Source organism: Micromys minutus (assembly GCF_963924665.1).
Source record: "Micromys minutus genome assembly, chromosome: 1".
NCBI lineage: Eukaryota > Metazoa > Chordata > Mammalia > Rodentia > Muridae > Micromys > Micromys minutus.
The window spans coordinates 118,958,607-119,246,964 of NC_137969.1; the positions used below are offsets into that span (position 1 = coordinate 118,958,607).

General features: G+C 42.2%; 9 protein-coding genes and 5 pseudogenes across 20 annotated transcripts in view; 8 read left to right on the plus strand and 6 right to left on the minus strand.

The window, feature by feature from the left end:
- Nucleotides 1-1,960, plus strand: part of LOC308429636 (tubulin beta-2B chain) — a 3,466-nt gene extending 1,506 nt beyond the window's left edge. Inside the window, exon 4 of the mRNA XM_080928549.1 lies at nt 233-1,960. Coding sequence (XP_080784675.1) covers nt 233-1,293 — 1,061 coding nt within the window. The 3' untranslated portion in view covers nt 1,294-1,960. The remainder of the gene's footprint in view (nt 1-232) is intronic.
- Nucleotides 1,961-11,308: 9,348 nt separating this feature from the next.
- Nucleotides 11,309-11,854, minus strand: LOC308439397 (large ribosomal subunit protein uL6-like; annotated as a pseudogene). Its single transcript has one exon. The product of its transcript is annotated as a large ribosomal subunit protein uL6-like (transcript).
- Nucleotides 11,855-15,902: 4,048 nt separating this feature from the next.
- Nucleotides 15,903-16,355, minus strand: LOC308427302 (acyl carrier protein, mitochondrial-like; annotated as a pseudogene). Its single transcript has one exon. The product of its transcript is annotated as an acyl carrier protein, mitochondrial-like (transcript).
- A 27,872-nt stretch (nt 16,356-44,227) lies between these two features.
- On the plus strand, nt 44,228-47,965 carry LOC308426467 (tubulin beta-2A chain). The gene is made up of 4 exons (XM_080924234.1): nt 44,228-44,353; nt 45,588-45,696; nt 45,953-46,063; nt 46,705-47,965. Exons 1-4 carry the CDS (start codon nt 44,297-44,299, stop codon nt 47,763-47,765), a joined length of 1,338 nt encoding a protein of 445 aa, XP_080780360.1. The 5' UTR covers nt 44,228-44,296; the 3' UTR covers nt 47,766-47,965.
- Nucleotides 47,966-48,025: 60 nt separating this feature from the next.
- On the minus strand, nt 48,026-82,797 carry BPHL (biphenyl hydrolase like). Of its 3 annotated transcripts, XM_080924248.1 has the most exons (7): nt 82,662-82,791; nt 76,128-76,231; nt 73,673-73,839; nt 70,748-70,901; nt 60,254-60,385; nt 57,102-57,225; nt 48,027-48,393 (listed from the first exon to the last, which is right to left on the minus strand). In XM_080924248.1, the coding sequence occupies exons 1-7, from the start codon at nt 82,766-82,768 to the stop codon at nt 48,306-48,308; spliced, it is 876 nt and encodes a 291-aa protein (XP_080780374.1). In that variant the 5' UTR covers nt 82,769-82,791; the 3' UTR covers nt 48,027-48,305. The 3 variants fall into 3 exon arrangements, with proteins under 3 accessions (XP_080780376.1, XP_080780374.1, XP_080780375.1); XM_080924250.1 differs by lacking the exons at nt 73,673-73,839; nt 82,662-82,791 and adding an exon at nt 82,554-82,648 and having other exon boundaries at nt 48,026-48,393; XM_080924249.1 differs by lacking the exon at nt 73,673-73,839 and having other exon boundaries at nt 82,662-82,797.
- Nucleotides 82,798-86,321: 3,524 nt separating this feature from the next.
- On the minus strand, nt 86,322-117,238 carry RIPK1 (receptor interacting serine/threonine kinase 1). 3 transcript variants are annotated; one of them, XM_080929712.1, is made up of 12 exons: nt 117,104-117,238; nt 111,863-112,088; nt 111,542-111,761; nt 110,703-110,859; nt 107,127-107,264; nt 105,159-105,384; nt 103,676-103,825; nt 99,360-99,436; nt 93,826-93,916; nt 92,523-93,056; nt 90,787-90,927; nt 86,322-88,392 (listed from the first exon to the last, which is right to left on the minus strand). In XM_080929712.1, the coding sequence occupies exons 3-12, from the start codon at nt 111,703-111,705 to the stop codon at nt 88,106-88,108; spliced, it is 1,965 nt and encodes a 654-aa protein (XP_080785838.1). In that variant the 5' UTR covers nt 111,706-111,761; nt 111,863-112,088; nt 117,104-117,238; the 3' UTR covers nt 86,322-88,105. The 3 variants fall into 3 exon arrangements, with proteins under 3 accessions (XP_080785838.1, XP_080785839.1, XP_080785840.1); XM_080929713.1 differs by lacking the exon at nt 117,104-117,238 and adding an exon at nt 116,883-116,941; XM_080929714.1 differs by lacking the exon at nt 111,863-112,088 and having other exon boundaries at nt 117,104-117,211.
- LOC308430566 (serpin B6) lies at nt 117,199-192,366 on the plus strand. Of its 2 annotated transcripts, XM_080929747.1 has the most exons (8): nt 117,199-117,337; nt 128,748-128,856; nt 182,000-182,174; nt 183,446-183,598; nt 185,038-185,155; nt 187,997-188,139; nt 191,413-191,568; nt 191,847-192,366. In XM_080929747.1, exons 3-8 carry the CDS (start codon nt 182,010-182,012, stop codon nt 192,249-192,251), a joined length of 1,140 nt encoding a protein of 379 aa, XP_080785873.1. In that variant the 5' UTR covers nt 117,199-117,337; nt 128,748-128,856; nt 182,000-182,009; the 3' UTR covers nt 192,252-192,366. The 2 variants fall into 2 exon arrangements, with proteins under 2 accessions (XP_080785873.1, XP_080785872.1); XM_080929746.1 differs by lacking the exons at nt 117,199-117,337; nt 128,748-128,856 and adding an exon at nt 177,942-178,080.
- LOC308439480 (ubiquitin-conjugating enzyme E2 C-like) lies at nt 123,149-124,386 on the plus strand (annotated as a pseudogene). The gene is made up of 2 exons: nt 123,149-123,625; nt 124,292-124,386. The product of its transcript is annotated as a ubiquitin-conjugating enzyme E2 C-like (transcript).
- On the plus strand, nt 124,581-125,983 carry LOC308439565 (small ribosomal subunit protein eS6-like; annotated as a pseudogene). Its single transcript has 2 exons — nt 124,581-124,655; nt 125,222-125,983. The product of its transcript is annotated as a small ribosomal subunit protein eS6-like (transcript).
- LOC308413686 (riboflavin kinase-like) lies at nt 139,165-139,634 on the plus strand (annotated as a pseudogene). The gene has a single exon. The product of its transcript is annotated as a riboflavin kinase-like (transcript).
- On the minus strand, nt 141,840-164,023 carry NQO2 (N-ribosyldihydronicotinamide:quinone dehydrogenase 2). Of its 2 annotated transcripts, XM_080912758.1 has the most exons (7): nt 163,935-164,015; nt 160,250-160,337; nt 159,278-159,442; nt 155,622-155,752; nt 146,107-146,220; nt 145,119-145,220; nt 141,840-142,798 (listed from the first exon to the last, which is right to left on the minus strand). In XM_080912758.1, exons 2-7 carry the CDS (start codon nt 160,254-160,256, stop codon nt 142,622-142,624), a joined length of 696 nt encoding a protein of 231 aa, XP_080768884.1. In that variant the 5' UTR covers nt 160,257-160,337; nt 163,935-164,015; the 3' UTR covers nt 141,840-142,621. The 2 variants fall into 2 exon arrangements, with proteins under 2 accessions (XP_080768884.1, XP_080768885.1); XM_080912759.1 differs by lacking the exons at nt 145,119-145,220; nt 146,107-146,220 and having other exon boundaries at nt 163,935-164,023.
- Nucleotides 192,367-210,686: 18,320 nt separating the features above from the next.
- LOC308413284 (serpin B6-like) lies at nt 210,687-228,622 on the plus strand (the record flags this gene model as incomplete). The annotated part of the gene is made up of 7 exons (XM_080908208.1): nt 210,687-210,739; nt 218,255-218,429; nt 219,708-219,860; nt 221,302-221,419; nt 224,244-224,386; nt 227,669-227,824; nt 228,103-228,622. The coding sequence occupies 7 exons, from the start codon at nt 210,687-210,689 to the stop codon at nt 228,505-228,507; spliced, it is 1,203 nt and encodes a 400-aa protein (XP_080764334.1). The 3' UTR covers nt 228,508-228,622.
- An 18,589-nt stretch (nt 228,623-247,211) lies between these two features.
- On the minus strand, nt 247,212-249,146 carry LOC308414295 (heat shock cognate 71 kDa protein-like; the record flags this gene model as incomplete). The annotated part of the gene is given in 4 exon segments (XM_080909505.1): nt 247,212-247,642; nt 247,645-248,814; nt 248,817-248,855; nt 248,858-249,146. Coding segments are annotated over 4 exon segments (1,929 nt in total).
- A 2,157-nt stretch (nt 249,147-251,303) lies between these two features.
- On the plus strand, nt 251,304-259,258 carry LOC308426755 (serpin B6-like). Its single transcript, XM_080924666.1, has 6 exons — nt 251,304-251,471; nt 253,226-253,378; nt 254,020-254,137; nt 255,529-255,671; nt 258,364-258,519; nt 258,766-259,258. Exons 1-6 carry the CDS (start codon nt 251,307-251,309, stop codon nt 259,165-259,167), a joined length of 1,137 nt encoding a protein of 378 aa, XP_080780792.1. The 5' UTR covers nt 251,304-251,306; the 3' UTR covers nt 259,168-259,258.
- The last annotated feature ends 29,100 nt before the right edge of the window (nt 259,259-288,358 follow it).

Genomic DNA, 288,358 nt, shown 5'->3' on the forward strand with positions numbered 1-288,358 from the left:
ATAGCAACGAGGAATGTGGCAGCTAAGCCTTAGTTCAGGCTATGAGACAAATGAAGCTTCTTCAAAGCCTGATATGTGCTCTGTTAATTCATTTATAATTGTATTGATGACCAAATAGTTTACTGCTTTAATATTTATTGGTGATAATTAGAAATAGCCTTATCTGAGATGTGATTATTTAAGAAGTAATTTTCCCAATCATAGCTGACTTAAACCTCCTTTGCTCTGGCAGGCCAGAGTGGTGCAGGAAACAACTGGGCAAAGGGCCACTACACAGAAGGTGCCGAGCTGGTGGACTCTGTCCTGGATGTGGTGAGGAAGGAGTCAGAGAGCTGTGACTGTCTCCAGGGTTTCCAGCTGACCCACTCACTGGGGGGAGGCACTGGCTCAGGCATGGGGACCCTGCTCATCAGCAAGATCAGAGAAGAGTACCCAGACCGCATCATGAACACCTTCAGCGTCATGCCCTCACCCAAGGTCTCTGACACCGTGGTGGAGCCCTATAATGCCACCCTCTCCGTGCACCAGCTGGTGGAGAACACAGATGAAACTTACTGCATCGACAACGAGGCTCTGTATGACATCTGCTTCCGCACCCTGAAGCTGACCACGCCCACCTATGGCGATCTCAACCACCTGGTGTCAGCCACCATGAGTGGAGTGACCACCTGCCTGCGCTTCCCAGGCCAGCTGAACGCAGACCTGCGCAAGCTGGCTGTGAACATGGTGCCCTTCCCACGACTGCACTTCTTCATGCCAGGCTTCGCACCTCTGACCAGCAGAGGTAGCCAGCAGTACCGAGCCCTGACAGTGCCCGAGCTCACCCAGCAGATGTTCGACTCCAAGAACATGATGGCTGCCTGTGACCCACGCCACGGCCGCTACCTGACCGTGGCCGCCATTTTCCGTGGCCGCATGTCCATGAAGGAGGTGGACGAGCAGATGCTCAACGTGCAGAACAAGAACAGCAGCTACTTCGTGGAGTGGATCCCCAACAACGTGAAGACGGCCGTGTGTGACATCCCTCCCCGTGGCCTCAAGATGTCAGCCACCTTCATCGGCAACAGCACTGCAATCCAGGAGCTGTTCAAGCGCATCTCGGAGCAGTTCACGGCCATGTTCCGGCGCAAGGCTTTCCTGCACTGGTACACGGGAGAGGGCATGGACGAGATGGAGTTCACGGAGGCGGAGAGCAATATGAATGACCTGGTGTCTGAGTACCAGCAGTACCAGGATGCCACGGCTGATGAGCAGGGCGAGTTCGAGGAGGAGGAGGGTGAGGATGAGGCTTGAGTTCCCCAGGACAAGCAGGTTAGGGAAAGCTGAGATGAAAGAGGGGGTGGGGGGTCTTAATCTGTGAAAATACCTTGGCAGTTGAAGGAGGATGGTCTTAGGTTTGTGCTGGGTGTCTGGTGCTCTTCACTGTCGCCTGTCACTTTTTTTTCTCTTTTGTAATATCGATAACATCAATGTAACACTTGAGATCTTTCTGAACTCCTGTTGTAATGGCTAAAATCACATAAACCTTTGTGTCCTAACGGTGTCCTCTTTTCTTTCTCTTCTTTTCTCCTTATTAAGCTCTTTATTATCAACTTAAATCCACCTTTCTGAACACATAATATTTTCTTCCTTTAGAAAAGACAAAGAAAGCCCAGGCATTTCCTCTTTGGGTATACTATTAATATAACAAGTTGAACCAGGCACACTGCAGAGCATTTAAAGGAGTGAAAACTTAGTTTCCTCTTCTGTGTGCTTTGTTTCTGCCTTCCTCCATGAAGGATAGCATTATCAATAATGTTGATTATTGATAGTACTCAGAGTTATTATTTTTATGATGCTGGGACTCAAACCCAGGGCTTTCTTGCACACATTCAGCAAACATTCTATCACTGACCTATCCCTCCAGCTTAACACTGTTCGGGGTGCGGGGCATTCATCATGAACCTATGCAGTGTTTTGTTTGGCCTGCTCCTGAGCAGTGGACCCACAACTCATGTAGAGTTTTAAAAAAAGAAAAAAATATATATATAATACTACACTGAATAATTTTGTGCGTGTATCATTGTGCACACAAGAAAAGCTATTTATTTTTGTCAGTGGAATTTTTAGCCCTTTTAAGGTATTAAGGTTATGAACACTTAGGAAAATAACAGAGGTAGATATTTAATATGTACATTCTCAGGTTTCCTCCCAGCTGTAGTATCCACAGTTTTATAAACCATGTGCCAACCTTTGTTTGGAAATGTAAATTCTGAGTATTTGGGAAGTTTTCCTTCACATAGAAAAAAAAATTAAGAATTTTCATAGTTTATTACATTCTTACCTTGAAGATCTGGGATCTGAGATTTGTATTTAAACCATATATTAACTTGAATTCAACAATTAAAGGAGCTATAGCAATCCAGTCACCTACAGGTTCTCATTTAAGATACTTCCATGGGAGTAATTATAACAAACATGTTTATTTATTTATTTATTTATTTATTTATTTATTTATTTAGTATAGCACTAGCTTTAAAGGGAGGGCATAGAGAATTTTTATTTTAAAGAGGTAACATACTTGGGAACATACTTGGAAACAGTTCCAAGGGAAGTGTGAGCAGTGCCATTCTCAATAGTGTTAAAGGAAACAGCATTCCACCACCAGGCTCCATAAATGGTAAAGAGCTGCAGTTCACTGTATATAGATCACAGAGACCTGACAGAGCAAGCAGTTAAGTGACTCAGGACCTTTAGTTCCAGCTTCTATATTTAATGGCAAACTAGCAGGTGTCAGTCCTGGCTGAGCTGGTGTAAAGCTTCAATAACCTCATTGAAGTGTCATATTGGTTTTAAATGCACCGAACACTTGGGGCAGCTGCCAAGGCCTACTGGACCTGTCATTTGGTTTCACATTTCCAACAACCTGTCAGACCCATGGCAGTAATTTTGGAAACGGGGACGATCACTGCCAAGTACCTCGTGGTATACTGGAAATGTGCATCTCTTTCATACCTCGTAAGTAAAGGACAGTCGGGTGCCAGCCAGTTAGTGCTTCTGCACAGCCCCGCTGCATGTAGATCGTTTATTTTAGCACAATTAGAAGGGTGGATGCCCAAATGACCATTTAAGCAGATGCTCTTATGTAGACTTTAAATACGTTATTAGGAAAAGCACTCAAAGATGAGGAAAATGTTTAGACACTTGGATTAAGAGGTAGATACTATTTTTAAAACCCTGGTTTCCTCTGGGGAGTGGCCATTGTATAATGGGATTTGGGATGTGTGTGAGTGTGAGTCAGATTAGTATTGATGGTCGTAGCAGTGGTTGTTTTTAACTTCCATAATGTCCTATACCTCCCTAATGAGCTTTGAGTGGGGTATTCACTTTGAGCAAATAAAGTTCCCAAATTATAATATCTGCTATAAGATCTATAGGTTGGTATTTAGGATGGGAGGTCCAGTTACCTTGAGGCAAGAAACCAAACTTCCAGTCGCCTCCACAGCAGACTACCTAGCCACATCAGCCTAAGGGATACTGAAGTTGTTAAACTAATAGTAGTTTGGACTAAAATCTTTAGAGCTTAGCGCATTTTATCTACTCTTTTTTTTTAAATGAAATACTCTATATTTACATTTGAGATGTTATCCCTTTGCCCTGCCCTGCTCCCATCTCCCCTCCCCCTCCATTTGCCTTCACAAAGGTGCACTCCCTCCTGATCACCCTCTCCACCCCATTGCCTTGGCATTCCCCTACATTGGGACAACATGCCCTCTCTGGAACAAAAGCCTCTTCTCACATTGATGCCAGACACCGCTATCTTCAGCTACATATGCAACTGGATCAATAGGTCTCTCAAAATGTGCATAAAGGTTGGTGTTTTAGTCCCTGGGAGTTTTGGAGGGTTTGGTTAGTTGATAATGTTATCTTCCCATGAGGTTGCAACCCCTTTCAGCTCCTTAGGTTCTTTAGCAACCTCATTGGGGTTCCCGAGTTCAGACCGATGGTTAGCTGCAAGCATGCTCAGCTGTATCTATATGACTCTAGTAGCATCGTCCCTGAGGGGGCATCTGCTCTTTTTATACAGTTCAGGTCTCAGGGTCTAAGTTCTTCCATAGATTGCTTCACTTGGGTTGTGTGTTGCTCAAAACCACATGAGCATTAGAAGAAGGAAAAGATGAATATCTTAACTTCAAAGAAAAACCTGAAAATGTGTTGGGTTTGGTTCTGGTCAAAGGGCCAATAGGTGTCCCTGATGAGGTAACAGCTTGAAAATGGCGTCTAATTGTTTAGTTTTAAAGTTACAAAAGTTACATGTGCAGATGTGATTGCAAAAGTAGTAATATTTCATCAGTAGTCAACACTGAAAATTAATGGGGAGTTAAAGAAAGTTGGGGGAACGTGAGTACCCTCAAACAGCTGTCACAGCAAAGACTTCCCTCCCGCAGATGACCTTTCACATGTCCTAGTTTGCATATGACTTGTCTACTAGGCAGCTCATAGAATGCTGATTTCCTGAGCTCGTCGGGCAGTGTCCTGTTTTCTAGGCAGCCTTCAAAGTCAAGCCACGTGCACATCTTGGAAACATTCATTTCTTAAACACCACCATCATCTATCTACCTTTTAGTTTCTTGTGAGGTATTCTGACCATCACATACCCAAAAAAGTTTATTTGGGTGCAGCCTATTGTACAACATTTCTTTAAAAAAATTAAAATATGATCTAATTGACAATCCATAAAAATTGACCACTTAAAAGGATACAGGTGCTGTGGATGACCTACTTTCTGAGTATATCAGCCATTACCGTCGAAGAGCAGCTGCCACTAATGGGACCGTCAGGATGGGGATTGCTAAGGTTCTCATAAAAGGAGGAGGACCTCTACATCCCCACCTAGATCCTAGCTACTCTTTCCTGTGTTGTTCTTCTGGCTGTATGTATTCCTGCATTCACCGGTTCACCAAACCTGACTTAAAAGAAATCCTTCCTTTAGCCTGTTGGTGGTGACCTACCTCGAATGGGTAGTGTGGTTTGTTCCCATTTTCCCAGGAAACATCACACAACAGAGAGCTTTCAGAGAAGTCAACGTGTGGCGGTTCCTAGAGGTTGTATGTCCAGCAAGGACATCACACCTGTACCTTTTACCATATGTCCTACTCTGTGCGTCACCCTGTCTGATGCTCATAGTTTGCTTCCTTTTATATTAAACCAGTAAACTTTAGTGCTTCCCTGAGCTCTGTAAGCTGCTCTAGGAAATCAAGTTTGAGGAGAGGTTAGCGGCACCCACAATTTACAGTAGTTAGTCAGAAATATAGGGAGTGACCAATTGGTTACCGTTGGCATCTGTAGTGTGGGGCAGTCGTGTGGGTCAGAGCCTTCAAACTGTGATACAATACTGCTGCCTCCAGGAAGTTAGTGTCATACATCTGGATTGAACCAGTGGATGGTGGTGCCCACTGTAGAATGGCTTGCTTTGGTGAGGAGAAATCTCATGTTTCGGGTATGAGTAGGAAGGGAAACCCCATATTTTCATAAAGTGATATAAACAAGGGTCTCTTAGGCTCAAAGCTAGCACTAGGAAAGGAGATGAGCTTGTGAAGTGTTCTCTACTGAGGAGAAGCTGGATTTTCTAAAGCAACTGAAAACAACATTCAAAGCTTCTTAGCCCACATGAGAGATGTGATGAGATCTGGGAGTGTTTGGATAGAGATCATTCGGGGTGGTACAGTTGTAGACATTGCCTATGTCTGGATCCAAACATTTCTTCCTCTTACTTTGAAGCCTTCCTAATTTTAATCTAATCAATACAAACATCCATGAACAGATGACATATTTCAATGTCCTGCAGTGAAATGTTCATGTCAGGCTATGCTGGTCACTAGCATTTAACAGCTAAAATGGTAGGATTTTTTGTCTCTCTTATTTTTTTTTCCTCTCCACCACAAATGTGTTTGCTGTCACCTGTGTGTCTGGTCACCAAGGAAATGGGATTTATTTTGGTGGTTGGGTGATTAGAGAAGGCACAGGGTACATTAAAAAAATGGGCCTCTATGGCCCCATAAAAGATGTCTCCAGGATATTGGTCAGAGAAAGGAACTATTAAGACGAAAGGCCAAAAAGGGTGTGGACAGGAGCATGGGAGATGTCCATGGTCAGAGTCAGTGGCTGGTGTTTCACAGGACTGTTGAGACATGTGAGCCTTTGGAAATGAAGACAGGAAGACACATTCAGCAACTACATTAATCATAGACACAACTCAGACACAAGCATTCCCAAAAGGAAATAGTATCTAGCAAGCTGCCATTCATCCTCACAGCTTCTTTCGTTCAGTTCTGACTGAATAGGTACACGGCATAGTTTGAATATGGTTCATTTCTAACAATAATCATATATGGACTTCATTCTCTGATGTAATAATGATGGTGAAGTGTGACTTTTAAGGATGATAAGTAGGTTGTAGGGCATCCTGAGAAAGGATTTATGTGATCTCTAAGAACAGATTAGCTCCTTTAAATTGGGTGATTGTGAGACTAAACATGACCCTTTCCCATTAGTGGCTCCTTTTTCTTTTGCCTCTCACACATATGTTTCTAACACATATGTTGTAGCATAGCCATGACTCTCACCAGAGCCCAGAATATGTTAATGTTATAAACTTAGAAGAAGTGTGGGTAAAACAAGCCTCTATCTATCCTTTATAAAGCAACACGATTCAGAAATCTTATTATAACACAAAACAGAACAGCACAACATGGTTTTAGTATGTCAGTTGATAGGAAAAGAAAAGAGAACCTATACCTAACAAGCACCTACTATGCGCTAGGCTTATTACGATTTAGTTTATAGTGTAGAGACCTCAGTTGTCATTGATGAATTTGGGGAAACATCGTCTCAGCTTTATACATACCTGTATAAAACAATTTACAGAACCTGTCTGGAGGTTCAGTGTGCACAGGAATAAGAAAATGATCATGCCTGATGTTTGTGAGCATGTGGTCCCTGCCATACTTTAATGTCACCTAATTTTTCAGGAACAATATACAGTTTGAGTACTATTGATTATGTTCCAAATCAGTTTTAAACTTGCTTCCAAAAGAAGTAAGGGAAATTATTGGCTCACATGATTGAAAAGCCCAGAAGCACATCTTTCAGAGCAATGTCTAGAATCTAGACGTACATATCCCATGTAAGTTATGAATGCAGAGTGGTACAAAATCATAAACTTACTTGAGATGTCATGAAAGTACTGTTTTTGTAACCTGATTATGCAGTTCTTAGGTGTGAACTTTGTAGATGACAAGTCATGGTACAGGGTCAGAAGTTGAATGTGCCTGAGCTGGAATCTCCCATTCAACTCTCGGCTCTGCATTCCGAGTTTCGTTTTTACTCTTTGCAAGGATCTCCCTAGTGGTGACGACTTGAGGTTCATATCACCCCATTGCTACAAAAAAAGAGCCAGACTGGCCGTCGACCTAAGTCAGCTGCTCTTCTCTGAATCAGTCCCTCAGTCCCTAAAGGCAGGGGGAACAGGACGATGATGACTGGCCAGTCTGGATCATGTGCTCATTTCTTAGGCAGATGAAGAAGGGCCAAAGGATTGTCAGTCTTGGCTTTCAGGGAATGAACCATTCAGCTGTAAGTAAAGGATACAATTTTACTCTGAAGTGCTTGAGGATTGCTGTAAGACCAAAAAGGAATCACAGCCACTTACAAAGGGCCATGAAAGCAGATTCTCAGCACAGGGGCCTGATCCAGAGATAAGCAAATCTTCAATATTCCAGCTTGTCAACAAGCTTAAGCCTACATTCAAGGGCTTGAGACCATTTGATGTGTTCCTTACCTTGCTATCTTTTCTCATTCTCTGTATGAGTTCAACCCTAGATATTAGCTGAAAAAAAAGCCCTGAGAAAGTTTGCCTGTTATGAATTTTATTGCCAACAAAACTACTGCACTTCCTCATTATGGCTCTTTAGATCTGAATACCCCCAAACTTCCCAGAGTATGGAGCTACTCAGAGGTGGTGGGAACTTCAAAGGCAAGCCTATGGGAGGCCTTCTGGTCAGTGAAAACATGCCCTCAAAGGGGATTCGGAGGACTGAGGAAATGACTCAACTGTTAGAATACTAGACAGTCTTCCAGAGGACCCAGGATCCATTCCCAGTACCCACAACCATCCATAACTCCAATTGCAGGGATTTGAATTAATGCCCTCTCTTGGCCTCCTTGGGCAGTAGGAATGCATATAATACACAGATAAACATGCAGGCTAAATACCCATACACATAAGATACTTGTTTTTTAAAGAAGGGTAGGATTATGGGAACCTATGCTTTCTCTTTATTTCCTAGCCATAAGGCAATTGGCATTACTCTACAGTGTCCCCTTACCACTGTGGCAAAATTAAGGGGGGCAAGCAACTATGGGTCGAAGGCTCCAAGTCTATGAGCTCAAGGGAACCCCTCTCCTTCACTCCTTTTGAGACAGGATCTCGCTATGTAGTAGTCTGAGCCAGCCTTAAACTCTGCTCCTGCTTTTACCCAGGAATGTACCGGCATTCATCACCCCTCATTCTAAGCACATTATCCTATGCATTTCCAGTCAAGGAAAGCTGATGTGGGAACACATCCAGCTCTCAATTCACCTTGGTATACTTCATTCTCTCTTCCCAGAATACACTACATATCTTCTTCCCACGTACTCCTCAGCTCTCTCTGTGTGTGTGTGTGTGTGTATACACATATTCAAGAATATGTTTATGTGTTTTTATTATGTTTGTGTGCACATGCCTGGGGTCAAAAGTTAGGGGTCTTCTTTATTAAGTCCCCACCTTAGTGTTTGAAATAGGGTTTATCAGACTCTGCTGGCTAGTTAGTTCCTTTCTCCATCTCCCCAGCATGAGGATTACCAGCATGAGCCACCGCACACCACCTTTTTAAAAAATGTGGCTGCTGGGAATTTGAACTCAGGTCCTCCTACTTTCATGCCAAGCACTTTTACCAACTGCCCTTATGTCCCAATTCCCTGCTTAGTTTCAAATGGCATCTAGGTTTCATCTTTCTAAGAAAACTTCCTCTGTTCTAATGCCTTATGCTCACACTCTTTCCACACTTGGTATCATAGAAGCTGCCCAGGGATTCAAATTATTTCAGGCTGGTCCTAACATTTTTTGCTTCAAGTTTAGCTACTGCTAACTTGCTATCTACTGTTTTCTCTAGTTCTACTTTTATCTCTACTACTGGCTTATATGTGCTTGTTTTCAGTGTTTGCACTGTGGTTTATAATATATACCTTACCACCATATGTCTTCAAACAGTGCCCGGCACCTGGCCCCAGATGTGAACCCCCTAGTTGTGTGCTTCTTCTAGCTCTAGATGTCCAACCCAGAGCCACATCTTATGCCCAGGTCTTTTGTAAACAAAGTCACTATTGCTTTAAACAACTCATTTAGAGATTCAAAAGGAACCAAACAGTTTACTCATCCACATAGCTTCCATTTCAGACCTCAGCATTTCTCTGGGTACAAATAATTTCTTCCTTGATTATAAAACTTACTTACCTCAGTGTATCCTTAAGGTGGTAATAAATCTGTCAGCTTTTGTTTGGCTTTATTTTTTTTTTTAATTTACCTCATTTTTCAAAGATGTTTTCACTGGCAATAGAATTTTAGGTTGATTACTTGGCTTCTCTCAAAGATGACATTCTATTGTCTCTTGATTTATATTAAGATGTGAAGTTACCAGTAATAATTTTATCTTCTTGTATGAAATGCTTTACTTTTCTGTTTTTATTACTATTTTCCAAAGATTCGTTTTATATGTGTACGAATGTTTTCCCTGCATGTATATCTGTGCACCACATAACTAACTGGTCCAGAGATGTGTCCACAAAGGGTAGAAGAGGGCATTGGGTCCCCAGGACCTGGGGTTACAGACAGTTGTGAGCAACCATGTGGTTGCTGAGAACTGAACCCAGATCCTCTGCAAGAGCAGCAAGTGCTCTTAACTGCTGAGCCATCTCTCCAGCCCTTCCCACAGTTTAATATGCTGTAATTTGGCATGTTCTACCATGCCCAGCCTCCAGCTCCCTTGATGAAGTTCCTTCTAGCAAGCACTATGTCTGTGAGCTATCAGACCTGGGTTCTGAATGCTGATCTCTGATTCCAACTCTGTTTGAACACCCCACCCCCTCAACCCACACTGCTCCACAGCATGGAAACAGATTCCAGATAGTGTGTGTTGGGGATCCACAGAGCAACCTCTTTTGTTCCTCTTTCTCAGGGATGGCTGTCACTATTGTCCCATACCCAGAGTCCCATTTTGCCCAGTTAGCTACTTCAGTTGGAGAGACTATTTATTTGTTTATCCTGGGGATTCAGCCTGGGGTCTGGAGAACATTCCAGACAATGCCTCATCACTGTCCTTCCTGCACTCCCATTCAGCTCCACTCCTAGCCGGTCTCCCCCTTGCAGCATTTGTCCTATTTTTCTGTTCTTATGTGCCTTTTAGTCTAAACTTCACTTGTTAGGACTGATTTGGTTTTTGTTTACCACGTTTACAGGCCTTTATTTTTGGACGATCTCATTTCAGAGTCCCCTGCATTTTAATATTTTCTTTTATATCTGTTATCTTTTCAAAAATACAAGCATTGTTTGCAGGTGGGAAATCTGTGTAGCAGGATTCTCCTAGCTTCTCTGGCTTTTCTTAACACTTTTATGGTAGCACATACTCATCCTCACAGCACTCAGAGGCAGAGGCAGCAAGATCATGAATTCAGCCATCCTGGGCTCCAGCAACAGTCAGGACAAATGACAGTTGTATGGAATTTGATCATAATTTTTATTTATTGGAACTGGGGCTAGAGCCCTGCACCTCTCACAAGCTAGGCAAATACTCTACCATCAACCCAGATACTCAGCTCTATAGCTCATTTTTAGATGGAATGAAATTTCCTACTCTCTGGGAAGAAAAAGAGGTCATCCTCTCTAGCCCCCATGCCCCAGTTCAAAAACAACAAGGCTATATAGCACCCCTTCTGTTGTTTTCATAAAACAATCTAAAAACATTCTAATTGTTTTTTGGTTTTGTTTTTTTTTTTTTTTAATTTTTTTTAGTGTGTGTTGGGTGGTTATGACACCTGGAGGTTATAGGCCAACTATTAGGAGGTTGTTTTCTGCTTCTGCTGTGTGAGTTCCTGGCTTCAAACTTGGGTAGTTAGGTTTGGTAGCAAGTGCCTCTACCCAGTGAGTCATTTTTCAATATAGAAATATTTTATTGTCCCTAAATTGTACTTGTGATCAGGATCTTGTTTCTGGAGCTAGGTAACTGAGGTCTCACTCGTCACCCTTCTCAGACACATGCATGCCATCCAAAAACTTTCTGATGTCCTTGTTTTTAACTGTTGTGGCTTGCTGAATCAGAGCCACTGAATTTGAAACAAGTTCAATATCATTTCCTTCAAGGATTAATTCATCAGTTTGGGCTTGAGAGACAGAACAAGCAACACCTGTCCTCATCCGAACCCTGCGGATGTTTTTCACTCAAGAAATTTTGGATTTCAACCAAAGACCCATTCTCCTGAATAACCTCATTGATAGGGAAGTGAGCATCCACAGACCTCATCTTGTAACGGAAGCCCAGGGTTAACACCCTTGATCATGTTCTGAACACGACTGCAGATGGTTCTGACAGTGGCCAGTTCTTTTCTGTTACCCTATCATTTGTCAACACGGAGCCTTTTTTTTTCTTTCCAAGAAGACTCAGCTCTATATTGATGTGATTGAAGTCTCTTCTCAGAGCTCCCCTGGGGCCCTTCACAATGACTGTGTGCCCCTTCAGAGTGATGTCAACATTTTCTGATTGCTGAGAATGGTCTTCATTCTCGAAGTAGATGGGGCAGAGAGAGGACAGTGAGTCATCTTATTAGCCTTGTGTTTATTTTTCATTGCCTGCTTGGGAGATGCGCATCTGTGTTCCCATCAAGATTCCTACAGGCATCTTCTCTTTCCCTAGATGCTGCTAGTCTCAGTGGTCATGGAAACTGCTTCTGGCCGTTTCTTCTCATCATAATCCCTGTTGTGAAGGGGCATTTTGATTGCTTATTTTGATAACTGATTTTGCTTCTTGCTGAGCATGGTGGCACATGCCTTTCTCCCAGCACTTTAGAGGGAGAAGCAGAGGGAGAGAGAGCTCTGTGAGTTTCAGGCCAGCCTGGGCTACACAGTGAGACCTTGTCACAAAAATTAATTAATTAGTAGTTAATTAATTAATTATAAAAATAGAATTTGCTTCTCCATCTGTTTGGTAGATGGGAAAGGTGAGGGAGATAGGTTAACAGAGAATTCAAACTTTCAACCCACAGCCTTTATCTCTGCATCTTCCAGATTGGCTCACCCTAACTTTATCTCTACCCAGAACATCTTGTCCCTTGCAGTTCCAACTGTCATGCTTCTGTCCCACTAGCCATTTACTTGAAATTTTACTTTGACACAGTGATAATGATATGAATGTGCATAAATACACCCTGACCTTCATGGAGTATGCAAGCTAGCCAGAAAAGCAGACACAACTCCATAAAAGAGCCACAAGGAAAGTATGAGGGGAAATCCAAAGAAGACATGGACTGTCCCACAGGATTTCTTCAGTACAGCTGTCATAGAGGAAACTGCATCTGTTGTTTCCAAGGCAAAGAAGGCTGAGGGGCTGCATATTAGTCAAAGGCAGTTTCTTATAGGGGATGAATAGAAGCATGGCTCACGAACCATCCAGGGCATGCTGTTAGAGCCAGTGCAACTTGGGGACATGAGCTGTCTGCATTGAGAGCAAGCCAAGCTGACCTCATTTTTTCTGTTTTCTTTTTTTCTGTTGCTATGGGTGCACACAGGGCCTCGTGTATGTGAGCCACGATTAAGTCGTGTCTCCTTTATCTTTTGTTAGTTTTGCTTCCTCCTAGAAACATTGGCGGGCCCCCGAGAGGAAGCTAGTGGTTTTTGCTGAGTGCAGACCCTTTATCTTCCTCCTTGAGCCTGACACATCACCTCAGATAACAGCTTTGAATTCTTATGCTGAGAGAGCCTGCAAAAAACTTACTGCATTCTTGACCTGTGACACTGACCCCAACTGTTCCTCATCCCACTCTTTGGATGGCACTCACATAACCATGCTTCCTTGTCTGGATAAAGGTCAAGGGCTGATGTGTTCTGCCCAGCTTTCTCCAAGCAGGTTTTCTGGGCAGAACTTTACAACAGAGCACCAATATACCAGTGTTGCTTGTATTTATCGAAAAGCTACTTTATTTTGATTGGCAAATACTATATTTAATCTATTCAATCGTTCGAGGGTTCTGTTGAAAAGTCAAAAACACAGAAGACATAATTGTCTTAAGGACTCCCATGCTTGTTTCAATATATACCACACCACATCCCAGGGCTCCGAAGCAAGCCTCACATCAACAGGCAGAAGAGAGAAAGGTGGCAGTTAAAGGTCTTTCCCTAGATCAGTTGCAGAGGGAGCCATGCTAAGGGTAAACACAACCTGGAAGAAGTGGATGGAGAAAGGATTGCCAGGTTCCCGTGCCCATGCTCACTCTCCCTCCTGGCCCAACTTCTACAACTTATGCCCGGGCCTTGGCAACTGCCAGGAGACCACACTGCTCCTGGCCCTGACTCCTCACCCAGATCCAGTGAGCCCCTTTGCAAGCCAGTCCCACCAGGTAAGATTAGAAACTTTCTCAAAGAAGCTGGACATGATAAAGCTAATCTCAGTGGTATCTCAGTCACAGGGTTCTCCTGCCAATCCAATTCATCTAGATGTCAGCACAATATGCTCAGTTCTTCTGGTTCCTACCACTTTCTCCCACCACCCTTTAATGGTTTCTGGGGATGGGTGGTAGTTGAAACTAGGCTATCAGACTGCAGTGAACCTAAGATGGCCCCTAGGTTCTAGCTCCTTTTTCTTTTTTCTGTTTTTAACCCCTAGGCAGTCTGAGATTAGACTTCTGGCCTTGGCCTTTGAAAAGGCCTCTCTTGTTTTCCTACCTCAGTTCTTCTCAAGCTGTATATGATGTCACTTTCAGATTTGGATGGTCAGCTTTGGCTTTGTAAAGTTAAGTCCTGTGTGTGTGCGTGCGTGCGTGTGTGTGTGTGTGTGTGTGTGTATGTGTGTGTGTGTGTGGCTTGTCTATGTGCACATGTATGTGCATGTGTACTTGCTTATGCAAGCTCAAGTAGAGGTCAGAAGCTGATAATTAAAATGTCTTCCTCAGTCTCTTCTCCGCCTTAATTTTTAAAGCAGGGTCTCTCGGTGAACCTACAGCTCACTGTTTCAGTCAGAACATCTGATTAGCAGACTCCAAGGGGCCCTCTGTCTATGCCCTTTAGCACCAGAGTTCGAGACATTCCTGACTTGTGTGTGGGTGCTGGGGATCTGAACTCAAGTCTTCATGTTTCTACTCTGTTCTGGTTTTATTCCTGCTGCTGTGATGGGTGCCCTGACAGAAACAAGTAAAGGGAGAAAGGGATTATTTTAGCGCACACCTCGTTATAGTCGTTCATTGTGGTGAGGCCACGGTGGTGGTGAAGCTCAGGACTCCGGGAAGCATCACGTCTGTAGTCAAGAAGCAGAGGGAGAAGCTACTCATGCCTGCTCCAATGCCCTTGCTTCCTTTCTACAGTCCAGGCACCAAACCAGGAAATGGTGCCAGACATTTTTAGGCTACAGTGTCTCAATTCAGTTACCACAATCAACACAATCCCCCCCCCCCCCCCACAGACAAGTGCAACTGTTCTAGTTTCATTCAATTGCTGTAGAAAATACCATGCTCAAAAGCACTTTAGTGAGGCTTTATTGTGGCTTCCAGGTGACAGTCTGACACTGTGGGAAGCCAGGACAGGAACTCAGGCAGGAACTTAAGCAGAAGCCATACAGAAGCACCATCTACTGGCTCACTCACCCCTAAACCTGCACATAGCCAGCTTTCTCATATATCCCAGGGCCCCTTGCTCAGAAAGGATGGTGCCATCCATAGACAGAAGGACCTCTGTATCAAATAAGAATCAAGGTAATCTCACACAGACACACCACAGACTAACCTGATAGAGATAATTACTTAAGTGAGACTCTTCAAGTGATTCCAGGTTGTGTCAAATCCACGGCTAATGCTAACGAGGTCACTGACAATCTAGACAGTTATCACCAGGCCTCCCTTCCACATTGTGTGAACATGACAAAACTACCACAGGCAGTCGGCGTTTAGCCACTGGGCAGTTTCTATGGCCCTACGTCATCCTAACAGAGTCTTCCACTGCCTCTGTACCAGCCAGCTTTTTACAACCGAGAGAAAATTCCTGAGGTGACTAAACAGAGGAAATACCACTTGGGCTCATGATTTTGGATTATTTCCTGTTACCTTGGAACTGAGGCAACAGAGCAAGCACATCATGGGCAAAGAATATGGTTAAAAATAATATGGAAATAAAAAGTTCACCTCATGGTGGCTGGGAAACCAAGAGAAGTAGGGGAAGCCAGGGGCCCAGGGCACTTCCAGGATGTACCCTGTATTGGCTAAAAGTACCCTATAGGACTAGGACAGATAGAACGTGAACGTGAGTGTGTATATGCATGCAGCTTATATAATAAGGTTCTGGTGACCTGACAAAGATTGTCCGCATGCTCAAAGCACCTAATACTGAAGGGCTCTCAGACCCAACAAGGCAAACATGGCTCTGTCAGACCTTACTTACCCTCCTCCCGTCTCCTCTACCTTGACAAACAGACTACATTTTTTTTTTTTTTTTGTAATAGATTTATTTTAAAGGGTAAAACGCTCAGACAACTTAAATACAAGCCGAACAGAACTGCTCTCAGTTGGCCACAATGCCACCATGTGTCCCTCTGGAGTCTCACAGTGAGGAGGAAGGCTCTGGTACTTTATTCATACACATCCTTATCTGCAATGTCATCTACAATATCTTGTGAACACATTAACTTCTCTGCATCTTTATCTGGAATTTCAAACCCAAATTCGTCTTTCATGGCCATAATAATTTCCACTTGGTCCAAACTGTCTAAGCCCAGGTCCTTCATAAAAAGAGTATTTACTGAGAGCTTTTCTGGGTCAATCCTATTAGGAGTGTCGAGACATATAGAACTTGGCCCTTCAATCCCTCTAACGTCAGTGGGGGTGCATCACTGTACTGGGGGCACAAATGTGTGACTGTTCCCAGTACCTGTGCAAGCGCCAAGGTGGGCTGCAGAGTCCTGGCTCTCCTCTGGATTCCCTCAGAGGAGAGAGTGGTGCAGAGCAATTGGACCAAGGCCAATGTGGGAAGCCAGGGCAGTGGCCCAAAGGCAGACACAGGCGCAAAGGACACCAGACACCATGGCTACACCAGCTCAGGATGCCCAGACCACATTCTTGACACTAGCCTCTAAGGTCCTTCACTCCTTCCTGAGGCTATCACGATCCAGCCATCAAAATATTGAAGTTCAGAAATCAAAAGACCTCCTTTGGTTTGCCTAATTAACATGCCCAATTAAAACGTAACACCTCATCGTAACACCAGGTTTCTCCCATTATAAATCTCCATTTTCCTGTGAACCACACCAGTCTCCTTTCTATCCAGAGACAGTCCTTTTATTGTCAATCTGGGACAAATACCCTTTCCCCTCTCTCTTGTCCTCCCCCACCCTTCTCCCTTCACCCGCATCCTTCACTCTTATCTTTGTCTCTTAGTCTCTGCCCTTTTTCCCTTTGAGGCAAATAAATCTCCTTTGTGCTAAGAACTTGGTCTTGGGGTGTCTTGTGTGGATTCTGGAACTTTCAGATAGCACAGCAATTCTATTCTGGAGCCAAAGGTCCCAGATTTCTGGCGAGTCACTGGAAGGCCGAAGGAGCCAGAGTCTGATGGTAACGGCAGTGGCTGCGGTAGGAACCACAGGCTGGAGTCCCAGACAAGAGGCAAAGGCAGGTGGCACTGACTTTTCCCTCAGACCTTGTATCCAGGCTGCTTACTACAAGTGTCACCCACAGTGACACAACTCTGGAAACTCCCTCAGAGACATGCCCAGAGCCAATACTCCTAAATATTCCAGATTCAGTAATGTTAAACAAGAGCCATGTGATCTAGGTCTGTCCTCCTACAAGTTTTACCTCATCAAGCTGGGGCTATGTCTTACAGAAGGGTCTGTGTGGGACATCCCAGACCCAAACTGTAGCACACTATCCTGGAAGTCTCCACAGCCCTACCTAGCCTGTCATTTTTTTTTTTTCTGTCTCTACCTCCTGTCCAGCTCCCTCAAGCACAGCCGAAAAGGGGGGGGGGGGTGGTAGGGACTCTTGCTAAGTGTTTTGTGAAATAGGGCATCACGTTGTTCTACCTTCTTGCTTTCAAGTTGTGTGACTTTGAGCAACTTACTCAACCTCTCTGGGGTTTTATTTCCTCACCTGTAAATTGCAAATGATCGTTGTACAATCATTACAAGGTTGAACAGAAATGAGCAGTGCGTGATACTGTCCTGGCTTGTCACTGTTGGTGACGTGACGGGATTGCAGAAGGAGTCCCACTCCCTAAGCAGAAGACACACCTCTGCCAGTCTCTCCTCTGGAGCTATGCCCAGCACAGAGGTCAAAGAACAGAAACACATCCATGCCACGCTGTATCTGAGCGCGTGGGAGGCATGAGTCACATGTTAGACACTCTCCAGACTATTAGGTTGAATCATAGAAAATTGTGAAATTCTGCAGAGAAAACCAGGTGGCCCCCCACTGTCATCCTTGAGCAAAGGAAATGGAGAGTACAGGGTTTTCAGTACCTCAACCCCCTGCACCCTGGACTCCTTTCTCTTGCTCTTGTTTCTTATGATGATTCATGACTCAGGTTAGAGCTTCTGAATCCATATCTGGCTTCTCAGACTTGGCAACTGCCTGCTTATCACTTGGGATCTCCATAAGGTGCAGGTTCTGATCCAGTGGTTCTGAGGAGTAGCCGGAAATTCTATCCTCGTAGCAAGCTTTTGGGGGCACTGTCCCTTGAAAAGGAAACTCCAGGATATTACAGCAGCTGTGACTCATTGCATCTCCAGAGAGCCCAGTGAATTCTTCCTCTTGAAACATTAGCATGTCAAGACAATTAAGAAAGTGGTTTCAGGGCCCAGCACCTGTCAAATTCCAGCCCTTTCCATCTCCATGGTTTTCAGATGCTACACTTTTTATCTGACCCCACTAAGCCCACAGATTCTTTCCTTTCTTTTCTTCCTTGCTGAGCATCTGTTCAGCCATATTTATTGATATCACCACGTGACAAATGCTACATAAGGAAAACTCAGTCTATGTGTTTCCTGATGTTGTCAATTTGAGAAGCCTTCCAGGGTGCATAGTATAATAAGTCCCCAAGGTGGTGACTTTGTTGGTTTGTTTTGCTTCAGTGTTTTTTGGTGCTGGCCTTTGAACCTAGGGTATTTTTAATGGCTCTACTACTAGGCCATACATTAGACCTTAGTGTGATGTTTAATGCTCTCTGGAAGCTGACATAAGCCATGGATAACTCACCCCATCTTTTCCAGCTCTCCTTCCTTAACTGCTGGCTGACCTGTCTACAAGCCGTGGCCCCCACCTCCCCCTCTGACTTATGCCTCCATTTGCCATTTACCATAACAAAACTGACATTCTCTCACCTCCTCCAGAAGTTTTTGGGAACTTGGGTGGGTTCCCCAGACCCCCTAGTTCTGGCAGTTTTATGTGGAAGTTCTCCATGCTTCTTCCTCTGTGTAGTCTTATGATTCCCAAGTATAAAAACTTGTCTCCATCACTCCCTCACCAGCCCATCTTTGCTGTTGCATTTTGCCCTAAGCACCGTATCACCTGATTGGAGCTCCTGCCTGCAGCTTTTCCCATCTGAGGGGACCATGGACTTGACCTGCATCCAAACCATTAGCTCTGGCTCCTCAGCAGCTGGCGAAGGGCTGGGCTAGAGGCTACTGAGGAATGAGAAATGTTTGGGGTGGATTTGCATCAGCTGTGGAATGTAATATTACAGTCCAGCTGTCGGCCAGAGTGGACGAGAACTGTAGCAGAGAGTTCTGAGGAGCGCTTCAGGAAGGCAAGTAGAGGCTCAGGGGACATTCCAACAGTGTCTACCAAGAGCCAAGCTCCTCTGAGAAACTGAGTTGTCAGGGATTTTAGGTCCCCTTCCACTACGGAAATCCCTCACCTTTGGGTGCAATGAGCTATACCACAAAGCCAAACTCTTTGCTGCTTTTAAAACCGGTTCTAGCTTGCTTCAGGAAGGTTTGCAGTGGCCAGATTTCCAAATCTAGTGACTGTTAAACCATTTTACTTTTATGTTAAAACCCATTCTCTCTCTCTCTCACTCTCTCTCTCTCTCTCTCTCTCTCTCTCTCTCTCTCTCTCTCTCTCTCTCTCTCTCTCTCTGTGTGTGTGTGTGTGTGTGTGTATACAGTACCCATGGAGTACCCAGAACTCTCTAGAGCTGAATTACTGGTTGTTGGGAAATTAGATTCTCTGTATGAGCCATCAACTCTGAGTATTTTTGCTTTGTGATGACTTTATAATTCTGATGCCTGAAATAATTACTTTTTAATTTTTCAATCTCTCCACATACACAACCCACCATTCACTTGGGTCCTTGATTCTTTATTCCCTTTGATCCTCAACCCTTTAGCTGTCCATGTCTGAGTGGAGTGGTGACACATTGGAAGACAGTTCTGATTTTGTCCAGGGTGATAACGTGATAAAAGCCAAGCTTCCTAAGCTCACAATCCAATTCCAAAATCTGAATCTTCTTGAGTGTCCCTAAGAGGAAATTTCTACACCAGAAAAGTTTGTTTCATGCCCAAAATGACTTTAAACATTCTTAAAACTTATCTTCAGCCCTTGTGTATAAGGTACATATGAATTTTATGAATAGACACACGTCTCCTACTTAGGATATTTCATTAACATATAGGCAAATGTTCTCAAATTAGAAGACATCTGAAATCCAAAACATGTCTGATCTCCCATGCATTTGGATAAAGGGTGCCTTTTATAACAGCTGAAACCCCATCCTTGGGACTTCAGCCTCACGACCTGCTACCTCTCAAAGACCCACCTCCTAAAGCCATCACTTTAGGAATTAAGATTTAAATGAATAGATTTCTCAGAGACACAGCAGTCTTTAACACTAGGATAGATGCCTTGCTGAGGATCTTCTGGTGAGACAGAAAGGCCAAACAACCAAAGCCAGAAACTGGAACTTGACACTAACTGGTTTAATCCACTTTCTAGGTCATACAGAATTGTCTTGGGTGGCAGCACAAAGCCAGCACATTCCAGAATATTCCACATTCATTTGCATAATGTCTTTGCTAACTCCCAGGGTGGCCAAGTAAAGGAAAGGTGAGCCCAGAGTGTGGAGCTCATGATGCACATTGTGTTGTGCAATGGGGAAGAAAAGTGACCCAAGGAGCGAATCAGGGTCAATGTCAGATGAACTTGCAGGCTGACAGGGTATGAAGACTGGCTTGGCCCTCTGTCCTGTCTCCATGTGTGACCAAGCAAAGCCTCTAGGATAGCCTCTAAATTACTGGACAGGACAAGAACGGGTTTGTAACTCCCCAGTCTGATCAGAATAAAAGCCAAGCTCAAGGCTGGAGTTAGGCATGCCTGCCTTGGGCAGCCCAGCCTGGGGTCTAGAAGTTAGGTGTGTCCAGGGCCCCAGTCTTTAGTAGCAGCTGAGGTCTTGGTGGTGGTGGTAGATGTCCTAATGTCACCAGCAGCTGCTACGCTCTTGCAATGTGGCACGAGTTAGGAGTGGAGTGATGTGTGTGTGTGACCTGTGTATTTCGCTCTTCCTCGCCATACTGACTGCACACCTGCTGCTCCCTGGACTACTCCCTCATTGGTGGAGACTTGAGTTTCAGTCTGGTTTCATTGTTTACCATGAGGAATTTTCTAAGGTTTCCCAAGCTCAGGTCGACTGCTAACAAAGGCTGTTTCACTTCCCTGGAAAGCTCCCTGTCACTTTCACTCTGAAGCCTCCTCTGCCTGGTTGGAGGGTTATCTAGATGTCACCCCCATGGCCTAGGAGTTGTCAGGGTACCGTCACTCCCCATGCTTAGCATGTCTTTTGTGGCTCCTTGTAGGACTGACACTCATCAGTTTCTCTCTGTTCATCCTTCTGGAGTTTGGTGAGTTTGTTTGTTTAATTATGAATTGATACTTTCACCAAACTAGAAATAAATTTGGGTCATTTAAAAAAAGATGTCTACCCCTCTTTATTTTAAGAGTGTGTATATTGGCTGGTGTCTCACAGTGAACTGAAGGTTTGTTCATTTACTAATGCCTCTTTTCTTCTTCCTGTGGCTCAGTTTCATAGTTTCTGTTGCCATGTCCTCAGATCAACTGGTTTTCTTCTTCTGTGTCTAGTTCTTTGTTAAGATGCCCCAGTAAGAGCCCATTTCAGTTACTGTTTTTATTTCATTTTATTTTCAAATGAGATATAACTCACATACCATTATTTTATACCCATTATTTCTCTACTCACTGTGTTTTACTTTAAATCCTGTGATGTTTACATTAGGTATCTTAACTAATTCCGGTCTTTTAAAAAGATCTAGTTTATTATCTTTAGTTACGTGTTTGTGTTGGGTCTGTGTGGGTCTGTGCATGGCTGTGTGTGCACCAATGAGGGTGTGTGCAGTGGGTAATGTACAGGTGGATGGGATTCACCCAGTGTGGGTTCTGGAGTCAACCTCGGGTCCTCTGCAAGAGCGGTATACTGTCTAACCACTGAACTATCTTTCCAGCAATAAAATTCTTGTATTTTAATAACATTTCCCCTCTATTATTTATGAATGTTTGTTACTGATCAAGTTGCCCTTCCTGGATTTCCCTGCTTCTTTGTATGTCTGGCATCTGCAGGTTCAATTGAAAGTTTCATTGTTGATTTTTCTGGGCTTTGTTCTTCCAGGCAGTACATTTACCTTGAGATTAGCTCAACCCTTCGCTGGCTTGTTGCTAAGTATGGTTATGGTAGATCTGTGCTGTCTTCCGCCCATGCTGCCTTACTTAGAGTGGTCCCCCTTCCACAGTTTTACCTTGCTTTCAGTTATCTGAAGCCAGTAATGCTCTAAAAGTATGGAATAGAAAATTGTAGAAATAAACAGGCCATATGCATTTGAAACAGTACATTGTCATAATTTATTAGTTATGCAGTTATGATTATTAATATCTTTCTTATTCAGTTAGAAATTAAACTTTATCTTGGCTATGTTTATATAAGTAGTGTAATATAGGGCTTGGTTCTAGCCTGGGTTTCAGGGACTCACAATCTTGGTGCATTTTCCTGCAGGTACAGAATAACCATAATACTCTGAACTTCCCAAGACTTCTACTGAATGCCCCGAGGTTCCCTTGAGAAAGCCCAGTGCGGTAGCCGGGAATGCTGACTTCTCGGGATTTTGCAAGCTTTGATTACCCTGCAGTGGCTCTTTTTCGTGATAGTTGTTCCTTGCGCAGCCTTGTAGAATTTCATCTGCACACAACAGCCTAGCATTCAGCCAATAGTTTCAAAATACTGCGCATATTTATGGAGCATTATGCTCATTCTAGAACCTCCATAGCTTCCCCTCAGGCATGGTTTCCCTTTGTAGTTCCTCAAGCCTGCTGCGTTCTGATTGGATGCCTATTCCCTGTCCCACAATAAGGGAAGGTTCCAGGCAGGAAGTAGGAGCGATTGTGGGCCCATCTTACTGTCTCTACTTATGTCCTGAAGACTGTAGTCATTTGGACTAAAGCAATTGTTTGAGGTGTTCTATCCAGTTTTTAATTGTTTGTGACAGAATGGCACTTTGTCACCAATGGCTTCTTATCCAATCTTCTTAATGAAACCTGTTATCCCCCCCTCCCCTTACATGGAAAGAAATAGCAATACACTGGTTCTTAATGAAGCCTGTCATCTGCCCCACCCCTTACATGGTAAGAAATGGCAGTACCCTGGTGTTGGAAAGGGTTTGAAATCCCATCCTTTGCAACAACATGGATAGACCTAGAGAAAACTGAGTGAAGGGAGCCAAGCACGAAGAAACAAAGCACATGTTCTCACTCCTATGTGGAAACCTAAAAGCAGCTGATCTGAAATAACCGAAAAGTAGACTAGCACTTCCCGGAGGCTAGTGGCCAGTCGGTGAGCCGAGGGTGAAGTAGCATGGTTCTACTGTGCCGCGGCGTGACTGCTACCGTGTACAACAGAAAATATTAGCAATGACTCACTCAGTCCAAGAGCCCAGAAGCCTTCGAACCCGAAAGACCACAGGTACAGAATCAGGTCCATGGCCCTGAGGAGCCACTGGTCTTGATTCCCAAGGCCAAAGTCTGATGTTCAAGAGCAGCATCAGGGAAAGACCACTGTGCTCAGAGTGGAAGGAGCAGAGGCAGAAGAACATTTCCCCCCTCCCCCACCCCTCTCATGCTGTTCTGTCTCATTTGGACCTCCAGCCCACTGGATGGCGCTGCCGCTATTGCAGAGGGTCTTCACTTCCTTCATCACAAGCTAACCTATTCTGGAAACACCTCTCAGATACACTCAGAAGCAGTACCTTACCAGATCTCCATGTGCTTAACACCCCAAATTAACTGTCACACATGTCCACCAGAGAGACACGCTGGGTGCCAGAACCTTGTGGGCAAGCTTTGAAAAGCTTTCTGTGTTTTGACTTGGAAGTGCGTGGGAGGAGATGCCACCCAGGAGAACTCACGAGGTCATGATCTAGGAAGTGGGATGCGGTAGATTATTGACCTCGTGAATTTATAACGGGAACCTGGAGGGAAGTGTGACACCTCATCAAGTACCAACCAGTGTGACATGATAGCAACACAATTGACATTTGCATCCTTGAGTCAGCTGGTGAACTCACACATGCAGAACTGTCAAGCACCACATAGGTTGCTTAAAAGGAATACTCTCTGGGGACTGAAGATGGAGCTCATGTTGCCTAGCGAACATGAAAGGTCTGGTCCTTAACATCGAATAAACAGAATTTACTGGTACATGTCTATAATCCCAGTGCTTGGGAGATGGAGGCAGGAGGATCAGAAGTTCAGTGTCACCCCACACTACTTACATAGTGAGTTCAAGCTTTAGATATATGAGAGTCTGTCAGATAGGGTTCCTCACCAAACCATCTGCCTGTAGTATTTACTGAGTGCTGGAAATAAGGCCAAAGCACAAAGCCAAGTGGGATCCCAGGTCTTATTCCTGTCAGCCTCTTTCTTTGTTTTCTAAATAATCTAATAAAACCAGTGTGTAAGTCTTTGAACTAGACATCATGTGAACAGAGGCAAGTAATTCTCCGTGCTGTGATATTTCTTCTTAACATTAAAACTTTCCCCATTTGCTCAGAAGTAGGTGCAATCTCCCATTTCACTCAGAGGTAATACCCATCTTAAAATAACTTCTATTTAAATACACATTGTGGGCCAGTAAGGTGGCTCAGTGGGTAAAGGTTCTTGCCACAAGTTTGCCCACTTGAGTGTGATCTCCAGAACCCATATGCTAGAAGAAGATAGCTGACTCTCACAAATTGTTCTCTGACCCCCACAAGTCCAATGCATGCATAGAATCCCCCTAATAACAAATGCATAAATAAAATAAAAAATGCTAGCCAGATGTGGTGGCACAGGTCTGTAAGCCTACATTCAGGAAGTACAGGAAGGAAGACTGAAAATTCAAAGCCTGCTAGGGATATATAACACAATACTCTCTACCTAAAAGCAAAGCAAAACAAAATGTAAGGCCCCTCCCACCAAGTGTGATGGCCTGTGCTCAATCCTCAGGGCCTACATGGGAGGAGAGAACTGACTCTGGAAAGGTCTTTTGACCTTACTCTCTTGCTTTGGCATATGGATATGTGCACACGTGCATGCACACACACATACACACACATGTGTGCGTGCACAAACACATACACAGACACACAGATACAGAGACAGACACAAATTTATATGTGAATTGCTATTTTTTTAAGACTGTTTTCTTGAACCACCACTCTAGCACAACTGTTAGTCTTATTTGTGTAATTCTACCTAATCCTCAATTAATTACATATCATACAGACTCATAATTCTGGATCATGACTCAGCTCCCCCAGCATTAGCTATCAATCTTCTATATTCAGTCAACAAACATCTCAAGCCATGAAAACAATGACTTGACTTGGTTGCTACAGACTTCAAGCGTCACATCCTTGTTTTGTACTTTTATCATTTATTTACTTACTCACTTACTCAGAAAACATTTTTGACAATAGGCACCGGGGTACAATATAAATAAGGCTCTGTTGGGAGTTGGTTTGGTACTGCTATGTATGCAAAGACTGGCCCCCAAGATCTGGTTGCCCTAAAAAGCAGATCCTCATGATCCAAATGATGTTTTGTAAACCCTTCTCACCAATTAAAAGCTATTGGACAGACTGATTGAGCAGTAATGATTTGGGCAAGACTCAAACAGCAAGTACTTGGGGTGTGCATCTGGGGAATTTAATTAGTATCGAGTATATAGAAAAATACACTATGGGTGGTTTGCCCAATAAGTGTGCTAAAACTGATTTTAAAAATTCATAGGACTCTACCTGGATTACTGCAGGGCTAGATGGGTCATATTAATAACTAACAGAGTTATTAAGTAACATTTAAAAACCATCTACAAGGCTCTGTTCCTACCCCTGACTTCACAAGTCCAGGCAATCAAGAGCATCTGAGGCTTTCCTTGCCTTTGTCCATCGCAGCATAAACTCTGTTTTTAATGCTCATTGTACAGATGGGGCCAGAGATGTGCACTTTGGCTGACTGAGTTACTTCCTTAAAGTTTTCAAAGCAGATTCATGGGTAGGCAAGATGACTCATGGGCAAAGGCATTAACCACCAAGTTTGTAGCCCGAGTGCCATCTCTGAGATCCATATGGTCAAAGGAGACAACTAACACCGAAAAGTTGTCTTCTTACCTCCCTGCCGCCACAGCGTGCACACACACACACACACACACACCAAATGCATGTGGAAAAAACTTGAAAGCAGAATCATGCCAAGACTGTCCATGTCATGAGGTAATCTCCACCCAACACATGCTTCTCCTTCCGGCCACGAAAGGTTCATCAGATAAAAATGTTCCTTTGAATGAGAAAAACAATTAAGCATTGAAAATGGGAGAACAACAACAACAACAAAAAAAAAAAAAAAAAATACAAGCTAAGAATAGGCCTGACCAGCCTGCTTCATAGATATTTTTAATGAGTGGATCTGGAGATAGAGTTTGTACTCTATTTTACCCTTTCCGCATGATACAGGGAAGCCAGTTTGATTGTCACTAGCCATACCATGTATTCTAGCTAAAACTCCATATTAATTATGAGGAAATATGACATACTTCAGGCCTATCACTAACCTTTCTTGGATTAAAAATAGCAAAAGAGGAGACCCACAAATCAAAAGAACAAAACACTTAGTCATTGTACACCTTCCTGTAACATCAACAGTTGCAGCTTTCCATGTTTGCTATCCCTACTGGTTGTGTGTGTGTGTGTGTGTGTGTGTGTGTGTGTGTGTGAGAGAGAGAGAGAGAGAGAGAGAGAGAGAGAGAGAGAGAGAGAGAGAGAGAGTGAGTTGATGAATTATTTGAAAGCAGATTACAGATATCTTAGCACTTGACCCCGAATATTCCAGCTGATCCCTCCTATGGGCAAAGGCATCATTTTACATAACCATAATGTCATTACTACAGGTATTCAACAAGTCACCTTGTATTTATCTGCCACCTCTGGTGATATGTGAGTCTTAGTACTACTGCCCTTCTCTCTGACTGTAACTGCCTAGGGGTCTTGGTTCAGGTTCATTTTCTCTTCTGATTAAAGAGGGCTTTCTAGATTGAGAGAACACCTCTGCAATTTACCACTTATGAATCTAAATCCTGTAATCCAGACACACACACACACACACACATACACACACACACACACCCCAAAAGCCCAAACATCTAAAAGAACAAGAGAGTGTTGGTTAAATGTTTTTGGTGCTGTAGAGCAGATCTCAGTTTCTTCATCTTGAACTGGTCAAATTAGACAAAGAAGAGTCGGCTGACTGGCTTACAGCGTCCAGAGTCAGGGCCTGGCTAGGATGTGTCAGAGCAGGTAGCCAGAGAAAGTCCATCCAAGGCAGGAAGAAGCCTGCCCAGAATGCCATCTTGTTTATGCATGGCTTCTTTCCCCATCTGCCTGCCTGCCAGAATGTTCTCTGCCTCCTATATTCCTGCGTGCACTGTCCTTTCCAGAAATGCCTGACTGTATGCCTTGTCAAGTTAGAGTTTTTGCCAATCACTTTCACCCACCAGCTCCAGGTGCTGGCAGAGACGGCTTTCCTTACCTCAGAGCTTTGCCCACTGTTACCCATCCCAATGGGCCAGGACCACTGTGAGGCTGCTGCCTCTTGACCAGGATCTGTGACTGTTCTGCAGTTGATAGTTGGTATCTGAAATGGTAAATGAAGCTGTAACTTTATGAACACATGTGTCTTTATGAACGTTACGAGGGGTCAAGGATTTTAGCAATGTGCAGAAGTTTGGATTTTATTCACACAGGCATCAGATGGACAAGTGTGCCTCTGGTTCTCAGTAATGAGTTAGGGAAATGCTTTGGATAGATGAAGCCAGAAAGGTGAAGGTGATCATGGCATAGACAACAGCTACCTCTTCTTCCATCTCACCTGGAGGGCAGATTCCTTAAGTTCCAGAGACCATCTTCCAGATCTGCTAGGAAGTGCACAGTAAACACAGACCTGGTAAGAGGCCAGTAGGGATTTGTGACACAGACACATTAGCCCTGATTCCATCCTGGTCTGGGGAGTCTTTCTTTTCTCATGGGTTTCAAAGAATAAAGTGTATTCTTTGTAATAAATAAAGAGGACTCATTCTTGCTCCCCCACAAAATAAGTGAGAGAGAAGGAAAAAGAGTGTGAATAAAAATAGAAATGAGCTCAGCGCTCTCACAAGTAAGGTTCTCAGTGGATCTGGACCTTCCGTGAGTGGAAAGAGCTCATTTGCAATGGAATCCCACGGACAGGCTTCTGGGCTTTCGGTTTTTGCCACATTAACACCCTAACAAAGGGCTGTGGCATCATTGCTAAGGCAGGAAATGAGGGAGTGAGTAGACATTGGCTGCATTCCCCCTTCCTCTGAGTTCAGACAGACAGTCCTGGAGGCTGGGTACTGGTTGCCTAGGAAACAGCTTGGCTGTGAAATTAGAAAAAGTGCTGTTTACCGGGCTTTTCTTGTTTTGTTTTGTTTTGCTTTACTTTTTATTCTTCCTTTCTGATATTGTGTGATGCTGGGGGTGGGGAGGAGCATTCTTTTAAGGCTTCTGAGCCATTTTTTTTTCACACATAAGGAAATAAGGTCATATTCTTTGTCTCTTCCTCTCCCACCCTTCCCCTTTTCCTTATTCCACTGTGTGTGTGTGTGTGCGTGTGTGTGTAGCATCATAGCTGTTACTGAACCTAGCAGATGCTTGGCATGGCTTTTCTGTCTTGTCTCCTACCCACACCATCAGCTTGCTGCACTTAAATAAACACCAACTGAATAATCAGGATAAAGATGTAACAAGGAAAATAGGTCTGGCAGTAAGAACTTAACTCCATTTTTATAACTTTCATGGTAGTAAAATCTTAAGTTTCATGATGCAGTGCTAGAATATTAGTCTTTTGGAAATGGAAACATCATAAGAGATGCAAATGCTTCTAACTCACCACTTCTGGAAAATACAGTTATTGTTTTCTGTTTGAATAAGCATAGTTGCATCGTATGTGTGTGTGTGTGTGTGTGTGTGTGTGTGAGTGTGATGACATTTCTCATTAGATTCCTCATTTCTCTCTACTTGTGTTTGGACCCAAGTGAAATGGATGTGGAGTCAAGAAGCAGCAGGAGCCCCCTGTCTGTAGAACAGCAATGAGCCTTTAATTCCAGTGCGCTAACTGGAGAATCCACACTCCAGATCCAGACAGTGCTGGATTACCTCTACCTCTCCCTAATTTACCTGTCAGCCAGCACTCAGAAGGAGAAGCTCTTAATCAACATGCACTACAGGAGACTTGAAAAACTACAAGTCTCATATAACTAGCAAAGCAGATGTTGTGTAGACTGCCAGACTTCCGCTTCCGGTCTATGAGGCTTTCATTTCCCCAGATGATGGTAGGTGGGGCTATCTGCCTGTTCCTGAAGAATTGTCTTCAGACAAAGAAAAGATGGCTGGCCTTTATGGCCTCCCCAAATTAATGGTCTTGATGGTCAAGACTAATTGGAGGAAGGGAAGTATGGGGAATACAGGCCTCAACTGGGGGCATCTATGGAGTTTCCTAGGATAGCTGTTGCCATAATGGGGTGCACAATTCAGCTCTTGGTTTCCTCAGTCCTATTTCTTCTAGTTTGCACCATGCTTTGTCTCTCTTTCCAAGGAACTAGCTTGAGAAAATTAATTCCAAAGAATTCCAAAGACTCTGCACTTAGATAGTAAGACGTGATAGACACCTACATGACAGTCGCCCACCCCTTTCATGGAGAACTGTATCTGAAAACCTGTTTCCAGTCATTTCCTTCATGTATTTCCATGATCATGTTTCATTCAGTCTTCTCCCAGCTCATCTCTCCAGAGTTCCTGTCCATCTGGTGTTGAACCTCTCAGACTATTCTTACTGCTCCTCTCCAGATTCTCACCCTCTTTTTTCTTACTCCACTTTCTACAAGAGTTGTCCGACTTTTCTTGCAGTTTCTCCATTGAGTTTGGTTTATGCTAATACATTTTACAGTTCCCAAGAACTTTTTTGAAAAAATTCTTTAGATTTTAGTTTTACTATTTTCTTCTAAGGCAGAGTCTCCCTCTGTAGCTTAGGCTATTTCAGAATTCATATATAGCTCAGACTTACCTTAAATTCATGGTAATCTTTCTGCCTCAGCTCTCTCAGAGTTAAGATTATAAGCATGAACCACCACACCTAGCCAATTTTCTACTCTCATTTCATGAACTCACTATTTGGTTTAAAGATACCCATGATACTTTAAACTGCTTTTCTTCTCCCTACATAATATTTGCATACCCCCTTTCTCTGTGTTTATTGGGACTCTTGTTATAGTAAGTAAGGTTTGGTTTCCTCTCTATTTTTTGAGATACACTTTTATTTTTGATTAAATATATGTGTGTGTTTGTATGTTAGTGTATGCATACAAGTGAAGGTCCCCAAGGAGCCAGAGGTTTCAGATCCCCTGAATCTAGAGTTACAGGCAGTTATGAGCTGGGTCCTGGAAACTAAACTCCAATATAAGAGCAATCAGTGCTTTTAACCTATGAGCCATCTCTCCAGTCCTATGTATTAAAAACATCTTTTATAATATTTTATTTTTTATGTGTATGTTTCTTGTCTTCATGCATGTATGTGCACCACATGAGTGCCTGGTACCCACAGAGGCCAGAAGAGGACATCAGATCCTTTGGAAGTAGAGTTCTAGTTGAAAGTCATCATGTAGCTGCCAATTGAGCTCCAGTCCTCTCAAAGAGCATAAATGTTAGCTGCTGCATCATTTCTCCAGTTCTTAGGAAAACTTTTAAAATTATATTTATTTATGGAGAGAGGTGCATGTGCCATGGTCACATGTTGAGGTCAGAGGACAATTTGCAGAAGTTGGTTCTCTTCTCCTCTCATGTGGGATCAGAGAGATTGAATTCAGGTGGTCAGGTTTGGTGGTAAAGGTACCTGTACTTGGGGAGCCATCTTGCTGAACCCAGGCCCATTCATATTTATAAGAGATAGACTAAAAAGATGACTGAAATCGCTGAGCATGTTGTGTCACAGTCACATCCTTTGTGGCTACTTACGGAGACTTTTAGTGCCCAGATGTCCTGTCAAACTTTGCGATGGCTCTATGTCCCCTAGCTCTGAGAATCTCCATACCATCATAACTCCCACCAATTATTTAAATATCTCTCTTCTTATCCTAATGGTTATTTTATTTCTGGTTTGAGCCCCCCCCTCCAGGATCTAGACAATTTAAAAGGTCTGCAAAAAGCAAAGCATAGGAAAAGGCTGCAACTTTCCCACCAAAGCCTTCAAGAGGACACAGCATAGAAAGTTCTGGGTTTGGAAGCACCTGAAAAGGCTAAGCTATAGTAGGTGGTGGGTGGCTTGCTAGTGTCTAGGACCATTGCTCGTGTCACCTTGTGAGTTCACTGGGATTTTCACTCTTCCCATGCTCTGCTTTGGAAAACGATAGGCAACCAAAACCACCAACATTACCAGAGAAGTAACGAACTCCCATGGTTAGTTCTTAGCAATTGTTAGGACAGGGTCCTGACTTCCTGAAGGATACATGTGAGTATGCTCCCAGAGATGACTGCTCTGTGCTCCCATAGACCTTTTTCATGGACCTGTGCATCAAGTATCCAGACTACAAACAGGAAACTTCATTGAATTGCTTCCTGTCTCTTAAATGCTCTCTTAAGAGACTGTCACTCCTTGAAAACCTCAAGTCTGGATTGTACAGTCTCACTGAGCTTTAGTATTTGTTTTTCTAGTTTTAATATAAAAAAAGCCACAGCTCTCATCTTGAAGGGAATAAGAGCGTATTCTGGATACATTTTGAGTGACCATGGCCCAGAAACAAAGAATTAGGTTTTCCTGAATTCCATGCTCCAACGTGGAAGCAATTTCATGAAGTTACTATAGTTTTACAGAATAAAGAAAAGTCATGAATCAAGGCAAGTTTGAAATACATTGGTGGGTATACCAGAAATATACATTAACATGGGGTTGGGGGAGCTCTATAGGCCCAAACTGCTATCTGATGACATTGTTGTAAGCTAGTGTTCTATTAAGATAATAGATTCTAAGAGGCTTTTATTATTACCACAAGATGTTAGTTAAGATACAGATCTGGGCAAAGAATGACTGTTTCAGAAAGCTAAAATAGGCCAAGATAAAGTAACCCATAGCATCTTACCTGTGAATTGTGCTGTGTTTCCAGGGACTCAGTTGCATCCAGTCTGCCTGAACAGCTCCAACTCAGAATCTGCTGACTACAAAGAACTTGGTTCCCTGTGTAGCTGATCTGATTTTACTTCAGACTTATCCTCACCCGTTTGCAACTCAGCTCCTCAATATGCACAATTTCTGTAAATAATTTCCAGTAAACAAACTTCACAACTGTTGCGTTCTGGATGCTTTCAGATTACTGAGACTAGAGAATTTCTTGATTGTAGTTGACTTTAACTGTAGGTCTGGATCTATATTTTGGTGGTAGCATCATGCCAATGAGGGCCTTAAACAAATTCTGTGCACATGGGTCCTGTCTAAGTGTGATGGCATAGTGTATAACATGATAGTCTCATTTCTGCTTATGAGAGAGAAAGTGGCAATAGGTAACTTTATAAGTCCAAGCACTGTGGGAGTTTGTATCATGCATAGTAAGGATGTGGGTGAATGTGATACAAAAATGTCTCCCTCCCCATTCATTTCCTGTTGGAAGTTCACAATAGAAACTGCATCCTAATAACAGCCAGCTCCTTCCTTCGTTGCATTGTTCCTTCTGAGGCTCTCTCTCCAATTCACCTATGTGTCCATGATTAGGACCAGAGGCCAGAATGTATGACAGATATAAACCTGTGTAGCTCGGTGAGATATTGGGTCTGTGTTAGGAGCCTCTAATCCCCAAGTTACAGAAATTTACCCTAGCCTGGAGTGATAGAAAGCAGCCGCCTCTGCAGTTCTGGGAGATCAGCTGTGCCCATTCCTCCTCCAGGCTCCTCCCAGCCCTGCATCTGTGTCATAATATGGCCGATGTACTGAGCATTTCCAAGACCCTCGGCTGCAGCAGCTGCTGCCGCCCCAATACATGGAGGCCAGCAGCTCGCTAGGTTCTCACCTGCTGTCTGACCAAGACCTTTCTGGGTGACAGATCGTAAGCACGATGTGACTGTCTTCATTTCAGTTTTGGGAGGTGATAAGCGATGAGCATGGCATCGACCCCACTGGCAGTTACCATGGCGACAGTGACTTGCAGCTGGAGAGGATCAATGTGTACTACAATGAAGCTGCTGGTAAGCATTGGGATGTCAGTCTTGCTTTCCACCCTGTGGCAGAGGAAGCAGCCTACCAGCATGCAGACAAGGAAATGCCTTTTGCATGCTCATTTTTTTTTAAAGCGTTTTGTAGTTCTGAGGACTTCTGCCTGCTTTGTGTCTCCATTTTCTTTTTCTTCCTTTGTCTCAATGCTGGGTTTCTGAAATGAGTCCTTTTGCTTCATCCACCTCCTTCCTGAAACCCAGTTTCAAGTCATCTCTTGTTCCCACAGGCAACAAATACGTACCTCGGGCCATCCTGGTGGACCTGGAGCCAGGTACCATGGACTCAGTGAGGTCGGGACCATTCGGCCAGATCTTCAGGCCAGACAACTTTGTGTTTGGTATGTGTCATGCTCCATGAGAGCTGGCCAGATGACTCATTCCCTTCCTAGCAGCCGTGGCCTTTACAGTTCTGTGTGCAGAATCCAGCTGAGCTTGTGTCCCACAGACCACAAGTCCTGGCCTAACCCATGCAGTTGACAAGGTCAGGTCTGTGGTCACTCTTGACATCTCAGAGGAGAGAGTGGGCCTGTAGAGACTGTGTAAGGCTTCTGTGAGGAGCAGCCTCTGGGGGCGGGGTGGGGTGGGGGTGGGAAGGATAAAAGCCTTCAAAGAAGGCATCACAGGCTGCAGGGGATTTCAAAGGACTGCTGATGCCAGGTAGCCACTTCAGTGACCAAGCTGTAGCCCAAATGCTTAGAGCTGTCTTCTAATTATACCTAATTAAGGGTATTTACAGAATGTGCCCTGTGCTTATTTCCCTAAGCAGCTCCTTTCTCTCAAGTTGATTGTTTGACACAGTCACAGATAACCCAGGATGACCCTCTTTTCTCTACGTATAGGCCTTATGAGACCTGAGCTACCACATTCATCTCCTTGGCTTAATTCTAAGATCACCCCCCCCGCCCCCGTGCCTCCTCTGAGTCTTGCAACGGTGATTTTAATTTTTTTCCAGTAAAATTGCATTTTTATTAGTTTCAGCTTGTCAATCCATTCAGGAAAGATTCCAGCCATTTCAGTTGACAGTTGCATAATTTGAAGCTTTGTATTAACTACAGAGAAAGCACAGTGAGGATTTGCTTTTATATCATTCTTTTTTTTTTCTCTTACAACTTTATTTCAAAAAGAGAGGGTGATTTTAATTTTTAAACCAATATATAAAAAGAACAGTTGAGGACAGTAACGAGGGTCATACCATACCCAACATACGTACACATTGTGTGATTCTTAAAACTGGCCTAAGCGTATTCATCTCACATATTTTCGGAGTGGTAAAATATCCGAATCCTCCCAGCTTCCCGACATGTACAGAACATTATTGTTTCTATAGCAACCGCACAGCAGGGCTTTTATTCCCCTCCACTGTAGCTTAGCAACTGCAATCAACATTTCCCCAACACTCTGGATCTCAGCCTTGTTGAGGGTCATTAAGCTGTGGAAATTTTACCTTTGGAAACAAAGTATACCTAAAAGGTTATCCAAGGTATCCCCAAAATAGTCTCACCTTGCCCTTCATAATCTGAATAACACAAGCTCGGATTCCTTTTTTTTTTTCTTTTTTAGATTTTATTTACTTATTTTATTAGCTGTCTTCAGACACACAAGAAGAGGATCTCAAATCCCATTACAGATGGCTGTGAGCCACCATGTGGTTACTGAGAATTGAACTCAGGACCTCTGGAAAAGCAGTCAGTGCTCTTAACCACTGAGCCATCTCTCCAGCCCAAGCTGGGATTCTTATGTGTGTCCCTTGTATTCTCTTTCTTCTGACAGGCCAGAGCAGCATAGGAAGTACCTGGGCAAAAGGCCACTGCACAGAAGAACTGACAGTGACATCAGCTTAGGCATCACACACTCTTACAGTGTTAGCCATCAATGTCAAACCCTATAGTGCCACCCTTTCTGGGTACCAGCTGGTGGAGAACACAGGTGAAGCTTATTGCATCAACGAGGGCCTGCATTTCATCTGTCTGCTTCTGCACACTGAAGCTGACCACACCCATTTATGATGACCTCACCTATCAGGTGTCAGTCACCATAAGTAGGGTGACCACCTGTCTGCACTGCTCAGGCCAGCTGAATGCAGACCTCAGCAAGTGGCTGTGAATATGATGCCCTTCCTGCACCATTGACCAGCAGTACAGTCAGCCAGTCTTCGTGTGGAAAAGCTGATGCTCCCCAGCAGAGGTCATCTGCTATCTGTTATGCTGATACGAACAGCAAAATACATGGCTGAGGGAGTTAAGACAGTACAGCTTTTGCTGAGGCACTGGAACAATGAAGCCACCTTGTAACTGATGTGGCCAGAGCTGTCCAATGATAGCCCTTCAAATGGGAGACATCAAAGAACTAATAACAGCTTTGGGATGTTCTGAGTCTAGGACCTCCCTGGAGTAGAAGGTATTCAAAGCCCTGCTTCATGAGGATGCTGGGAGGGACTGAAATATTTAGGCCAGGGTCTGGAAGTACACATGGAGAATAGGTTTGACCTACATGGTGTTACACCTATCCACAGATCAAAAAGGACTTCCTAACTACTGTCTTTATAGCAGTGCAGTTAGACCTGTTGGCTGGTTCCTTTGGCCTTTATCACTCTAGAACAAGGTGACAACCTTAGCACGTCCAATGACTATAAAGCTCATTTATCCAGCTAGCTAGGTTTCTTTGGAAGAATTTCCATGCACTGACAGGTTAGAACAAACAAACAAACAGACCTAGCTTGTTTCTCATGTGGGTTTCATGTGATGCTCTCTGGTCTCTCACATTCCCTGGGTTAAGTCTTTTGCTGTCCAAAGCCATTATCTTTTTATCTAGTACAGGCTTTCAGCTTCCTTATCTTACTTAGTCCATCTTCATGACTCTTCTTAGGCATCCTAGACTCTAGACCATTCTCAACATCTCCAGTCAAGTTTCCCATTCTACATCATGAACAAAGTCAAGCTGAACATAGATTGACCCAACCTCAAGCAGAAACTATTTGGGTGAAAAGTTGTTTCCGTAGGGAGCATACACAGACATTTTTCTTGTTACTCTCTGTAAGTACTTAAGTATAAACAGCTAATTATATGACATTTATACTGCTTAGGTACTGTGACTCAGCTAGAGATGATTTAAAGCACACAAAGGGCTGTGGAAGGTTCTGGGCATATATGAACTGCTTCATAGAAAGGGTCCATATCTACAGGTTTATGTAACACTTTCCCATAGGTACTCAAGGAAAACCGTGCTAGTTCTCTATTTCTGTGTAATCAGTCACCTCAAAATTCGAAGCTGAAAGTGACACAGTTGATTTACAGGGAGCAGAAACTCATCAGTGAAGACGAGTCCTTCCCCGAGGAACACACAAGTGAACTTGCCTGTTCTACATGGTCATCTCAAGCCGAGGCTCATTTCACACGATTCATCTGAGGCTCTTCTCATCTCCTTGACTATCGACAAAAGGCTGCTCTCTATATCTGGCCATTCCCCAGAACGTAGTAGCTCCTCCTTTAAAGCCAACAGAAGAGCGTCTTGAGCCTGATGGTCTGAACTGAGTTGCTCTTCTCTCACCATTTACCCAAACAGTCCTGTTTTAGGGGCCATTAGAGAGCCTCCCCAGGAATCCTCAAGGTCAACTGCTGTGAAACCTAATTCGGATAAAACCCTTCTCAGCAGCACCTAGATTGGCATTTGAACAGCCTGAGAGGGGTCATCCTAGAATTTGCCTAATGCACATGAACTACAGTAGATGGACACAGTGTGGTCTTTGGACATAAATAAACCAGAAAAATCTTATTGCAGGGTAAATAATTTAGCTCATCATTAGTAAGCACTATGCTTGTTTTCGAAATGGCAAAGCCGACCTGGTTAATAAACGTTGGAGAGTTTATGTAAGTTCATCGTTTGTGTGTGTGTGTGTGTGTGTGTGTGTGTGTGTGTGTGTGTGTGTGTGTCTGTCTGTCTGTCTGTCTGTGTATGTGTGTGTATTTATGCTGCATCTTAATAAGCTACAACGTATTGGTAGCATTATATTTGTAGCAACATTTGGGGCTATGAAACCCTATTATTTTTTGGTATTTGTCCCCAGATCCCTGTGGATACAAATATGGCTAAATATTTGCATTTAACCTGCATGCTTCCTCCTGTTTCCGTTGTATTGTCATTGATTGCTGATAAGCCCTGATGCAAGGACCAAGCCAAGCAAATGGTCATTTAGCATGACAAGAAAACTGTTTGCTCATGCTTCGTACAGACACAGCTTTCTCTTAATTTTGGATCTATTTCATCTATGATTTGTTGATTTCATGAATGCGTCCTATGCAGACATAGGGGCTAACTATAGAAAAAGAAACTTTAAAATTTATCTTACATCTTCTGACATATGAAGATAGTGCTTAGGACTGTTTTGTAAATGTGGCAATGAGGCTTTTGTAGTGACAGATTCAAAGGAGCACCGCTTCCAACTAATCAAGTGTTTCTGAGATTTATCTGCGAGAAAAAGGGACCATAAGAACCAGGAATGACTTGGGGTTTCTCTAACAATCCCAGCTGCACAGTCAGGAAGATTTTTTTTTTTTTTTTTTTAATCTGAAGTGCTCTTGTCCCAGTAAACACTGTTGAAAATTTTATTTCCTTTTTAGCGAAAGGAGATCCCTACCTGATGTTTCTTGGATTTAGCTTCCTATGCAGGCTATTCTTACAAAAACAGCACAGACCATTAGGGACAGGGTGGGGTGGGGGGGGGCTGCTTCAGAATCAAAGGCTGAAGTATGGCACTGTGGCTGGGAAAGGGCCACATTGGAAGAGCACACGGGGCAGCCATTTCTGAACCAGGTTCTCTCCCTTGTGCTTGCAAATATTTGCCACAAAACTCTCCTGCATCCTCTCAGCAAAGGCTCTGTTCAAATAACTGACTGGCTTCCTTCCCTTCAAAGGAAAAGAAAATATTGATGTCAACCTCCCCAAATTGTTATTTGCCTTGAAAGTGAAAATGAACAGATCTTGGGCTCTGAAACACTCTGGAAAAACTGCATAGTGTTCTTTCTACACTAGCTTGGCCCGGTGGAGGGTGGCCTATTCAGCCCCACCCAATTTCCTTGGCAAAAGATTTAGTGAGATGTGAAAGCCAGTGTTCTGTGAATAGGTAATGAGGGAAACACAGTTGCAAAGCTATGGGAACAAGATCTCCTGGATTCTGGGTATGTCACTGTTCATTCTACTGCCCTGCTGCACGTGCAGTGGGTTCTCTGGGGACCTACAGACCCAAGGGATTTGTGTAGGAAGAAATGTTCAAAAGATACCTCAACTTGCTTTGTCACAACTACAGACTACTGGTTCTTCTCATGAACCAAGAGTATGGATGGTATCTTAGGGTTTTATTGCTAGGAACAGACACCATGACCAAGGCAACTCTTATGAGGACAGCATTTAATTAAGACTGGCTTTTAGGTCCAGAAGTTTAGTCCATTATCATTAAGGCAGGAGCAAGGAAGCATCCAGGTAGGCATGGTGCGGGCAGAGCTGAGAGTTCTACATCTTCATCTGAAGGCTACCAGCAGAATACTGACTTCTAGGCAGCTAGGGTGAGGGTCTTAAAGCCCACACCCACAGTGAGACACCTACTCCAACAAGGCCACACCTATTCCAACAGGGCCACAGTTTCTAAAAGTGACACAGCCTGGCCTGAGCATATACAAACCATCACAGTAAGAGGACGATGCGCACACAATAGCATGAGGAACAGAGGATGAAAAGGGTTCAGTTAACTAGACCAGTGGTTCTCAATCTGCCTAATGCTGCAACCCTTTAATACAATTCCTCAGGTTATAGTGACCCTCAACCATAAGATTTGTTTTGTTGTTCCTTCATAACTGTAATTTTGCTACTGTTATAAATTAGAAAATAAATATCTGATATGCAGGATATCTGATATTCAACCCTGTGAAGGGTTATTTAACGCCAAAGGGGTTATGACCTGTAGGTTGGGAGTTATTGAACTAGAGAATCACATAGAAAGTATCAATTAGCTTTCTGTCACTGTGACAAAATACCCTGGATGAAAAAAAAATGTTGTAAGGAAGAAAGTTCCACTTGACCCACAGTTTCCGCAGTTTGACTCATAATTGGTTGATTCATTGCTTTGTGGGCCTGTGCTCGGCATACACTAGGGTAGAAACTGATGGTGAAGGGAAGTGTGTGTGAATAGAGGTTACCAATGAGGAAAGAGAAAGAGTAGGTGGGACTAGAGTCCTAGTATCCCCCTCTAGGGTACTCTTAGTGATTTAACTTCCTTCTACTAAACTCCACTTCTTAAAGGTTCCATCACCTCTTATAGAATCAGAAGTTAGGGAGCAAACCTTTAAGACATGAGCATTTGTGGGAAATGGAAAATACACTCATGGTACTGGACATGAGTTGATTGTGATTTATAAGGGAGCATATGAGACCAAGTGAACACACATGGAACCTTCGGCAGCCAGAAGCCAATTTAAACCCTCACCATCCTGCTTTATCAGATATTTGACACTGTGGCAAGAATAAGAAATACAAGCTCCCTGAGTGGGAGAGGGCAGAGAGAGGAAGAAGGGGGTGTAGGAATTGTCTTAGGGTGTCTATTCCTACATAAAACATCATGACTAAGAAGCAAGTTGGGGAGGAAAGGGTTTATTCAGCTTACACTTCCACACTGCTGTTCATCACCAAAGAAAGTCAGGACTGGAACCCAAGCAGGTCAGGAAGCAGGAGCTGATGCAGAGGACATGGAGGGATGTTGCTTACTGGATTGCTTCCCCTGGCTTGCTCAGCCTGCTTTCTTATAGAACCCAGGTCTACCAGCCCAGGGATGGCACCACCCACAATGGGCTGGGCCCTTTCCCTTTGATCACTAGTTGAGAAAATGCCTTACAGCTGGATCTCATGGAGGCATTTCCTCAGCTGATGCTCCTTTCTCTGTGATAACTCCAGCTTGTGTCAAGTTGACACAAAACCAGCCAGTACCGATATGATCATGCCAGCTGTAATAGCTCAGATTTATGTAACTAACATTGTTATGTGGCAGGTGGTATTGTAAGTGTTGTCACACACCAGTTAGCTCAGTTTGTAACAGCCCCAGGGAGGTACAATTTTCCTTAGTGCTTATGGAAATAGTCCAGATCCTTAGATACTTCAAGTCTCTTACATAAAATGGCATAAAATCTACATAGCTTATGCCCAGCCTCCTATGGACTGCCCATTATTTCTTGATTGCTAACAATACACTTCATGCTGTATTTGCTGTGCATGTCATATTGTACTGTTCAGACAATGACAACGGTCAGAAGCGTTTATTGCAACTATTTTAAACTCCTTAAATATAATTAGGTGAATGAACGCATGCAGAGGGCTGGTAATATTGTTCCTACTTCTCAGATAAGGAAGTAGGTAAGAAGAGGTTAGGTGTTTGGGACTTGCACTCACTTAGCCTCTGTGGCCTGTGCTCTTACCAGTCAGGGAATGGGGTTGGGGGGGATTCTTTTTCTCACACAAAACAGCCTTGACTATAGGAAAGAGAATCCATTCAGAGGATGCGGTGTGGTCCAGGTGATGGAGAGAATGACCGAAGTGGGGGTTGGGGTGGGACTGCACGTCTGAGACTTTTTGACATCCTGTTTAAGTCAAAGAATAAGATGGCATTTGATTTTTTAAAAAATACACACACACACACACACACACACACACACACACATACTTGCTGTCTTCAGACACTCCAAAAGAGGGCATCAGATCCCATTAGAGATGGGTGTGAGCCACCATGTTGTTGCTGGGAACTGAGTTCAGGATCTATGGAAGAGTAGTCAGTGCTCTTAACTGCTGAGTCATCCCTCTCCACCCCCTAATTTTTGTTCTTAATTACAGAGGCAAAAATGTTAAAATTATGCTCAAAAGATGCTTCAACCCACAAGTTGAGGAAAAGGAAGATTTTTATCTTCAAATATCAATAGTGAAACACAGATATCTAGAGATATGCGGATACGTTAGACCTCTTACTACTTTCTAAATTGTAAAATAAAAGTATTTTGTGTGTGTATATGTGCACGTGTGCCCAAGTACACTCACACACATCAATCAAAGGGGAACATTTTATGAAGTCAGTTTTTCTGTCCTCCTTTATGGGGGATCCAGGGAATGAACTCAATGGCCAGGTTTGTATGGCAAACATCTTTTACTTGCTGAGCCATTAAATTTTATAAGCAAGACACATGCACCTATGGGATTAGAGCTCAGCATGAGTACACAAGGCCAAGAAGTGCCTCTCCCATCTCCAGTGGTGACTGGCACTTGTGAAAAGGACCCAACACATCTTTGGAAGTGCTTGAAAACTATCACTATGTACTTTATTGTTTTCAGGTGCAAAATGGATACCGTTGGTTGGGTTAATGCTGAAACTAATGTTTTCAAAATTTTAGGACCCTTGTAAGTGGACTGACCAATCTGTCTCAAGAATGTCTGTCACCTATATGAAGGAACATCTGTCATGGTTGCAGCTAACATGGGATGTGCCCACAGAACATGTTTTGCTGGAGCTTTCTCATGAGGTCTCTTCCTGGTGGAGCCTGATGAAGGCAAAGTGAGAAAGTGGGCAGAGTGAGACAGTCTTCCCGTCATCTACCCTCTAGTCTACATTTTACCACCGCTACTCTGCAGAGCCTTCAGGGCACAGATGCTGTTGGTAACAGCAGTTCTAAAGCAGGAAGTGGCCTATGGTTGGAGGACATTGTTGTCCTTTGCCATCCACTGCCTGTTCAATAGCCAGCAGAACTGCTTTTAGACACGGAAGACAGATAAAAGGAAGGAGGGGTTCATTTTGTCCCATGCAAAACATTCTGGAGACTTTTTCTAGAGCGGGGTAGGGGTGTCGGTTGACTCATCTCCTCCTCTCAGGCACCAGAGCCCCACGAAGCAGCCTTGCTTTGTGAGAGTATGGTGAAGTCTGGATATTCACACTGGACAGGGAGGAAAGCAGACTCGGCCCTCAGATGAGTCACTGTGGGTAGGGCAGGTACTGTTTGACATCTGTGTTTCTCTGGCTATGCGCTAACAGACATCAAGGCTGGACGCCCGATGGTGGAAGCAGGCAGACTCGGGACAAGGCCCCAAGCAGATGGTCTTCAGGAGCCAGTGTCTGCCCTGAACAACACAGTCACTGTTCACTTGCTTCAGGGGCCACCCAGTGTCCAGAGCACATGGGGTGCTGCTTGTCCTTCAACACAGTATTTTTATCTGGTGAGGTAGGTTCAAAGGTGAGTTGGACTGCTGGAGGAACCAGCTAGGAAATGGTAGAAAAACATCACTAGGGAACCTCATATCCCCAGGATCATATCCTCTCTTCCTCTTGGTCTCTTCCATTATGAATGCAGCAACAAAGGCCAGTAGACACCTGTATCAGGAAACTCTTGTGAAATGCCACAATCAGTGACATTCTCCGAAGCAGGGCCATTTCTGAGGAGGTTCTGGAAGCTTCTAGCTAATCACGAAGAGCCAAGCTGTGGAGCTGGAGTCAAACTGCAGAGAAGCAGGAGGCCAAGCCTCATCCCTGGGAAGAGCATCAGTTAGACAAGCTATCAGTGGGTACCCAACAGCTTGGGGATAGGTGGGAGAAAAAAGAGCATTTAGGACATCCGTTCCCCACCTGAGAAGGTACTAGCAGAGCCTGCCTGCCAGGATGGGAGAGCCTGGAGGTCTGGTTCCCTGAAGTGGAGCCCATGATGATGTAACTTCACCCAGGCTTAATCAAACGTGACTGGCTAGTGGGTTCCACCTCAGCAAATGACCCAATATGGCAAACAAGACCCACATTTACAACAGCATCACCTTGGACTTTATGGGGGCATTTTTGCTCCATAAACTTAACCTGCTTTCATATACAGCTTCTCATTCCTGTTCACAAAGCCAGTTCCAAGGCACCTATAATTATTTAATGTTTGAAGAAACTGGCTCCCAAGAGGAAAAGGTAGAAGCTCCTGTTTACCTCTCCACTGTCCCGGTGGTCCAGTCCTAGCACCAAGCCTTTGAGACTCACCCAGGGTTTCTGCTAATAGAAAAACTGCAGGTCCTTTGGCTTTCTTGCTTTGTAGCTGGTCAGTAAACCATGCTTTTTCGAGGAGAGGAATCAGGGTAGTGATGATGCCTATCGTAGGACAGTACTAGCCGGGAGAATGTAATGTGAGCCCCGAATGTGGGCTGCAACGGCGTTTTTTATATTTTCACAGTTATCACATTTTTAAAAGAGAAAAAAATGAAGTCATCATTATTATTATTTTTTAAACACTGTGTCCAAAACATGATCATTTTGACCTTTTGTCAGTGGGGTTCTTTGGCTAACTTACCCAGCCCATGAAAAAACCATTGTTTCTCTCTTAGCAACATCTCAACGCAGCCCTCCCTCCCTCTCTCACTCATTCCAATACGTGCCTGTGCCTGAGAATAGAGATTTCTACTTTTAAGAGGCTTTTAGGACCCAAGAGTCCAGAGCAGACAAAGGACACTCTTTCTCCCCCATATCCAGTAATCTACCTGTAAAGCGCATTCCTGTCCTTTAAGCAGCCCAGACTCTCTCTCAACCCTCCCCTCCTCCTCCGCATGATCCTGACTTTCAATTCGCCCTCAGTTACCACCCAGACTTGAAAGAGAGCAGGGCTGCAGTTGAAGCCCCTGCCCAGGATGCAGGCATCCCCTTTCAGAAGAACATCTAGTAGAGATGCATTTTCAGTTCTGGGCTCCATATCCAAGAGGGAGACCACACCTGTCCTACTACTGGGGAGGCAGGGGCTCAATCGCCAGTTCCCGGAGAGGCGGGAAGTGAGCAGGATGGGGTTGGAACCGAAGTGTAACCTAAAGGTCTCGACAGTAGACAAACAGCTCAGGTGGACACTGAGAGGAAGCCAGCAGGACTGGTCGAGGGGCGTAGTAACTCTGAGACGCTGAATACGGCCTGGTGCCCCACACCTCGCACCGCGCCCCGGCTCCCTCTCGCGGTGCCGCAGTCCCCGCCGCACCGCCCCTCGGCCCTGCCCCCATGACGTCAGCGCGGCCGGGCGGTCCCCGAGTATAAAAGGCAGAGCTGGGGGAGGGCGACTGGTCTTTTGCTCTCGCTAGCCCTCTGTCCACTTACTGCTCCGAGGGAAAGCGCCTCCACCCCTTCTACAGCCAGCACCATGCGCGAGATCGTGCACATCCAGGCGGGCCAGTGCGGCAACCAGATCGGCGCAAAGGTGGGCGCACCCCTAGGGAGGAAATGGATGAGGTCGCCCCCTTGGGCCGGGGTCCCAAGGTTCTGTGGGGATCAGGGGATGGTGGATCAGGGGGTGGTGGTGGTGTTGGGAGGCAGGCTAAGCCTAGGGGATCCAGCAGAGGAGCCCGGGTAGGTGTCGCATTCCGCCGCTGGCTACTGGGTGGGCCGGGTCTGGAGAGCCGGTCCTGAAAGCCAACCAATCTGCCATGGTGGGTGCGACCAGCGTCTTAAATCAAGGTCCATTTCATTGCTTTAGGACACAGCCCTTTGCGGGGTGCAGCTGACATTACTCTGGGTTTTTTCATCTCTGAAATTTGGGTTGGGGGTCACTACATATACTGAGAAAAATCTCATGTCAAAGGTAATTTGTATACACATATTTTTGTCTGTCATTTGAATGAAAAAATGCAGTGTCATTGGGTTGACAGATGTTACAGAGGCGTGTCTTTGGGCCAACAGACTAGGGTGTTAGACAAATTCTCTTACAAGGGCTCATCTAGATGTAACATAAAACGCAATGGACTCCTTTCTTCTCTGTGAGACTCGGAAGGGGGGTAGTGAGACCCAACAGCAGTGGGGAGACAGCAATGGACACTTAACATGGGTGTGGGCAGGTGCCTGTACAAGGACATGGTCTCTTTCAACCACGCCATATTACCCACCCAATCTCCCCACTCCCTTTCCTGCTGCCAGGTCACAATGGAGGCTGCACCCTGAGGACGGCCAGCTTTTCCTGGAGCTGCCCTCTCAGAATTGTACTGCCCATCCCCTAACATTCCTAGCCAGGGTCAATACCCAAAGCCAATATGTAGGCCAGTGGTATAAAACTGGGCGGTTGAAAGCTGTCTTGGAGTCTGTGCCAGCAGCCATTGATCCCTGGAGGCACAGGGGGCGGGGCACCGGATCTTCCCTTCTGCCTTTCCCGGCCATCAGCCTGTATGTGTAACATTCAGCCTAGCCTGGAGTGATAGAAAGCAGCCGCCTCTGCAGTTCTGGGAGATCAGCTGTGCCCATTCCTCCTCCAGGCTCCTCCCAGCCCTGCATCTGTGTCATAATATGGCCGATGTACTGAGCATTCCCAAGACCCTAGGCTGCAGCAGCTGCTGCCGCCCCAATACATGGAGGCCAGCAGCTCGCTAGGTTCTCACCTGCTGTCTGACCAAGACCTTTCTGGGTGACAGATCGTAAGCACGATGTGACTGTCTTCATTTCAGTTTTGGGAGGTGATAAGCGATGAGCATGGCATCGACCCCACTGGCAGTTACCATGGCGACAGTGACTTGCAGCTGGAGAGGATCAATGTGTACTACAATGAAGCTGCTGGTAAGCATTGGGATGTCAGTCTTGCTTTCCACCCTGTGGCAGAGGAAGCAGCCTACCAGCATGCAGACAAGGAAATGCCTTTTGCATGCTCATTTTTTTTTTTAAAGCGTTTTGTAGTTCTGAGGACTTCTGCCTGCTTTGTGTCTCCATTTTCTTTTTCTTCCTTTGTCTCAATGCTGGGTTTCTGAAATGAATCCTTTTGCTTCATCCACCTCCTTCCTGAAACCCAGTTTCAAGTCATCTCTTGTTCCCACAGGCAACAAATACGTACCTCGGGCCATCCTGGTGGACCTGGAGCCAGGTACCATGGACTCAGTGAGGTCGGGACCATTCGGCCAGATCTTCAGGCCAGACAACTTTGTGTTTGGTATGTGTCATGCTCCATGAGAGCTGGCCAGATGACTCATTCCCTTCCTAGCAGCCGTGGCCTTTACAGTTCTGTGTGCAGAATCCAGCTGAGCTTGTGTCCCACAGACCACAAGTCCTGGCCTAACCCATGCAGCTGACAAGGTCAGGTCTGTGGTCACTCTTGACAGCTCAGAGGAGAGAGTGGGCCTGTAGAGACTGTGTAAGGCTTCTGTGAGGAGCAGCCTCTGGGGGCGGGGTGAGGTGGGGGTGGGAAGGATGAAAGCCTTCAAAGAAGGCATCACAGACTGCAGGGGATTTCAAAGGACTGCTGATGCCAGGTAGCCACTTCAGTGACCAAGCTGTAGCCCAAATGCTTAGAGCTGTCTTCTAATTATACCTAATTAAGGGTATTTACAGAATGTGCCCTGTGCTTTAGAAGCTGCTGAATATTGTTACAATGTATCCTCCTTCTCAACTCCATCCTTGCTTTATTATGATCCCCAGGTGTTTTGAGGCCACTGACACACTGACAATATTTCCTTCTCTTTAAAGAGTATCTAAAGGACTTCCGAATGTTTTCTAAGGCCAGGTCTTCTACTTTCTTTACAGTCCAACAACACTACCTTGGATTCCTAAGTGTCTAATACTTTTCTCTTCCAGGCCAGAGTGGTGCAGGAAACAACTGGGCAAAGGGCCACTACACAGAAGGTGCCGAGCTGGTGGACTCTGTCCTGGATGTGGTGAGGAAGGAGTCAGAGAGCTGTGACTGTCTCCAGGGTTTCCAGCTGACCCACTCACTGGGGGGAGGCACTGGCTCAGGCATGGGGACCCTGCTCATCAGCAAGATCAGAGAAGAGTACCCAGACCGCATCATGAACACCTTCAGCGTCATGCCCTCACCCAAGGTCTCTGACACCGTGGTGGAGCCCTATAATGCCACCCTCTCCGTGCACCAGCTGGTGGAGAACACAGATGAAACCTATTCCATTGACAACGAGGCTCTGTATGACATCTGCTTCCGCACCCTGAAGCTGACCACGCCCACCTATGGTGATCTCAACCACCTGGTGTCAGCCACCATGAGTGGAGTGACCACCTGCCTGCGCTTCCCAGGCCAGCTGAACGCAGACCTGCGCAAGCTGGCTGTGAACATGGTGCCCTTCCCACGACTGCACTTCTTCATGCCAGGCTTCGCACCTCTGACCAGCAGAGGTAGCCAGCAGTACCGAGCCCTGACAGTGCCCGAGCTCACCCAGCAGATGTTCGACTCCAAGAACATGATGGCTGCCTGTGACCCACGCCACGGCCGCTACCTGACCGTGGCTGCCATTTTCCGCGGCCGCATGTCCATGAAGGAGGTGGACGAGCAGATGCTCAACGTGCAGAACAAGAACAGCAGCTACTTCGTGGAGTGGATCCCCAACAACGTGAAGACGGCCGTGTGTGACATCCCTCCCCGTGGCCTCAAGATGTCAGCCACCTTCATCGGCAACAGCACTGCAATCCAGGAGCTGTTCAAGCGCATCTCGGAGCAGTTCACGGCCATGTTCCGGCGCAAGGCTTTCCTGCACTGGTACACGGGAGAGGGCATGGACGAGATGGAGTTCACGGAGGCGGAGAGCAATATGAATGACCTGGTGTCTGAGTACCAGCAGTACCAGGATGCCACGGCTGATGAGCAGGGCGAGTTCGAGGAGGAGGAGGGCGAGGATGAGGCTTAAGGACTTACCAGATACATTGTGCACTCTTAGTGAACTTCCGTTGTCCTCCAGCATGGTCTTTCTATTTGTAAATTATGGTGCTCAGTTTGCCTCTGTCAGAAATTCACTGTTGATGTAATAGTGTGAACCTCCTTTCAAGATTAAAGTATTGTCTCAGAAATCTATATGAATAAAAAAGCATGTGTATAAAGTCTATGACCCCTTTCTCCTCCTAAAATAGCAAACAGGAACACTAAATTTTCCCCATAAAATTTATTTGAAAACAAATCATGGTAAGAATTTACTTTTAAGACAATGATTGAAAGTAATGTTAAAAATTCTAATGTTCATGTTTTTGCAGCTACTGAAGCTATAACCTGATTTGGGTAAGCTATTATTCCTTTGTGCAGAGTCACATTGCCCGGAAGGTAGAAAGCCTGGCAGGCCTGTCTGTGAGCTGAGGCAAAGAACAAGAAAAGGTGTTTTGGGGCATCCAGGTAACAGGCAATGACACGATCCTTTAGTACAGAATCTGCCAGACACCAGAGTTTTCCTGGACTTTCACTGTAGAAAGTCTTCTACCAACCTGTTGAATTCATCTGCAAAGCGCAAGTGTAGGTTATGCTTGCCTTCTGGTATCAGATGCAACCTATGAAACAAAGCACAGGTTTGATCAGTTAAAATATTAAAAATGCTTTCTCCTCTTCAGCATTTCATGAGAATCTTCTAGAACCAAATAGAGTTTCCAAGACCGTGAATGTCAGGGTGAACATCCTTGGAAGTTCTGGCCACCCCAGAGGTAAACCATTAGGTCCTCACTGAACAGTGACAATATGTTTGGAATCACATGAGATAAATGGGTTGACTGGAAAACAATGGAGATAGTGATCTGGTAATAACCTAAAAAGTACATTTTTAACCAACTTGTTTTTTAAGAGACTACTGAGAAAATGACTAAAAATTAATAGGGGTGACAGTGATTGTCTGTGACCCTGAATATTCAAAAGACGGCAAGAATAAGAGATGTCAGAATTCACTGAGTTGAACAGGTGAGTCCTTTTTGTGGTGGGAGGGGGCTGGTATCTGTATAGTTATAGTGGGTAAGTCAAACAGAAATTCTCAGCCAGCAGCAGCCTTCATCCAAGGCTCCAAAGCATCCTGTCCTGTTCAGAGTGCAGAGCAAGCCTGAGTGCAGCCAGCAGACAAGGAAAAAATGCCTTAGGAATTTGGGGTGGGTGTTGGGGCTTATCAGCAGTCATGTGTGCAGAACTACTTTTGCAGCTGTCACATCATGTCTTTGGTGGACTCCTCTGTCCTGGAAAGGTTTTTTATCCATTTAATGTGATTTTAGTCAAAGGGGACTGATTTGCAATCTTTCATAAAATAAATACAATTTAAAAATCCACTTTATTTAGTAGCTTCTAAAGTGTAGGAATAAAGTTTAAACAAAGCTTTTAGGCGGTGAAGCCCCCCAGTTCAAGCCATGTTGTCTACAGTGACAACTGGGTGTCAAAGGAATTAGACTGGAGCAAAATTTCAATGACTACATTCTGTACTTCGCTGACTTCTTAGCAGGAAGGCTGATGCTCTCAGCAGTTCAGTGGGAGGACTCTGGAGGAAGGTAGCCCTCCTCAGAAGTTGCTGGGTTTCTTGCAACTCTGCTGTGCCAGTGGCAGGGATGAGGCAACCAAGATAATCAAATGGAATACTGTTGGTTCCTTCTAGGGCCACCGTAATGTTAATAATGCTGAGTAGTAATAAGAACATTTAGGTTTAAAATGTGCTTTTTTAAAGGGATAAGTTATTCCAGCCCCAAAGGTAATCCAGCCACACCACCCAGGAATGGGGTTCCAAGGATGCTCAGAGCTGCAGGTTTTAAGACACAGAAAAGGCTCAGCTTCCCAGAATGCTGAGGTGACAGACAAGTACAGGCCAAACTATGACCACTTATCTTAAGATGGGCTCAGAAGCCAAGAAACCCTGACCTGACCATCCTGAAGTACATCTAGAGATGCCAACTCAGCTGCCACCTGTTCTGCCATTTTGACAATTTGCCTGTTCCAGTAAGAACAGCTGTGAATCCCTTTTTTAGCTACGTGGTGAAGCCTGATGAAGCCTCCGGTTTTTCTACATCTCTAGATCTTGGGAAAGTAAACATGAGATTCATTATATTAGAAGTATGGGAGAACTACCTTGGATGCCGGATGGGTGTATTAGTGGATGCATGGGTGCACAGTAAGTGCATGAATGCATGACAGACAGTGATGATGGATGAATGCGTGGGTGGGTGGATGGGCAGATGAAAGTATAAAGGAAATTATTCTCCTTGATGCCTTTTATTAGTGCAAGTCCTTTCTTCACTCTTTGTGGAGCCAGACTACTGTGAATCCTCTTGGGAACAGGACCAGAACAGCCAGGCATAAACACTTGGCCAGGCAGCTGCTGACCCAGTTCTTACCCAGACAATAAAGGATACACACACATTACTGAGTGGCTTTCAAACAATCACATTTTCCAAAATAAACTAGTAGGTAAGTCTCCACTAAATACGTGACTCAGACGCCAGTGAAGGGCCCTGCAAGGTTCCTATTTGTAAGGCAGGGGTTCTGTAGCATGTGGTGTCTTTAGAAAAAGACTCTGGAGCTCTTGGGGAGAGTCTGTTAAGTTGGGATACACCCAGTGGTCATCTGAGCTCTGCTGACTAAGCCCCTCTTGGTCATGGGGCATAAGATGCTGATCTTGCCATATTTGCATTTTGTCTTCACTCTCCCTATTCTAGACTTTCTTTCTTCCTTCCTTTCCTCCCTCCCTCCCTCCATCTCTCTAATTTATTTTATGTATATGACTATACTGTAACTGTCTTCAGACACACAAGAAGAGGGCATCAGATCCCATTACTGATGGTTGTGAGCCACCATGTGGTTGCTGGGAATTGAACTCAGGACCTCTGGAAGAACAGTCAGTGCTCTTAACCTCTGAGCCATCTCTCCAGCTCCTGTTCTCAGCTTTCAGATGAAGATGTGAGCACTGTCTGACAATGGTGGGGCCTAATGAACATGCTATAGCATCTTTTCTCTGAACATGACAGCATTCTTAGTGTCTTATGAAGCTATGAATTAGCCAGAAAAAGTATGTGAGCTTCTGCTTTCTCTGGAAATGAGTGGCTAGTTCTCTGTGAGGGGCTCTTGTCCACCATGAAGGTGGAAGGCAGCAGGTTACACACCCTTTCCTCATCCCTCAACAGCAGCGCTATGCAAACCTACCTGCCCATAGCAGAGTCCCTATTCAGAAATTGAATTATTTTTTTTTTTGATTATGCCTTTGAGAAAGCCCTAAGAAAATGGTAAGGTGTGAGAACTACACATTCTTCCAACTGGTGAAGCCAGAGGCACTGCCCCAGACTTTACTAGACATCTGGGGGGGGGGGGGGAGGCAGACAACTCAAGGGGAAGTTTATTGTCTTAAATCTAATAATCATGGCTTGTGCATGAAAAAATAGGTTAAGTCACTGCAGTGACCCCCTACCCACTCTCGATGGAGCACTTCCACTAGGCCTGTAGGATGAATTACCTACTGTGGTGTGTGGAGGACAAACCTGCCAAGACTCCAGAGATCTGCCTGAGACTACCAACTGCAGTGCAAGACTGACACACATTATGGAGGTCATCAGTGGGTGAAGGGCTTTATGGAGGCAGCATGACCTCTGCACTAGCAGCTACACCTCCCTTCCCCCACCACTCAGCCACTATTCTTCACCTGAAAAATGGCGGTAGTAATGGTACCCCTGAGACTATAATGGAGACCGAAAGAAAGATTGCATGTAAGGCATATGCACTAGTCTGTAAGCATTTCATTGGTATCTGCTATTGTTTTGTTATATATTATACTTTGTGAAAGTTCTAACGAAGCTCAGCATATCAATAAATATTCTGACTCAAGGCGCACAGTTTATTTACATTTGTTGGCTGACATAAAACCTCCAATTGGAAGATTTTTCCCTTAAGAAACTGTGTTTAAGATTTGCTTTGAAAGGGTCCTTTTGAGTCAAAAAGGTCTCAGTCCTGAGGATTTCTATTTGAAGTTAACACTGTAACCGTGGCCACAGGGGACTCTAGCTGACTGGGAGAGGTCTTGGGGAATGTTTTATGCATGTGTTCTAATGCTGATTACTGTGCTCAGAGATCTGATTGGATATTGGCATTGTCAAGCATCTTCTGTCTCAATGTTTTGTAATAATTGTCTTCCATCACCCCTGGTTGGTTAATACAGAGTTGCTAGAGGATGAGTGGAGCAGGAGCAGCCAAGACTAAAATGGCAGGTAACACCACATGTCTGGGAAGTTGCTGGAATGTAGCATGGTCAGGTTAGAATAGATGAGAACCCTGATCAGCTATAATGCAAGAAGCTTATTAATAAATGTATCAGGTCTCCATGTCATTATTTCATAGCTAGGGTGGACATAGAAAAGCCATGAGCGTTTACAGAGAAGTCATCATGGCATGGGGGGGACCTCCCAGCAAGATGTGGTACATGGGCTGTAGCTAGTGCCTCCCATCAGGCTCCCCCTTCTCTAGGACCCTGATTTTGTTCTGATATCTGTCTGAGTAAAGGAACTCAGTTGCTAGTGTGAACTGTCTCCACCTTCATACTCCAACTCACACTGCTCCAGTAGGCTGGGACATCTCATATTGGTGGCTAGACTTGGAGAGCCAAGAAAGCAGCAGAAAAAGGGCTTCCCTCTCTTCAGTGACCCAGACAAGAAGATAGTAACCAACCCACTACGTACCTAGATGGCCACTTCACTAACAGCCTCCAGGAAAGCCACTGAAGATCAAGAACTCTGAAGGGGAGCATGTACCTGTCGGCCCTTTCCCAGAGCCATGGGTAATATCATATCAATCTGACTGGGTCTCAGTGCTCAGGTGTTTACTCAGATGTTATTGTGGTTGTACCTGAGTGTGTTTGGAGATGACATTAAAACTTGAATCCATAGTCTGAGTAAGGTGATTATTGCCCTCCCTAGTGTGAGTAGAGCTGGTTCAATTTGTTGAAGGCAAGGCTGAGAAGCTACCTAGCACCTACATTTTACACACCAGAAAACAAGCTAGAGATGTCATGTGCAATGCTCAAGGGCACACAGTCAAATGGCATTCCAGTGTTCTTAATCCCAATGTTACAAATGCTATTCAGCACACTTTCAGTTCCAGAGATTTCTCCCTTAGCTTCTCTCCTTGGCTAACACAACCTTGCAATGTCATTCTGTAAACACTGATTTTACTCCTCTTCTCTTCTGCTTGCCAGGCTCCCAGGCCTGCCTAACCACGAGGCTGCACTGCAGAGTCTGGCCTCTGGGTGTTTACTGCTCCTGCTTTATACATGCTTTCTGCCTTCCTTCCTTTCTATGTTCGCCCTCCCGCAAGAGAGCCTTTAATATATGCTACATTAGATCCGAAAGAATATTCAATGGAATGAAAATCAAATCACGTGCTGAGAGCCGTTTAAAAAGGTATGAATAAGGAGCCGTGTGCCTGTGGGGTAAGGAAGCTTCCTGAGGGGCTGATGCTGAGCTGTGATGTGAAAGAGAAGTACACTGGACAGACAGGAAGGGAGTAAGGGGAATGGAGATTTGCCACTGGAGCTGAAATACAGATGCTGGTTTCTGTTCATCCCTGAGATCTGAAGCCTCCTCAAAACCACTTATGGAACGATCCCCATCCCCCCTTCATAAGCTGAAATCTCAGTATCTCTAAAGAAGTGACTTAGTTCAAAATACGGTTATATCCTGGTCCGTTGTGACTAGCGACCTTATAAAAAAGGCGAAGTGGGCCATAGGATCAGGGAAAGACTGTCTCTGAGCTGGGGAGCAGGGACTCTGTCAACAGCCCCATCTGAACTCTAGAACTAGAGAAGATGGATGTTCATGTTGTAATGGAGTCATTTCTTCATAAAGCTGCCATGTGCTGACAGTACCGAGGTTGGGAGAGTTTGTTAGGAGCAAAATGCTCTGACCTTATCCCCAGCAATGTTGAAAAAAATTAAAACAAAATACATAAATTAAAAATGCATCTCCTGGGCAGTGGTGGTGCATACTTGTAATCTCAACCCTTCCGGGGTCGTTGAGGGGGCAGAGGCAGGTGAATTTCTGGGTTCAAGTCCAGCCTGGTCTAAAGAGAAAGCTCCAAGATGGCCAGGGCTTCACAGAAAAACACTGTCTGGCAAAACAAAAGACAGAGAAACCCCAGAACAACAACAAAAAGTGCACCTAATATAACTACATTGCCAAACACCATAGCTTAGCCTTGTCTACCTTAAACATGCTTGGAATGCTTACATCAGCCTACAGCTGAGCAAAATCATCTCCTATGTCCCAGACTGATTCTTAACAAAGTGTTGAGAACTTCATGTAGTTTAGTGAACTCTGAACTGAACGTGGAAAGCCTGTGGTTGCAGAATGCTCTAACTGTAGAGTTGAAAGTCTTCCTTAGAGGCAGCCAAGCTAGCTGGTTCATAGCATGGTGACTTCACCTTGCTGTGCTCATATTCTCTCCAGCCACTGCTCTGCTGCCTCTGAGAACTTCTTCACACCAGCTCTGGAGTCTGATGGGTGCCAATTAACACTTGAGAAGATTTCCAGATAGCTGCTGGGGCTGGCTGTAATGGGAAGTCTCCACCCAGAGGCTGGCCGACAAGACAGGCCAGAAGCCTGTAAGCCAGGAGGGAGGTCTGGCTGAGACAGGAACCCTGAAACCAGGGTCAGGGCAGGAGGACTCCAAAGACAGGGTCTGTTTACCTCACTGATGCAGTCAGAGCAGCTCTTACCATTGGTTTTACATAAGAGCTTCTGAGGGAGAAACACAGCTACCTAAAAGGCCTCTTGGCTTTTGAGAGACTACCTCTGTAGTCTCTGCTCTTGAGAGACTACTACCTGTGAAGAGAGAAAGAGAAGGAGACAGACTGGCAAAGCTGGAGTCTGGTCTCCTTCCAGGCAGCAAATGCGCCAGTGGTATATGATACGTGCATTGTAAATGCTTCTTGGTAAACCTGTGAGCAGAGATTATGCTTTAAGTGCAGTGAAAGGCACGTCGGACAAGGTGTGCCGCCTCACAGCAGATGCACAGCAGGGCTTTGTGGATCTCCAAATTTACTTTCTTTCTTTGGGATCCCAAAGAAGCCAGCCAGTCTTATAGGTTTCCACCTAATATAAAAGGCTCTGTTAGCAAAAGGAGTGGAAAATGCAGACTGTTTTTAGAGAACTGTTGCTGATAACATTCTACTTCCAACCCATCAGTTCCAATAGACAGTGCTGTAAGAAAATGACTTTTCGCCAAATGCACAGGAAGGGCATATTTCTCTTCAACATTGATGTATTCTGTTGCTAGGAGATAGGTTTGAAACAGCAGCCCCAGGTCAAACTGTTTTAGAGACAGATATTTAATGAACTTGTCTTTTTAAGGGAAGTCTCTGCATTTATAATGAGGGTCGGGGTAGTAAAACTGGTCATTTCTGAAGCAGAAAAACAATTAAATAGGTCACCTAGCATGTGTCTAATGCTATGTTCATAGGAGGCGGTTGTGCTATGGTGAAAAAAAAGCTGTTTTAGGAAACTCCAGGACTTGTCATTTACCAACTAAATGGCTTGAAACATTGTTTAACATCAGTTGCCTTGAACTATTTCACGAGTTTGCAGTGAAGCATAAGTAAACTGTCTTGAAAATACAAACATTACGTGGAAACATCACATTGTTCACTCTAAATGTAGAAAGTTAAAACACAGAAACTGAGGTGTGCAACTGGAGTTCTTGCTAATTGTGGGTTTTGTTTTTCTTCCACTCTTCTCCACCCCTCTTCTTCCACCCTTTCAACCCCTAAGACTAGGTAATAGAGAAAAAAAATACAAGGGAAAGGAGGCAAAAAAAAAAAAAAAAAAAAAAAGACTACTTCCTGCTGATTAGGGGCGTCAAGTTTCTTAGGGCAGGTTTGATATCAGGATATCTGATTTCTTCTTTTTACCTCTTTGCATACAACTACTTGACAAACCACATCCAGCTACCAGCTGGCTAAGCAGCCCTTTCTCTCAGGCCCTAGCATTTAATATATCCTCTGAGAAGTCCCCAGAATTCCAAATGTCACACACTCCCACAAACTGTCTTTAGCTGGCAAAATCATGCCCTTGTTAGAGCACAGGACAAATCAGTCAGCTGCTTCAGATAGTCTGAAGCACCCCTATGCCATCTGGGATTAAAATGAAAACACATTCCTATAAGGAAGTAAAATTTTCAGTCCAGAGGTGCACAGAAAACATCCGGGAGATTAAGAAGAAAATGAGCTGTTTGAATTTTGTGTTTCAACCACAGCTTATATTTTTATATTTTTGCAGAAGTTTGAAAATGATACATTTATTATGGACTTCTACATTTCTGTAAAAGTCCTCCAAGTTTATTCACAGTGTAATCTCAGTGTAACGTCTACCTTTGTCTTTCACTTACTCTACATTCTTCCCAAAGCAGTTGCTACTTCTGCTCATATTCTTGAGTTTGCCTAATTCAAGGTTGAACTGAAATAGAAGACTGTTGTAGAATGTGAAGAATGAAGAGAGGTCTTTCAATGTAAAAAATTATAAATACATACATATAGTTCTTATTATAGACTTAGATATATGAATTGCTATATAATTGTATTTTGTTGTAATAAGAAACACTCCCTCCCCTTGTTTCTAAATCCCAGAGAATTCCAGTCACAGGCAGAGGAGCTGTCAGGGCACCGGCTTCCCTTCTGGGCTTTGGGGACGTTGAGAGACCTGAGCTAAGTGCTCAGTGTACTGAGCAGCAGCACTGTCCCTCCACAGGCACATGGAGGGACTGAGCACGCATAAGGTGGCTCTGACTTGTGAAGTTTTATGATATAATTTTAGTGAGAAAATAGGCTTTCGGAGTTGAATACAGAATATGACTCTATTTACGTGGGTGGCTACCAAAGGATAATTTGCTTTCTTGGGTTGGTTTTATGAATGTTTTTGTTGTTACTGTTTTTAAATGAACGAAACATCCCAAGGCATACCAAGTTGTTATCAGTGCTTGCTACAAATCTAAAGTGATATTTTTGTTTCAGAACTCAGTGCCTGGAACACACTGGCCTCACAGTGCCTGAAGACATTTACCAGAATCGTGCTGAAGATCCCAGAGCTCAGAGCTCATGTCCTCTGTGCATGTGGTACTCTCAACCCTGGGGTGCTCTCTGACCAAATGAGAAACGTCTCCTAAACGACCCTTCTCCCACTTCTTTTCCTTCCCGTGGCTTCTCTTATTTCCTCAGAGGCTTTGTGGTGCCCAGAAGGTGTGATGCTGTAATGAGACTTACCGTGACCCTTTCACATGCTCGAGAAGGAAGTCAGCATGAAAGCGTGGGACCAATGGGTCCTTCTCCCCGTGTACTATGAGAGTAGGGCACTGGACCAGGGGCAGCAAGTGCCGGCAGATGTTACCTAAGAGACAAGACCACAGGGAGTCGATTGCCTTAGCACAGCCAATCTACAGGGATGCTCTGCTGCTGGGCTTTGGATATCAATGTTTCTGAAGACAACAAAGGCTTGGTCCCCAGAGAAGTGCCATTAGGAAGTAATGAAAGCCTTAGAATGTGGCCTGTGGGACATCCTTAATCACTGAGGACATGTACCTGAAGAAAACTGTGGAACCCTAGCCTATCCTCTCTTTCTTTCTGCTCTCTGACTTGAGAAGTGACTGGCTGCCTCTCCACAGATGCAAAGCAATATGGCCACTTGCTCCTTGGCCAGAACCTCCACAACAAGCCAGGCAGACTTTTCTGTTATCTTAGTGGTTACACACACACACACACACACACACACACACACACACACACACACACACAATAGTCCACTGACACACGTCCCTCTGCATCTTGGCTTTTCTATCAGTGGAAGCAACTTGATCTGGGGTTTCTTCCAGTATTAACATTATTAGGCTTTGTTCTTTTTTCCTGTGGTCTGTCTGCTTGTGTTGATGCTCTACTAACAATAAAGCAGCTTCTTTTGAGTTAAGGTCGTTATTCATAAAATCTGATAGAAAAATCAAATAAGCAAAAGGAACCCACACGAGTCTTTTATTACAGAGACGGCCTGTCAGTCACGCATTTGAAGCCTTTGCCCTAGAGTTTGTGCTTCAGTGGCTGAAGCCTAGCCAGTCCTCAGGATAGGGGACTTTACAGTGAAGTCAGCCTGTACGGAGGACACAAGCAACTATTCAGGGCTTGTGCCTTCATGACATTCCTGACTACCACACTTTGGTGGGTCTTTGCCACTTGAGCTTCAGTCTCAAACAGCAGTAGTCACAGTTGTCCGTGACAGTTAAGAGGCTGCACATATGGCCAGCAGTACTGAAGGGTTCGGAGCCAGCAGCTCCTTCCTTCACTCTCCTCCCATCTCTACCTGTGCTGAAGGGAAGGTGCTCTAGCACGGAGCTGGCTGGGATCCAGTGCACGTGGCACTACCCACCAGGCAACAGGCCCCTGCCCTTCTCTTTGGCTGGGGATTGCTGTCACCAGTGGACTGGGTCCCTGAACCATTCGTCTCCAGTCACTGGGCAGAACACACCTGCCGGCTGCATGAGGTGACGCTGATAAAAGCCAGTTCTGCCACCACTTGCTACAGCCGGGGTGTGTGGAAGAAGACATGCTTTTGCTGGACTGGTACTTACTATAGACTAGGTTGGCTTCAGTGTCACAGATTCACTTGTCCCTGCTTCCAAAGTACTGACATTAAAGGCACGTGTCACCATGCTAGGCTAATATTTACATGTTAACTCAGCCCAAACTGCCAAACATTTGTAAATTAGATGCTTCTAAAAAAATAATGGTAATTGCACTTTTGTGTTGCTCTAGTACTCTGCCACAGCTGAATGTATATTAACTCACTTAAACCCTACAAGAACTTTATGAGGTAGGTATCGGTATGTTCTTCAGAAACCAAGTCACTACACAAAGCCATCCTGACAGCAAGCCAAGACCTCAAACCCAGGCCTAGGTGACCCCACAGCTGTGCAATCACCCACGTCAGACCAAGTGCCTGTCTGTAAACCTGCACACACAGCCTTGGACAATGGACTCCTGTTAGATCAGTAAATACAGAAGGGAAATGAACTAAGTCTTGCTCTAAGATGATTTCCATATTGGATTTTCTAGTCAGGATGTGTTTCTGAACTCTCAATTTAGCAAGTTTTACATTGTCGTGGAGAGCTGTCTCACATGACTTAGTGGCATTTTTTTTTTTTTTCTGTTGTTTTAAGGTGCAAAAAAACCCCACATTTTAAAAATTTGTTACTATGCATGGAGACTGCATTTCAACAGGATCCCTGTAAGGCATGGATTTGTTTTTTTGAACTTAAACCAGACATGTAACATTTCCAAAGTCCCTTTCATTGCGAAAGCTTTGCTGTTTCAGATGATTCATGATGGAAAAGATTGCCTAATAGATTAAACTATCCCTTCAGACACAAGCATTTTATAACTGATGTGCCCAGGATTGAATCTTAGCTACTCTATTCTTGCAGCAATTACGAAGATAAAAGAATAAAAGGGCTCAATAGAGGAATTCTGAGCAGCTTGCTGCAGTTAGGATCTTTGTATTCCCCAAAGGCTTTGGTGCTAGAGCTTGCTCTTGAGTGTGGCGAGGAACCTTTAAAAGGCGGGGCTTAGTGAAAGGTCATAGGTCATCGGGGGCATGCTTTTGGAAGAGAGGTAGTTTGGAGTTTATTCTCCATTTTCATTTTTGCTTTGCCTTGCCAAACAGTCCTATCATGATTATGCACCATCCAGCCTTAAAGGCAAGTCAGTTTCCCGAGTCATGGGCGAAAACCCCCAGAACTGAGTCGCAATACACCTTTCCTGTCAGTGAGCTGATTGCCTCAGGTGTTTCTCCTGGTGACAGAAAACTGACTAAACACATTGCTATGTAAAAAATAAACTTCAGGAGGTTAATTCTTGCTGGAAATCTTAATTTTTCAGATATACAAAAGGAGGTATTTGTCCATAGCTAAGATTATGTCACTTGGTTCTGAACATGGAAAGAACTGAACAGCCTCTTTCCCTCACCAGCTCTCCTAGGGTTGAAGATTGTGGCAGAGACCAATTTTCTCTTGCTTTGTCCTAGAAGTAAAATGAGTAGTGGGTGGGCCCATTCAGACAGGGAAAATGTCTATATGCTGGCCCTCTTTCTAATGACCTCTTCTTTGATTAGTGCAGGCACACATGCAAAGGACTGAAGGGAAGTGAGGAGATTGCTGCTAAAGCCTCAACACAAACCTTCACTCATGTTGTCTGGCATACACTAATTACACAAGGGCTCATACTGGGTACGACAGCCAGTGTCCCTGTTCACACGATAACAGTGTGGGGATAATGGCTGGGCTTATTTATCATGGAGAAATACTGGGAAACCAGGGGAAGAACCCAAGCCTGCCTTGCAATTAGCAAAAGAACAATTAGTCCATGCAACGTACCATCTGGCAGATGTTTAAACTGGTTTATACCATCCACCCACTTCTCACAGGTTTTGGCAAAGTAATCATATCCATATAGGGCTTCCAGGGGTTTCCTTGCCTTCTCACTCCATTTAGAAACATCTCGGATACCTGAAAAACCAAAGTGTGGATAAGGATGAGTTCAATCTCATACTAAGGTATTAACAGGAAGTAAGCCGAGTCCAGGCCATCTCTGGGTCTCATGTTCACATCCCTCCTGCTGGGAAGACTCCCCCCAGTACTGACCTGGTTCACTCACATCCTCTAGGTCTCTGCTCAGATGTTAGAAAGCCTCACTCCCACCCGAATGCCCTCTGTGGCTTCCCCCTCCATCTGCTCGGCTTTATTTATTTATCCCAGTGCAAGGGCTTTGCTCTATGCCTTGCTGCACATTAGATACTCGGCTGGATCTCCCACTAGAATAATATGATAAATCATTAGTGAGCGAATGAAATCGAAGCCGAGTTGAGTGCTTTCTGTTAAAGTAGCAAGATAAACAAAAAAATGTTCCCTAATTCACGTCTCTAGAGTAAGAATGACATTACAGCTACCGTGTAGTTCCTAGTTTAGTTCTATCTCCCCAGTTCTTCTTTTTACTTTGTAATAGCTGCAAAAATAGAGTAGCTGAAATTTAACCCTGGAGACATTCAATTACAGAAAGGTGTAATAGTTTCCTCTGTGATTGAAACATTTCATCCTGGAGAAAGCTCTTTAAGCAGTAAGGTAAACTACTCAGAATAGCATCAGGAAGTCCCTGAAATTTACTAGATTTACTTGGCTCCTCTCTGCCAAAGTAAGCAATGAAAGCTGAGATTTCCCTTCAGACTAAAGAAAGCTGAGCTGCAAAAAACATGTTTAGAGAAAAGCTGCAAAGAAGACTGACAATGACCAGCTGCCTACAAGAAGCAGAAACCAGCCAGATTGCCTGGAAGAGAATTGGACCCACTGAAGCACCTGGAAAAGACATTCTCTAACTTGTTGAATCACCAGTAGGTAGTGCAGTATACTCTAGGTTCCCAGACTGTGAGCTGTCACCCATATGGAGGACTTTGGTGATGCAGTTGTCTTTGAATCATTTCTGTTCCTTGGGAGTAAACCAGATAAACTCATAGTTCATCAAGTTGGACTTTAGTGATGACCATACATTGGTTTGTCATGGGATCCTTATTTCGGGTGAGTAGACATGTGTGTTGCATTTCCCCAGAAAATGTTTTGTCACACAACATAGAGAGGGAACTCTTTCTAGGACTATGGACTCCAAATTCTGCGGATGCTTCAGCCCATCACACAAAATTACAGAGAATATGTGCAAAACTGACACAGGTTCTCCCAAATATTAAACCATTTCTATGTTATTTAATCTCAATTCATGTAATAGAAATGCTATACAAATAGTATACTATATTGTTTAGGAAAATCATGACCAAAATCAGTCTGTGTATGTGCAAAGCAAAGGAAATTTATTTTTCAATTTTTTTGGCCATGGTTGACGCATAGATGCAGTTAAGGGTTAAGCTATTTAAAGAAGTTTTTCTGGCACACTGAGAAATAAAGAAATGATGCATGTAAGTTGTGTCCAAGAGATAGTGTGTAGAGAGAACTATTCAGTCTATATTATAAATGATTAATTCATTGGAAAAATAACAGCTAACCTCTACTTTTAAAATACAGCAGCAGATGTGATTTACTCCACTCCATCCTTTCTGTAGTTCCTTAAGTGCTATGGTCAAGATCCTGGTGCTCTTGAACATATTGAATGCTGTGTATCAAAGTCTTTAAGCCATGCATTGTTAAGGACATACCACAAAGGTCAGGTGACACCGGTAATACACACTGACATCAGATGGTATTTTGTGCAGAGTACTGACAGCGCCCAGCACCTGGTGCGAACTCAAGGTGTACTCACTGAATGGAAATACTCAAACGCAGGAAAGCATTGTGACTTACAGCTAACTGCCTTCTGAAGCAGGCGCTCACCTCTGCCCCTGATAGGTGGTCTAGATGTTCAGAGGGAAGCCAGGATGGGTTGACTGCAGAGTCTAGGATGGTTGAACTGTTTGGTGAACTGGGAAAGATTTCAGAGAGGGGTGTATTTAAGTTGGTTAAAAAATTAAGAGGGGGCAGACTTCAAAGTAAGTACTGGAGAGTTTGGAGAGTGGGAAAGAGTCTAGCAAGATGTGATGAAAGCCTGGAGGGAGGGAAGTTCAATGGTAAAATATTTGCATGTGTGAGGCTCTATGTTCAATTCCTAGTACCACTCTTATCCTCCAAAATAATATAGCAACTTACAAATTGCTTGTGAATGCCTACACTTTGAGCTGTCTGGCAGACCACACCCTGTGAGAGGCCATCTTGCAGTAGAACAATCCCATCTTTCATAAATTATAATTATTAAAACAAGTCTTTCCTGGGGGCTGGAGTGATGGCTTAGTGGTTAAAAGTACTGCTGCTCTCTCAGGGGACCCAGGTTCTACCCCCAGCACCCACACGGCAAGCTCACAACTGTCAGTAATTCCTGTCCTGATGAATACAGTGGCTCTTCCATCCTCTGTGGGTACCAGGCATGTACAACATGGAGACATGCATGGATGCAAAACACTCACAATGTAAAATTAAAATTTTTTTCTTGTGTGTGTGTGTAGATGAGAGGACAGCATCGAGTGTCATTTTTCCTCATGCACAGTCTACTTTGTTTTATGAGACAGGGCTCATGGGTGAGGCTAGGCTGGCCGGTTATGAGGCCTGTCTGCTTTTCCAGCACTGAGCATGGACTGCACTCAGCCTTTCACATGGGCACTGGGACTAGAACTCAGATCCTCATGGTTGCACAACAAGTACTTTACCAACTGAGCTTTCTCCCCAGATCTATGAAATGCAGTTCTCATAATTTAACAGAGTCACAGCAACTCGTGAACATGTATGAGTGAGTCTACAAGAGAGACAGTAAACCCTGAGAACAAGGTCAGTGAAGGAGGGTGACTCAGGGTGAGGCTGCTCCAGGGGTCAGACAGCTATTAGCCAGGAGGAGCCAAGGCCAATCTAAGTTCATCTCATTGTTTCCAGACAAGAGTGGCCAGCTGTCACTTGTCATGTGGTCTGTGCAGCCAGCAGTCATCAACTTCATGGCCTTATCCACTGAACACGGTAGGAGCGTCTCCACCAACATGAGGGAAAACAGTTGTCCGTGGGAAAAGGAGTGTACAAACTGCTTGGCAGATTTGCCCAGCGGTATCTGAATACAATCCAATGGTGGAAACCAGGGCTCCACAGCATAGTTCACTTTCGTCAAAAAAAAGGGCTGAATTATAATAACTAAATATGATATTTACAAAATCTTTAGGGGCTGAATCGGTGGCTCATCACTTAAGAGCACTGGCTGCTTTTTCAAAAGACCCAGGTTCAATTCCCAGCACCCAAATGGCAGCTCACCAATGTCTGTAACTCCAGTTCCAAGAGTTCTGACACATTCATACAACATATACACATTTAGGCAAAATGCTAATACATGTGAAATAAAAATAAATAATAAAAAATTTAAAAATCAGTTAGGAAAAGCAAATTCCTTATGATGTGAAGGCTGAGAACCGAGAATCTTCTAAGAACCCAATGGGTTAGTGCTTAGCACAGTGACCCATGCTAAAACACAGGTACTTCAGCTGGGAACAGAATAAAGTCCTGTTAGTGGATTAATTTATGTATATTTTTGAAATGAAAGGTGTCTATGGGAATATCAGATCTTCAGCAAATATTCAGGACTCCAAAGGAAATAGCAAAAGATCTCAGGGCAGAAAAATCCAGCTGCTGTTGGGGGAGCCAGAAGTATTACAGTGGTTGGAGCATAGGCTTGGAAGTCAGACTAATTAAATAGGAGTTCCATCTCCTAGACTTATTGTGTGTGAAACTGGGCAAGTTACTTAATCTCTCTGTGCTAATTTCCTAATCAAAAAATATAAATTATATTAACCTTCTAGAATGAACAGTAAGAAATTACATCAATTTGCTGACAATGATGCCTGCCATGTAACACAAACTCAAAAAGATTCTCTTGCATTTATATATTTACTTCTGTTGACTTAAAGAGAAAGCCATTTCTGTCCCAAAGCATAATCACTACCCAGAATTAATAATTATGCTTCATAGACAAGTGCCCAAAATAACCAATTATATCAAACTGTTTGCTGATTCAAAACAGAATCTGGATCCCAAAAGAAACTGATATACCCCAAACCCCATTCCTTTTAGAGCATATAACCATGCCAAACACTGGAACCATATGAAAGCTTATTTAGTTCAGTAAGCACCAAGGAAGTCTGCTAAGTGCCTGTTTACACCAATATAGACTTGGATAATGTGGCTTGAATGAGAATAGCCCCTAAAAGCTCATATATTTAAATACTTGGTCCCCAGCAAGTGGAATTGTTTAGGAGAGAGTAGGAGATATGGCCTTGTTGGAGGTGGTGTGTACTCTGTGTGTGTGAGCGTGTGCACGTTTTGAGACTTCTTTCTGCCTCTTGCTTCTGGACCAGATGTTAGCTCTCAGAGACTGCTCCAGCTGCTTGCATGCTCCTCACATGGTTATGAACTCAGACTCTGTAGAACCATGAGCTCCAAATTAAACACTTTCTTTTATAAGTTGCTCAGTTACGGAATCAGAAAAGTAACTAAGTAAAGGTACAGCTTTCATCTTAAGAGTCTTACCGACAAGGGCTTGCAGGTAGCATCCAAGGTATGGCAGCTGCCTACTCATAACAAAAACCAGGACTCCTGGTTTCTAAATCAAGAGCACTGAACTCTACAAACGCTGTGTTCTCCCATGATGACATTTACTGCTAAGTAGGCCCAGTGAAAGAGATTGGCAATAACTGATGTAAACCAGAACAACGAGAACACACTGTAGTGGGGCTGCCAGTGTCCGTCTTCACTGTACGAAGTGTTTTAAGTAAAACAGGCGCACATGGCATGCAGGGACGGCAGCACACTGACAGTGGATCTGAAGACCGGCAGGTAGCATACAGAGGGTAACAGACACACTGGACAACAGCCGGGATCGTGCTCTGGGAAGCTTGCAGCAGCATCAGGTGCAGTGGAATACATCAGCATTTTCCTCACCGCGGCACACAATGCACAGCTTGAGGATTGATTACTCTGGAATTTTCCATTAACAATTTCAGAGTACAGCTGAGTGAAGCTACAGAGAATAAATTCAAGGTAATGGGGGCCTGTGCTCCCAGGCGCATCATTTACCAGGGTAAGACACTTAGCAAGAGGAACATGGTGACAGGAAAGACTGAGTTCAGGTTGTAGACATAGCGAGGTATCTGTGTGGCAAGCAGATAAAAATCAAATGAACAGTCCAGTATGTGGGGCTCAGGAGAAGACAGAGAAGGGCACAGAGTGAGAAGAGCGCACCTGCAATTTAAGCTACTCTGCAGGCTGAGGCAGGAGGATAGCTTCAGCTCAAGGGTTTGAGGCCAGCATGGTCAACACACTGTCTTTAAAAATGGGGAAGATGAGGCAGTGGGATTGCTCAGTCAGCACAGAGCTTATCTCGTAAGCATGAGGATCCAGGTAAAAAGGTCTAAACAGAGTGACACACACTTGCAATCTAGGTGTTGAGGAAGCAGAGACCAGCAGATCCCCGGGGCGCACAGGCTCACCAGCCTCTCCTACGCCGTGAACCCTAGGTTCAGTGAGAGATCTCATCTCAGAAAATAAACAAGACCTGAAGAAGACCTCTACCCTCCGTATGTATGGCCACACACACATGCATTGCCACCCTGACACATATGTGTGTGTAAGTGCCCATACACAGACATGTGTTTATGCGTACACACTCTCACGAGCCTCAGTGACATCACTCCACATATCAAAGTCACAGAGCAAACAGAGAGGAATGCCAGGGCCATGGCAGCACAGCAGAGGAAAGCTAACCCAGAGGGAGCTTGTGAAGAGGGTGTGTGTGCCCTGTAACAGGCACAGTGGGAGACTGCTTTCAATGGCCACAGGGAGGACTGGGGGAGAACACAGAGCAGCCAAGAAACTAGAGGGTTTATTTACACGGAAGCCACTGTCTCCACTGCGCGGGTGGGTCAGAGGCCTCCTTCCAGGACGAGGAAGGGACAACGGTGGCGAGGGCGGGAACTGGAGATATCCTGGACAGTAAAGAGTGTTGTGGGACTGAGAGAGCTTTTGCTCCAGGAAGCAGGGAAAAGTCAGAGTAATTGTGATGGGAAACTTATTCTTCAGTGACTATGACAAAGAAGTAAAAGGGTGACAGTATCTGGGACAAAGTGCCATAGTGTGGGCACGTGCAAAGCATTACAAGGTCACCAGGCTTAGGGCTGCAGGACACCTCAGAGGTAGCTCACCGTGGGCTGGGAGAGGGGAAGGTGCCTCAAGGAGAGCAGCTTATCCATGCAGGAAGCCCACAGGAAGAAAGGGACAGAAGAGTTAAAACTGGAGTGGAGCCAGACTGGGGAATGGGGGAGCTGGCGAAGCTAAGTGGACCTCTGAAGTTACTAGAGGTTTTTTTTTTAAAGTGGGAGATGGAATTGCTTGGTTTTTGTCCTATAAAGGATTTTATTTTTGCTATGGTGGATCAAATATCCCAAGAGGTCAAGGTTCTTAACTAGGATGGAGAGGGGAACGGGGGACGAGGATATAACTCAGGAGTCATTGTGTGGCAGCAACAGAACAAAGCCATCAAGAGATGCAGAGGGCAGAGGGCAGAGGGCAGAGGAAGACCCGAGCCCTCAAGAGAAGGTGAATTCCATGAATTCAGAGGGTGTAGACTGTTAGCTGAACGACAGAGGGAAGATGAGCAGAGTTAGGGGTGGCACTCAACTTTAGAATAAGATAGTCCAAGTCTGAGGGTATAAAATAAGCCTTAACGAGTTAAAAGAATGGAAGCTGTGCAAATATGTTTCCCAAACTTAGAAGAATTAAATGCTAATAACAAAAAGATATCTGGGTTTTTAGAAATTAAATGTTACATTTCCAAGTACCTACAAATGAAGGTAAAGTCTGAGGAGATATTAGAGAAGATATTTTGAACTATCTTTTGATGAGTAAAAATGTAACACAGTAAAATCTGTAGGTGCTGTGATAGCTAATCTTGGTTGTCAACTTGACAACACCTGGAACCAGCTAAAACCCAAGCTGCTGGGCACACCCATGAAGGATTTTCGTCATCAGATAATTTGAAACAGGAAGACACACTCTGCATGTGGATGGTACCTTGTTGAGGTAAATATTTTAAAAGGTGGCACAACTGGGTCCCACAAGTTACCTTTCTGTGTGTCCCACCCTGCCACTTCTGACCCAGGCGGGTCTGCAAGCTACTCCAGTGTGACACCCCGCCATGAAGCTTTGACTTACAGTACCTTGGCAAGTTGTTGCCACACCAGGCTCACACATCCCAATTCTCTGGCAAGCTTGGTGCACCCCGTCCCTGCACTTTCTCTTGAACTCAATTAAATCGCCATATGAAAGAACACGCCACACAATACCTCTGATCCAACTGATAAGATACAATTTTCCCATCTAGACATCACAAAGTCCTGTACAAACTTGTTCCTTTAAAATATTCGTAACAACCCATATCTACGCAGAGAATCAGAGAGGATCATTTGCGTCTTCTTTATCTTCCCTCTCCTCTTCGCTTTTCCTTCTTCCTCTTTCTAAAACTTTAACCCTTCCTTCTCATCCAATGACAGGCCTTGTGCCAGCCCTCTTTTAATTTCAACCACACTCCCTTCTGATGGCAGCCCAGATAAAATGACAAGGAAGAAGGACATTTCATGTTGCCTGCTTGCCTTCAGTCCTGCTGGCAAGTCCATCTACCCCACTGCTAGTTGTCCTGGCTAGCTTTATGCCAGCTTCACACAAGCTAGAGTCCCTTGGAAAGAGGGAACCTCAGCTGAGAAAACGCTCTCACCAGATTGCCTGTGGACACGTGTATGGTGCATTTTATTGTTTGATGGTTGATATGGGAGAGCTTGGCTCACTGTGGGAGGAACCACATGGCTGGTTGGTAGTCCTGAGTACTGTAAGCAAACAGACTTAACAAAGAGGAAGCCAGTACGCAGCATTTCTTCTTCTGCTTCCATTCCAGCCCCCAGGTTTCTGCCTTGAGTTCTTGCCCTGACTTCCCTCAGTGGTGGAGTCTGGCCTGAGAGCTGTGAGGTGAAATAGACCCTTTCTTCCTATAGTTGCTTTTGGTCATGGTTTTAGTATAGCAATAAGAATCTTAACTAGGATACTGCAGCATCCCTTCATCAATATTCAATCCACCTTCTTCAGGATTCCAATGTTGACTGAAGACCAGTGGCTGTTTGAGAATTCCCCATGCCTTCAGACACCCAGCCTTGCTAATGGAAACACTACTGCATTCTCAGTTGCTCCAGTGTGAGACAACCCTTGGTGGGCTACTCAGACTGCCTCCTAATCTATAGCTAATACATCTAATCAATCTAATAAATCCCCTTTATATGAACAGGTGCATAGATCTAGCAGCTCTAGAGGAAAAATTACAGCATTAACTGATATATTAGGAAAGACTAAACATCAATAATCTAACGCTTTTACTTTGAGAATAAAGCAAATCAGAACCCAAAGCAAGCAGGTGGAAGACAGAAACAATAGAAGCCGGAAAACAAAACGGAGTCAACATTAGAAGCAGCTGCTTTGAAAAGACCAGTGACTGGCCAGGCAAAGAGGAGGTGACACAGATGACCAATGTGAACACAGGAGGTATTTCTACAGCCCTTACAGCTTGACACGTGACTCAAATGTCTAGAGGGTAGTGAGGGAGCAATACCGAGGAGCTAAAAGTGCCCACTGTCTTTGATGATGTCATACTTGCTATGGTGAGAACCATTTAGCAGAAGACCAGAATGACCACAACGCCACCAAAGGAGAGAGACTACAGTCGCCTATTTTATAAAGTTGTGGGGCGGGATACAGTGTGGTAAAGAGGAACTACAGGGAAAGGGAACAGTATTTTAGAGGAGGAATAATGTTCACCCACTGAGGCTGAGAGCAAGGGCCCACTAAGAGAAGTGGAGAATTTGGAAGAAGCAAAGGTATCAGGTGACAGAGGCAGCAGAGGCTGGTGGATAGCAACAGTGGAACAGGTTACTCTGATGAGGACAGGTGGGGGCCAGATTAGGAATGCCTTCTAAATCATCTGTTACTTCAGAGTTTCAGATTGCTTTAAAAACAGGAAGAGCATAGAGAACTGAGATTCTAGAGCAGGATGTAGCCTCCAAGCAGCTTACAGTGAGAATAGCAGAATACCTGGAAGAGAATTTGCATGTGCAGGTCTCTACAGACTTTTTGTCAGAGCCAGGGAGGAAATATTTCAGGCTCCAAAAGCCAAGACACCCATCAAAGACATAATATTGGCACAACTAAGGAGAGAAAATTCTGGACCCAATGGGAGCAAACCTCTTCTGTTAGGCCATCTACAGTTTAGTAGAGACAGAGAAAGCTTCCGGCGAGAAAGGGAGAGTCATGATGGCCAGAGTGGGCCAGAGTGGGCCAGAGTGGGCCAGAGTGGGCCAGAGTGGGCCCAGGTTGCCTCTCTTTTGCCCCAGTGACCTCCCAAGTTCTGGAGAACCCCTCTCTCCTTCTGAGAGCAGGATTCTCCCAATTCAGAAGGCTAAACAATTACCATGGCTGGGTGCCTAGTAATTGCCAACACTCCCATATGCCCCGGCTGTTGGTACAAGCCAGGCAGCAGTGTTGGGAGAAGAGGAGAAGTTAGAGTGTAGATGCCCCAGCTTGGTCTCCAACTCACAAGCTAACTTTCACTGGTGCCTCAGATTTGCAAAAGCAAGTGGTAGGCTGGGGTTGAACCACAGGCTGGAGGTCACTGGCCCTGCTCTTGGGCCCCTAAAGATCTCAAGGAGAAGCTTAAAGGAGGCTGTAGCCAAGAAAACTGTATAAATTGTTATAAGCAAAACACAGGTTAATTTTTCAGCCTAGTGCTTCCTTTAATAATCATTATATTAATGTATTCATTCATTCATTCATCCATGGTTTTTATTTTGAGACCAGGCCATGCAATATTGCTCATGCTGGCTTCAAACTCAGAATTCTCCCTAGTAGCTGAGACCACAGGCATGTGCTACAGTAACTGGCTTTCACATCACTTAAAATGAGGTTATGAGTAACACTTCACAACACCCCCACCGTCTGTCAAACTTACTCCCTGAGGTAGTGATGTAAACACTGCTGTTCCAGAGCTTTGGCCTGAGTCATCCAAGTTTCACTTCTGGAAATAGAAAACTATCAGTTTCTAGGTTGGTTAAACTATGTGACTTTTCCTGAAAACTCGCTCTTCTTTTGACCTTAGAGCTGGGAACTGCAAGTGGATGGGATATGACGTGTCAGCCAACACACATCACAACAAGAGACAGGGAGGGAGCAAGAAGGATCGTCGCGACTGTGCCTGTGGTTGGCAGTGCTTACCCTGGTAAATCCTGCTGTCTTCCTCGGTAACATAGGCATTCGCTCCCCAGATCACCATCTTGCGGATATAAGACGGGTACTTGGCAGCAGCAATGAGAGCGGTTATCCCACCATCGCTCCAGCCCAGCAGGGAGACCTGTGTAAACTGTAGCGCCTGTGGACGACACAGCAGAAGGTACCCCACAGTTACCACTCTACTCCCTGGACGAACCTGAGTGGTGGTGATCAGAGTTGGAGGACTGGTGTCAGTTAGCCTGACTACATTGTAATTGTCACAGAGCCTTGAATGCACGGTATTATTGACTTATTCGGGAATCAGATCTTCTGCTTGGATAAAATGTCTAAGCAGCAATCTGATGTTAGTTGGGTAAGGCAAGCACTGTGTGTGCACGCACCTGAGCTGGGCTCAGAGGGCAGTGATGTAGACTGGAGGACATTAAGATAAAATGCATCAGAGCATCTGGGGAAGCCACAGCTGCAGTTGTAAGAAAAACTGGCTGGAGACAAGAGGAGCATCATGATGTCATAGCGAAGCTGTGTTCATCCTTGGGTGAATCAACTAGGACACCAAAAATGTGCTCAGCAGAGGAAGGCTTCTTGAAGTAAAACAGAGTATCTGGAAAGGTTAAAGTTAAGGAACTAACAAACGTGAGTTGGGATACTTGCTGGTGGCATCCCACAATGTACATACATTCTCTGGATAATCATCTGATATTAATATGCAGATGTATCCTATAGCCTAGTACACTGACCCCTGAATTCATTTACCAGGAGACAGACCCAGGATATACATATAACATATATATATATATATAAAATCATAAAAGTGACAAACGTCCATGAGCAACTTATAACAAGACGTAGCCCAAAACTAAGTCATTTACCAGCAGATGATGTACGGAATAAGCCCATGGATATATCCAGTGAAGCACAGCAGCCCTCTTGATCTTGCTGGGGCTATACAATCTATGTATAGCCAGACCTCACCAGGGATACCTTGTGAGGGACCACTCAAAATATCGTGGGATTTAAAACTCAAGACGGAGTGCTACAGATAACATTAATGAACTTGCATTTTTAGAAAGACAGAAGGAAATATTTTGAAGGTTTTTCTCATAAGGAACTAAATGTTGGGGATGGGGATAGGGAGATGGCAGTGCTGGCAAAGAGCTTGTGGTACATATATGAGGATGAGTTCTCTCCCGGGACGCATGTAGAAAGCTAGACACGGTGGTGCATGAATGCAACTCCAGCTTGGAAGAGGTAGAGAAAAGAGGATCTCTGGGGCTGGCTGGCCAGCCAGCCTAGCCATCTTGAGCACCTTCTGGCCAACGAGTGGCCTTGTTTCAGAAAACAAGGCACAAAGCAACTGAGCAACAATGGTTGATGAGACAGACATGTTTAACCTGGTTTGAACATTATGCAGTATAGACATATACTGGAACCTTAATGTAATTCCATGGCATGTACAATTTTTTCTAATGATTTTACTCTGCTACGCAGTGAGTTTGAAGCCAGCCAGGACTACATAGCAAGAGCCTGCCTCAGAAAACCCAAACAACCAAACAGAATACTGTGTGTGCTAGAGGGCTGACTGCTTAACTGGGCTTCAACAATAATTAAAGGCTAGATGAAAGATGGATTTCTCCATCTCCACTTTCTATCTTCTTTTTGCTTTGGGTTGGATTCCTGCTCAACTCTGCGTGTAAGCATGTTAAGCATTCAGGGAACATCTGTGTAAAGACTGGCAGTGCGTAAGCAATCTTAACCACCGTACTGGCTGGTTTTATGTCACCTTGGCATAACCTAACCTCAACAGAGAGGAGACATCTTCAGTGGAGAAAAATGCCTTCATAATATCGGGCTGTAGGCAACCTATAAGGTAGTTTCTAATTAGTGATTGGTGAGGGAGGGCCTAGTCCATTGTGGGTGGTGCTATTCCTAGGCTGGAGGTTTTAAAAGAAGACAGGCTAAGCAAGCCATGAGAAGCAAGCCAGTAAGCAGCACCCATCCATGGCCTCCACATCAGCTCCTGCTTCTAGATTCCTGCACTGCTTGAGTTCCTGTCCTGACTTCCTTTGATGATGAACTGGAATGGAGAAGTGTAAGCCAAATAAACTCTTTCCTCCCCATGTTGCTTTGGGCACGGTGTTTCATCATGACAATGGCAACCCTACTAGGACAACCCCATCAAGGCTGGAGGCACAAGCAGAAGAGCAGCAGTGGCACCGTACTGTTGCTGTAATTAATATCCTGTTCCAGTCCTGTGCACACTGTTCCAAGCATGAAGTCAGCTTGGATTACAGGAGAGCCTTACAGACAAACCAACCATAGTCATGACTTCCTCGGGCCATCTTGCAGAACCAGAACTGAGATAAAACCAGACCAGACCACACCCTGACCAGGACTGCTTAATTACGAAGACTTCTTGCCACTGCTCCAATTCTTGCTCTACCTAAAATGCTTTCCTGTCTCTTCACCAGCCCACCACCCTGTTTGGTAGACGCCATGGATTTGAACCCCTGGCTTAGGACTCCAGTTTCATTTGTATAAAGCTGTGTATTTTGCTATGTGTGGTGTTGTAGGCCTGTAATCCTAGTGTATCAAAGGCTGAAGCAGAAGTGTTGAGACCTCATGGCCTGCTAAGACTATACAATGAAAACCTGTCTCAAACCAAAGTAACACAAAACAAAACTAAGACTGCACTGACGTATGCCAGGAGACTGGTGGGAAAGACAGAGCCTTTGTATCTTGGCAGTAGCATCGTTAGACAGCTGGCTGTTTCTACTTCGTCCTTTAGTTCTTCCTCATATAAGACTCACATGCTATTACTGCCTTTGTAAAAAGAAAGAACACCAGGACTTAGAACAAATAAAGATGGGCCCAGTTGTCTCCCCTCACTCCCGCACTTCTCTGGGGGCTCACCTTCATCAAGTCAACAGCATCCTTTGCATCCCTTTCAAAAAAGTCCCGTGGGAAATCTCGATCTGGGGGTCTGGACTGTCCGTATCCTCGAGGGTCCCAGGCCACCAATGTGAAGCGCTTCTTATTTAGGCTCTGAAGCTGAGGTGCAAAATCAGTCTTTCCGCTTCCTGAAAACACCCACTGGGTTACATTCCACTGAATGTTCTCAGCGTAGCCAACACCAGAGCAAAACAGAAGCAGTAACAATCTTAAACGACAGTTCTTGGTGTTCTTCAAAGTTAACCAGAAAAACTTCTGGTGGGGGGCGGGGAGTTGTCCTGCAATGGCTCCGCCCAGAGGCGCATTTCTACTCCTTATGGAGTTAGGACCTGTCTCCGGTCTCCCCCTAGTGGTGAGTTTGAGGAAGACATTAGCCCAGAGCGAGGCTAGGGAGCAGTATTTTTGTAGTGCTTTTGACAGCCTTACGGTTTAGTCTTCCTACCCTCCCTTAGGAAGAATGAACTAAACCTTATTGAAATAAACTTTCAAATTTAATAGTTTCTTGGTATTATCTCTCTTAGAAAGATGACTTAGAAATGATAGCGATCCCAATGGCATCCAAGTAGGACTCATATTCCAGAAGTTTTTCATTAACCTAATATGAATGCCTCTTAAGAGTTAAGTAGAAATAAATTAAAACCCTAAAATATGTGTGTTTAACAAATCAGACTGTATTTTATCAAACCAGCACGAAGGGGCCTGTTCCAAGAGCCTGTAATGGCCCTGCCAATCCCCACCAGCTCGGCCACTGGAGGTGTGGCGTGCTCATACCCACTGCATGTGTGTGTGTGTGTGTGTGTGTGTGTGTGTGTGTGTGTGTGTGAGTGTGTGTGTGTGTGTGTGTGTGTGTGTGTGTGTGTGTGTGTGTGTGTATGTGTGTGTGCGCGCGCCAAGAGCTCTGTCCAGGGGAAAGTCAGCACTGACTGTGCAGTTTGCTTGATTTCTAAGTACTCAGAACTCGGGTCACTACAAGGAAACAGTAACTGCCTGGTCACAGATAGTCAAGCTCTAGGTCCATTACACAAACCATTCAAAAACCTATGCCAAAAGCGGACCAATGATTTCCAGCCCTTGTCTACAGCTATCTCAGAGGAGATTCTTGCTTGTCCCTGAACTAGAACTTTCCTAAAGGAGGGGCAAGAAGTAAGAAATTGGAGGGGTGGTGAGATCAAGCTAAAACAACAGATTCACAAAAGAGGAAACATCTGCTTTCTGACACTAGCCATGTGCTCAGAAACTAGGGCCACGAGTACTAAAGCCTTAAACAAGTATCTAGAGAATTAACACAATTACTAGTACATGTTTCTTAGGGGCCCATGGGAAACTGGGGGCAAGGAGAGAGACTCCCATTGTTCCATTTTAAAGCTTTGTTTAAATCATGCCAATCCTTCACAGAAATGAAAAAAAAATATGAATGAATACTTTGTGTAGTTAATGACTGCAGTGTTAAAATAAGTTGAAAACACATATAACACGGTCAATTGCTTTTGCTGATGATTTAAACTAGACACCATCTTTTGGAGTAAATATCTCCGTGATTACAGAAGCTTAAGAAAAGGGTGCAAATTGTCCCAAGCCTCTCACTTGCTGCAGTGGTGCTGTATCAGGGGCCTGGAGAACAGGACCAAGGCTAGCTGCAAGGCTAGCTGCACCTTTGTAGCATGTGACAAAGAAAGAATATAAGAAAGAGGCAAGTCACAATAAGTCTGTAATGAAATTACACAAATACCAAAAAAAAAAAAAAAAAAAAAAAAAAAAAAAAGCAACCCTAAAAACCCCAAATCGCTGTATACTCCCTCTAGAACTTTCTAAACCTGGACTACTGTTCCATGAAGAAAGACTGAGATTCAGGGGGCTCCACTGTGTTCCACACACAGCACACAGTGATGTGTTTATCTGAGTTTGAGTTTGCAAAAGAGTTGAAATTGGATAGTCAGGGTGGCACAAACCTGCCAACTCGGTATTTATGAGGCTATGGTAAATGTGAGCCATAAAGTAAGACCCTGTTAGGAAAGTCCTCTAACCCCCTACACCTGTTATTTTATTAAACAAACCCAACACACCTGGTCCAGCCTCCTGACCTGGTTTAGTAATGTAAGTCTCATATTCCAGAAAGCCCTGGAAACCACGGAGACCAACTGAGATAGTTTACCACTGTACTGTCTTCATCATCTGTTTCCTTGACCCCTACAGCCCTCCCAAATAATAGGAAACCATTTTCACGATGTGTTTTAAGTGGGAGAAGAGATGGGTAAAAGAATAAAAAGTGAATGCGGTAGAGAGGTATTTACTTTTCTAGATGATAAGAGTTTTTAGCAAGTGCTAACATGAATTGATCAATGCTTGGCATCTAGCATCGAGATCCATCATTGAGAATCTACAGCCTGCAGAAGCGTTCTTGAAAATCCATACATACCCAGCATCCCAGGAAGTAGGAGGACCGCATGCTCCCCTTCTCCCGCTCGCTGGTAATGCAGGTGGACGCCATTCACAGCCACCTTGGCAGAAGTTACTGCAGTGCTAGAAGAGAAAGGAATTCCCAGAGGAAGACTTACTATTTAATCTGACAGAGTATCAGGTCTCGTGCATGAGTTAGCATTAGTACCCACTTGGGCACACATCACCGCTTTGGCTTGGATCAGTTTTCTGATCCAGGTTGTGTCTTCATATCAGACTGCAAATCTGAACAGTGTATTTCTGCTTTGACCCACTGCAGCACCCAGGAGCTTGCCCTCTGACCCAGAGAGCTTTCTTTTTTTTCCTGCTCAACTTGACATAAGCCTGGGTCATCTTAGAAAACGGAACTTCACTTGAGAAAATGCTTTCGTTGGATTGGTTAGACTATAGGGCATTTTTAAAGTCATGACGGATGTGGGAGGGCCCAGCCCACTGCAGGTGGTGCTACTCTTAGGCGGTCTTGGGTTGTACTAGAAGTCAGACTGGGCAAAGGGTCGGTGATGAGAAGGATATGCCAGGACAGATGCTAAGAGGAATTGCTCTTTTTGTAGATTGGCAGTAAATTTAAGCCAACCACTGACTTGCTTTTTCTTTTACATACGTGGCACCTTTGAAACAACAAAGTTTTGTGTTACTTGTGTTTGTTTTATTCAATTCACTAATCAAGTAATAAACAACACAAGCTGGGCATAGTGGCTGTCTTAGGATTTTACTGCTGTGAACAGACACCATGACCAAGGGAAGTCTTATAAAGGACAACATTTAATTGGGGGCTGGCTTACAGGTTCGGAGGTTCAGTCCATTATCAAGGTTTAGAACATGGCAGCATCCAGGCAGGAATGGTGCAGGAGGAGCTGAGAGTTCTACATCTTCACCTGAAGGTTGCTAGCAGAATACTGGCTAGGAAGAGGATCTTAAAGCCCACGCCCACAGTGACACACCTACTCCAACAAGGCCACACCTCCTAATAGTGCCACTCTATGGGCTGAATATAGACAAACCATACCAGTGGCACATATGAATTCTTAGCACTTGGAAAGTAGAAGGAGGAGAATTACACAAGTTCAAAGTCAGCCTAGGGTATGTAGGGAGACTCTGTCTTAAACAATAGCAATAAAATCAATAAAGAATGTGTGGTGGTTTGAATAGGCCTGGCCCAGGGAGTGGCACTATTGGGAAGTGTGGTCTTGTTGGAGAAAATGTCTCAATGTGGGGGTGGACTTTGAGGCCCAGATACTGCTTCCCACCATGACAGTAATGGACTGAGCCTCTCATATTGTAAGTCAGCCCCAATTACATGTTTTCCTTTATAAGAGTTGCCTGGGTTATGATGCCTCTTCACAACAATGAAACCCTAAGACAGAATGTATAGGGAAACATGCTTTTAATCCCAGCACTAGGGAGGCAAAGGCAGGCAAACCTCTGAGTTCAAGGCCAGCCTGGTCTACTGTGTACACTATATGACGGCCAGGGCTATACTGAGATACCCTGTGTCAGAAAAAAAAAAAAAAGAATGCAGGCAAGTGGAATGTGTGTTGAACATTGATTGGTACATCTAATACGAACATATAAATGTTCTTCTGGAAACTGTATGACGAAATTGGGAAATAAGGCCTAAAATAAGCTCACATACACGAACATCACAGGGGCAATGACACGGGCAATGATGCCAATTTGTTTTTGTTAGCATCCCATTCCTCTGGAGAATTGAGTTCTATTGTTAGGACAGCTTTAAGCATCTTAGAACGAAGACGGAAGTGGAAAACGTGTGCTCTGCCAACAAAGACTCACTTCAGCACAGTTCACTTATGGACACACCTGCTTTGTTCCTGGCCCAGCAGGAGAGGAGACAACAACAGGGAGGATTTGCTCAGGGAGGGCTGGCTTATGCTGGAGGCGCCTGGGCCAGATAAAATTTCCTTTCTCTGTTTCTTGTTTCTGATATTAAATGAAGCAGCTGATTAGTGTTTACTGGGCTTATGTTAGCAGTAAAGCACAACGTACTTTTATTTTTGCCCCTGCACAGGAGCTCTTTTAGGGGCTCCCTTCCCTGCACTGCCAAGAACGGGCTTGTCAGAGCCATACTGTGCTATGCAGGTATTCTGTAAAAAGAAAATCCCTCCCCATTGTCCTCAGTGCACAGAGCCAGTGGCTTTTTGGGACTGGTGTTGCTGCCAGAGCCTGAGCATCACTGGCCCTCCCTGAAGCACTGGTTGACAAAAGCATCTTTCTTTCAGCTCCTTTGATCATACCCAAGTCTCTTTGGTTAAAAAAAAAAAAAAAAGCAACAACAACAACAACAAAATCTAATTTCTTCCTGCATCTGACTGGATCTAAAGTTTGGTTTCCCATTCAAGATTTCTTTCTAAATTATCACCACTGAACAGGAGTATAGGGACATCAGGTAGCCAGAGATCAGCTTACTAGAAACTCTGTGGCAGGAAAAAAATATGCAAACGCTTGGAACTGGCTTTGGCGGAGAGAACAAGAAAGGTCATGTCAGATTGGGTACCAGAGACTGAGAGGAGAGAAAGGTGTCTGTTGTAAAGAAATGCCAAAGAAGAATAGAAATCTACATAAGAGCAACGCAGGAGCGCATTGCTGGGAGACCGCACGACATGCTCATAAGCAGAGTGAGAGGACAGAGGGACGGGGTAGGGCCTGGATGATGTGGGGTTTGGCTGTAAGTGGAATCTGCTGCTTCATCGCCCTACGTGGCCAGTGTCCTAGGCATCCAGAGGGACATGCACCACACCAGCCCCTCCTGCCAAGCACCATTTCCACTCTCCAAGGCTGAGGAGGAGGCAGAGAATTATTTACAAACAAAATTATTAGATATTAATAAATTATTCACTTCAAGCACGAGGAAAGGCTTGTGTCTAATCGCAGAGTGACTAAAAACTGGCTCATTTCTATACAAATACACAAAAAATCATTTGGGGTCATGTCAAGCCCAAAGCACTGGCTCCAGTTTGTTAAGTTTTGCTTTGACTGTGGCCAAGCCTCTTAAACAATTAGGTACAAGTGGGTCCGGCATGCTGCCCAGGTCTTTGAAGGCCCTAACACTTACTTACTTCTGGAGCCACACTCAGCACTGGATTCCTCAAACTCTCAGGTAGAAGGACAGAAACCCTCAGAAAACTTCAAGAACAACCTATCCCTTTTCTTTGGCCATCAGAGGTTCTTTTTTTGGCCCCTTCCCTCTCATCCCCACAGCGACCTGTCTTCTAACTATGGGGTCTGAAGCAGGTGTGTTTATGAGACTGTGTTGTGTTTTACAAACACCCACGACTCAGACAATCCCCAGAGATACTCAGAAACTACGGGTACGGCCCTGTAGCTGCTTCCAAAGTCACACCTTGCAGGACACTAGAGGCATGTCCTCCTGAAACTTCAAGGCTAGCAGGAGATGGGCAGACAGGACCCACCACCAGTTCTTTGTGTGCATGTGTGGGGCTTTTCAGGTAAAGGTGGAGACCCTGGGTTGTGGGTACAATACAGCAAGTTCAGCCAACCAGCACCAATATCTCTTTCTCCTGTTATTTCAGCAGGGCTCAAGATTAGAATTCAAATCACTGGCTAGCCTTCAGAACCCATGAGTCCAGGCTGCACTACACCACAATCTGAACAGGAAGTAGGCAATTGTAATTTTAGATTTCCTCAGGGGAGTCTGACAGGCCAGCAAAACTGAGTTAATTTCCTAGAGAACAACAGAAAAAAAGAAATCACTCTCAAGAGGCCTTCAAAACATACCTTCCTGTCTCCTGTTGTCCTTGACTCGCTCCCCTAGGAGATGAGACCTGTGATATTTTATGGTACTAGGGAGGGTGTTCCTTCTCCCCTCAGACAAGGAGAGGTGATTGTGAAGGAAGACTAGAGCATAAGGGTTTGGGGCAAATAGGTAAACCAAGTCAAGTACTTACTACCATGTGTGCGAGCATATTTGTAAGTACTTTACCTAACATTCATTTCTGAGCAGCACGACTCAGTTAACATTGCCACAGAAAGGCCACAAGCTGGTAGAAAAGCTAATTTGATGATCACAAGATTACACAGCCCAGCCCAAGATGAGTATCTGAGGGTCTGACCCAGAGTCATGGCTTTAGCACTGTGCTGGTAGTCTTAGGTTAATTTGACACACCAACTGGTGTTATCAGCAAGGAGAGACCTTCATTGAGAAACCATCTTCATGAGGCCCAGCTGTAAGGCATTTTCTTAATTAGTGATTGGTGGAGGAGGGCCCAGCCCATGGTAGGTGGTGCCATCTCTAGGTTGGTGACCTGGGTTCTGTTAGAACACAGGCTGAGCAAGCCACGAGGAGCAAGCCAGTAAGCAGCACTCCTCCATGGCCTCTGCATCAGCTCCTGACAACAGGTTCCTGTCCTGCTTGAGTTCCTGTCCTTACTGACTTTGATGATCAACTGTGATACAGAAGCTAAATAAACTTTTTCCTCCCCCACCTTGCCTTTTGGTCATGGAAGCAATAGAAACTCTCACCAAATGAGCACATTGCTTAGGGATGGAAGTGGTGGTAAGATACAGCCGGATTTTGGGAGTCCTTACTGCTTATACTCTTGTTTCTTTTATATACTGTGCTATTGTTTATGTTTGTTAAGTTTCAAACCTACACAAATGGCAGAGGTGTCGATTTAACATCTCAAAGTGGACTTGGCCTCCATCCCTACTTATTACAGGGTGTGGCTGGCATTCCCCATTCTCTACCTGAGCTCTCCAGCCCAAGGCTTTCTTATATAATCTAGACATTTTTGGGTACCTGCCTCCTGGCTGCTGTAGTTGGTTCTCCTCTTTCTCTTTCCCACACCCAACTCTGGGCTCTCCCAGGGGTGTCTGCCTCTGCCTATGCTCTCCCCTTTATCTGTAATAAACTTTCTCCTTCGCCATAGCTAGGAGTGTTCATGTCCTTTCCTTTCTTTTTTATTTCTCTCTTTGTTTTCATTCAATATGTTAACTATATCATTAATTGTACTTGTTAATAATTATTTATTTTTATTGTTTCAGATTGTTCACAATCATTGTTTCAAATACAAATACTGCAAGGCCAGAAACCCAGAGATTTCTCTTTAATCACATGGCAGAACCAAGTCCTCAACTGGGCGAAAGTGCTAGGGTGGCGTTCATTCTCATTGCCAAGTGGGGGTGGAGGCAGGGATGAGGGTAAGGAATGGACCAGATTTTCTGGTAGGTTAACTCAGACAGTCAGATTTAGTAAATTATTAATATCAGAACTGACATACAACTCCCCACAGAAAAGATTACTTTTTTGACAGATCACAGAGATCATGGAGTAAGAAAAAGGTCAAAGGTCAAGCATCAGATTTACAAGAAACTCTGTGGCACACAACTCAGCTCGCTAAGGGCTGGACATGGGCTGTGAGGAGGTTTTCGTGGGACTGTTGCTGCAGCCTGGATTCAGGATTAACCAGCTGGAGCTGTTTCTTAGGTTACAGGCCATGTGTGTTTCTGAGAGGGCAGGGCAAGACTCAGGGAAACGTTCACAGAGATCTTTCAGGAAGATTGGTCTACAGTGCAGGGAGCTGCATGAGACTGTCAATGGCCATTAAGTCTCTGGAGAGTGTGACATTAACAGTCACTGACGCGTTTTTCCACCTGTATATTAAAATGCTGCTACAGTCACACGAGAGAGGAAATCTAAATTGGATATAAAAAGTAAGAGCCACACAATCATGTTACTGATGTTTAAAAAACTGGGTGGCTTTCTTCTCTTTTCCACTTCCAGATTATGTGCTCAAATGACTGGTTTCCACATCACATCTAGTAAAGTTCTAAATGCCAGTTACTATTGCCAATAGTCCACCAATAGTAAACTGCACATGGCCACTGCCTGTGTCTGATGTGTATGGATGTGCACAACTTCAGGCTGCTCTATCCACATTTTCTGCTCACATTTTCTTGAGACTGGGCACCCATTTTCAAGACAGCAGGTCTCCATGAATGTTGTTATAATTTTAGCAAATGGCTGGAGTGGACCATAGTGGGGAATGGAAGGGAAGATTCCGTGTTCTGGCCATTAACACCCCCACCCCCACCACACACACACACACACACACACACACACACACACACACACACACACAAAACCATCTGGCAGGGTTTGAATTTACACAGGTTCCCAAGCAGATTCTCTTGCACACTGAAGTTTGACATCATCAAGCCAAAGGACTCAGGAAACTTGGGCCCAGCCTGCCACTGAGGCAGGATAATTACTGTTCCCAGCACCTGGCTAACAGACCAGTAAACGTCCTCCCCCAAACCCCCACCCCAAGTTCCTTCCCTCTGCACTGAGGAGGCTGGACCAGAGCCCAGGACCTCGAACCTAACCCCGGGCACCAAACTGCTCGCGCACCAGTTCTGCGGGATCTGGAAGTGGGTCTGAGCAAGGAAGGGCCAACAACGCTAGGAGTCCGTATCCCTCCCCGGCCAGTGGACCGAGCTGCCCTGAGCGCGCCATTACCCGAAGGTGGCTGCGGGCTCGGCCCGGGGTATGCAGATCCGGGATTTCAGGGGCGAGAGAAGCAACCGCAACCGCCGGGCGGCCGGGTGGACCGCCGTGGTCGCCATAGCTCCAGGTCGCACCGCCTCGGCCGGAATGCGCCTGCGCCCGGCTGGATTCCAACCTTCACGTGCTCATCTCGAAGCTCCGCCTCTAGCCCGCTGTGCCAAGCCGGGATTTCGCTCTGCCCCTGGTCAGACCTGCCCAGAAACAGAAAGGGAGCATCTGGTGGGAACAGAGGCCAGAGCGCTTAACAGAGGCTGCAAAAGATAAGAGAAAGAACTGGAAGAAATTGTTCAAAGATATGCAACCAGTGATCTGCTTCTTGTAGTCAGGCCCTATCTCCCATAACCTTCCAATAATGCCATCGAACTATGAATCCATCAATGGACTATTTCATTGATTAGATTGGAGCCCTCCAGATTCAATCACACACTAATGACTATTTCAGTAGTTGAGGGGAAAGCTTTCAATACGTCACAGCAAAGACTACGGTCATTTTCGTGCCAGGCACCTTAAATTGCTTCACTTTACTTTTAATTAGCATTAGCATCTATACCCCATACCCCCAAATTATAGATGAGGAAACAGTGGGAAGGGAGGTTAGAAAGCCTTGGCTCACATGGCTGCGGAGGGAAACCCAGGCTGGCTTAGTTTCCTAATGCTATATGAACACACCATACCTCTCACTGCAATAGTAGTAGTTCATAATTCTTTATGACCACCTGTTTGTGTCATTGAGCCTCTCCTTCTCCATTTTAATCCTGTCCCTTTCTGAAGTAATAAACCATGAAGGAAACCTTGATTTCTTCCCCCCTTCCCCTTCCTCACCTTCAGTTGCCCTTTTTGGTAATATAATGTCAGCAGTTAGGAAACATTATCAGATTAAGTTGCTCAGTTTTAGCCACAAACTGGATGGTAACCCTTTAGACATCTTTGTATATTGCTTATACACAGACAAGCCTAGGGTGAAGCTAGCTTTGGCTGCCTGAGCCTCCTGTGTCAGCCTCCCAAGTGCTGGGAATACAGCAAAACACAGAGGAGGAAGGACTGACAAAGGGATATCCAGACATGTGGACAAAAGTTGACATACTACTGGGATTTTTACTGATTGTAACGTGATGTTTTTGAAAATGTGGTAAGAAACAAGGTGGAAGTTTCTCCCGAGGATGTGATCTGAAGGAATAAAAAATGATGCTGTTGGTCTCATTATCCAGACGTCATTAGACCCCACTTGCATAGAGAACTGACTTCCATCAGTTGGCCTCTGATCTCCACATTAAAGTACAAAAAAAGCATGTGCACACAAAAATAGATAGACAGACAGACAGATAGACAAACAGACAGACAGATAGATAGACAAACAGATAAACAGAGAAACAAACAGACAGACCGATAGACAGAGATAGACAGACAGACAAACAGATAGACAGACAAACAGATAGACAGACAGACAGACAGAGACAGACAGGCAGGCAGGCCACTGAGTGGGAATGTTGTTCATTTGTGACCCTTCATTAACTCAAAGTGAAATGGTGGAAATACTTTTTCTGTTAGAATAGGTTGCATCTTTTTGTAAACAACTCTTTAAAAAGCAAAGGAAAAATGGGTCTTGATAAACGGTGAAGCCGTTTTTTTGTGGCAGAGCTCCTTTTCTTATTCTTATACAGTAACCACACCCTGATGAACGGCAGCGTCCCAAGCTCAGGAAGTAGAAAACCTGTGCTTGGGAGCGATTGTGGAGTTTCCTCCCTCCACAGTTCCAGGGACAGTAGTGGAGTGTGGCTTAGACTGAAACTCTCAGAGGCAAATGTGGGTGTCACTGAGAACAGAGCTGAAAGGTCTCTGAGCCATGTGGAAGGACTGCAGTGGTGCTGGACTCTTGGGGACAGAATGTGTGACAAGGGATGCCTTTTCACCATCAGCATACTCTTCTGTTAGCAACAGACAAGCAAAGGGGGAACACACAGCAGACACCAACTCAAGCTGTATACTCACATAAACTTTATTCAGTGTCCTGCATTTAAAGTACACACACACACACACACACACACACACACACACACACACACGAATGGCTATCTTATTAAAACAGAACCAAACCCAAACAGAACTCTGGGTTCTGGGAACAGGGTTAGTCTCCTCAGGGCTTCAGGGTCCTGATGGTGGCCATTTTGTTTTTTTCCATGACGTGGACAATAACACTCAGGACTGACTTGTATCTCAAATCATAGCATTCTGCATGGCGTAGGAGGTGGCTTCTAAGAGTTGTTCTAGCTCCATGCTGGGCCCCGAGAGGGTTGTTTGGAGCAGGTACCAATGAGTACAAAGTCATCGGTTATCATGGTGCAGTGGATGCAAATGGGAGTTCTTAAAGGTCTTTGGGTCTAACCTGACAATGACTGGCTTTGTGACATGGGCCCAGATTTTCTCTTGTACTAGGGGCTGGCCATCACACCATGAGAGTACAGGGCTTCATCTGCTGACCATCCTTCAACTCAGAGGCTCAGCCAGAACTCGAGATGCCAAACAATTGTCTGGCTGTCAGTGGTGAGCCTGGAAAAGGTCTGAAAGTCTGTGGTCACAATCTGGACCTGAACCACCTTCATCAGCAATGGGCACACAATCCTCCCTTACAGAACACTAATAGACATGATTTTTAACCCTAGGACCCTGATTGCTATTGCAATTCCAAAACCAGCTCTGGCCTCTGTTGCTATTTTCCTCCCTTAAAACTTCACTAAAAGTATTCTTAATTCTGTCTTTTTAAAACAGCATTAGAGAAAGGTTAGAAGGAAAACATTTAAACATTACTCAGGCTCCTTCAGGAAAGCCTGAAACCTTCCCTGTTCCAATTCTCTTCCACTGTGTATGCTCTGTGCAGTTAAAGATGACAGGAGAACTAAGTAAGGCACATAGACTTACAGCAGGAAGCTGGGTGGTGGTGGCACACACCTTTAAAATTCCAGCACTTGGGAGGCAGAGGCAGGTGGATCTCTGAATTGGAGACCAACCTTCTCTACAGTGAGTTCTAGGCCAGGCAGAACTGAGAAACCTGGTCTGGTGAGGCAGGATATAACGTCTCAGGAGTCCCTCCAAAGAACACGTAGCAATGTCTAGAGTTATTTTGGTCACACCTGGTGGGTGTGGTTGAGTTGTACTATTGGCATCTTGTGGACGGAGGCCAGGAATGTTCCCAAAAATCCTACCGAGTACAGGATGGCCCAACAAAGGAGGATGAAGTGCCAACTAGTACCACAATGGACAACAAGACCAAAATGGCTTTGCAGCCCATTCCAGCAGTGCTATATCTGCTGAAGTTAGAGGGGATTCATGGCATGGCCTATGACCAGCAGCTGGCATAGGCGGCTTCAGTCTTTTATCCTAACTCCTTCACTTACTTTTAGGTTGCGTATGGGCTTCCTAAAGACACAACAAGTAGACTATGAAGCTGTTCTTTTTCGATTTGCAGCACACAGAAGAAACATTTTTATACTGATTTTATTGGATATATTTTATTTACATTTCAAATGTTATCCCCTTTCCCATCACCCTCCCTCACCTCCCCCTCCCAGCTTCTATGAGGGTGTTCACTGACCCATCCCCTCCTGCCTCCCTGCCCAGACATTCCCCTACACTGCAGCATCAAGCCTTGGCAGGAACAAAGGCTTCTTCTCCTTCCATTGATGACCAACAAGACTGTCCTCTGCTACATGTGCAGCTGGAGCCATGGGTCTGTCCATGTGCACTCTTTGGATAGTGGTTTAATTCCTAGAAGCTCTGGTTGGTTGGTATTGTTGTTCTTATGGGGTTACAAATCCCTTCAACTCCTTAAATTCTTTCTGTAACTCCTCCATTAAGGACCCCATTCTCAATTCTATGAGCATCCACCTCTGTATTTGTCATGCTCTGGCAGAGTCTCTCAGGAGACAGCTATATCAGGCTCCTGTCAACATGCACTTCTTGGCATCAGCAATAGTGTCTGGGTTTGGTAACTGAATATGGGCTGGATCCCCAGGTGGGGCAGTCTCTGGATGGCCTTTGCTTCAGCCTCTGCTTCAAACTCTGTCTCTGTATTTCCTCCTGAGAATATTTTTGTTCCCCCTTCTAAGAAGAACTAAAGTATCCACACTTTGGTCATCCTTGTTCTTAAGCTTCATGTGGTCTGTGAATTATATCTTGGATATTCCAAACTTTTGGGCTAATATCCACTTATCATTAAGTGCATACCATGGCTGTATTTCTGTGATTGGGTTATCTCACTCAGGATATTTTCTAGATCTATCCATTTGCCTAAGAATTTAAAGAGCTCATTGTTTTTAATAGCTGAGTAGTACTCCATTGTGTAAATGTACCACATTTTCTGTATCCATTCCTCTGTTGAAGGACATCTGGATTCTTTCCAGCTCCTGGCTATTATAAAAAAGGCTGCTATGAACATAGTGGAGCATGTGTCCTTGTTGTATGTTGGAGCATCTTTGGGGTATATGCCCAGGAGTGGTAGAGCTGGGTAAGAAACATTCTCACAGCACACGCGAGTAAACTGAGGGACAGTTTACTAAGCACAGTGAGAAGTGCTAAGGTGCCAGTTATATCCAGGGAGGAAGAGACGGTATTCCCTGATTAGTTTTCCTGCACATCTGTTCCCTCTGTGGGGTGCACGGGCTGTAAAACTGCACGAAGCAAAGAATGATAGAAAAAAAAAACTTTTAAGTATTTTTTTTTTTTTTTTTTTTTTTTTTTACAGTAGTCACAATCAGCAGCAGTTCCGTGATGACAGCCAGTACCGGGACTTTTCTCTCTGTCCTGTACTTTTTTCTACTTAGCATTCCATAAAATTCTTCATTAATTGATAATTTGATAGACTAGATTGGCACATGATTCTTAAAGCTTAAGGTGACAGTACAGCATTGGATGCTAAAGTTAATAGATCCTATACATTTTAGAAAGGCCATGGCCCATGTAAGGCATTTGAGCAGAACTTCACTGCACTCGCAGTACATGAAGTGGGAAGCTAGCTGACTTTACAGTCTTTGAATGCTTTTTTGCTTGTTTGCTGTTTACCCAATGGCACCACAGAAACAAAGCAAATAACCTAAATGAAGACTATGACACAAGCCAAACGAAGGCTGCCTTTCTCCCCCATCTCCTCTCCCTTTCAAAAACCCAATAGGCTGTTCTTTTTATTATTATTATTATTTTCTCCTACTGGTCCTGGACCATTTATCAGTCTTCATGCTTGTACTTTCTGAAGAATCACTGTGGGCTTCAGATCTCTCTTCCCATCCACACTGTGTCCTCAGATGCAGAGCTCATAATGAGACAGAGTTCTGAAGGCTGGGGGGCCAAAGGGGCTTGTGCACCAGATGAACAGTTTGGTTTCCACGATCGGAGCCTGCTCAGGCTTAGCTCTGGCTGGCATGAATCAAGTGGTTCAGCAGGTCTATCCTGCAACACTGGTGAAGTGCCTGGGCCAACTTTCCCACGGTGGCCCCCTTGGTGCCTTCCCGCATCAGCCACTTCTGAAGCATTTGGTAAACTTTCTCTTTCAGTCCATCTCTTTCGTAGTCATGGTCAATTTCATCAATCTGAGACTCAGTGAAGCCCAGCTTTCGGGCACAGTTTTTCCACTGCTTTCCCAGGTTTTCCCTGATAGGGTTCAGGTGTTTATCAGTCAGACTCGTGGCATTATCTGTTAAATAGAAGAGAGAAGCATCAGGCTGCAGCCCATCTGACCAGTCTAGTGTCTTGTATTGCTGAAAGGGCCCAGGAAAGTGAAGAGTATGTAAAGACACAGAAAGGATTGGTTTTTAGGGATAATCTTGCTCTGTAGCTCCTTTGTCCCCCTGGAACTGGGATTATAGTGTGCACCACTATGCCTGGTGATAACTATTAATGACTTGTTAGACAATACTTGACTTAACCACAGCCATTGAAGAGTCTTTATATGAGTTAAAATAGGTTCCTTCTCTGCTATGTGTACCTTCCTGAGCCATAACTGATGGCTTCATGAACACATGTCCTACATGGCTAGCTGCTCTATTCAACTCCCACTTGGGTCCTGTTCTAGTTAAACTAACTGGGTGTAGTGGTGGTGGTGGGGGCAGGGAAACTGTCAACTTACACATGGTGCAGTCCAAGGCCACCCACTTCCAGACAGTTCACTTTTCTCTTAACAAGGAACTCAGACCAAGTATAACCTTCCTTTGATTACTATGTCTTTCCCTATCCCTCAGTGGATTATAAACTTTTTAAGGTTTTCTCTGTCTACCAAATTGAAGACCCTGTATTTTATATATACATGGCCTTTCTCTTGCTATCACTTTAGATGTTCATAAAAATAACACATAAAGAGAACACATGAAGATAAGGAGTGGCTCATCGTGGTGGCACATGCCTTTAACCCCAGCATTTGGAAGACAGAAGCAGGTAAATTTCTATGAGCTCAAGACCAGTCTGATCTACAGAACAAGTTCCAGGGCAGCCAGGGCTATATGCGTCTCTGTGTGTACACACAGGTGCACACACACAGGTACACACACACACAGTGGTGGTGGGCAGGGAGAAAGAGATAGACGAGACAGAGAGAGATAAAAAGAGAGGGAAGGAGTCAGGGAGAAAGAATGAGAGTATCTCAAGATAGAATAGAAGAAGTCACTATAATAGTTTTTGGTTTTCATGCTACCTCAGGAGGCTGAATCTAAGGGAAAACTTACCTTGTTTCTCCCTCAGCTCCCTTTCTTTCTTCAGTACCATAGCGCAGAGTTTGTCAACTATGGCAGCTGACTAAGAACCTCCTAACGTCACCAGTCTCTGTAGGAGCCCTAGGTGTCAGTAGAGTCACAAAGGTAACTTTGGTTCATCAAAAGCTAAGAACCAATCACTGCTCAAATGGAACAGTACAGGGATGCATGCTACCTGTGGGCCAAGTCTGGCTTCTGTTTTTTGTAAACAGTTTCAGGAACCATATCTGTCCTCATCCTTGTGCAAACTACTGTGGCTGCTTCTGTGTTCCAATGACAGAGCCCTGCCTATTAAGTGCCCTGAGAAAGTCAGAAAGTTGAATTCTAGTTCCTTTCTGAGACAGGGTCTTGGTATAGCCAGGGTAGCCTGGGACTCACCATCTTCCTACTTTAACCACCCTAGTGATGGATTATAGGCACACATCACCACACATTGCGGAGAGCTGTGGACACCTCTGAGCACTCTTGTTTTGATTACAGAGTGCTACTGAGGGTCTCACATACTTTACTGAATTCCTTTGCTGTAGAGCAGAGGGAGCTGTTTCCCTAAGTCTGAATAGGATCATGGATGATAAGTTTAACATTCATAGGCAGTGACCTATGTTTTCAACTCACACTGACTAGTTTAAGTTTTATAGCACCAACCAATTAGATTATGTGATTCTCCCTGTGTTAAAAAAAAAACACAGATTACAAGGGGTTAAAAACTACTGCATAGGGTCTGGAGTAGCTGGCTAGCAGTTAAGAGCACTTGTTCTGCCTTAGGTCAGTTCCTGGCATTCACAGAGCTCACAACTATCCATAACTCCAGTTCCAAAGAATCTGACCCTCTTCTGACCTCTGTAGGCACCAGGCATGCATGTAGTACATGAAGACAAAACAATCATACAAATAATATATGAATCTAAAATAGAATTATGGAGGAAACAGAGGATAACTCAGAGAGAATCTTAAAAGAAACCCTTCAGAGAAGATTTTTACAGTGGGCAGCATTATCACTGAGATTCAAAACTGACCAAGACATTGGGAGTATTTGCCTGTTGAATGCTCAGCCTCAATGGGGTATCTATGTAATCCCTTCCAAAGCTCAGAAGACATCATTTCATAGGGTATGGAAAGAGGCGGGTTAAACAAATTAATAAAAACCCTAAAATTCTAATTATGTTCTTCTCAAGGGGTAAAAATGGTCAAGAGATATCCAGATATCTAAGTAATAAGATACTACAACCTTTATAAAAATATTTCCTTCAGTACTGGGTAGTGAGTTCAAGGCCTCATGCATGCTAGGCAGGCAGTTCACCACAGCTACACCTCAGCCCAGCATTGGTTTTTAAGAATTTTACCAAAGATGGCTTGGTGCCTGGTAGATGAGTCTTCTTTGCAAGTGTTGTTTGGTGGCTGTGAACTTGGTCCAATATCCATATAATTGCAATTTCCAATCTGGACACCAGAACTATTGTATATAGTAAATCTTATGGAGTCATCTGAATAGAAAAAGAGATATAGGTTAGTGCATGGGATTAAAATCAAGAGAAAATATATGGCATGTGAAGGTACGGGGCTTTATTACAGATGTTCACCTGCTTATCCTAAGATAACCCTTAACAGTCATTTCTTTATAATGTGGCTTCTTGACTTCAAAACCATTAACAAAAGACATCAGTGTTGGCAAGAATATGAGAATATGAAGGATCTATACATTGTTGGGAATGAAAATGATATAACCAACATGGACGACAGACAGCCTAAAGATGTCTACATTCATTTTCACAGCAGCATCACTTGAAACAATAGATAGCATCCCAAGTGCTACTTTATTCTCCTTTCCCACTTACTGGTAACCCATCCTCCTTACATGGCAGGAGTGTGAGAAAGCTCATATCTGTTAGTTATACCAGGTCATGGAACAAGGAAAAGAATCAAGCTTCAGTGAGAAACAGGATCTGTTCATCTACTAAGCTGGTGGTCTATGAGACCCTCCTTAGGGCACAGTGACTTCATGACTGACTGTGAACTGAGATCCCCTGCTACTGGCAAAGACTCAGCATCATTAAGAGGCTCTCTTCTTGGCAGGACTGGGGCCTAAAGAGGGAGTAAGAACTCCTGCAGCAAACCTGTAAGATACGACCACTCTATGGAGATAGGACCAGAAACACATGTTAAATACTGGTCATGGATGCTTTCAACCTACTTAGATACAAAGCAGGAAGCACTCTAGAGATTTTTATTGAATCATGGATGAATAAAATACAATGTGACACATGCAGAGAACCAAGGTGTGTGTAATGAGTATATGTATAGTATAAATCCTACCTAATACCCAGCCCACCAATGTGCTTTCCACAGAACTTACAGAAAACCTATAGAAAAGGCAGGAAACTTTGGGGAATTTGCCATTTTGAAAGAAACTGGTCTTTTGTGTGTTTGTTTTGTATCAAGGACACAGGACCTCATGCATGCTAGGCCAGCTTTGTACCATTGAGCCACACAGCCAGCTCAGAAAGTTCTGTGGTTCTCAAAGCTTCTTCTACGTATGCTGATTCTAGGATTCCTAGGACACAGTACAGTTATTTCTAACATCTGGATAAGTGAAGGGTTATTGATGACATATGGTTAAGTGAAGGCAGCATGTGACCTATTATTTGGTACTAATAAGAATACTAAGTCACTTCCATGCTAAAGTATTAGAAACTACATCAGCTAGCTTGGATCTTACCAGAGAGGGCTATGGAAGATGAAAACTACCTTTCTTATCACAAATTGTAGTTTATGTATAAATAAGAAACAAAAATACCTAAGACTTCTTTCTTACCCTCAGAAGAAGCAAGATAAATGAATTTAAAAGAATATTTTGTATTTATTGAAGTGGCTGGGTATCTTGAGATTAGTATCTCACAGAGGCTAAAGAGAGATACCTGTAAGTAATAAGGATCCACAATCCACATTGGAGGCATCCATGTGAGTCACAGGAGAGCACAATTATATAGCGAGTGGTCTCGGTATGATGGAGGCCATTTCAATATGCTCCATTCTCAGGGGTGAAAAAGGACAAGATGAGGACTACTAAAAATTCACTTACCTGGTAGTGGCAAGGACGTGAATGGCATGGTGGGCGTGCTTCCCGGTAGGTTGGTCTCAGGCACTGGAGTTTTATAAGTATGTATTTGGCTTAGATTTGACCTATACCAAGCTCCTGTAGTTCCAAACCCATGCTGATTATAAAATCCATTGTTCCAACATGGCATCTGTGTTTGGCTGGCTGGCCCTGACAGCTGGTGTGATGCATTTCCATGACTGGCTGTGCTGGGATAAGAAAGACCTTTTGCTCCTGCACTCTTAACATTCTCATGAGCTCTCTGCTGTGCAAAGGGGTCATGGGAGACCCTTCGTTTCCTTTCCTCCTCTCTGTTGAAAACCTCATTCTGCCTTGGCTGTGGTTTTGTCTGTTTTTCCTCGAATATTCCAAAAGCATGATAGCTGGCTTCTTCTTGCAGCTTAGCCTGCACACTGTGCTCATTCTCTTCCTGCAGGTACTCTGGGGAGGAAGAAAACCAGGACTCCTCCACAGGCCCCACCTGGAGTCCCTGAGAACTGTGCAGCGAACCGGGTTGTTCTGCAGCAGAGAAGAAATGATCAGTATAAGACGTAAACAACGTTTGAGCGTTTTTTGTGAATCTGTCCTTGAGTAACATACTGAAAATAAGAATCATGAAAATCATATAACAGTCTCCACCTATAAGTTTAGTATATGATCAGCAGGGGCCCTGGGTGCTAAGGAAGAACACAAGGAAATTGTCACAAGCAACAAAAGAGAGAGTGTTGCAGGGTCAGCTGAGGCAGAAGGGGACTCGCATGGATTGAGATATTAACTAACACCTTGAAACCATGTGGAGTCTAAAAAAGCAGCAGCTATGTCCTGTGCACATCCTATTGGTCTTTTGTTCTTGAAAAGCCTGTAGGGAAGCTGGAGAGATGGCTCAGTGGTTTAGGTCACTTATTCTTGTTGAGGATTTAGGGTTTAGTCTCAGGTCAAGACCCATGTGAGGTAGTTCACAACAACCTATAACTACAATTCCAGATCTGATGCCTTTTTTTGGCTGCCATGGGCACTATCCATATATGGTACACAGACTCAGACACATATACACTATACACTACGCAAACACACACACACACACACACACACACACACACACACAGACACACACACACACACGCACTCACACACACACACACACACACACACAGACACACACACACACACACACACACACACGCACTCACACACACACACACACACACACACACACACACACACACACACACAGGCTTGTGGCTGTACAGGACTGGATGAGTATCAAATGAATGAATGGGTATGTTACCTGAATTTGACCTGCTCGGAGGTAAGGGCACACAGTCAGACTGCAAAGATAACATTCTCTTCAAAACTGGGGTTTGACTTGGATACTCTTTCTATAAGTAAGAAGACACGTACATACTTTAGTAACTAGTAGAAAATTATTCTGAAAAGAATTCATCTCTTGACACCATCAAGACATTTTATACAAATTTAATAAGCAGTAACTTTTTCTCTCAATCTAAACATTTACCCAAGAGATAAACTGATGTGTCAAATTAAACACAGTTAGAAAACTTATATTTCTTGATTTTAAAAGTTACCACAAAGCTAACAAAATCAGAATGTTGATATTTATATAAAACAGATCAAAGATGCAGAAAAAATAGCTTAGAAATACTCACCACCCCCATTACATCATTAACTGATGTTTGACCCAAGGTGGCCTGGAACATTCAGTGAGGGGAAAACTGGACATATACATAAAAAAATTAAGATGGACTCTTACCATATACAGAAATTAACTCAAAATAAATCAATGACTCAAATTTGAGGGCTCAAAGTATAACACTCTTAGAAGAAAGTACAGGAGAAAATAGTCATAAAACTGGTCTCTGCAACAATTTCCTGACCATGGCACCAAAAGCACAGCTAATAATTCTCATTCAAGCAAGTCGAATTATGTCACATCAAATTTAAAGTGTGTGCATCAGAAGAAAATATCAAAAGAGTAAAAAGACAACCTACAGAATGGGGAAATATTTGTAAATTATTTATATTTGATAAGAGAAGAATATTCAGAATATATAAAGAACTTCTTCAACTCAACAACAATAGCAACAACAACTACCACCACTATCCACACCCCTACAAATAACCCCATTTGACACTTGCAAAGGGAGGGCTTCGGATATAACCTGATGGTGGAATATGGCCCAGCACGTGCAAAGTCCCAGTTGGATCTCAAGCACTATAATATGAGTCTAGCCAGGTCCAGGGGTGGGACACATCTATAACCCCAGCATGTGGCGGGGAGTCAGGTAGATCATGAATTCAAGATGTGCTTTGGCTATTTGGTTTGACACTGTCAAAAACACAAACAAACAAACACCCCCTAAGTAGAAAAAGATGTAGTGTTTCTCCAAAGAAGATATGTAATGAGAACTAGCAGCAGCCTAGGAGAGATGATCAATCACCAGGAAATGCTGCTTCATGTTGAACAGAATGGCTCAAACAGAACACAAAAAGGATGTCCACAGCATAAAAACAGCGCACTTGTGGGGATATGGCAAATGAACTCCTGTAGACTGCTGGTGAAGAATGTGAGATGGATCTGATGTCATGGAAAATAGTTTAAAGGCTCCTAAAATTGAAACGGGATGTCTGCATGGTCTACCCATTCAATTCCTAAGTAAACAAGCACAAAGAAATGGAAGCACACATTCAGCCCAAAAATCTGCACACCAGTGTTTCCAGCTCAAAGGGAAAAACAGCCCTGACATCTGTCAGGAGAAGGGTCACAAGCAAGTGTGGTTTCACCCACACAGTGGAATATTATTCAGCAATAAAATATATGACATGGTAAACAAAATGCTTCTACAAGTAGAAAAGCACTGTAGGGCTTGATTCCTGTGGGCTACCTAGAACAAGCAAATTCAGAGACAGAAGATAAAGACCAACAGAGGTTGGGTAGAGGGAGAAATAGGGACTTACTACTTAGGAAGTTGAATTCATGTTTGGGATGATAAGATTCTAGAAAAGGTGGTGATTAAGCATCTCTGAACTATATACATTTTACATGGCTAGAAAAGTTCATTTTATGCATATTTTATCACAATAAATGCAAAATAGGGGTGGATATACAGCTTAATCATAAAGTCCTTGCCTAATATGCACAAGGTCCTAAGATCAATTCTTTTAGGATGAGATAAACTTCTTCTTTATATAAATAACATTTTTATTAAGAAAATATGAAATGTAGAAAACTATATTTTTAAAAGCCTACAAAGACACAAGGTGAACATTTTTATAACTTTCCTTTAAGACTTATTTCCTATTCATGTTTGTATTTTGTTCTTAACAGAATATTAATATCAGTAAGTGTTCAAAGTCATTTCCTGATTAAATGCATTATTTGGGAAGGACTGCCACAGCAAAATTGTATATTTATACCTTGTAGTATCTTAGATATTGCATTTACTTATCATGAAATTTAGCTTTAAGTATTATTTTGTTTGAGTTAAGGTCTCACTACATTGTTTTGGAACTCTGTTATATAGATCAGGCTGGCCTTGAGCTCACAGATATCTACTTGCCCGTTTCTCAAATGCTGGGATTAAAGTATGTTGTTATGTATTATCATACCTAGCACTTCATACATCTTTAAAACATTTTGTGAATGTGACTTTTATAGTTATTTTTCAATACACAATGTATTTAAGTAAGAGTCTTGAAACTTCACACAGTGTAGAACATGCAGAACCACCTCTATGTGCCATTCTCTCCAAACTCTACCCTGTTCCCTGCAGGGAATCTTAGAGTGGGAGGCACAGCCCTTTTCTCTCTAGGTACCGGCATACACATTCCAAACTATACCTACAAACACACACACACACACACACTGTTTAATACAAAGGTAATAGCAACAGTACTGTTGGGTGACTTTTTGTTCTCATTATCAAGTCTTGAAGATCTTTCTGAGTCATCACATGTCATTTTCACCTCTTTTCAATACAGACTGTGTGTTTAGATCAGTCATGGGTTGGGGCATCTATTTAAGACATTCACATTGTTCCCAAAATTTTACTTGTTAACTTTTATATAAGCAACTTTTATACTACATGTTTTTGCATATATGCTAGGATGGGCTCCTAAGGCTGTACGTATCCATGCTTGGGCAGTTTTATAATGCTTTGAACACATATGTGAGGACAGGCTTTTACAATGCCTGACTGGTAATTTAGCTTCCAAGAAACTTTACCAATTGGGATATCTATTATTCTACATTTTTACTAACACTATTATCAATCATTCAAAAATAGTAATCTTAGGGGTGAAACAATCACAAATTGAAAAAAGTGATGCAGGGGGCTGGAGAGATGGCTCAGTGGTTAAGAGCACTGACTGCTCTTCCAGAGATCCTGAGTTCAACTCCCAGCAACCACATGGTGGCTCACAACCATCTGTAATGTGATCTGATGCCCACTTCTGGTGTGTCTGAAAAAAGTGATGCAATTTGTTTTTCTGTGAAATCAGATATAGTTCAGAGATTTTCTGGTCAGTGGTATGGAGTTTCTTCCTATTGATTCTTATTTAAAAACACTGTTTTAGCTACATCATTCATTTCATAGGCTGGTAGGCTTGTTTGTCTCTTTTTCCCTCATACCAACTTGTTTGTTGCATTTTCTGGAAAACTTGGAGGGATTTATCATTAGGATTTTGTATATATAACAATGGCACTAGGAAAGCTAACAGCTTTAGTGGACAACATGCTTCTTACACCCCATGACTATTTCAGCATTTATTTAGCATTCTCTCGTGTCTTTTTGAAAAGTTTCTGCAAGTTTGCTCATCTACAGATACTCTGTATCACCTGGTATGGTTTTATTTTGCATTTCCCCAATTACTGGTAGGGTTATATACCTTTTTTGATGTAGTTGCTGGCTGCTTGAATATTCTCTTTGGTGGTTTGCTGACATCAGTTTTTTGTCTGTGCACTCTTTTTTGTTTGGTTTCTTTTTTGTTTTTGTTTTTAAAAACGGAGTCTCACTATATAGATTTGGCTAGCCTCAACCTCATAGAGATGTACCTGAGCCTGCTGAGTGTGTGTTTCTGTCTTGCTTCTGTCCACAATTTGAGGCAGTAGCTTGTCATTCTGACTTATAAGATTCCTCTGGGTTCTGTGCATCTGAGTCCTTGGGAGAAACAGTAACGGTTCTTAATCACTGAGCCACCTCTTCAGTTCCTTTTCAAATGCTTCATTTAAAAAATGGTCTGTGTTTTTAAAAACTATCTGATGGTAGGCATAATGGTTACTATTCAAAGATAAGTGTGACAGCTAATTTTACCTGTCTACTCTAGAATCAGCTAGAAAGAGAGTCTCAGTAGGGGACTGTCTACATTAGCTTGGCTTGTGGACAAGTCTGTGGGGGGATTATTTTGATTACTAAGATGACAAGCACACTGTGTGTGGCACTACTCCTTTGGCAGAGAGAATTATAGAGAGTGGAAAAAAACAGCAGCATATTAACAGAGGCACATGAATTAATTGACTTTTGCTTTTGACTGTGGATTATAATGTGCCTAGCTGCTTTAAGTTCCTGCTACCTGGACCTTAGTATGTTGACTAAACCTGGAACTGTGAGCCAAAAAAAAAAAAAAAAAAAACCTTTTTCCTTTAAGTTGTTTTTGTCAGAGTATTTTATCACAGTAAGGAAATAAAACTAAGAGGTTATTTGATAGAGAAATTTATATGTTTGTATTAGGTCTTATATTAAAAACATGTGTTTCAAACAGTCTTAACTCCTTACTGATTGTTTGGATCTGTTTGCTGAACCAATTAAAGACAGATGTATTACTATTTCTAAGCAAGACTGGGAATTTGTCTATTTTTCTTTGAGTTCTGTCAATTTTTGATTGTTATGTTTAAGAAAATGTTACCATGAGCATGTCCATACTGAAAGCTTCTGTATCTTTCTGTGAACTGAACCTTTATGGCGGAACAGTGATGACTAAGGAGGGAGGGAAGGAGAGAGGAAAAGGAGAGGAAGAGGCAGGTAAGAGTGGGAGAGGGAGGAGAGAGAGCGAGAGAGCGAGAGAGAGAGAGAGAGAGAGAGAGAGAGAGAGAGAGAGAGAGAGAGAGAGAGAGAGAGAGAGAGAGAGAGGATGGAAACTGCACTCTGATATACTGCTCAGACTCCAGACAGAAAATTCTCCTCTTCAGTCTTAGCCACTGTTGTCACTCAGAACTTAGCACGAAGTGCACTGAGAAACCAGCTTTTCTTGAAAGCATTTAAGTGGTTCTCAAATGACTGTCCCCAGCAGTATCTGCTTGCTTCTCTATAACGTTCCTCTCAGCATTAAGTTGTGGGTTAGTGTTTTTATCTTTATATTTCATTGACTATCTATATACCTGTTCTCTTTCTACTTGGGCTTTTTAAAATAGATGCGTAGTTATTTGCTTGATTTGTGGTGCCGGAAACAGAACTCAAAACCTCATGCATAATCTATCACTGAGCCATATCCCCAGGAAGTATTTTATAAACTTCTCAGAATGACTGACCCACTTGTAGTACAATCCAGTCTCTTCAAGTGTTGCTGAGTGTCTTTTGTTTTTCTCTTTCTTTTTTGTACTATTACATATATTTTCCCTCTCATTTTATACCAGCAGAAATGAGCCCAACTGTCAACATTTTATTATTATACACTTCATATAATTCCTAATGTGTGTGTTCACTAAGATAGCTTACTTCAAATCTCAGCAGATAACACTGCTTTGCTTCCATGACTGATAATGCATTTTGGTACACTGTTGCTCTGGGCACTTTGTAGATCACTCACCTTTAAACTTGCCACATCTTCTTCTACATATTCTTCAAATTGACTTAAGTAAAAAGGCCTAAATTCTTCTTCAATACCTGTATAAAAAATAGTCCATTAATTTATAGTTTGTGCATGTTCACATGTGTGTGAGTGTGTATGCAGACCCAAAGACAACATTAGCTGTTCCTTAGCTGCCATCCACCCTGCTTTTTGAGACAGGGTCTCTTGTTGGCCTAGACCCTGTCAAGGATAGTCTGGCTAGACAACGAACCTCTGCCTGTCTTCCCTTCCCCGGCACTGGAATTAATTATCACCACAACTGTTTTTTTTAATGTGGGGATTAAACTCAGGTCCTCCTGCTTGCAAGACAGTTTACCAACAGGGTCAACTTCCTAACCCCCATCCCCCAAATTTCTTAATTAAAATGCCAAATATTAATAATCTATTATTTTTAAGTCACTTAAAATAGCATGTAGACAGAACAATGAAATAAAGTTTGATGAAGAGACCAGAGCTCAATGCCAGGTAGACGTTTTCAGTCCCTGGCTTCAGCAGAACAGTGTGGCTTGCTCTGGCCACAGCACAGTCCTGAAAGTGTGAGGCAATCTTCATGTGAATAAAGATGATGGAACTCTACATTTTCTACCTCTGGCACTAAGAAGCTAGAGCTACTAGAGTGGAGGTGGGGGTGGTGCTGGACATGGTGAATTATGCATGTAACCCCAGGCTGAGACAGAGAGTCTAACACAAGTTCAGGGATGAGTTCCAAGCTATCCTGCACTTTACAGAGTCTTCAAAACAACAACAGCAACAACAACAAAAACAGGAAATCTTCAGTTCTAGGAAGACAGACTAGCAATATTTTTCCTTATTCTTCCATCTAAGTACAATAACACATCCTAGATAGTATATATATTTAAAAAAACACATGGATACTCCAGAAGAAAGATAGACAAAGTGGCTTGGATCTCAGGATCTATGAAAACACATAACGTAAGTTCACTTTGCTTTCATTTTGCCTCACTCATATATCCCACAGTCAAAGCTGAAAAGCTATCAATCCAGAAACATCACCAGGCACAGACGGCAGCAGTAACAAAACAACAACAAAAGCTTTCATTTTTCTAGCCAGAGAACTAAGCATGTGGCAGCAGCCTGTTAGCACACAAAACCTTTGGTGAATCATCAGCCTACTGACCAGCTAACACCACAGAAAACAACCATGCTGTTACCCTATTCCCATAAACTCAATGGATAGCTTAGTTGTCCTGTGATTACAAACTAGCCTGTGAGAGTTTGAATGAGAATGGCCCCCATAGGTTTATATATTGGAGTGCTTGGTCCTCAGTTGGTGGAACTGTTTGGGAAGGATTAATATGTGTGGCATTGTTGGAGGAGATATGTCATTGGGTGCAGACTTCTGAGGTTTCATAAGCCCAAGACATTCTCAGTTAACTATATATGCTTTATGGTTGCATCTCAAGATATGAGCACCAAGCCTGCCTGCCTACTGTCATGCTCCTTGTCATGGTAGTCCCAGCCTTCTACAACTGTAAGCCCCAATAAATTCTTTGTTCTATAAGTTGTCTTGGTTCTGGTGTCTTATCAGAGTAATAGAAAAATAATTAAGACAACCACCAACATGATGTAAGGCTTGTCATTCCTTGCCATAATGATATAAGAGATCACCAAAGAGGAAACCAGAACTTTCCTGCCTGAAGCTGGTAATAAGCTCTTACAATACCACAGATAGCTTTAAAATCCCGGAATCATCTAATGAGATAAAGGTGCCATTGGGGCAGAAGCAGGGGGAGTAACAGCCTTAGAACAAGGGATGGTCACCAGAAAGGTCACACCACTAATTAGAGTTGGAATGATGGGCACCACTGTGAGATAGATGGGGAGAAGAACTGGAGATTAAATTCAGTCACTAACAACCAATGATGTGCTAAACTGTAATAATAAACACATAATAAAACTCCCACATAAACCCATAAATGGTGGGGTCCAAAGAGTTTCTAGGTTAGTGAAGAAAAAAAATGCTGAGAGGGAGGCATGACTGCAGAGGGTCTGGGGGCCCACCTGTAGAGGGTCTGGAGGGTCACCTGCAGAGGGTCTGGGGGCCCTCCTGCAGAGGGTCTGGAGGGTCACCTGCAGAGGGTCTGGGGGCCCACCTGCAGAGGGTCTGGAGGGTCACCTGCAGAGGGTCTGGAAGCCCACCTGCAGAGGGTCTGGGGGCCCACCTGCAGAAGGTCTGGAGGGTCACCTGTAGAGGGTCTAGGCTTGGCAACCCTTACCTGAACACACTGCCTGTATACCTCTTCTATCTGATTGTTTCTGAATTGAATATTCTCCAATATAGAGTTACACTTCAGTGCAATATTTTTTAGCCAGATGAGTCTATTACCAAACTTGAGCTGAGACATGTACACTCAAACTCATAGTTATCTGGGCAAAAGCCTGGGTATCCTATGTGTACAATGTGGGTGATAGCCACATGAGACTAAGCTCTTAAATGTGGAATCTCGTGATAGCCTGCACAGTGTCAGAAGTGTAAATATATGTAGTTTCAGAAAAATGACACATGACAATCAAAACAATGGGTAAGTAAAAGCAAAAGAGTTTTTTCAACTATGAAGGCTGAAGCAAAATTGCAACATGGTCTGACGCACCCTACATGTGTAAAGAAGAAATGTGTAAAGAGAAAGGAAAGGAAAGGCTTACATACTTAACTCAGGGTGAAAATGGCAAACTGGAAAAATAAGCCATGTGATAACAATGACATATGGATAATATATAATGCCTAGAATGTCCTTGAAATGATGTAAGAAAAAACACTACAGGTGAGTCAAACTAGAACTCTAGAACAAGTTTAAGAACCTACAAGAAAATACTACAGTTTGACTCTTGAACAACCTTCAATGTATGGCTTGGTCCTCAGCTAGCAACACTGTCAGGAGTTGTGGGCCCTGTAAGAGGTGGGGCTCTAGCCATGGTGGCACATACCTGTAACCACAGCTATCAGAAGGCAGAGGCAGGGGATTCTGCACACTGCAGGGAGGTCAGCTTGGTCTACACAGTGGGAATAGGTGGAATCCAGTTCTGCTTTCTCACAGAAATACAACAACATGATGCTTTGTACATTCCTGAGCACCTCCTGTTGCATCTATGAATTCTCCATTGACCTCCTACATACTCCCAGGTAATCTAGGGGATGGGATGGGTGCAGAATGGACCAAATGCTCATGTCTCCTTCATTTTCCTCAACTACAGGGCCAACCTAAATGGCAGAATTCATTTCTAAGGATACCAGTAAGATGCTAACTAAGGAGGCATGTACATGAAAGAAGCTAGAAATGGTTAGGCCAAGTATTTATCAACAGATGAATACACATACATAGAATGTCTATCCATAGAGTAGAATATTATTCTGCAATAAAAAGTAAATTCTGACACATTTACTACATGGATGAACCTTAAAGACATAGCTGGTAAAACACAACAGTTACAAAACAGAAGTATTGTGCAATTTTTGCTTACATCAGACACCTGGGACAGTCCAAAGTCAATAGAATCATGACTGCTAAGGCCGGAAAGTGGAGTTAATGTTTCCTAAATACAGAGTTGTGCTCTGGACTGAGGGACCTTGGAGATAGATGGTGGTTGATGATGTTGATAAACGGAATGGACTTCACTCCACTAGAAAGTAGACTTATAAGAGCTAAAATGGAAAGCATTATGCGTGCTTCAAAACAATAACAAAGCTAATACCCACACTAAAAAAGGAAATGAAGAAGCCCATGCTTTGTGGAAGGGTACGACCTTCTCATTGACAAGATGCTTTAAATATGTCCTGTCAGTTTGAAGCTACGAGTGTAGTACTCAAAGTATGTTCCTAACTGTGATGGCTAACTTTCCTTACCAACTTGACTGGTTTTAGGGTTGAACTTTTGATGATGCTAGGAAATGTAGTTCTAGGTGTACCTGTTGGGGTGTGAAGCAGGGAAGGCTTCACACCTGAATATGGGCAGCATTACCCCACGGGCTGAGACCTTGCACTGAATAAAAGGAGAGAGGAAATGACCACCAGCATCTGTGTCTGTCTCTTTCCTGACTGTAGATGCAATGTGGCCAGCTGATTCGGGGTCCAGCTACTATGACCTCCTGCCATGGTAGACTGTACCCTTCAACTGAGACAAAATAAACCCTTTCCTTGAGTTAATTTGTCCTCTTAGTCTCAGCAACAGGACAAGTAACTAAATTGCAAGTGACACCTTACTGAAGAGTGTCACCATGCCAGATGGATCCTAAATAAGCACACAACCCCTTCTTACCAAGAAATGTTGGCCTGTCTTCTGGGTTGGCCTGCCAACACCGCTCCATGAGGCTGATGATCTCCCTTGGACAGTACTCAATGATGTCCTCCACACTTGGCCTGTTCCCAGAGTTTATGCAGATCAAGAACTGCTCAGTGCAGATGACATCTGCAAAAAGTGGAACTTTAGTTGGGGTTTTCAGTCTCACTCTACTCTCAAGCAGAAAGATGACAGGACCTAGATAATCCTGCTATTTTGTCTCTATCCACGGTATGCTTTTTCCAAGGCTGTCTCATTCAATGAAGTAACAACCTTGCAGCAAGGCTGATGTAGTCTACTACAGAAATGATAGGATGCTGTTTTGATTTCGCAGAAGAGACACAATTTTTTTTTAAAGCTACCTTTTCACAGAACAAACAGAATACATGGGTAAAATCATAGCATTTTCCAGAGTTCAATACAGAGGCAAATACAGGATGGCCTGGACTTTAAGAAGTTTAGTTTGATGAGAGCGACTTAAAATATCCATAACGGATTTCCTAGAAGCAAGAATGAGGGCTTATGGTAAAAACATTTATGTGAACATTTAAAGTTGCTTATTGTGCCTTTTAGTACAGGTGGTAAGCACTGTACTGTGCTGATAAACTTGGCAACTTGTTCAAGGGATGCTACTTTGGAGGTCCCTGTGGGTATCTTGGTCATGGTCAGAGACTAAGGTTGAAGAGACATCAGCCATGAGATGATGATCCCTGGTGTTAGCAATCACGAAGGACTCATAGAAAGCAGTTACTCCTTTTGCTTTCTATGTTATAACCAAATGGAAGGATGACTTTTCCACTGTACAAATGACTTAGTTACCTCTACACTCCTAGCTGACTGAACTGCCCACAGTAAGTAATGAAAGAGTCTCATTCACAAATAGAATCAAAGTATGGGGTGTATGCCTGGTAGTAAGAAAGGCCGTCCCTTCTCCAGGAAGAATACTGGAGTTTTATAGCAACTCCCAAGCTAAGCTCTATTATAAAGCAGCCTACCGACCCCATGAGTTTATCCTAAACTGGGACGACTAATTCAACAAAGGTCTCCTCAATACCTAATGTATTTCAGGCTCTGTGTGTGTATGGTGGGGAGGGGGTTGTCTATAGCAGTGAATAAATTAGATATGGGATAAATCTTTATGATACTACAGAAAGCAATTAAATGAACAATTATAGATTTTAACAGGATTCACTAAAGGGCATTATTTCATGTTTAAAAAATTACATTTAAAAAGTTTAGTGTGGGGTGTCTGTGTCTGTCAGGGAGACAGAGAGGAAAGAGAGAGAAGGAGGAGTGCATGCACAGAAGTCAGTTCTCCCCTTCCCCACATAAGTTCTGGATTTTGGACTGATCTCAGGCTGTCAGTATTAGTGGTAAATATCTTTACTCACTGAGCTGTCTCACTAACTTTCATTTAACAGTTGTGATTACTATCAAAATTCCACGACTATAAATGTCTTACTCTCATAGGGCTCCTTATTTGCAAATATTGCCCAAAGTACAATGCCAAAGCTGTACACATCTGACTTCTCTGTGGGCTTTGCGTTGATGTCATTCAGGTGTTCGGGTGCCATGTAGTAGAGGGTGCCTCCGTTCTTCTTAGTGCTGCTGCTTGCTTCCCTCTGCTTGTGTTCCTCTTTGGTCAGTTTGCTCCATGTCTTAAAGGAAGCCACACCAAGATCAGCTATCTGAAAAAAACAGAGGGGCCAATGGAACTTATCACGAAGGCTTACAAGTAAATCCAGCTGGATTTTCATGAAATCAAGTCTGAGGCTTATCTAGTACACGTGTAGCACAAATCAATTATCCAGTGGCTGCACCTCTTAATAGACTCTCAGAATGTTCATGTAAAACACTGGCATATCAATTATTTCTAAAAGTTTCTTTTAAACATTTATTAAGTTTGGATGGGGGGGTACATATTCTAAGATGTGTGTGTGAGTCAGAGGACAACTTGCAGAAGACCTTTCTCTCCATTCACCAGGTGGGTCCTGGGATTGAACTCAGGTCTTCAGGCCCAGCAGCAAGTACCTTTACTAGCTGAGCTGTCTGGCCTTGGCATCTCAGTTCTTAAGCAATAAGACTGGGGAAAGACAGCAAAACGGTGTTTGTACTAAATTCTCATTTACTTTGCATATTTTTCCCCCACAGGGAAGACAGAGACTAGTTACCACACCTTTCATGTGCCCAATAGCATCCAGAGGACCATGGCTGTTTTTCCAAGCATCCCAAAGCCACCCTGAGGGTAAGACTGTTGCTGCTACTTGTTTTGTGTTGGCAGTTTGGACCTAAGAGAAGACAGGATAAAGAGAAGGAAATCGAAACACACATACACACATAAAGGCAGAGAAAGATAACAAAGTCAGACCCAGCAAAAGAATAAAGTGGCAAGGGGAAATGGCACAGCAGGACAGTTACAGGAAAACCCAAGATGGTCCTCTTCTGTCTCTAAGAAGCATTTAGGGAGGAGCAAAATAGAGCATGTGCTTACCTGAAATTCACAGATTTTAACCCAGAATACAAAGGGTGAGTTCTTCATTGAAAGAGTGAGCAGAATTTCAAGAATGAAACACATTGGGATTAAGAGCTGTCTGAGACACGAATGGTGTCTGACGTAGATCTTGTAGGAAGGTCCTGGTTCTTTCCCAGTCCTACATGTTTTCAGGTTCTTTTTGTTTCTTGTGGTGCAGGGATAAAACCCAGAATTCTGACACTGAGCTATCTAGTCCCTCTTCAGGTTTCCAGCTTGGATTCTAGCTACCAAGACTAATTATATGTGCTGTTGCTTCCCTCAGTTAAATGTAGCCCCGGAATAGGCTGGTGGGTGTCGTTTTCCTTGTTACCTTTACTATGATGAAAAGAATTTTCAAAAGGAAGTTGATTTTTTAAATGAAAATAGACACAAACAGGATGTCAAAGCAGAAGTCTTTGTCTTGGAGTGCCAGGACTGAGCCTAGGACCTCAGATGTGCGAGACTAGAACTATTCCCCTCTGAACTATGCCCCTTGCTCCTCACAGTGGAGGATTCTGAGGCCAAAATAGTTGATTTACTACTGCTTTTAAGTCATTTCTGAATTATAAAAGTATTCTCCACACACTTCCATACTCTCTTTTTCTCCAGAGTGGAGAAATCCCAAGATTTCCTGGGAAAAATGATGAGTGCTTTGAGTGCTTCCATTTCCAAGTCTAATCAGAGGGAAACAAAACTCAGGAACCAGGGATGAGATTTTTTTCATTACTGTACCCTTACAGTTTTCTCTCGATCCAGTCAAGTCTACATGTGATACCACAACAGCCTTGCAAGCAGCACCATGCTGCTCAGTGCTCGGCTAGGTCCTCTTTTACCATGATCACCTACAGGAATGGATTTCTAGTGGGAAATCAAACTACAATTACTCAGCCTCCTCCAAGTATACAGACTGTAGATTACCTTGATGTGAAAGTCACGGTCAACAAGGATATTTTCAGGCTTCAGGTCCTTGTGTATCACGCCCTTGTCATGTAAGTAGCACATGCCTTCTATAGTTTCCACGATTATCCTTCCTTTCACAGAAAGTGGGACACCTATCTGAAATAACACATTAGGTCTATGAAGTGGAGGGATAATCTAATAGGCAAGAACTACTCTACCCATGAGGGCCCACGGTTAGAGTTAGCAGGTTCCTCCCACCATGTGCTCCACAGCACTACTGTCCCTGGGAAACAAGCACCTTTAAAGAAAGATTCTACCCCAGGGCCTAGAGGACAGCCAAATACTAATGCTTATTTTGTTTAGTGTAAAAAAAAAATTCTGTGCCAATCTATATGCATATAAAAATACCATAAGAAGAAGAAGCCATAAATTTGAGAGAAATCAATTGAGGGGGTTTGGAGGGAGGTACATGGGAGGTGTGGGAGGAAAAAAGGAAAGGAGAAAATGATGAAATATATTTAAAAAAATAAATTATTTATAATAGAATAACCTAGGACTACTTAGTATTCTATTCATTCTTTTTTCTAAATTTTTTTTTATTTTTTAAAATGACTTTATTTTACAAAACAAAGATAAATGTATAGATTTCAAACATTTTTTGCTTAAAATTATACATTTTTGTCAGTACTGTTTTTTCAGATATTAAAATAATTTTTACATAAAACTATGTGAATATATTTTTTAGTCAGTACTTGATTTTTTCAAAGGCTTGACAGTATGCATTGAAAACCTAATAGTTACAATGAGCGTAAAGTACATGCAAAACAAAACGCAACATGGAAATAGTCAAAGTCTTCTTGTTTTGTAAATATTTTTTTTGTTTTGTTTTCTTTATTTCTTGGACTTCATACAGTCTGTGAGTTGTTTCTGGGGGAGTGCAAGCCTCTGGGGTTAGCATCCCAATATCAGTGACTGCATATTATGTCTGTTCTTTTGTGACTGGGTTATCTCACTCAGGATGATATTCTCTAGATGCAGCCATTTTCTTAAGAATTTGGTTAAGTCATTGTTTCTGGTGGCTGAGTAGTATTCCATTGTGTATATGTACCACAATTTTTGTATCCATTCATCTTCTGAAGGACATCTGGGTTCTTTCCAGTTTCTGGCTATTATAAATAGAGCTGCTATGAACATTGTGGTGCATATATCTTTGTTGTGTATTAAAGTGTCTCTGGGGTAGTATTCTATTTATTCTATAACATCATTTCGTACAGTATGTAATAAAACTCATGTTTAAAAAAAATCATGAAACCAGACTCCTTGCAAACAATGACATTTATTATTATTGTTATTATTACTATTACTTCTAGTTCTCCTGCTACTCCAAAGATTGCCTCCATATATCTAAGATGATGTTTAGACTATTTGAAATGAACAGCAAACCCACACACTTTTCCATGGTATACTGTTGTGATATGGCACAGGTATTTACATAATAACACCACCAGGAAAATGGGAATGGGAAATGACACAAAAAGAAATAGAATTCAGGGAAGAATGTTTACAGTGCCAACAACCACATAAGCATCTCTGCCACACGCATGATACCATATAAGGTCCATTAGTATGTATGTGGTGACAGGTAGCAGACATTTTAGATCTTTGTAGAATCTCAGATCACTCTTAAAATTATACTCTAATTATATCAACCTCAATGTCATTATTTAAGAAATGCATGTTTCTGTTTTAGTAGTTTCATTTCAGTTTTTCTTAATACTAAAATAAGTTTACAGGCAGAATGATTCTTAAAAACCTATGCGTGTCTTTTACTGGTTTAAAGGTTAAAAGGTCAAGGGAATGGAGCTTAGATTCCCAAGTCCTTCCAAACCACAGCCTTCACACCATGTTTATCCATGCTGTAACTGAAGCACAGTATCAGCAGCTTAACTTCCACAATAGAAAAGATAGCAGAAGGCTGGATTTGGTGGTACACACCTGTAGTCCCAGATACCAATAAGGCTGAGGCGTACGGATCTAAAAGTTTGAGAGCAGCATCGAGACATTGCTCTTGTTTGCAAAAATTAATTGATTAATTCAAAATAGCAGCAGATACTATTCCTGTCTTCATCAATATACTTTCAGGAAAACCTTATTAGCAAGTATGATTGTCCCCTACCCAACCTCTTCCTGCATCTCTTGGGTCCTTGACTTTTCTTGTCCCTTTCTGGTAAAGTTTACCATTGGCTGACCCCATCCAAAGTCTTTCAACATAGATGACTTATCTCTGGATCTAAATGCCTACTTCTGTCATGTGGCTGATCTTATCTGGTTTGGGGGAAGAGGACCATCTGGTGAAACTTCAGTACCATGTGTATCATCTTTTATCCTTCCCACCCTGTTCATGTTTTGGAAAGATCTGCTGATTTGGCAGTTGTAAGGTGTGGGGAGATGAAGGGAGGGGAAAATATTTGGTACAAAGGCAGTCAAATGCTTCTGCCCCTTACATGAAATCTGTGCTCCGGTGAGAGTTGGTATCTAACAGCTCTACAAGCTGGCATCCCCTAATTCCTTACCACACGTCATCTGTCATCTCTGTGCCTGGGACCTTTACTCCTTGGTTATCTGCTCCAGCTTGTCCTTCTGTCGGACACCTTTCCCACCTAGCTCAGGGTGGTGGGTACCTTGCCTGTGTTCCACAGCAGGCGACCGTATACCTATCAGACACCATCCCAGCACTTGCTCCACTGCTTCTCCTGCCTCTTGTACTTGTCTGTGTTGTAGCAGCTACGGGCTCCTGAACAACCGGCATAAGACTCAGATCCTAATCCACACAGAAACTTTAAAACTTACCTAGTTTTCATAGATTCATCTTTTCCCTGAGTTTAAATTTTATATCGCTGTGGTTGATGTTATAGATTTAACCTGTAGCAACTTCTTAAATGGTCTGAAAGTAAAATTCTTAATGTTCCACTTTCTCTTATAGTCAACAGCAGTGCACATGCTTTTGTAAGTTACTGCCTGTCATTGACAGCACAGACATTTTCATCAATCCACTCAAACTTGCTATCATTCACACATATCTCTGTCAGACCCATCTGTCGTCTGTGGGTGGAGAATGGCTAGGTGTCATAGCAAGAAGGGGGCCTTGACGTGCCCATACAGAACCATCAATGGGTCTGAGTAGGGGAGACAATCCCCAAAGCTGGAAGAGGCACAGAAATCCCATCGAAGCCAACTGTGGTGGCAAACACCTTTAAACCCAGCAATCAGGAGGCAGAGGTATGTGGATTTTTGTGAGTTCAAGGCTAGCCTGTGGTTTATATAGCGAGTTGTAGAAAAGCCAGAGCTATATAACTTTGTCTCAAATCAATAATAACAAAAACTCCAACAAACAAACAAACAAACACAAACAAATGAACGGATGAAAAAAAATGTAAGGAAAGCAAGCAAACAAGTAAGCAAGCAAACAGACAGACAAGGAAGCCAGGAAGTGCAAACCATAAACCAAGATTCCCAACCAGAAAGCTACAAACAGAACTCGAAGAGCAGCTAGAGTCTGACACGTGGGCACAGCCGCCTGACGGTGCCGCCTACCTCGGTCTTTAGCACGTGCATCAGGTTGCCCTGCTCCATGTACTCCATCACCAGCGAGTAATTCCCTTCTTCCATGATGACGCCCAGTAGCTTCACCACTCGACTGTGTCTCAGTCTGTGCATCATCTTCCCCTCTTCCAAGAGAGCCTCATTGTACCTGTGGGCAGGAGAGGAGCCGGGCTGAGCAGCGTGGGCAAACCCTTCCACCCAGGTGTCTAAGAAGCTCCAGTGTTCCTGCGTGCCCTGTTTTGTCACAGTCAGGTCTGTTCTGGTCTCCTTCAGGCAGATAGGTCCTAGAAGGCAGAGAGGCTCCTCCTCCTCTAAACTCCTCCCTCCTGCCTTGTCTTAGGAACTGGAGGCCAGGCACTCACGACATGGAAATGAACTAATGAAAAGTGCAGCACTGATCTGGCCCGACAGAGACTGAGCTGAAAACCACAATCATATAAAAAAGGAACCCCTCTCAAACCAGCCTGGGGAGAGAAGCCCCGGACCTTTTACAGCTTTACAGGGTTTCTGGGATTTCCCGTGAGAGAACTGGCCTTTTTTTTTTGTACTTCAGGCTTAGGTGTCTACACCCAAGGCTCTGTTTTCTTCTCACTGCCTCCTGTACTACCCAGCTTTCTGCCTTCAGTGATAACTTTCCCATACATTCCCATCAAGCATTTATATACTTTTAATTAACTCCAAAGTCCTCATCCAAAATAAGAGGAGTTATGGTCACCCTTCATCCAGCCAGTGGGTCAAGTCTCCCCGCAGGTCAGCCCCACTTAAGACAGAGATAACTATTGCCCGCAGTCAGCTAGTAAAGAGCTAACCCATTTCTGCTTGAGACTCACTCAGTTCGGTTGGACCCTGTGTAGACTTTTTTCAGGATGACAAACCCATGGCTTCTGTGGTAACACAAGGACACCTTCCCGAAGCCTCCGCTGTCTAGTTCTTGACTTTTTAACAGGTCACTGGATGTCATTCTAATATTGTCCAAGGATATGTCTGGTTGCATTTTGAACGCTCAGAATCTCCAACACACCACTTTTAGTTCTTGCTTAGTGCTGTGTCCTATAAAGCAATCAGAGGGAATATCTCAGGGCAAAAAGAGCATGATTTAAAAATCCAAAATCAAAAATAAGACATGTTGCACATGCCTGGAATCCCATTACCTAGGAGGCTGAGTCAGAAGGATTGAAGGTCTGGGGCTAGCTTGTATTCCACAGTGAGTTCCAGTCCAGTTGGAATAACATAGTCCTGTCTCAGAACACCCCCACCTCCCAAAGTACCACACATGTGGAGTGCCTTTGTTTTTCTTGAGAAGTACAATCTGTGACATGAGCTGTTCAGCTAAGAGTTATGTAAGACTGTGATTTTTATTTCTGGCATCATGGAACACTAGAAAAAGAAAAACGAAAACATTTTGTCAGGAAGCTACACATGCGAGATAACATGAATTCAGCATCTACTGAAATTCATTTTAATACAGTGGGAAAGAAAAATTCTAGGAACAAAAAAACTGAGCACTGGACAAGGGGTAATGACTCAGATGGTGGCAACTTTACTAGTGTGGTCCTAGGTTAGGAGTGGAGGTGGTCTGCAATACAAGAGGATTGGAAAGAGGTCTTCCTTGGCATACTACTTCTTTGTGGAAAGATGACTGGAAAAAATAAAAAGCAGTTACTACCAATAAATGCATGCATCTAGGACTAAGAATGAGGTTAGAAAAGATTCCCTGTGAATTCATAACCTGAGCCATCTTCAAATAAATTTGGGTTTTGTCTTTAGAGAATCATAGACCTTCTCTTTAGGGCAGGATTGATTCCCCAAACTAAGAATGCTTATGTAGAAAGAGGTCATAGTCTGACGACATTGTCAGATTTTATTGTTAAAGCCAACAAAACAACTTTAAGATATATTAGATATAAGTTCCCTTCCCAAAAGTACAAGTAGCAAAATAAAACATTCCTTATGAGCTAGGAGAGCAGTAACAAGAACAGGACAAGAACATCAGGTAATGAGTCTATTGAATAATATTAGGAAACGGATACATCTTAAGTAATTACAGGCAAAGTTAGGGACTGGAAAAATATAAAAAGAATAATACTGAGCAGGAAGATGTAAAAAAGAATGATGACTCATGAGATCTGCCTATCTCTGTGGAGTGACAATTGTGTCCCTCAGGATGAGGACTTGAAGGAGAGTGCCATGGTAGGTAGGTATGTTGCAGCCACAGTGCTAGGATGAATAACACAGCTTCATTGAGTTCAACGTCTCTGTCACCTATGTATGTCAGGTTATTCACTATAAACGGTGCCCATTCAATACAAGCCAAGTTTATTGCCACTCTGAATGCTGTGAAAAGACAGAAAACTCCAAAGGAAGATAAAATACAAGGAATAGTTTACGGGTTGCAGTGCACTATGATGAGTACTTAAAAGGTGAAGTGATGACCAAAGAGAAAATCCAGAAGACCGAAGAAGTGCACAGAGAATATGTCTGAGGTGATGTCTTTTAAAGGGGTGAATCTGTGATAATCATTTCCTATGAAGTAAAGGCTCTTCCTGAGAGCTCTGTCATCCCCAAAGGAAACTCTGTTCACAGCTGTGTGCTTCCCTCTGGGTGAAAACCTAAGCCATTTAATAGTATCAAGAAGTGCAGGGGTACCACTACTTATCAGGGCTGGTTCTGGAAATTTTCTTCACACTGTGTTAAAGGTTTCGATAGTTTAGGTGAGAAGTTTTCTGTTATTAGGAACTCACAGGTCTACAAGTTGCAGACACTTTATCTTAGAGTTATTCAAGGAATATAAATAATAACTCACAAGCATAGGGTGCCTATAATCTTGTCTAGTGGCCTGCAGAATGCTTGGGTAAGTGAATCTCCTACACTGTACAGAGGCTTCCTAGAGGACACCAGTATAACAGCACAGCTGATGTCAGATGGACACATCAAATGATCTTCTCCACGCCTCAGGCATTGGCAAGGAAGATGACTAGGAGTGGGGTAGGGGCAAAGAGAGGAGGCGTCCCAGATGGAAGAGTGAAGGCTGAGGAAGGTGCTGGAGGTGTGTTAGCAGTAGCCATAGAGGCAGTACAGTGCAAAGATCTTCCCCCTGAGAGTATGAACTCCTAATTCATTTGCCTCGTGATTTTAAGGAACTTACTTAAGCCTCCATTTCCTCATCTGTGAAAGAAAATAACAGTCCATCTTGGGACTGGCAAGGAATTTTATGAGAAAACAACATGTGAAAGTACATTTGCCTGCTTCATGGCTGTGGCTACAGTTAGCCCCACTGTTTATGTTTATAAACACCAGGACTCTGAGAACCCATGGTGTCACTGGGCCTGTGTATACAAGTGCATTTCCAAGTGTACAAAAAACACTTCTAATATGATACATAATGAGAACAGGTATAACTACAATGTTCATTTCCCATCAAAGTAAAGGCTGTCCCCGAGTGCTCCGCCCCAGAGTGCTACTTGCGCTTACATGTTGAATTAGCATTTAAACACTGAGTTCAGACTACTTAGCAAGTCTCTACTGACAATCTACGAGACTGAGAATGAACTAGTGTGGAGACAGAAGGTGTTAACATTAAAAAGTATTCCAGGCCTGTTTCCTTCTTTCCTGTAGATGTTCTGGAGCATGAGGACCTGCTCAGTCTTCCTCATGTCACAACATACCCCTCCCTCTCCAGCCACATTCTTTTAAACCCTAGTTAGGAAGATTAGAGGTTTCTGGTGCACCAGGTGTCTGAGTATTCTCATTTCCTGAAGGGAAACCCATCTTAAGGGTTCCTATTATGAGATGTTTACAGAGCTTCCACGTCTCTCCTTAAATAGTTACTTTATAATTGTTTCTAATGAACTGTACAGAGGTAAAAAACAAAACAAAACAACCAAAACAAAACCAACCAAAACCAAAAAAACCTGTTTGGCCACTGTCTTCAGTGTATGCCAGAACCAAACATGTAGTAAACAACTGTTAAGTGGTGAAAAAAAGAGAGAACTATTTAGTTGTTAAATATAATAAAGGATAAAATTAAACAGATTATATAGCATAAAATAGATTATATGACAATTTATTACAAAAAAACATAAATTAAGACACCAAAATATTCCCTAGCGTTTTATTTACATTGTAGGGCAAAATTTTCCTTTCTTCTTAATACTTTTGTTAAGTCAATGTCTTGTGTGTGCCTAGGCTGTCTTGAGATTTGTGATCTCTTGCTTCTGTTTATGGAGTGTTGAAATTACAGCTGCGATTTACCATTCCTGATTCTTTACATTTTTTTATTACATTTCCTATAATAGACACAAATTACAGTTATAACAAAATTAAATTTTGAAAGGATTACACCAATGGCTGTGTATTCTGAGGATCAAGGTTGAGACACTGACAAAGCTATGCACAGAGATGTCTATAGTAACGTGACACAGTAACGTGACAGGCATGTATAACAATCTGTATGTATAGAAGAGGTGTTATAACTCACTCACGCTCTAAGATACAGCTGTTTTAAAGATGATGCATGGTGAGCATGTATTATGGGTGTGAGTGGTACACTCTTTAATCCCAGCATGTGAGGCAGACGGGGGCAGGCGATCTCATTTGAGTTCAGGTTCACTTATTGAGTTCCAGACCAGTCAGGGCTACACAATGAGCCCTGATGGGGGTGGGGAGGAAGCTAAATGAGAAGTTTGAGTGGTGAAGGAAGAGAGATGAATTAGTGGTTAAGAGTGCTGCTGCTTTTGCAGATGACTTGGGTTTGATTCCCAGCACCCACATGGCAGTTCACAACGGAGCCTTATCAAGCACACATGTACTGCACATTTATACATGTAGGCAAAAAACGCAAATGCAAAAAACAAAACAAAAGAGGATGTTTAAGAAAACTATTCGGGCTGGACTTGAATTTCCAAAAAACCACCCACCTCTGCCTCCCTGGTGTTTGAATTGAAGGCGTGTGTCACTATGCCTGAAAACATTTTCATCTTTGCATCGGGGGTTTTCAAAAGATAAATTATTGGTCGCCTTTCTAGAAAGAGACCCTGTCTCAAAAACAACAAACAAACCGTGCAGACTTACCCAGATTAAATTAATATTCTATATTAAAAAATATGGGGGTGTACAAACTAAATCTTTAAAACTTAGGAAAACTATGTTTAAAAAATAAATATATCCATGCTTACATAGTAAGATACATCTGCCAGAATAATATCCAACTGAAGTATGAGAAGCTTTAGTTTTGAATCTTATTTCCAGATCTTACTGGAGATACTAAGGAGTTACAAATTAAAAAGTAACACTGCTGTGCCTAGTTTGTAAATTGTTACCTTGGGCATATTTCTTGATACAATCCTGAAAGCTTAACATTATGTGTAAGGCTCAAAACAGCAAAGAAAGAGAAAAATGAAAATTAAAGTTAAGAACTGTTACCACTGTTTTGTCAGTAATACAAACAAAACATCCCAAATTTCATTTAAAATAAGACTAGTATATATCTGTATACAATACAGCGGTGATAGTTCACCTTTCTAACAGGACTTAGTATCTTTCCAGTGGCTACAAAATTACACGACTAAGTCATTACATCCCACTCTGCAAGTGTTGAAAAAAAAAATAGCTTTCTAAAGGTCTTGTAGCATTTCTCGATTAAAACAGCTTCAACTCTTTACACAAAATGTTAGAGCAAGCAAATTAAATGATTTGCAAGACACAAAGAATGAGTCACCCTGGACTTCACCACTCATCCTTAGGAGGCTCTGTCCAATGCCTATGTGGGGAGGATGCGGCTTATCTTTTTTACCTCTCAGAGGGTCTGCAGCAATGCATAAAAGTAATGCTACTGAGGACCAGAGAAACCTTGGATGTTTGATACTAGTCTCTCGTTGAGGTTGTAGATCACTCCTTATTTGTCAGCTCACCTTAACGATGAAAGCTACTGACTGCTCTCCAGCCTTCTGCTGCCCCAAGTCCCCAAGTACAACAGTAATACACCCTTTTAAAGAGTTGGTAGGTCCAGGGTTGATAGGTTATATTTAGGTAACCTAGTTAGGGCACTAACGCTTCAATAAAGCTGTCATCCCTACCAGAATAATAATCCCTACGAGAGAAACACCTGTCCTATAGACACTCTGTAAACGTGGTCACGGCGCAGATTTCTGTTGCGACTTGAGCTAAAACTACCTCAAGAAGGGTCCAATCTCCCGCTAGATGACAGCAAGTCCCGCGCTTTTCGATTTCCGGGTACGCTTGAAGACCCGCCCACCACCCGGCTTCCGGAAACAGCGAGCCACGCCCTCCGGTCCACAAGTAGAAATCGCGCCCACCCCCACCTTGCCCGCCCCTTCCAGGAAGCCGGCTGCTTGGAAACTTAGCAGCGGCCCCGGGCCCCCGCGCTGACTTACCTCAGAGTAGTTTCTGCGGTCAAGTACCCCGGCCCGGGTGAGGAAGGACGGGCGGTGGACGTCAGGAGCCGCTCCTCGCCGTGGCTGTCGGGCCAGGGCAGCCCTGGGCCCTGCCGAGGACCGGACCGAGTTTGATGCTGAAGCGGCGGCCAGCCACGTCCAGGCTCCTCACCTCCTCCCGCCGCGTCCACCCCGCTCCTCAGTGGGTCCACGCCGCCGCTGGAGTCTCGGGAGGTGAGCGGCACCGACACCCGCACTCCCCAGGCCTCTCCGGGGGCCGCTCCTCCTTCCCTAAGGTCTGCTGGGGTGGTGCAAGGCTGCGACCGCCTCTGTCTCCGCCTCTGCTCCCGCCCGGGGGGGCGGTGTACAAGGGCGAGCGCCAGCCTCCCAGCCTGGTTTACAGCGCGACGATCCCCGAGGCCTGGCACCAAAAAGGAATGGCAGTTCTGGCTTGCTTTCCAGCTAGTTCTGAGAGCCTTTTAATAACTCTCAGAGACTGCTGGGCCCGCTAGAAAGCACTGTATAGGACAGTGGCGTTTGCGAGCTTTGTGGGTTCTGTGGTGACAGCAGGCCGTTAAGGAAGACATGCGATTAATTTGTAGCCCTCCAAAATGGTAATTGAAATCCCAAGCACAAAGTAAGTGTTGCTACAGGTGTCATTAAGAAGGAAGCTGCAAGATATTACAATGATCACTTATTGTCAAAAGATAAATATGTCAAGAGAGGGAGAGGACCACAAAAGACACGGTAAAGGAATCTTACTAAACTGTACACACGACCACCACTTTAAGAAAATTTTTGTCTCAGATCGTGTTTCAAGTTATATTCTATAATCATGGGGAGAGATATTCTTCATAGGTGATAATATTCTACGGAAATGCCCAAAGACGTCACAGACTGGCTTCTGTTTTATACAGGGATTATTGTTTTTTAAATCAGTTAGGAAAAGGATACTGGAACTTCTTGTGTGTGTCAGCTCATTAAACTGGAGGCAGTGATAAATCAGCCACAAAAGTAAATTGTATTAAAATAAAGTTTAAGCTAGCTGCTTTCATGTGCATTTTTTATTGCATGCTTTTGTAGAAACAAAATTGATGATGAAGATTAGTCTTAGAAAATATTTATCTGTGCAGAAAATACATTTTCTTCCATTAATTTGGGGCAAAACATTCACAGTTATATGTGATGGTATTTTACAAAAGGACTATTAGTAATGCCTTTTGAGATGAATCAGTGTAACAATATTTTTAAAACAGGCTTAGTATCAAACTGCAATTTTTTAAACATATAAAACTGGAAAAAAGCACTAAGTCATTGGAACATGCTTACAGATACTTTTCATCGTCATATTCATTAAATATTACTACATTTCTGAATCTTTTGCAAAATGTATTTTATCATAAAATTCATTATTTTAGAGAATTTAAAAAACTAACAGTCAATTCTGAAAAGTCTGAATAAGGTAATTGCATTTAAAAAGCATATAAAGATACTTGAGTGTGGAGGTGTGACTTTCATTGTATATAGGTCTTATGATTCATAAACAAGTACCCTCTACCTCAAAATAAAAATATTTGTTATACGTATAAAAAAGAAAATTCACAGCCATTTTACCAGCTACTTCACCATGCAAATAAGCATCAAAAAGATGCTTAATGTCAAAAGACATTAGGGAAATTTAACTTTGATGTAACATACACATAAAATGCCCCCAAAATTCCAAACATTCACAGATGTTAATGAAAACATACAATAACTGAAAATCATGTATATTCCTGCAAAGAATGCAAAACGTTCATGGTTACTGTATGATTTAGTAATGTCACATATAGGGTATAGACTCAAATGAACATACATCTTTCAAGGGTGGATTGGGTGTGTGTGTGTGTGTGTGTGTGTGTGTGTGTGTGTGTGTGTAAAACTGCACATATGCAGAGGCCAGAAGCCCACCTCCAGTAGCTCCTTCTTTGGATTGACTTCTGATGCACCTTCATTTTTTTAAGTTATTGCCTAAATCACATCTTGCAAGACAAGGATATTCTATAGTAGCACCTTTATAACTGTGACAATGAATATAACATTTTTGTTTAAGGTCTGCCAGGTGAGTATGTTCTTCTGTATAAACATTAGAAAAGAAGACCCAAAACTATTGTTCAGAGATGAGTAATGCCTACCTAATATCTGGGTTAGCATTTCTTTTTTTCCCATGCAAGTTGGGACTTACTGGCACCTTGAATGCCAAATAGTTTTGTATTGCATTATGAATATTTTGGCAATAATGTTATGCCATAGTCACTATCTATGAGGAATGTTGTTAGTTTTATGTTGCATGAGGTATAAAAAAGGCACCATCTCACGATGATACCGGCTACTCTCTGGTCCTGGCGATCTCGCCACCTCCATGACTAACCCCATGTTGTGACCATCCATCTTTCAGTTCTCTTGCCATGGTTAGCTGTCACAAGTCCCCATAACCCAATAAAAATCAAAACTCTAGAGGCTTGTAATATATCAGTCAGATTTATATCAGTAAATTCTCAACCCACAAAACACAATAAGCTCAAAACTCGATATAAACACAAGCCACACACCTAGGTGGATTAAATGCACCATACTTAATATTTAATCATCTGTCTAAGAAATCTCCAATACTTATGACTGTGTGGTTTGTGCTCCCCTCCCTCCTATAGGTTCCATCTTGTCTCCTCCTCTCCTTCCCTTCCTCTCTGTCTCTCTGTACTCTCTCTACTCATCTCTAAAATTCTCAGCCCGCCTTCTTTTTCCACTGCCCAATCACAGGCTCTCACTTTATCGTGTGCCTGCCCTCACTTGCATTTGGACAGGAACCCAGTTTTACTTTATCCAGATACCAACACAGTGAGGGTCAGGCCACAAGTTATATTATGCTGATAGGCAGTCTGATCTCGGTTCCATGTGTATGTTAATTAGCCCAAAGATTTTTTTTTTTAGTTCTCAGTGTCTTTGACATGCTGATTAGGGTCAGAAATGAGACTCTGGAATGATTTTCCAGGTATCTATATACACCTTGTAGTATCTGTTTACTTCTTCCTCCTGGTGGTCTAGCCAGTACTTTCTGCTTCTATGGGACTTGTATTTCCAGTCTGCTGCAGAAATCTGGGGCTTTTGTTGCTTATTGCCACTTGCTTCCACAAATGTACCCTGCCTGGAGCCAAGAGAAAAGGAAGGAAGATTTGTTTTATGTCTTCAAGGTTTCAGTTTTTGTTGGCTCCGTTTGTTTTGACTACGGAATTTCTATAAAACCAAACAAAACTTCTTATTTAGATACTTTTATTGATGTATTAGTTAGGGGTGTTGCTAGGGAGAGATGTCATAAAGATGGCAACTCTTCTAAGGAAATGTTTAACTGGGGCTGACTTACAGATCAAAGGTTTAGTCCGTTATTGTCAGTGAGTGGTACAGCAGTACACAGGCAGATGTGATGCTGGAGAGGTAGCTGAGAATTCTATATCTGAATTGGCAGGTAGGAGAGAGAGAGAGAGAGAGAGAGAGAGAGGGAGGGAGGGAGGGAGGGAGGGAGAGAGAGAGAGAGAGAGAAAGAGAGAGAGAGAGAGAGAGAGAGAGAGAGAGAGAGAGAGAGAGAGAGAGAGAGAGACTGGGTCTGGCTTGAACCTCTGAAACATCAAAGCTCACCCTGTGACATACTTCCTCCAACAGTGCCACATCTACTTAAACAAGTTTTCACCTCCTAATAGTACCACTCCCTATGGTCCTGTGGAGGCTATTTTTATTCAAATCATAACTGGTGATTGAAAAGAAAAATCCAAGGAACAAATGATTAATTTTTAATCCAGCTAATTCAGGGTTATTTATAGAAAAAAGACTAGATTCTCCAACTTACTCTTTTACAATGCTCTTCATATGAAAATTAGACAAGGATGAAAAGCAAAACTATAGGCTAACTCAGCAACATCAATATAAATTTTTCTCTCTCATCAAAATAAACATTTTTATTGTTCTTATTAAACATCCCGATCATAGCCTCCCATCCCTCCACAACCCATACACATAAACACAACTCTCCTCCCCCTAGATTTACTGCTCTTTCATTTCTCTTCAGAAGAGAACAGGTCTCCCAGGGGTATCAATAGTGTGTGTTGGAAGTAGAGGAGACCAAGAGCATGGGGGAGGTCAGGGGGTAAGCAGCCTACCTGGTCTTCTGGCAGGTGTGGCCTGTGGTTTAGTGGGGGTGTCTGCCAGAGTTGGGGGCTGGGGCACAGACTTAGGGAGGGGAGGGATTGGAACTGAGGATTGGGTCTGTTGGAAGCTAGAGAGTGGGGAGGGTCCATGGGTAGTTATCTGTCCTACCCGATCATCTGGCAGGTGTAGTGTATGATTAGGCTTATATAAAACTTCTAAATTAATTATTAAAATAAGTAATTCATCAGGGTATACACACATACAGATTAATATAAGTTTCTCATACATAGGATTAGTTTAAGATTAGTTAAGGCAGTCTGTAAAACTTCCTGCCCCAATAGGTTAAAGTTGAGAGTGTGATTATAAGTTTGCATCAAAGTATTTGGTAATATTCAGTAACCATTGATAGCAGTGGTAAATCCATAGATATTTCACATTAACTAGATTATGTAATAAGGTGACAAACATTACCATGGGAAGGGAAGACAGCTTGGATACTCACTGATTTTATAAAAGAAAAAGTAAGCCACTTTTTTGCTAGAAAGAGATATTGTCTCTTTTGAAATTATTCCTTGCAAATATGTCCTAAGATATTGGGATTCTTCTAAAAACAGAAAACAATAGAAAAACGTACAAATTTATAAAAGGAGCAATTAACATTATCCACAGAAGAATTATGTCAAGCAAGTATAAAAGCTCTCTGATCTGGGAGATCTCAGGGGTCTTCATGTAGAGGAGCAGAGCTGCAGCTGCCACATGAACCCATCAGAGCTAAATTAAGATCTGCAAGAAGTAGAATCTTAGAAGCAAAGAAAAGCAGCAGAGAAGGCAGAAACAGAATAACCTTTCTTAATTTTCTGATGACAGACAGTTGACACTATTTCTGTCTTGTGCTTGAACATGAGTATACACATTGACTTGCTTATATATGAAGATGACAGGATAAGAGGCAGTGCTTTGGATTCTGAGTGTGTTCCCGAGAAGCTCATGTGCTAGCTGTGGCTGTGGTAAAGTGGTTGACTCTTTAAGAGGTGGAGCCTAATAGAAAAGTGATCAGTTCATTAGAGGTACTGCCTGAAAAAGGGATTAATTTAATTATCAGAAAAACTTAGTTTTCTCAAGAATAGTTTTTTTGGGGGGTGGGTGGGCAGGGGCAGGGACTGGGGATAGGAAGGGAGAGGGAGAAAGATTGAGCCATGCTAGGTAGGGCATGGAGGCAGCCAGCTAGCAAGAATTATTTGTCAGCCTGAAGCTTGGGCATGCACTTTCCCTCTCCTAGTGCTAGCACAGGACCTGGAAGCTGTAACGATATTGTCTTCGGTGACTTCTGTGAACATACAAATAACTTGCAAGACCACTTTGACTACATAGACCAGGATGCTTCTTTTGGAAAACTGAACATAATTAGAATGCATTGGGTCATACTAGCACACCATATGATATGCTAAGCAGAGGACGAAATGAAGGCAGGGACAATGCATTGCTTCATCAACTTCATTATGTACCCTTTATCATACCCTATTCATCTCCAAGCTCCTCTGCATCCTTTTCTAAGCAGTTATCACCATCTCTGACTTCAAAGTCAGCAAAGTTGTAAAAATGGCACTTTTCCTTGGAGTCAACAGTAAGACATTTAGCTTGGCTGGGGAAACCTGTAGTTCTAATCCAGCCATAGTTAGGAGGCAGAAAATAGCCATCAGCATATTTTCCTTATGTGAGAAAGAACAGCATCAGGAACTTCCAAGACTCATCTATCACCTCCTCCCACCAAATCTCTCCTTAACAGGTTGAAGAGAGCAATTGAAAAAGCCAAGATTGGCAGTTGCCCTTTCATCTCTACTCCAGTCTGGTGCCAGCACCTCTGGGATGGCCTTGCAAAACCGAGACCCAGCTGCTGCTAGTGTTTCCCCATTTGAAAAGGAGTCAAGCCCTGTGGGGGTCACTGCCTGGGGCCCTGTGGACAAGAGGCTACTGCAGGAGCTAATGACCCTCATGATGTCTGGTGACAAATTTCTGCCTTCCCTAAATCAGACAACCTGTTCAAATGGGTAGAGACCATCCACGGAGCAGCCAGCACCGTATATGAAGACCTGAGGTATAAACTCTCTCTAGAGTTCCCCAGTGGCTACCCTTACAATGCACCCACAGTGAAGTTCCTCACACCCTGCTACCACCCCTACATGGACATCTAGGATAACATCTGTCTGGACATCCTCAAGGATAAGTGGTCTGCACTATATGATGTCAGAATCATCTTGCTCTCTATCCAGAGCCTGCTAGGAGAACCCAACATTGATAGACCTTTGAACACACATGCTTCAGAGGTCTGGAAAAACCCCATGGTTAGGACCTTGTCCAGCTCAAAGTGATCTTTGCTGTCTTAGTCACGGTTTCTATTCCTGCACAAACATCATGACAAGAAACAAGTTGGGGAAGAAAGGGTTTATTCAGCTTACACTTCCATATTGCTGTTCATCACCAAAGGAAGTCAGGACTGGAACCCAAGCAGGTCAGGAAGTAGGAGCTGATGCAGAAGCCATGGAGGGATGTCACTTATTGTCTTGCTTCCCTTGGCTTGCTCAGCCTGCTTTCTTATAGAACCCAGGTCTACCAGCCCAGAGATGGCATGACCCACAATGGGCTGGGCCCTCCCCCCTTGATCACTAATTGAGAAAATGCCTTACAGCTGGATCTCATGGAGGCATTTCCTCAACTGAGGCTCCTTTCTCTGTGATAACTCCAGATGTGTCAAGTTGATACAAAACTAGCCAGTATGCTAGCCAATGTTCAAAGGGACCCTGGGGGCTGGGTTGGCTTCTTCTGCATCTGCCCTGCCACTTAAGCGTCTGTGGGTGGAACATATCTCCTGTTACTTTCCTGGACTCTGAAAACCAGTCTATGGGGAGCCAACCAGATTGCAACACCAGGGTATCTGTTAAACAGGGAGAATGGTCCTTGCCAGGCTCCCCCATCTATCACTCACCCAAGACCTGAAATGTTCTCTTCCAGCATTTAAATGCCTGCAAGAAACCTATTCAAAGCAGCTCACCAGACAAGAGCCCTGGTGCAAACTGTCCAGCTCTTTTGTGTCGTGCCTTTCTTAGATTGTCTGTTCTTTCTCCTTGATTTCTAAGCTGTGCTGTTATTTTTGTTTTATTTGTTTTTTAAAAATTAAGTCTGCTTGAACCCTTACAATGTATATTAAATAAATACCTGTTGATTATTTTGTACATATAAAAAAGGAAAAGCCAAGATCTGCTGTAGAAAGAGAGCACAGTTGAACTGGGTATCAACTGCCATGTCTTTTGATCATCTTCCCATTAAATATTACTCATTAAACATACTTCTCAGTTGGTGGCTAAAACACATCCATGTAATCTTCCCTGGCACAGCTAGGTTAGTACTTAATCAGACTGTTCAGAGAATGTGTAAGAAAAAAATATGAAACATGTAGAATTTTTAGCTTTTGCTGTCTGTCCAATCCAGTCATCCTACAGGAAGATTAGCCCACAAAGGAAGGGCGATTGCCAGTCTTTTACCTTCCTTCTCCTTTCCACTGCTAGTAGCTTTTTCCTGATCTTTTGAGGCAGTATAGGTAAACTGAGCTTTCAATTTCACAGGTTGTTCCTGTGATAATGAATTCCTTAACTATTCATTTTTTTGGATCAGGTGATTCTCGGTGGTCTGAGTTGTGATGGGTAGGTGAAGATGTCTTACATCTTATATGTTGTTTTAACTGTTTCTGACCTCCATTCTCTAGGCACAGCAGAACCCTTTTCTATCCAAAGTTGTAACCATCAAAAATGTTTGGAGACATTTTCAAATGTCCTGGGGAAATGGGCAACAAAGGAAACTGTAGTGAGAACCACTGCCTGGAGCATAGCTTGCCAGGATAAAGAGAAGACAAAAGGGGGTCCTCTTTATTGTGATGCCTCCTAGGCAGTCGGCTGTGTCAAGATAAAGTTCAATATCTCCTTCCCTGCTACTGGCTGTTCAGAAACTTACTGAAGTGGATGATGAACACAAGCTTCGTACATTCTATGAGAAGCACATGGCCACAGAAGTAGCTGCTGATGCTCTTGGTGAAGAGAGGAAGGGTTATGTGGTCTGGATCAGTGGTGGGAATGACAAACAAGGTTTTCCCTGAAGCAAAGCATTTTATCCATGGCAGAGTGCACTTGCTGTTGAGTAAGGGGCTTATAGATCAAGGAGAACTGGAGAAAGGAAGCACAAGTCTGTACCTGGATGCATCGTGGATGCCAATCTGAGTGTTTTCAACTTGGTTATTGTAAAAAAAAGGAGAGAAGGATATTCCAGGACTGACAGATACTACTACTGTGCCTCATTGGCTGGGACCTAAAAGAGCTAGTAGAATCTGAAAGCTTTTTAATCTCTCTAAAGAAGATGGTGTCCACCAATATGTTGTCAGGAAGCCCTTAAACAAAGAAGGTAAGAAGCCCAGGACCAAAGCACCAAGATTCAGCATCTTGTTACTCCACATGTCTAGCAACACAAACACTGACATATTGCTCTGAAGAAACAACGAACTAAGAAAAACAGGAGGAGGCTGCAGAATATGCTAAACTTTTGGCCAAGAGAATGAAGGAAGCCAAGGAAAAGCACCAGGAACAGATTACCAAGAGATGTAGGCTGTCCTCGCTGAGAGCTTCTAGTTCTAAATCTGAGTCCAGTCAAAAATAACTCTTTAAGAGTAACAAATAATCAGACCTTGAAGAAAAAAAAGAGGGATGACAAAAGGAAAGTGGTACTAATTTCACTGATTGCAGTATTAAGTTGTATGTCTTGTCTGTCACGGGGCCCTTCCAGTTGGTGTTAGTATCACTTCATCAAGCCATGTGTGTATGCATGGTATAGGAATGTAGCACAGTTTGGGTGAGACCTGGGTTACATATCTAGGTTCACATAGTCACATACTAAGCAAGCATTAGGAGTGACACAGTACTTTATCCCAGCCAAGCTGACTCACAGCTGCTCAATAGTAAACTGCATGATGGGCAAAGTTGGTTCACATTCAGGTTGTTTCAGAACATCCTATTGCTTGGATTAGAGCATGCAAGAAATGTAGGAGTGAAAGTGGGCTAGAGGTGACAGCATGAGGGTGAAAGGCATATTGCTGGGTTCATTTTTGAAGACAAATCACTTAGCCTTTTTGTGCCTGCCCCTCTACCCCCTGTGCTAAGGGTGGAATCTAGAACCCTGCATGTGGTTAATCAAGCACTGTGCACCATCAAAATTACTATGTTGTTTCATGTGATTAGATGTACAAAGAACCTTTGTTGTGGATAGTGTTGTTGAAAATATATTATTGGACATTTATATAGAAGATGAGTGTAGTCTTCAGAGAAGCCTTATTTGTGGAACTCTTCATTGGGCATTTTCTAGGAAAATTGGTAGGCTGGGGAAAGTACTCCAGGCTTAGAAAACATCATGTTTCTCTAACTATAATAAAAGCTGACACCACAACATAAACACTATTTTTAGTGCTTTATACACATAACTAATGAGCGTGAGTCTTACCACTACTAGCCTTCTTTTGTAGCAACAAGAATACTTTATTGTCAAATAAATAAATGAGTGAGTCTGGCCTCCAAACTTTTCATACTTTTAACCTTGCCATGTAATCTCTCTCTCACATGTTCTCACCATAGTAACACCATCTACCTTGAAACATTCTCTGGCAGTTAAAGACATGGAGCCATCCACTATTGGACGTTCAGCCTGCCAAACGATGAACTAAAACACCCCAACTTTATAAAGAACTCAGCCCCATATTTTTGTTATAATAATAAAAAAGCGACTACAAAAATTTTGACTGCACTAGCAAAATAATTTTTATATTTGTTTCTTTCTACTCAGTTTTTATGCTCCATGACTAGTGTTTACATTGCTGTGAAAGACAGTCTAACATGTCATTTGGGCATCTGGAGTTCTTGCTAGGTTGTATTGGTACTTTTTCTCATTGCTGTGACAAGCTAGCTGACAAAAGCAAGTTAATGAAGGAAGGGGCACTCTTCTCCCTCGAGGCCTTAGGCAGCTGTGGCACTCAGGTGGTATGGCTTGATCCTGAAAGCCACAAAGATTGGGAGCAACAAGTGGACAGTTGTTCAACTAGCAAGATCTGAAGATTCAAGGTCTGGCAGGCCGCATGGTCCCTTGTCCTGTCTGATTCCGTCAGGCCTACGGTGAGGTTCTATACAGTTAGATACCACATCATGGTCTGGTCTGGGGTCCAGGCTTGCATGGGCTTTAGCCTGGAAGAACTCAGGCTGGCTGGTATCCCTGAGAAAATGGCTCAAACCATCAGCATCTCTGTGGACCCAAGGAGGTGAAACAAATCCACTGAATTACTATAGGCCAATGTGCAGTGCCTGGTGGAGTACTGCTCCAAGCTCATACTTTTCCCTAGGAAGCCTGCTCCAAAAAGGGAGATAGTTCTGCTGAAGAACTTAAATTGGCCACCCAGCTAACAGGACCTGTGATGCCCATCTGGAATGTGTACTAAAAGGAAAAGACCAGAGTCATCACAGAAGAGAGGAACGTAAAAGTTTTTTCCAGTTTTTGCATGGCCCATGCCAATGCCTGACTCTTTAGCATCCAATCAAATGTTGAAAAGAAAAAGTAAGAAAAAGTAATGTGTGGTTGGAGTGTTGCAGTAAATTTTCCATAAAGGGGGAAAAAAAGAAGGAAGGAAGGAAGGAGGGAAGGAAGGAAGGAAGGGGTCATTAAGTTTTGGCTTAGAATCTAATCCATCGTGGCAGGGAAGGCATAGCAGCAATGATATGGGCGGCTGGTCTCTTTGCATCTGTACTCAGAAAGCATGCTAGTACTCAGCTTTCTCCCTCTTCTCCGTTTGTTCAGGCCGAGAACGTAGACCATGCTGCCTACATTCAAGGTGAATCTATTGCTCCTCAGTTAAACCTCTGGAAACACCTTCACAGGAAGAGCTAGAGGTGTCAATATTTATCATCCCCAATTCACCTCTAGTCAGCTGACACTGATACACATTACTTATAACCACAAATGTCCACCCTTGAATTAAGGCTTCTCTACAGAGAGGGTGACCCTAGTTAGGTTTGTTTGGCCCACGCTGATGATGGTTGGGCAGGTTTCCTAGAGATCCTTATCCCACCTAGCATGTGGGTATGCGCTTAGAGTTTCTTTTTTTCTCTCCAGAATCTTCCCCAAATGAAGGATGCTAAGTTTATATTTGCTTTTCGAGTAAATATTAAGGTATATGGAGAGCTGATAGGCCATACACTGGTATCTGTCATTTGCAATATTTCTAGACAACTCTGTACTTTTTAATAGCCAAACATTATTTGTTGAACATTATTGTGTTGAACATTATTGCTCAAAATGCCAAGGGGCATGTGATGACTGGTTTTTATTTTCCAAAGTCTGTGTCTTCTGAGGCCACCATGTCACTATTGCTTTCTTTTATTAGATGCAGCCTCAGAAACCATAGTCATCTCTTAAACATCACAGAAGTGTGGTGTTCCTGGACTGGCCTGAGTCTCATGCTGAACCTTCAGCTCCCTCTGGAAATAACAAAGGTAGGTGAGAAGTGATTAAAAATTACCCACTATGAGTTAGTAACACTCTAAATGTTCTTGAGAGAAAATTAAATACCAGTTTATTAAAAAGAAACCTCGTCTTGGTATGAGAATGTCATTTTCCATGTAATTTGATACCTACAGGTTTTCTGATATTTTTTTTTATTGTGTCAAGTTCAAATTGTGGTGGAAACGTAGAAGAGGTAGTTTCTTGTAGTAAAAGCTCGATGTTCCTCATTTCTTCAGTACCAGTTCTTAGAACTCTCAACCCAGTTTCATCCTCTGAGTAGAAAAGATATTCCCCCTGGATTAATGCCCTTTCCCACCTGTGCTTCTCATCCTTTAGCTGTACTTTGTGAGATTCTGAACTTGGAATTTCTCATCATTGTCTAGGTGGTCATTTGTCATACCATAGAAAAAGTGGTGCAAAAGATTTGCCTTTTCCATCCAAAACAATTCAGTTAGTCAGATCTCACAGCACACTGTCAAAGACACTATCATGTAGCTATTAAAATATTTCTGGTGTGAGGCATAGATTTTGATTACTATGAGGGCAATATATTTTATTTCTAGTTTTGGCTTCATTTCTCTGATAAGAGATAGTGCTTAATAAGTATTGTTGATCAGCAAGGGACCAGTTGTAGTTGATTTCTCAGAGCTGGAGAAAAGCCTAAATGCCAGGACATATAGCTCTAAAAGGGAAACTCATGGCTTAAATGTGCAGAAGCCTCAGGAAGTAAATGTTATTCTACAGGAAGCTGGGCTTTATAGCTCTACTGTCCCCTCTGCCCTATAGTTGAACCCAAGTTCATTAATTTCAGACTGCCACCAGAGGGCAGCAGATGCATAGCCCTAAGTATTTAGGAACTAACTAGTCACATCTATTTTAATCTAGGATGCTCTTTTGTAGGCTCAGGCACATCAGGGACCAGGTGATCTTATCAGATCAATGAGACAAATCAGGTATTTGCAGTTCAGTTCTTGTTATTTCCAGAGGTATTGGAGTATTATTCAAAAAGTAATCAATAATGTCTAGATTGTTTAAGAGGTTTTTTTTTTAAGTTGTGTGTGTGTGTGTGTGTGTGTGTGTTTGCAGGCCAGAGGTGTTAGATCTCCTGGAGCAAAAGTTGCAGGTAGTTGTGAGCTAACTACCCTGTATGGGTGCTAGGAAGCAAACTCAGGTATTCCTTAAGAGCAGTACTAACTCCTAACTGCTGAGCCATCTTTCTAGCTCCTAGATCCTGAAGTATTTTTCTTTAGTAGTTTCAAAGTATCAGTTATTTTACAATAAGATCTTCAATACAATTTGGATTACATAATGACAGACAAGGATCTAGTTTCATTCTTCTACATGTGGGTATTAGAGGCTGAATATTTCTCTCTTCTTCTTTTTTCAGTATCAGGTATCTGTAGTTGCTTGGGCATATTTCTAGGTCCTCTGTTCTACTTCTTTAGTCTACCATACAGGGAGTTTCCCTAATCTCTTAAGGGATCTCAACTCAGGCCAAACTAGGATTTGTGGTTTTGTCACAGAAATAATTTCAAGACTAGCCAGTATGAAACACACAGCTATGGCATGTGTGCAGAGATCAGAGAACAACTTTCAGGAGTTGGGTTCTGTTTTCTGTCTTTTTGAAGTAGGGCCTTTCTTACTCAGCTGCTGCCGGGTTAGCTGGCCTGCAAACTCCCATTTCATTTCAGGAGTGCTGGAATTATAGATGCTTTTTACATGGGTACTGAGGACCAAACTTGATTCTCAGAACACTCAGGAGTTTGGTGTGTGCTTCACTTAAGAGTCACACTTCTACTTTCCTGCCTCCACCTTGGACCATGCAACCTCTGTGAAGTTAATGCCTAAGAACTAGATTGCCATCTATGAACTCCTTTTTACTCTCTAGTTAGTCTCAGATAGGGTGCCTTGATATGGAGACCTGAGACCTATAGTTTAATCTTATCAGTTATAATCCTGCCACATCCCTGTGATCTCAGTTACATTGTTCAAACACCCGGCACTGGCAAATAAGATGTACCCAACCTTATTGTAATGAAGACCATACAGCCTTTCAAGTCTTGAAGCTATGTAAAGGAGCATTTTGCTTGTAAGACCGATCTACCAACCTTCCTTCCTTCCATATTTTTAGTTCATAATTTAGTTGTAAGTGTATGTCAACCACAGTAACTTAAATACAGAAAAAGAGTTAGTACACTACAAACATTTTCTATAATTTTCTTCCTCCCAAGAACTATCTAGTCAAAAGGACCAAGGCTTGCCCCACCTTGTGAAAGCATTTTTTTTTTTTTACAGAATAGAGTTTATTCAAGTCATGAGAGAGTTAAAACGGTAGTAGAGGCAGGGGGGAGGGGAGGAATAGAGGAGTAGAGGCCATCCATGAGCACATGGAGAGAGAGAGGCGAAGAAAAGGGGAAGAGGAGGGATGAGGGGGGAGAGCAAGGCTGCAAGAGAGCAAGAGCAAGAGGCAAGAGAGAGACGAGGGGGCAAGCAGCCCCTTTTATAGTGTCAGGTCACTGGGGCAGAGCATACCTGGCTATTGCCAGGTAACTGAGGGGTAGGGTTTACAGAATCCCAACATTCACCCATTTTGGTTTAATTCAAAAAAGAAAAATTAGAGGTGATGGTGGACCAGGAATAGGGTTGTTGTGATCTCTTGACTGCTTGTGAAAGTATTTTTAAGTGTTCATTAGATGCACTGTTAATACATCATCTAATGCTAGCTCTTTGTGATGTCCCTTTCTAGACCATGTTAGGAGTCTGGATAAGGTGGCTGGTGTCAGGCTAAGGGGAGGCAAGAACAGATTGGGCAGATCACTACACATGAATTTGTGCTATGTTACTGAGAAAGAACTTCAGGGTCAATGGCTATTATGGTGAGAAGTTAGCGTCCTAATCCAATAACTGTTGTAATGGGATGCCTTGGGGCATTTTTGTTGGTACCTTACAAATGAAGGCATCCAGTATCTCTGAGATTACTTCCAGCTTCCTCTGGAGATAGTGCCTGCCACAGCCTGCACCACAGCCATCCTCAGACTGGTGGGCCTTGGCCTAAAGTTCTAGAGGGTGAACCACCTGCAAGATTCACAAGAGAGGAGGCAGACAGAGACACCTACAGACGGACTATGCCCCATGGTGCTAACAAAAAAGCTGACACTGGGGCTGGCTTAGCAACTGAATTCCAGTTTAGAGGGTGATTTTTTTTTTTTTTTTTTTTTTTTTTTTGTGGACATGGTTAACTCAGTGAAATTGAAGATTATTTTGTGTTGAATAAGCGTAAAAGAAAAAAAGTCATACTTCATGTGTTTTCAGTAGTCACATATTGGATTTTGATGGGTGTGATGATTTGTTGTGAAATGCCCCTACAGGCTGAAATATTTGAATACTTGTTCCCCAGTTAGTGGTAGGTACTGTTTGGGAAGTTATGGAGTCTTTTGTAGGTGCAGGGGGAAGTACATCACCAGGGGCTGGCTATGAGGGTTTATAGTCCCCCTTTTTGTTTGCTTTGTTCTGCATCCCGCATGTGTATGTGATCAACAATCTCCTTTGGGCATGCCATGCCTTCCTTACCATTAGGGACCCATTCTCTGTCTAGAACCATAAGCTAAAATAAACTCTTTTTTTTTTTTTAAAGTTGCTTTTGGTCAGCATGGTATTTTATCATAGGAAAAAATTAACCAACACAATGTGTTTAAGCTATTATTAAAAAAAAAAAAATGTTGCTAAGCAGTGTACTGAGACCACAGGGCATGTGGCAGGATTATAACCAATGAGGTAAAATTATAGGTCTCAGGGATGCACCCTACCTAGGACTAGAGAGTAAAATTTTTATTTAACTATATGGGGGCCAAATTAGTAGAGAGTTAGGGCTGGAATTTAAAATGAGGTCATCTAAAGGAAGATGAGAATGGTGGAAAAAGAAAACAGTAAAGACAGGTAAACTTCAAGTATAAAATACAAAGGAAGGAAAAATTCTAGTATTTCTGGATCACAAAGTAAAGAAATAGACCAGAATGTCAGCCAAGACAGGCAAACTTAATTTCAAAATTAAATCCAGCTGTCTTTGGTTTATGAGTTTTATATTTACATCAAAATCACTATACTAGCACCACAGACACAGGAGTAGAGTGCTACACTACAGTGTAGGGAGGCTATATGCCCATTATAATCGGAATTCTTCCACTCCACAGTAATTTTATGGGACCACCATCTGTATGTGGACTGTTGTAAAGGAAATGACACAATACCTGGTGTATCTGTATTTGTATGAGTTACTCTTTTCCATATTTCCCATTTCCTGATTCCCCCCCCCCCCATTGTATATCATGTGCCTTCTGCTGTGAACAGACATGATGACCAAGGCCACTCTTACAAGGACAACATTTAATTGGGACTGGCTCACAGGTTCAGAGGTTCAGTCCACTATCATCAAGGAGGGAGCATGAGAGTGTCCAGGCAGGCCTGGTGAAGGAGGAGCTGAGAATTCTACATCTTCATCTGAAGGCAAACAGAAGGAGACAGGCTTCTCATGCCCACGGTGACATACCTAGTCCAACAAGGCCACACCTCCTAATAGTGCCACCAGTCCCTGGGCTAAGCATATACAACCATCACACCCTCTCCCTCCTTTTTTCCCCTTTCTTTTCTGTCTTTCCCTTTTCCCCCTTCTCTTTCTGTCTTTTCTTTTCTGTCAGATCTCCCTATAACAGGAGTTATAGACAGTTGTGAGCTGCCTTATGGGTACTGGGAATTGAACCCAGGTCCTCTGGAATTACAGCCAGTGTTCTATTATTATTATTATTATTATTATTATTATTATTATTATTATTATTATCATCATCATCATCATCATCATCATTATTAACCATTCCTGCTGTTTACATCTCAAATAATAAACTGGCCCTGAAATTACTATGGAGGTGAAGCTGATCTTGAATTCCTGGTCCTTCTGCCTCCCAAATACTAGAGTCACAGACACATGGCATCACACCTGTCAGTTTTCCTCCATTCATACTTTCTTTTTGGCAATTGGATTTTTAAAATATTTCTGTTTTCTTCTCTAATAAGCTGGCCATTATTTTCTATTATTTTAGCTAACACTAGTAACCTGAATATATGCATGCCACTTGAAGTGGCTGTTTTATTTTAGATTATCTATTTTACACATTATTTGCCAAGTATTACCATTGCATATAATTTATAAAAAACATAAAAGACATATAATTGGTCTTGTGGAGGTTTGATGCCCCAGCATAGGAAGAGGATGCTGGAGTGGTGGGGTGGGAGTGAGTGGGTGGGTGGGTAGGTGGGTGGGGGAGCGCCCTCATAGAAGAGGAAAGGGTAGAGAGGGGATCAGAGGGGGGTTGTGGAGGAGTAACTGGGAAGGGGGAATATCATTTGAGATATAAACAGCAGGAATGGTTAATAATAATAATAATAATAATAATAATAATAATAATAATAATAATAATAATAAATAGAACACTGGCTGTAATTCCAGAGGACCTGGGTTCAATTCCCAGTACCCATAAGGGAGCTCACAACTGTCTGTAACTCCTGTTATAGGGAGATCTGACATCTTCACACAGATATACATGCAATCAAAACACCAATGCACATAAAATAAAAATAAATTATTAAGAAGAAAAAGAAATGTCGTGGTCATGGAGTCTCTTCACAACAATAGAAACTGACTAAGACAACTAGCAAAATAATCTCTGACTCACAAAGCATCAGGTTATTACTGAGCAGGGAGGTTTTTTTTTCTGTCATGAGCTCCTGATATGTATTTTTAGGGTTCCTGAGCAGCCCAGAGAAGAGCTCCAGAAAAGGGTATAGTGATGGGACCCTGGTAAAGTAGCTTTACCTCTGTCTCAGTTGCCCATCAGTAAAATGAAGATAATCATAAAGATAAACCTTCCTGAAAACTGTAGCACATGCTTGAGAAGCCTTCACCCTCCAAGGTCTGCACCAGAACTTTGAGATTCCAGACAGGATTTCAATCTGTTTCTGAGGCTCAAGAAGAAGCTAGTTTATTAGCTTTTTATTGCTGTGACCAAAATATATAAGAGACAAACCTTAGAGGTGGAAAGTTTATTTTAGCTCACAGTTTGAGCCCATTGAGTACTATTCATGCCATCTTAGACAGGAAGAAAAGGGAATTCCTGAAGAGGTTAGGACAAGATATAGTCCCCATGGACATGCTTGTGTCCTGCCTCTTCCAGCTACACAACACTTTCTAACTTTTGACATCTCTCAAAAATCGCATTACACAAATCTATTAAAGGGCCAATCTATTGGTTAGGGACAGCCTTCTGATCCAATTGTTATTGGAAATGCTCTCAGACATATCAGAGATCTACTCCACTAATCTCTTAAGCATTGTTAATCCAGTCAAGTTGCCTATCACAGTCACATATTCCAGAAACTGGGGAACACTGTCTTCTTGCTTGTTAAGTTGTGTAATAATGGAAGGTCATACCCCTTTACATTCCAGATGGGAAAACTGATACTACAAAAGGCTGGCTGGTATGCTTAAAGCCACTCAGTCATACTGGACTAAAATGACAGATACTTAATATTTTTCTCTTCTCCTTTTGCTTATTAGGTGCTTCTATATACTGAACCCATCTGGGGAGAAAAGGATTTTAATAACTAGTATGGCTTTAAGTTTTACTGGTTTTTATATAATATCTGTTGATTTACTCAGATTTCTTTCATTGGATTTGATACAAATATAACCCCAACTTGAGCTCTAAAGGCAGATCATTGCCTCACATAAGTGTAGAGCTGATGACTAACTTTTGCAGACAAGCATACGTACATATGTTCAACAGATGCCATCAAAAGGCATCTCTTTATAGCTTGGGCAATCTTTTCCTCAGCATGACTTTGGTTGTAGGCTGGCATCTGTATGTATGGTTTCTGAATTACAATGTCACAACTCCAGCAAGGAGGGGCTTTATTTCTCAGTAGGTCTGATCAGTCCCTGAATTTAATTTGGGTTATTTCTGGGCCATAGAACATGGGTTGATCAGGTCTGTTTGATGCCACAAGTGGGTACAAAAGAAGGAACACCACTGTGAAAACAACATAGCTCAGAATAAGGATACAATACCAAAGGGAAATGAGTGTTGCCACCAGAAAGACAAGGAAGATGTGTGAGACAAACCAAGTATGCATAGTGCCACATACCAGCTTAGTGGAGAGCCATGTCTAAGTTCAAAAGCTACATCTGCTTATTTATAGCTGTGATCCTTGAGCAAGAGTCTGCTTCAATGTCTGCGCCTATAAAATGAGGCAACTTTTCTTGCTTACAAGGTTATTACAAGAATCAATGAACTACCATATAACTAAAAAGTGTTAGTAGCTCCTGACATGTTAAATATCCACTATATATACATACATGTTAGATACTTTTCCTTTACCATTATTACTAGTACTGCTAACAAATAGCAAAGCTCAAACAGCAGTTAATTTCTAAAATACTTTCATCTTCTCTGTATAAATATAGAATAAGCCCTTGGTTTTCTTGCCAGATGGCTCTCAATGGTGCTGGACCAACTACTTCTGTACCAGACAAAGAGGCTGTGGTGTAATCCAAGTGGAGTGATATTAAGGAAAAGACTGTTGGCCTAGTGTACTCATCAGTGGGAGGGCCTCATGGGACAATGTTGTGGTAAATATTTACAAATGTGCTACCGGTGCAGATTCCCACGGAGACAGGCCTCTGAGCTGTATCTGTGTGCCCTGGATGTTTCTCTGCCACTCGGTCCATGAGCCACCCTCTCCCAGCTGTCTTTCTGCCAGCCAGGAACTTTGCTCACATTCCTCACAGCCCAGTAAAATCATGATTCAATAATCAATAATTTATCAATCAGATTTATATGTTAAAATTTCAATCCACAATATATCCACACAATAAGCTTACAACCAGTAGACAAAGATATAAGCCACCTGCCTAGATAAGACATATTGATCTATAGAAACCTTTAAAAATATTCATATCTACCTATTGCCAGGTAAGACCACCTGGGTCTAGATTCTCCTTCTCTGGCTCATCTTGATTATTCTTCCTTTCTTTCTCCTCTCTCCTGCCTTACAAAAACTTTGTTCCTGCCCCACTCTTTACTGTCCAATCATGTATCATCACCTTAGCATCAACCTACAGGACAAGATCGGTTTCTCCAAGGATCCTATACCACCTCCATCATGGAATTGCTCTTAAACCACCTTATTCCTGATCCTTGCATTTTGCAATCTTCTGGGGCTTGTTTTCTCCACTTAGAGACTTCTGCCAGCATCTCTGTCTGACCTCTGAAGACTGGAGCTGCTAGGATTTTCCCCCATACTCCCCCTACTTTCTGACACCAAGCAAAGCTTCTTTCTTTGTTACTCACCTCTGCTCAGAGTGGCTCAGGGAACTGAACTCCACAGAGACAAGGATTTTGCAAAGTCACAAAGGCCCCGTGTTCCTAAGGGAAAGGTACCTAATAACATAACCATGTTGGTGGGTATTTCCTTCTCTTTGTGAAAAAGCAATTCCTATTGCCATGGTGATTCAGGATTTAAGGCCAGGTGATGTAGCTGATTAGATGTGAGCAAAGTCTCAAATTTGGAATAGCTAGTGATTCTGCTTGGGAGGCAGAATTTATACTGTCTTTAGATGTGTGAGGCTAAGCTGAGGATATCAACTCCCAAGGTGTAGTTGTAGTTAAAAAAAAAAAAAAAGGCATATTTACTCACCAGTTAGAACCAACTAACTTGGGAGCAGTGTCCCAGAGGCTATGTGCACACTCCAGATTTTGGAGGCCAGCATTTAGCATTACAATAAACAGTAAAAGACAAAAAAACCTAAACAGTAATGATTTCTGAAACCTGGGAAGGCAGCAAGGTTCCCTCCATTTGGAATTCCTGTTCTCTTATCTAGTACTAGAAGTGGGGAGCTGGGGGACCAGGGCAGAATTCTAATTTCCTAGGACTGTGGTGTCCAGCAGTTCAGAAAGGCCCCAGAATGGGGCTCTAAAGGTGGGTGTTGCTATCTCTCCACCTTCCAGGCTCACTGTGGCTACAGTTTGCTGAGCAAACTGAGAGATCTGAATTGTCAAACCCATTCCAGGAGGAGGAGGGGGAGGAACAAGAGAAAGGGGAGGAGGAAGGGGGAGGGAAAGAGATGCATTATTTAGGTCATTTCTTCTGGGATTGCTTATTTTTTATTGGCCTCTTAAACCTCATTTCCTTATCCTAAGCTTGGGCCTATTTCTGCAGTCATAGGAGAAGAGACACCACAACAACAACTGGAGAAATGAGCAGAAATATAGCTGGTTGTGATTCACCTGGTGTGGGTGCTGGGAACAATACTGGATCCTCTGGAAGAGCAGCAAATGTTCTTAACTGCTGAGCCTTCTCTCCAGCCCTGTGTCCTAGGGTTGTAAGCTAAAACACCTTTCCTCCCCTAAGTTATTTTGGTCAGAGTATTTTACCAAAAACCACATAAAGGGAACTACCACAGAAGGAGAATCTGAAGACTACTCTAGAAAGCAGCTTGGGGGTGTAAAAAAGATACCTAAATGCTGGTGAGGTGGCTCTGTAGGTAAAGGTGTCTGATAACCATAGTTCAGTCTCTAAACACAATGGAAGGAGAGAACCGACTCCTAAAAGTTGTCTTAGTTCCATGTACTCATGCCCCATATATATATATGAGAATGATGGTGCTGGAGAGGTGCTCACTGGTTAAGAGCATATATTACTCCTCTTTTTGAGGATCTAGGTATGATTACCAGCATTCGCATGGCTACTCTTCTGGTCTCTGCAAGCACCAGACACAAAAGTGGTATGCAGATAGATACAAGCAGAACACTCATCCATATAAACAAACCTGTAAGTACAGGACCTGCACAGGTTAAAGCCGCACAGAATCCCCATTGAGAAGGGAAGGTGGACAAAGTCCCATAACCAAGAAGCTATTCGTAATTGATGCCTGCTAGAAAAGGGAAAATCAGTTTTCCTCAGTGGAGTGTCATTGGGTATATCAACCACATTCCATGGCAGACCGCATGTCCAGGAGTAGTTGGGCAACATGGAACTATTTTGGTGGAGCAGACCGGTTGTCTGGTCCACAGACCTGTGCTTTCGCCCGCGGTTGTCACTGTTTGGCAGAGCAGCCGCTGGGTCCTGGCGGCTGGCGCTTGTCCTGCCAGCAGCCCAGCTCCTGAGGGATCCCCGGCTAGTGGCTAGTCCTCCGAGCACCCCATTCACAGAGGCTCCATCGCAGGCACGAGGAGCAGCCCGTGTCAGTCATGAGTGGCCTGCCCTTTTTCTGCCACTGTCAGGTGGTGCGCGGCTTCGGCCGCGGCTCCAAGCAACTGGGCATCCCCACAGCCAATTTTCCTGAACAAGTAGTAGACAGTCTTCCAGCCGATGTGTCCACTGGCATTTATTATATGGTTGGGCCAGCGTTGGAAGTGGAGATGTCCGTAAGAGGTGGTGAGCATAGGATGGAACCCATACTCTAAGAATGTGAGAAAGTCCATGGAAACCCACATCATCCATACCTTCAAAGAGGATTTCTATGGGGGAAATTCTCAATGTGGCCATTGTTGGCTACCTTAGTCCTGAAAAAAAGAGCTTTTCTTTAGAGCCACTTATTCCTGCAATTCAAGGTGATATTGAAGAAGCTAAAAAACAACTGGGTTTACCAGAACATTTGAAACTCAAAAATGACAGTTTCTTCCAAGTTTATAAAGGCAAAATTATGAATGGTCACTGATGGGAAGTCCACCCACGAGTGTCTCAGTGCTTCTGATACAGTCTCATCTTGGTCATATTTTAAACCAAGTGTTTCCCTGTAGTTGTCAAGAGGTCTCCAGCAGTTAGCCCCATCATGTCCCATAGTACTAAAAGATTCATTCAGAAATCAAGACTCTAAATGTAAAATGTTGATTAAAATGTAGCACTAGAAAGCTAGTGTCTTGTAATGAAAATAAAGTCTGTGGGTGTGGGTGGAAAAGCAAGTTACTGAGGAAAATGAGGACTGGCCGAAGTTCTTATGACTGTGTGTGCTGGCGCTGGCGAGCCCGGCAAGCATGTATTACTGAGCAGCTTTCCAGCAAATGCACCACACACACAGCTTGCCCAAGGAGGGAGATCTAGACTTCCTTTCATTATTTTGTGCATTAGTATATTTTTACAATCCTGCAAATTTTGTGAGCCTTGAATCACTCATTCCCCATGAAGTCACTTCCTGGTAGTGTCCCAATGCTCTGTGTAGAGTTACTTCAGGTTGAAGTAGCCTTGACCACCCTGCATCAGGGCTATTGCTTTTCTGAACAGTACTGAGGAGCCAACCCAGTTCCTTCTATGCTAGGCAAGGTGACTACTTGAACTAGGCTCCCCCACCCCTTCACTTCTTAAAGCCATATGTCTATATGTTGCCTTTTTGGAGAGTAGATGTTTTTGCTCTTTAACATTTTTCATGACTTTGGTTTATTTTCTTCCCATTTGGCATATCCAACAACCAGGTGGCCTAGAGGTTGCTTGTGTGTGCTCAAAAGGATATGGTGTTCAGGTGCAAGTATGTGTTGTATTTTTAGAAAAATAAAACAACCTGCATTTATAGACTTGCTTGGAATTGAAACGGGCATAGCCAGTTCCTACTCAACCCAGCCCAGCCTGACCCCCCCCTTTTTAAGTGTAGTCCTATGTTTTCAAAGTAAAATTAATTTTCTATGACCAGGTACTTAAATATAATTAAATATTCATCTAAGTCTTTGTAGCTTCAGAACGGAGAAAGTTTTAGCTGCATATCTTTATATCGCTGGTTTCCTGTACTCTAACTTGGTGGCTTAAGTTGTTCATGCTGGCAGAAGGCTGACATTGCAAATTTCTTTGGGCTCACCAATGCACTGAATCATCATTTGTTGAATGGCAACAGGTTTGCTGGGGCAGAAGCACTGCCTAGTGGGGGTGTGTACACTAAAACAGATAGGTAATTTTAACCACACATAGGCACACACAACACAGACTTGGTCTCTGCATGTGTGTGCAGTGGGGTGTGGGGAGGAATGGAACTCACTCAGTCCTGTGAATGTGTTCTGTGACTGAGCAACATCTCTGGCCTTCAAAATAGAATTTTTGTTGTTGGAAATCCCATATTTAAAGGAAGCCTTAAGTATCAATAGATTTATGTAGGAAAATTAAAAAACAAACATGGACAGTACAAAATAGATTTGTGGGGTTGTTTTCTCTTTGTTTTTTGTTTTTAAGTAAGAATATATTGTTAATTATGTCCTCATTAAGTATATCAATGTTGATGGCTAATCGCATTTTGTTAAGCAGTTGCTACTTTGGAATTATATGGTATGTGGTTTAGGGTTTAGTTAATTCTCCAGACTTCAAAAACCTGTGTTATCGATGTATTATAACAAAGTACAGTGCCACTTTGATTAGTCTGAATGGTTGCATGCTTTGGAATAAAGTTTGATTTATTTTTCCCTAAAAATATTTTGGTAGACCTTTTATTAAGTTTTTTGTTTTGATATTTTATGTCTTACAGTACTTTTTTTCATTTTCCTTTTTTTTTTTTTTTTTTAAGAGTGGGAAGGGAGGTGGGGAGGAGCTACGGGAAGAAAAGAATATGATCAATATATAAGAAAAAATTTAAATAAAAAACTAGAAAAAAGTTGTTTTGAAAATAAGTGGGGGAAAAGGCTCTGAAAAATCAAAATTTGAAAGCAAAGGCTCTGAGTAAGTATTTGATGAAAAAGACTTGGAAGATACTTATTTGGAAGAACATCTAATGACAGCAAAAAAGATGAAAAGGGGTCTGGAGCTGGCGACATGGCCCAGCCAGGCCTGTTTACCTGTACTTGTATCTGAAACAAGATAGAAGGAGAGAACTAATTTCTGCTGGTTGTCCCTTGACTTGTGTATTAAGGTTTCTTTTGCTGTGACAAAACATCATGACCAAAACAACTAATAAAAGAAAGCATTTAATTGGGCTTATGGTTTAAGAGAGTTAGAGTTCAATGTGGCAGAGCAAAGGTGGCAACAGCTGAGTGTTAACATCTTCGTCCAAAAGCAGGGGGCAAAGAGGGAACACTGGGCATGACACTAGTCTTTTGAAACAACAAAACCTGCCACAATGACACTGCATCCACCGAAGCCACACTTCCTAATCTTTCTCAACACTTCTTCCAATTGGGGACCAAATAGTCAAACATATATGCCTACAGGGCAATCTCATTCAAATCACCACCACTTACACACACACACACACACCCACACACACACACACACACACATTGTGGCATGTGTGTGCATGCATAAACTAAACATTTTAATAAACAAATAAGGGTCTGAAGATGCTGCTGAAGAGGGGAAAGGAATGGAAAGGAATATAACGTAGAAAGGAATATATAAAGAAACTGCAGATAGAAGTCATTTGAAGATGACAATTCTAACAGGAAACTGAGTGGAACATGTTTAGAAAACTATACTACAAAGGTTTGTAGTATAGAAAACTAGCAGGAGAAATTTTAGAGACACATTAAAAACTGAAAAATGAGTGAATGACCAGGCAGAACTAATACAGTGCAACAAGCTGATTTTTGAAATATCCGATGTAGTTGTATGAAACTGAAGACGCTCATTGGTGGGCATGGTCCAATATATCCCAGGATACAGTACCACCTTCTCTTTGCACATACTTTAGGTCTCTCATTGTGTTGCTTGTCTGCTGCATCGGAGCACAGAATGTTACTCTTGGAAGTACCAAGAGGGTGTACAGTGGATGGGTTCTTCCTTCCAGATGCTTTTCAGCCGCTGTGCCCATGATGCCAGCATCAGTTTTCTTTCTTCTTCTGATGAAACATCAAGACCAAAACTGATCTGCGGGGCAAGGACCTTAAATCCACAGAAGTGCAATGTACCATGCTGAAGCCAGAAAGAAAAGAAATTATCATAACCACATTCTTTATGTACATCCAGTTAAACTAGGAAAGGGAGAAAGTGATATGAATAAGCTGTAAAAATTATGAAACAGTGCTACAAAGTATTTGATAACAGTCTACTTATGGATAGCTGCAGGGTAGAGTGCTTCATTAGCAGAGGAACCTGGCAGCTGGAATTTGCAGACAGATCTTTACTAATGAATGCACCACTAAACACACTTTTGATGGATTTGGAAAATTATGCTATTTTTCCAAATATGCTATTTGCCTAATATATTTGTCAAAATATGTTATTATATGTTCAGTACTAAGTACAGAGAGATTATTTTAGCTATGATGTGCTCCTGTGGAAAGTTGTTGACTAAACTTGTGAATTCAAAACAAATTTTAAGCAGTATTTGTTGTATACCACTTAGGTAAAATAAACTAGTAATAGACAGTTTAATGTAAGGCTCGATCTAGGGCATTAGGAAGTCAATTACAAGTAGGTGTAGATTAAGTGGACTTTTAAATTTTTATAATGTTTACCTTTACTTCTACTATATGTTGTTATAATCTGGGATAAAGGACATACTTTCAAAGCAAGATTTAAGATCAGTCAAGGACATGTGTGAGAATGGTTAGCCTTCAGAGAGGGAAGCTCACAGAGTGTAATTGCCCTTAATGGAACATCACGAATTCATTAACTGGAATCACCTTTCAAAACAAGCCTAGTTTTCCCCTAGAAATATCACACTTGGTCTTTTGCACTATGCTTTTTAAAAACTCACATGCTCATCCAAGCCTTCCCTATCAGGCGGGGTTAGAGTACAGAAAGCCCACCTATATGTTTTTATATTACTTTCCCTCAGATGTTATGATTTTTTGGAAATCAGCTCTTAAAAATCCATTATTGGGGGCTGGATGGCTCAGCAGTTAAGAGCACTCAGTGGGTTTGGCAGCATTGGATCTGTAACCACAGTATATGTGGGGAGGGGAGCAAAGACAGGCAGATCCCAGGACTCACTAGCCATCTAGTTAAGCCAAATTAGCAAGCACCAAGATCAATGAGAGATGTAATCTCAAAAAATAAGGTGGAAAGTGACGAAGGAATTTATTTGAAACCGACCTCTATCATTCACATGCATGCACAGACAACTGCATCCACATACACACATTCATCACATAAACATGAGAGCAAACACCAAAGACAAGGAATGAACTTAAATGTATATACTGTCTATATAAAGACAACTCTGTTTTGAAAAGACAAGATAATTTCACTATCAAAGAGCTGGCAAACCAGTTAAAAATGCCAATAGAAATGAGTAAGGAATGTGAACCTAGAAAGAAAAGAGACAAATCTTAATTTTTATTTTTTTGAGACAAAGACTCCTGTATCTCAGGCAGGCCTCAAACTTGTGTAGCTGAAGATGACTCATGACTCTGAAATTCTGATCTTTCTGCCTCCACCTCCCAAGTGGTGATTATGGGGATGCACTACCACAACAAGTGTAGGAGGGAGCTGGAGCTCAAACTCAAGGCTCTGTGTACACTCAGTACTTCCTCCACCACAGACTCTTCATACATGCAGCTCTGTCCACCATGTCTACGTTCACAAAAGCAATCCCTCCAACTATTAAGTACAAGATTTCCTCATAACTGGACAGGTGCTTCTCCTTGCCATCTGAAAGCATATCCATTTAAGTTTCAAGGTCTCCTAAGAGTCTTTGCTCTGAAGTTTGCCTCTTGTTCTCTGTCCCTCTCCAGAGAGTTCCATGCACATGGGCATCCTAGCTTGCTGGAACTCACTGTCATCACCCTTCCCTTCTGTAGAGGGCTGTTCTTGAGCACTCATCTGTCCAGGTTGGTCAGTGGCTCAGGGGAAGCTATTCATATCACAGGGTCTGTGGTACCTCTCACCAAGGTCCAGCGGATGCTAGCTCCATAGATCACTGTAAGTCTGGAGAGGGCTCTCCAGGCCTTGCTGTTGCTCCTTACTCATACCAACACACCTGGTCCCACCTCAGGGCCATCACAATCCTCAGAAAACAGACAGCAGGCTAGCCAGATTTGGCTTAACTTTGGATCAGACATTATCAAAAGTTGTGTTTTCCCTCTTAGCCAGACTTTAAACTGTTACCAATCTAAATAAAATAAGGACAAAATGGCTATTTTCTCTATCTAGTTTGGGGTCAAAATGATATGGAGTGGCAAGGTTACAAGGCATATATGTATGTATGTTTGTGTGTATGTGTGGGGTGATGGGTGAAGGGTTGTCCAATGGGTCAGAAAAGTAGGGAAGGTTCACAGGGCATGTTTACCTGAAGTGGCCACAGGAAGTACCGGAAATCTCCACTGACCCCAGCTTTTGTGTACATCTCTGCTGTACCTCCCGTGGTTAAGGAAAGAAGGGCTAATTTACCCTACAGGAAGGGAAGAGAGTAAATGCATCTTGTGACTGCAAGAAGAGGAAACTGAGCTCCTGTGATGTAGTATAGAGGTTTACAATGGCCAGAAGAGAGTCTGAGTTCAGGTTCTTTTCAGGACAGCTGTAATGCTCCCATGTCCTGTGGGCCCATCTAAAGATGACACCTAATGCCCTAACAGGGATGGGGACAGAGCAGGCAGTAAAGGGACAAGTGAACATCAAACTTCTAACATGCAAGACTTCTGGAGGGGACTAGGTTTAGAGATACTACGAGAACTTAGATACCACAGGCCTAATGGAAAGGTGATGGATGGGCTTACACAGGATGACTTTGCAGTGAAGCATCTTGGTTACCTGGTTCTTCTTCATCATATACATTTAATTTCTGAAATTTTTAAAATTTAAAGCTATTTGCTTAGCAGAACATTTTCTCCATAAGATATAGATATTATGCATGGTACCTCCCAGGTTTCACAACCCCTCTCCCACAATATAGAACTGTGTGATTACCAGTCCCCATCGTAGGTATATGGAACCCAAAGATGTCAACTGATATACAAGATCAGCCAGACTCACAGAGTTGGTACCCTGGCACTGGGGCTGATAATGGTACTGTCCGTGTTATTCACCCTTGCTCAGTACCCAGCCCATACTTCCTTTGCCTAGTGTGTAGATTAGTGTGAATGCATATCCACCAACTATCAAAAAGCTCTGTAAATTAAAAAAAAAAAGATGTACTTGTCATCTATAATGTGTGTTGTGCATAACGAATATTTATTTATCTAATACAGAAATTTGAACTAGAAACATAAGTTGATAGATACCCTCATCTTTCCTTCCACTGGATGGATCTGTAGTGATCTTATCTTCAGAGCACATACCTTGAGAAAACCAGAGTCATAAAAACCTGGGATGTCGAAGGCAAATCCTTGGCATAGCACCCTATCCATCCAGCCTTTTAGGATTGCTGGAACGCTGAACCAGTATAGTGGAAACTGGAGATAGAACAAGCAGAAACAAATTATGTCCTGTCTTAGGATTCATACTTTAGCTCCAGTGATCTCTCCTCCGAGGGAACCCTCGGAGGACAAAGGGAGCCTACAGGATCAGCCTACTGGGGACACAACATGGGCACAGTGAGGAGAGGGGTAGCACTAACTCTGGTACCAAGGAAGTTTTATATCCATTTGACCCAAGCTAAAGGCATCTGAGCAGAAGGAGCCCAATCAAGAAAATGCTACCACAAGATCAGGCTGTAGGCGTTTTCTTAATTAGTGAGCAAATCTCTTGACTATTGGGGGTGGTTCCATCTCTAGGCTGGTGGTTCTGAGTTCTATAAGAAAGCAGGCTGAACAAGCATTGTGGAGCAAGCCAGTTAGCAACACTCCTCTGTGGCCTCTGCACTAACTCTTGCCTCTAGATTCTCTCCCTGTTTGAGTTCCTGTCCTGACTTCTTCAGTGATAGACTATGGGCGTGGAAGTGTAAGCCAAATAAGCCTTTTCCCCACCTCTACTTGCTTTTGGTCATGGTCAGCAATAGTAACCCAAACTAAGATAGGAAGTAGAAATAGAGACTTTGGGTCAGTGAAGTTCTTTGGTGATGGAAATATGGGGAGAGCAGAGCTCCCCAGAAGTGCTGCCATGGCCATTCTCGTCCAAAAGACTCAGGTTGAACAGAGCCCTTATATATTGAACAACCCTTCCCTTTGAGTTTGACTTGGATTTCAGTCACTATAACAACACTTTAGAAGCACATGCTTATATGACTACCCAGATTGTTATAGGTACATGTTAACTGCATCCTGTCAAGTTCTGGCAGGAGTACCATAATGAATTAATGCTCCTGGAAATCAGTCTGTTGGTCTAGTTCCTTATGTAGCAGCTTCACCTTCTTGGGATATATACACTGATCTAATGTGTGTGTGTGTGTGTGTGTGCATGCATGAGCATTGGATATGTACGTAGCAACTAGTCAGAGGATGGAAACAAGGAATTTCATATATTGAACCAACATTGCATTCCTGGGATGAAGCCTACTTGATCCTGTTGAATGATGGTTGTGATGTGTTCTTGGATCCAGTTTGTCAGAAATTTATTAAGTATTTTTACATCAATATTCATAAGCTAAATTGGTCTAAAGTTCTCTTTGTTTGCTGGGTCTTTGTGTGATTTAGGTATCAGAGTAATTGTGACTTCATAGAATGAATTAGGTAGTGTTCCTTCTGTTTCTATTTTATGGAATAGTTTGAGAAGTATTGGTATTAGGTTTTCTTTGAAGGTCTGGTAGAATTCCTCACTAAATCCATCTGGCCCTGGGCTTTTTAGGTTGGGAGGTTTTGTCGTGTTAATGGTCAGGAAATTTAATACAAGAGTTGGCACAAATTGACTAGATAAGCAATTGTGCATTGAAATCTGGTTCCATCTAGCTGGCATGTCAGGGACAGTGACTTTGTTGAAGTTTCCCACAATTATTGTGTGGTGTAATATATGCTCTGAGCTTTAGTAGAGTTTCTCTTATGAATGTGGGTACTCTTGTATTTGGAGCATAGATGATCAGGGTTGAGAGTTCATCTTGATAGAGTTTTCCTTTGATGGGTAAAAAGTGTCCTTCCTAGTCTTTTTTGATGACTTTTGGTTGAAAATCTATTTTATTTGACATTAGGATAGCTACTCTAGCTTGTGCTCTTCTCTGATGATCCACCTCTCTAGCCCAACCACACACATTTTAATAATTAAAAGAATTAAATCAATCTAAACAAATAGTATCTGCTGACATAGTGCTCACCCACCAACTCGTGGACAGAGCTAAATGAGATCGAGACCTAAGTTATTTATTCACCTGTATACATGAATTTTCCCTTCTACAGAGATTGATGTACCTGTATCTAAACAGGTTCCCTTTGTCATGATATAACTTGAATTAATATAAGTTTCTATTATCTGTTGAAGATAAGGTTTTACAACTACCTCCTGCTATTTGACCTATAATTTAAGATCAAAAGTCTCATTTATTTATGTATTTAGCATTAATTAAATTCCCTTCTCCTTCATCTATAAGTCTATTTCCATACTCTAAAATTGTCATATGTGGGTAAACAATCCAATAATTCCCATATGATCCATGGTTAAAAGAATCTGAGTCTTTGCTCTGGAATAAACTTGTTCAAAATTTCTTTAAAGCATTTTTCAGTCATTTTCCCTTCTATCTGTGTGTCTTTCTTTCTTACCTTTGACATCAAAGGCCTGGAATTTCTTTATTCCATGTATGCTTAAAACCATAAAAATAATTATCATTATACTTCCCCCATCCTTCAAAACAATTAAATCAAACTTCATTTCTATTCTTTATTTATCTGGTTGTGGGAGGCAGGCAGCTTCTACCATTTGTTTTTACTGAACTTTCAAGTAGCTTTTATCTTTACACAGCAGGAGCTCCCAATTCCTGAGCCTAAATTTTTTTTTCTAGGTCCAAACAGTGGGAAGATATCTCCTTGTGGCTCAGGCAAAACCTATAGTCTCCTAAGCCAATTTGCCACACCTCCTAATCTATCGTACATCATGGTGTGTGTATCTATTCAATCTTAGAATATGTAAATCATTTTTATACTGAGTTCTTGCCTGCCACATTGTGTGCCATCTGTAGTCTTAAATAAATGCTGCTCTATGCTCCTGGTTGGTGATCATGCCTCTAGACACCCTTCAGTGCACTCTTGATTCTCAAATGTAAGACATCCTCACATCAGATTAATTTTGATATGCCTTTTCAACCTCAATGCTGGGCACTTCTACACCTCCCCATGGCTAGCACACATTCCCCTCTGGTATAAACTGGCTATTCCTTTCTACATCTATGTTTTAGATTTTCAGTGCCAGACCCAATCTTGTGAATGACCCCTAAGGTTTCTTCCCTGACTCTTACTTGTTGGTGAGTTCTTTATTCTGACCTTTCTCACCTTACCTCTCATGATGTGGCCTGTTCTATGGGCCTCTCGTGGCAGAACCTCTTCTGCTTCTTGTCAATATTCCTTGCTGGAGAATCTTTTTAGGTATTGTTTCTACTGCTTTGAAAGATCCATACCCCCAAATTGGGAATTTTCTTGTCAAAACACTCAGGATTCTTGTCCCCAATTGGTTTTTGTTTTAACAATAACAAGCTCACAGACAATGGCTAGGCGGGTAGACTGAGGGAGGACCCCTGGATTTGTGTAGGCTAAGAACTAGGAGAGAGAAAGTGTGCAGAGATTGCCAAGATGGGGAAAAATAAAGGCCAGACCTACAGCCCACTCAAGATTAGAGAATAAGAGAAAATTGCCTCACAGGCCACTTCTCCAATGTGTTTGGGAAAGCAGAAATGAAATATAGATTTTAAAATATGTTAATTAAATGTATAAGAGGGGAGTCTTTGCTAGCAGTAGAGAGGACTAAAATTGCCCTGTCTTTGAGCTAGTCAGTAAAAAATTTAACTGGTGTGTGTGTGTGTGTGTGTGTGTGTGTGTGTGTGTGTGTTTCATTTGCTAATTCAGAGAGCTCACTGGCAGGTGCACTGGGTAAATGTTACCCTACGGGATAAAATCAGATTAACTAAGTACTGCAGCACAAAAGTCCTGCCTCATTCTTTCTCCTCAGCCTTTGGCAGTTGGCTCTTTATTGATTAATCGAAACCAATTGACAACAGGGACAATCAGTGTCTGTAGGTGCGGATTCCCATTTGATTTTGTGAGCTAACATGTGTGAGTAATTAAAACCAAAAATTACAACCAATCCTCAACACACTTGCTCTCAACAAGTAGTGGATTTTCGATGAACAAAGCACATCACTTTACTTTAAATGGGAGTGATGTTGGGTTTTCACTGGAAGAAAGATGCAACTTTTGGGGGGTTGTGTAGATGTCTCAGTGCCCGAACACCAGTAGCAGAAGCATGGGAACCTGTTATGAGCTTCCAGCACTTAGGTGAACATTAGGGGTGGTTATATGCACACCTGTAATCTCAGCACTGTTAGAGGCAGAAACAGAAAGATCCCTGGGGCTTGCTGGCTGCTAGCCTACTTCCAGGCACATTGATTAAGAGAACCTGTCACAGATGTGCAAGGAGACAGGGAAGAAACAGGACCCATGATGTCTGCCTTTTGAATGTATACAGCTGCAAGCACACTTGTACATACAAAACACACATGCATGTATTAGTTAGTTGTTACTCTGCTTAACTTCTTGGGCTGTTGTAAGATTGCTGCACCTGCCAAAGACCTCTGGGTTCATGAAGGAAAACACATGTCAGCTCAATTTTTAATATGCTCATCTAGCTCAGTGGCTGAGCACCTTCAGACATCCCTGCACCTAGCACAGACTCCCTTAGGACTTTTCACTTGTCCCCTGCTCTTTGACCTACATAAAATCAAGGCATGTGTGTGTGTGTGTGTGTGTGTGTGTGTGTATTCATCTGTGTATTTAAATTCAATTAATTTCCTTTTACTAAGCAAATAAGCCGTTTTCAGGCTCTAAATTTGTTATACCAGGCTGAACAGTCCCAGTCATTCCTTATTGACCCTGTTCAAAGTTCTTGAATATTTGAGTTTTTAATCTTCTTTAAATCATTTTCTTTCATTCAATCTCTGTTCTATCTCTATATATCTTTGTTTTCTATATTGGAGATAAAAGGCTTGTATTTATTTATTTCATGTATATTTAAAAGCATTTAAACAGTTAACCCCTTCTACCCTTAATGACAATTAAACCAAAATTCATTTATTTCTCACTTTTGATTTTCTCCTTGTTGGAGGTCAGCAGTCTCTATTATCTGCCTCTCTCTGACTCCCTCTGAGCATTCTGTCTTTTGAACAGCAGGGGGTTTCCAGCACCTCAGAGCCCAAAGATTTTCTGCATTTCTATACCATGGCAAGAAATCCCCACATGGCTCAGGCAACGTTTGTAGCCTGCTAAGTCCATTCTCACCTCTTCCTAATATTATACCATGGTGTGTTTGTATTCTATCTGAGAATCTCTAAATAACTTTGAATAGTGAGTTCTTGCCCCATATTTGGGTGACATTTCTTAACAGTTGCTAACCCATTTGAGCTCCAATGAGTGTATTCTACCTGCACTGCATTTGCCTAAGAGCTCATGGATGAAAGACACACAAACACGTCAGCTTAACTTTTAGAATGCCTAACTAGCTCAATGTTTGGTCACTTCTAATTCTCCCTGCAGTTAGCACACATTCCTCTCTGGTAATCTAGAGTTAACATTTTCTAAATCTATTTTTTATCTTTGGTTCCCCAGATTCAAGTAGGGGAGTGGCCCCAGGGGCTGCTTCCCTGGATTCGTACTACTAATAATACTAATAATACTAAATGGCAGAAGACCTTTATTTCCAATCTCTTTGCTCCCCTGTCATGGCAATTCTCTCTGTCCTTGTCCCCCGAAGACGCTAACCACACAATCTAAAAGTTCTGCCTTTGTCTCCCTGTCCAAAGTTGGCTGTACAGCAATTCTTTATAAGAAGTCAAAGTCAGCTGGAGTCAGGGAACTTCAGAGCCTGGAAGTGTTTTGAGAGCCAAATTAAGACACAGCATTAGAATCAATCCTCAACATATGGACAGAATCACAGGGCATAGCTGGTGCTAGGCTGAGGATGTTATAGACATGCCACTCTTTTAAAAATACCTCATAATTAATGTTGCTTTATGCAATCTTTGTCCTTGTTTTATATAAACTGTTAGCTAAGGATGATTTTGGAAATGAAAATGTAATTTTAAAGAAAAACTATTGATCACACCCTAATGTTTCCTAGATTATATGCATTTTATAATATGTTTATTTTTATATTATGTACATTGGTATTTTGCCTGTATGTGTGAAGGAGTCAGATTCCGTAGAACAGAAACAATACCCAGTTGTGAGCATGTAGGAGCTCTGTCATGTAGGAGCACATGGGTGATGGGCCTCCTGGGTGTTGTGGGATTGGGTGTGCTCAGGGCTCAGGTTCAGACTGGTAGGGACCTGGGCCACTGGCTGGGCAGGGTTCCTGCATCCCTGGTTCATGGGGACCCAGTTACTCAGGGTATTGGGACAAATGTTTTATCTTCCTCACGAGTCATCCTATAAAAATCTTGAGCAAAGTGGCTGGACATAAAATCAACCCAAACAGATGAGTAGCCTTCCTCCACTCAAAGGACAAACAGGCCGAGAAGGAAATTAGGGAAACGACACCCTTTACAATAGTCACAAACAATATAAAATACCTTGGTGTGACTCTAACCAAGGAAGTAAAAGGTCTCTATGACAAGAGCCCCAAGCCTCCGAAGAAAGAAATCTAAGAAGATCTCAGAAGATGAAAAGATTTCCCATGCTCATGGATTGGCAGGATTAATATAGTAATAATGGCCATCTTGCAAAAACCCATTCATAGATTCAATGCAATCCCCATCAAAATTCCAACTCAACTCTTCAGAGTTGGAAAGAGCAACCTGCAAATTTATCTGGAATAACAAAAAACCCAGGATAGCAAAAACTATTCTCAACAACAAAAGAACTGCTGGGAGAATCACAATCCCCAACCTCAAGCCATACTACAGAGCAATAACGACAAAAACTGCATGGCATTGGTACACAGACAGAAAGGTACAGTGGAACAGAACTGAAGACCCAGAAATAATGGCGACATTGATGACCTTCGCTGTCAAGTATATTCGGTGTGCTACGCAAAGAACGTGTAGGACAACAGTCTCAGATACACTGTCCACGCCTTTCAGGCGATAAGTCAAACTCTTGGTGGCTTCGACGCTGTCCACGAGTGCTTTCCATTAAGTTTAAAGCTGGGGTGAAGAGAGCAGAAATCTCCAATGCCGTTCATTGATCAGTATGTGAGCGGCACCATTGGTGAGGGTGAAGACCTGGTGAAATGGAGAGTGCTGTTTGAAGAGGCAGAGAAGAAGGAATGGGTCAGCCAGCTGAGTGGTGTGTCTGTCAGCTCTGATGTTTTCTTCCCTTCTAGGGATAATGTAGACGGAGCTAAAAGGAGTGGTGTGGCCTACATTGTCGCTCCATCTGGATCTATTGCTGACATGGTTGTGATCGAGGTGTGTGATGAACTGGGGATCATCTTGGCTCATACAGATCTCTGGCTCTTCCACCACTGACCTTAGCTGATGTCGTTCCCTGAGTAGGAATCTGCTTTCTACTGGCTGGGTAGAGGGTCCCCTGACAAAGCCTGAGATTGAGGAAGGCTAACCATTAAGAGCAGATTTTGCAGACACCAGGGACATCACCAGCTTCAGAAATACATGCTGAGTCAAGGCAAGCACAGACATTTGACCCAGTATTCAGCTGTTCTTGTCATCTGTCAAACAGGAAGCACCGGAAACCCTGGGGACAATGATGTCACCAGCAGCAGCTACAGATAGCAGTGTGTGTCAGGTCGAGAAAAACAGATCTGTTCATCCAGATGTCCTAAGTTCAAATTCCTGCAACCACATGGTGGCTCACAACCATCTGTAGTAGTATCCAATGTCCTCTTCTGTCCTGTCATGTCTGGAGGTCTGAGCTTGCCTGAGATCCCCACACAGCACATAGCATAGGCCCTCAGAACATATCACATAAAAGTACTCATCGTCTATGTCTTTTCATTGAAGAATTGAGTCCATTGATGTTAAGGGATATTAAGGAATAATGGTTGTTGTTTCCTGATATTTTTGTTGTTAGAGGTAGAGTTATGTTTTGTGTGCTTTTCTTCTTTGGTGTTTGTTGCAAGAGGATTAGTTTCTTGATTTTCTTAGGGTGAAGTTTCCCTCTTTGTGGTGGAGTTTTCCATCTGTTATCTTTGTAAGGCTGAATTTGTGGACACATATTGTATAAATTAGTTTTTGTCCTGGAATATCTTGGTTTCTCCATCTATGGTGATTCAGAGTTTTGCTGGATATAGTAACCTGGGCTGGAACTTGTTTTCCCTTAGGGTCTGTATGATGTCAGTCCAGGATCTTCTAGCTTTCATAGTCTCTGTTGAGAAGTCTGGTATAATTCTGACTGGTCTGCCTTTATATGTTACCTGTCCTTATTCTCTTACTGCTTTTAGTATTCTCTCTTTGTTTTGAGCATTTGTTGTTTTGACTATTATGTATCAGGAAGAATTTCTTTTCTGGTCCAGTCTATTTGGGGTTCTATAGGCTTCTTGTATGTTTGTGGTCATCTCCTTTTTTAGGTTAGGAAAGTTTTCTTCTATAATTTTGTTGAAGATATTTACTGGGCCTTTTAGTTGGAAGTCTTTGCTTTCTTCTAGACCTATTATTTTTAAGTTTGGTCTTGGTCTTCTCATTGTGTACTGGATATCCTGGATGTTCTGGGTTAGAGTCTTTTTGATTTTTGCGTTTTCTCTGACTGTTGTGTCAACGATTTCTATGGTATCTTATGCTCTTGAGATTCTCTTCTCCATCTCTTGTATTCTGTTGGTGATGCTAGCATCTATGACTCCTGATGTCTTTCCTAGGTTTTCCAACTTCAGGGTTGTCTCCTTTTGTGTTTTTTTTCGTTGTTTTGATTTCTGTTTTCAGTTTCTTCACCTAGTTGTTTGTGCTTGCCTTTAGCTCTTTAAGTGATTTTTGTGTTTCCTCTTTAAGGGCTTCAACTTGTTTTCATGTGTTCTCCTGGTTTTCCTATACTTTTTTCTTATTTATGCACTTCTCAAAGATCTCCATCATCATCATGAAGTATGATTTTAAGTCTACATCTTGTTTTTCTGGTGAGTTGGGATCTCCACTATTTGCAGTGGTGGGAGAACTGAGTTCTAATGTTGGGAGGTTGTCTTGGTTTTTGTTTCTTAGAGTCTTGTGCTTGCTTCTTGCTTTTTTGTTATAGGTGATGCTAGGTAACTTGTTGTCTCTTTCTGGAGCTTGTCTCTCTTGTAGGTCTGTGGGCCCGTGGTCTCCAGAGGCAGATTGTTTCTGGGTGTTCGTCTTTCTTGGGTAGGCTGTGAGTTCTGATGGCAGAGCCCAGTCCTGATGCATCTGGGCCAGGTCTGGCCTTGGGCTGATAGTGTGCACTTCCAGGCAGTACCACTGCCTGTACCGTAAGAGTTCTGGGTAACCTCTCCCAGGGCAGAAGAAGTTGACTCCCCCTTCCACTTAGGATGTAGAGCACTTCTGCAGCAGCTTTTCAGAACACCTAGTGACCAGTTCCATGGGTACATTCTTTATTCATACTGACTTAGAGAGTCAGGGTTTCAAATAACATTAGCTGTTAGGATCTCTTTACTGAAGTAGGTAAGTATTCTACCCAGGGTTATAACTAGGAAAGCTATTTCAAGTAACTGTGTACAAGACCTAAAAACATTGGTTCCAAATGTAGTGTTCAACTATTTATTATAGGAAGATTCTACTCATCTGAGGAAAAACAAACAAACAAACCTGAAATATCACTAGATCAGCTTCTTGCACCTTTCTCTGTTCTTCAAGTATGTCACTGGTCAGAGCTTTCTTCTTGTAGGCTTCATAGGTTTCTATCCCATAACTGAAGACTTCAGGATTAGAGAGGGTACCTAGCAAAGAAAAGATCAAGTTTTCATTTTTATGTGAGTATCCCCAGCTTGCTCCAGCCTTCCAAAAACTGCTATGTGGTCTGAGCTCACCAAAGCCTTAGGAATTTTTCTGTGACTGACCAGAAGTTCAGTCTTGAGATCAGGCTGAGAGAGAAGACTTGAGAGCCACACTGGTAAGAATGCTTCCTATCTTCCAGGAGCTATGCTCTGTACAGGTCACTTCTTACATCTTCCCAACAACTCATGAGATCCCTGAAATTCCTAACTTAGTAGAAAGGAAGCCAAGACTTGTAAGAAGCTAGGTACTTAGTGCCATGTGAATCCCAGGTAGTAGAAGTAGTCCTGAAGGCATGGTGGCCTAAGACTGATGTGATCCCCAAATGCATGGCATCAAGAGTTGAACGTACAAACTCAAGGCCTCTGAGAAGAATCTCAATGGAAAGTGAATCAGTCCTTTTTATAACTGAAAAAATTGAGCAATTCTTCGCACTCTACTTTTCTATGCTTTATAGGGACCCCTAGAGTAGAACTACATTAGGGATAAAGCTGGGATGTTCTGGAGAGGTTATCAGATGGAGTATGGCCACCACATCACATTCAGCCCAAGTCTACTTACGTTCTTTGAACTTACAGTAGTTCTTCAATATCCAAAGGAAATGGGTCTGACACTTTCTGCACTTTCTACTTTCTTAGTCCCCATTTTGCTGTTTATAAAATAGTACTGGTCTTGAACTTGGGGATCAGGCATTCAACTATTATGATATATCCCTAGCCTGAACTAATCTATTTGAAAAAAAAAATGGGAGAGAGGGGGAGAGAAGGCTTAGTGGCCAAGAGCACTTTGTATTCTTGCAGAGGATCAAGGTTTAGTCAGCACCCATATAAGACAGATTATAATGTCCTGTAACTCAAATTCTAGGAGTTTTGATACCTTATCCCTACCTTCTCTGACACCTGCATATTTGTGATATACATAGGGGCAAGCAAGCAAACACACATACACCCAAGTATAAGAAGAAAGAAAGACTGGATGAACATTACAGACTGAATCTGGAGGTGTAGTCTACATAATTCCAAGTGCATAAACAATGAGTACCTTTTTACTTCTATCAATGGAAGAGATGGAAATTAGGGGTATAATAAAATACCATGCCTGCCTGAATGTTACCATGCTCCATGCCACAGTGATAATGGTCTAACCCTCTGAAACTTTAAGCAAGATTCCAATTGAATGCTTTCTTTTAAGAGTTGCTTTGGTCATAGTGTCTCTTCACAGCAATAGATCAGTGACTAAGATACACCCAGCAAAATAAATATTTCACTTCAGTGGTGCTGGTTGCTTGTTAATCACAGTTGACTCTTCAGTCTCAGCTGACCAGAACCACAGAACTTTCATTCAAAATAGTAAATATGAAATGGCCTCTATGGTCTTTAAGTAACTCTCAACTTCCCTCTAAGACTTTTTAAGCAGGCCTCCATCATTTGTACTTCTCTTTAACATTCCTTTCTTCCAAGCTCTCACAGAACACATGCACCAAGCTTTTTTCACTCAAACACTCTATGGCCTTTTTTCACACAAAGTTCCAAAGTCCTTCCCATACCAACATGTTTAGGTCTATTCCAGCAATACCCCATTCCTGATACCAAATTCTGTGTTAGGGTAACTATTGCTGTGATGAAATACCATGACCAAAGCAACTTGGGGAGGAAAGGGTTCAAAGGCTTATACTTCTACTTCATTATTCATCATTGGAGGAAGTCAGGACAGGAACTCAAACAGGGTAGAAATTTGGAGGCAGGAGCTGAAGCAGAGGCCATGGAGGGCTTGATCCTTCTGGCTTGCTCAGCTCAGCTTTTTCACAGAACTTAGGACCACCAACCAGCTTAGGGGTGGCCCAACACATAGTGGTCTGATCCCTCCCCTCAATCACTAAATTAAGAAAATGTTCTACAGGCTTGCTTACAGTCTGATCTTATGGAGGCATTATCTTAGTCTATGTTCCCACTTCTCCAATGACTCTAGCTTGTGTCAAGTTGAAATAAAAGTAGCCAGCAAACAGTAGGAACATTTTCTTAAGAACAAATTAGGAGATCCCATCCATAACAGGCTTACAGGTATGAAAGAGAAAACTTACATGAATATTTTTCCCTTGAGAAGACTATGCCTGTGGGCAACCTGTGTTGTAGTAAATATTAAAAAATAAAATAATGGTTTATCTCTTTACTGGCCCTGAGGTCTCACTCCTCAGGCCCAACCCTGATACAGAGCTGTAAGTACCTCTGGCACCCCGTCTGAGCCGCCACCACAGCCCAACTCTGTCCGTGCAGTTTTCCAGTGAAAGAGTTAAAATTTTAAGTTGGCCCCACTGACCCTGTCTTGAGGACAAATATGCTTCAAAGCTAAAAACAAAACAACTTGTTTAAAGAAATGGCCCAACCGCAGACCAACTAGACTCGATAAGTTCTGGCTCCGACGTCCTGAGAAAAACAAAGTATAAAGGTCAGTGTGCCCCAAAATAGAGTGACCTAGAGTTAAATCGTGTCCAAAATGGACAGAGTGTGCCAATTTAAAGGAACCAATGAAATTGCTATGCGCCTGCTGCTAACTGCTTATGTGATTTTCCCTATAAATACTTCTCCCCATTTGAGTTCGGGATTGACTTCTTTATCTTCTGTGTGTGATATGTGTTGTCCCCAGAGCTCTGGAATAAACCTTTGCCTGATTGCAGCAAGATAGGCTCTTCGTGGATTCCTGGGTTTGAGTTTCCGGGTACTTGAGTGAGGGGCTTCCCCAATTAATTTGGGGGTCTTTCACCACCTCCATCCCGGGTGTTCATTTACCCCAAAACTCAACACAAACACAACTCTACAGCCTGATAGCTTTTCATACAGGTTTATATACTCAATTCTCAATCCACAAACCCTCTACACAACAAGATTGCACCAAATAGACAAAGATACAAACTGCCCTTCTATATGAGATATTAGACCTATAAAATCCATAATGTATATAGCTATTTAATGCCAATCAATCCCACCTGGGTCCAGCTGGTCCTTGGGAACCTCAAAGTTGCCATGACCTTCATCCTCTGTCCTCTGACCTCTGCAGAACTCTCCCCCTCCACCACCCTCACCCAGCCCAGTCAATGGCTTTCCTTTATTTTACTAATTTAAATGGGAGGGTTCAAAAGAAGTCACCTCTGGATTACAGACTAGGCAGCCCTTCTTTGCCCGAAGTGGAATTAACATTAAAATACAAACAGCTTTTGGACAATCTACAAACCTGATTACTTTGGATTCTAGGAAGTTGGTTCTCCAGAATTAGTTTCATTGTGCTCAGGCTCCCAGTGCAGCAATGATGTAACTATATCCAGTCGCTGACCTAGAACTGCAAGCTCAAACAAATCTATTCTCAAGTTGGCTGTTAGGCACTCTGTGACTAGTGAGGAAGGAACAGTTAGATATTGCTGACATTTTAAAATTAGAACATACAGAAAGCTTTCAAAGATTTGTATCTGGACTCACCAGTGATATCGTTTCTTGTGGCTCTGGGCTCAAAGTTCATGGCATATAAATCAGACACAGTGACTGTGCATCCCAGCTTGCTCAGTTCTTCAACAGCCACTTTCTTAAGGGAGCCATTGAAGGATTTGGGTTCTTGGTGTGCATAGACAATGAGCACTTTCTTACCTGTCAAAGGGGATATTCATTTCCTTTGAAAAGCAAATCATTTTTGCCAAAACCCAGTGCAGACTAGGCACATCACTGCATTGAACCAAAGAAATCAGCAGCCTTTTAAATGGGTGTTATAACAATGAAAAGTTTAGTGTTAGTACAGGGTACTGTAACCAGACTTACTAATAATAGAAGTTGAGCAGCTTGTGGTTTTTAAGTGTTTGGAACCAGAAATGATTTGGAATTTGGATTTTTTTCAAACTTTGAAATGTCTGTATAGACTTCATAAGTTCACACCCCAAATTTGAAAATTCAAAATTGTAAATGCTCAAGAACCTAAACATTTCGATTCTGGAGATTTGGTAATCATGTGCTCAGAACTGTATTTCTGTATTAAGATAGTCAACCTTTACTCATAATACAATCAACTAAGCCGTGTTTCTTTAAAAAAAAAACATATAACAAAATTCTTCTAAAATCCTGCTCATTTTGGACAGCCCAGTACTTCAATAGGAGGAAAAAGGTAAAAGATGGAACCAAACCTTGGTCTAAAACAGAAACTAGTTTCCTCACTGCTCTTTTTGAGAACTTTTTGTCTCAAGAATGGTTTCTGGACAAAGACAGAATAGGCATCTGGCCCACTTTGTTTGGTGGAGGTTAAAATGGACAGAGTAAGTAAAAAGTACCAAAAAAGTTAATTATACACAGTGATCCCTGTCATAAACCAAATGGGTTCACATGCATTTCTATGTTGCTTAGAATTTTTAATAGCATGTGATATAATTTGACTAAATGTCTAAAGTCCCCATAACTAGTCATTACCTGCCATGTTGGAGGAGATGAATTCTCTAATTTTCTATAATCGCCAAAAGTTTCAGGTACTGTCACTCTCCTTGGTTATTGTAACACTCTGAAAGAAATAAAGGGAAGAATGGAAGATAGAGCTGAGGTCAGGATACCAAGAGCAGGCCTCACAGTTGCTGCTTCTCAAACACATCTGAACAACAGCTTTTCAGAGGGTAAGGAAACCTCTCTGGGGAAGGGGCTTCCTGGTATAAACCTCATACCATGTCAGACCAATGTTTTCCTGTGTGTTTTAGAGGACTTGAACTTTCCATGCAGGAGCTATAGAGGAAATCCTGGGAAATGAACCACAGATAAAAAAATTGAGCTGTGCCTGCTCAGCCAGCCTTTCTGCATCCCATGATTTCATTTTCAGCTAGTAAGTGAGGCTGATAAGACAAAGGGCATTGGCAAAGTCAAGGGGTGTCACTGTGCATCTCTGGGCCTTTAGCTGTAAATAAGGCATGCTTCAGTCTTCCACTTAGAGCAGTGGTTCTCAACCTTCTGATGCTGTGACCCTTTGTTGTGGTGACCCCAACCATAAAATTATTTTCATTGCTACTTCATAACTATAATTTCTCAAATGTTATGAATTGTAATGTAAACATCTGATATTCAGGATAATCTGATATATGACCCCTGTGAAAGGTCCTTTGACTCCAGAGGGGGTGTGGCCCACAGGTTGAGAAGCACTGCTCTAGTGTCACAGGGTGGCCCGGAAGACTAAGAAAGATGGCACATATCCATATGGCTTTAATATGGTTCTAGGAGACATTGGGTGGATTTAGCATGTGTAAGCAAGCCCTAAGGTTTAACTTCTACCACACTTCCCTTCAGTAAGAGTTTGGATAAAATATGCTTTCTAAATGGCTTCAAATACAAGGGGGATGTCTTAGTTACTGTTTTATTGCTGTGAACAGACACAGTGACCAAGGCAACTCTTATAAGTTTTAACTGGGGCTGGCTTACAGGTTCAGAGGTCTATTATCTTCAAGGTAACAGCATGGCAGCATCCAGGCAGGCATGGTTCAGGAGGAACTGAGCGTTCTACATCTTCATCTGAAGGCTGCTAGCAGAATACTGGCTTCCAGGCAGCTAGGATAAAGGTCTTAAAACCCATGCCTACAGTGACACACCACCTCCAATAATGCCACACCTCCTAATAGTGCCACACGCTGGGCCAAGTATATACAAACCACCACAGAGGATCATGTCATCACTGTCTTGGCTAGACGTCTCCAAACAGCTTTCTGGAGGCAGGATGTGTTGGTTTGAATGAGAAATGTACCCTCATAATCTCTGGTCTTTGAACGTTTGGTTTCCATTTGGTGATGCTGCTTGGAGAGGTTATGGGGACATACATCCTTGCTGGAAGAAGCATATCACTGAGGGCAGGATTTGAGATTATATGGCCTTACTCCAGTTCCAGTCCCTTTTCTCTGCTTCCTGCTTGTGATTAAAGATGTGAACTCTCAGGTTCCTGGCCCTGTCATCATGGCTGCTGCTAGCTGCCATGCTTCCTTGCCTTGATAGATTCTTATCCCTCTGAAACCATAAGCCAAAATAGACTCTTCAACAAGTCACTTTTAGTCACAGTATTTTATCACAACAACAGAAAAGAAACTAACATATAATATTTCCTGATATTGGTAAGGAAAAACACATACACACACACAACCAAAAACTCAGATAAAAGTCAACCATGAAAAACCAAACAATCCAATTTGGACTTTTCTTTAAAGTTATACAAATGAGCTTAATAAGCATGTGAAAAGGCACATTAATCATTCGAGAAATATCATGCTAAAATAAAAATAGGTTCTGAGGTTGTTGGGCTACTTGAGACAGAAGATTTTGAGACAGTCCTATTTGTTTACTCATGCAGGGAGTCAACATTAAGACTAGGGAAAAGTTAGAAAATGTCAAAGTTCTGCCCTTGGTTCACGATGCATATTTATGGAGCAGACCGAACGTTTCATCTCTCTAGCTGAGCACTAATCAGATGACTTTTCACATATCTCAGTCACTAAATATTGTGTAGACACCACAAATCTAGATTTTCTCTGCATGCTCCATTACAGAAAGGATGTCCAGAGACAGTGAAAAAATGGGGATATTGAGCCAGCCATGCAAAAACCTGGAGCAAGAGAAAAAAGTCAAGGAGAGTTAGCTGGTAGGCAGTCGGGTAAGGACCTGGTGGGAATTGACTTGAAAGAGTTCAAGAAACAGCAAGAAAGGTTATTTAGCTGGGCTCCGGTTTGAAGTGAGTGGCTGGTGATGTAGCCAGGAATCTGGGGGTGGGGGTGGGGGAATCACTAAATAGGGCAGAGTAACTTTTATGCCAAGAATAACAGAAGACCTTAGGCAGATAGCCCCAAGGTTGATACACCCTTTCAAAGGTTCCCAGGGCCACTACAGTTGAGCAAAACACATCCCTGGATTCCCCCAAGTGGGCCCAGAGTCCTTAGTCCAGACTTTGACAGCAGTGCTACTAGGTACCCAGTACACGCAGTCTTCTGCCTCCTCTTGCCTCACCACCCCATCTATGCTACTCAGAGTAAGAAATGGCAATATCAGGCTGCAGAGATGATGGCTCAGCGGTTAAGAGCACTGGCTGCTTTTCCCAAAGTCCCAGCAACCACATGGTGGCTTACAACCATCTGTAATGAGATCTGATGCCCTCTTATGGAGTGTCTGAAGACAGCAACAGTGTACTCATGCATAAAATAAATAGATAAATGGATTTTTTAAAAAGAAATGGGAACATAGAGACAATCTCCTGATACAGGCTCTTCACTCTCAGATACTTTCCTTAGGTAGAAATTGCAAGTTACCCAGGTTTTGTTTTTTGTTTTTTTTTTTTTTTGGTTTGTTTGCTGTTGTTTTATTTGGCGGGGAGGTATGGTTGTTAACCTACAAGCCACATGAAATGAGCCACATGATAGAGGTAAACATAATTTTGTCTTAACATCCAGCAGTTATGTTGATATTTTCACCATCACTTTCCATGCCTCTTTCTACACAGGCAGGCTCATTCCAATAGCTTACATATTATCCCGTAGTGACATCATTGCCTGCCAGCTTTCTGTGCTCACTTAGGTTATCTTCACCCAGAGGGAGCTTGCTCACGCTCCCTCCAACCCCCGACCTTAGAGGCGTTTACGATTCACAAAAGTTCAGTCTTCTGTATCTTTCAGACTGAGATTTCCAGAAATTACAGGTTACTGAATTCGATAGTTTCACATTAGGTTACAAAAGCTGATACTTCTTTTGGGCTAGAGTTCTTGGCGTCAGAGTGAACCTCACTCAGCTGCTTAAGGCTACACATTAAGGGAAGGCACCCTGTACACACTTTGCTCTGGATTCATTTTTATTTTTACCCTTTGGTTAAAAAAAAATATGCAGAGACCCACAACTGCTCACTGTTCAGAAGTGGGCTGACGAAGCAACTGTTCAAGTTAATCAAGGCCTGGAGCCAATGTGGACGCGCCTGCTGGTACTTAAAGGCTCAAGGTGTCAGGAACTTTGTCAACACGGGCCCATCGTTTACTATGCAAGCTAAAAACCGGAAAAGACTTCTTTAGTTCTGCATTTTCCCCAAATCCCCAAAGTTGCCTGCAGGAAGGACACACATGTCCCAGGGAAGCAGTGAACAAACTCTCACCTCTGCTTCCTGTAGGGAACACGGTGCGCACAGCCAGGGTCTAGGGCAGGAAAGGCTACGGCTTGCAAGCAGACACTGCGGCTGCGCAGGCTCCCCACACGGCCCCGCCCTCACACTGACCTTTGGCCTTATTCTGGCAACACCCTGCCCACAACTCCCTCTAGGGCCTGTCAGTGCAGAATCATTGGACTCTGTCAGTCTTCCCTCCCTTCCTGTCCCCTCCTCCTGTTCCTGCCCTAGGCTGGGCTCATGTGGTTGTGGGTAAAACCAGTTTCATTTCTTGCTGATAGCATCTGGCAGGAAGCCTGTGTGCTGGGAGATGTCCTGCCTTGTACCTAATCCTTCAGAGGCACTAATATATCCAGGCAAAACAGCACAAAGCTTCCTACAGTCTACTATTAGGCAATCAAAAGAGAAATGAGTTGTGAATACATCTGGCTCCAGTCTTCAAGGAACTTCCCAGAGTAAGATCATCCAATCCCAAAAAAGTTATACATTTCATGAGTCTGTTTCCTGAAAGAGCAAATTACAGGTATAGGGAATCAGAGTAGTGGTTGCAGAGATTTAGGAGTTAAAAAACAATATTTGTGTTGAGGGATGCATTCTTTGCCTGTCCTATCAGTATCATGCCACAGCAAGACACTTTTGCCAGATGTTGTCACTGGAGAAAATGGTGAAATGGATATATAGGTAAAAATAAAAATAGTTAATTAAAACAAAACGTTGCAAGACCTAGGACCTCACTAAGCTGGAAAGTCTTAGGGCCAGTGGAGAAGTGAGTTGGAGAAGCTGGGGAAAGGAGCTGGTAAGAACTTTAGATGAAAAAATTGCATGTGTGTCTGTGTGTGTGTGTGTGTGTGTGTGTGTGTGTATGTGTTTGCTGTTGGCTTTCTGGCTTGCTACTCTCAGGTTCATCTTACCAGTTTAAGGAATGGTGATATGGTTGATCTCTCTGCTACCATTTTCCTTTTATGAAGAGGTGGAATATGGCATTTTTACTGTACTCCCCAGCAGGGTCAGGGCTGCCAGTGAACCCTGACCTGTAACAGAGCTGCAGGTGTAGGTGCCTCAGCACCCGTGGGACCAGGCATGGCTGGAGTACAGCAGCATCTGTGAACAAAAAGAACTCACAGACACACTGTGGGTCAGATGCTTTCCACCAGGGACTAGAATCAGAATGGTAGAAGTTGAACAGTAGGACAGTTCACTAGGAACACAATCTTAACTAGAATAACAGAGCTTTCCAACAATCTGGCATTTGCTTCAGTTACAGCAAACCAATCAGAGTGGCGTTGTATGCTGAGCTTCAGCTCTAGGTCATGCTCTCAGAATGAGATGCACTGATAATGAACTTCAAGGGATCTACAGTTAATCATTTGTGTCACTTTAATGTTGCAGAAATGGACAAGTAGAACTAGCATCACAGGCAAGGAGGCAGGAAAGCCTACCAGTGCCTTCCTCAATTCCCCATCTCGCATATTTTATTTCAGAATAAAATGGAACTCTGTGTGGCTACTTTAAAGATGACCACACTAGTCAGATTGCCCCCTACAAAAGTTGTTGTTTGGATTTTAAAAAATATTTCTTTCTCTTCTGCTAAAAGTGTTTCTTTTGCTTTGATAACAGGACACTTACTAATATCAATTATTGTGTATATGTGTGTTTATTTGTAAAATTAAGTAGCTTTACTTACATTCACAATATTTAGCTATCATTATTACCAATTTCCAAAAACGTTTGCATAACTCCAAATAAAAACTTCTTTTCCATTCACAATTTGGATCTTGAATGTGCCCAGAGGTCCATGTGCAGATGAGGGCTTGTATCCAGGCCACGGCACTTTTGGAAGGTGGTGAAAGCTGTAGGAGGTGCCTATGGAAAACAGTTAGATCATTGGGGATATGCCAGTAAAGGTATGTGGGCACCCTGGCACCCTTTCCTCTCTTTCTTTGGTTCCATGCCTCTGTCAGATGAATCAGGCTCCTCCCCATGTATTCTCTTCCAAGATAATTAGGCTTTGCACAGGGCAGAAAGCAACAGAGCTAGCTAATCTTGAGTTCAAACCTCTGAAACCATCAGCCAAATGGACCTTTTTCTACCTTTAAGTTATCTCAGATGTTTGCTTATATACCATTACATAGTAACTCCTCGTTTTCTTCTCTTCTAACCTCTTGGTGTTATGGTTTTATCTCTGTAATAGATAGCCTTATAAAAAAATCAAACTTAGGAGAGAAAGGGCTTCTTTCAGTTCACAATCCTGTTACAGTATATGACAGCAGAGAAGTCAAGGCAAGGGGAAATTAGAACAGCTAGTCACATTACATCAGAGTCAAGAACAGAGAGATGCATGCTTACACTGACTGCATATCTAGTTAATTTTTAGTCTTCTAAACTCTCTGTCCAAAGCCAGGGAACAGTACTGTCCACATTCAGGCTGGGCTTATGCACATTAATTTAGGCCAATCAAGAAGTCTTCCACAGACATGTCCACAGGCCACTCTGATCTAGACAGTCCCTCATTGGGAATGTTTACTCAAGTGATTGTATCAAGTTGGTAGTTGAAAACCAACTGAAAGACACCTCTGAACAGGTCTGTGGGAACATTTCCAGAAAGAACTAACTGAGGGGAGAAGACTCTCCCCAGAGCAGGTGGTACTTCCCACAGCACCCCAGAAGGAAAGAGGTCCAAGGGAGAGGCAGTGCTGCTTACTTGACCGTGCTTATCCCTTTATTGTTGCTGCTGCCATCACCTCCCCTGACATCCAGAGAATCTCCAGGGATCCCTGATACCTTCATTGTCATATTGGGACTGTTGAGGTGACTATCCTCATGGACTGAACAGCTACTTGGTCCTCAGTGCTTTCAGTGTGTTAACAACAATCATTGGACCACTTAGACCCTATTGTGTAAACCAATTAACTAAATCCCATTATAACTATATAGGTTTTGTTTCTCTGTAAAACCCTGCCTAATTAATGGCCCTCTTTGGTCCTCTTTCCAATAGCCACACGGAATAAATCTCTTTTCTCTCCTTTACACTATCGTTTATCTCTTTAATTGATCTGTTGGGGATGGATGGTTGAGCCTAACTTGTTAGGGCTCCCAGGCTTAGACATTGACCTAGAGAACTCCAGTAACAGGAGCTGAGCACAGGACGGACTCAGTTTGTGCCTGTTGTCCCACCCCTCCTCCGATTTCCTGATCTAAGAAACCTGCAGATAGCTTTTTGATTTTTTTTTTTTTTTTTTTTTTTTTGGAAAAAGCATTTTGCTTTTTCCAAGAGGGTGAATACCCTCCTTTAGTTTTGTTTGTGTTATATAAAAATATCCTAAGTTTGAGTGGAGGACTCAAATAACCAATGAAACATTGGAATGACAACAGAAAACAAGGCTTCAGGACTCTGCCAGTACAGACTAGATAAACTGGACAAAGACAGTGTCTGTGTGTGCATTTTGCTGTACCAGCAGATCACATGTGATTTTCTTAATTTCCTTACTTGCTGGGCCAAGAACTTAGTCTAAGCTACACCCTGTGGCTAACAGACTGGTCACCTTAGATTAAGTTCTCACTTGATCTTTTCTTCCATTGTACCCCAACCCTATGCACCCCTGCCCAGCCTGGGACCCACAGGGTGCAACCGAGGATCTTTCTCTCAGCACTTCATGCTCCAAACCCTCAGCCAGGTCCTGAGCAAAATTCTTCTGTGCCCTAGCCCATAAAGTCCCAGGCCTACCTCAGCCCCTGTCCTGTCCCTATTCCCTCATCCAGCCTCTACCCCTAACCTATGCCCTCTTCTCAGAATCCCTGTCCTCTGGGATCTCAGCTCTCCTAAGTATGTGACATCACCTCCATCTTATGGACTTCAGCCTGGCAATGTCCCAGACTCAAGCATAGACCCCTGTGTCTCAGTCTCATTCCAGTGGCCATAATGTTGTATGAGAGTTTCTCCCTTGGATGCAGTGAGTGAGTTTTGAGGCTCTGGCTGCTGCAATTGGGGAGTCCTGTCTGGCATTCTAGGAGTGGACAGAAATAAGGAACCTGAAGTTTTCGTCAGTTTCTGGCACCCTTGGGTAGTTCAGTTCTAGGCTAGGGTGTCTTTCGGTTATGGAAAGGAAAGGCTTCTCTGTATCACCCATGTGCCATATTCCTTCGGTAATCTGGAGTCATGACTGTCCTTGTCCTATCTCTTTTCAGAGCAGATAGATTCCTCTTATTGATTAATCGTGATTTGTCTTTGACTCACACCAGTAATTTTCTCTGTCTAGAGACATGGCACTGCAACCATGAGCACCTCCCTGCACCTTTCTGCATTATTGTCCACAGAGGTCACAAGTTCACTCCAGTGCCAACAGATCCTCTAGCACTTGGTTATTCCTGCTCTCGGCCAGACCACACCAGCTCCACCTGGATTTCTGCCCTATTCTCAACTCTGGTGCTTTCAGGCCTTAACATAGAGACTCTTAACATTTGATGCCACTTCCCTATCATTCATGCCTCCAGTAAAATCTACATACACCTCTGCCTTCTCACTGTTCTTCAAGAAACCAAACCACACCCCCATCTCAGTCATTCTCTATTTGAAGGCCACTGCTCTCAACATTGGCCACCTACTTCCGTTCAACAGGGATTCTTTATGGCCCCAAACCACCCTGTCCCTTTTTTAGAACTAGACCCTTCTCATTGTTCTTAATAACCCATTCCTCAGCCTTCCAGACCCCCCTAACCTCTCCTAGTCAACTGCTGGCTCTTTCATCTCTATTCACCTTTCTGTACTGGCATTCCCGGGAATTCTCCTCCTTTCTGGGAAACCTCATCAGGGCCTATGACTTTAAACTGTATCTATTTGACAACACATTGACACTTGGTTCCTAGACCTCTTTATCTAGTTCCTTGACTTCCCATGGAACTTCAGTCTTTCCATGTTAAAATTGAAATTGATTCTGGACCTGGTGTCACAGGCTTGTTATCTTAGCTATATGGGAAGCTAAAGAGGTTTGAGTCTATTCTGGGTTACAGACAAAATTTAAGGCCTGCCTGGGTACTCACTGAGATAATATCTCAAAATAAGAAGTAAAAACAGGGTAGAGTTGCTTGCCTAACATTCAGAAGAGCATGGTTCAGTCTCCAGCTGCTGTAGTAAATATTAAAAAATAAAAAAAAAATGGTTTATTTCTTTATCGGCCCCGAGGTCTCATTCCTCAGACCCGACCCTGATATGGAGCCTCGCGCACCTCTGGCACCCTGTCCGAGCTGCCACCACAGCCCAACTTGTCTGTGCAACTCCCTTCCCTGGCAATTTTTTACCACCTGTACTCTGCCTCTGTCCTGGGGTGTTTCTTTACCCCGAAATCCCACAAACACAACTCTACAACCCAATAGCTTTTTATTCAGGTTTATATATTTAACTCTCAATCCACAAACCCGCTACACAACAAGATTGCATCAAATAGACAAAGATACAAACTGACCTTCTATATGTGATACTAGACCTGTAAAATCCTTAATGCTCATAGCTATTTAATGCCAATCAATGCCACCTGGGTCCAGCTAGTCCTTGGCAACCTCCATGTTGCCACCACCTTCACCCTCCCTTCTCTGACCTCTCAGACTTCTCCTCTCTCCCTTGCCCCATCCAGTCACTGGCTTTCCTTTTTTTACTAATCAATATGGGAAAGTCCAGATGAAGTCATGTCTCCAGTACATGACTAGGCAGCCCTTCTTGGGGAAGTGGAATTAACATTAAAATACAAACAGCTTCAGAACAATCTACACCCAGCCCTAAAATAGATAGATAGATAGATAGATAGATAGATAGATAGATAGGTAGGTAGATAAATGAATGGATGATGGATGGATAGATGGATAGACAGACGATAGACAGACAGGTAGATAGATAGATGAATAGATGATGGATGGATAGATGGATAGATAGACGATAGACAGGTAGATAGATAGATGAATGGATGATGGATGGATAGATGGACAGATAGATGATAGACAGACAGGAAGACAGACAGACAGACAGACAGACAGACAGATAGATAGATGAATGGGTGATGGATGGAGGGATGGACAGATAGACGATAGACAGATAGACAGACAGACAGACAGACAGACAGACAGATAGATAGATAGATAGAAGATAGATGACTGCTGAGATGGCTTAGCTGGCTAAAGCATTTGCCTTGTGAAGACGTTGCTCACTGGTAGAGTAGTAGAGTACTTGCCTAGCATTCAGGAGACCCTGGTTTAGTCCCCAGTATTGAAACAAACAAAAACAAGCAAATACTGCTAAGATGACTTAGATGGCTAAAGCCTTGCAATCTTAACAACCCATAAGCCTACCTAAAGCTGGAAAAGGGAGAACCAGCTTCACAAAGTTATCCTCTTAACTCTATGAATGCATGGTGGTATGAGCCCATCCCTCTTAATAAATACAATGTATAAGGATTTAGTCACTTTTCTGTTTTCTCACCCTACTTGTCACATCCATTTACCTGCTGAACCAAGTCAGGCACCTGGGAGTCATGCTGGAGTCCTCCTTCTGTGCTCACCTAGTCTACAAGCCCCATGGCTGTCTTGGCTACTTTTATTCCCAGAATGACATCATTGCCCATACCCCTTCTCATTCCAACCATTCTTCAGCTCTACTGTGAAGCAAGCTAGCCTAACCTAATTCTGATATTAAGTGCTCTGGTTTGTATCTTTTTTCGTTTATTCTCTTCTTTCTTTTGCCCCCTCTCTATCCTCATCAATAGGGTCACTCACCCTTGTGAAGTGGAAACTTCTGGTTGTATTATGTGATGCAGACTCAGGTAATGTTTTGCTGAGGCAAGACCTGTGCGAGGACACGTGATAGTTGGAGAGAGTATAAATAGGCTTAACAGATAGTGACAGGGTGCTTGCATAGCTAGCTGTGCAATGAATGTTTTGTTGCTCTTGTGTCTTTGCTGATCTCACTTTGTTGAGAGAGGTACTCCATTCTAGTTGGGCCTGGTTGCCCCACTGACTTGTGCCAATTCGGCTAAGGCCTGGTGGTTTCTGTTGGATCATGCTGTCACTGATACTTTTGAACTGTACTGTTAGTATCCCGACAACGGATTGGAACTGCTCCAAAGAACTACTTCTAAACATGTCCAAATCCCCTTGTCCTATTTACTGGCTTTTCTCCCCTACCTTTGGACGATGGGCTAGAAGGGGGTATTGAAGCATTTGAGAACACTTACTAAAGTAGGTTTTGAAAAAATCTTAGCCTACTGCCTTGGTTCTCTTGGAACTAACTATGTAGATTAGGTTGTCCTTGAACTCATAGAGATCTGCCTACTTCTGTCCCCTGAGTGATGGGATTAAAGGCTTTTACTAGTATGTCCACCTCCCTAGCTTGCTTTTTCTTGATGTGGTGAACTTCATGATCAAAAGCAGCTGGACTGTTTTCTCCTATGTGCCTTTTACTCAGCTCATCCTCATTCTGCAGTTCTCAGTTCTAGTGTTAAGGAGTCTGACACCACTTTTAGTTCATATTCTCAAAGGCAAACTTATTTTTAGGCTTCTACTTGTTCTTACCCCTATATTCAGCACAGGTACTGCATGTACTGGAACATATTTTATCTGCTTGCACATCTGTGCTGAGACCAGAAACTATATCCTCTTCATTTCTGTCTCCAAGTGGCTCATGGACTGTTCAGCAAGTAGGAAAAGTCTGTGGAACAAATAAAACAATTATACCACATCTGGCATGCCATTGACATAATTTTTCCAATACCAGACAACAATATAATATAGTTATTACAGCCAATGGTCAGATATCAAACTATCAAAAGAACAAGATTGTAATTGTTCTAAAGGACTTTGTCTATGCAGTTACATAGCTTGCAGGCTGGAAAGTACCCCTGTCTTTGTGAAGGTCTTACATTGTTTTTAGACTTACTGATGGCCCTCGGAAACAGGAGGGGGCATGTGCATTTGGAGGGAAAGTCTGAGGAATGCTGCAATGATAACTACATAGTAGAATCCTGTTCTACACAATCCTTGAGCTCAGCAAGCAGATGCCTTCCTCATAAGAAGCTGGAGTGCTGTGCTTTGAGTGTCCCCAGAAAAACTCACACTGAAGCCAATCCCTCATGTGAGGTCTTAGGAGGTGGGGGGGGGGGTCTTTGTGGAAATATTAGGTCATGAGACCTTTGTTCATGATAATGTACAAAAGGATTAATTGGTCAGTATATCTTTTCCACCCCTTCCTTTTACTTTTTTGTTTAAGATACAGTTTCTCTGTGTAGCCTTGTCTGTCCTGCAACTGTGTAGACCAGGATGACCTTGATCTTACAGAGATTCCCTGCCTCTGCCTCCTGAGTGTTGGGATTAAAGGTGTATGCTACCATTGCTCGGCTGGCACTGGGATGTCTTAAATGAGTCTGTTATAAAACCTAGTTGTTCTTGCATTTTGAATTTATCTCTTTTACAGAGTTGAGCCCTGTACTTCCTCAGGTCTCTGTAGAGTCTCCCCCAACAAAAAGACCTTCACTAATATAGTCTCTTATTCTTGGACCTCCTAGCTTCTAAAATGACAAGCTAGATAAAACTCTGTTCTTTATAAAAATATATTGTCTGTAGTACTGATCATAGTAACAAAAACAACAACTACTACTACTACTCCTAAGACAAGTAGGCACTCAGAAGGGTTGCTGGTGGCTAGCTCAAGCTTTCAGGTACTGAGGTAATACACAATATCTGAAAATCAAAGGTTGGTGACCAGCCTTGTAACTATCTTTGATTGTTGTGGGGGCGAGAAGCTTCTGGCTTCTTGCAATTTATCTTTCTACTCTTTGCTATTATTGGTTATTTTATTTATTACATTTTAAATCTTGTCCTTCTTTCTGGTTTACCTTTTCCCTTATGCTGAGGTATCAAGCCTCCACAGGGTCAAGGGCCTCTCCTCCCACTGATGCCAGATAAGTCCATTCTCTGCTACATATGTATCTGGAGCCATGGTTCACTCCATGTGTATTCTTTGGTTGGTGGTTTAGTCCCTGGGAGCTCTGAGTAGTCAGATTAGTTGATATTGTTGTTCTTCCTATAGAGTTGCAATCCATTTCAGCTCAAGAATCTCAATTACGTTGGTTCTTTTCTCTTTGCTGGACTCAGGCCTCTCACTGACCAGACAAGAGGATTAGAGTGAAAATGCATCTTAATATTGATTCTGTTGGAAATCTGCCCAATAGGGTAAGCTAATGCCCAGGAATCATTAGGCTGTGCAATAGCAGCAGGAAATACAGCAAAAAGAAGCAGTCCTAGCTTGAAGTCTCTGAGGAACCTGCATTTCAGAGCATATCCATGACAGCTTTGTAAAGCAGTGGGCCTTTCTAGAAAACTCACTTGCTTGTCATACCCTTTCCTAGATGGCTTCTGATGCAGGGGAGTGTTCTCTCTTCATTAAAAAAAATGACAACATTTTAGCTACTTTACCAAGGAGGTCTAATAAATTACATATATATCTCATACCACTTTCACTTTCATTCTAGAAGACCCAAGGTAGATTTAAAAAGATTTACCCTATTATGTGAAATTCAAATGTATCTTTATGATGATTAGCTTTAATTGTCAAGTTGACACAAGCTAGAATCACCTGGAAAAAATGTCTCCATGATGGATTGTCTACATTGGGTTGGCCTGTGGGCATGTCTGTGGGGACTGTCTCAGTTAAGTTAGTTGATGTAAGAATATTCACCCACTTTGGATGGCACAGTTTCCTAGACAAGAATTCCTGAACTGTGGATATAACTAGCTGTTTGAAGTTCCTGCTTTGACTTCCTCACCATGATAGACTGTATTCTGAAGTTGTAAGTTGAAATAAACTCCCTTTCTCTTAAATTGTTTTCTGTTGGGGCATTTTATAACAAAAACAAAACTAGAATAATATTCAAGAAGAATATCTTCTAGGTCTCTAAGACTATGTTGGCTATAATGCAAGCCCCAAATTTAGCCCCCGTCTTCCAGATCCCCTCAGTGTTAGGGTGGCAGGGGTTGCAGAGAATTGGTGTTTCTAGGTACCTCCAAACAAACCAAAACATGCAAATCTAGTTGGAGACCAATAAACAAAAACAGGGCACATATATGACCTCCAAATTAATGGTTTGGCAAAAAAAAAAAAAAAAAAAAAAAAAAAAAAAAAGGAAAGGGAAAGGCAAGCTAAGCAGCAGGATATATGTGGGTTTGATTTAGATGGTTTTTGAATTTTTATGGCCAGGTATTCTTTTAGTAGTTTACAGAGTATCAAGACTCTCTTATTTAAGTTCTAAACACAAGAGTATATAATTTCAACAGTAAAAATAGTTGAGACTCAGGTCATGACATCCATCTTTGAGGTTGCTGGCACAGTGGCACCTGCAAGCTTCACGGCCCCGCCTCTTCTGGGCACCTGTCTCCCAGGTTCTTGGTTACTGCACTGGGAAGTGCAAGTACACCCCGAGCCATCAAAGGGATAGACACAAAGTAATAAAAAGAAAGAAAACCGCACACTATGATGCTCTCAAGAAAATCATCTTTTCGGGTTTTGCTTTTTCTTGTTTATCAATTTCCGTATTTTCTAGTACTTTGCTAGCTGTTTACAATTGCCACTATTCAAAAGGCAAATGACATACTAAACTTGTCTCTAGTGATCTTAAACACAATCCTTCCAGCTCTTTCTAGCTCTGGCTGGCTGTCTTGCTACAGTTCTTCAAGTTTCTTCTCGAGTGCTTCATGTGTCTTGTCATTTCTCCCCGTGCCGACCCACTCAGTTATCTGCTAGCTTTTTAAAGGTGCTAGGGGTAGAATCCAGCATGAATTAAACACTCTCCACCATCCAGACCAAATCTTTAACCCTCTTTTTCATTTGTGTTTTTGTTTTTAGTATATTTTTAGATTTATTTTTTTGAGAATGTCATAGGTGCATACAATGTATTTTGTTCATACCCTTTCCAACTCCTGCTGGATATGCCCCATTTCTCTCTCAACTTCATTCTCCCCACCCCCAATAATCCACTGAGTTCAGCTAGTGCTATCCACTTATACTGGATATTAGGTTGTCCTTTACCTCATAGGCACCCCACCTCCCCTAGAAGACATCAACAGCCAGCGGTTCCCTCAACTCTTCTTCAATCCATGCTGAAGTGTTGAGTGGCTCCCAATCTCATAGGGGTCACCTACAGGCAGTCAGGGACTATGCGTTCATAGATGCAATGGCCCTTTTCTGTTTAGAAGACATGGTATCGTATCAGTCCTCTGGAACTTCTGGCTCTTCTATTCTTTCTGTCCCCAGAGAGCAGATTAATAATATTCTTGGTACTTGAGTTTACCTGGCAGTTTACCTGGCACCCTCATGAATCCCCCTTCAGCAATGACCCAAGACTTCATGGCCAGGTGATTGTACACCTTCACCCTCTCCAGCACAGGGGAACTCTCTCTTCATTTGTATCTTGACACAGATTACATAGTGATACTGGAGTAGATCAAATGAGCTTTGTTTGGTATCTAAAACATAGATTATCAAACAAAAAGGCAGTGCTAGGTGAAAGGAAAAGTCACGGGGCACCAATGTTGTTAGAAGATGATGATCAAAGTCACAGAACCAATGTTAGAAGGATGAAGAGAGTGGGCAGCATATGATCCATAGAGGTGCGGTGAGGCCAAGGGGCAAGGGAGATACCTCTGGAGGGCCTATGTTGGGAATCCCTTCCCCATGAGGGACCAGCCACACGATGGTACAGTACAGAATAGAGTTTATTCAAGTCATGGGAGAGTGAAGAGGGTAGTAGAGGCAGAGAGAGAGAGAGAGAGAGAGAGAGAGAGAGAGAGAGAGAGAGAGAGAGAGAGAGAGAGAGAACAGGCTGGCCATGAGCATGTGGAGGGAGGGGGAGGAAGGGTAAGAGGAGGGGTAAAGGGGGAGAGCAAGGATGCAAAAGGCCAAGAGGCCTAGAGAGGCAAGAGAGAAGAGGGGTCAAGCAGCCCCTTTTATAGTGTCAGGTCATTGGGACTTAGAATATCTGGCTACTGCCAGTAATTGAGGGGTGGGGTATACCTGGCTGTTACTAGGTAACTGAAGGGTGGGGTTTACAGAATTCCAACATTCCCCCATTTTGGTTTAATTAAAAAAGAAAAATTAGAGTGCCATTTTGTGGCCTTTTTGAGTCATCACCTAGTGGATACTGAGTCCAAACATTATTGCAGAGGTATATCAATTTAGATGTCTTTAGCTGAGGTGTTAGTTTTAGAGATTTAAAATTTTCCAGGAGACCTTCCAGTGGGGAGCCTGGTGATTTGAGACATTATGTTGCCCATTGGGAAGAAGGAACAGGGAGGGGCTACCAAGCTATCTCAAACCAGTGCCCCAGTGGATAAAACCTGGTAGAAAAAGTTCTGCCTATGCGAAGAAGTCTCGAGTTGTCACTAGAACTTCTGGTGGCTTTGCCAGATCCTGGATCTGACAGAGAGTGTCCTTGCCAGGCCTGGTCTTTGGCTGAGTGAACCAGCTGCTAGAACCCTGAGGGAAGGGATAAACTGAAGGGCACTCCCAAAGGGACCTTCTCAATGGTCAACGTCTGTCTCAAAACTGTGGCTATAGAGAATAAACCCTCTTTGCCTTGCCGACAAAGGTTAGCCAGACTTTTTTGGGATTTTCTCTGCCAACTGGAGGGCTAATGCCTATGAATCTGCAGGTGTTTGTACGGGGGGAAGGGTTTGAGGGGGGGACCTTAGCTACGATCTGGTATCAGGAAAAGTGAAACCGTGTGGCATGTGGTTTGTCTATCCCAGTGGCTCACACGGCAGGATCCATAGTCATGAAAAGAAAGAAAAATACTTAGATGTACATTTGAAATCCACATTTGAAATCTAGAGGAATCTCTGTTTCATATTGGCAGAAGCCCTACCACTCCCAATCCCCAGGGGAGTACAGAATGACTGAGCACAGAATGTTACTCTTTTTAGGAAAGAGGAAATTAGAGTTAGATATAGAATTTTAGAATATCCAAATTCATCCTGTACACACACAGTATATTTAACAAAGGACATGCTAGAAAAATAAACTGTAGTAAAAAACTGGAGTGGAGGGGCTGAAGAGATGCCTCAAAAACTAAGAGCAGGTACAGAGTCCAGGTTCCAGCTCACAACTTCTGTGACTCCAGCTCCAGGGGACCCGGTGCTCTTTCCTTCTCTCCCAAGAGACTGAGTTCTCTTGGAGAGAGAATATGAGTATATAAACCCATATTCAGATAAAGCATATGCTCTTAAATTTAACTAAAAACTTAAAAACAAGCACGAAAAACAAAACCCTGGAGCAGAACTAATGAAGGCTGGGATGAAGAGGGATAGGAAGATATTCTGAGAATTCCTTTGTTTCACTATTTCAAAGGTCAAGTTTTACAGCTGTGGTAGCCCTTGGTTTTTACTGATATGTAGAAGGGTCAGGGGTGCTGGCTAACATTCTATAAACCCTCCACAGGAACCATGAAACATAAAAGTCAACAGGCCATTGTAGGGAATCCTAGGTTTAGGATAAGGGTGAAGGAGACAGCAAAGAATCTGATGTTTTCAGACTTGTCCTGTCCTTAAAGGTTTAAATCTGACCACTATTCTCTCCACCAAGTTGTCTTGCTTCCTAGAAGGAATGCAAGAAGGCAGACAGGGTTTTAAAATCTCATTTATATAAAATATCAGCACCTCAGAGTCTGACTTTTCCAATATGGAGTAGTGGAGTCTTGGGACACAGGCACTGACCACCTGCCTTAATTTTTCAGTATCTGCTGAATAAGATCTCTACTTAAAGCCACCGTTGTTAAAAGTCTTCTTCCCTCCCTTTTAACATAAGTTCTGTACCTTCTGGTGTAGTCAAGTGGAAGTAGCCAAAGCATCTGAAAAGTACCAGAAAGATCAGCTGTCCAAACTGCCACAAGGTGGCCAAGAGCCAGAGAATAGGCTAGATTGTAAAGCAGCTGGTACTCACTGGGCTTTTACTCTCCCCCCTTTCCTACTCAGGAGCGGCCGCACCCTGGCCTTTAGACTCCGCCTGACTCCCCGCCCCATAAGTATATGAGGCCTCTGGCGCAGCGATTTCCTCCTCATCTCTTTTCTGCTCCCTACCAGTCCGGAAATCAAGATTCGAGAGTCTAGGGTATGTTCTGATGTAGGCTAACTGTGGTGCGGGGAACTAGGGACGCGGGCGGGTATGGCGATCAGCGAGAGCCCCGTGGGTCCGGCTCGGGTTCCCTCTGCTGCTCAGAGGCAGAGAGGCCTCAGCAGGCTGTGACGCAGCCAAGTGAGTCGCCTCTTGGTCCTGACCATCTGGTGGCATATCCGCCCTCCCAGATCCACCAGTGTCCTTGGAGGAGGCGGCTGGTGAGGGATGGGGGCATCGCGGAGCCTGCCAGGCTGCTGTGCAGGAGCCTGGGGCTACAGGTGACCAGTGTGTTCTCCAGGTCCTCAATCCGAGTGATCCCGGAGACCCTAGAAATGCAGGCTGGTGACACACTTCTATGGGCATTGGGAGGTGGGGGGCAGAGAGATTGAGGGCTTGAGGCGCAGGCCCCTGCTGCTGCTTTTCTTTCCTGTGTGTCTGAATCACCCAAGGGTGTGGTCCAGGTTGTGATAGGAAGTTGCAACAAATTCTCAGCACCTGAGAGGCCTGCAAACATAGTGAGATACTTGTGAGAAACAATTCCAGATATTTGGATTTTTCTTTTTCCCTGCTAAACTCACAGATTTGATGTCTGTCGGGTTAGGAGGTCATGGGCAAAGTTTTGACAGGGTTTCTGTGCCAGATGAAATTGGAATGTGAACTTGTTTTTTCCTCCCTCCTCGTTTTTTGATGGAGCAACAGCCTTGTTCTGCTGAGCAAGTTCTTTCCTACTGAGCCACATGCCTGGTCTTCCTCCTTTCCTCCCCTTAGGTCTTTTCTCCACTTTAGGATCAGAAGCATGGACAACCAGCATTCATGTGGTGTCAGGGACACTGAGTGTGAGGAAAGATGGGTGAGGTTTGGCATTTGTTCTTTTGACTGCCTGGGAGGCAATTGCTTGAGATAGGATTCTTCCAGAAGCTGCTCATTTCTTTCCTCAAGTGGTTTAGAACTTGGGTGTGGGATCTGCTGTACCTCGGTAAATGGATGTGATCAGGGACTGTAGCGCTGGGGCACATGGGATGATTGCTGTTATCAGTATCCATGAGGTGTGTCCTAGTGCTTCATGGCTGCCCCGAGTAATTGCATCGGATATGACGTGTCATCACACAGAGAGGGTGTGTTCGGGGCACTCTTGTCATCATATACCAAGTTTATTTGGCTCCCTATACCTGTCTCCTCATACTGTTAGTCACCATGAAGCAGAAATCAAAATCTGATAGAAAACGTTGTAGAACTGAGATATATTGCTGTAGACCTGTAATCCCAGCACCCAGGAGGCTGTCAGGGAAATGAGAGTTTGAGGCCAGACTGGGCTTATGGGCATATATAGACTTTCCCTTTTCTTGTTTTCTAAACAGTATGGTAGTGGGATCATTTATCTAACTCTTACATTGTAAACACTGGGTGTTTACTCATCTCTAAACCATTTAAAGTACACAGGAGCATTAACATTAGTTAGGTCAAATATCAAGTTATTTTACGGGAGTAAATTGAGCACTTGAGGATTTTGACATCTTCAGATATCAACTGATATTTTCCTTTAGATACCCAGGAATGACTGGGTACTTAAAGTTCTATTAGTCTGTTCCCAGCCCAAAGTACGTTTAAATTAGTTTAGTGAGTTGCAACGAACACTGGCCAATAGCAGTAGGTTGAATCTGAGTAGTCAACAGTTGTGTCTCCCACCATCCTCCTAATCTGTCAAAAAGAGCCTTTAAGCGTGTGTTATAGGGTGACGTGGAATACCAGCCCTCTGTTTCCAAGTTTCCAGCCCATGTCCCTCTGGACATGGGATTAAGTCACATAGTCTTTTCAGACCTTTCAGCTATATATGCTGGGCCATAAAACACAGACAGCTAGCTGAGCACAGCATTCATTTCCGCTGAACTCTGGAGCCATGAGGAGCTATGAGTCAAAGCTAACCTTACCTGAAGTTTGTCAAGGCATTTTATCCCAGCAACAGACATCAAGGAAGTTCTGGATGAGGTCAGTCCAATAGTTTTAGCATCTGTCAAATAGATAATGCAGAAAGAGAGAGGACAGAGTCAGTTTATGAGAAATGAGTAGCACCTTCAAAACTGTTTACATAGTGAAAAGGAAATTTCCTTGAATGTCTATTTTAAAAGGGTTCTCCAAGAGTCCAGCAAAAGAAATGAGTAGGGCTCAGAGAGGGTCACAAGATTGTTTCTGAATATCAGAAATAACAAGAACTCATAAGCTTTCAGAGTTAGGGTTGTGGAGGGATAGTAAATAGATCTGGAGTTAGTATGTATGTCATCAGACATTCCAACAGCAAAACTGGTAGCTGGGAAGCCGTGGAGCTATGCAGCGTCACATGTAATTGTTTGTACACCCTGCCAAGCTCAGTGGCACAGAGCAATAGTACATATTCAGATGTTAGAAACCATAATAACTATATTCTTTCTTAGAATGTGGTTGGAGAGCATGCTGCATCAAAATAAGGGAACAAATAACAAAAGAATATGTTTGGGCCCAGAACAGATGATGTAGGCAAAGAGGTATGATGTATAGTATTCACAGAACAAGGGTCCAGGAGTCCTGTCACTAATATGGCCAGTAAACACTGGCTGTATGAAATATCAATATAGTGGAAGAGAAGAGTAGTATGAATGAGTGCAGAGATGAATGCCTCCAAGTGCCAGTGGGTCTCAGCAGAGTCAAGTACATGAGAACTTGCAGGGATGATTTAATTTAAAGCATGGCCTATGAGAAACTTAAAAGAAGCATCTGTCCCATCTTGTCAACTGGTGTGTTCAACCATAGCAACTCTATTTTCTGTTGTTGTGTGTATGTGTGTGCATGCATTCACACATGCTTATATTGTAGAGGTGTAGATATATATATATATGTGTTAACTCACATATGGAAAACAGAGACCAACTTCAGATGTGGTTCTATGCTCTTCACTTTGTTGAGATAGGCTTTCATAGCTTGCCACCTCATCTGCTAGGCTTCTGGCCCATGAGCTTCTAGATACTCTTCTGACTCCGAGTCCCATCTCACAGGATTGGAATTGTAGATATGTGCCACCTTGTCTGGCCTTACATGTGTGCTCAGGCTCAAACTCAGGTCCTTACAGTTGCATGGCAGATGCTCTATCCACTGAACCATTTCCCCAGCCCAAATCAACACCAGTATTTAGTCTATTCTCCAAGCAACACAGTTAATACTTCACAAATCTCTAGCTGAAAGAAACCTAGAGGGGTCCACATTGCGCTCTTGGTCTGGAAGAGGTAAGCATATTACCCTCTTGTTCCTGTAAATTCAGAATGTGTGAAACCAACAGATCAGGGCAAAGTAACCAGTATAAAGGGATTCCTGATAGCCATATGAGGACAATTCTGTGCACCAGGAAGAGAAAAAGCCAGTTAATTGGAAATATTTATAAAAAGGCTTCAGTCCATTCAAGTGAGGGAAATAAGATGACTTAAAAGTCACGAAAGAATTTGGCAGTGTTGTAGTCCTCCTAGAAATGTTCCTGTCGTTTGTTCTGTCAGTTCCTAACCAGCTCAGGGAAATCTTAGAACTGTTGTACTGTCTGACTGAGAAAGGAATTTGACAGCCACTAGTGGATGAAGTGAGCACTAACAGGCCCTCCTCCCATAATTGCTGGCTTCTAGCCTGCATGGCTGCATTAGTGGCTCTCCTGGTTGTTGTAGCCTCAGGTGCCTCTTGTCCTCTGAGCCAGTTCCTTCTGGTTCCCCATGTATTGATTTCTGCACAAGGCTGCGTCAGCCCAGTAGGGCTGTATCACTTCCTGCGAATGACTGTTCCTTACCAGGCTGTTTTTTCCCTTTTTGTTCACTGAGTCAAAACATCACGGTGTAAGTGAAAGTGAAGATGTGTCCTGCACATCAGCCTGCTTTTATGAGATATTAATTCCTCATTCCAGGCTCGCCATCATGGATCCTCTACAGGAAGCAAATGGCACCTTTGCCTTAAACCTTTTGAAAATACTGGGTGAAGACAGCTCAAAAAATGTATTTTTGTCGCCCATGAGCATCTCCTCAGCCCTGGCCATGGTCTTCATGGGAGCAAAAGGATCAACTGCAAGCCAGATGATTCAGGTAAATGCACCATTTCAGTCAGAGCAGGTAAACACCACAGATTGTTAGCTGAGCTGGTTCTCTACATTCTCAATCTCAAAATAAGAAAAAATAAATCCATCTTGAGGAGGTGTTTATACTTGTTAAGACTCTTTCACTGCCTCGTTGGTACTCAAAGCATGCATGTGAGCTTGAGTAAAAACAACAAAGGGGTGGTATGAGGATCTCTGTGGTTCTTTCTGTCTTCTCTCTAGCCCTAATGAATCCTGGCCTTTTACAGGTAGGAACACTAAACTGACCATGTCTTAGGACCTTGAAGTTTTATTCTAAATGGGGTCACCCTTGGCTGAGAGACCAGGGACAGATCTATTAGGGCTCTTCTCAGATATAATAATGCTTTAGCTACAGAGGTGTATGAACTGCAGAGGCAAAGTATCCTGGCATCAGACATGGAGACAACCTTGGGACTTTTTCTGGGTTAATTTTTGGCAGTATATTTACAAGTATTATTACAAGATGTAATTGTGTTTGTTTTTTCCTCAGCCTGCCTCCTGCCTGAAGAGACTTATGGCCTACAGGCTTGACTTCAATTTGAACTGTCTCTCTTTTTTAGTTCCAATATTATTACAGATACTGAGAGGCAGTTTTATCTGTTTACTATGGGAGCAGCCAAAGTCATTTGTGTAGCTTTTCAGAAGGCTAGGAATGTCTAAGGAGGTGTATAAAAGGTCTGCCACCTAAGTGTTCACTGATGGCTGGGGTCCTGCTTCTTTTTCAAGCAGCTTTATGTGGTGGCAATTACTCCATGTGACCTCCTGCAGGATGGCTTGGATTTCCTTCCACAATGATGGCTAGAAACAAGAACTCAAAAGTCACAGTTGCCGGGCCTTTTAAAACTCAGGCCTAGAACATGATCACTCTCCTAAATTCTGGTTGTCAGACAGTGCTGGAGCAACTCAGATCCAAAGCCGGGAAGAGGCTGCATGACCTTGGTCAGAAGCCAGCTTCACTGGGATGGATAGCAGGTTTGGTTTGGGAGCCATGCTTGAAGCCCGAGCACCATTAGTGACTGTGAAGAGCTGGGTTTGTGAATGGCCATTTCTGCTCAGACTAGGGCTGACAGGGAACAGTGAGGATCCTAGACAGGGAACTTTCAAGGTACTTTCATCTTTGACTAGGTGGGCTTTGAGTGGCAGCAGGGATCTGTAAAATTCTGAGGATGAGTTTAGTGTTGACTCTTTTCTTATAGTTGGACTTGATGAAGATGTGTTTTTAATCTGTTTTGATTTCAGGCACTGTCTTTGGATAAATGCAGCGGCAATGGAGGTGGAGATGTCCACCAGGGCTTTCAGTCACTTCTCACAGAAGTGAACAAGACTGGCACACAGTACTTGCTCAAAACAGCCAACAGGCTCTTTGGGGAAAAGACTTGTGATCTTTTAGCAGTAAGTGTCATGTAGTATTCAGAGATAGTATGCGGCGGATTCGCCTTACTTCCTTGCCTACTAAGCGATTTTGTGTTAGTTTCCATGCTTTGGAACTGTATATGAGTATATTCCTATTGTACAGAGTGTTTAAATAAGAGCTCTTCTCTAATTCTGATGCTTCCCCAAGCGAGGGGGATGTTTATGTTCCTGCACATGCAAAAATTTAGTCAATAAGAATTTTCCATGTGTAATGAATGCCATTATGTGTATTATTTTTCAATAAGTTTCTTTTATTTCTTGAATATTACAAGACTGCCTCCTTATTATTATTGATATTGTTGGTATGGGAGGTGGACACAGGGTCTCACACATTCAGGCTTCAGTTCTGCCACTGATCACACCCTAAGCACTGTGCAGTATGATTACCCATTATATGAAAATCCTGAGTAAAGATGTATGGTGACATAGTAAACTACTTCTGTGTAGCAGTTATCTTGTCCCCAGTGTGGGCTGTTACCAAGAGAGAGCTATTGAATGTCAGGCAGCTCTGTTACTTGGGTGAGCAATTCACAGAACTACAGCCCGTGCTGGGGTTGAGTGGTGCAGTCGTGCAGGACCTGCTTGTCATGCACAAGTCCTTACAGGGACCTAATCACCAGCCTCATAAGACATATAAAAGTCAAGTCATTTGCTGAAATTGTCTATGAAGTGAGAATGACATTGAGGACCACCTTTATTCTGCCATGTTACAACAGAAACCTCAATACAGCATAAATGAGCTAAAATTCTCATTATGCTAACTGTGTGTTGGGAAATAGTTCTGCACACTGTGTACTTAGACCTGATTTCTGTGCCCAGAGATCTGGTTGTAGTAAGGACGTTTGCATTGTCATGATATTTGGAGCATCTTCTGTCTTAGTGATATGTATAAACTGTTTTCTATCACTTCTGATTGGTTAATAAAAAGCTGATTAGCCAAAAGTTGGGTGGGAGAGGAGGCAAGACTAGCAATCCCAGTGAGAGGTTCTTGTGAGGAAAGAGAATGGACCATGAGAAAATGGTAGAAGATCCATCCTGTGCACAGTTCAGAGATGTCCTAGCTCTTGTGGGCTAATCCTCACTCTGGCAGTGTGGTGACTCAGAGTGACAGCAGATGATACTGCGTCTGAGGGTGCTCCCAGTTACCTCCTTGAGCCTCAGCTATTCTCTGACATCCGTTCATCATGCTCTTTAGTGCTTCTCATCCCAGCCAGCGTCTTCTCCCATTCATACACCGCAGGTCATGCTGGGAAGCTGCAAACAGTAAGGCTGGATGTCATACTCCTTCCACATATCTGTTTTCATTAAATTTTAAGGAATTTCAATTTCACTCAATTTCGATGGTCTTCTTTTGGGCATTGGGAGGGAGGCTGTTGATGTTACTTCCATGGCTATGTAATTATTTGGTTCTGTCTCAGTCTTTTAAAGATTCCTGCCGCAAGTTCTATGAAGCAGAGATGGAGGAGCTGGACTTTAAGGGTGCTACAGAGCAGTCGCGACAGCACATCAACACCTGGGTAGCCAAGAAGACGGAAGGTGAACACAGAGTTGCTCTGTTTTGTTTCCTGAGATTTGACGGCAGCGCCCTGAGCATGCTGAGCAGGATCTCCTCTGACACTGAGCCACACCCCACCCCTCTTCAACCGTTAAGCCTGTCTTTAAAAAATGATATATTTATTTGTTTGTTGGTTGTGAGACTGTGTATGTCTGTGCATGCCTGCAGTCAGGCCAACACACAAGGCTTAGTTTTCTCTCTCTACTACTGGGTCTTAGGGATTCTATTTAGTAGCCAGTACCTTTACTTCCTCTATCTCTTATCTTTTTTGTTTTGTTTTTTAAGAGAAAGTCTACTGTGTAGCCTTTGCTTTCCTGGAACTCACTCTGTAGACCAGGCTGCCCTGGAACTCACTCTGTAGACCAGGCTGCCCTGGAACTCAGGGGTCCATGTGTCTCTGCCTCCTGAGTGCTGGTATTAAAGGTGTGTGCTACCGTGCCCGGCCCATAGATCAGAACTCTTAAACTTTACACATCACAACTCCTTTTTACCTGAGAAATTTTTGTATAACTTGTACAATATACAAGACAGGTATGTATTTATATAGTTTATAGAAGTGTGTTTTAAAACAACTCTTTGGTGTACCTATATTTGTCATAATTAAAGATGGAGCCGAACTTTCATATTAGTGAGGGTAAAGAGTTTATCTAAACACAATACATATAATATATTCAAAGCTTTAAAAATTTTATATTGTGTTTATGCCTTTATAAATTTATGTGCACCCTGTGCCTCCAGGTGCTTGAGAGGCCAGAGAGTGACGGATCCCTGGAGCTGAAGTTATTGGCAGTTGTGAGCCACCCAATGTGGGTGCTATATGAACTTTTAGGCATTTAGTCATCTCTTCTTCTTTCCAAAAATGTAATAACTTGATGCTTATTTGCTGAGAATGAGAGTACAAGAATATGGAAAGTATATTTTTTCACAATGTAGCCATTCTGCCTAGAAGAGCAGAAAAATTTGTGTGTAGTCACAGATGCTGCATTTCTAACATGACAGTATTGAATATGAGGTGATATGTTTGACTGTTGATGGCATTGTATTTCACAGCACAGTACATTGGCATGCACAGTACAAAATGTTCATGTATGTCAGGACCAAGGTCATAGTGAAGTGATGTGAAGAAAGATGGACAACTACCCTAAGGACCTAGGCTTCCTGCATTTGAATTTGAATGAAACTGTGGTTATTGCAAGTTCAGAATGCTTTGAGTATTGGCAGTATTTTCAGTCACTACATAGTCAGATCAGTCTGTAGTTTAAGGGGCTTTAAATATCTATATTTTCTAAATAGATACAAACTTTACAAAGCTGTCTCTGAAATACTGTCAGTGTCTGACACTTTCCCTAGCTCTTTCCTGTTCCTTTCATTTTTACTTTTTAAAGACAGAGGCTCACTATGTATCTATACCTTGCTCTGTTATATAGTCTGGGTTGGCTTCAGACTCAGAGAGATGGGCCTGGCCCTAGCCCTGGCCTCGCCTCTGGCTCTGGGACTAAGGGGTGTGTCACTACATCTGACTTTCCCCAGCTTTTAACAGTTTGTCTGTGATGCCTCCGAATATTTATATACCTATTTGAGAACTGACCAACCTGCTGTCTCTCCTGTCTTTGGTCCATTACTCCCTCCGTTCTTCCCTCCTAATCTCCCTCTCTCCCTCTCCCATTTTCCTCTTACATTTTAAACTTTGTTACAAAGTGTACAACATGCTTTTTCCTGTAAGTCTTTCCTTCCTGGGTGAAATGCTTCCATTCTTTAGCTGTATAGCATAGTTGCAGATGCGGACTGTGCCCCACTTACCTGTGCCTGTAGACTGCTTTATGCTTCTAAGGTCCATCTTACAACTGCTATTCTACTTTCAATTTATTTTTAAGCTGGTACATAAATATGTATGTTGACAAGGTTCTGTGAGATTTTCTATGTGTATTCTCTAATGTTCAGACCAAGATACACATATCTTTTACTTCAAATATTTTTTAAATGCAATTTATAACCAGAATATTTAAAAACACCCTAAAGTTCCTTTCTTAAAGTTGTAGCTAACAATTCTTATTCCAGCTCAAGTGTTATATTTAAATTTCAACTGCACTTTTAGCATCAACTCATACATTTTATGTATTTATTTGAACAATGAACTATTTATTACCAGACTCTTACAAGCTTACTTTTCCTTCTCTCTCAAGCTTTTACAGAGTGTCGCCTTGGTGCTAGAGAGATAGTGCAGCAATTAAGAATACAGACTGCTCTTGTAAAGGAGCTGAGTTGGCTCCCAACACCCAATGCACGTTCCTATCATTCGACTTGCAGGAGATCTAACACCTGGGGCCTCTGTGGCTATCAACACACATGTGCACATGCTCTCTCACAAACACACCTTCATAAACATAATCAAAATAAGTTTTAAAAAACAAAACGGTGTCTTTTTCTTGTTGATATCAGGGTTGTTGCTTTAAGGCTAAATGTGACTAAGGTAACTGTTATAAAGAAAGGATTAAATTGGGAGCTTGCTTACAGTTTTAGAAGGGTTATTTCCTAATCATCATGGAAGGAAACAGACAAGCATGGTCTTGGATCAGCATCCTGATCCAAAGCAGCAAGAAGACAGAGGAGGTGGGGGCTGCTGTTGGTTTTTGAAATCTTAACTACCACTCCCAACAACATATCTTCTCCCTGAAGGCTATAACTACCAATCCTTTCCAAAGAGTTCAATTGAGGCTGAAATGTACATGTATGAGCCTATGGGACCATTCTCATCCATACCACCACAAGTCTTTAATTAGTTTTTTTTTTTTTTTTTTTTTTTTTTGAATTTCTTCTTTCAGATAAAATCAAAGAGCTGCTGTCTCAAGGTACTGTGAATTCTGACACATTGCTAATCCTTGTGAATGCCATCTACTTCAAAGGAAGCTGGGAGAAACCATTTAACAAGGAGGACACCAGAGAGATGCCTTTCAAAGTCAGCAAGGTAACCACAGTACACAAAGGGGACTCCTGGGCAGTGAATGTCCTCTGTTCACACTGGCTTCTGAAACAAGAGGAGGCTCCTCATGTAGCCTGTGCCTCTGGGCAGCTCAGCATCCAGGACCCTCTTTCAGCCTGGGGCCTTTCTCTTCCCTTCTCCTTTAACATGGAGCCAGTGGTGGCTGCAGGCTACTTGGTTTCAGTTCTGTGCCTGCTTTGTCATGGGCTGTGCTGTCATTGCCAGATGTTGAGTCCAGACCTGATGGCAGAGCTTTGCAGTGTACTTGAGATGGTCTTACATAGAAGTTTTAAAATGGGAAAATCTAAACTCCCAATGTGTGAGGCTCCTTGTGGCCCAGAGTGCAGTCCATTCCTCATGAACAGTCCGTTCTTTTCAGCGTGTCTTCCCAGAAGTGCTGTCTTGTGTTGTCCCCCACTTTCATGAGGACCACACCTTGTCCTGGTTACCACAAAGCAATACAGAGGGAAAATAAACTTTGTCATCCAGTTTGAAAACAGCTGAGGACAGAGAGCTGTGTAATGAGTGCCTGGCTTATGGTTGGTTTGAGGGACATGCACAGACTTTTGCTTACAGACAAGCAAACGAAGCGATGTGTATGTGAGATAGACCCATGTTCAACCTCTTCCTGGTTAAAGCATGTTACTTGCTGATGCCCAGGCTTTTTGTAACCATGATACTTCTCCCCCTCAGCTCACTCTCTAAGTCACTCTTTCTTTTACCACCTCCCTCTCACTTGGTGCATATATTCCTAGGCTGGGAAAAGAAATTAATTACATTACATTCTGGATCATTAACCAGACCTTAGGTCTCCCAGGCTAACTCTAATTGATTCTTTGGTTTCTTAGGAAATGAATTTTATTTCAAGCTTTATTTTAAGTAAACTCTTCAGTTTTTCCTGACTAAACTGTTTATGTCTTTGAAGTTACTTGTTGACAAGTTTTACTTTATGGCTTCCTTCAACCTCAAGCAACAGAAACCCTAGATGATTATCATTGAATTCATATAAGTTCATCACCAAGGGAGGAGGGGTCAGGAAATGGGAGTGTGTGGAGCCTGGGGCTGCCTACATGGGGTGATGCTTTTGGGAACTGGCTCTCTTTTCCTGGTCAGCCATTTTTAGCTTGGTGTCTCTTTCCTCATGCTTACAGCAGAAACCCTGACTCTGTAGTCCATGGGGAAGGACATAGGACTGAGAGCAAGAAGACTTCTCTTGAGATCTTTTCCATAAATTACATAAGTGGACCTACTTACTGTGGCTCCTGCTAAGTGCAGCGTGTAGATACACTGTCTTGCTTTCTTGTCTCTCCACTAAATACAGACCAATCTGTGACTACAGCAGCTACTGACAGTAATCCATATATGCATCCATGTCTGCAAAAGCACAAGATGTTTGCTCTATGTGTTTGTATTTAAATTAAGAGCAGGATTCATGCCCATTGGTTTACCATTATAGCCTTCAGATCACTACCTCAAATCACTTGAGAGCCTACTATGTACCATGCAGTAACTGGCTCTGTTTTTCTGGAGGAGAGACATTTGTGATAAGCATAGGTAAGAACACAGTAGTTAGTGGGAAGCTCCAGAGGCATACAGAGGCAGTGGCAGCTGCTATGCTTGAGTGGAGAGTGTGAGAGCCACTGAAGAGACTTTCACTTAAGATGACATGAGAGCAGACACCAGAACATAAAGCATGTTCCAGGTTCTGCAGACCACTGTGTTGGCCAGAAAGGGACAGAATCTAGTTAACACAACACTGCAAACAGCCCTATGACCAAAGAAGAGAGGGAGGTTGAATAGGAAGGGGAGGGAGAGGTGAGGGGAAGGGGTGTCTTCTTTGTTATTCTGAGATTTCTAAGGATTTTAATTAGACTTTGTTCCTGGTAGAGTAGGACCATAAAATAGAATCCAGCCACAGCATGGTGTTCTGACCTGCCATGTTACTATCATTTGTTGCTGCTGTACTGCGCTGTACTGATGAGGAGGTCATCACAGTATCCCAGAGATGTGCTGATGGTAGTCTCTCTAAAAAACAAAGTCAAGTTTTGGTTGTAATTCAGAGATATAGACAGTACCTTTTTGTAACGAGTCCAATCAGGGTATGAAAGAAAGACTGAGTCAGCGACATAAAATGGACTTGACAACTGGAAGGAGGACATCACTGTCAACCAAGATGAGTAAAACTATACACTAGAATATCAAAGTGCAGGAGTCAAATAGACTGCAAAATAACTATTCCATTGTTTAAGGAGAAGTTCAAGCTAGGACTGTGAATCTGAGGATTATATTCAAAGTCGTGAGAATAAATGAAATCCCAGCAGAATATAATTATTGGCTTAGGACATCACAGGTGTTTAGTGACTGAATCAGTCAGCTTCCTGTCATTAAAATGTGGAGATACCCAATCTAATAAGAGAAATTGTTTATATGACTCAGTACTAGGGGTTTAAGTCTATGATGAGAAGGATCCATTGGTTTGGGCCCTGTTTTGAGGGTACTGGAATGGAATACTGGGAGCAGGCATTTTAACAAAATGATTCATTCCAAGACCAGGAAGTAAAAGACAGAAAAAAAGACCAGTATTCCTCAGTTCTGTTCAAGGGCACATATCAATGACATAAATTGTCCCCTCCAAGCCCCACTTATTAGAGTTTCCACAACTATGTTAGGCATGGTGTCACACACTAGGAGGTAGAGAAAGTTGGCTCTCTGAGTTCAAGGCCAGCCTGGTCTCTGTATCAAGTTCTAGGTCAACTAGGGTTATAGAGTGAGACTCTGTCTGAAACAAATAAGATTTTATCTCTTCTCAAACTTGCACATTAAAGACCAAGCTTTAAAATATGGGCTTTAGGGATTTAGAAAAAAATGTAAGGTCTAAACCTGTGTTTGAGAGGCTGATGAAGTACTCTAGAAGTCAATTCAAGAATATGCTTTCAAGGTTGGAGAGATGGCTCAGAAGTTAAAAACACATGTTGTTCTTGAAGAGGATTGGAGTCAAAATCTAGTACCCACTGATGTCTCTTAACCATCCATAACTCTAGTTACAGGGGATTTGATACCCTCTTTTTAAATATTCAGCCACTAAATGCCTACTATCATGTGGTATACATATATACATGCAGGGCAAACATTCATACATATCAAATGCAATTTAAAAAAGCAAGTGTTCCTATCTTCAGTGCCAGGCTCCTTTGGTTGAATTTGCCCAATGTGTCACTTGTGTCTCCTTTTGACTTAATATTTATCCTTCCTTTACAGGGTGAGAAGAAACCTGTGCAAATGATGTTTAAGAAGTCTACCTTTAAGACGACCTATATTGGAGAGATATTCACTAAGATTCTGCTGCTTCCCTATGTTGGCAATGAGCTGAACATGATCATCCTGCTTCCAGATGAACATGTTGAACTGAAAGAAGTAAGCATCATGGGATCTTGATGGAGCTGTGATGGAGGAAGACTGGTGGTTGGGTTTGTGCTGAGGCAGCGCTCCTAGGCTCCCTTGACCATGTTTTTAATCTTTCGTTCTTGTGTGGCTTGTGTGCTTATTGAATACTCACCCTTGAGCTGCTTTCTATCCTCTCCCAGCTACCATCATAAGTTACAGCCACACTGCCCTGGGCAGTGTAGAGCCTTCCTGGTGTTTCAATTACCTGCTGTGACAGCACTGTCTTAATGTCTTCACCTCTCTTCTAGGTGGAAAAGGAAATAACGTATGAGAAATTTTCAGAGTGGACGAGGCTGGATAAGATGGATGAAGAAGAGTTAGAAGTATTTCTCCCAAGGTTTAAACTGGAGGAGAATTATGACATGAAGGATGTCCTCTGCAAACTGGGCATGACTGATGCCTTTGAGGAGGGCAGGGCAGACTTTTCTGGAATGTCTTCTAGCAAAGGCTTGTTTCTGTCTAAGGTCATTCACAAGTCCTTTGTGGATGTGAATGAGGAGGGCACAGAGGCTGCAGCTGCCTCAGCTGCCATGGGAATGCTAAGATGCCTGAGGTACACTCCCCAATTCTGTGCTGACCACCCATTCCTTTTTTTCATTCAGCATGTTAAGACCAACGGGATTCTGTTCTGTGGCCGGTTCTCCTCTCCCTGAGGAAAGGGTGTTCCTGTCAGTGTTTTACCCACTCTCCATGCTTTGCCTGTAACCCAAGTGACCTTATCCATAAGTGCAATGACAGTTATGAAATAAAGGGCTTTATGGCACCCTACCTTCAGACTGAGTGTCTGTCTGCCTCACAGGAGGGTTTTTGCTAGGATCTGGGTTTGCACCCTGTGGGTTTGTAGTATTGCTGGCTACAGAGATCATCCCTGCTATAGGACACTGTGGCTGCCAACACAGGCAGCCATATGTCTTTTTCCTTGGTAGCATGATGATCTCATTCCATTTTAAATGAAAAAAATAGCCTGAGAGTTGAAGCTTAAAGCCATAGACAATAGGGAAATCTCCTTTTCCTATATCTCTGTTTTCCTTGTCATATGTCATGACACTTAATCCTCTTTAGACACTTACTGACCACTTTCTCCCAGGGGTTGGAAACATGAGGCCATTCACTGACAGAAGCTATCTAGTAAAGGCTATGACAAGCAAGTGAGCATCCTGGAGATGGACCACTGTTTTGCATGGCTTCAGTGAGTGTGCTCTGGAGAGACACAGCCCCAGAGACTTTGTCTCAGGATTGCTTTCCACTGTTTGTATGCCTCTCTTCCCACTATTACATAGTCCAGTGATTCAGGAGATGGTTTTAGCTCTTTTTTCAGAAAGATGTAATAAAGTTAGAATCAGGACTAGAATGTGCACTCTCTCCATAAAATACTAAGTATAAACTGCATTATAAGGAATACAGTGAGCCTTCATAAATTACTCTAAGAAGAGAAATAGGTTTGGAACAAATTTATGATCAAGGAAAAACATTCATTCTAGATCAGGTCAAGGATGAAGCCACAAATATGCACTATTATAAAGAAAGGCCATGTGAAACTGTTGCTCTGAATTTATAATGAGACTATAGAATGAAACATGGTTTTGAACTTACTCACAGCATCATCCTTCTCTTGCTTCCCTTTTGTATCAAATTTTATCTATGAGGTAATTTTATAAAGAACTTTCTTTTCTAAAGGTATAAAAAGGCTGAGCAAAAAAAATTAAAGTATGGCTGTTGGAACTCTGTTCCATCTACCAATTATATATCTGTATATATGTCTCCTTATCTATATGTATGTACATACATATGCTGATAGGTATATGTATGTGCATATAACTATGTATATACACTTGTGTAATTGATGAGTCAGGTGGTCAGGCCTAGCCAGAATATGACCTCTCTATCCTTTTCTTCTTCACCAGCCACTTAAGAGTTAAAAGAGTTGAGAGTTTCTTGCTAGGCATTCTTGCCAGCCCTAGATAATTAACTTTTGTTCCATCAGTGGTGCTGACTCTGTAAACTGCCTGCTGCTGTCAGCAGGGGAAAGAAGTATCTGTTCCACACCTCCTAACTGCCTTGTCAAAGCTGGCCTTATTGACAAGTATTACAAATAAAAAGGTGACAAGTTTCTGTAACCATGTTGGTCACTTGCTGGAAATACAATACAATAGAAGCATTTAGGAGGAAGGGAATAAATTGAAGGGATCAGGGTATGTGTGAAAGAGAATTCTGAGGGAATGCAGGAAGAACTTTCCATGACCCATAAGCAGTTTTGAAGTGGCTAGGATCCCTTCTGACTTCACTGATGCTGTTGTTGTGACAATATAGTTGGGTAGCATTAAGACACATGGAATTTAAGAGTTGATGTGAAGAAAGGGTGAGAAACCCTTGCTGCTTTGGATGCTCATTTGCCAGCATCCTGTTGCTATAGCAAAAATGCCTGTGACTAGAAAAGTGGTTAGCATAGTGGTAAAGTTGAATGATTCCAGCACTTGAGAAGTAGAGGTGAAAGGATCAGATATCAGAGCCATCTGGTGTTAACTGGAGTTCAATGACACAAATTAAATGGATGTAGCAAACATCCACAGAATATTCCATGAAAATACTAAAGAACACATTTCTCAGCATCCCATGGAAATTTCTCCATAATCTATGACATATTAGGACACACAACAAGTTTCTGTCGGACCACAATTGAATAAACCTGGCAACCAAGAGAAACTACAGAAAGCACACAAACCCATGGAGACTGAACAAGACACCTGAATGGCAGTTGGATCAAGGAAGAAATAAATAAGGAAATTAATAATTCCTAGAATTGAATGAAAATGAAAATACAACCTACCCAATTCATGGGACACACAACAGTCCTAAGTGGAAGCAGTTCAGTACGGCATTAAGTACCTTCATCAAAATTTTGAGAGATGTCAAATTAACAACAATGCATCTGATCCTTGGAAAAACAAAAACAAACTGACAACTCAAAAGAGCATGGGAAGAGATAATCTAATTCATGGCTAAAAGTAATGAAATAGAAACAAACAATACAAAGAATCATGGAAACAATAGATTCTTAGAAAAAATTAACAAGACTATTAACCAGTTAAAACACACACACACACACACACACACACACACACACACACACACACACACACAGAGAGAGAGAGAGAGAGAGAGAGAGAGAGAGAGAGGTCTACATTAATACCGTTAAAAACACAAGGGAGATATCACTGTAGATGGTGGGAAAACTCAAAATCCTGAGGGTATACTTAAAAAATAGATTCTACCAATCTGAAAATCTAAAAGAAATAAATGGATTTCTAGATTTATATTACCAACCAAAGTTAACTCAAGATGAAGTACATAATATAAATATCTACAAACAATGAGATAGTAACAGTAGCTAAAATTTCCCAGCTAAAGGAAACCCAGGTGAATTCTGTGAGGAAATCTGCCACCAATGCTTCTCAAACTATTTCCAAAATAGAAAAGGAAGGAATATTTCTAAATTCTCTTTATTAGACCAATTTTATCCTGAGACCAAAACCAGACCAAAAGGAGAAAAGAAGAAGAAAATATAGAAAGATAGAAATCGATTATAGTTTAACCTCTCTGATGAACGTAGACATAATAAATCACAATAAAACCCTTGCTAAGCAAATTCAAGATCACATCACCAAGATCATCCATTATGGTCATTTAGCTTCATCCCAGAGATGCAGGGACTTTCAACATACCTAAAACAATAAGCATAATCTACCACATAAATGCACTAAATGACAAAGACCACATAATTTTCTCATTAGATGTAGCAAAGGCCTTCAGCAATACCCAACATCCTCTCTTCATAATACAAGTTCTGAAGAGTCTAGGGATATGGAGGACATACCTCAACATAATAAAAGCAATATAAAATAAGTCTAAAGGCAACGTTATTCTAAATGGGGTAAAAACCAAGTATTTCTACTATCATAAGGGACAGGACAAGGATAGCCTCTCTCTCCATTCCTGTTCAATATTGTGCTTGGTTAGAACATAAGACAAGTGGGTGAGAGAAAGGGAATACAAACAGGAGAGGAAGAAGCTTAAGTCTCCTCTGTTATGAGATCTGATGCCCTCTTATGGACTGTCTTAAGACAGCAACAGTGTACTCATGCATATCCCAGGGAAGCAGTGAACAGACTCTCACCTCTGCTTCCTGTAGGTAACAAGGTGCGCACAGCCAGGGTCTAGGGCAGGAAAGGCTATGGCTTGCAAGCAGACACTGCGGCTGCGCAGGCTCCCCACACGGCCCCGCCCTCACACTGACCTTTGGCCTTATTCTGGCAACACCCTGCCCACAACTCCCTCTAGGGCCTGTCAGTGCAGAATCATTGGACTCTGTCAGTCTTCCTTCCCCTCCTGTCCCCTAGTCCTGTTCCTGCCCTAGGCTGGGCTCATGTGGTTGTGGGTAAAACCAGTTTCATTTCTTGCTGATAGCATCTGGCAGGAAGCCTGTGTGCTGGGAGAAGTCCTGCCTTGTACCTAATCCTTCAGAGGCACTAATATATCCAGGCAAAACAGCACAAAGCTTCCTACAGTCTACTATTAGGCAATCAAAAGAGAAATGAGTTGTGAATACATCTGGCTCCAGTCTTCAAGGAACTTCCCAGAGTAAGATCATCCAATCCCAAAAAAGTTATACATTTCATGAGTCTGTTTCCTGAAAGAGCAAATTACAGGGATAGGGAATCAGAGTAGTGGTTGCAGAGATTTAGGAGTTAAAAAACAATATTTGTGTTGAGGGATGCATTCTTTGCCTGTCCTATCAGTATCATGCCACAGCAAGACACTTTTGCCAGATGTTGTCACTGGAGAAAATGGTGAAATGGATATATAGGTAAAAATAAAAATAGTTAATTAAAACAAAACTTTGCAAGACCTAGGACCTCACTAAGCTGGAAAGTCTTAGGGCCAGTGGAGAAGTGAGTTGGAGAAGCTGGGGAAAGGAGCTGGTAAGAACTTTAGATGAAAAAATTTCACGTTTGTCTCTCTCTCTCTCTCTCTCTCTCTCTCTCTCTCTCTCTCTCTCTCTGTGTGTGTGTGTGTGTGTGTGTGTGTGTTTGCTGTTGGCTTTCTGGCTTGCTACTCACAGGAGCATCTTACCAGTAAGGAATGGTGATATGGTTGATCTCTCTTCTACCATTTTCCTTTTATGAAGAGGTGGAGTATGGCATTTTTACTGTACTCCCCAGCAGGGTCAGGGCTGCCAGTGAACCCTGACCTGTAACAGAGCTGCAGGTGTAGGTGCCTCAACACCCGTGGGACCAGGCATGGCTGGAGTACAGCAGCATCTGTGAACAAAAAGAACTCACAGACACACTGTGGGTCAGATGCTTTCCACCAGGGACTAGAATCAGAATGGTAGAAGTTGAACAGTAGGACAGTTCACTAGGAACACAATCTTAACTAGAATAACAGAGCTTTCCAACAATCTGGCATTTGCTTCAGTTACAGCAAACCAATCAGAGTGGCGTTGTATGCTGAGCTTCAGCTCTAGGTCATGCTCTCAGAATGAGATGCACTGATAATGAATTTCAAGGGATCTACAGTTAATCATTTGGGTCACTTTAATGTTGCAGAAATGGACAAGTAGAACTAGCATTGTAGGGAGCCGTTTGTGCTGCACCCAAACATGGCGCCGGCTTCCCACCGAGAACTCAGTAAACAGAGCTGTTGCCCAGCCAAGAGACTTAATGCACATGTACCACATAAGTCACAGCCCACTCTTGGGGTATGTGATTGAGCTACATGAGGATGCACCAATCAGGTAGCAACACAAGTCTCTTAGGCATATATAGTAGTGCATTTTCTCCCCCACGAGAGGAGAAGAGGAAGACAGTGGAGAGATTGCGGGAGACCCCACGTGGAAGGATGGCGGAGGGGTACCACGTGGAGAGAGACTCGGTAAAAGAGATTGCGGGAGGTCCCGAGTGGACAGAGACTGGACAGAGAAATCGCTCGTGGGAGACTTCGCGTGAGAGGTCCCCTAGACAGTAGAACTCGGTAGGGAGTTACCGGCTCAGAGAGAAGTTTCCTGCTCAAGAAGCCCCCTGCTCAAAGTGCTGGACAATAAAGGTTATCCGCAGAAGCTGTTTGTTTGTTGCACACCTGTTCCTAGCGGCGGGAAGCATGGGCACGTGACACTAGCATCACAGTCAATAAGGTAGGAAAGCCTACCAGTGCCTTCCTCAATTCCCCATCTCGCATATTTTATTTCAGAATAAAATGGAACTCTGTGTGGCTACTTTAAAAATGACCATACTAGTCAGATTGCCTCCTACAGAAGTTGTTGTTTGGGTTTAAAAAAATATTTCTCTTCTGCTAAAAGTGTTTCTTTTGCTTTGATAACAGGACACTTCCTAATATCAATTATTGTGTATATGTGTGTTTATTTGTAAAATTAAGTAGCTTTACTTACATTCACAATCTTTAGCTACCATTATTACCAATTTCCAAAAACGTTTGCATAACTCCAAATAAAAACGTCTTTTCCATTCACAATTTGGATCTTGAATGTGCCCAGAGGTCCATGTGCAGATGAGGGCTTGTATCCAGGCCACGGCACTTTTGGAAGGTGGTGAAAGCTGTAGGAGGTGCCTATGGAAAACAGTTAGATCATTGGGGATATGCCAGTAAAGGTATGTGGGCACCCTGGCACCCTCTCCTCTCTTTCTTTGGTTCCATGCCTCTGTCAGATGAATCAGGCTCCTCCCCATGTATTCTCTTCCAAGATAATTAGGCTTTGCACAGGGCAGAAAGCAACAGAGCTAGCTAATCTTGAGTTCAAACCTCTGAAACCATCAGCCAAATGGACCTTTTTCTACCTTTAAGTTATCTCAGATGTTTGCTTATATACCATTACATAGTAACTCCTCGTTTTCTTCTCCTCTAACCTCTTGGTGTTATGGTTTTATCTCTGTAATAGATACCCTTATAAAAAAATCAAACTTAGGAGAGAAAGGGCTTCTTTCAGTTCACAATCCTGTTACAGTATATGACAGCAGAGAAGTCAAGGCAATGGGAAATTAGAACAGCTAGTCACATTACATCAGAGTCAAGAACAGAGATGCATGCTTACACTGACTGCATATCTAGTTAATTTTTAGTCTTCTAAACTCTCTGTCCAAAGCCAGGGAACAGTACTGTCCACATTCAGGCTGGGCTTATGCACATTAATTGAGGCCAATCAAGAAGTCTTCCACAGACATGTCCACAGGCCACTCTGATCTAGACAGTCCCTCATTGGGAATGTTTACTCAAGTGATTGTATCAAGTTGGTAGTTGAAAACCAACTGAAAGACACCTCTGAACAGGTCTGTGGGAACATTTCCAGAAAGAACTAACTGAGGGGAGAAGACTCTCCCCAGAGCAGGTGGTACTTCCCACAGCACCCCAGAAGGAAAGAGGTCCAAGGGAGAGGCAGTGCTGCTTACTTGACCGTGCTTATCCCTTTATTGTTGCTGCTGCCATCACCTTCCCTGACATCCAGAGATTCTCCAGGGATCCCTGATACCTTCATTGTCATATTGGGACTGTTGAGGTGACTATCCTCATGGACTGAACAGCTACTTGGTCCTCAGTGCTTTCAGTGTGTAAACAACAATCATTGGACCACTTAGGCCCTATTGTGTAAACCAATTAACTAAATCCCATTATAACTATATACGTTCTGTTTCTCTGTAAAACCCTGCCTAATTAATGGCCCTCTTTGTTCCTCTTTCTAATAGCCACACAGAATAAATCTCTTTTCTCTCCTTTACACTATCGTTTATCTCTTTAATTGATCTGTTGGGGATGGATGGTAGAGCCTAACTTGTTAGGGCTCCCAGGCTTAGACTTTGACCTAGAGAACTCCAGTAACAGGAGCTGAGCACAGGACGGACTCAGGTTGTGCCTGTTGTCCCACCCCTCCTCCGGTTTCCTGATCTAAGAAACCTGCAGATAGCTTTTTGTTTTTTGTTTTTTTGTTTTTTCCAAGAGGGTGAATACCCTCCTTTAGTTTTGTTTGTGTTATATAAAAATATCCTAAGTTTGAGTGGAGGACTCAAATAACCAATGAAGCATTGGAATGACAACAGAAAACAAGGCTTCAGGACTCTGCCAGTACAGACTAGATAAACTGGACAAAGACAGTGTCTGTGTGTGCATTTTGCTATACCAGCAGATCACATGTGATTTTCTTAATTTCCTTACTTGCTGGGCCAAGAACTTAGTCTAAGCTACACCCTGTGGCTAACAGACTGGTCACCTTAGATTAAGTTGTCACTTGATCTTTTCTTCCATTGTACCCCAACCCTATGCACCCCTGCCCAGCCTGGGACCCACAGGGTGCAACCGAGGATCTTTCTCTCAGCACTTCATGCTCCAAACCCTCAGCCAGATCCTGAGCAAAATTCTTCTGTGCCCTAGCCCATAAAGTCCCAGGCCTACCTCAGCCCCAGTCCTGTCCCTATTCCCTCATCCAGCCTCTACTCCTAACCTATGCTCTCTTCTCAGAATCCCAGTCCTCTGGGATCTCAGCTCTCCTACGTATGTGACTTCACCTCCATCTTATGGACTTCAGCCTGGCAATGTCCTAGACTCAAGCATAGGCCCCTGTGTCTCAGTCTCATTCCAGTGGCCATAATGTTGTATGAGAGTTTCTGCCTTTGATGCAGTAAGTGAGTTGTGTGGCTCTGGCTGCTGCAATTGGGGAGTCCTGTCTGGCTGAATTCAGGGACAGCTGGGAGGAACGGACATTCTAGGAGTGGACAGAGCTAAGGAACCTGAAGTTTTCCTCAGTTTCTGGCACCCTTGGGTAGTTTAGTTCTAGGCTAGGGTGTCTTTCGGTCATGGAAAGGAAAGGCTTCTCTGTATCACCCATGTGCCATATTCCTTCGGTAATCTGGAGTCATGACTGTCCTTGTTCTATCTCTTTTCAGAGCAGATAGATTCCTCTTATTGATTAATCGTGATTTTTCTTTGACTCACACCAGTCATTTTCTCTGTCTAGAGACATGGCACTGCAACCTGAGCACCTCCCTGCACCTCCCTGCATTACTGTCCACAGTGGTCACAAGTTCACTCCAGTGCCAACAGATCCTCTAGCACTTGGTTATTCCTGCTCTCGGCCAGACCACACCAGCTCCACCTGGATTTCTGCCCTATTCTTAACTCTGGTGCTTTCAGGCCTTAACATAGAGACTCTTAACATTTGATGCCACTTCCCTACCATTCATGCCTCCAGTAAAATCTACATACACCTCTGCCTTCTCACTGTTCTTCAAGAAACCAAACCACACCCCCATCTCAGTCATTCTCTATTTGAAGGCCACTGCTCTCAACATTGGCCACCTACTTCTGTTCAACAGGGATTCTTTATGGCCCCAAACCACCCTGTCCCTTTTTTAGAACTAGACCCTTCTCATTGTTCTTAATAACCCATACCTCAGCCTTCCAGACCCCTCTGGCCTCTCTTGGTCAACTGCTGGCTCTTTCATCTCTATTCACCTTTCTGTACTGGCATTCCCGGAAATTCTCCTCCTTTCTGGGAAACCTCATCAGGGCCTATGACTTTAAACTGTATCTATTTGACAACACATTGACACTTGGTTCCTAGACCTCTTTATCTAGTTCCTAGACTTCCCATGGAACTTCAGTCTTTCCATGTTAAAATTGAAATTGATTCTGGACCTGGTGTCACAAGCTTGTTATCTTAGCTATATGGGAAGCTAAAGAGGTTTGAGTCTATTCTGGGTTACAGACAAAATTTTAGGCCTGCCTGGGTACTCACTGAGATAATATCTCAAAATAAGAAGTAAAAACAGGGTAGAGTGCTTGCCTAACATTCAGGAGATCATGGTTAAGTCTCCAGCTGCTGTAGTAAATAATAAAAAATAAAAAAAATGGTTTATTTCTTTATCGGCCCCGAGGTCTCATTCCTCAGACCCGACCCTGATATGGAGCCTCGCGCACCTCTGGCACCCTGTCCGAGCTGCCACCACAGCCCAACTTGTCTGTGCAACTCCCTTCCCTGGCAATTTTTTACCACCTGTACTCTGCCTCTGTCCTGGGGTGTTTCTTTACCCCGAAATCCCACAAACACAACTCTACAACCCAATAGCTTTTTATTCAGGTTTATATATTTAACTCTCAATCCACAAACCCGCTACACAACAAGATTGCATCAAATAGACAAAGATACAAACTGACCTTCTATATGTGATACTAGACCTGTAAAATCCTTAATGCTCATAGCTATTTAATGCCAATCAATGCCACCTGGGTCCAGCTGGTCCTTGGCAACCTCCATTTTGCCACCACCTTCACACTCCCTCCTCTGAGCTCTCAGACTTCTCCTCTCTCCCTTGCCCCACACAGTCATTGGCTTTCCTTTATTTTACTAATCAATATGGGAAAGTCCAGATGAAGTCATGTCTCCAGTACATGACTAGGCAGCCCTTCTTGGGTAAGTGGAATTAACATTAAAATACAAACAGCTTAAGAACAATCTACACCCAGCCCTAAAATAGATAGATAGATAGATAGATAGATAGATAGATAGATAGATAGGTAGGTAGATAGATGAATGGATGATGGATGGAGGGATGGACAGATAGATAGACAGACAGACAGACAGACAGACAGACAGATAGATAGATAGATAGATAAATAGATAGATGGATAGATAGATAGATAGATAGATAGATAGATAGGTAGATAGATGAATGGATGATGGATGGAGGGATGGACAGATAGACGATAGACAGACAGACAGACAGACAGATAGATAGATAGATGAATGGATGATGGATGGATGGATGGATAGATAGATAGACAGACAGACAGACAGACAGACAGACAGATAGATAGATAGATAGATAGATAGATAGATAGATAGAAGATAGATGACTGCTGAGATGGCTTAGCTGGCTAAAGCATTTGCCTTGTGAAGACGTTGCTCAGTGGTAGAGTAGTAGAGTACTTGCCTAGCATTCAGGAGACCCTGGTTTAGTCCCCAGTATTGAAACAAACAAAAACAAGCAAATACTGCTAAGATGACTTAGATGGCTAAAGCCTTGCAATCTTAACAACCCATAAGCCTACCTAAAGCTGGAAAAGGGAGAACCAGTTTCACAAAGTTATCCTCTTAACTCTATGAATGCATGGTGGTATGAGCCCATCCCTCTTAATAAATACGATGTATAAAGATTTAGTCACTTTTCTGTTTTCTCACCCTACTTGTCACATCCATTTACCTGCTGAACCAAGTCAGGCACCTGGTAGTCATGCTGGAGTCCTCCTTCTGTGCTCACCTAGTCTACAAGCCCCATGGCTGTCTTGGCTACTTTTATTCCCAGAATGACATCATTGCCCATCCCCCTTCTCATTCCAACCATTCTTCAGCTCTACTGTGAAGCAAGCTAGCCTAACCTAATTCTGATATTAAGTGCTCTGGTTTGTATCTTTTTTCGTTTATTCTCATCTTTCTTTTGCCCCCTCTCTATCCTCATCAATAGGGTCACCCACCCTTGTGAAGTGGAAACTTCTGGTTGTATTATGTGATGCAGACTCAGGTAATGTTTTGCTGAGGCAAGACCTGTGATAGGACATGTGATATTTGGAGAGAGTATAAATAGGCTTAAGAGACAGTGACAGGGTGCTTGCATAGCTAGCTGTGCAATGAATGTTTTGTTGCTCTTGTGTCTTTGCTGATCTCACTTTGTTGAGAGAGGTACTCCATTCTAGTTGGGCCTGGTTGCCCCACTGACTTGTGCCAATTTGGCTAAGGCCTGGTGGTTTCTGTTGGATCATGCTGTCACTGATACTTTTGAACTGTACTGTTAGTATCCCGACAACGGATTGGAACTGCTCCAAAGAACTACTTCTAAACATGTCCAAATCCCCTTGTCCTATTTACTGGCTTTTCTCCCCTACCTTTGGACAATGGGCTAGAAAGGGGTATTGAAGCATTTGAGAACACTTACTAAAGTAGGTTTTGAAAAAATCTTAGCCTACTGCCTTGGTTCTCTTGGAACTAACTATGTAGATTAGGTTGGCCTTGAACTCATAGAGATCTGCCTACTTCTGTCCCCTGAGTGATGGGATTAAAGGCTTACACTAGTATGTCCACCTCCCTAGCTTGCTTTTTCTTGATGCGGTGAACTTCATGATCAAAAGCAGCTGGACTGTTTTCTCCTATGTGCCTTTTACTCAGCTCATCCTCATTCTGCAGTTCTCAGATCTAGTGTTAAGGAGTCTGACACCACTTTTAGTTCATATTCTCAAAGGCAAACTTATTTTTAGGCTTCTACTTGTTCTTATCCCTATATTCAGCACAGGTACTGCATGTACCGGAACATATTTCATCTGCTTGCACATCTGTGCTGAGACCAGAAACTATATCCTCTCCATTTCTGTCTCCAAGTGGCTCATGGACTGTTCAGTAAGTAGGAAAAGTCTGTGGAACAAATAAAACAATTATACCACATCTGGCATGCCATTGACATAATTTTTCCAATACCAGACAACAATATAAGATAGTTATTAAAGCCAATGATCAGATATCAAACTATCCAAAGAAAAAGATTGTAATTGTTCTAAAGGACTTTGTCTATGCAGTTACATAGCTTGCAGGCTGGAAAGTACCCCTGTCTTTGTGAAGGTCTTACATTGTTTTTAGACTTACTGATGGCCCTCGGAAACAGGAGGGGGCATGTGCATTTGGAGGGAAAGTCTGAGGAATGCTGCAATGATAACTAGATAGTAGAGTCCTGTTCTACACAATCCTTGAGCTCAGAAAGCAGATGCCTTCCTCATAAGAAGCTGGAGTGCTGTGCTTTGAGTGTCCCCAGAAAAACTCACACTGAAGCCAATTCCTCATGTGAGGTCTTAGGAGGTGGGGGGGGGGGTCTTTATGGAATGATTAGGTCATGAGATCTTTGTTCATGATAATGTACAAAATAATTAATTGGTCAGTATACCTTTTCCCCCCTTCCTTTTACTTTTTTTGTTTAAGATACAGTTTCTCTGTGTAGCCTTGTCTGTCCTGCAACTGTGTAGACCAGGCTGACCTTGATCTCACAGAGATTCCCTGCCTCTGCCTCTTGAGTGTTGGGATTAAAGGTGTATGCTATCATTGCTCGGCTGGCACTGGGATGTCTTAAATGAGTCTGTTATAAAACCTAGTTGTTCTTGCATTTTGAATTCATCTCTTTTACAGAGTTGAGCCCTGTACTTCCTCAGGTCTCTGTAGAGTCTCCCCAAACAAAAATACCTTCACTAATATAGTCTCTTATTCTTGGACCTCCTAGCTTCTAAAATGACAAACTAGATAAAAATCAGTTCTTTAAAAAATTATATTGTCTGTAGTACTGATCATAGTAACAAAAACAACAACTACTACTACTCTTAAGACAAGTAGGCACACAGAAGGGTTGCTGGTGGCTAGCTCAAGCTTTCAGGTACTGAGGTAATACACAATATCTGAAAATCAAAGGTTGGTGAGCAACCTTGTAACTCTCTTTTATTGTTGTGGGGGCAAGAAGCTTCTGGCTTCTTGCAATTTATCTTTCTACTCTTTGCTATTATTGGTTATTTTATTTATTACATTTTAAATCTTGTCCTTCTTTCTGGTTTACCTTTTCCCTTATGCTGAGGTATCAAGCCTCCACAGGGTCAAGGGCCTCTCCTCCCACTGATGCCAGATAAGTCCATTCTCTGCTACATATGTATCTGGAGCCATGGTTCACTCCATGTGTATTCTTTGGTTGGTGGTTTAGTACCTGGGAGCTCTGAGTAGTCAGATTAGTTGATTTTGTTGTTCTTCCTATAGAGTTGCAATCCATTTCAGCTCAAGAATCTCAATTACGTTGGTTCTTTTCTCTTTGCTGGACTCAGGCCTCTCACTGACCAGACAAGAGGATTAGAGTGAAAATGCATCTTAATATTGATTCTGTTGGAAATCTGCCCAATAGGGTGAGCTAATGCCCAGGAATCATTAGGCTGTGCAATAGCAGCAGGAAATACAGCAACAAGAAGCAGTCCTAGCTTGAAGTCTCTGAGGAACCTGCATTTCAGAGCATATCCGTGACAGCTATGTAAAGCAGTGGGCCTTTCTAGAAAACTCACTTGCTTGTCATACCCTTTCCAAGATGGCTTCTGATGCAGGGGAGCGTTCTCTCTTCATTTAAAAAAATGACAACATTTTAGCTACTTTACCAAGGAGGTCTAATAAATTACATATATATCTCATACCACTTTCACTTTCATTCTAGAAGACCCAAGGTAGATTTAAAAAGATTTACCCTATTATGTGAAATTCAAATGTATCTTTATGATGATTAGCTTTAATTGTCAAGTTGACACAAGCTAGAATCACCTGGAAAAAATGTCTCCATGATGGATTGTCTACATTGGGTTGGCCTGTGGGCATGTCTGTGGGGACTGTCTCAGTTAAGTTAGTTGATGTAAGAATATTCACCCACTTTGGATGGCACAGTTTCCTAGGCAAGAATTCCTGAACTGTGGATATAACTAGCTGTTTGAAGTTCCTGCTTTGACTTCCTCACCATGATAGTCTGTATTCTGAAGTTGTAAGTTGAAATAAACTCCCTTTCTCTTAAATTGTTTTCTGTTGGGGCATTTTATAACAAAAACAAAACTAGAATAATATTCAAGAAGAATATCTTCTAGGTCTCTAAGACTATGTTGGCTATAATGCAAGCCCCAAATTTAGCCCCCGTCTTCCAGATCTTCCCAGTGTTAGGGTGGCAGGGGTTGCAGAGAATTGGTGTTTCTAGGTACCTCCAAACAAACCAAAACATGCAAATCTAGTTGGAGACCAATAAACAAAAACAGGGCACATATATGACCTCCAAATTAATGGTTTGGCAAAAAAAAAAAAAAAAAAAAAAGGAAAAGGAAAGGCAAGCTAAGCAGCAGGATATATGTGGGTTTTATTTAGATGGTTTTTGAATTTTCATGGCCAGGTATTCTTTTAGTAGTTTCCAGAGTATCAATACTCTCTTTATTTAAGTTCTAAACACAAGAGTATAATTTCAACATTAAAAATAGTTGAGACTCAGGTCATGACATCCATCTTTGAGGTTGCTGGCACAGTGGCACCTGCAAGCTTCACGGCCCCGCCTCTTCTGGGCACCTGTCTCCAAGGTGCTCAGTTACTGCACTGGGAAGTGCAAGTACACCCTGAGCCATCAAATGAATACACACAAAGTAATGAAAAGAAAGAAAACCGCACACTATGATGCTCTCAAGAAAACCATCTTTTCGGGTTTTGCTTTTTCTTGTTTGTCAATTTCCATATTTTTTAGTACTTTGCTAGCTGTTTACAATTGCCACTATTCAAAAGGCAAATGACATACTAAACTTGTCTCTTGTGATCTTAAACACAATCCTTCCAGCTCCTTCTAGCTCTAGCTGGCTGTCTTGCTACAGTTCTTCAAGTTTCTTCTCGAGTGCTTCATGTGTCTTGTCATTTTTCCCCATGCCGACCCACTCAGTTAGCTGCTAGCTTTTTAAAGGTGCTAGGGGTAGAATCCAGCATGAATTAAACACTTTTCACCATCCAGACCAAATCTTTAACCCTCTTTTTCATTTGTGTTTTTGTTTTTAGTATATTTTTAGATTTATTTTTTTGAGAATGTCATAGGTGCATACAATGTATTTTGTTCATATTCCTTCCAACTCCTGCTGGATATGTCCCATTTCTCTCTCAACTTCATTCTCCCCACCCCCAATAAACCACTGAGTTCATTTAGTGCTATCCACATATACTGGATATTAGGTTGTCCTTTACCTCATAGGCACTCCACCTACCCTAGAAGACATCAACAGCCAGCGGTTCCCTCAGCTCTTCTTTAATCAATGCTGGAGTGTTGAGTGGCTCCCAATCTCATAGAGGTCACCTACAGGCAGTCAGGGACTATGAGTTCATAGATGCAATGGCCCTTTTCTGTTTAGAAGACATGGTATTGTATCAGTCCTCTGGAACTTATGGCTCTTCTATTCTTTCTGTCCCCAGAGAGCAGATTAATAATATTCTTGGTACTTGAGTTTACCCGGCAGTTTACCTGGCACCCTCATGAATCCTCCTTCAGCAATGACCCAAGACTTCATGGCCAGGTGACTCCCAGCACAGGGGAACTCCCTCTTCATTTGTATCTTGACACAGATTACATAGTGATACTGGAGTAGATCAAATGAGCCTAGTTTGGTATCTAAAACATAGATTATCAAACAAAAAGGCAGTGCTAGGTGAAAGGAAAAGTCACGGGGCACCAATGTTGTTAGAAGATGATGATCAAAGTCACAGCACCAATGTTAGAAGGATGAAGAGAGTGGGCAGCATATGGTCCATAGAGGTGCGGTGAGGCCTGGGGGTAAGGGAGATGCCTCTGGGGGGGGGGCCTATGTTGGGAATCCCTTCCCCCTGAGGGACCAGCCACATGATGGTATAGTACAGAATAGAGTTTCTTCAAGTCATGGGAGAGTGAAGAGGGTAGTAGAGGCAGAGAGAGAGAGAGAGAGAGAGAGAGAGAGAGAGAGAGAGAGAGAGAGAGAGAACAGGCTGGCCATGAGCATGTGGAGGGAGGGGGAGGAAGGGTAAGAGGAGGGGTAAAGGGGGAGAGCAAGGATGCAAAAGGCCAAGAGGCCTAGAGAGGCAAGAGAGAGAAGAGGGGTCAAGCAGCCCCTTTTGTAGTGTCAGGTCATTGGGACTTAGAATATCTGGCTACTGCCAGTAATTGAGGGGTGGGGTATACCTGGCTGTTACTAGGTAACTGAAGGGTGGGGTTTACAGAATTCCAACATTCCCCCATTTTGGTTTAATTAAAAAAGAAAAGTTAGAGTGCCATTTTGTGGCCTTTTTGAGTCATCACCTAGTGGATACTGAGTCTAAACATTATTGCAGAGGTGTATCAATTTAGATGTCTTTAGCTGAGGTGTTAGTTTTAGAGATTTAAAATTTTCCAGGAGACCTTCCAGTGGGGAGCCTGGTGATTTGAGACATTATGTTGCCCATTGGGAAGAAGGAACAGGGAGGGGCTACCAAGCTATCTCAAACCAGTGCCCCAGTGGATAAAACCTGGTAGAAAAAGTTCTGCCTATGCGAAGAAGTCTCGAGTTGTCACTAGAACTTCTGGTGGCTTTGCCAGATCCTGGATCTGACAGAGAGTGTCCTTGCCAGGCCTGGTCTTTGGCTGAGTGAACCAGCTGCTAGAACCCTGAGGGAAGGGATAAACTGAAGGGCACTTCCAAAGGGACCTTCTCAATGGTCAATGTCTGTCTCAAAACTGTGGCTATAGAGAATAAACCCTCTTTGCCTTGCCGACAAAGGTTAGCCAGACTTTTTTGGGATTTTCTCTGCCAACTGGAGGGCTAATGCCTATGAATCTGCAGGTGTTTGTACGGGGGGAAGGGTTTGAGGGGGGGACCTTAGCTACGATCTGGTATCAGGAAAAGTGAAACCGTGTGGCATGTGGTTTGTCTATCCCAGTGGCTCACACGGCAGGATCCATAGTCATGAAAAGAAAGAAAAATACTTAGATGTACATTTGAAATCCACATTTGAAATCTAGAGGAATCTCTGTTTCATATTGGCAGAAGCCCTACCACTCCCAATCCCCAGGGGAGTACAGAATGACTGAGCACAGAATGTTACTCTTTTTAGGAAAGAGGAAATTAGAGTTAGATATAGAATTTTAGAATATCCAAATTCATCCTGTACACACACAGTATATTTTACAAAGGACATGCTAGAAGGATAAACTGTAGTAAAAAAGTGGAGTGGAGGGGCTGAAGAGATGCCTAAATGACTAAGAGCAGGTACAGAGTCCAGGTCCCAGCTCACAACTTCTGTGACTCCAGCTCCAGGGGACCTGGTGCTCTTTCCTTCTCTCCCAAGAGACTGAGTTCGTGTTCATAAACCCATATTCAGATAAAGCATATGCTCTTAAATTTAACTAAAAACTTCTAAACAAGCAAGAAAAACAAAACCCTGGAGCACTGGGATGAAGAGGGATAGGAAGATACTCTGAGAATTCCTTTGTTTCACTATTTCAAAGGTCAAGTTTTACAGCTGTGGTGTCCCTTGGTTTTTACTGATATGTAGAAGGGTCAGGGGTGCTGGCTAACATTCTATAAACCCTCCACAGGAACCATGAAACATAAAAGTCAACAGGCCATTGTAGGGAATCCTAGGTTTAGGATAAGGGTGAAGGAGACAGCAAAGAATCTGATGTTTTCAGACTTGTCCTGTCCTTAAAGATTTAAATCTGACCACTATTCTCTCCACCAAGTTGTCTTGCTTCCTAGAAGGAATGCACGAAGGCAGATAGGGTTTTAAAATCTCGTTTATATAAAATATCAGCACCTCAGAGTCTGACTTTTCCAATATGGAGTAGTGGAGTCTTGGGACACAGGCACTGACCACCTGCCTTAATTTTTCAGTATCTGCTGAATAAGATCTCTACTTATATCCCCCGTTGTTAAAAGTCTTCCTCCCTCCCTTTAAACTTAAGTTCTGTACCCTCTGGTGTAGTCAAGTGGAAGTAGCCAAAGCATCCGAAAAGTACCAGAAAGATCAGCTGTCCAATCTGCCACAAGGTGGCCAAAAGCCAGAGAATAGTCTAGATTGTAGAGCAACTGGTACTCACTGGGCTTTTACTCTCCGCCCTTTCCTACTCAGGAGCGGCCGCACCCTGGCCTTTAGACTCCGCCTGACTCCCCGCCCCATAAGTATATGAGGCCTCCGGAGCAGTGATTTCCTCCTCATCTCTTCTCTGCTCCCTACCAGTCCAGAAATCGAGAGTCCAGAGTCGAGAGTCTAGGGTAAGTTCTGATGTAGGCTAACTGTGGTGCGGGGAACTAGGGACACGGGCGGGCATGGCGCGCTCAGTGAGAGCCCAGTGGGTTCGGCTTGGGTTCCCTCTGCTGCTCAGAGGCTGAGAGGCCTCAGCAGGCCGGGAAGCAGTCCAGTGAGTCGCCTCTTGGTCCTGACCATCTGGTGGCATATCCGCCCTCCCAGATCCACCAGTGTCCTTGGAGGAGGCGGCTGGTGAGGGATGGGGGCATCGCGGAGCCTGCCAGGCTGCTCTGCAGGAGCCCGGGCCTACAGGTGACCAGTATGTTCTCCCTGTCCTCAATCCCGAGTGACCCTGATACCCTAGAAATGCAGGCTGGTGACACACTTCTATGGGCATTGGGAGGTTGTCATGCGCCCAAGCTTCCCCCCCCCCGCCCCCCCCGCTAGGAACAGGCCTGTGACAGATTCTTCTGTGGATAACCTTTATTGAACAGCACTTTGAAACGGGGACTTCTTGAGCAGGAAACTTCTCTATGATTCGGGGACTCCCTACCTGGTTCTACTGTCTATGCGACCTCTCACACGCAGTCCCCCACGTGCGATCTCTCTGTCCAGTCTGTGTCCACGCGGGATCTCCCGCAACCTCTCCTATCGGGTTTCTCTCCACGTGGTATCTCTCCGCCATCCCTCCACGTGGTCTCCCGCAATCTCTCCACTCTTCCTCTCTCCTGTCTTCCTCTCCCACGTGGGGGAGAAAATGCACTGCTATATATGCCTAAGAGACTTGTGTTGCTACCTGATTGGTGCATCCTCCTGTAGCTCAATAACGTGCCCCGGGGGGGGGGGGGGTGGGCTGTGACTATGTGGTGCATGCGCATTAAGTCTCTTGGCTGGGCAACAGCTCTGTTTGCTGAGCTCTCGGGTGGGAAGCCGGCGCCATGTTTGGGTGCGGCACGAACAGCTCCCTACATCTCCCTTTACTTTCTTAAATAAAAACATGGCCGATCAACCATCAGGCTCTTGTTGGACCTTCAAGCCAAACAGAGGGAGAGGCGCCCATTTCGAGTGCAGCAAGAGCTTGTGCTATGACCACTTTGTCACGTTATTGTTGAGTATGGAGTTTGCACACCATCCAGAGCAGAAACACAGTCTCTCTGCACAAAAGCCTGTCAAAAATTACTTGATAAAGCAAGAGTTCTCTAATCCCCATAACCCTGCTATCTCTGTGTCTATGGGCAAGTACAGTACATCAAAGGTTACAATGGTGACAAACAAACAAGAAAATAGTTTTGCATTAAAGCAAAAGGGCATCGGTTTTGGAAACACTGACAGAATCGCTCATCTCGCCTCTCCTCTGACTCTCTGGTTCCAAAGCATCAGGAGCAGGGCTGTCATCACCCCAAACTATCTAGCCCATCCCCTTATATAGGAATCTGTCCTCGCCTTGGACATGGAGCCCCCTGATTGGTTGAAACTCATTAGGCCCTATGACGCCACGGGAGAGGCAGAGCTCAAGGAGTGGAAAGTTACCCAGCACGTGTGCACACGACTTGTTTACTGCTAACTCCAGCCGGATGTCAGCGCCATCTTGTAATGGAGAATGTGCAGGCGGCGCCCCACATCTCCCCCTATCTTTTATTCTTTAAGCAAAGTAGGACACCCATATTAGGAGGGCGGAGATAGAAGTCAAATCCTCATTAAGGTGTATAAAGACCATGTACAGGAGTAACCGCTAGACTTTTTGTAGCCCATAGTACTCTTGACCTGTCACTCTGCCATTTTTCTGAGGGAGGGACACTGGGGCAGGCAACCCTCATGCAAAATGACATACCTCCCAGAGATACCCCGAGACAAGGGGCTCTCAGTGCGATGCTTTGCTCGGCATCCCTCATGGGCTGCTCAAACCAGACACTCTAATCCTGTGCAATGAACCGAAGTTCTAGGAGTGCAAGAGCTGTCTGGCCAGCGACCTACTGCTTAAGCATAGACAACCAGATATTGGCTGATGCTCTATGTTCTAGAGCAACAAGCGCTTGGGCAATAACCACCTTGTCTCTTTTTGTTTGGGCCTTGAGCTTACAAACCAGCCAGAGAAGCAACGCAAGTCCGCAGCAAAGGATTGCTCCAAAGAGTCCCACCCCACCCAAGTTGATATCGGTGGTGAAAAACTTAGGGAAGACTGTAGCATCATGTTCCACTGGAGTTGGTTTTGGAAACACCGGGTAGCACTCGACGTGTTAGACGTTCTGGGATCCAAATCGGGCTTTTTTCTTCCTGTGGAAAAACACAAATAGCTCCCCTGGATCGTATTAAGATAGGATCTGGGCCTTTCCAATTACCAGTGAGGACATCTTTCCATCTCACTAGCTCTTTAGGTGGCACAGGCCATTGTCCATGGCGCTTGGCAGCTGAATGGCTATGAGCATCCAAATTTAAAAAATTTAAAGTAAGAGTATAGTAGAAATGGCCATTTTAGGCGTAGGGGGTATCTCTCCAATTCTCCCCTTTTGTTTGTTTAACTAAACCTTTAGGGTTCGATGAGCACGTTCAATGATGCCTTGACCCTGAGGATTATAAGGCAATCCTGTCAGGAGTGAAACTCTCATGTGATGGCAAAATTGCTTGAATTTGCCGAGGTAAATGCAGGAGCATTGTCCATTTTTAACACTTTAGGAATGCCCCATGCACTCCACGCTTCAAGACAATGAGTAATAACATGAGAAGCCTTTTCTCCTGAATAAGGAGAAGCAAAAATAACTCTTGAACAAGTATCAATGGACACATGTACAAAGTATTGAATATTGGTTTAGAATAATTTGCAGATTTAGTAAAATTTTTATACTGAATAGTGGTCACACATAATCCTGAAAACTTTCATTGGCAGCCCAGCTGGGCAACCTGCCACAATATATCCATCCGTTTTTGAACCAGATCAATTCTCTAAGGTATTATTATAAACAGTTTTTATATTAGAAGAAAAGCTAAAGAGGCCCTTAACTGCCCAATGTACTCTCCGAGATTGACAGCCAGTCTAAGGATGCAGGGCTGAATCTTTTTCTTATACAAAAATGTGACCACTTAGGTTGGGCTGAAATAAACAAATTACCCTTTGGCTGGAAAATAGGCCAGTGACCAGCAATCCAAGTGGCATTAGCCTATCCAGGTTTTTTGTATAATTAGCAGTGATTCTATAAGTTCGGACTGACTCTGCCAACTCTTTAACTTCCTTATGTTCTAGAGGATTATAACTGCAAATGTTATTCTCCTCAAACACTGGAAACATTTGCCTGAGGGTATGGCGTGTCTCCGGAGTACAAAAGAACTCGCACTTCTTCTCTGGGAAACGCAGAAGAGCAGAGGCGGCTGCTTTAAGAGCTTCCGGTTGTGTTACAGGAGTCCTCTGTCCGGGCTGAAACCGCTCTGCCTCACATTCTTTTGTCTCTTGTTTTTCTAAAATTTCCTCAAATTGAAATTCAGTTTGTGATCCTTTTTCTGCCAGCTCTGGGGCCTTTTGTTCCTTTAACAGATACAAGGCATTCTCTCCGGGAAACTTGTACTCTGTTTCCCCGGACGCAATCCTATCTTTGTCCAGCGGGTTTTCCATTTGTTCCTTTAGCGGATACAAAGTATTGGACTCTGGCACAGTCCTCTCTTTTCCTGGCGGTTCTTCCGCTGGGACCTCTCCGATTCTGACTTGTTTTGAACATGTCTCTCGGAGACCATCTTCCTTGTCCTTTTCTTTATCACGTTCTGTTTCTGACCCACTCTCTAGGTGCTGCCTGCTAACTTTCCATCTAGATAACTTCCACAACAGTAATGTTATAACAATTACCACAAATGCAAGCAATACTCCTTCTACTGCCGGAGAAAATCCAAGAAGAGACATGCCTAAGTTTTTGGCATGTTCTTTTGGCACCCCGTAAAAACTAAAGGGTGACATGTCTCTCAGAACTTACCTTTCAATTCTTCTGCAGATCTAAATCTAGTTCAGCGGCCTGAAGGTTCCCCTCGGCACTCCCGGGATTTTCAGCACCACTTGTCATGCTCCCATGCTTCCTGCCGCTAGGAACAGGCGTGTGACAAACAGATTCTTCTGCGGATAACCTTTATTGAACAACACTTTGAAACGGGGACTTCTTGAGCAGGAAACTTCTCTTTGAGCTGGGGACTCCCTACCAGGTTCTACTGTCTATGCGACCTCTCACAAGCAGTCCCCCACGTGCAATCTCTCTGTCCAGTCTGTGTCCACGCGGGATCTCCCGCAACCTCTCCTATCAGGAGGTGGGGGGCAGAGAGATTGAGGGCTGAACGTGCAGGCCCCTGCTGCTGCTTTTCTTTCCAGTGCATCTGAATCACCCAAGGGTGTGGTCCAGGTTGTGATAGGAAGTTGCAACAAATCCTCAGCACCTGAGAGGCCTGCAAACATAGTGAGATACTTGTGAGAAACAATTCCAGATATTTGGATTTTTCTTTTTCCCTGCTAAACTCACAGATTTGATGTCTGTCAGGTTAGGAGGTCATGGGCAAAGTTTTGACAGGGTTTCTGTGCCAGATGAAATTGGAATGTGAACTTGTTTTTTCCTCCCTCCTCGTTTTTTGATGGAGCAACAGCCTTGTTCTGCTGAGCAAGTTCTTTCCTACTGAGCCCCATGCCTGGTCTTCCTCCTTTCCTCCCCTTAGGTCTTTTCTCCACTTTAGGATCAGAAGCATGGACAACCAGCATTCATGTGGTGTCAGGGACACTGAGTGTGAGGAAAGATGGGTGAGGTTTGGCATTTGTTCTTTTAACTGCCTGGGAGGCAATTGCTTGAGATAGGATTCTTCCAGAAGCTGCTCATTTCTTTCCTCCAGTGGTTTAGGACTTGGGTGTGGGTTCTGCTGTACCTCGGTAAATGGATGTGATCAGTGACTGTAGTGCTGGGGCACATGGGATGATTGCTGTTATCAGTATCCATGAGGTGTGTCCTAGTGCTTCATGGCTGCCCCGAGTAATTGCATCGGATATGACGTGTCATCACACAGAGAGGGTGTGTTCGGGGCACTCTTGTCATCATATACCAAGTTTATTTGGCTCCCTATACCTGTCTCCTCATACTGTTAGTCACCATGAAGCAGAAATCAAAATCTGATAGAAAACGTTGTAGAACTGAGATATATTGCTGTAGACCTGTAATCCCAGCACCCAGGAGGCTGTCAGGGAAATGAGAGTTTGAGGCCAGACTGGGCTTATGGGCATATATAGACTTTCCCTTTTCTTGTTTTCTAAACAGTATGGTAGTGGGATCATTTATCTAACTCTTACATTGTAAACACTGGGTGTTTACTCATCTCTAAACCATTTAAAGTACACAGGAGCATTAACATTAGTTAGGTCAAATATCAAGTTATTTTACGGGAGTAAATTGAGCACTTGAGGATTTTGACATCTTCAGATATCAACTGATATTTTCCTTTAGATACCCAGGAATGACTGGGTACTTAAAGTTCTATTAGTCTGTTCCCAGCCCAAAGTACGTTTAAATTAGTTTAGTGAGTTGCAACGAACACTGGCCAATAGCAGTAGGTTGAATCTGAGTAGTCAACAGTTGTGTCTCCCACCATCCTCCTAATCTGTCAAAAAGAGCCTTTAAGCGTGTGTTATAGGGTGACGTGGAATACCAGCCCTCTGTTTCCAAGTTTCCAGCCCATGTCCCTCTGGACATGGGATTAAGTCACATAGTCTTTTCAGACCTTTCAGCTATATATGCTGGGCCATAAAACACAGACAGCTAGCTGAGCACAGCATTCATTTCCGCTGAACTCTGGAGCCATGAGGAGCTATGAGTCAAAGCTAACCTTACCTGAAGTTTGTCAAGGCATTTTATCCCAGCAACAGACATCAAGGAAGTTCTGGATGAGGTCAGTCCAATAGTTTTAGCATCTGTCAAATAGATAATGCAGAAAGAGAGAGGACAGAGTCAGTTTATGAGAAATGAGTAGCACCTTCAAAACTGTTTACATAGTGAAAAGGAAATTTCCTTGAATGTCTATTTTAAAAGGGTTCTCCAAGAGTCCAGCAAAAGAAATGAGTAGGGCTCAGAGAGGGTCACAAGATTGTTTCTGAATATCAGAAATAACAAGAACTCATAAGCTTTCAGAGTTAGGGTTGTGGAGGGATAGTAAATAGATCTGGAGTTAGTATGTATGTCATCAGACATTCCAACAGCAAAACTGGTAGCTGGGAAGCAGTGGAGCTTTGCAGCGTCACATGTAATTGTTTGTACACCCTGCCAAGCTCAGTGGCACAGAGCAATAGTACATATTCAGATGTTAGAAACCATAATAACTATATTCTTTCTTAGAATGTTGTTGGAGAGCATGCTGCATCAAAATAAGGGAACAAATCACAAAAGAATATGTTTGGGTCCAGAACAGATGATGTAGGCAAAGAGGTATGATGTATAGTATTCACAGAACAAGGGTCCAGGAGTCCTGTCACTAATATGGCCAGTAAACACTAGCTGTATGAAATATCAATATAGTGGAAGAGAAGAGTAGTATGATTGAGTGCAGAGATGAATGCCTCCAAGTGCCAGTGGGTCTCAGCAGAGTCAAGTACATGAGAACTTGCAGGGATGATTTAATTTAAAGCATGGCCTATGAGAAACTTAAAAGAAGCATCTGTCCCATCTTGTCAACTGGTGTGTTCAACCATAGCAACTCTATTTTCTGTTGTTGTGTGTATGTGTGTGCATGCATTCACACATGCTTATATTGTAGAGGTGTAGATATATATATATATATGTGTTAACTCACATATGGAAAACAGAGACCAACTTCAGATGTGGTTCTATGCTCTTCACTTTGTTGAGATAGGCTTTCATAGCTTGCCACCTCATCTGCTAGGCTTCTGGCCCATGAGCTTCTAGATACTCTTCTGACTCCGAGTCCCATCTCACAGGATTGGAATTGTAGATATGTGCCACCTTGTCTGGCCTTACATGTGTGCTCAGGCTCAAACTCAGGTCCTTACAGTTGCATGGCAGATGCTCTATCCACTGAACCATTTCCCCAGCCCAAATCAACACCAGTATTTAGTCTATTCTCCAAGCAACACAGTTAATACTTCACAAATCTCTAGCTGAAAGAAACCTAGAGGGGTCCACATTGCGCTCTTGGTCTGGAAGAGGTAAGCATATTACCCTCTTGTTCCTGTAAATTCAGAATGTGTGAAACCAACAGATCAGGGCAAAGTAACCAGTATAAAGGGATTCCTGATAGCCATATGAGGACAATTCTGTGCACCAGGAAGAGAAAAAGCCAGTTAATTGGAAATATTTATAAAAAGGCTTCAGTCCATTCAAGTGAGGGAAATAAGATGACTTAAAAGTCACGAAAGAATTTGGCAGTGTTGTAGTCCTCCTAGAAATGTTCCTGTCGTTTGTTCTGTCAGTTCCTAACCAGCTCAGGGAAATCTTAGAACTGTTGTACTGTCTGACTGAGAAAGGAATTTGACAGCCACTAGTGGATGAAGTGAGCACTAACAGGCCCTCCTCCCATAATTGCTGGCTTCTAGCCTGCATGGCTGCATTAGTGGCCCTCCTGGTTGTTGTAGCCTCAGGTGCCTCTTGTCCTCTGAGCCAGTTCCTTCTGGTTCCCCATGTATGGATTTCTGCACAAGGCTGCGTCAGCCCAGTAGGGCTGTATCACTTCCTGCGAATGACCGTTCCTTACCAGGCTGTTTTTTCCCTTTTTGTTCACTGAGTCAAAACATCACAGTGTAAGTGAAAGTGAAGATGTGTCCTGCACATCAGCCTGCTTTTATGAGATATTAATTCCTCATTCCAGGCTCGCCATCATGGATCCTCTACAGGAAGCAAATGGCACCTTTGCCTTAAACCTTTTGAAAATACTGGGTGAAGACAGCTCAAAAAATGTATTTTTGTCGCCCATGAGCATCTCCTCAGCCCTGGCCATGGTCTTCATGGGAGCAAAAGGATCAACTGCAAGCCAGATGATTCAGGTAAATGCACCATTTCAGTCAGAGCAGGTAAACACCACAGATTGTTAGCTGAGCTGGTTCTCTACATTCTCAATCTCAAAATAAGAAAAAATAAATCCATCTTGAGGAGGTGTTTATACTTGTTAAGACTCTTTCACTGCCTCGTTGGTACTCAAAGCATGCATGTGAGTGTTAGCTTGAGTAAAAACAACAAAGGGGTGGTATGAGGATCTCTGTGGTTCTTTCTGTCTTCTCTCTAGCTCTAATGAATCCTGGCCTTTTACAGGTAGGAACACTAAACTGACCATGTCTTAGGACCTTGAAGTTTTATTCTAAATGGGGTCACCCTTGGCTGAGAGACCAGGGACAGATCTATTAGGGCTCTTCTCAGATATAATAATGCTTTAGCTACAGAGGTGTATGAACTGCAGAGGCAAAGTATCCTGGCATCAGACATGGAGACAACCTTGGGACTTTTTCTGGGTTAATTCTTGGCAGTATATTTACAAGTATTATTACAAGATGTAATTGTGTTTGTTTTTTCCTCAGCCTGCCTCCTGCCTGAAGAGACTTATGGCCTACAGGCTTGACTTCAATTTGAACTGTCTCTCTTTTTTAGTTCCAATATTATTACAGATACTGAGAGGAAGTTTTAGCTGTTTACTATGGGAGCAGCCAAAGTCATTTGTGTAGTTTTTCAGAAGGCTTGGAATGTCTAAGGAGGTGTATAAAAGGTCTGGCACCTAAGTGTTCACTGATGGCTGGGGTCCTGCTTCTTTTTCTAGCAGCTTTATGTGGTGGCAATTACTCCATGTGACCTCCTGCAGGATGGCTTGGCTTTCCTTCCACAATGGTGGCTAGAAATAAGAACTCAAATGTCGCAGTTGCCAGGCCTTTTAAAGGCCAGGCCTGGAACATGATCACTCTCCTAAATTCTGGTTGTCAGATAGTGCTGGAGCCACTCAGATCCAAGATCCGGGAAGAGGCTGCATGACCTTGGTCAGAAGCCAGCTGCACTGGGATGGATAGCAGGTTTGGTTTGGGAGCCATGCTTGAAGCCCGAGCATCATTAGTGACTGTGAAGAGCTGGGTTTGTGAATGGCCATTTCTGCTCAGACTTGGGCTGACAGGGCACAGTGAGGACCCTAGACAGGGAACTTTCAAGGTACTTTCATCTTTGACTAGGTGGGCTTTGAGTGGCAGCAGGGATCTGTAAAATTCTGAGGATGAGTTTAGTGTTGACTCTTTTCTTATAGTTGGACTTGATGAAGATGTGTTTTTAATCTGTTTTGATTTCAGGCACTGTCTTTGGATAAATGCAGCGGCAATGGAGGTGGAGATGTCCACCAGGGCTTTCAGTCACTTCTCACTGAAGTGAACAAGACTGGCACACAGTACTTGCTCAAAACAGCCAACAGGCTCTTCGGGGAAAAGACTTGTGATCTTTTAGCAGTAAGTGTCATGTAGTATTCAGAGATGGTATGCGGCGGATTCGCCTTACTTCCTTGCCTACTAAGCGATTTTGTGTTAGTTTCCATGCTTTGGAACTGTATATGAGTATATTCGTATTGTACAGAGTGTGTAAATAAGAGCTATTCTCTAATTCTGATGCTTCCCCAAGCGAGGGGGATGTTTATGTTCCTGCACATGCAGAAATTTAGTCAGTAAGAATTTTCCATGTGTAATGAATGCCATTATGTGTATTATTTTTCAATAAGTTTCTTTTATTTCTTGAATATTACAAGACTGCCTCCTTATTATTATTGATATTGTTGGTATGGGAGGTGGACACAGGGTCTCACACATTCAGGCTTCAGTTCTGCCACTGATCACACCCTAAGCACTGTGCAGTATGATTACCCATTATATGAAAATCCTGAGTAAAGATGTATGGTGACATAGTAAACTCCTTCTGTGTAGCAATTATCTTGTCCCCAGTGTGGGCTGTTACCAAGAGAGAGCTATTGAATGTCAGGCAGCTCTGTTACTTGGGTGAGCAATTCACAGAACTACAGCCCGTGCTGGAGTTGAGTGGTGCAGTCGTGCAGGACCTGCTTGTCATGCACAAGTCCTTACAGGGACCTGATCACCAGCATCATAAGACATATAAAAGTCAAGTCATTTGCTGAAATTGTCTATGAAGTGAGAATGACATTGAGGACCACCTTTATTCTGCCATTTTACAACAGAAACCTCAATACAGCATAAATGAGCTAAAATTCTCATTATGCTAACTGTGTGTTGGGAAATAGTTCTTCGCACTGTGTACTTAGCCCTGATTTCTGTGCCCAGAGATCTGGTTGTAGTAAGGACGTTTGCATTGTCATGATATTTGGAGCATCTTCTGTCTTAGTGATATGTAAAAACTGTTTTCTATCACCTCTGATTGGTTAATAAAAAGCTGATTAGCCAAAAGTTGGGTGGGAGAGGAGGCAAGACTAGCAATCCCAGTGAGAGGTTCTTGTGAGGAAAGAGAATGGACCATGAGAAAATGGTAGAAGATCCATCCTGTGCACAGTTCAGAGATGTCCTAGCTCTTGTGGGCTAATCCTCACGCTGGCAGTGTGGTGACTCTTAGAGTGACAGAAGTTGATACTGTGTCTGAGGGTGCTCCCAGTTACCTCCTTGAGCCTCAGCTACTCTCTGACATCCGTTCATCATGCTCTTTAGTGCTTCTCATCCCAGCCAGCGTCTTCTCCCATTCATACACCGCAGGTCATGCTGGGAAGCTGCGAACAGTAAGGCTGGATGTCATACTCCTTCCACATACCTGTTTTCATTAAATTTTAAGGAATTTCAATTTCACTCAATTTCGATGGTCTTCTTTTGGGCATCGTGAAGGAGGCTCTTGGTGTTACTTCCATGGCTATGTACTTATGTTTTTCTGTTTCAGTCTTTTAAAGATTCCTGCCGTAAGTTCTATGAAGCAGAGATGGAGGAGCTGGACTTTAAGGGTGCTACAGAGCAGTCCCGACAGCACATCAACACCTGGGTAGCCAAGAAGACGGAAGGTGAACACAGAGTTGCTCTGCTTTGTTTCCTGAGATTTGACGGCAGGGCCCTGAGCATGCTGAACAGGATCTCCTCTGACACTGAGCCACACCCCACCCCTCTTCAACCATTAAGCCTGTCTTTAAAAATTGATATATTTATTTGTTTGTTGGTTGTGAGACTGTGTATGTCTGTGCATGCCTGCAGTCAGGCCAACACACAAGGGTTGGTTTTCTCTCTCTACTACTGGGTCTTAGGGATTCTATTTAGTAGCCAGTACCTTTACTTCCTCTATCTCTTATCTTTTTTGTTTTGTTTTTTAAGAGAAAGTCCACTGTGTAGCCTTTGCTTTCCTGGAACTCACTCTGTAGACCAGGCTGCCCTGGAACTCAGTCTGTAGACCAGGCTGCCCTGGAACTCAGGGGTCCATGTGTCTCTGCCTCCTGAGTGCTGGTATTAAAGGTGTGTGCTACCGTGCCCGGCCCATAGATCAGAACTCTTAAACTTTACACATCACAACTCTTTTTTACCTGAGAAATTTTTGTATAACCTTGTACAATATACAAGACAGGTATGTATTTATATAGTGTATAGAAGTGTGTTTTAAAACAACTCTTTGGTGTATCTATATTTGTCATAATTAAAGATGGAGCCGAACTTTCATATTAGTGAGGATAAAGAGTTTATCTAAACACAATACATACAATATATTCAAAGCTTTAAAAATTTTATATTGTGTTAAGCCTTTATAAATTTATGTGCACCCTGTTCCTCCAGGTGCTTGAGAGGCCAGAGAGTGACGGATCCCTGGAGCTGAAGTTATTGGCAGTTGTGAGCCACCCAATGTGGGTGCTATATGAACTTTTAGGCATTTAGTCATCTCTTCTTCTTTCCAAAAGTGTAATAACTTGATGCTTATTTGCTGAGAATGAGAGTACAAGAATATGGAAAGTATATTTTTTCACAATGTAGCCATTCTGCCTAGAAGAGCAAAAAAATTTGTGTGTAGTCACAGATGCTGCATTTCTAACATGACAGTATTGAATATGAGCTGATATGTTTGACTGTTGATGGCATTGTATTTCACAGCACAGTACATTGGCATGCAGAGTACAAAATGTTCATGTATGTCAGGACCAAGGTCATAGTGAAGTGATGTGAAGAAAGATGGACAACTACCCTAAGGACCTTGGCTTCCTCCATTTCAATTTGAATGAAACTGTGGTTATTGCAAGTTCAGAATGCTTTGAGTATTGGCAGTATTTTCAGTAACTACATAGTCAGATCAGTCTGTAGTTTAAGGGGCTTTAAATATCTATATTTTCTAAATAGATACAAACTTTACAAAGCTGTCTCTGAAATACTGCCAGTGTCTGACACTTTCCCTAGCTATTTCCTGTTCCTTTCATTTTTACTTTGTACAGACAGAGGCTCACTATGTATCTATACCTTGCTCTGTTATATAGTCTGGGTTGGCTTCAGACTCAGAGAGATGGGCCTGGCCCTAGCCCTGGCCTCACCTCTGGCTCTGGGACTAAGGGGTGTGTCACTACATCTGACTTTCCCCAGCTTTTAACAGTTTGTCTGTGATGCCTCAGAATATTTATATACCTATTTGAGAACTGACCAACCTGCTGTCTCTCCTGTCTTTGGTCCATTACTCCCTCCGTTCTTCCCTCCTAATCTCCCTCTCTCCCTCTCCCATTTTCCTCTTACATTTTAAACTTTGTTACAAAGTGTACAACATGCTTTTTCCTGTAAGTCTTCCCTTCCTGGGTGAAATGCTCCCATTCTGTAGCTGTATAGCATAGTTGCAGATGCGGACTGTGCCCCACTTACCTGTGCCTGTAGACTGCTTTATGCTTCTAAGGTCCATCTTACAACTGCTATTCTACTTTCAATTTATTTTTAAGCTGGTACATAAATATGTATGTTGACAAGGTTCTGTGAGATTTTCTATGTGTATTCTCTAATGTTCAGACCAAGATACATATATCTTTTACTTCAAATATTTTTTAAATGCAATTTATAACCAGAATATTTAAAAACACCCTAAAGTTCCTTTCTTAAAGTTGTAGTTAACAATTCTTATTCCAGCTCAAGTGTTGTATTTAAATTTCAACTGCACTTTTAGCATAAACTCATACATTTTATGTATTTATTTGAACAATGAACTATTTATTACCAGACTCTTACAAGCTTACTTTTCCTTCTCTCTCAAGCTTTTACAGAGTGTGGCCTTGGTGCTAGAGAGATACTGCAGCAATTAAGAATACAGAATGCTCTTGTAAAGGAGCTGAGTTGGCTCCCAACACCCAATGCACGTTCCTATCATTCGACTTGCAGGAGATCTAACAGCTGGGGCCTCTGTGGCTATCAACACACATGTGCACATGGTCTCTCACAAACACACATTCATAAACATAATCAAAATAAGTCTTAAAAAACAAAACGGTGTCTTTTTCTTGTTGATATCAGGGTTGTTGCTTTAAGGCTAAATGTGACTAAGGTAACTGTTATAAAGAAAGGATTAAATTGGGAGCTTGCTTACAGTTTTAGAAGGGTTATTTCCTAATCATCATGGAAGGAAACAGACAAGCATGGTCTTGGATCAGCATCCTGATCCAAAGCAGCGAGAAGACAGAGGAGGTGGGGGCTGCTGTTGGTTTTTGAAATCTTAATTACCACTCCCAACAACATATCTTCTCCCTGAAGGCTATAACTACCAATCCTTTCCAAAGAGTTCAATTGAGGCTGAAATGTACATGTATGAGCCTATGGGGACCATTCTCATCCATACCACCACAAGTCTTTAATTAGTTTTTTTTTAATTCCTTCTTTCAGATAAAATCAGAGCGCTGCTGTCTCCAGGTTCTGTGAATTCTGACACATTGCTAATCCTTGTGAATGCCATCTACTTCAAAGGAAGCTGGGTGAAACCATTTAACAAGAAAGACACCAGAGAGATGCCTTTCGAAGTCAGCAAGGTAACCACAGTACACAAAGGGGACTCCTGGGAAGTGAATGTCCTCTGTTCACACTGGCTTCTGAAAAATGAGGAGTCTCCTCAAGTAGCCTGTGCCTCTGGGCAGCTCAGCATCCAGGACCCTCTTTCAGCCTGGGGCCTTTCTCTTCCCTTCTCCTTTCACATAGAGCCAGTGGTGGCTGCAGGTTACTTGGTTTCAGTTCTGTGCCTGCTTCTGTCATGGGCTTGCTGTCGCTGCCAGATGTTGAGTCCAGCCCTGACGGCAGAGCTTTGCAGTGTACTTGAGATGGTCTTACATAGAAATTTTAAAATAGGAAAATCTAAACTCTCAATGTGTGAGGCTCCTTGTGGCCCAGAGTGCAGTCCATTCCTTGTGAACAGTCCGTTCTTTTCAGCGTGTCTTCCCAGAAGTGCTGTCTTGTGTCGTCCCCCACTTTCATGAGGACCACACCTTGTCCTGGTTACCACAAAGCAATACAGAGGGAAAATAAACTTTGTCACCCAGTTGGAAAACAGCTGAGGGCAGAGAGGTGTGTAATGAGTGCCTGGCTTATGGTTGGTTTGAGGGACATGCACAGACTTTTGCTTACAGACAAGCAAACAGAGATGTGTATGTGGGATAGACCCATGTTCAACCTCTTCCAGGTTAAAGCATGTTACTTGCTGATGCCCAGGGTTTTTGTAACCATGATACTTCTCTCCCTCAGCTCGCTCTCTAAGTTACTCTCTCCTTCCCCACCTCCCTCTCACCTGGTGCATATATTCCTAGGCTGAGAAAAGAAATTAATTACATTACATTTTGGATTATTAATCAGACCTCAGGTCTCCCAGGCTAACTTTAATTGATTCTTCCGTTTCTTAGGAAGTGATTTTTATTTCAAGTCTTATTTTAAATAAACTCTTCATTTTTTTTTTTTTTTTTTTGACTAAACTATTTATGTCTTTGAGGTCACTTGTTGACAAGATGTACTTTAGGGCTTCCTTCAACCTCAAGCAACAGAAACCCTAGATGATTATCATTGAATTCATATAAGTTCTTCACCAAGGGGGGGGGGGTCAGGAAATGGGAGTGTGTGGAGCCTGGGGCTACCTACATGGGGTGATGCTTTTGGTAACTGGCTGTCTTTTTTTGGTCAGCCATTATTAGCTTGGTGTCTCTTTCCTCATGCTTACAGCAGGGACCCTGACTCTGTAGTCCATGGGGAAGGACATAGGACTGAGAGCAAGAAGACTTCTCTTGAGATCTCTTCCATAAATTACATAAGTGGACCCACTTACTGTGGCTCCTGCTAAGTGCAGAGTGTAGATGCATTTTCTTGGTTTCTTGTCTCCCCACTAGACACAGACCAATCTGTGACTACAGCAGCTACTGACAGTAATCCATATATGTATCCATGTCTCCAAAAGCACAAGATGTTTTGTTCTATGTGTTTGTATTTAAATTAAGAGCAGGATTCATGCCCATTGGTTTACCACTATAGCCTTCAGATCACTACCTCAAATCACTTGAGATTCTACTATGTACCATGCAGTAACTGGCTCTGTTTTTCTGGAGGAGAGACATTTGTGATAAGCATAGGTAAGAACACAGTAGTTAGTGGGAAGCTCCAGAGGCATCAGAGGCAGTGTCAGCTGCTTTGCTTGAGTGGAGAGTGTGAGAGCCACTGAAGAGACTTTCACTTAAGATGACATGAGAGCAGACACCAGAACATAAAGCATGTTCCAGGTTCTGCAGACCACTGTGTTGGCCAGAAAGGGACAGAATCTAGTTAACACAACACTACACACAGCCCTATGACCAAAGAAGAGAGGGAGGTTGAATAGGAAGGGGGGGAAAGGGGAGGGGAAGGGGTGTCTTCTTTGTTATTCTGAGATTTCTAAGGATTTTAATTAGCCTTTGTTCCTGGTAGAGTAGGACCATAAAATGGAATCCAGCCACAGCATGGTGGTCTGACTTGCCATGTTACTATTATTTGTGGCTGCTGTACTGCGCTGTACTGACGAGGAGGTCATTACAGTATCCCAGAGATGTGCTGATGGTAGTCTCTCTAAAAAACAAAGTCAAGTTTTGGTTGTAATTCAGAGATATAGACAATACCGTTTTGTAACGAGTCCAATCAGGGTATGAAAGAAAGACTGAGTCAGCGACATAAAATGGACTTGACAACTGGAAGAGGACATCACTGTCCATCAAGATGAGTAAGGCTATACACTAGAATACCAAAGTGCAGGAGACAAATAGACTGCAAAATAATTATTCCATTGTTCAAGGAGAAGTTCAAGCTAGGACTGTGAATCTGAAGAATATATTCAAAGTCGTAAGAATAAATGAAATCCCAGCAGAATATAATTATTGGCCTAGGACATCACAGGTGTTTAGTGACTGAATCAGTCAGCTTCCTGTCATTAAAATGTGGAGATAACCCAATCTAATAAGAGAAATTGTTTATATGACTCAGTGCTAGGGGTTTAAGTCTATGATGAGATGGATCCATTGGTTTGGGCCCTGTTTTGAGGGTACTGGAATGGAATACTGGGAGCAGGCATTTTAGCAAAATGATTCATTCCAAGACCAGGAAGTAAAAGACAGGAAAAAAAGACCAGTATTCCTCAGTTCTGTTCGAGGGCACATATCAATGACATAAATTGCCCCCTCCAAGCCCCACTTATTAGAGTTTCCACAACTATGTTAGGCATGGTGGCACACACTAGGAGGTAGAGAAAGGTAGCTCTCTGAGTTCAAGGCCAGCCTGGTCTCTGTACCAAGTTCTAGGTCAACTAGGGCTATAGAGTGAGACTCTGTGTGAAACAAATAAGATTTTATCTCTTCTCAAACTTGCACATTGAGGACCAAGCTTTAAAAAATGGGCTTTAGGGATTTAGAAAAAAAATGTAAGGTTTAAACCTGTGTTTGAGAGGCTGATGAAGTACTCTAGAAGTCAATTCAAGAATATGCTTTCAAGGTTGGAGAGATGGCTCAGAAGTTAAAAACACATGTTGTTCTTGAAGAGGATTGGAGTCAAAATCTAGTACCCACTGATGTCTCTTAACCATCCATAACTCTAGTTACAGGGGATTTGATACCCTCTTTTTAAATATTCAGCCACTAAATGCCTACTATCATGTGGTACACATATATACACGCAGGGCAAACATTCATACATATCAAATGCAATTTAAAAAAGCAAGTGTTCCTATCTTCAGTGCCAGGCTCCTTTGGTTGAATTTGCCCAATGTGTCACTTGTGTCTCCTTTTGACTTAATATTTATCCTTACTTTACAGGATGAGGAGAAACCTGTGCAAATGATGTTTAAGAAGTCTACCTTTAAGACAACCTATATTGGAGAGATATTCACTAAGATTCTGCTGCTTCCCTATGTTGGCAATGAGCTGAACATGATCATCCTGCTTCCAGACGAACATGTTGAACTGAAAGAAGTAAGCATCATGGGATCTTGATGGAGCTGTGATGGAGGAAGACTGGTGTTTGGGTTTGTGCTGAGGCAGCTCTCCTAGGCTCCCTTGACCATGTTTTTAATCTTTCGTTCTTGTGTGGCTTGTGTGCTTATTGAATACTCAACCTTGAGCTGCTTTCTATCCTCTCCCAGCTACCATCATAAGTTACAGCCACACTTCCCTGGGCAGTGTTGAGCCTCCCTGTTGTTTCAATTACCTGCTGTGACAGCACTGTCTTAATGTCTTCACCTCTCTTCTAGGTGGAAAAGGAACTAACCTATGAGAAATTTTCAGAGTGGACGAGGCTGGATAAGATGGATGAAGAAGAGTTAGAAGTATTTCTCCCAAGGTTTAAACTGGAGGAGAATTATGACATGAAGGATGTCCTCTGCAAACTGGGCATGACTGATGCCTTTGAAAAGGGCAGGGCAGACTTTTCTGGAATGTCTTCTAGCAAAGGCTTGTTTCTGTCTAAGGTCATTCACAAGTCCTTTGTGGATGTGAATGAGGAGGGCACAGAGGCTGCAGCTGCCTCAGCTGCCATGGGAATGCTAAGATGCCTGAGGTACACTCCCCAATTCTGTGCTGACCACCCATTCCTTTTTTTCATTCAGCATGTTAAGACCAACGGGATTCTGTTCTGTGGCCGGTTCTCCTCTCCCTGAGGAAAGGGTGTTCCTGTCAGTGTTTTACCCACTCTCCATGCTTTGCCTGTAACCCAAGTGACCTTATCCATAAGTGCAATGACAGTTATGAAATAAAGGGCTTTATGGCACCCTACCTTCAGACTGAGTGTCTGTCTGCCTCACAGGAGGGTTTTTGCTAGGATCTGGGTTTGCACTCTGTGGGTTTGTAGTGTTGCTGGCTACAGAGATCATCCCTGCTATAGGACACTGTGGCTGCCAACACAGGCAGCCATATGTCTTATTCCTTGGTAGCATAATGATCTCATTCCATTTTAAATGAAAAAAAAAAGCCTGAGAGTTGAAGCTTCAAGGAATAGACAGTAGGGAAATCTCCTTTTCCTATATCTCTGTTTTCCTTGTCATATGGCATGACACTTAATCCTCTTTAGACACTTTCTGACCACTTTCTCCCAGGGGTTGGAAACATGAGGCCATTCACTGACAGAAGCTATCTAGTAAAGGCTATGACAAGCAAGTGAGCATCCTGGAGATGGACCACTGTTTTGCATGGCTTCAGTGAGTGTGCTCTGGAGAGACACAGCCCCAGAGACTTTGTCTCAGGATTGCTTTCCACTGTTCGTATGCCTCTCTTGCCACTATTACATAGTCCAGTGATTCAGGAGATAGTTTTAGCTCTTTTTTCTGAAAGATGTAATAAAGTTAGAATCAGGACTAGAATGTGGACTCTCCCCATAAAAATACTAAGTATAAACTGCATTATAAGGAATACAGTGAGCCTTCATAAATTACTCTAAGAAGAGAAATAGGTTTGGAACAAATTTATGATCAAGGAAAAACATTCATTCTAGATCAGGTCAAGGATGAAGCCACAAATGTACACTATTATATAGAAAGGCCATGTGAAACTGTCGCTCTGAGTTTATAATGAGACCATAGAATGAAACATGGTTTTGAACTTACTCGCAGCATCATCCTTCTCTTGCTTCCCTTTTGTATAAAATTTTATCTATGAGGTAATTTTATAAAGAACTTTCTTTTCTAAAGGTATAAAAAGGCTGAGCAAAAAAAATTAAAGTATGGCTGTTGGAACTCTGTTCCATCCACCAAATATATATCTGTATATTTGTCTCCTTATCTATATGTATGTACATACATATGCTTATAGGTATATGTATGTGTATATAACTATGTATATACACTTGTGCAATTGATGAGTCAGGTGGTCAGGCCTAGCCAGAATATGACCTCTCTATCCTTTTCTTCTTCACCAGCCACTTAAGAGTTAAAAGAGTTGAGAGTTTCTTGCTAGGCATTCTTGCCAGCCCTAGATAATTAACTTTTGTTCCATCAGTGGTGCTGACTCTGTAAACTGCCTGATGCTGTCAGCAGGGGAAAGAAGTATCTGTTCCACACCTCCTAACTGCCTTGTCAAAGCTGGCCTTATTGACAAGTATTACAAATAAAAAGGTGAGAAGTTTCTGTAACCATGTTGGTCACTTGCTGGAAATACAATACAATAGAAGCATTTAGGAGGAAGGGAATAAATTGAAGGGATCAGGGTATGTGTGAAAGAGAATTCTGAGGGAATGCAGGAAGAACTTTCCATGATCCATAAGCAGTTTTGAAGTGGCTAGGATCCCTTCTGACTTCACTGATGCTGTTGTTGTGACAATATAGTTGGGTAGCATTAAGACACATGGAATTTAAGAGTTGATGTGAAGAAAGGGTGAGAAACCCTTGCTGCTTTGGATCCTCATTTGCCAGCATCCTGTTGCTATAGCAAAAATGCCTGTGACTAGGAAAGTGGTTAGCATAGTGGTAAAGTTGAATGATTCTAGCACTTGAGAAGTAGAGGTGAAAGGATCAGATATCAGAGCCATCTGGTGTTAACTGGAGTTCAATGACACAAATTAAATGGATGTAGCACCACATCCACAGAATATTCCATGAAAATACTAAAGAACACATTTCTCAGCATCCCATGGAAATTTATCCATAATCTATGACATATTAGGACACACAACAAGTTTCTGTTGGACCACAATTGAATAAACCTGGCTACCAAGAGAAACTACAGAAAGCACTCAAACCCATGGAGACTGAACAAGACACCTGAATGGCAGTTGGATCAAGGAAGAAATAAATAAGGAAATTAATAATTCCTAGAATTGAATGAAAATGAAAATACAACCTACCCAATTCATGGGACACACAACAGTCCTAAGTGGAAGCAGTTCAGTACGGCATTAAGTACCTTCATCAAAATTTTGAGAGATGTCAAATTAACAACAATGCATCTGATCCTTGGAAAAACAAAAACAAACTGACAACTCAAAAGAGCTTGGAAAGAGATAATCTAATTCATGGCTAAAAGTAATGAAATAGAAACAAACAATACAAAGAATCATGGAAACAATAGATTCTTAGAAAAAATTAACAAGACTGATACACTATTAACCAGTTAAAACATACACACACACACACACACACACACACACACACACACACACACAGAGAGAGAGAGAGAGAGAGAGAGAGAGAGAGAGAGAGAGAGAGAAAGAGAGAGAGAGAGGTCTACATTAATACCGTTAAAAACACAAGGGAGATATCACTGTAGATGGTGAGAAAACTCAAAATCATGAGGGTATACTTAAAAATCTGAAAATCTAAAAGAAATAAATGGATTTCTAGATTTATATTACCAACCAAAGTTAACTCAAGATGAAGTACATAATATAAATATCTACAAACAATGAGATAGTATCAGTAGCTAAAATTTCTCAGCTAAAGGAAACCCAGGTGAATTCTGTGAGGAAATCTGCCACCAATGCTCCTCAAACTATTTCCAAAATACAAAAGGAAGGATCATTTCTAAATTCTCCTTATTAGACCAATTTTATCCTGAGACCAAAACCAGACCAAAAGGAGAAAAAAAGAAGAAAATACAGAAAGATAGAAATCGATTATAGTTTAACCTCTCTGATGAACGTAGACATAACAAATCACAATAAAACCCTTGCTAAGCAAATTCAAGATCACATCACCAAGATCATCCATTATGGTCATTTAGCTTCATCCCAGAGATGCAGGGACTTTCAACATACCTAAAACAATAAGCATAATCTACCACATAAATGCACTAAATGACAAAGACCACATAATTATCTCATTAGATGTAGCAAAGGCCTTCAGCAATACCCAACATCCTCTCTTCATAATACAAGTTCTGAAGAGTCTAGGGATATGGAGGACATACCTCAACATAATAAAAGCAATATAAAATAAGTCTAAAGGCAACGTTATTCTAAATGGGTAAAAACCAAGTAATTCTACTATCCTAAGGGACAGGACAAGGATAGCCTCTTTCTCCATTCTTGTTCAATATTGTGCTTGGTTAGAACATAAGACAAGTGGGTGAGAGAAAGGGAATACAAACAGGAGAGGAAGAAGCTTAAGTCTCCTTATTTGAAAATGCAATGATTCTATGTATAAAAGATCTTAAAGCACCATAAAAAACTACAGATAAGGAACACTTTCATCAAAGTAGCAGAATACAAAACCAACACATGAAAGTTGCATTTTATATACAAACATGCTAAGAAGAAAATTAGGAAACAACAACTTTAAAGATTTTTACCCCCTCCCACTTCTCTCCCATGACCAATGTTCAGCAAAATATACCTTAATTCAAATAGAGTGGCAACCTACAGAGTAAAATGATAATAATAGGAACTGGTTACCAGTTGCCCATCTGACACTGTTAGGACATAGAATATATGAAGAATAAAAAACCACCTAAATATGAAGAAAACAAATAATTAAAAAATTGAGAAAGTGAAAGATGAAACTAAACCATTCTCAAAAGAAAGAATAAATACAAAAGACTGATAAATATATTTTTTTTAATTTTACATGATTTGCTATCAGAAAAGTGCAAATTAAAGCTGATTTGTGATTTTATGTTACAAGTCAGAAGGAATAACACCAAAAAACGAAACTAAACCCTCAAATGACTACAGATGCTGATAAGACATGGAAAGGGGAACACGTTCTCAGTGTTCATGGGTGTGCTAAGTGGCACAGGAATTATAAAAGTCAGTGTGGGGGTTCCTCAGAAAGCTAGGAATGGATCTATTCTATGACCTAATCTAACTGCAACATTCTGGGGCATATTCAGCAATATTCTCTAAATGTGAAAGGTCAAAATGTTATAGGTTCAAAGCCAAGTTATATTTGGCTTTTTGGTGTTTTTTAACATCCCATCTATGTATTACTTTTCTCTGTATACAACTTTCTTGTGATGTAAAATGAAACTATTTAATTAGGTAATCTTCAATGAGATCTGTAGTAACCCCATTTAAAGCCATCTTTACTCTGTCTCTCCTGAACTGTCCTCTAAAAGCAAATGTTCAAATCTTATTTGCCTTCTTAATTGATGCTTCTTCTATCATCAACTTTTCTATCTACCCTTCATCTCCTGTCCAACTAAAATGATTTTAAAACTCTCATGGACACAATAATCTATGCTCATGAGTATTTCTTTAATAACTGTATTGACTTACCTCTGTAGGGAGGCACCTTTTTAGTGCATGCCGATCCAATTCTCCCAGAATACTGATCATCTACACTGTCTGAACTTGAATGGGCAGCAGCCTCTTAATGCACTGCTGCAAACACAAGCTTCTGCACCCGAGACCAGCAGGTACCACTACTTATTGCAGATCATGAGGCCCAAACCTAATCTGTGACTGTCCAACTCTTTCTCAGAAGAAGCTAGGACTCAGCCCACACCCATTGTCCACTTAGACTTCTTTATCTTCTTTCCCTATGAGATAATTCCTCTATTTTTTACATAAGCAGAAAGAGTAGAAATGTACAATTAGACTCCATACCAGACTGCCACTCATCACAAAACAATGCCTGTAAATCTCACCTATCAAAGTTTCATGTATATGATATGTCACTAAAGAAATGAGTTTACATCAGAGAAGGTTATTGGTATACACATATTCTGCTCCCCACAACCTTTCTGTATCTTTCTGGAGAATCAGAGGGCCTGGCAGCAGGCTCCTGTAAGAGATCCTGCGTCTGCTGACAGGTTTGGTAATTAAGAGCTCTGACATCTCTTTTGGAGACCCAGAGAATCTAATGCCTCCTTTGACCTCTGCAGGTACCAGGCAGCATGTGGTGAACAGGCATATGTACATGTAGAACTCAGGCAAACATACATGTGGCACACAGGAATACATACATATGTTGCACAGGCATACACACAGGCAAAACATTTATACCTATACATATGAAGTTAAATTTAAAAAGAAGAGACTGTGACCCTGGCATGTGAGCCTAATTCCTATCTTCTGAGGCTCTTTCTTTCACAGACCACTTATCAGTGCTTCTTGAGGCTTTTCAGGACCAAGATGATTCTTTTGTGGCATAGAACTTAAAAACTATGGTGCCTTTCACATACTAAAAGCTCCCGCATCTGGAATAACATACTTTGTCTCTGTCAATCAATCAGTAACAATTAAACTTCGGTTGAGGTTTGATCTTTTGATATGCATTGTAATGATACGTACTGGACCCCAAGGCCAGGTTGCTCCCAAGAACAAGAGGATCTGAAAACAAAGTGACCTTGCTCCTTAGTTTATAACTATAGTTTAAATAAAGATGCTGACAGCCAATAGCTGGGCAGAAGAGATATAGGTGGGGTTTGGGATCCCGGAACTTGGAGTTTGAGGGGACCATGAGGAGAAAGAGGAAAGAGGAGAGAGAAGACACCATGTGATAAGAATCTTAAAAACATAGTCATGAGGACTGGCTAATTGGAGTTGAGACAAACCCAGATTGAACATAGCAAGTAATAACTCCAGTCCAGGTTATTGTTAGGAAAGTTGATTCTAATAGCACAGAGAGTAGGTATCTGACAAGATTTAGTGCTGATAAAAGCATATTATAAACTAATGATAAGGGGCTGGAGAGATGGCTCAGTGGTTAAGAGCACTGACTTACCTTCCAGAGGTCCTGAGTTCAATTCCTAGCAACCACATGGTGGCTCACAGCCGTCTGTAATAAGATCTGATACCCTCTTCTGGTGTGTCTGACGACAGCTACAGTGTACTTATAATAAATAAATAAATATGAAAAAAAACCCTAAAGATCATGTGTCCCTTTTATTTTGGAATTAAATAAGCAAAGGTAGGGTAGAAGCTCCTGATTGGGATTAAGTATTTCCAGCAACAAAAGGCAGGTAATAACAGTGTGGCAGTGTTGCATTAAAGAAAATGGGCCTGACTCACTCAGGTGAATTTTGGCCTTTCATTTTGTAATCTAATAGTTTAGAACAAGGACTCTCCTCTGTTTAACAACACAGCAAATATAGTAATGAAAAGAATTGGGGAAATTTTGTCCTAATTGATTTTTTACAGGAGTCCCACAAGGGGATTTGTTTTTGGCCCCGACTAAGAGCAGCACACAAACCTACACATTGGATCTTCTCAGTGGATCTCTATGGGCTGTTTTCAACATTTTTTTGAAAGAGGCTTTTTTTTTTAATACCTCGATGCTTCCAGTAGATGACTTAGGTCTTGTCCTCACATCATACAACACATACATTGTTCTAAGTTAGGAACAAATGGGTCACAAAGAAGAACTAGGAAACATGGTAAAATTGAGGCTGTGCATTCATCTGAGATTGCAGGATTTCGTTAATTACTTTGGAAATCCAAAGTATAGTAAAGTTGATTACACTGTTTGTCTCAGAGGTTGGTTAGTTCTGAATAGGTTGAATATACGGTTTGCACATAGAATAAATAACTACCTATAAATGATTGCAGAGCTCATATTCACCTGGTTACAGATTGGGTGGACGTTTGATGTGTAAAGGCAATCTTCAAACAGCATTTCTCAAAAAACCCATTGTTATGGGAGGATTCAAGGCTGACTGTTCTGGGAGGGAAAAGGGGGGCTGGCTCTCCTAGTCACTGTCCAGTCTGGAGCTACTTGATGTCATAGTCTTCTTTGCTTACCGGACCTTTTAGTTTAATTGCAGTCTTCCAGATCCAGGTCATAAATTCTAGATGGCATGGCTTTAGGAATATCATCTATTACCATCAGCATCAGTGCCTGCCTCACATCCCTGAAACCATGTCACAGTGCTGTCTGGCCCTTCTCCAAAATGCAACTCAAAACTTTCATGCCTTAAGGTCTTACACCCGTAAGACAGACCAACAATGCCAGTCAGCCCCAGCCTCCCTTCTCAGCTCTGACAGTCTTGGTAGAAAGACATTGATCTTGTGTCAATGACTTGTCCTTGATGATCGGTCAGGAGAAAACTGTAGAGACATGATGGTTCAAAATAGAAGTGCTCTTCCACCTCCACTTTTCCCCTGCTTCAACAGTAGTACCTGATTTACCTTAATCCTGATCCTGTAACTCATGTTACCTTGTGCATTATGGGATCTCCTAATGACCCTTATAAATGTATTACTTATCAGAATGATAAGATGGACATTTCCTGTTTATCCAGATATGACATCACACAAATGGTTCATGACCTAACACTGAACAACTATTCCTCTGATATAAAATGGCACCTGTCCATCTTAGGAGGCAGAGTCTCTCTGAGAATTTCCTTTCTGTGTTTGTTTTGCCTGTGATATACATTCTTTATTATACCTCTTATTAATTCTAATCTGGTAAATAATTTTATACCTTTACTGCCAGCTTGCTTGTTCTCAGGCAATTTCTTTATTCCTACATAGTTTAGGAATCTGTGCCTAGAAAATGGTGCTGCCCTCAGTGGGCTAAATCTGCCCTCATTAATTAATGAGGACATCCCCCAGCAGACATACCCACAGGTCAACCTAATGTAGACAGTCTCTTATTGAAAGTCTTTTTGCAGGTAAATGTCAATTGTATCAAGTTGGAAATTGAAGCTAGCCCTCCTATCAGGTTTTATGCATTGTTGGTGATTAAATCTGGGGCCTACTTTGTGGAAACAAACCCTCTACTCACTGAAATTCATTCCCAGACCAATTTGTCATATTTATTTATAAATGTCTATAAAAATGTCCTAAGGTGTAGTGAAGGGCTCAAGTACAATGATATGACAGCAGAAAGCAAGCCTGTGACTACAGACTAGTCAAAAGCCAGTTACTATGGCTTGTCCCTGCTAGTAATACTTTGGCAGAACCCAGGGGCTCTTGGAAATGATCTGAGTGTCATCAGGAGCAGCAGAAGATAAGATGTGATGGAGTTATGTCTCCTGCCTGCTGGGCCACAGACTCAATGAATGTCAGTACCCAAGTAGCCTGACTTGGGATGGCTGGATGTCAAGACCCTCTTCCTAAGCACAAGCCATGGGGTTTTGAGCCTCTTAGGGCTGACCTTCCTACCACATGCCTAGATAAGGTTCTGCTCTAGTGCTGAGGAAGTGATGCTAGGAGCCTTGGCTTTGTGTGCTGTTAGGTACTTTCTCATGGAGACAGAATGAGTGGATAATGCTACATCTCTCTAGGGATGGGAGGGAATAAAGAACTTGTTGGGATAAGAATTAGCAGATTGATTATCTCCAGGTATGATGGTTGTCAATTTTTTCAAAACCCAGCCTTCTCTCTTACATTGCCTAAAGGCATGGGTAGTTTAATTAAAGATCATCTTCTCGCACAGATGCATAGTTTCAGCACCTTACCTGCATTCTAGTCCGTGTCCCTGTTCTTCTAGCCCTGTCCTTTTTGATCTCAACTTTTCCGAGCCTCTAACCTCCAACCTTATAACCTGACCCCAGCCCTGTGGTGCCCCAGGTTCAAGCCCAGGCTCATTGAGCCAAAGCTCCATTCCTTCACACTGAAAGAGCCTACCGACCCAGAAATCCCGTGTCCCAGGCTTCCGGGTCATGGCCAACTGGTTTATGAGAGCCCAAGACTTAGCTATAAGGCCTGGTGATAAGAAATGCTAAGCTGTGAATGCCTTTCCAGCTGAGGCCCTCCCTGCCATGCTAGATGCTGTGCCTGCTTCCTGGAAGGAATAGACACTCTGGGAGTGGAAAGCAGCTGAGGGTCTGAACTGTTTCCAAAGTTCTGCACCTCTGGGCAGATGCCAATAAGACCCAGGAAGCCTAGGGTTCCATAGTGGTAGGCCACTGTTGAGTGTACTTTCCTCCACTGGTTTGACCATGTTATCCCTCCCTCCATCTGGTTCAACCCTTCCCTGCCTACTAGTGAGGTCATTTTGGTGACTCAACTCACTCTCTTCTTACCAGTATCATTCTCCAGGTGTCTCAGGGGGAGGCACTGTCTTTTCTGACCCCACCTAGGTTGAATATTCTCAAATGCCCTGCTTATCCCCCCAGCACCTGCTACTGGGAGTGCCTGAATTCTTAGGCTCGTGGGTTCATAGGCCAGTTCTCACCAGCCTCACTCAGTTCCCAACCCTGGTGCATTGGGCCTGGTCATAGAGACTGTTAATATCTGACCCTCACTTCCCTATCATTCATCCCTCCAGTCAAACCCAAATCATATGAAGGTGGAACTAAATTATTGCACAAAATTAGCTTCAAATCTCCATGGAAAGGCTGCCATATACCCTTACCCATACACATCACACACACATACACACGCACACACACACACACACACACACACACACACACGCATGCACACACACACACACAAACACACATACACACACACCAATAAAGAAAGTAAACAAACTATGTTTCCTTAATTTCCTTAAATTCTTCTATCTTCTGTTTTCCCATCTTGCTGTCACAGCCACTAGACTGCTGGGTCAAATGATCCATTTGCATGATGTCTGCTTCCTCCCTTACTGTAAGGGTATCCTCTTTTGTGTTTTATTAACTTTATTTACTTATTTAGATAGAGTGACTCACTCTGTGTCTTTGGTCGGACTCTCTATTTAAACCAGGCTGTTCTTGAACTTGAAGAGTTCTTTCTGCCTCTTCTTTCCTAGTGCTGGGATCAAGGGAGTGCACCTGGCACTTCCTATCCTCTTCTGTAAGCACCTCTCTGGTTCCTGTTAGTGCTTTTTACTCGGAAAAAACTGGCAGCATTGGTTCCCTGCCTGGTTCCCCTCCTGCTATGCTTCCTGTGAAGCAAACCTTTCTATCTTAATTTTGAGGATACTGATACATGCTCAGAAGTCTGTAGACCCACGGGTATGACATCATGGATATAAAACAGACTAATATCTAAGCTAAATTGCCTCCTATCTCATGATACACCAACGAGCCATAGGTTTCCTGTATGTGGCATGCACACACTTCCATGTTTCCCAGCCTGCACAATTGGAATATTCTCTCCTGAGTGTCATGTCCTCAGCTTATCCTCAGTCTTCAGTTCTCAGTTCTAGTGAAAAGGACACTGACACCCTTTTTGGTCCATATTCCCAAAGGCGAACCTATAGTTCTCGCCTCTGCTTGTTCTTCTCCCTGTATCCAACATTGGTACTGCACATGCCATAACATATTTCATCTGCTAACCCATCTGTACTAAGGCCAGAAACTGCATCTTCTCGATTTCCGCTTCTAGGTGGCCCTTGGATGGTTCTGTAAGTAGAATAAGCCCATGGAACAAATGAAACAATTATACCACATCTGGTATGCCACTGGCACCATTTTTTTCCAATGCTAGCCAGCTACATAATAAAGTTCCTAAGGCCAATTCTCACACCTAAACGTTCTGAAGAACAAGATTATAATTGTTCTAAAGAACTTTACCTACCTATGATGTTACATAGTTAGCTGACAGGCTGAAAAGAACCTGTCTTTGGGAAGCTCTTAGTTGTTCTGAGACAAGCTGTTGGCCCTGGAAAACAGGAGGGAAAGCAGTGTGTGTTTGGAGGAAAAGTCTGAGGAGGCTGCAGTAGTGACTAGACAACAGAGTCCTGTTGCACAAATTCCTTTCTCCTTGAGCTCAGCAACCAGTTGCCTTCCTCACAAGAGACTGGGGTGCTGTGCTTTAAGTGTTCCCAGAAAAATTCACACTGAAGCCAATCCCGCATGTGAGGTCTTAGGAGGTGGGGTTCTTTGTGGAATGACTAGGCCATGAAAGCTTTGCTATAATTCAGCTAAAGCGTTTATTACTAATAGATTGGTTAGTAGTGGGCTATCTTGAGTGGGTCTATTATGTAGCCCAGTTACCCTTGTTCCTTGTATGTATTTCTTTCATAGTGTCAAGACAAGTACTGAAACAGAACGCTATAGATTATCTCTACCAGCAAAAAGATTTTCATTTAGAAGCAGTCCCTCAACGTTGTGCCTCTAAGCTTCTAGAATTAGAAGTTAATTAAACCCCTGCTTTTTACAACATATGTCGTCTACAGTATTCAGTGATGGCCAATGAAAATGAGCTAAGGCAAATAGGCATTGTGAAGGGAGGTTTTGTACTTTCATTTAAATACTCAGACACATTTTATCAAGAACGACAGTGACATATTCATCTCATATCATCCCCATTTTTCTTTTAGAATACCCAGGGTGACATTTTAGATTTATCCCCTTTGTGTGAAATCTAAATGGATGTTCAGGGGGATTTTTCAAGATGGCCACAAAGATGACCAGGGAGGTTCTTTTTTGGTCTCCAAGACCATTGGCTTCAGTGCAAACTCTAATTATAATTCTTTTCTCCCACAACAACCCCAGAGCTAGGGGTGGTAGAGTGTTGCTCCTAAGCTCTAATCAGAAGTTACCTGAAATTAGTTTCATAGACCTCAAGCCCCACACTATTATGTCTCCAGGGAGCACTGTCCTGGGATTCCCTATGCAGACTGCATACATAGCCTTTTCCAGCAGTGATCTGGGATCTCAGGCCAGTCTACTGGTCAGCTGTACCCGGTCCTAGCTAGGTGGATACCTGCCTCCTCGTTTGCATTTTCAAAGGGATCACTTATCAATGTCAGGGTAGATAAGAACTTGAGCTTCTTTTGTTATGGAAAAAGACACAGACCAGCACGTCTGGGAACCCGGCCATTCAGGTAGCTAATCACAGATGACGCAGTGCCAGTTTATTGCCAAAGAGGCTGAGCATGGACAGGCTCCCCAAGTTTGAAATGTGTTTTGCAAAGGATTTTGGTTTGGGGTATCTTGGGTTGGCAAAGGAAAATTAACTGTAGAGGAAGTGACAGTGGTCTGCCTCTGTCACTCAGTCTTCCTGGCTCCTTATGGAATGATATTCAGAATATAGTGAATATAGCTTCAGGTGTAATGCAGGTACAGAGTAGGGTCATGGGGAAAAAGAAAAAAGAAGGAAACAAAAGTAGCCTTCATTTCACTGAAAGTACCCCAGACAACTGTTATCCTGCTACAATTGCCTACTTTTCACCTTGCTGAGGCTGTTCTGGAATGGATGTGTTTGTGTGCAGAGCTATTTCAGCCTCAGAACAAGGTGACTTTTGCCTCATGGCAGGTTTTGCTCAGAGGAAGATCATTGGTGCCTCAGGACAAGAAGGGAAAGAATTAACCTTAGCTACTGCTTCAATCTTTTTTAAGAGTTCCAGTAACACCCAGAGGAGAGCCTCAGAAGGTGACTCCTAGTGAATCATGTAAGCCTTCTTTTCTCCCACATTTGCCTTGAAAACAAACCCTGAATTCAAAAGATGGTGTGTGTGTGCGTGTGTTTCATTATGAAGGACCCTAAGGAATTTCACGAGACTTAATCCTACCACCTCAGGTCAAGGCTAGGCCAAGTTCCATTCTCCACCCACAGTTCTTGGGAGGAGCAGGGACATTCTTGAAAAACTGCAGAATGTGTGACCTGACCCACTGATCTCATGGCTCTGTCACATGCTTGCTAACCAATAGATCAAAGGCTATTTGCTTAGCCAATGAATTTAAATTTTAACCTTACTGATGTAACCTGTACCCCTGAAGAGTGTAAAAACTGATTGTAACAGCCTTTTGGGGTTGTTTCTTCTCTGGCCGTAGGCCACTCCAGTGCACTGGACTAATAAACCTCTTGCTTTTGCATTGATCCCCGATATCTCATTCATGGGAACCTCAAATAGGTAAGACTCAGTTTGGGTCTTACAATTACAGCTCAGACTGATATGGAGTGGTCTGGAACCTATTACATGGAGAAGACTGGATTCAAGTTTATGGGAATTCTCCTTCCTGCTCATTGCACTGCATGGGTCACCATTCTAGGGTTGTTTTCTTCTGTACAATTTAGGAGCATGCCTTTGTTTTCTGCCTGTATTCTCTATGTCTTTATGACAGAACCTTTTTCTATGTACACTCCATTTATTTTGGGAAGAGTGTACGTTTTAAGGGGGTAGTATTTAATAGAGAGACAACATTGATTTTGACAGGAAGTAGATGTACAGACCTTCAAACCAACCTATAAAGAGACATACCTTTCATTTTACAGTTTTTTCATGACTTAGTGGCCTAAGGATTGAGACACTTGGAAACACATTGCAGAACTGGTCATTTCTCAACACTAATGAACTATCCTGGACTACCTGCCTGAGCAACATTCCCTAAAAGAGATGTTATCCAAATGGTTTTTAGATAGCCATTCACCTTCCAATTCATTGGCTTTGTATTAAATACACTTTTTGTTCTCTGAGCGCTCTGCTTCTGGGCTGTTTGGCACTATGGGTTGTAGTAGAATAAAAGTTTTTGTGATTAACTCATGTCTTCTATAATCTAGATCTTATTAAAAAACATCTGGTCTACCGATTTTCTTTCACAATCAGTAAGGTAAAACATTTTTTACATATTCATGGTCCTGTAATATTTTCTGCTTCATGTCTGGTCTGTCTTTTAGAAGTGATGTATAACTTTACCATGCTTCATAGGTGAGTCACTAGACATGACTATTATTGGTATTTCACTGGAAAAAGTGTTGGATCACTTGGCACACACAGCCAGAGTGTAATGTGGCATGGTGATGAAGGTTTGCCACACGCCAGCTGAACACCTTTGTTGTTAATGGGAAACACTATAGTTTCATAGAAAGCTAACGACATAGGCATGATTTGAAGGATATGTGTAGGGAGTCTGCCTCTGGAACACTCCTGGTTTTCTATGATAGTTATGTGGTCATTACACATTTAATCAAACTGAATTAACCAAACAGTTGACAGTGCTGGGTGGCTTGGTCCATTGGTGGGTTTCTGCTTCTCTAAGGTTCCAGTGGCTAGACTTGTAGCCTTCCATGGTTTCACTCACTGTGCTCAGGTTTCCAGGAAGTATTGTAAATCAACTCAAACCCTCCACCACTGACCAGCTATTCTTTGTTAGGAAAGGAAGATATTAGAGCTGTATGTAGACGTCCAGTGTAAACACATACAGCATGTATTTTCTCAGAAAAGCTGGAAGGATAAGCCAGAAACATTGAACTAGAGAGGGAAAGATCCAATGGGCATTCCTTTACATTTAAGTCCTTTAAAAGTAAAACACTCCAATCTGGGCTGGAGGCCTGGTTTGTTATCAACAAATAGCTAGGTAGAGGATTCTGAGTCTGGTAAGAGATCTGGAAAGTGTCCTACAAAAGTGTCTATCTTCTGACCCTTAAACCAGTGTACCCACCAGGACACCATTCACCTCAAGAGCACTGTGAGATGGCAAAAGGATTTTCATCATCATTTGATAAAATACCAGATCTTCAGTGTCTAATTATTTTGGACTAGAAGAGTAATGGAGTCTTAGGACACCTACCTGTGCTTCCCTTCCACGCCCTGCCCCTAATTCCTTTGTTTATCTGTGAATGCTAGGCAAATGCTCCCTCTAGCCCCAGTAGTAAAAGTCTTCTTTCCCCTCTCACTTTAAACTTTGGTTCTGCTTTGTCCCATTTGTGCCCACTAAGAGGTGGCACACTTCTAGTGTCGATGAGCCAGTCTTGACAAAGGCAGAATGGGCAGACTGGTGAAACCACATCCTAGTCCGCTGTAGGAAACCACCCAGAGACTCCAGCCCCTGTTGAGGTTGCAGTTAGTAAAAGGCATTCAGGACCAGGAAAAGAAAAAAAAAAAAAAAAAAAAAAAAATCCAAGGCTGAAATGGCAACTCTGGCGGTCAAGAGACAAAGGATGGGCTGCATTGTTGGGCTTAAGCCACCTATCCCTGCCCTTCTCCTTTCCTTAACACAATAGACCAGCGCCCAGAGCTCCAGACTCCGCCTGCTTCTCCGCCCAGTCAGTATATGATGCCCAGGGCACAGCCAGTGCCTTTCAGATCTCTGATCATCTTGCTGTCTCCGGGTGAACCTAGTGTCTGGGGTACGTTCTGCTGAGGGCTGGCTTTGGCACGGGGCGCTGGGGACTCGGGCGGGCAGGGACAGGCGTGGTGCGGGGCGATCAGGGTTAGGGTTTTCATCCTGAACTGCGCGGTTGCTGGTTTCTTCAGAGGCTTCTGACTCGGTCCAGAGAGTCCATCGTTTTGTGTTCTGAACCAGCTGGAGGCCTCGCTGGTTCATTGAGGAAGTGATTTGTGCATTATGGGGTTGGTGCATCGTATCGGGAGCCACATGTGAATCTGCTTGCCCAGACTTGGAGATCCAAAACTTGGGACACGTGAGACAGTTTTTGGAATCTCAGAGGGCGGGGCGCAGCGGGGGTGGGGTGGGGTGGGAAGAGAGGCCTGAGAGTCAGTGCTAAGGGTTTTGGACCTGCTTTTGTGGACACTCTCTGGAATGTGTTGTGGTTTTTGTGAACCTGGAAAGTTAGGTTCAAACTCTTTGGAGACCCTCAGTTTGAGAAGATGGATACTCCTAAAGAGCTCTCTTGATCATTTTGGTGTGCTTTCTATTAAACTCTTGTCCGGCAAGAGTTAAGGGATTTAGTGTCTACCTAGACACGCACAAAGCTTTAATCCAATTTTTATTCTAGATGAAACTGTCTTGTGAGTTACTTTATTTTTTCCCTCTTGTTCTCTCTCTCTCTCTCTCTCTCTCTCTCTCTCTCTCTCTCTCTCTCGATGGGCCCAGATCCTTGCTGTGCTGTGCTGAGCTTGCTCTGCCCCTTAATAACAGGCCTGAAACTCCCTTTTCTCTTAAAATTGTTTTGAGAATTAAAAATAACAGAAAATTAAAATTCCCATGGTTTCAATGTTACTGGAAATCTTAGGGAGCCCTATCTGGAGTATCACCTGTCTCTAAGAAAACTGAGGTTCTCAATGATTCTTTGAATCCTTGCTTATTTACTTATTTATTTTTAAGAATAGGCACAGAAGGAAAGTAGAACATAGCTTTATTAGAGTTTAAAAGAAAAGCCACAGAACAGCTTCTGGGTTTTTGAGGTGGAGTAGAGGAAGAGAAAGGTCCTACTGATTGAGTTAGGGATGGAGGGTCAGCAGCCAACCTCACATTAGAAAGGGAAACAGTGAATAGAACTGGGAAGGCATACTTAAACTGTGCCCAGGAATCAGAAAAAAAAAAAAAAAAAAAAAAAAAAAAGAGAGAGAGAGAGAGAGAGAGAGAGAGAGAGAGAGAGAGAGAGAGAGACAAAAAGGAGGAAAGAGGAAAAACCAAGCCTTTCCCTTTCTTGACTCAGAAAGATGGGCAGAGCAACCAGAGCCTCACAGCAGCTGGGAAGGGACAGTACCAGGCGTGGGCTTCATAGAAAGGAAAAGTGCATTATCTCCTTAAGGAGATAATTATTCTCCTCGGTACTTAGCTTGGCCTTAGCTGAATTCCCTTCAGAGGTGTGGTCTCTTAGGCCGGTGATTAACTCTTGCTTTTGAGTAGCTTGGAATTTTAGACATCCCCGGGCCAGAGGTAGAGTCTGATCTCTTGATCAGAAGGAAACAGCTTTTCTTTAATGGGCCTCTATAGAGACCTGTGACTAAGGCTATTGTAGCAATGTTCTCTCTGAAGAGGGATCATTAAATCATTTAGAAGTGGTATAAAGTTGGAAATAGATATAATCCACCCTGTTTTGTTTTTGTTGACCCCACCACCCCGTTTCTCTGTATAACAGCCCTTGCTGTCCTGGAACTCACTTTGTAGACCAGGCTGGGCTTGAACTCACAGACTCACAGAGATCCACCTGCCTCTACCTCCTGACTACTGTGATTATAAGCAATATAACTCAATTTTTTGCCATGAAAATCTACAGATCCAGTTTTATACCTGTTCACTAGAAGGATTTACTATCTGGACTAGAGTTTGGTTCTGCCCTCATAAGTAGCCTCCAGGCAAGGGAGATGTGCTTCCTCCCTTCAGGCATTTCTGGTCAGGGAACCAGGGACATTACTAGAACTGATACTTTTGGGGCCCCTGATCCCCAAGTGCCTAGCCAGTTTCTTATCATCAGGAACATTTATGGAGAACTGTGGGAATGCTGGGTGAAGTTTAACAGTGTGTGTGTGTATGGGGGTGGGGTTGCTTTGCAACATAACTATTCCTAAGGATGTTTGTCTCTCTCTGGTGTGGTTTAGGTGTGCTGTGTGATGCTGAGTAATCTTTCAGTTAACGACATGCGATCATAGATTTGAGGTTCCGGGATAGCTCATGTATCCGTTTACACGGGGAGTGTCTTGCTTTTCAGGTCTATTCTGAGGAATTGAACCCACTATGGCTTGTGTCATCAAATAGAGAAAGGAGTGTTTTGTTCACACTCGGGTCCATAAACTATGACCACCTGTCTTCCTACATCTGCATGTCTGTTTCCATGGATTACATATGTATAATCAGCAGATAGAAATGAAAAATTAAAAAAATTGGGAGAGAGGCCACGTGTGGTGGTGTATACCTGTAATCCCAGAACTCAGGAGACTGAGGTAGAAGGATGACAGTGAGGCCAGCCTGGGTTGTATAGCAAGACTCTAACTCAGACGAACCCCCCCCCCCATCCCGCCATTTTCCAAACAGTGTGGTGTACAGGCTTCATTTATCTGGCAGTTACATTGTATTGAGTATTGTATGTCATCTACAGATAATTTTAAGTTATATAAGTGAATTGAGCACTTAAGTATTGTGGCATTTCAGATACCAAATGAATATTTAGATACACAGGAATGACTGTATTTAAAATCAAATCAGGCCAATTCCACTCTGGAGCTTTTTTTGACAGGGCTTCTCTGTGTAGCCTTAGCTGTCCTAGAACTTGTTCTGTAGACTAGGCCTCAAATTTAGAGATTTGCCTGACTCTGCCTTCCTCTTACTATAATCAAAGGAATGCTCTACCATGATTGGCCCAAAGCATCTCTTAAAGCCAATTATAGCTATCCCAGACCTCTAATAATACAAGGAATTAGGACATAGTCAGATTCTCCACCTTCTACCCTGATTCTGGCAGAAATGGCAGACAGGAGCTGCAGGATCGCATAGAAGACCCATATCTATTTCCAAGCTTGCTGGATCTGGGTTAGTAAGGTAGTCAGTCTCTGTAGACCTTCTAGCTGTGTGCTGGGCCATTGTTCTGACAGAAGGAGAACAGATGGGACAAAAGACTGATTCCCCACAGCTTAGCAAATGCTCTCAGTCAGCCCTTTACACCTACCCAGTAGGCTTTTTTCCAAATTGTCACACAAATATCATTCTTTGTGTGCTTGGACACAGAGAAAGTTGGTATGGTAATGTTGACTGACAGAATATAGCATTACCTAGGAAATATTGATCTAGGCAAACTATGAGTTCTTTTTTTTTTTTAATTTCTCACGGGCAAATTACTATTTTTTTGCCAATTTAAATAGTTTTATTATTCCATATTACTTGTTTTGGGTCCCTGTGGAATAATGCTATACCCTCTACTTGGACTGACTTAATCCACTTCTTCAATGGTGGGGGCTGAAGAAGCACCACCAGATGGAGGAGCTCCACCACCATGGAAGCCACCAGGCATTCCTCCAGGCATGCCACCAGCACTCTGGTGCAGCTTGGGAATGATAGGATTGCAGACTTTCTCCAGTTCTTCCTGCTGATGCTCAGATTCTTTCTTCTCTGCAGTCTGGTTCTTATCCAGCCAGCTGATGATGTCATTGCACTTGTCAAGAACCTTCTGTTTGTTCTCATCATTGATCTTGCCTTGAAGTTTCTCATCTTCAACAGTTGCTTTCATGTTGAAGGCATAAGACACCAGTGAATTCTTGGAGGAAACCTTATTTCTCTGCTTCTTATCCTCAGCCTTGTACTTCTCAGCTTCTTGGACCATGTGCTCAATATCCTCCTTACTTAAGTGGCCCTTGCCATTGTGATGGTGATCTTGTTCTCCTTTCCTGTGCTCTTATCTGCAGCAGAAACACGGAGGATGCCATTGGCATCAATGTCAAAAGTAACCTCAATCTGAGGCACCCCACGGGGTGCAGGAGGTATGCCTGTGAGCTCAAACTTTCCTAGCAGGTTGTTGTCCTTGGTCATGGCCCTTTCACCTTCATACACCTGAATGAGTACACCGGGCTGGTTGTCAGAGTAGGTGGTGAAAGTCTGTATCTGCTTGGTGGGAATGGAGGTATTGCACTTGATGAGGACAGTCATGACTCCACCAGCAGTCTCAATACCAAGGGAAAGAGGAGTGACATCCAAGAGCAGCAGATCCTGAACATTCTCAGACTTGTCTCCAGATAGAATGGCTGCCTGGACAGCTGTACCATAGGCAACAGCTTCATCTGGGTTAATGCTCTTATTTAGTTGTTTTCCATTGAAGAAGTCTTGCAGAAGTTTCTGAATCATAGGGATTCTGGTAGAACCACCCACGAAGACAATATCATGGATCTGTGACTTGTCTAGTTTGGCATCTTGAAGGGCCTTCTCCACAGGGTCCAGTGTGCCACGGAACAGGTCAGCATTCAACTCCTCAAATCGAGCACGGGTAATGGAGGTATAGAAGTCAACTCCCTCATAGAGAGAATCAATCTCAATACTGGCCTGGGTGCTGGAGGATAGTGTGAGCTTGGCCTGCTCACAGGCAGTGTGGAGACGCCGGACAGCTCTCTTGTTCTCGCTGATGTCCTTCTTGTGCTTCCACTTAAACTCAGCAATGAAATGGTTGACCATGCGGTTGTCAAAGTCTTCTTCACCCAAGTGGGTGTCTCCAGCTGTTGATTTGACTTCAAAAATTCCATCCTCAATAGTGAGGATTGACACATCAAAAGTGCCACCTCCCAAGTCAAAAATCAACACATTCCTTTTAGCTCCAACCTTCTTATCTAAGCCATAAGCAACAGCAGCAGTGGTTGGTTCATTGATAATTCGACGTACATTGAGGCCAGCAATAGTTCCGGCATCTTTTGTTGCCTGCCGCTGAGAGTCATTGAAGTAAGCTGGCATTGTGACCACAGCATTGGTAACAGTCTTTCCAAGGTAAGCTTCTGTAATTTCCTTCATTTTTGTCAGAACCATTGAGGAAACTTCCTCTGAGTAGAACTTTTTGTCTCCCCCTTGTATTTGACTTGGACCTTGGGCCTGCATCATTCACCACCATGAAGGGCCAGTGTTTCATATCAGACTGAACAACAGCATTATGAAACCTACGTCCGATCAGACGTTTGGCATCAAAAACTGTGTTGGTGGGGTTCATTGCAACATGGTTCTTGGCCGCATCCCCAATTAATCTTTCTATGTCAGTGAAAGCAACATAGCTCGATGTGGTGCGGTTACCCTGGTCATTGGCAATGATTTCCACCTTCCCATGCTGGAAGACACCCACACAGGAGTAGGTGGTGCCAAGATCAATACCAACTGCAGGTCCCTTAGACATGGTTGCATGTGTGTAGGCTCGGCTGCGTTGACAAGACCTCACAAATGCCTGAGAGCTGGCTCCACGTTGAATGAGAGCGCAAATTACTATTTTAATTATGTTATTTGATTTGGGAAGATCCGTGGAGACAAGTGGAGGGGTAGGGGGATGGGAGTGGGTTGGGGGAAGGAGATAACATTTGAAATGTAAATACAGAGAGTATCTAATTTAAAAAAAAAGATTTTGAAAGACCATTGTGGTCAGCACCGTTTCCTGAGCTTGGGTCCCACTATGGATGCTGTGTGAGGGACTGCCTTCCTAGCTTCTTTGCCATGAGGAACCAGGAGCCAAAACAGACCCTTTCTCGCTGAAGTTGCTTTTGCCAGTGTATTTTATCACAGCATCAGAAGACAGAGCTAAGACTGAAGGCAAGTCCCAGATGAGCTCAGTCCAAGAATTTTACTATCTGACAAATGGTTTATTCAGAAAGGGGCAGGTGGGGAGGAAGAGAGGGAGAGGGAAAGGGAAAGAGCAGAGTCTGTCCATGAAAACCCAGCATTACTTAAAAATTGTGGCCAGAGTGAAAAGGACATGCTCTTGAATTGCTAGATTGAAAGGTCTGTTCCTTTTCAAGCAAATGAGCTGTGACCAGATAGTGACATGATATTTAGATATCTGGGGATCAATGAGATATGAGTTTATAAACTTTCAGACAGGCAGGTGACGGAGGGATCTTGATGGAGCTAGCATCAGAATGTCCTCAGACTCCTGAGCAGAAAAGTTGGTCTCTGGGAAACAGTGAAGAAGGGGCGCGGATGTCATTCGCATACCCTACATAGACCCTGTGAAAAGCACAGTGGCATGGAAGAATAATTAAATTAATTAGTGACAATCTGTGTTAGAAAGTTATTGGACAATATACTCCATTAATGGGAGGATAACTCACCACCAGGCAAGAACACATCGGTAAAGGAGCATGAGCTGTGCATCACAGCCCTATGCATGAGCATAGGCAGCCAATTCAAAGTGGCTTCATGTCAATAAATCGGCTTATAGACAGCAGCTGATGTGACACATTCATATAATAACAGCAGTGAGTAGTGAGTGTGCCTGTCCCCAGGTGAATGCCTACAAGTGCAAGTGTGTCTTAGAAGATTAAAGGGCACAAGATCTTCAGAGAACTTCAATGGCAATCCGATTTACAGCATGGTCCATGAAGACTTCGGAAAAAAAAAATCTCCTCTGGCTTGTCATTGGTCTGCCAAACAGCAGCAGCTGGACTTTTATCTACTGAGTATATTCATGGTGTGTGTGTGTGTGTGTGTGTGTGTGTGTGTTTGTGTGTGTGTGTGTGTGTGTGTGTGTGTGTGCTTGTGTGTGTGTGTGTGTGTGTGTGTGTGTGTAAGTGCTGGCATCTGTTTCCTCCAGGCAATATGTAGGTCAGTGGCCAATATCAGCTGTTGGTCCCTGCTTGTCACTTTCTTTGAGGTAGGGTCTCCTTGTTCACAGCTGCCTTTGCCAGGCTATGGGCCCATTGATGGGCTTCCAGAGAGTCTCCTGCCTCCAACTGCCTAGCCCATGACTGGGATAACAACTATGGGCCACCTTGTCAGTCATGTGCACGACAGGCACTCTAGTCACTGAGCTATTTCCCAAGCCCAACAGGTTTTTTTGTTTGTTTGTTTGTTTGTCAATTTTTGACTTTTTGAGACAAGGTTTCTTGGTATATAGCCTTGAGTGTCCTGGGGTTTGCTTTGTAGACCAGGCTTGCCTCTGCCTCATGTACCACCATGTTAAACCCAGCAGCTGGGTATATTTAGTATTTTCAATCTCTACCAATATTCTGTTCTCCAAGGACTTTGTACTTCATAATTTTTTCCTTAATGAAACCAGGAGATGTTAGGTATGCCCTTGGATTAGAAAAACTGAGCATGTAAGATCCCACTTTCATTAGTTTCTTTGGAGATGGAGTTTCACTATGCAGCTTCAGCTAGTTTGGACTTGCCATATAGACCAGGATGGACACTTTCTGCATGTGACCTTTGCTTCCTATGTTGTTTGTGGGTGCCTTGCTCACTGAATCAGGAGCATCACAGTGTAGGTGAGAGTGAAGATTCGGCCCATACATCAACATGTGTTTACGTGATATTTATTCTGATCCTTCATTCCAGTCTCACCATCATGGATCCTCTACAGGAAGCCAATGCTACTTTTGCCTTAAACCTTTTGAAAATACTGGGTGAAGACAGCTCAAAAAATGTATTTTTCTCACCCACGAGCATCTTTTCAGCCCTGGCCATGGTCTTCTTGGGAGCCAAAGGAACGACTGCAAGCCAGATGATTCAGGTGACCAACACTATTGCACAGCAGACAAATACTGTGGACTGTCAGTTGAGATAGTCCTCCACACTCCGAATTGCTCTTGCAGATGACATAGGGTTGACACTGGAGAGGTGATGGGCAGGATGTGCTACCCTGCTGGAGCCCTAGCTGTAACATTCTGACCCACTGGAGGTGTGTGTGAGGGTTAATTTGGGGCAGAAATACCAAAGGGATGGCACCACGGCCCCCATGGCCTCCACTGTCTGGGGTTTGGTCCTAATGGATTTCAACCTTCCTAAAGATAAGGTCTCCTCCTAGGATCTTGAAGTTTATTTCCAAATGGTCAGCATAGGCTGGAAGACCAGTAATGGAACCTTTGGGGATCTTGTTAAGTGCAGTGCTTTATCTGCAGAAGTATATGAACCTCAGACTGCCCCAAGGTGGGGCCAAATACAGTGCATGCTCCCTGAAGTATCGGTCAATGAGGGTAGTGTTGCAGACACCACAGATTGGCTTAAGTAACACTATTTTCTTATAGTTCTGGAGACTGAATACTAAAAGTTCAGAAGTAGGAAATCTGGTTGTTTGTGGCATGTAGATGGCATCTTTGGCTCTCCAAGATGTCTATCTAGGTCATAACCAATTTTTCTCATTGGACACAGCTTGTGTTCCACTCACTCTAGGGACTTCATTTTAACTTCATTGTCCCTTACAATAGCTTAGCTCTAAATATAGTCATATTTTGAGGAACTGGGTATTAGATGATAATATAGCAGTTTGCGGGGATACATTCAATGTGTGGGAGAGAGGACACATTGCAGCCTCTGACCTGTAGCTATTCTGATCCACAGCTAAGTGTGTGTGTCCAGTTAACTGTTTCCCAAGGTTATGGATCTTGATTCATACCTACATGTGTTTGAAGCTAGTCTTTCCTAATCCATGACTACCTTAGGCCATGACTTTGCATTCTGGCTTAGCTCTTGGTAGTCTACTTTTGTTTTTATAAGACAAACATTTGTTTTTTCCTTAACCTGTCTCCTTAGTGGAGAGTTATGGCCTACAGGCTTATCTTCAATTTGAACTGTCTCTCTTTTTTAGTTCCAATATTATTACAGATACTGAGAGGCAGTTTTATCTGTTTACCATCGGAGCAGCCAAAGTCATTTGTGTAGCTTTTCAGAAGGCTTGGAATGTCTAAGGAGGTGTATAAAAGCTCTGGCACCTAAGTGTTCACTGATGGCTGGGGTCCTGCTTCTTTTTCAAGCAGCTTTATGTGGTGGCAATTACTCCATGTGACCTCCTGCAGGATGGCTTGGCTTTCCTTCCACAATGGTGGCTAGAAACAATTATTCAAAAGTCGCAGTTGCCAGGCCTTTTAAAGCCCAGGCCTGGAACATGATCACTCTCCTAAATTCTGGTTGTCAGACAGTGCTGGAGCCACTCAGATCCAAGAGCCGGGAAGAGGCTGCATGACCTTGGTCAGAAGCCAGCTGCACTGGGATGGATAGCAGGTCTGGTTGGGAGCCATGCTTGAAGCCAGAGCATCACTAGTGACTATGAAGAGCTGGGTTTGTGAATGGCCATTTCTGCTCAGACTAGGGCTGACAGGGCACAGTGAGGATCCTAGACAGGGAACTTTCAAGGTACTTTTCATCTTTGACTAGGTGGGTTTTGAGTGGCAGCAGGGATCTGTAAAATTCTGAGGATGAGTTTAGTGTTGACTCTTTTCTTATAGTTGGACTTGATGAAGATGTGTTTTTAATCTGTTTTGATTTCAGGCACTGTCTTTGGATAAATGCAGCGGCAATGGAGGTGGAGATGTCCACCAGGGCTTTCAGTCACTTCTCACCGAAGTGAACAAGACTGGCACACAGTACTTGCTCAAAACAGCCAACAGGCTCTTCGGGGAAAAGACTTTTGATATCCTAGCTGTAAGTATTATGTAGTACTGAGAGACATTAAGCTGAAGTTGCCTTTTAACAATCACATAGGCTTATGTACACATACACACACACCTCTAACACATAGCCACAGACCCGCATGGAATGTACCTTTGTCTTACACATAAACACACAAATAAAGAATAAAAACAGTTCTCTCAAGTAGGAATTAACTGCACAGCCATGAACTATTTGATCGGAATACTGATAAATTATTCCGTATACACTGTCAACGTAGTGGGAGTTTCAGTCCATTTATGTTGTTTTCTGTTTTCTTTCATAATGTGGCAGACTGTGAGTGGTCATCAATGTCATTTCATAGATTACATCAGAAAGCAGCTTGTTCTTTTGTTTGCCCTATGCCTTGAGCCTCAGCTACTCTCTGACATCCGTTCATCATGCTCTTTAGTGCTTCTCATCCCAGCCAGCGTCTTCTCCCATTTATACACCGCAGGTCATGCTGGGAAGCTGCGAACAGTAAGGGTGGATGTCATACTCCTTCCACATACCTGTTTTCATTAAATTTTAAGGAATTTCAATTTCACTCAATTTCGATGGTCTTCTTTTGGGCATCGTGAAGGAGGCTCTTGGTGTTACTTCCATGGCTATGTACTTATGTTTTTATGTCTCAGTCTTTTAAAGATTCCTGCCGCAAGTTCTATGAAGCAGAGATGGAGGAGCTGGACTTTAAGGGTGCTACAGAGCAGTCGCGACAGCACATCAACAACTGGGTAGCCAAGAAGACGGAAGGTGAACGCAGAGTTGCTCTGCTTTGTTTCCTGAGATTTGACGGCAGCGCCCTGAGCACGCTGAGCAGGATCTCCTCTTTACTCCATCCCTGCTAATAATCATTTAGCTTATTTCTGAAAAGTGGTACATTTACGTGTTTTTTGTTTGTTGTGTGTTTGTGTGTGTCCTTGCACACCTGCAGTCAGGACCACGCACAGATTTACTTTTCTTTTTCTACCAGTGCCTCCTGGGATTCTACTCAGTTCTTCAGACTTGGTTACAAGCATCTTTACTTGCCTGGCCATCTCTCTGTCTCTAGTGTTTTTATTTTTCAATTTATTTTTTTCAGACAGTCTCACTTTTGCTATCTTTCAAACTCATTATTTAGACCAAGCTGGACTGGAATTCAGAGATCTACCTTCCTCTGACCTTCAAGAATTAGGGTTAAAGTTATGTGCCAATATGCTTGGCTTTGTAATCTCTGACCTTCAAGAATTAGGGTTAAAGTTATGTGCCAATATGCTTGGCTTTGTAATCTCTGACCTTCAAGAATTAGGGTTAAAGTTATGTGCCAATATGCTTGGCTTTGTAATCTCCTGTTACTGATCACAGGGTTAGTGCCTACACAAGCTCTTCAAACAGTAACGACTTTTTGTTCTTTAAATCAGGACTTCTTTTGATATGGTAGTATTGAACCCAAGGACTTGAGTATGCTAGGCAAAGTTAAGTATTCCAAAGTTGGTCTGCATCTTTAGCTCTAAATCAGAAATCAAAACACTTTAAAAACTTTTCTAGAGGCAGAATTTCTCTGAGTAGCCCAGGCTGTCCTGGAATTCAGTCTGTAGACCAGCCTGGCCTTGAACTCACGGATCTGCTTTCTTATTGTTGATGTCAGAGTTGTTGCTTTAGCGACATATGTTCTTTTATATACAGAGAATTGAAATCTCCTATAGCAAGGTTCTGTCCAGAGCAGCAGGTGGCACCATCTGCCTGTCAGCCACCTCTGTTAACTAATTGGGTTCCTTTTGCTACTGTTCTATTGCTGTGAAGAGACACAATGGCCAAGAAAACTCTTATAAAAGAAAGCATCAAATTGGGGGCTTGCTTAAAGTTTTAGGAGGGTTTTTCATGATCATCAGGGAGGAAGCAGACAGACATGGTGCAGGAGCAGCAGCCGAGAGCTTTACATCCTGATCTACCAGCAGCAGGCAGTGAGAATAGGCCTGTTATAGGCTTTTGAAATCCTAGAGATTACCTCCACCACACAATTTCTCCAACAGACTTGAGCACCAGTTCTTCCCAAACAGTTCACTTGAGGAGTTAGCACCTAAATATATGATCCAATGGGACCATTCTCATTCAAAGTACCACCAGTCTTTAATTAATTAAAAAAAAAATGTTCCTTCTTTCAGATAAAATCAAAGAGCTGCTGTCTCCAGGTATTGTGAATTCTGACACATTGCTAATCCTTGTGAATGCCATCTACTTCAAAGGCAGCTGGGAGAAACCATTTAACAAGGAGGACACTAGAGAGATGCCTTTCAAAGTCAGCAAGGTAACCACAGTACACAAAGGGGACTCCTGGGCAGTAAATGTCCTCTGTTCACACTGGCTTCTGAAACAAGAGGAGGCTCCTCATGTAGCCTGTGCCTCTGGGCAGCTCAGGATCCAGGACCCTCTTTCAACCTGGGGCCTTTCTCTTCCCTTCTCCTTTAACATGGAGCCAGTGGTGGCTGCAGGCTACTTGGTTTCAGTTTTGTGCCTGCTTCTGTCATAGCTGTGTTGTCACTGCCAGATGTTGAGTCCAGCCCTGATGGAAGAGCTTTGCAGTGTACTTGAGATGGTCTTACATAGAAGTTTTAAAATAGGAAAATCTAAACTCCCAATGTGTGAGGCTCCTTGTGGCCCAGAGTGCAGTCCATTCCTTGTGAACAGTCCGTTCTTTTCAGCGTGTCTTCCCAGAAGTGCTGTCTTGTGTAGTCTCCCACTTTCATGAGAACCACACCTTGTCCTGGTTACCACAAAGCAATACAGAGGGAAAATAAACTTTGTCACCCTGTTGGAAAACAGCTGTGTAATGAGTGCCTGGCTTATGGTTGGTTTGAGGGACATGCACAGACTTTTGCTTACAGACAAGCAAACAGAGATGTGTATGTGGGATAGACCCATGTTCAACCTCTTCCAGGTTAAAGCATGTTACTTGCTGATGCCCAGGGTTTTTGTAACCATGATACTTCTCTCCCTCAGCTCACTCTCTAAGTCACTCTCTCCTTCCCCACCTCCCTCTCACTTGGTGCATATACTCCTAGGCTGGGAAAAGAAATTAATTACATTACATTCTGGATCATTAACCAGACCTCAGGTCTCCCAGGCTAACTTTATTTGATTCTTCAGTTTCTTAGGAAATGAATTTTATTTCAAGCTTTATTTTAAATAAACTCTTCAGTATTTCCTGACTAAACTATTTATGTCTTTGAAGTCACTTGTTGACAAGATATACTTTAGGGTTTCCTTCAACTGCAAGCAACAGAAACCCTAGATGATTATAATTGAATTCATATAAGTTCATCACCAAAGGGGAGGTCAGGAAATGGGAGTGTGTGGAGCCTGGGGCTACCTACATGGGGTGATGCCTTTGGGAACTGGCTCTCTTTTCCTGGTCAGTCATTATTAGCTTGGTGTCTCTTTCCTCATACTTACAGTAGGGACCCTGACTCTGTAGTTCATGGGGAAGGACATAGGACTGAGAGCAAGAAGCCTTCTCTTGAGATCTTTTCCATAAATTACATAAGTGGACCTACTTACTGTGGCTCCTGCTAAGTGCAGAGTGTAGATACATTGTCTTGCTTTCTTGTCTCTCCACTAGACACAGACCAATCTGTGACTACAGCAGCTACTGACAGTAATCCATATATGTATCCATGTCTCCAAAAGCTCAAGATGTTTTGCTCTATGTGTTTGTAATTAAATTAAGAGCAGGATTTATGCCCATTTGTTTACCACTATAGCATCAGATCACTACCTCAAATCGCTTGAGAGCCTACTATGTACCTTGCAGTAACAAGGAAGCTCTGTTTTTCTGGAGGAGAGACATTTGTGATAAGCATAGGTAAGAACACAGTAGTTAGTGGGAAGCTCCAGAGGCATACAGATGCAGTGTCAGCTGCTATGCTTGAGTGGAGAGTGTGAGAGCCACTGAAGAGACTTTCACTTAAGATGACATGAGAGCAGACACCAGAACATAAAGCATGTTCCAGGTTCTGCAGACCACTGTGTTGGGCAGAAAGGGACAGAATCTAGTTAACACAACACTACACACAGCCCTATGACCAAAGAAGAGAGGGAGGTTGAATAGGAAGTAGGGGTCTCTTTGTAATTACAGACAGTTTTAAGGGCTTTAAGTAACTTGTTTCTGCTAGTGTGATCCCATACAAAAGTGTGCAGCCACAGCAGGGTGGTCTGTATTCCTTGTTACTATCATCTGTGGCTGCTGTGCTGAGATCAGTGACAAAGATGACATTACAGCATCTCAGTGCTGTGCTGATGACAGAGTAAATTAAAAAGAAAAGTCAGATTTTACTTATATTTCAGAGGTAAATGCAAAGCAGTTCTGTGATGAGTCAAATCAAGAGATGAAAGAAAAAACAGGAGTCAAGGACCTGAAATAATTTTGGTAACTGGGAGAAAGACATCCTTGTCAATCAAGGCAAGTAAGACTTGTAGGTAGAACAGCTGCAAAGGACCAGCAAAGCATAGCAGTCAAATAGAGTATAAAATACATATCTTCCAGAGTTCAGGGAGAAGTCCAGGATAAAACAGTAAATATTGGAATTATGTTCATAGTTATAAAAATAAATCAGATCTCCTAATAAAAAAGAATTGTTGGCCCATAACATGACAGGTATTTGGAGATTGGATTAGTCAGCTTCCTGATTCTTCCACTAATATAGAGACAATCAAGTTTGCTCAGTTGATTGGCCCTTTCCAGGGTAACTCTCAATGACCCGAACATCTTTCTTTAGGCTCCACCTCTTAATCAAACCTTTCTATTCCAATTTACACTCTAAAGACCAAGTCTTGAAAAATGGACCTATAGGGACATAGAAAGTCTAAACTATTTCAGACGTTTAGGGACTAATAGAATGTTCTAAATGTTTCATTAAGAAATTTCTCCCAGTGACCATCTTACCCTGTGGTATTTGCACAGAGTGCCCTGTTTCATCTTAGTATTTATCCATGGTTTACAGGATGAGAAGAAACCTGTGCAAATGATGTTTAAGAAGTCTACCTTTAAGATGGCCTATATTGGAGAGATATCAACCAAGATTCTGCTGCTTCCCTATACTGGCAATGAGCTGAACATGATTATCCTGCTTCCAGATGAACATGTTGAACTGAGAATGGTAAGGAGCACTGGGGCCTTGATGGAGCTGTGATGGAGGAAGACTGGTGGTTGTATTTCTGCTGGGGCAGCTCTCCTAGGCTACATGACCATGTTTTTATCTTATATTTATTTGTGGTGTGGTGCTTTAGAAGCTCTGCACCCTAGCCCCTCCCAGCTACCATAATTAGTTACAGCCACACTTCTGTGGGTGGTGCAGAACCTCCTGTGTCGCGGTACTGTCCTAATGTCTTTATCTCTCTTCTAGGTTGAAAAAGAAATAACTTATGAGAAATTTATAGAGTGGATGAGTCTCGGCAGGATGAAGGGAGAAAAGATGGAGGTTTTCCTCCCACGGTTTAAACTGGAGGAGACCTATGACATGAACAAGGTCCTTTGCAAGCTGGGCATGACGGATGCCTTCGAGAAAAGCAGAGCAGACTTTTCTGCAATATCTTCTAAGCAAGGCTTGTTTCTGTCCAAAGTCATACATAAATCCTTTGTGGAGGTGAATGAGGAGGGCACAGAGGCTGCATCTGCCACTGCAGTTGTCATGAGGGGTTCATCACGGTTCACTCCCCGCTTCTGTGCGGACCGCCCATTTCTTTTCTTCATTCAGCATGTTAAGACCAACGGGATTCTGTTCTGTGGCCGGTTCTCCTCTCCCTGAGGAAAGGGTGTTCCTGTCAGTGTTTTACCCACTCTCCATGCTTTGCCTGTAACCCAAGTGACCTTATCCATAAGTGCAATGACAGTTATGAAATAAAGGGCTTTATGGCACCCTACCTTCAGACTGAGTGTTTCCTAGGATCTGGGTTTGCAGTTCTCTGGGTTTATTGTTGCTGGCTACAGGGTTCATCCCTGCTGGAGGGCCCTGTGGGTGCTCCTTGGTAGCATCAGGATCTCATCCCATGTTAAGTGAAAAGAGCAATCAAGTTGAAGCTCTGAGGAGTGGACAGTGGGGACATGTCTCAGATGTCTCTGTGTAGAACTAAGGATTCCAGAGACTCAGCCCTACAGGAAAAACTCCTTTCCTCTATATCTGTTTCCCCTACCTGTATAGTATAGCACATAAGTCTCTCTACATACCTAATGACCACTTTCTCCTGGGATTGGAAACATGAGATTACTTACAGAAATATTCTTGACCATGGGCACATAAATAAACAGCAGGTGACTTTATTTAATGACAAGTATTACAAATGAAAAGATGAAAAGTTTCTGCAGCCATGTTGGTCACCTACTTGAAATACAGTAGAAGCACTTAGCAGGAAGGGAAGAAATTGAAGAGGCAGGGTTTATATGAAAGAGGCATGTAGATGGACTGACACGATGTACTTTTCATGACCTGTGTGCAGCTTCGCAGCTGCCAAGATCCTTTCTGACTTCACTGATACTGCTGTGATGACAATATAATTGGGTTGTGGTGGTTTGTATATGCTTGGTCTAGGAGAGGCACTATTAGAAGATGTGGCCTTGTTGGAAGTGTTTCACTGTGTGGATGGGTTTTGAGACCATTCTTCTAGCTACTGGAGTGTCAGCCTTCTCCTGTTTATCTTCAGAACAAAATACAGTACTCTCAGCTCCACCAGAGCCCTGCCTACCTTGTCTGTCAGTGATTATAATTGTCTATTCACCTTTATTTTCTCCCAGTCATTTTGTAGGGTTCATTTTTTTTAATTGAACAACTCTATTTTAAAAACAGAGATAAATGTACAGATTTTAAAAGCACTTTTGCATAAAAGTATATGGATACATTTTTGTCAGTACTTAATGTTTTTAAAGGTTTGATAGTATGCATTAAAATCTTACTAGTTACAATGAGCATAAAGTACATGTAAAACAAGATGTAACCTGGAATTAGTCAAAGTTTTCTTGGAGTGTAAAGATTAAACATAATTATTTTTCTTTTTTTTTTTTTTTGGCCTTTGTTTTTCTTGAACTTCATATTGTCTGTGAGTTGTTTCTGGGGTGTTCAGAGCTTTCTGGGGCTAGTATCCAATTATCAGTGACTACATATTATGTCTGTTCTTTTGTGACTGGGTTATCTCACTCAGGATGATATTCTCTAGATGGATCCATTTGCCTAGGAACTTCATAAAGTCATTGTTTCTGATAGTTGAGTAGTACTCCATTGTGTAAATATACCACAATTTTTGTATTCATTCATCTACTGAAGGACATCTGGGTTCTTTCCAGTTTCTGGATATTATAAATAGGGCTGCTATGAACATGGTGGTGCATGTGTCTTTGTTGGATGTTGGAGCATCTCTGGGGTATTTGCGCAGACTGAAATAACTGGGTCTTCAGTTTTCTGAGAAACCGCCAGACTGATTTCCAGAGTGGTTGTACCAGTTTACAACCCCACCAACAGTGGAGAAGTGTTCCTCTTTCTCCGCATTTTAGCCAGCATCTGCTGTCATCTGAATATTTGATCTTAGCCATTCTAACTGGTGTGAGGTGGAATCTGAGGGTTGTTTTGATTTGCATTTCCCTGATGACTAAAGATGCTGAGCAATTCCTTAGATGCTTCTCAGCCATTCAATATTTCTCAATTGAGAACCTTTTATTTAGCTCTGTATCCTATTTTTTTTTAAATAGGATTGATTGATTCTCTGGTGTCTAAATTCTTGAGTTCTTTGTGTAGCTGGGATATTAGGCCTCTATCAGATGTGGGGTTGGTAAAGATTTTGTCCCATCTGTTGGCTGCCATTTTGTTTTCTTGACAGTTTCCTTAACCTTAAAGAAACTTTGCAATCTCATTAAGTCCCATATGTCGATATTTGACCTTAGAGTACAGGCCATTGGTGTTCTGTTCAGAAAAATTTCCCCTGTGTCTATATGTTCTAAGGTTTTCCCTAATTTCTCTTCTAATAGTTTCAGTGTACCTGGTTTAATGTGGAGATCTTTTATCCACTTGCACTTGAGCTTTGTACAAGGAGATAAGGAAGGGTCTATTTTCATTCTTCTGCATGCTGAGTGCCAGTTGGACTAACACCATTTGTTGAATAGGCTGTCCTTTTTCCATTGAATGTTTACAGCTCCTTTGTCAAAAATCAGGTAACCATATACGTGAGGGCTCATTTCTGGATCTTCTATTCTATTCCATTGATCCACATGCCTATTTCTGTACCAGTACCATGCAGTTTTTAACACAATTGCCTTGTAATATAGCTTGAGGTCAGGAATGGTGCTTCCCATAGATGTTTTCTTGTTGTTGAGATTTCACTATTCTAGGTCTTTTTTATACCAGATGAATTTGAAAACTGCTTTTTTCAACTCTATGAAGAATTGGGTTGGAATTTTGATGGGGATTGCATTGAATGCATAGATTGGTTTTGGTAAGATGACAATTTTTACAATGTTGATCCTTCCAATCCATGAGCATGGCAGATCTTTCCATTTTCTGAGATCCTCCTCGATTTTCTTCTTCAGAGATTTGGAGTTCTTGTCATACAGGTCCTTCACTTGATTAGTTAGAGTCACATCAAGGTATTTAATATTGTTTGTGACTATTGTGAAGGGTATCTTTCCCCTAATTTCTCTCTCTGCATGTTTATCCTTTGAGTAGAGAAAGGCTACTGATTTGTTTGAGTTAATTTAATATCTAGCCACTTTGCTAAACTTGTTTATAAGCTGTAGGATTTCTCTGGTGGAATTTGTGGTGTCGCTTAAGTACACTATCATGTCATCTGTAAATAGTGATGTTTTTACTTCTTCCTTTACCAATTTGTATCCCTTTGATTTCCTTTTGCTGTTTAATTGTTCTGGCCTGAACTTCCAGTACTATGTTGAATAGGTAGAAGGAGAGTGGGCAGCCTTGTCGAGTCCCTGATTTTAGTGGGATTACTTCAAGTTTCTCACCATTAAGTTTGATGTTGGCTATTGGTTTGGTGTATATTGATTTTATTATGTTTAGGTATTGGCCTTGGATTCCTGTTCTTTCCAAGACTTTTAACATGAAGGGGTGTTGAATTTTGTCAAATGCTTTCTCAGCATCTAGTGAGATGACCATATGGATTTTTTCTTTGAGTTTTTTATATGGTGGATTACGTTGATGGATTTCTATATATTAAACCATCCCTGCATCCCAGGGATGAAGCCTACTGGATCATGGTAAATGATTGTTTTGATGTGTTCTTGGATTCAGTTCGCAAGGATTTTGTTGAGTATTTTTGCATCAATGTTCATAAGGGAGATTGGTCTGAAGTTTTCTTACCTAGTAGGTTGTTTGTGTGGTTAAGTAACGAGGGTTATTGTGGCCTCGAAAACTGAGTTAGGTAGTGTTCCATCTGACTATATTTTGTGGAATAGCTTGGAGAGTATTGGTATTATGTTATCAATAAACGTCCGATAGAATTCTGCACTGACCCCATCTGGACCTGGGCTTTTTTTGGTTAGGAGGCTTTTGATGACTTCTATTTCTGTAGGTGTTATGGGATTATTTAGATGATTTATCTGTTCCTGGTTTAAGTTTAGTATCTCATATCTGTCTAGGAATTCATCATTTTTTTTTCTGATTTTCCAGATTTGTTGAATTCAGTCTTTTGTAGTAGGATCTGATGATTTCTTGAATTTCCTGTTTCAGTTTTTATGTCTCCAGTTTCCTTTCTGATTTTGTTAACTTGGATACCCTCTTTTTGCCCTCTAGTTAGTCTGGCTAAGGGTTTATCAATCTTGTTAATTTTCTCAATGAACCAGCTCTTGGTTTTGTTGTTTCTTTGAATGATTCCTTTTGTTTCTATTTAGTCAATTTCTGCTCTGAGTTTGATTATTTCTTATCATCTACTCCTCTTGGGTATATCTGCTTCCTTTTGTTCTAGAGCTTTCAACTCTGCTGTCAAGTTGCTAGTGTATGCTCTCTCCAGTTTCTTTTTGGAAGCACTCAGAACTATGAGTATTCCTCTCAGTACTGCTTTCATTGCAACTCATAGGTTTGGGTATGTTGTGCTTTCTTTTTCATTAAATTCTAGAAAATCCTCAATTTCTTTCTTTATTTCTTCTTTGACCATGCTATTGTTTAATAGATCATTGTTTAGTTTCCATGTGTATATGGTTTGAATTGTCTATGTTGTTATTAAAGACCAGCCTTAGACCATGGTGATCTGATAGGATTCATGGGAGTATTTTAGTCTTCTTATATCTATTGAGGCTTGTTTTGTGACCAATTATATGTTCAATAGTTTAGATGGTGCCATGAGGTGCTTAGAAGAAGTTGTTTTTTTCTATTTTTTCTTCTTCTTCTTCTTTTTTTTTTTTTTTTTTGTATTTGGATGAAATGTTCTGTAGATTTCTGTTAATTCCAATTGGTTCATAACCTCTTCAAGTTTCACTGTGTCCTTTTTCAGTTTCTCTTTCCCTTATCTGTCCATTGGTGAGAGTGGGGTGCTGAGGACTCCCACTATTATTGTGTAGGGTGCAATGTATTTTTTTTTTTGAGCTTTAGTAGGGTTTCTTTTATGAATATGGGTCCTTTTGTATTTGGAGCATATATGTTAAGGATTGAAAGGTCCTCCTGATTGTTTTCCCTGTAATAAGTAAAAGGTGTCCTTCCTTGTCTTTTTTGATAACTTTTGGTTGAAAAATCTACTTTATTCAATATTAGAATGGCTACTACAGCTTGTTTCATGGGGTTGTTTGCTTCACAGGTCTTTTCCCAACCTCTCACTCTGAGATAGTGTCTGTCTTTGTCTCTGAGATGAGTTTCCTGTATGCAGCAAAATGCTGAATTCTGTTTATGTATCCAGTCTGATAGCTTATGTCTTTTGATTGGAGAATTGAGTCCACTTATGTTAACAGATATTAAAGAATAGTGGTTGCTGTTTCCTGCTATTTTTGCTTTTAGAGGTAGAAAAAGGTGCCTGTGTGTCTTTCTTCTATTGGTTTTTTTGCTTAGGTACTTTGTTGTTTTTACTAAGATGTAGTTTCCCTCCTTGTATTTGGTTTTTCACCTATAATTTGTTGTAGTGTTGGGTTTGTGGTCAGATATTGTGTAAATTTAGTTTTGTCCTGGATTATCTTGGTATCTCCATCTATGGTGATTGAGAGTTTTGCTGGGTATAGCAGCTTGGGCTGATACTTGTGTTCTCTTAGGGTCTACATGATGTCTGTCTAGGATCTTTTAGCTTTCATAGTTTCTGTTGAGAAGTCAGGTGTGATTCTGGTTGGTTTGCCTTTATATGTTACTTGACCTTTTCCTCTTACTACTTTTAGTATTCTTTCTTTGCTTTGGGCACTTGGCATTTTGACTATTATGTGTCAGGAGGAATTTCTTTTCTGGTCCACTCTATTTGGAGCTCTGTAGGCTTGTTTTATGCTCATGGTCATCTCATTCTTAAGGGCAGGAAAGTTTTCTTCTATGATTTTTTTGAAGATATTTACCGTGCCTCTTAGTTGATATTCTTTGCCCTCTTCTATTCCTATTATCTTTAGGTTTGGTCTTTTCATTGTGATCTGGATCTCCTGGCCATTTTGGGTTAGGAGATTGTTGGCTTTTGCATCTTCTCTGACTGTTTTGTCTCTGTTTTCAGTGTTGTCTTCAGTGCCTGAGATTCTCTCTTCCATCTCTATTAGTTGGTTGGAGATGCTTGCATCTGTGCCTCCTGATTTCTTTTTTATGTTTTATACCTGTAGTGTTGTCTCTTTTAGTGTTTTCTTTATTGTTTGCATTTCCATTTTAAATTCATTCTTCAATTCCATAATCTCTTTGGTTCTGTTTTCCTCTAGTTCTTTGATTTCTTTTAGTGTTTTTCATTTTTCCTCTTTAAAAGCTTCCATTTCTTTATGTTTTTCCTCCTGTTTTTATAAAGTGAGTTATTCATGCTCTTCTCTAAGATCTCCATCATCATCTTGCGATATGATTTCAGGTCTGAGTCTTCTTTTTTCTGGATTGTTTGGCATTCCGCTGTTTGCTATGATGGGAGAACTAAGTTCTGATATTTCCAGGTTGTCTTGGTTTCCATTGGGTAAGTTCTTATACTTTCCTTTTGCTATCTTGTTGTCTGTGATTATACGTGGTCTTGTTGTTAGTGATTGGTTCCTGTCTCTCCTGTGTACCTGGCCTGTGTCCCTGTATCTCCGGTGTTTTAGGTGGCAAATAGCTTGAGTGTTTTGTTCGCACGCAAGGACCTTCCTCATGGATCTGAGTTTCTAAGGCAGTGTTCCTGCTCCCCTGGATCAACAGGGGCCCTAACCTATCGCGTGCTAGGTGTAGCCCTCTGCACCCTGGCTACTCAAAGCACAGTCTGGCCAGGCCTGTATCCCTGGATCCCTGCTGTTCCTGGTGGTAAATGGCCTGAGCATTTGTTCTGCATGCGATGGCTTTCTCGGCGAATAATAAGTCCCTATTCCAGGTTTCCTGCTCTCCTGAACCAATTGGGGGGCCATGATTTCTGTGTACTCTGCCCAGACCTCTCTGTGCCCCGGCTATTCATAGGGCAGTCTCACCAGGCCTGTGTCCCTGGATCTCCGCTGTTCCTGATGGCAAATGGCCTGAGCGTTTGGTCCACATGCAAGGGCCTTCTGGATGGAAACCCGTTCCCAAGGCAGTGTTCCTGCTTTCCTGAACCAATCGGGTGATCGTGCTTTCCGCAAGTCTATGCCCCAGCTACTGACAGTGTAGTTTCACCAGGCCTATGTCCCTAAGTTTCTGCTGTTTCCAGTGGCAAATGGCCTGATTGTTTGGTCCACAGGCAAGGGCCTTCCGGGTGGAAACCCAGTCCTTAGGGCAGAGTTCCTGCTCTCCTGAGCCAATGGGGGGGAGGGGGCGCTTTTCTTCGAGCTCGGCCCAGACCTCTCTGCGCCCTGGCTACTTGCAGTGCAGTCTCACCAGACCTGCGGCCTTGGATCTCCATTTTTCCCGGTGGGAAATGGCCTGAGAGTTTGGTCTGCACGCAAGGGCCTTCCGGGTGGTAACAGAGTCCCTAGGGCAGATTTCCTGCTCCCTGAACCAGTAGTGGGGGGGGGGGGGCTCACTTTCTGCGCCCTTGGCCCAGACCTCTCTGCGCCCTGGCTACTCTCTCACCAGGCCTGTGTCCCTGGATCTCCGCTGTTCTTGGTGACCTTGTAGGATTCTTGCACACAGTTCTTTGGGGTTTTTCATCAGTGGGATACCAGAACTGTGCAAAGGGCATGACATATAGTAGGAACTCAAGGCTTCTTTATCAAATCAATGAATGAAAAAATAATATGGACATACTACCAGGCCATCTGGATTCTTATCTGTTTTATCTCTTTCCTCAAGACAACCTTATGAGGCAAATGTCCTGTTTGCAAAGGAAAAAAAAAAGTTCTCATATTCTAAAGTCAGCCCTACCATTCAGAAAGGCACAAACAAAGCTGGCCATAAATTTAACAGGAATCAATAGCCCCAAACATCACAGCTGTAAAGTATCCCCTGCAGGTGACTGCTGCTTTCTCATACACTGAGAAACTGTTGTTCTCCAAAATCATCCAATAAAAGAAAAATTTGCCCCTTGAAATTGTATCAGTCAGGAAGAGATTCCTTTCTTGCCTGGAAGATTGAAATAATTTTGAAACAGAAAAGCATTTTCTATTTATAGCTGAGGTGCCTGGCTTTGTCCATATAAAAGGTCTCTTGATATAGGACTGCCCACCCACCTCAGGTTTAAGGTTATACTTTGCAAGGCAGATCTGACACTGACCTCTGGACATGCAGCTCTGTTTTGTGTTCATTGAAATAATAAACCTTCCATGTACTAAATAACTCCTTTATTTTGTATAACAAGACATGGACCATCCCTTTCATATACAGTGTCATTATTCAAAAAAAACTAGCAAACCCAATTTTGTTATATTCCAGGTGCATGCTTGTGGTCCTTCCCTATTGCAGTAAAAATAAAAAATGGATTTATTGTTATTGCCCCTTATGGTCTCACTCCAAGGGAACTGCTCCAGGAGCCATTAGAGTCTTGCCAGTAGCCACTCCAGTGTGGAGACGAAGTGCAATCTCCTAAATGGTTAGTTCTGAAGCCTGGTACCCATACATATCTATCCACTGGCCTGGAATAACATGATTTCACAATCATTAACTTATTAAACAGGTTTATATGTTAAATTCTCAGTCCAGAAACCCTCTACACAATAACCAATGGACAAAGATATAAACTGCCCATCTATATAAGATAGATTGACCCATAGGAACACTTAGAAATAATCATAACAACCTTTTCCATCTAGAGATGCACTGAGAGAAACATCCATGTCTGCTTTCACATTTCCTCCACTGGAATCTCCCTTTTTTCCACCTCCCCTCTTCTTACCAGAACTTTATCTCCACCCACTCTCTACTGTCCAATCATGTACCACCTTGACATCAACCTTCACTTACCCATCTGTGCTACTTTTATGATGCCCCGGTATTCAACACAGTAGTTTTCAAGCTAGCTTTGTATTAAATCAGCAGTTATCTGGGGGCTGATTCTTGTAAATCTTACTTGATTTGGCTTGGAGTGGGCTCTAGGAAGCACAATCACAAAGTTGCACATACATATTAGTTTCTGATGGAATAGACTCAGACAAATGTAGAATAAATGTTAAAGTCAGTTACATAAAATGAAACCTTGCTTCTCTAAATCATTTTGGACTGTGTATAATCGTCAAGTTTCTCAGGTCATGTTCATGCCCATAGAAGTTGAAGGTCATAGTTTACTGTATTCTATTTCCTGCCCAGAACTCTCTTTCAATTTTTAATATTTGTGCTTAACATCGAGCCAAGAGGAATAGCATGGAAGAAACTAAACAGAGAAATCTCTGTGTATGCTGACTACAAAGATTGTTTTTTTCCTTTGGAAAGTTCATTTGAGAAGATGTATTTTTTACAAGGTGGAGCACTGTGGATCCCAGAGCCGAGACAAGGGGGGGTGAAACTGAGGAATAACTCTTCACACAGTCCCTTCAGTAAGAGAGAAACAGAGAAAAGCTGACTGTGTTCATGCAGAGAGAGGGGCTGACTTCTCAGGAAGTGCTTATTGAGTAGCTAATGTGTATTAACATTTCAATAGTTTTATTTTCAACTATAAATGTAATAAAATTGTGCTCTAATGTTTTTGTGCACATTAAAATATTTAAAATACAGCACTTTACTTTTAAACTTATGCTTAGATTCATTTGAGAACCTCCACAATAATAACTCCCAAGCCTTGCTTCACTATTGATACCACATCCAGATACTTTTTTTTATATGCAGTGAATGCAACTGAGTTCACATAACCACAAGGGGGAACCCGTGTCCCACAAAAGAGTGAACTCAAGACTACAAAATATCCTTTTACACACTGAAAAAAAGCAAGTCACATTATATTTAGACAATAACATATAAGAATATAGGAAAAAAATGTGACATATAGTTAGTACACGTGAGAGTAATTAATTTTAACTAAATTTACATCAAATAATAGTCTCAAAACTCTAACACTCATTTTGATATTGCAAAATAAAATATGCCAAAATTGCTGGACAGGGCTTTAATGTTATAATAAATCCTATGTTTCTTTAAGCAGGGTGATTAAAATGAAATTCCAGATAGTATTAGTTTTTGGAGCAATATGTAACTTTTTCAAATTTTCTGGGAACAGTAAACAAAAGCATATTTGATGGTACTGAGAAATAAATATATTCTGAACTCCATTCAGTTTCCAGTAAATGTTTACTAACCAACTTGATTTTTAAGAATCATAAATTTATTTCTAATTTTGAAATATTCTAAATCATATTCTTTTATTATGGTTTGGTAACAAATGAAATGGCTAACATCTATACATTAAAATTAATTTCTGAGTATGTAGTTATTTTTAATTGATCATGTGATGATTTTAGAATATTGTTTTCAGTTGTGAGTTTACATTTCCTGAGATAAATTCTAAGCAGAGCTGAGTACCAGCATCCTTTGTACAGTGTGCCTCACAAAGGTCAGTGGTTGTACTGCAAAAGAAGGCAAAGCTGAATACTGCAAGTACAACAGGTAGATGGACTGATAGATCATGATGGTAGTGTCAACATGTGCCACCGATTTGCCATTCTTTTTTTTAAAACAACTTTATTTTACAAAACAAAGATAAATGTACAGATTTTAAACATTTTTTGCTTAAAATTATACATTTTTGTCAGTACTTTTTTCAGATTTTAACATAATTTTTATATAAAACTATATGAATATATTTTTTAGTAAGTACTTGATTTTTTTCAAGGTTTGGTTGTATGCCTTGAAAACTTAATAGTTACAATGAGCATAAAGTACATGTAAAACAAAATGTAACATAGAAATAGTTAAAGTTTTCTTGTTTTATAAATATTTTGTTTTGTTTTGTTTTGTTTTCTTTATTTCTTGGACTTCATACAGTCTGTGAGTTGTTTCTGGGGGAGTGCAAGCCTCTGGGGTTAGCATCCCACTATCAGTGACTGAATATTATGTCTGTTCTTTTGTGACTGGGTTATCTCACTCAGAATGATATTCTCTAGATGCAAACATTTTCTTAAGAATTTGGTCAAGTCATTGTTTCTGGTGGCTGAGTAGTATTACATTGTGTATATGTACCACAATTTTTGTATCTATTCATCTTCTGAAGGACATCTGGGTTCCTTCCAGCTTCTGGCTATTATAAATAGAGCCGCTATGAACATTGTGGTACATATATCTTTGTTGTGTATTAAAGTGTCTCTGGGGTATATGCCCAGAAGTGGAATAGCTGGGTCTTCAGGTAGTACTATATCCAATTTTCTGAGGTATCGCCAGACAAATTTCTAGAGTGGTTGTATTAGCTTGCAACCCCACCAACAGTGGAGAAGTGTTCCTCTTTCTCCGCAGCCTCTCCAGCACCTGCTGTCATCTGAGTTTTGGATCTTGGCCAATCTGACTGGTGTGAGGTGGAATCTCAGGGTTGTTTTGATTTGCATTTCCCTGATGGCTAAGGATGTCGAACACTTCCTCAGATGTTTCTCGGTCATTCTGTGTTCCTCAATTGAAAACGTTTTGTTTAGCGCTGTACCCCATTTTTTAATAGGGTTATTTGATTCTCTGGTGTCTAGCTTTTTGAGTTCCTTGTACACCTTGGATATTAGGCCTCTATCTGATGTGGTGTTGGTAAAGATCTTTTCCCATTCTGTTGGTTGCCGTTTTGTTTTCTTGACGATGTCCTTAGCCTTACAGAAACTTTGCAATCTCATTAAGTCCCATTTGTTAATCTTTGACCTTAGAGCTTGAGCCATTGGTGTTTTGTTCAGGAAATTTTCTCCTGTGCCTATGTGTTCTAAGGTTTTCCCTACTTTCTCATCTAATAGTTTCAGTGTATCTGGTTTAATGTGGAGATCTTTGATTCACTTACACTTGAGCTTTGTACAAGGAGATAAGAAAGGGTCTATTTTTATTCTTTGCATGCTGAGTGCAAGTTGGACCAGCACCATTTGTTGAATAGGCTGTCCTTTTTCCATTGAATGTTTACTGCTCCTTTGTCAAAAATCAGGTGACCATATACATGAGGGCTCATTTCTGGATCTTCTATTCTATTCCATTGATCCACATGCCTATTTCTGTATCAATACCATGCAGTTTTCAGCACAATTGCCTTGTAATATAGCTTGAGGTCAGGGATAGTGATTCCCGCAGATGTTTTTTTGTTGTTGAGGATGGATTTCGCTATTCTAGGTCTTTTGTTATTCCATATGAAATTGCACATTGATCTTTCCAATTCCATGAAGAACTGGGTTGGATTTTTGATGGGGATTGCATTGAATCTGTAGATTGCTTTTGGTAGGATGGCCATTTTTAAGATGTTGATTTTTCCAATCCATGAGCATGGAAGATCTTTCCATTTTCTGAGATCCTCCTCAATTTCTTTCTTTAAAGGTTTGAAGTTCTTGTCATACAGGTCCTTCACTTGCTTAGTTAGAGTCACACCAAGGTATTTCATAGTTTTTGTAACGATTGTGAAAGGTACCTTTTCCCTAATTTCTTTCTCCACATGTTTGTCCTTTGAGTATAGGAAGGCTACTGATTTGTTTGAGTTAGTTTTGTATCCAGCCACTTTGCTGAACTTGTTTATCAACTATAGGAGTTCTCTGGTGGAATTTTTGGGGTCACTCAAGTACACTATCATGTCATCGGCAACCTATTTGCCATTCTTTGCTGTGGAATGGTAACATATTCCTGCTGATTGATATCCTGCTGTGATATGTGTTTTTAACATGCAAACAAAGCATATGCGCACCACAACATACAAGACCATATTTGAGTGAGAATGTTTTTTGCCTATTCTGTTTCTTTCTGATTTGATAATTGCATCAGTCTGTAAGGCATGTTTCCCTGGTCTCAGTGCTGGAGGTGTAAGAGAACCACTATACATGTGAAATATGTGGGAGATACATAGGAACTTTTTTGGAAACACTTTTTGTTGTTGAGGCCTGTTAGTATCCAAGTGCAATTTGTTGAATTCATTTATCAAGCACAAGGGACAAAACAAAACAGTACATTCACTGCTAAGGCTATGGGCTTCTTGAGAAATGTTTGAAAATAGAGTAAACATGTAGCTTTAGAAGGAAGACAAATAGATCAAACACACAGAGAGTCAAAGTTTTCTCATGGCTACCAACAGATTGCTGCTGGTATTTTAGGCCCATATATGTCTACTATAAAAGATTACTAATAGGTACCAATTAACTGAGTGCCAGTTACATGTTATATGCTTTTTCTTTTCATTTTCTTTAGGTAGCCTTTGATTTGGTGTTATTATTGATCTGCTTTCATGATAAAATAGGTGAGGAAATGTTCACTTATTTTTCATTTGCATGTTTCTTTCCTTTTTGTCCATTTATTAACTTACTGATTGTTAAATAAATAAATGTTTATCAAACAGACATTTAAATCAAACTGTTAAATCCTATTTTTTGACTTCTTCTATCCTCAATTCCAAAGCTTGCTTTCTTTCTATTTTATAAAATTCTATGATAGATAGATTTCTAAAATCATTTTGAGAACTTCTGTCTCTTGTCATAAATGATGTGTACTTTCTACTCTGTGAGTATACTGGACTTCACTAAAGCTATATGTCAGAGTTGACTCTAAAAGAAGACAGTGCTAGTGGCTATGACTTATTGCCTTCTTTTGGTTTTTCTTAGTAGGAGACGTGAAAGAAAGTAGGAGCATTGAGATTCCTGTAGAGGAACTGTCTCCTTTACTGAGACAGAAGGTGCTCTATGGCCTAAGGTTTAATGTAGCTTAGAAACTAAACCATCAATAAGACATCAGCCAAATAATGGCAAAAACACATGTTTCGGCAACAGCTTTCTGCTTTTTCACCATGCTTTTACTTTGCCATCATGAAACCTAATTTTCACCTTGGACATTGTGCTTGATCTAAACAGGCCCACTAAACAGGCTGGAAATAAAACCCTGCACTGAGAATTTAGCCAGCTTCCCAGGGCAAGTGAGTTTATGGTCCAAGAATCTAGTACTCTGAGTTTGCTAGACCATTATAATTCCTTACTTCATTCTAAATCTTTTTTTCATACTCATGGATATGTGTAGCTACCATCAAGAATTATTTCTATATAGCAAATGGTAACTGTCACAGAAAGCAACAACTAGTCATAACGTAGAAATCAATGGATCACTGTGACCTAAGCACCAGTAGATACATTTGCATAAAAGCTCCTGTATCTATGACCCAGGGAACATTGAGGAAGAGAGGGCATTAAGATTGCTAAGAGACAGAATACCAAGAAGTCCATTATGAAACAATCTAACCTAGAAATAGCTACATAAAATGAATTAGAACGAAGGCCACTGTCAATGGAGACACTAACATCAAAGTGAGAAAAATCTGTAGTGTCAACTGTAGACCAAGAACTACAGGCAACTAATAACTGCTCAAAAAAATCAGGTTTTTTCCAGGTTGTTCAATAGAGATGGTCACCCTTGGAAACATATACCCACAACCAAGAAAATTAGACTCAGTAGGCTTAACTTATGTTTTGTGTGTGTGTGTGTGTGTGTGTGTGTGTGTGTTTTGTGTATATAAATGTATATATGTAACAATAATAATAGGATAAAGAGGCTATCAACTTGAGCATTGGAAATGATGTTGTATTAGAATAAGTATAGCTTGGAGGTAGGGTAGAAAGTGATATAATTCTATTTCAATTAAAAATATTCTTTAAAAAGAAAATCAGCTAATACAGGCAGAAACAATTTCCTGTGAAACCAAAAGTCCACTTCCTGTTAAAAATGTTGAGAATCTAATTTTGTGGGTGCTATTTAGAGAAAGATTGTATTTTTCAGTCTGTGTATTCCAGTTAGTAGTGGATTCTACACTTTGCCAAGAATCTTGATAAACTGTTGAATTAATGCACTCTTCATCCAGTGAAGCCCAGACACTCTGCAGGACTTTCAACACCATTTCCTAAGTAGCATCTTGTGTGAGTGATCCAACTCCAATTTGCTGCCAGAAAATTCGCTATCTTTGGGTTTTAATTTCAACAGTTCATTAGATAAAGTGGAGACATACAGTTAAAAAACCTCTGAAAATACATGCTTTGCTAACATAATTATGAACCTTTACTTAAGAAAATGTCGGGGAGTCTTGAGAAAATCAGGGGGTATAGTATCTTCGTTTTGTAGATAAGGAAGTTCAGAGTGTTAAAGTAACATTCTGCATTCTCAACTAATGGGAACACTGCTACCAGAACTCACTACTTGCCCACGAAAAGCTGAACACTCAGAAGCAGTTTTCTTCCAGAACCCATTGGACCTCAGGTCCACGGGAAAGATAGGTACAAATCACTGACAAAAAGACCACATATAATCACAGACAACAAGATGGCAAGAGGAAAATGAAAGAACTTAAGCAATGTAAACCAAGACAACCTGACAACAAGAGAACCCAGCTCTCCTACCACAGCAAGCAGTGGATTGCCAAACACTCCAGAAAAAAGACTCAGACCTGAAATTGTACCTCAAGATAATGATGGAGATCTTTGAGAAGAGCATGAATAATGCCCTTAAACAAGTACAGGAGGACAACCATAAACAAATAGAAGCTTTTAAAGAGGAAACACGAAAAAACACTCAACTCCCAAAACTACAGGAAAATAGAATCAAAGAGATGAAGGAATTGAAAATGGAAATAGAAACAATAAAAAAAAAAAAAAAAGAGAGACAACGCTGGAGATGGAAAACCTAAAAGAAATCAGGAGTCACAGATGCAAGCATCTCCAACAGACTACAAGAGATGGAAGAGAAAATCTCAGGATCTGAAGACAACATTGAAAATATAGACAAAACATTTAGAGAAGATGCAAAAACCAAAAAGCTCCTAACCCAAAATGTCCAGGAGAACCAGGACACAATGAGAAGACCAAACCTAAGGATAATAGGAATAGAAGAGGGCAAAGAATATCAACTAAGAGGCACAAAATATGTTCAACAAAATCGTAGAAGAAAACTTCCCTACTCTTAAGAATAAGATGACCATGAGCATAAAAGAAGCCTAAGAACTCCAAATAGAGTGAACCAGAAAAGAAATTTTTCCCAACACATAATAGTGAAAACGTCAAGTGCCCAAAGCAAAGAAAGAACACTAAAAGCAGTAAGGGAGAAAGGTCATGTGACATATAAAGGCAGACCAATCAGAATCACACCTGATTTATCAACAGAGACTATGAAAGCTAGAAGATCTTGGGCAGACATCATACAGACCCTAAGAGAACACAATTGTCAGTCAAGGTTACTATACCCAGCAAAACTCTCAATCACCATAGATGGGGATACCAAGATATTCCAGGACAAAACTAAATTTACACAGTATCTGAACACAAATCCAGCCCTACGAAGAATAATAGATGGAAAACCCAACACAAAGAGCGAAACTACATCCTAGAAAAAAAAAAGAAGATAACTAAGCAAGAAAATGAAAAGAAGAAAGACACACAGACATAACTCTACCTCTAAAAGCAAAAATATCAGGAAAGACCAACCACTATTCCGTAATATTTGTTAACATAAATGGACTCAATCACCCAATAAAAAGACTTGATATCAGACTAGATACATAAACAGAATCCAACATTTTTCTCCATACAAAAAACTCATCTCAGAGAAAAAGACAGACACTATCTCAGAGTAAAAGGCTGGAAAAAAACCTTCCAAGCAAATGAACCCCCCCCCCCCACAAAAAAAAGCTGGCGTAGCCATTCTAATATTGAATAAAGTAGATTTTCAAACAAAAGTTATGGCAAAATATAAGGAAGGATACTTTTTACTCATGAAAGAGAAAATTAATCAGGATTAATTCTCAATTCTTAACATATAAGCTCCAAATACAAGAGCACCCATATTCATAAAAGAAAAGCTAGTAAGGCTCAAAAAATACATTGCTCCACACACAATAATAGTGGGAGAGTTAAAAACCCCACTCTCATCAATGGACAGATCTTGGAGGCAGAAACTGAACAAGGATGTAGTGAAACTAGTGGAGGTTATGAACCAATTGGAATTAACAGACATCCACAGAACATTTCACCCTAAAACAAAAGAATACACATTTTTCTCAGCACCTCACAGCACCTTCTCCAAAAGTGACCAAATATTCAGTCACAAAACAGGCCTTAGTAGATATAAGAAGACTAACATACTCTCATGCATCCTATCATATCACCATAGACTAAGGTTGGTCTTTAATAACAACAAAGAAAACAAAAAGCCCATATACACATGGAAGCTGAACAACCTCAACAATAACATGGTCAATATTGAAATAAAGAAAGAAATTAAGTATTTTTTAGGATTTAATGAATAAGAAAGCACAAACATTCTCAAACCTATGGGGTGCAATGATAGGAGTACTAAGAGTATACTCAATAAAATTCTTACAACCCGAATCCAGGAACCCATCAAAACAATCATTCACCATGATCATGGAAGCTTAATCCCTGGGATCCAGGGGTGGTTTAATATATGGAAATCCATCAACATAATGCACCATATAAACAAACTCAAAGAAAAAAACCACATGATCATCTCACTAGATGCTGAGAAAACATTTGACAAAATTCAACACCCCTTCAAGTTAAATGTCTTGGAAAGAACAGGAATCCAAGGTCCATACCTAAACATAATAAAAGCAATATACAGCAAACCAATAGCCAGCATCAAACTTAAAGGTGAGAAACTTGAAGCAGTCCCACTAAAATCAGGGACTAGACAAGGCTGCTCACTGTCCCCCTACCTATTCAACATAGTACTGGAAGTCCTGGCTAATTAAATTAGACAGCAAAAGAAAATAAAAGGGATACAAATTGGAAAGGAAGAAGTAAAAATATCACTATTTGCAAATGACATGATAATATAGTAAGTGACCCCAAAAATTTGACCAGAGAAGTTTTACAGCTGATAAACAAGTTCAGCAAAGTGGCTGGATATAAAATTAACTCAAACAAATCAGTAGCCTTCCTCTACTCAAAGGACAAACATGCAGAGAAAGAAATTAGGAAAAAGATACCCTTCACAATAGTCACAAACAATATGAAATAACTTGGTTTGACTTTAACTAATCACTTGAAGAATCTATATGACAAGAACTTCAAATCTTTGAAAAAGGAAATTGAATAATACCTCAGAATATGGAATTATATCCCATGCTCATGGATTGGAATGATTAACATTGTAAAAATGGCAATCTTACCAAAAGCAATATACACATTCAATAAAATCCTCATCAAAATTCCAACTGATTTCTTCATAAGTTGGAAAGAGCAATTTGCAAATTCATCTGGAATAACAAAAACCCTAGAATAACAAAATCTATCCTCAGCAACAAGAAAACATCTGCGGCAATCACCATCCCTGACCTTAAGCTATATTAATTGCCTGATATATATATATATATATATATATATATATATATATCAGGCAATTGTGTTAAAAACTGCATGGTACTGGTACAGAGATAGGTACATTCATCAATGGAACAGAATAGAAGATCCAGAAATGAACCCTCACATATATAGTCACTTGATTTTTGACAAAGGAGTTGTAAACATTCATTGAAAAAAGGACAGCCTCTTCAACAAATGGTGTTGGTTCAACTGGCACTCAGCATGCAGAAGAATGAAAATAGACCCTTTCTTATCTCCTTGTTCAAAGTTCAAGTGCAAGTTGTTCAAAGATCTTTATATTAAACCAGGTACACTGAAACTATTAGAAAAGAAATTAGGGAAAACCTTAGAACACATAGGCAAAGGGGAAAATTTCCTGAACAGAACACCAATGGCTTGTGCTCTAAGATCAAGGATGGAGAAATGGGACATAATGAGATTGCAAAGTTTCTGTAAGGCTTAGGACACTGTCAAGGAAATAAAATGGCAGCCAACAGATTGGGACAAGGTTTATTCTAACCCCACATCTGGTAGAGGTCTAATATCCAATGTATACAAAGAACTGGAAAAGTTAGACACAAGAGAACCAAACAATCCTATTAAAAATTATAAACAAAAATTCTCAATTGAGGAATATTGAATGGCTGAGAAGCATCTAAGGAAGTGCTCGACATCCCTAGTCATCAGGGAAATGCAAATCAAACTACCCTGAGATTCCACCTCACACCAGTCAGAATGGCTAAGATCAAAAACTCAGAAGACAGCAGATGCTGGCGAGGATATGGAGAAAGAAGAACACTTCTCCACTGTTGGTGGGGTTGTAAACTGCTAGAACATCTCTTGAAATCAGTCTGATGATTCCTCAGAAAATTGGACATATTCCTATCTGAAGAACCAGTTCTTACCCTTTTAGGCACATACCCTAGAGATGCTCCAAACTTACAATAAGGGCACATGTACCACTATGTTCAATGTTTATAATAGCCAGATTCTGGAAAGAACCAGATGTTCAGTCGATGAATGGATACAAAAATTGTGGTATATTTACACCATGGAGTACTACTCAGCTATTAGAAACAACGACTTTATGAAATTCCTATGAAAATTGATGCATCTAGAGAATATCATCCTGAGTGAGGTAACCCAGTCACAAAAGAACAGACAAAATATGCAGTCACTGATAATTGGATACTAGCCCCAGACAGCTCTGAACACCCCAGAAACAACTCACAGGCCATGTGAAACTCAAAAAAAAAAAAAAAAAAAAAAAAAAAAAAAAAAAAAAAGGCCAAGAAAATGAATTCCTCAGTTCTTTTTAGGAAGAAAATAAATGTATAGCACCCTCTTAGAGTGTTGTATATCTTGACCTTAAATAATTAATAATCCAAGAGCTAAGAATATATAGCTTTGTGGCAATTTTTGATATTTAAAAATCATCATGCTTAATCTATACTCACCAAGAAAACTGACTGTTTCCATGTTACATTCTTTCCTAAAAGTACTTTATGCTTATGGTAACTAGTGGGATTTCAATGCATGCTATCAAACCTCTAAAACAATTAAGTATTGACAAAAATATATTTATATATCATTATGCCAAATGCCTTTAAAATTTGTATATGTATTCCTATTTTTTTTTTTTTAAATAAAGCTGTAAGAGAGAGAGAAAATAAAGAAAAGAAACTGAGATCATTTGATGGGCCAGATCAAATCTCTTACTGATTGCTGTCTAGAAACCTGTCTTGTGATTCTGATGCCCAAATGATATGTATTTCCTAGTGAAAGAACGAGAGTAGTGCCATTAAAAATCCACATCATGGTTTGAATATGTGATGTCCTCCATATGTTCATGACAAGAAGTTTAGTCTCCAAATAGAGGCACTATTTTGTGAGGTTGTAAAACTGAGCTGGGACTGTCCTATCAGATTAGTTCATGTTAAAAAGGGTCCCTAGAGATGCTATCCCTCTATTGTTCTTTCAGCTTTCTGTTTGAGTAAGAAGATGATAGTTGTTATCTATCACATGTTTTTGCTATCATTATAGTTTGTTCAAATCTATGGAACTAAGTCACATGAATTAACCCTTTGGAATCTTGTATCAAAATGAACCCCGCCTCCCTTAAATTGTTAGCTATTTGCTCATTGCAGTGGGAGAAATCATACAGAAACTTTATAATGAGAAATATAGTTATTACTTGTTAAAGCCTAATCCCATGGTCTTTATTGTTATTTTTATGAGAAAAACTGGAAGATTTCAGAGGTGCAGGCTAAATAATTTTAGAATGTAGTAAGTTGAAGTTGCTTAATTATATGAGTGAGAGATTAGAATACTGAGACCTATTCAGACATTAAATAGGATTGTGAATGATCTGGGTTTTTGATATAGAACACTTCTTCTGGAAGACTATTGTTTTCTATTGTTTGTCATCTCTAAAAGAGCTGGTCTCAAGGTTTAAATTTAGTTCTCTTTAATAACACCTGCAAATAACATACTCTTCCCTTCAAGCCTCTAGACAGTCAACACATTTCTCAAATCTTTATCTTTCATAGATTTTCCGGCTTCCAACCATTTCCTCTGACTTCATTTTGCATTTTGGTCTTGTCTATTTGTATTCAGTCCATTGTCCCTTTGTCCTTTTGCAAGAGATCAGCCACTGGTTATATGCATTTTATGTGTGTATCTATTTCATTCTATCTACATATTTCAGTCACAGGCTGTTAGGGTCTGTATCTGCCTGTGTGCATACTTCTAGATCATTTATGTCAACTACTGAGAGAATCACCCTCATTGGTTTATGAACTTAGGTGAATAAGGAATTACTCCATATACTTGTATCAAATGAATTTAGGAGACAGTAAGAGCAGCAAGCAAATTCAGATTCTTGCTTGGTGGTTTGTGCTTATATAGTCTTTGTCCACAGTTTACTTTTATAACTTATTTCTGTATCAAGAATATGCAGTATTGGACAATTAAATAGTAATTGTTTAATTTTATTTGGCAATGTTGTAGTTCCAAGGGCAGAAAGTATTTTGTGTACTTGTGATGGGAAAATGTTTGAAACATTTCATTTGGTTAGAAAACTTCAGAGGGACATAGATTAACCTCTCTAACTCCTGTGTTCAATATAAAAGTGGCCCTGATTTGGGCCTTAATTTTGTTAAGACAAAATTTCTTGTCAGTATTCTATTGAACTTAGAAGAACCTTCTCACCTGGCCCCTTCCTCCTTCTTTGTTCTTCACTTGTGTTCTTATTGAGAAGAATAAATTCCGGACATGAGTTATTATTTTTCTTTTATCCAAAGCCACTTTATGTCACCATTTCTTTATTAAAAGTTAATATTGGATATTGTACATACTGGCAAATTTCTAATTGAGCACACAAGAAATTAACTAGTTTGCTATAGATGCGATGGGAACACTGCAGATTAATTGCATCTGCCTTTGAAGTTTCAGATAGCCTATTATCCTGCTAACACACTTTATAATAATCATTGTGAACATGAAGCACAATGCTTTATGAGCCTTGAGATCCCTAATTATTTGATCACTCCTTGTATGGGGATTTACTGCTTAGCTTAATTGTATAAATGTACATTTGTTGTTTTAATATCAAACATTAAAATGTTTAAAAAATGAGTATGAAACTTGTCATTAATATGTATTGATGTTTAATGTTTTATAATTACACATATTATTTCTGTTCTCAATTCTTATTAAAAAAAATCCATGTTTGAGTGTCCAAAACTTGTACCTAGATTATTTTATCTGGGAAAGGAGACTTTAAAGATATGTTTAAGGAAAAGGATATTGAGTTAGGTAAAGTGTCCTGACTTAGACAGCCAAACTCATTTCAGCCAATGAGCTCGTAGCAGTGGAGATCCTTTCACATATACTAGCAGAGAAAGGAATGTCAAAATAGGAGTAGTATCAGTGAGATGCAGTCTACCAGCAATCTCATTGTGAATGAGCCAAGGGGCAGAATTTATACCATAAAATCAGCAAATGTCATAAGTCCAGCAGTTTTTTTCTCCCACTGGAGACAGTATATTATAGCATGTACTTACCATTTTGTGGTATTGTCTAATAAAAATCATCAAGAAATAGAAATATGGAGAAGTTCAAAACAGAAATAATCATATGAAATTTAGTTGTTTCATAAAATATTTGTGGTAATGAATACTTATGCATGAATTTTAAAGTTTAATTTATTTCATTATTGCTGTGGTTTTTTTTTTTTTTTTTTTTTTTTGTCAACTTAACAGAGCCAGGGGCTCTGGGAGAGAGGGAACTTCAATGGGGAAAATGCATTCATCAGGGTGACTTATAGGCAAGCCTGGATTAGTGATAAAACTGAGAGCACACAGCATGGGCAGTTAGCCTAGGGTGATATAAGAAAGGTAATTGAATGCAAGCCACTGAGCAAGCCAATAAACAGCTTTTCTCAGTTGTTTGGTTTCTCCCTCCAGACTCCTTCTTTTATTTTCTACCCTGACTTTTCTCAATGACCAATCACAAAATGTAAGATAAAGAAGCCTTTTCCTTTTCATGTTACTACATGGTTATGGTGTATATTACATAAATAAACATCTAATTTTTACAATTTCTTTGCAACATATTTGAAAGTCACCTTACTAATTACACCATATCTCTTCCCTTAATCTATTATGAGTTTTTTAAAAAAAATATATATCACTATACTTCTGAAATAATCAAAATAAGATTCAACAATATGAAGGCGGTTTAATTAAAATACCTAATAACTAACTATTCATCTATCTATCAATCCATAAATCAATTAAACCTTTGACCCAATTACTTGTTAAGTTGTTAATGTCAAAAAATTCAGATACATTTTCAATTTGTTATTATAGTTATTTATTAACAACATAGTTATTAAGTAATAATTACATTCTATATTCTAGTTATTTGAATATTGCTGGACTAAACAGGCAAACAATGATTATAAAACAGAGTAATCATCATACTTTTAGAAATTCTAATTAAAAAAACAACACACAAGCTCTCCTATCGAGAGAAAAAAATACAATTTTGCAAGGTTTCTGCATCTAAATGTGTCAGTTTGAAGAAGTCCTTGTTGATTTAAGACACACGCCATCAATCCTGGTAGCTTCCTGACCTTTATCTGCTCATCCTTTCCCTTCTACTCCTTCAGTGTTTTTTCCTCTATGATAACAGTCTCATCTCTAGAAAAATATTCTCAAAGTTCTTGTCAAGTAGACAGGCTTAAATGAAAATTGGTGTTTGAAGTCATTCTTCATGAGTCATAGAAAAACTTTACCACAGAAAAGGGACTGCAGAAATCCTTTAAAAATTAGAATTTCCTTCTCCTCTACAAAGAAGGAAATTCTAGTTCTAGAAAGAGAAAGTTCTAAACCTAGACAGAGAAAGTTCTAGAGTAGAAGGAAGGGGTAGGCCTAGACATCTCGACAGAAATTTTAGTCATGAAGACACTTGGCTCCCTTGAAAGACACAGAATTGAGCAGCATAGACCTGAACTAGACCAACACAGTATCTCAATCCTCAACCCCAGGCTTCCTCCATTGCCTCACATTGGGCATTCCAATTGGAAACCAGCTCATAAGAGAACCTGGGTTATCCATGTCAACTTTGAAGTCAGAATAAAGCAGAGGACAACATAATATAGGAGGCATACCAGATGAATGAAACCTATTCAAACAATGCTTCAAATGGTAGACTTCAATATTTCAATATTTATTGTAAATAAAGGGAACTATCGAAATTAAGGCATAGTCTTATAATTTGAATTTTTAGGAAATGTTGGAATATATTTTTGGCTGATGAAGTTTTTCTCTAATTTGATGAAGACTTACAAACTGGTAACTGTAACAGTGATTGCCAGGGTCAGCCCCAGCATGAGTTCTTCTTGAGGCAGTGGAAGGGGAAGAGCATCAGCAGAGGGTAAGACTTGGTCTTCCAAGATATGGGGGTAAGACTTTGTCTTAGGAGGTATTTAGGATTGCTGTATAATTAAAAGTTAACTTATCTAAGTCTAAGTTACTATGCTATTGTAGCTGACCTGCCCTCTGTCTTCCTCTGAGGCCAGAAACTGCAGCCTCTGACACTTACCACCTCTTCATAAAAAAGCAAAGGATTAAGTAAACAGCCTTTGTACTATCTCAGCTGGAACTGCTGGGCACCAACTTGTAGCCTGCAAGTCAGAAGTTGCAGGAAGACAAAAGAACACTTAGAAAAGTGATTATAATATTTATTACTAAGTTGTGAAAAGATTCTTATGATAGGCATCTAAGAGAAAAGGCAGAAACATCTTAAGCAAAGGAGGGGGAGATCAGAGATGGGGGGTATTCCTCTAAGTGGACAAATGGGAAAATTCTCCTAAGGGGAAATTGTTTCTTCCATCTGTGCAGGGAAAGGGAAAATATTTCTATCTCTCTTCTCTTTGTCCTCAGTATTTATATATCTTTCAGAATACGTGATCACATGTTACAAAGTTCATCACAAGTTCACACAAACATCAAACCATAAATTGAGATAGAAGTTTACAACAGAGAATGTTTACATGCATATTTATTATGAGTAATAATTATCTGGCTAAACATCCATCACCTGTCTCAGCTCCACAGGTTCACTGAAGGCTTAAAACCATAATTAAGTTATTAGTAAAGTTTTGTATAGAAAAACCCAGTCAATATTTTATCCTCTGTCCTAGCACCTGTAATAAAGTTTTAGTTAACTTTTTATGACCTTTGGTTAATTGTTTTACAACCTCTTAGAATGTGCTCTGAGTAGGAAAATGTCTGGCCACTATCTAAGAGCAAGTCACTGGTGACACTTGGGAGACTGACAAAGTTCTCATTGCAGTTTTGACTATCAGAAATGACTTAATGGCAGTCTCACTATGAAAGAACTTAGTAATCACTGACATAATTTTAGAAATTCATATAGGATTCATAAAGACTTAAGAAGTCATCTGTCTAGATAGTAACACTACAAGACAGTACTTCTTCGTAGATCTGCAGAGATCTCTTCCAAAGGGGTAGCCTATTACTTAACAATCAATATATATGTTTAATAATAACAGAAAAGGAATATTAGTAGCAGGAATCTTTCCTGAAATGAATATTTTACAGCCTTGCTTAATAAGGGTGTATATGTTGCTGGTTATATAATAATCTAAATCAGGCCATCTCAGGATGATCACCTGCTAGTTATTAGCTGTTCCCATTATGGCTCCTGACAAGTGACTTTCCATGTTATTAAATTTTACTTCCATTTTCTATCATTCAAAAGCATTCAAGTTGTAGGGCTGTGGGTCCTGCATCCCGTTCATTTCACGGCATGACTACTTGTAGAAGCAGATCTCAGAAAGTTCGACTGCGTTTATCCCACACTGCTGCCTAGGTGGCTGCTAGGCTATAGAAACCACTCCAGGTGGGAAGGCTCAGTCTGAAGATTTGTGGTTGAGGGGCTAAGAACTGAATGGGGGTCCATGGGCTGTGTTCAGTCAGGGCCGGGGTGGGGGATGAGAAGGGTCTCTCCAGCTAGTCTCATGGTGATGGTTCTTGGTTTGACAGGCTGTGGTGTTTGGGAGCACAGAGAGATCTTCTATGGGAGACTAGGCTGTGGCTCTGTAGGCAAAGGCCTTCTCCATGTCTCCCCACAGTGGATCCGAATGAAAAAAGATGGTTCATGGTATTGAGGCATTTAATGTTATGGTGGAAAGTGGATTAGTAAAAACATACCCACTTCTCAGGGTGGACCTGAGGAGTGAAAGGAGGAGTGTCTGGCAAGAGAATCTTATTGTTATGGGCCTCTGGACCTCTAGGTACTTCATTAACCTCGAGATCTCTGTCTTGAGCTATATGATCACAGGTCACCTTTCTTTTCCTATTGTTTTGGTCTGGAATGTTAAGGATGCCTACTCGTGGAAGGGCTTGGGGCATTGTCCTTATGTGACTGATGGCCACAAATCTATGGGGCGGGGGCTGCCACCATGTAACAGAGCCTGGTTACAGGAGCAGGTGACGTTTCTATCATCCCTTCAGGGTCTTCAGGGCTTCAAGCTCTTTGCTCAACCAAGGACCAGGCTTCCTGTCACAGTCCACTGCTCCACATTAAGCCACTCCTTTTTCATGCTTTATCTAGGTTTGGAGGCACATACCAGAGCTCCAGGGCTAATCAAATATAGGACAGGAGAAGGTTCAAGTGCTCCAAGTGGGCTATTTTTGCTTCTAACTATTGTTAGTGTTTACTTATGAAGAGTAAAATCTTCCTGAAAGAATTGATCTGTGGGACTCTTTGAGCAAAAGTAAGTTTTTGAGTAATTCCCCTCACATAGGTAGACTTAGAAAAGCTATTTTTATATATTTGAAGAAAAGAAAAATGAGCTTTTGAAACATGCACATGCTTAACCACTAGATGTCATGTGAAGTCTAATATGTAGTTTCTTTCTCTGCTTATTGCTATAAGTAGAGCAGTGTATTAATTTAGGGGGAAATTCTCACAGGTTCTTGACAACAACTAGCTTTATCATTGCAAATAAGTTACAAGCTTAACAAAAGTTAGTTTATAATTTAATACAGGGGGCAGCTAAGTACACATGGCCACATTTTTATCTTATTTTTAAATTTAATAATATCTGATTTTTCCATATTGAATTGTAGCACCTCTTTGTTTAGTATTTATGCTGTTTCAAAATACACAGGCACAATACATTTAAAATCTCTTTTATTGCCACTAGTCTGGTCATTTGATAAATTGTTTAGAGCATTTATTAAAGTAATTCATAAAGATTTATAATTCAGTGCCTTAGATTGAAAAATCATTATTTACCACCAAACCTGCTTATTAATGAATAACTTTTCCAGTTGCACAGGAAACCACAATCTCAACTTGATCTGGTGCTGTTCACATCTATCTTAGTGGATAATTTACATTATGCTATATTGAGATAGGATTTGATGTTGAGTAAAGAATTATAGAAGAACAAATGAGCCTTGCTAAGCAGGCAGAGGTTGATATGTCAAATGTTTAAGATGTTAATATTTACTGTTTTCTGACATTTATTGAGAACTTTAGAGTTAGTAAAGCATCAGCCACTTTACTACATTACAAAGTAATAGCTTTATACAGAGGTTTTCTACTATATGATCTACAGAATCAACTGAACACAATAAAAACACCAATGCAAGCTACTCCCATAGAACTTTTAGATTCATTTTTTTTAAGGAGCCAAGGAATCAAAAGGTTTTATTGCAATATTTTGTCTATTTAATTTCTGGAATTTTTGTATTTATGTTTCCATATTGTCCTCTTGTTTTATTAAATTGCTTTGAATAGAATTCACCAGGTGCAGACAAAGAGTAGACTAGGGGAAGGGCCTTCTTTACTTTATCTATTTTCTGTTTCTGTTGGCACCATTCTAGAGATGACCCATTAACTCTGGAAGACAGAACCATAGCTTTGAGCTTTTGTTAGTACTTCTAAATTAATGGGGTTCTCTCTCTGAATTTTATGGTTACAAACTCCTCATTTGATTTCCCAGGGTACTGATGCTGATTGATGGTGAACTTACTAAATAGCTCTGGCTGTTCTAATAGAACACGATAGGCTAGGTGACTTTACAATAATTATGGAAGCTAGAAGTTCAAAACCAAGGACTATTTGAAACACGATCTTTGTGAAAGCTTGTAATAGTCATTGTCTTACCATTGGTACCTCAGAGCTGTTGCTCTTCTACCTATCAGGCATATTGTATCAGAGACCCACCCACATGGTTTATTTAATTGATCCTTAGTTGCCTTTTCAATTCTCCCATCTTGAAATAGAATCACATTAAGACTTTTGATGTGTAAATTTTGAGAGACCACAGTTTCATAATATAGACTTCTTCTGAGCATGACAACGAATCTTGTGGTGCTTTTCCCCAAGTTTCCCAAAACCTACCACCAGGTAGACAGAACTCAGGTTTAGATGTCTGAGTTACATTTTTTTCCCCTGTTGTTTCTGCCAGTTGTAAAGGTGGTAGCTGCTTTCTGCATTTACTATTTCATGTTCATTTTTATACTTCTGAGGACTGTTACCATCTTTCAACACCTCCTGTCAATATCTCAACAGCCAATTTCACATTGAATCTTGTTCTGTGAAATGCCTAATGTGGTTTCTATTTTCAGGCTATTGAAAGCCCATAGAAAATCTGTGGCTTAGCTTTATGAGTCTAGATGTAGGATCATTTAGGTAGCAGAAGAACTGAATGTTAGAGTAGTGTGTCCACATGAGTTGAATTCAAAGTTGAATAAGAAACACATATTTAGAGATTAAATGAAAAAGAGAAAAGAGCCAGGAAATATAGAAAATATACCTTTGCCTGTATTTCAACTTCAAAAAAAAGTTAATGAGAAGTTTGGAGATATATGATGATGTTTTTTTTTCTTACAACTTTATTTAAAAAAGAGAGATACATGTACAGATTTTTTTAAATTGAACAACTTTATTTTAAAAAACAGAGATAAATGTACAGAATTTAAGCATTTTTGTATAAAAGTATACAAATACATTTTTGTCAGTGCTTGGTTTTTTTTTTAAAGGCTTGATAGTGTGCATTAAAATCTTACTAGTTACAATGAGCATAAAGTACATGCAAAACAGGATGTAACCTGGAATTAGTCAAAGTTTTCTTGGTGTGTAAGAATTTAGCATAATGGTTTTTTCTTTTCTTTTCTTTTCTTTTCTTTTCTTTTCTTTTCTTTTCTTTTCTTTTCTTTTCTTTTCTTTTCTTTTCTTTCTTGAACTTCATATAGTCTGTGAGTTGTTTCTGGGGGTGTTCAGAACTTTCTAGGGTTAGTATCAAATTATCAGTGACTGCATATTATGTCTGTTCTTTTGTGACTGGGTTATCTCACTCAGGATGATATTCTTTAGATGCATCCATTTTCTTAAGAATTTCATAAGGTCATTGTTTCTGATAGCTGAGTAGT

What these genes read in the sequence shown, in the direction of transcription:
- LOC308426467 (XM_080924234.1), top strand. Translation starts at nt 44,297, where the DNA reads ATGCGCGAGATCGTGCACATCCAGGCGGGCCAGTGCGGCAACCAGATC. An exon ending in GTACTACAATGAAGCTGCTG is followed by an intron (nt 45,697 to 45,952) that starts GTAAGCATTGGG and finishes TTGTTCCCACAG; the next exon opens with GCAACAAATACGTACCTCGG. An exon ending in GCCAGACAACTTTGTGTTTG is followed by an intron (nt 46,064 to 46,704) that starts GTATGTGTCATG and finishes TTTCTCTTCCAG; the next exon opens with GCCAGAGTGGTGCAGGAAAC.
- BPHL (XM_080924248.1), bottom strand. Translation starts at nt 82,768, where the DNA reads ATGGCGACCACGGCGGTCCACCCGGCCGCCCGGCGGTTGCGGTTGCTT. An exon ending in CCTACTTCCTGGGATGCTGG is followed by an intron (nt 73,840 to 76,127) that starts GTATGTATGGAT and finishes GGGTGTTTTCAG; the next exon opens with GAAGCGGAAAGACTGATTTT. An exon ending in ATGCTGTTGACTTGATGAAG is followed by an intron (nt 70,902 to 73,672) that starts GTGAGCCCCCAG and finishes TGTCGTCCACAG; the next exon opens with GCGCTACAGTTTACACAGGT.
- RIPK1 (XM_080929712.1), bottom strand. Translation starts at nt 111,705, where the DNA reads ATGCAACCAGACATATCCTTGGACAATATTAGAATGACATCCAGTGAC. An exon ending in ACAGGGTCCAACCGAACTGA is followed by an intron (nt 110,860 to 111,541) that starts GTGAGTCTCAAG and finishes TCCTGCCCACAG; the next exon opens with GTACAATGAGGCTCTCTTGG. An exon ending in TGCACGTGCTAAAGACCGAG is followed by an intron (nt 107,265 to 110,702) that starts GTAGGCGGCACC and finishes GTGTTATTTCAG; the next exon opens with ATAGGTGTCCCACTTTCTGT.
- NQO2 (XM_080912758.1), bottom strand. An exon ending in ATGACTCTGGTTTTCTCAAG is followed by an intron (nt 145,221 to 146,106) that starts GTATGTGCTCTG and finishes CCCTTCCTGTAG; the next exon opens with GGTAAATTAGCCCTTCTTTC. An exon ending in ACTTCCTGTGGCCACTTCAG is followed by an intron (nt 142,799 to 145,118) that starts GTAAACATGCCC and finishes TTCTGGCTTCAG; the next exon opens with CATGGTACATTGCACTTCTG.
- LOC308430566 (XM_080929747.1), top strand. Translation starts at nt 182,010, where the DNA reads ATGGATCCTCTACAGGAAGCAAATGGCACCTTTGCCTTAAACCTTTTG. An exon ending in AGACTTGTGATCTTTTAGCA is followed by an intron (nt 183,599 to 185,037) that starts GTAAGTGTCATG and finishes GTTCTGTCTCAG; the next exon opens with TCTTTTAAAGATTCCTGCCG. An exon ending in AACATGTTGAACTGAAAGAA is followed by an intron (nt 191,569 to 191,846) that starts GTAAGCATCATG and finishes CCTCTCTTCTAG; the next exon opens with GTGGAAAAGGAAATAACGTA.
- LOC308426755 (XM_080924666.1), top strand. Translation starts at nt 251,307, where the DNA reads ATGGATCCTCTACAGGAAGCCAATGCTACTTTTGCCTTAAACCTTTTG. An exon ending in TGCCTTTCAAAGTCAGCAAG is followed by an intron (nt 255,672 to 258,363) that starts GTAACCACAGTA and finishes CATGGTTTACAG; the next exon opens with GATGAGAAGAAACCTGTGCA. An exon ending in AACATGTTGAACTGAGAATG is followed by an intron (nt 258,520 to 258,765) that starts GTAAGGAGCACT and finishes TCTCTCTTCTAG; the next exon opens with GTTGAAAAAGAAATAACTTA.